Below are 288,358 nucleotides of genomic sequence, written 5' to 3' on the forward strand. Positions count from 1 at the left end.
GACGAGATGGTAATAGGCTGGGATTAGGTGTAAAGTGTACTGGCAGGGCAAAAGATAGCTGGCAGCTATCTTTTGCCCTGTCAGTACACTTTACACCTAATCCCAGCCTATTACCATCTCGTCTAGCTTCTAATCTCTGTTACTTCTTTTGTTTCTTTTATTCTTTTGTCCGATCGCAGCCCTGCCTCCGATCTAGTTTCTTTTCTTTCCAGTTTTGAAGAAGGGTCCAACCCGAACCGTCAACTCAAATTTCTCTCCACGGATGTTGCCTGACCTGCTGAGTTTTTCCAGCATTTTCTGTTGTTATTTTTATTTTATTATGTTGCTCTCTACCATCATCTCCCCCACTTTGAAGTCTTAAACATTTCATCTGTTGAAAATGAATTTGGTTTTCATTGAAAGTTCCCTGTTCCAGTGTACAGGTTGCAGTTATCAATATTAACAAATAAGGCGACAATAAGTACTGAAAATGATTTTTTTTTAAATTTAACAAACATACGAACAATGATGGATGGGAGAAGACCCTCTGGTCCACCCAGCTTGTCCCACCCTTGAGTATCACAAAATATACCCTCCACCCCACCCAAAACCATGTGCGAGAAGTGAAAAACCAGATTTTAAAACCCAGGCCAATTTGGGGGGAAAAATTGAAATATTTGTCTCCAACCTGCACCTCCCCCCCCGCCACCGCCCCGAGTCGATCGAAACAAATCCAGGAGCTCACTCTGGCCCTGAATTGCCTGCAGTGCCTATCCTCCTGTAAGAAGTGATCTTCGCCCCAGCCAGAAACAGATCGAGCTCTCGCTTGAATCAGTGTCCACTGCACGAGGCAGCGGCCTGTTCCAGAGGTCATCTATTCTCTGGGAAAAGAACCACCTCCTGACATCCAACCTAGGTCTGACCTTACAGAACTTGAGATTGTGAACTCTGGTCCTCCCTAAACATTTCAGTTGAATTCCAGAGAGAGCTCCTGATTTCCACGACCCTTTGTACGAAGAAGTGCTTCCTGATTTCACTCCTAAATGGCTTAGTTCTCATTTTAAATAGAGAAGTTGAATATTTTAGAGGTGAGTCAACTGGATAGAGTACGAGAGCCAATAAAAGAAAGATAGAAGAGACAAAACTTACATTTCTATAGCGCCTTTCACCACCTCAGGATGTCCCAATGTGCTTTACAACCAATGAAGTACTTTTGAAGTGTAGTCACTGTTGTAATAGAAACATAGAAACTAGGAACAGGAGTAGGCCATTCGGCCCTTCGAGCCTGCTCCGCCATTCAACGAGATCATGGCTGATCATCCAAACCCTAGCACCCGGTCCCTACACCGACAGCCATCCCACCCAAGCCCTATCCCCGTAACCCTGTAACCCAACGTATTTACTAAGGGCCAATTTTTATCATGGCCAATCAACCTAACCCGCACACCTTTGGACTGTGGGAGGAAACCGGAGCACCCGGAGGAAACCCACGCAAACACGGGGAGAATGTGCAAACTCCACACAGACAGTCACCCGAGGCCGGATTTGAACCCGGGTCCCTGGCGCTGTGAGGCAACAGTGCTAACCACTATGCCACCGTGCTGCCGGAATGCAGGAAACGCGACAACCAATTTGTGCACAGCAAGCTCCCACAAACAGCAATGTGATAATGACTTGATAATGTTTTAGTGATGTTGATTGAGGGATAAATATTGTCCAGGACACCGGGGAGAACGCCCCTGCTCTTCTTCGAATGGTGCCGTGGGATTTTTACGTCCACCTGAAAGGACAGACGTCAAAAACATCAAAGTAGAGGCCCACAAAATATTGAGAAGGTTTGATAACTGCTGGGTCAAACAGAGAGCAACTTCCTACACAAGTAACTGCCTCAGAGTGGTTCATTCAGAGGAGGTTTAAGAGCAGATCACTACCAGCAACAGTAACTGAGGGGGGGGGGGGAGATCAGGGAGTGTGTGGGGGGGAGGGGGATCAGGGAGTGTGTGGGGGGAGGGGGATCAGGGAGTGTGTGGGGGGGAGATCAGGGAGTGTGTGGGGGGGAGATCAGGGAGTGTGTGGGGGGGAGGGGATCAGGGAGTGTGTGGGGGGAGGGGGATCAGGGAGTGTGTGGGGGGGGAGATCAGGGAGTGTGTGGGGGGGAGGGGGATCAGGGAGTGTGTGGGGGGAGGGGGATCAGGGAGTGTGTGGGGGGGAGATCAGGGAGTGTGTGGGGGGGAGATCAGGGAGTGTGTGGGGGGAGGGGGATCAGGGAGTGTGTGGGGGGGAGATCAGGGAGTGTGTGGGGGGGGAGATCAGGGAGTGTGGGGGGGAGGGGGATCAGGGAGTGTGTGGGGGGGAGATCAGGGAGTGTGTGGGGGGGAGGGGGATCAGGGAGTGTGTGGGGGGGAGGGGGAGGGGAGTGCGTGGTGGGGGGAGATCAGGGAGTGTGTGGGGGGGGGGATCAGGGAGTGTGGGGGGGAGGGGGATCAGGGAGTGTGTGGGGGGAGGGGGATCAGGGAGTGTGTGGGGGGGGAGATCAGGGAGTGTGTGGGGGGGAGGGGGATCAGGGAGTGTGTGGGGGGGAGGGGGAGGGGAGTGCGTGGTGGGGGGAGATCAGGGAGTGTGTGGGGGGGGATCAGGGAGTGTGGGGGGGAGGGGGATCAGGGAGTGTGTGGGGGGAGGGGGATCAGGGAGTGTGTGGGGGGGGAGATCAGGGAGTGTGTGGGGGGGAGGGGGATCAGGGAGTGTGTGGGGGGGAGGGGGAGGGAGTGCGTGGTGGGGGGAGATCAGGGAGTGTGTGGGGGGGGATCAGGGAGTGTGGGGGGGGAGATCAGGGAGTGTGTGGGGGGGAGATCAGGGAGTGTGTGGGGGGGAGGGGGAGGGGAGTGCGTGGTGGGGGGAGATCAGGGAGTGTGTGGGGGGGGATGAGGGAGTGTGGGGGGGGAGATCAGGGAGTGTGTGGGGGGGGGATCAGGGAGTGTGTGGGGGGGAGGGGGATCAGGGAGTGTGTGGGGGGGAGGGGGATCAGGGAGTGTGTGGGGGGAGGGAGATCAGGGAGTGTGGGGGGGAGGGGGATCAGGGAGTGTGGGGGGGGAGGGGGATCAGGGAGTGTGTGGGGGGGGGATCAGGGAGTGTGTGGGGGGGAGGGGATCAGGGAGTGTGTGGGGGGGAGGGGGATCAGGGAGTGTGTGGGGGAGGGGGATCAGGGAGTGTGGGGGGGAGGGGGATCAGGGAGTGTGTGTGGGGGAGATCAGGGAGTGTGGGGGGAGGGGGAGGGGAGTGCGTGGTGGGGGAGATCAGGGAGTGTGTGGGGGGGAGGGGGATCAGGGAGTGTGGGGGGAGGGGGATCAGGGAGTGTGTGGGGGGGAGGGGGATCAGGGAGTGTGGGGGGGAGGGGGATCAGGGAGTGTGGGGGGGAGGAGGGGGATCAGGGAGTGTGTGGGGGGGAGGGGGATCAGGGAGTGTGGGGGAGGGGGATCAGGGAGTGTGGGGGAGGGGGATCAGGGAGTGTGGGGGGAGGAGGGGGATCAGGGAGTGTGTGGGGGGGAGGGGGATCAGGGAGTGTGTGGGGGGGAGGGGGATCAGGGAATGTGTGGGGGGGAGGGGGATCAGGGAGTGTGTGGGGGGAGGGGGATCAGGGAGTGTGAGGGGGAGGAGGGGGATCAGGGTGTGTGTGGGGGGAGGGATCAGGAAGTGTGTGGGGGGAGGGGGATCAGGGAGTGTGTGGGGGGAGGGGGGATCAGGGAGTGTGTGGGGGGAGGGGGATCAGGGAGTGTGGGGGGGGAGGGGATCAGGGAGTGTGGGGGGGAGGGGGGTCTGGGAGTGTGTGTGGGGGAGGGGGATCAGGGAGTGTGGGGGGGAGGGGGATCAGGGAGTGTGTGGGGGGAGGGGGATCAGGGAGTGTGTGGGGGGAGGGGGATCAGGGAGTGAGTGGGGGGAGGGGGATCAGGGAGTGTGTGGGGGGAGGGGGATCAGGGAGTGAGTGGGGGGAGGGGGATCGGGGCGTGTGTGGGGGGAGGGGGATCAGGGAGTGTGGGGGGGAGGGGGATCAGGGAGTGTGTGGGGGGAGGGGGATCAGGGAGTGTGTGGGGGGAGGGGGATCAGGGAGTGTGGGGGGGGAGGGGGATCAGGGAGTGTGTGGGAGGGGATCAGGGAGTGTGGGGGGGGAGGGGGGTCAGGGAGTGTGTGAGGGGGAGGGGGATCAGGGAGTGTGTGGGGGGAGGGGGGTCAGGGAGTGTGTGAGGGGGAGGGGGATCAGGGAGTGTGGGGGGAGGGGGATCAGGGAGTGTGTGGGGGGAGGGGGGTCAGGGAGTGTGGGGAGGAGGGGGATCAGGGAGTGTGTGGGGGGAGGGGGATCAGGGAGTGTGTGGGAGGGGATCAGGGAGTGTGGGGGGGAGGGGGATCAGGGAGTGTGTGGGAGGGGATCAGGGAGTGTGGGGGGGAGGGGGATCAGGGAGTGTGGGAGGGGGAGGGGGATCAGGGAGTGTGTGGGGGGAGGGGGATCAGGGAGTGTGGGGGGGAGGGGATCAGGGAGTGTGGGAGGGGGAGGGGGATCAGGGAGTGTGGGGGGGGAGGGGGGTCAGGGAGTGTGGGAGGGGGAGGGGGATCAGGGAGTGTGTGGGGGGAGGGGGATCAGGGAGTGTGGGAGGGGGAGGGGGATCAGGGAGTGTGGGAGGGGGAGGGGGATCAGGGAGTGTGTGGGGGGAGGGGGATCAGGGAGTGTGGGGGAGGGGGATCAGGGAGTGTGTGGGGGGAGGGGGATCAGGGAGTGTGGGAGGGGGAGGGGGATCAGGGAGTGTGGGAGGGGGAGGGGGATCAGGGAGTGTGTGGGGGGAGGGGGATCAGGGAGTGTGGGAGGGGGAGGGGGATCAGGGAGTGTGGGAGGGGGAGGGGGATCAGGGAGTGTGGGGGGGAGGAGGGGGATCAGGGAGTGTGTGGGGGGAGGGGGATCAGGGAGTGTGTGGGGGGAGGGGATCAGGGAGTGTGTGGGGGAGGGGGATCAGGGAGTGAGTGGGGGAGGGGGATCAGGGAGTGTGTGGGGGAGGGGGATCAGGGAGTGTGGGGGGGGAGGGGATCAGGGAGTGTGGGGGGGAGGGGGGTCTGGGAGTGTGTGTGGGGGAGGGGGATCAGGGAGTGTGGGGGGGAGGGGGATGAGGGAGTGTGTGGGGGGAGGGGGATCAGGGAGTGTGTGGGGGGAGGGGGATCAGGGAGTGAGTGGGGGAGGGGGATCGGGGAGTGTGGGGGGGAGGGGGATCAGGGAGTGTGTGGGGGGAGGGGGATCAGGGAGTGTGTGGGGGGAGGGGGATCAGGGAGTGTGGGGGGGGAGGGGGATCAGGGAGTGTGTGGGAGGGGATCAGGGAGTGTGGGGGGGAGGGGGATCAGGGAGTGTGTGGGGGGAGGGGGGTCAGGGAGTGTGTGAGGGGGAGGGGGATCAGGGAGTGTGGGGGGAGGGGGATCAGGGAGTGTGTGGGGGGAGGGGGGTCAGGGAGTGTGGGGAGGAGGGGGATCAGGGAGTGTGTGGGGGGAGGGGGATCAGGGAGTGTGTGGGAGGGGATCAGGGAGTGTGGGGGGGAGGGGGATCAGGGAGTGTGGGAGGGGGAGGGGGATCAGGGAGTGTGGGGGGGGAGGGGGGTCAGGGAGTGTGGGAGGGGGAGAGGGCTCAGGGAGTGTGTGGGGGGAGGGGGATCAGGGAGTGTGGGAGGGGGAGGGGGATCAGGGAGTGTGGGAGGGGGAGGGGGATCAGGGAGTGTGTGGGGGGAGGGGGATCACGGAGTGTGGGAGGGGGAGGGGGATCAGGGAGTGTGGGAGGGGGAGGGGGATCAGGGAGTGTGGAGGGGGAGGGGGATCAGGGAGTGTGGGAGGGGGAGGGGGATCAGGGAGTGTGGGGGGAGGGGGATCAGGGAGTGTGGGGGGGAGGGGGATCAGGGAGTGTGGGGGGCGAGGGGGATCAGGGAGTGTGTGGGGGGGGATCAGGGAGTGTGGGGGGGGAGTGGGGTCTGGGAGTGTGTGGGGGGGAGGGGAGTGTGTGGGGGGAGGGGAGTGTGGGGGGGAGGGGGATCAGGGAGTGTGGGGGGAGGGGGATCAGGGAGTGTGGGGGGGAGGGGGATCAGGGAGTGTGGGGGGGAGGGGGATCAGGGAGTGTGTGGGGGGGGATCAGGGAGTGTGGGGGGGGAGTGGGGTCTGGGAGTGTGTGGGGGGGAGGGGAGTGTGTGGGGGGAGGGGAGTGTGGGGGGGAGGGGGATCAGGGAGTGTGGGAGGGGGAGGGGGATCAGGGAGTGTGGGAGGGGGAGGGGGATCAGGGAGTGTGGGGGGGCAGTGGGGTCTGGGAGTGTGTGGGGGGGAGGGGAGTGTGTGGGGGGGAGGGGAGTGTGGGGGGGTGGAGGGGGTCAAAAGAGGAGTTTAGTCTCATGAGAAATAAAGAGCAAATAAACTAATGACCACACTGAGTAATACAAAGCTTTGGATTTTATAGTGAAATTCACATTTTTTATTTTCTAAAGGGTCACAATAACAGGACGAAGGCATTCAGCCCCACGAGCCTGCTCTGCCATTTAATTGGATCAAGGCTGATCTGTACCGCAACTCCATTTATCCACCTTTGCTCCATATCCCTCAATACCCTTACCTTGTGGCGGAGCCACTTAGGGACTCCGATCAACTGTATATAATTCCCTTTAACAGTATGTTAACTACAGCCTGAGTCTGTATCTTTGTATATACTGTTTGCATGTACAGAGCGCGGTCCCTTTAAGAGCGCGGGCAAACGCGATGACTTCACACCGTTCATCACGTGATCCCCCACCGGCGGGAAAAACATGATGACGTCATGACGCCAGCCACGGGACTGCCCAAGCAGTCCTTGTGGAGCCTCCGAACTGACTAGACCTGTATTCGTAGTTCTCGTGCATTTGTTTGTTAAAATCAGTTAGTTTTACATTAAACATCGTTTGTTTGATCACCTGAGTCGACCTCAGTCTCTTGATAGGAACTAGACATTCCTACATTGGTGACCCCGACTTTTGCGAATGGTTTTCGCAGAAGGAATGAAGCATGGAAACAAACACCATTGCATTGAAGCTACCGCAATTCTGGGAGCAACAAGCGACCTCGTGGTTCTTCCAGGTTGAAGCCCAGTTTGCATTACAGAACATCGTTGCAGATCAGACCCGTTACTTTTACGTGGTCTCCGCGCTCGACAGCTCCATCGCCTCGCGGATCGTCAGCCTGCTTGAGAACCCCCCGGACGACCGCAAGTATGAGACAATCAAGGCGCGGTTGTTACAGGTCTTCGGGCTCTCGAAGTCGGAGCGCGCCTGCCGACTGCTCGCCATGCCCGGCCTCGGGAACTCCAAGCCGTCTGAGCTCATGAGCCAAATGCTCACGCTCCTTGGCTCCGAACCGGAATGCTTCCTCTTTAGGGAGCTCTTCCTCAGTCAGTTACCGGAGCAATACAAGCTGCCCTGGCCAGGTCCGAAGTCTCAGACTACGCAGCGCTTGCTGCCAAAGCAGACAAGATCTTCACGGTGATGCAGCAGTACTGCGCTGCCACGAGGCGCCCTTCCCCCACAGACGCCGCCCCAGCTCCTCAACCCACGGGGTTGTGCTTCTACCACGCCTGTTTTGGCACGAAAGCAAGATGTTGCCGCCCTCCCTGCAGCTTCACGCCCCAAAAAAAACCAACATCAACTCTGGCAAAAGAGGACCGGCTCTAACGGGCGCCCCGCGGCTGCGATGGCGATCGGAAATTCTGGAAAGCTCCTGTTTATCACCGACTCCCTCTCTGGTCGATGTTTCCTATGCGACACCGGGGCGCAGTGTAGCATCCTACCCGCATCAAATCTTGATATACAGGCTGGGAAGCATGGCCTCTCCCTCGAGGCGGCTAATGGCGGGGCTATTCGGACCTTCGGAAGACGGCAGGTCCAGGTCTGTTTCGGCAGCCAGCGGTTTTACTGGGAATTCATCACGGCCAAGGTCTCTCAAGCCATCCTCGGTGCGGATTTCTTGTGCGCCAACAGCCTCCTGGTTGATGTAAGGCACCGACGGTTAATCAATGCGGCCACGTTCCACTCCATCCCTTGCCACCGCAGCAACGCCATGCCGCGCACCGTCTCCTGCGCGTTCCCGCCTCCGGATGAGTTCGCTCGCCTGCTAGGAGAATTCCCAGACGTCACCAGACCCACTTTCCCCTCCACGGCCATGAAACATGGTGTCAAACATCATATCACCACTACTGGCTCCCCGGTCTACGCACGGGTTCGGCGCCTCGAACCTGGCAAGCTCGCGGCTGCGAAAGCGGAGTTCGCCACAATGGAACGGCTAGGGATTATTCGTCGGTCGAATAGTCCCTGGTCTTCGCCGCTCCACATTGTCCCAAAACCTGGCGGCGGATGGCGGCCATGCGGCGACTACCGACGCCTAAACGACGCCACTACACCTGATCGGTACCCGATCCCTCATATCCAAGATTTCTCTGCCCATTTGGCAGGAAATACCATTTTTTCCAAAGTCGACCTTGTCCGTGGCTACCACCAGGTCCCCGTGCACCCGCAAGACGTCCCGAAAACTGCAGTCATCACCCCATTCGGCCTTTTCGAAATTCTGCGGATGCCGTTTGGACTGAAGAACGCTGCACAGGCTTTCCAGCGCCTGATGGACTCCGTACTTCGGGACCTCAAGTTTATATTCGTCTACCTCGACGACATCCTTATCGCCAGCCCTAACAAAGAGGAGCACATCTGCCATTTACGCACCCTCTTTAGACACCTCAGCCAACACGGCCTGATCATCAACCCAGCCAAGTGCCAGTTCGGCCTGCAACAGATTGATTTCTTGGGCCATCGCATCACATTGGACGGCGCAATTCCTTTGCAAACGAAGGTGGAGGCAGTAACATCTTCTCCACGCCCGTAGACCATCAGGGCCCTGCAGGAGTTCCTCAGGATGGTTTACCACCGCTTCGTGCCTAAGGCAGCTCTGCTCATGCAGCCCCTGTACGAGGCCCTCAAGGGCAAGTCGGGCAAGGATCCGGTACGCTGGACAGTCGGGCGTTCGTTGACACAAAAAGCGCCCTCGCCAACGCGACCATGCTGGTGCACCCGCTGCCAGGTGCCACCATCGCCCTCACCACCGACGCGTCAGACTACGCCATCGGCGCAGTGCAGGAACAGTGGGTAAATGGAACGTGGCAACCGCTGGCGTTCTTCAGCCGTCAACTACGGCGACACGAGCGGAAGTACAGTACCTTCGACCGGGAGTTGCTGGCTCTGTTTCTGGCCATCCACCATTTCCGGTTCTTGCTGGAAGGACGTCCTTTCACTGCTTTTGTAGACCACAAGCCACTAACGTTCGCTATGGCCAAGACCGCCGAACCATGGTCAGCCCAACAACAACGTCAGCTAACGTTTATCTCTGAATTCACTACGGATATTCAGCACGTGGCCGGTAAAGACAACCTGGTGGCGGATTGCCCCTCCCGCGCAACCATTCACGCAGTCCAGCTCGGCATCGACTATGCCCTCATGGCTGCAGATCAAGCCTCGGATCCAGAGGTGCAAGCTTATCGAACCAGCCCCTCTAGCCTCCAAGCGGCCGACGTCAAATTCCACGCCGCAGGCAACACGCTACTTTGTGACGTCTCCGTAGGAGATCCTCTCCCTATCGTGCCGGTCGCCTGGCGCCGCAAAGTGTTTGACGCCATACACGGGTTGTCACACCCTGGCATGAAGGCCTCGCAAAGGCTGATGTCGTCCAAGTTCGTTTGGCGGGGCATGCATAAGGATGTCCGCGACTGGGCCAACACCTGCGTGGTCTGCCAAAAGGCCAAGGTGCAGCGTCACGTCAAAGCTCCATTGGCCACCTTCGCTGTTCCGGAGCGACAGTTTGATCACATGAATGTGGACCTGGTGGGGCCACTTCCACCTTCCCATGGGTTTACACATATCCTTACGATGGTAGACCGCACCACTAGATGGCCAGAGGCAGTTCCCTTGGCATCCACCACTTCGGCAGATGTAGCCAGGGCGTTCATCTCCTCTTGGGTCGCCCGTTTCGGGGTACTGGCGGACATCTCTTCTGATCGTGGACCGCAGTTTTCATCTGAGCTCTGGAACGCAGTGGCTCAGAGGCTCGGCATCAAGCTACATCGCACCACAGCCTACCATCCACAGGCAAACGGCCTGTGCGAACGATTTCACAGGTCGCTCAAAGTCACACTGAGGGCCAGCCTCCAAGGCGCTGGGTGGGTGGACAGGCTACCATGGGTCCTGTTGGGTCTTCGCACGGCACCCAAGGAGGATCTTCGTTCGTCCTCGGCAGAGCTCGTCTATGGCCAGCCGTTACGCGTAACAGGTGATTTCCTTCCGACTCCAACAGAGCCATGGTCCGCATCCAATCAACTCATCAGCCACCAGGAGGCAGCCAGGTGTTTTGCACCAGTACCAACATCGCATCACAGCTTTCAGAGCTCCCATGTCCCAGCAGAGCTGAAGAACGCCGAATATGTGTTCATCCGCCACGATGCTCATCGGGATCCGCTCAAGGCCCCTTACACTGGTCCTTTCTGCGTGATAAAGCCGGGAGACAAAACTTTCTCGGTGGATATCGGAGGTAAACCGGAGCACATCTCGGTTGACCAGTTGAAGCCGGCACATTTGGACCTTGACCGCCCGGTCGAGACCGCACAGCCGCCAAAACATGGCCGACCGCCCACAGTCGCCGTGCCAGATCAAGCGCAACCACCCGTCAGCCCGACCGCCGTCCAGCAGCTTCCACTTCAACTGTACAGAAGTCGCTCTGACAGGCTTGTCAGGCCTCCTCGCCGTTTCACTTTTTCTGTTAAAGACAATTCTGGGGGGGGCGCATGTGGCGGAGCTACTAAGGGACTCCGATCAACTGTATATAATTCCCTTTAACAATATGTTAGCTACAGCCTGAGTCTGTATCTTTGTATATACTGTTTGTATGTACAGAGCGTGGGCAAACGCGATGACGTCACGCCGTTCATCACGTGATCCCCCACCGGCGGGAAAAACGTGATGACATCATGACGCCAGCCACGGGACTGCCCAAGCAGTCCTCGTGGAGCCTCCGAACTGACTAGACCTGTATTCGTAGTTCTCGTGCATTTGTTTGTTAAACTCAGTTTGTTTTACATTAAACATCATTTGTTCATCGCCTGAGTTGACCTCAGTCTCTTGATAGGAACTAGACATTCCTACAACCTAACAAAAATCTATCGATGTCAGTCTTAAAAGCTTCAATTGACGCCCCCAGCATTCACCGCCTGTTCGGGGCGAGAGTTCCAGATTTCCACTATCCTTTTGTGAAAAGTGCTTCCTGATTTCCTAAGTGGTCTAGCTCTAATTTTAAGATCATCCCCTCCAGTCAACTTTTTTTTGTATGACCCATAGCTAATTTATCTGAATTTCTAAGCATGCATAAATTCACGGAGACACCGGGGAGCACCCCATGAAACACTGCACTCCTGATTTCTAAATTTAATCCTCTCTTGTGGGATTTTAAAATGGTGAAATTGCTGTGCACAAGAGTGGTTAGTATTGCAGTAATCTCTGTGCTTTATAATAGTTCCATTAAAATTAAATCAAATCAAAAAAATATTCTAAAGATTTATTTCTATCATACTTGTAAGCACAATACTTATCATTTAGGTGTTGAAAGTCTATTGGTTTCTGTATGCATGCAGGTTATTCTGTTCTCTGCCCCATCACACACACAAACACCCAAAGGGAAACTTCCTTCATATTGCACACATTCTATAAACACAAGGAATAGAAACAGCAAAATACTGGCAATGGATTGCAGGTTGGTCAGGATCCAAAAAAGATGCATCAGTGTCAGCCAGGGCTCAGTGGGCAGCACTCTCGCCTGAGTCAAAAGGTTGTGGGTTCAAGTCATACCCCACAGAAAGCTAGGCTGACACTCCAGTGCAGTGCTGAGGGAGTGCTGCACTGTCGGAGGTGCCGTCTTTCGGATGAGACGTTAAACCGAGGCCCCGTCTACTCTCTCAGGTGGAAGTAAAATATCCCATGGTGCTATTTCGAAGAAGTGCAGGGGAGTTCTGGTGTCCTGGCCAATGTTTATCCTTCAATCAACCTCACAAAAACTGATTATCTGGTTATTATCACATTGTGGGACCTTGCTGTGTGCAAATTGTGTTTCCTAGATTACAACAATAAATGCAAGTCTTTTTTTATTCTTTCCACATGGCGGTGGTTGTACTCAATGCCATACCTGTTATTTCTAGTGTTGTGCACTTCTTTGCCCTTTTTATAGCGCTCGTCCTGCTCCCAATCAAGGCAGGGTTTATTTGATGCTGATCCGCCATGGAATTTCTCACAGACAGATAGCAATATTTATTTGCTATCCTGCAGTTTACTTAAAAGTCATAAAGATGAATAATCAACTGTTACACATAACAGTATATAAAATGGACTTGGCTTCCTTTGAATGCTGGAAAAGTAGCAGCTGGCAAAAAAATGGCATCTTATTTATTTACAATGAAAGGGACCAAAATACCATCGAACCGGACTGGCAAAAATGAAGAGGAAATGGCAACTGACAAAAGAAGTGAAGCAATCTCTTTCTGTTCAGCTCCTAAGATTCATCTGATAAAATCTTCCCCTGTGTTTATCAGTGTTCAACAACGGCCCTGAAATAATGAATTTTTTCCAAATACAAACCTGGATGTATTAATAAATTTGCCTAAAAAAGACGATAAGTTAAAAAATCTCACCTTGCACCCGGGAAACTATTTAAAAGTTGAGGTGCTGAGTAAAGAGGTAAACTGAAAAATATAAATTAAATGTTTGCTTCACAAAGTGCTTGGTCTCTGCGTTCAGCACTGGGTAAATCTTCGATGAGCTTACCAGAGGCTGGATGATATTTAATGGCTGCCAACCCTGGAATGTCAGTAAGTTTGCTTTAAAAAAGTTGCATAAATATTTGGAATGATCACATGACTACAGGCCAATAAGGTGGCTGAAAAGCAACATTGTGGCGGAGCCACCAAAGGACTCAGGTTGTTTGTATATAATTCCTTTAACAACATGTTAGCAACAGTCTGAGTCTGTATCTTTATTTATGCTGTTTAACTGTACAGAGCGTGGTTACTTTAACAGCGTGGTTAAAACGTGCTGACGTCACGCCGTTCATCACATGATTCCCCCACTGGCAGGAAAAACGTGATGACGTCATGACGTCAGCCACGGGACTGCCCTAGCAGTCCTCGTGGAGCCTCCAGAGAGAGCAGACCTACATTCGATGTTATCCTGCAGTTTCTTGTTAAAACCTGTTTGTTTCATTAAAGTTCGTTTTGTTTGATCGCCTGAGTAGAACTCAGTCTTTTAGTTAGGAACCCACATTCCTACATTGGTGACCCCGACTTTCGCGAACGGTTTTCGCGAAAGATCTTCAGCATGGAAACGAACGCCGTGACTCTGAAACTGCCACAGTTCTGGGAGCAACAACCAGCCGCGTGGTTCATCCAGGCTGAAGCCCAGTTCGCCAACAGGAACATCGTCGCGGATCAGACCCGTTATTACTACGTGGTCTCCACCCTCGATAGCGCCACTGCCTCACGGATCATCAGCCTACTCGGTAGTCCACCTACTGACCACAAGTATAATATGTTAAAGGCGCGGTTGCTACAAGTCTTCGGGCTCTCGAAGTCAGAACGCGCTTGCCGGCTTCTCGCTATGCCCAGCCTCGGGGACTCCAAACCGAGCTCATGAGCCAAATGCTCACGCTCTTAGGTGCCGAACCGGAATGCTTCCTCTTCCGGGAGCTATTCCTCTGCCAGCTGCCGGAGCAGGTGCAGGCTGCCCTAGCCAGGGCCGAGGTCACAGACTGCGCAGAGCTTGCTGCCGAAGCAAATAAGATTTTCACAGTAACCCAGCAGTGCTGCGCTGCCATGAGACGCCCATCCCCCACAGACGTGGCGCCAGCTCCTCTTGCAGCGGGCTGGTGCTCCTACCACGCCCGTTTTGGCGTGAAAGCACGACGCTGCCGCTCTCCCTGCAACTTTTCGCCCAAAAAAACCCCAAAGCTCCTGCAGCGTTCCTGGCGAAGGAGGACCGGGTCTAACACGCGCTCTGCGGCTGCGATGGCCATCGGATCTTCGGGGAAACTTCTTTTCATCACCAACTCCCTATCGGGTCGACGTTTCCTTTGCGACACCGGGGTGCAGTGTAGCATCCCAGCTGCGTCGAATCTCGATATTCAAGCTGGGGGCCACAGCCTTTCCCTCGAGGCGGCTATTGGCGCAGCCATTCAAACTTTCGGAAAGCAGCGGGTCCAAGTGTTTTTTGGCGGTCAGCGCTTCCATTGGGAATTTGTCACAGCCAAAGTCTCGCAGGCTATCCTAGGGGCAGATTTTCTGTGTGCCAATGGCCTCCTCGTCGATGTCCGGCATTGCCGGTTGATCAACGCGGCCACCTTCCACTCGATTCCGTGCCACCGTGGTAACGTCGTGTCGCGCTCTATCGCCTGCGCGTTTCCATCTCCGGATGACTTCACTCGGCTCCTCGGAGAGTTCCCGGAGCTGACCAGACCCACTTTCTCCTCCTCGGCCACGAAGCATGGTGTTGAACATCATATCACCACTACTGGCTCCCCGGTTTACGCACGGGCTCGAAGGCTTGAACCCGGCAAGCTCGCGGCTGCGAAAGCGGAGTTCGACACAATGGAGCGGCTGGGGATTATTCGCCGGTCGAATAGTCCCTGGTCTTCGCCTCTCCACATTGTTCCGAAACCGGGCGGTGGTTGGTGGCCATGCGGCGACTACCGACACCTGAACGACGCCACTGCTCCTGATCGGTACCCGATCCCGCATATTCAGGATTTCTCGGCCCATTTGTACGAGGCCCTCAAGGGCAAGTCCGGTAAGGATCCAATCAGCTGGACGGCCGAGATGGACCAGGTGTTCGTCAACACCAAGAGCGCCTTGGCCAACGCAACCATGCTGGCGCACCCGCTTCCAGGTGCCACCATCGCCCTTACCACTGATGTGTCAGACTACACCATCGGCGCAGTGCAGGAGCAGTGGGTGAACGGCACGTGGCAATGGCTGGCATTTTTCAGCCATCAACTACGGAGAAATGAAAGAAAGTACAGCACTTTCGATCGGGAGTTGCTGGCCCTATTTCTAGCCATCCACCATTTCCGGTTCTTATTAGAAGGACGTCCCTTCACAGCTTTTGTCGACCACAAGCCACTAACGTTTGCCATGGCCAAGACCGCCGAACCGTGGTCAACAACGTCACCTGACGTTTATTTCTGAATTCACCACGGACATTCAACATGTGTCTGGTAAAGACAACCTGGTGGCGGATTGCCTCTCCCGTGCGACGGTCCATGCGGTTCACCTGGGGATTGACTACACCCTCATGGCTGCGGATCAGGCCTCGGACCCAGAGGTCCAATCATACAGAACCGTCCCCTCTAGTTTCCAAGCGGCCGACGTCAGTTTCCAGGCCGCAGGCACCACGCTCCTTTGCGACGTCTCCATGGGCGTTCCCCGACCTATCGTGCCAGTCGCATGGCGCCGGAAAGTGTTTGACGCCATACACGGGTTGTCGCACCCTGGTATGAAGGCTTCACAATGGCTAATGTCAGCGAAATTTGTCTGGAAGGGTATGCACCTGGATGCCCATGACTGGGCCAACACCTGCGTGGTCTGCCAGAAGGCCAAGGTCCAGCGTCATGTAAAAGCTCCAGTGGCTACGTTCACTGTTCCGGAGCATCGTTTCGACCACGTGCATGTGGACCTTGTGGGGCCACTTCCGCCTTCCCATGGTTATACGCATCTCCTCACCATGGTGGACCGCACTACTAGGTGGCCAGAGGCAATTCCTTTGGTTTCCACCACTTCAGCAGACGTCGCTAGAGCTTTCATCTCCTGTTGTGTTGCTCGTTTCGGGGTACCGGCGGACATCTCTTCCAATCATGGGCCACAATTTTCCTCGGAGCTCTGGAACGCTGTAGCCCAGGGGCTCGGCACCAAACTTCATCGCACCACCGCCTATCATCCACAGGCGAATGGCCTGTGCGAGCGATTCCACAGGTCGCTTAAAGCCGCCCTACGGGCCAGCCTTCAAGGTGCGGGATGGGTGGACAGACTCCCATGGGTCCTTTTGGTTCTTCGTACGGCGCCCAAAGAAGACCTGCAATCGGCCTCGGTGGAACTCGTTTATGGCCAGCCGCTCCGAGTACCAGGGGATTTCCTCCCTTCTCCCACAGAGCCATGGTCCGCCTCCCAGCAACTCGTCAGCCACCAGGAAGCGGCCAGATGCTTTGCTCCGGTGCCTACATCGAATCACGGCCTACAGAGCTCCCACGTGCCGGCTGAGCTGAAGAGCGTCGAGTACGTATTTATCCGCCACGACGCTCACCGGGATCCTCTCAAGCCCCCTTACACTGGTCCTTTCCGCGTCATCGAATCGGGAGACAAATCCTTTTCGGTCGACATCGGAGGAAAGCCGGATCACATTTCGGTGGACCGGTTGAAGCCGGCTCACTTGGACCTGGACCGCCCAGTCGTCGTCGCTCAACTGCCGAAACGTGGCTGACCGCCCGCAGCCGCCGTGCCAGATCAACCACAGCCGCCCGCCAGCTCGACCACACCCACCGCGCCAGCTCGACCACAGCCGCCCACCAGCTCGACCACACCCACCACGCCAGCTCGACCACAGCCGCCCACCAGCTCGACCACCGTCCATCAGCTTCCTCTGCAAGGTTACCGAAGTCGCTCGGACAGACTTGTCAGGCCTCCTCGGTGTCTCACTTTTGCTGTTAAAGACAATTCTGGGGGGGCGCATGTGGCGGAGCCACCAAAGGACTCAGATCGTTTGTACATAATTCCTTTAACAACATGTTAGCTACAGCCTGAGTCTGTATCTTTATTTATGCTGTTTAACTGTACAGAGCGTGGTTACTTTAACAGCGCGGTTAAAACATGCTGACGTCACGCCGTTCATCACGTGATCCCCCACTGGCGGGAAAAACATGATGACATCATGATGTCAGCCACGGGACTGCCCTAGCAGTCCTCGTGGAGCCTCCGAAGAGAACAGACCTACACTCGATGTTATCCTGCAGTTTCTTGTTAAAACCTGTTTGTTTCATTAAAGTTCATTTTGTTTGATCGCCTGAGTAGAACTCAGTCTTTTAGTTAGGAACCCACGTTCTTACAACATCAACTTTTAAAGTATATTTCCTAGATCTCCCAAGGCATTGTTTACAAACAAAAAACATTGTCTGTCACAGTTGTCTTGCTTTCTGCCTCCCTCCATTTTGTGTTTTCCTGCTCTGCTCATCTTCCACTGCTAAAGTGTGAGGAGGATGCCGAGAAACTCCAGGATGATTTGGACAGGTTGGGTGATTGGGCAGAAGCATGGCAGATGCAATATAACGTGGATAAATGTGAGGTTATCCACTTTGGTAGCAAAAACAGGAAGGCAGATTATTATCTGAATGGCAATAGATTGGGAGAAGGGGAAGTGCAATGAGACCTGGGTGTCCTTGTGCACCAGTCACTGAAGGTAAGCATGTAGGTGCAGCAGGCGGTTAAGAAGGCAAATGGTATGTTGGCCTTCGTAGCGAGAGGGTTTGAGTACAGGAACAAGGATGTCTTGCTACAGTTGTACAGGGCCTTGGTGAGACCACATCTTGAGTATTGTGTGCAGTTTTGGTCGCCTTATCTGAGGAAGGATGTTCTTGCCATGGAAGGAGTGCAGCGAAGATTCACCAGGCTGATACCTGGGATGGCAGGAATGACGTATGAGGAGAGATTGGGTCGATTGGGCTTGTACTCACTGGAGTTTAGAAGAATGAGAGGGGATCTCATCGAAACTTATAAAATTCTAACAGGACTAGACAGACTAGATGCTGGAAGGATGTTCCCGATGGTCCTGTAAGAATTCGCAATAATTTACAGTTCCGAAGATTCATTTTTTTGATTAAAGTATCCCTGGGAGATGTGCTTTTAAATTTCCAGGGATAAAAATGGCGGACACCACATGGCCGAGACAAAAGAGGCTTGGAATGCAGCTTTCTGTGTCTGGAAGTAAGGTTCAATGAAGACAAAGGACAATGCTTTGTTTACAAAGCAATTGAATGCTATTAGCATTTGTTTGTATATCGAGTGGATACATCTAAACTGCAGAAGAGACTTTTGCACCTTGAATGGGAATCGTTCAAGATTTGAATGGGTTTTAAATCACCCAGCACTGGACAATAGAGCAGTTGTATCTCCCTTTTGTTTCAGCCCAGGAAGCTCCGGAAGACACATTAATCCAGTCTAACCACTTTGAGTTAGCCAATCACAGCTTTCTCTTGTGTATTGGACCCTTTTGGGTGGGGAATTTTGCACACAGCCCTTGCAAGGCAGAACGGCAGGGGGGCTCACCAGGTATAAAGATAGATGCTGAAGCTATCTCGCGCTTACTTCGCTGGACCACAGGTGAGCCGAGTGTTCTGACTCCTCAGCATAGCAACCTAGTTAAGGAGTTTGGGGGATGGTGATTTAAGGGAATTGCTAAGATTGTTTAAATAACATTGTAGCCATTGTATCCCTCGTTTTCGCCGTCTGCAACCCCTGTTATATAGTTTTACTGTAATTACTGTGTTTGTGTGGGATAGTTAGATATTTTGATTATAGTTTCTTTTAGTTAATAAAACTTGATTTTTTTCTCTCATCCAAACTAGGTGTCTGTTTTAATATCAATAATTATAAGCCCTGCAGTCAGAACTGGAAGGTGGGGTAGCGATTCGAAACCGCTGTTTTAAAATTGGTTTTATTTTAAAATTGGTCTGAGTGCAGGCAAAGGCTGCAAGACCAGGAAAATTACTTTAAACCAGTTTGAAGAAGCCCCCAATCCCTTACAATGGCGACCGTGGGCAGGACTGCAGGCCGTTTTTGATATGATAAGTGGTCTGGATCTAGAGAAAGCATCAGTTATTGTCTTTCTTGCTTTCAGTCTGTGGGCAGCCCTGCGGAAGGTAGTGGCAGTGTGTAAGCTGACCTATCGGGGTATAGGTGGCTGGGCTAGGAAGGGTGAGATGGGAGAGCAGGAGGAGTTTAAAGAGGCCAAGAATCGGGAGTCCCAGCTTGAAAAATGCCAGGCGGAGGTAGAACGCCTCAGAGAGGTGTATGAGGCCAGAGCTAGTGGTATGAGGGTGCGGGAAGAGAATGCACGCCTCACACTAGAGGTCACGAAATGCCAGGCATTTATAGAGCGCCTTGTGCAGGAAGTCACAGAGGCGAGGGACAGAGAGATGAGGCTACAAGAGGAGAATGCACACCTCACCCAAGAAGCTAGCGAGAGAGAGAGCCATGCGAGAAACGAGATAGAATTCCTAAAGTACCAAATCACTGAGGCCAGGGAAAATGAGATGAGACTGCGGGAAGAGAATGTCAGGTTTGGTGAAGCAGATCATGGCCCCTGTAGGGCAGAGATAGAAAGCCTTAACATGGCTTTAAAGGCATCAAAGGGAATGACTTGCATGATCAGCCCGAAGGCAGGTCAGCCGGATTTTACTGGCAGCCCAAATCAAACCACCCCACAGGCAACACCCAGGGAAAGGCTGGCTAGGGAATTAGAGATCCCAAGACAGCAGCCCACAGCTCCGGGTTTTGAGGAGCTCTGGCAGCAAGGAGGGGTGGACAATGGGGTGGTAGGAGAACACCAGCAGATCCCACTAGGCAGGCGGGGACCAGGACCAGTGTACCCCCTCCAACAACAGAGGTACGGTCCGCCCGTGAGGAGTGAGCCTGAGAATAGGAATCCTCAGCCCACAGCATGTTCGAGTTCACAGGCAAGCACTGTGGCTTGTGTGGGGGGAGGAGCCATTCATATTCAGAGTAAGCTGTTTAAGCCAGGGAACAGGAAAGGAGAGTTCTGGGACCCCTGTAGAGCAGATCCAGTAGCAGAAATCCGAGACAAGGGAGGCACACAGGGGATATTTTTGGCCCCAGACGAAAGGCAGGTCCAAAATTCCCCAGTTAAAGCCACCTGGGTGAGGGAACATGAGTTTTCTGTCCATGCAAGTTCAAGTTCACAGCCTACAAAAATAGGAACTGTGACTTGTTTCCAGGGAAGGGCAGACAAACCCAGAGAGAGATTTGCACCGGCAGGCTGCCAGGTACATTATACAGTGCGGGCTATTTGGACATGGGGGAGAAGGTTCCCAGCCAGCTGGGGCTGTGACCCAAGCTCAGGGTCCGCCAGCCAAAGTTTCCCCCATAGAGACACCCCTCAGAAGGTCTCAGCGGGTGCCCCAGCCTAAGAAAGCATGGTCACCCACTTTACAGTGGAGTAGGGCGGACTCCCGAGCCGGGGAGAAGCCAGAGAACAGAGGCCCCCACTCAACAGCCATAAGCTGCGAGGGACCAGAGACAGGAGGCAGTCCAGCTTCGCTGCAGCCAGCAACAATCTGCGACAGTGCCAGAGATTAGACTGGCCGTCCGGAGACGGGCGGCATTTGTATTATAGCTATGTGTGTGAATAATTTTTTAAGGTGGATTTTAAGTTTTGTTGATTTAACTAGTTTCAAGTTAAAGTGCAAAGAGTTTAACTTTACATGTGTGCCGAATGTTTGTATTTTGGTCCGAGGTCGAGGGACCCGACCATGTCTCCACCTAAGGCAGCAGGTCAGTGAGACCTGGCTGCATGTCCTTTTAAGTTTTTGCAGGAGATTGGAAAATGAAGCAGCCATGTTCGCCCAGCCTGAGCTGGACATCGAATGAAGATACGGAATGTTGGGGATCACCTCGCCACTGGACGAATCCAGGAGACCCCGCAGCGATCTTCGGGAAAAACCGGACAGAGTCCAGAGGAACTTGCCTACTCCTCCTACGGGGAGGAGATGGCTCCAGCTGGGTGGGGCACGGCCCCCAACCCAGCACTATCCTGACCGAAGTTCACTTGCGGGAGACCTCACTGTCGAGGAGTCACGATGGGGAAGCGCGGGCGCCTTGTGATAGGGATGCGTTCCCCGGGGGTGGGTGGTGATGGCCCGGGAAGATTGTACAGAGGAGGGGGAGACCCAAGAGTCGCGTGGGTGCGGTCGGGGGAGGGAGGAACTCACCCGGGGGCCCACGGGCAAAGAGGATAAGTGTGGCTGGGAAGGATGAGTGGGTGGCCGGATCAGTGTGGGGCCAGGGAGAGCCGCCACACAGGCACCCATCATTTTCTGCAGCCAGTCGCGGGAAGACGGGAGGGGGAGGGACTGGGAGTCATGAGATCCCATACTCCCCGGTCTCGGTCTGTGCCAAGGTAATTTAAACGTGAGGGGTACCCCGCCTCCACAAAGGGACAAGGGAACGGTTCGGGGCTGGCGGAGCAGGCTGGTCGGTAAATCCATTCTGCCTGTTTTAAAGTTTAAGACGATCAAAGGGGGTGGAAGGTATTTTTACTGCCCGAGTGGGAGGAGCAATGCCCACTCGAATTTCGCGACCCATCATCGGCACGTGATGATCGGGGTTCATTTAAGCATATTGTTTAATGATATTTTGTATTTTGTGTTACAGCCCCAAATTGAGCAGAGGCGTAGGACCCTCTCCGTGCTTGGGATCGTTTTGATTACATTGTGTAACTAAGATTGCAACATTTTGTAATAACTTATGATGTAAAAAAAAGGTGATTGTAAATTTGGTTTACACTGTATAATTTTACAAGCGTGTAGGGGTATGAGACCCCTTATTGAAAACTGAAGTATCTGTAAGATGCCTACCGTACCATGGCTTTTTTCTTGAATTTAAGGGGAATAGACGGGATGGGGATCAGTGGCAGATAGCTATTAGGTAAATATAGGGGATGGTTGTTTGTGGGGGGTCAGAAATCATTGCTCATTTCTTCAAGAGGATACTACAAGCAAGCTGGAAGTATCCAAGGGCGGACTGTAAGAATTCGCAATAATTTACAGTTCTGAAGATTCATTTTTTTGATTAAAGTATCCCTGGGAGATGTGCTTTTAAATTTCCAGGGATAAAAATGGCGGACACCACATGGCCGAGACAAAAGAGGCTTGGAATGCAGCTTTCTGAGTCTGGAAGTAAGATTCAATGAAGACAAAGGACAATGCTTTGTTTACAAAGCAATTGAATGCTATTAGCATTTGTTTGTATATCGAGTGGATACATCTAAACTGCAGAAGAGACTTTTGCACCTTGAATGGGAATCGTTCAAGATTTGAATGGTTCTAAATCACCCAGCACTGGACAATAGAGCAGTTGTATCTCCCTTTTGTTTCAGCCCAGGAAGCTCCGGAAGAGGCATATGGGATACTTGCCTTCATTAGCCGAGGCATTGAATGTAAGAGCAAGGAGGTTATGATGGAGCTGTATAAAACACTGGTTAGGCCACAGCTGGAATACTGTGTGCAGTTCTGGTCGCCACACTACAGGAAGGATGTGATCGCGTTGGAGAGGGTGCAGAGGAGGTTCACCAGGATGTTACCGGGGTTGGAGCGCTTCAGCTATGAAGAGAGACTGGGCAGATTGGGTTTGTTTTCCTTGGAGCAGAGGAGGCTGAGGGGGGACATGATTGAGGTGTACAAAATTATGAGGGGCATAGATAGGATGGATGCTGAGGAGTTTTTTCCCTTAGTAGAGGGGTCAATAACTAGGGGGCATAGATTCAAGGTAAAGGGCGGGAGGTTTAGAGGGGATTTGAGGAAGAACTTTTTCACCCAGAGTCTGGAACTCACTGCCTGAAAGGGTTGTGGAGGCAGGAACCCTCACAACATTTAAGAAGCATTTGGATGAGCACTTGAAATGCCATAGCATACAAGGCTACGGACCAAATGCTGGAATATGGGATTCGATCAGACAGGGCTTGATGGCTGGCGTGGACATGATGGGCCAAAGGGCCTCTATCCGTGCTGTATAACTCTATGACTCTATGACACATTAATCCAGTCTAACCACTTTGAGTTAGCCAATCACAGCTTTCTCTTGTGTATTGGACCCTTTTGGGTGGGGAATTTTGCACACAGCCCTTGCAAGGCAGAACGGCAGGGGGGCTCACCAGGTATAAAGATAGATGCTGAAGCTATCTCGCGCTTACTTCGCTGGACCACAGGTGAGCCGAGTGTTCTGACTCCTCAGCATAGCAACCTAGTTAAGGAGTTTGGGGGATGGTGATTTAAGGGAATTGCTAAGATTGTTTAAATAACATTGTAGCCATTGTATCCCTCGTTTTCGCCGTCTGCAACCCCTGTTATATAGTTTTACTGTAATTACTGTGTTTGTGTGGGATAGTTAGATATTTTGATTATAGTTTCTTTTAGTTAATAAAACTTGATTTTTTTCTCTCATCCAAACTAGGTGTCTGTTTTAATATCAATAATTATAAGCCCTGCAGTCAGAACTGGAAGGTGGGGTAGCGATTCGAAACCGCTGTTTTAAAATTGGTTTTATTTTAAAATTGGTCTGAGTGCAGGCAAAGGCTGCAAGACCAGGAAAATTACTTTAAACCAGTTTAAAGAAGCCCCAAATCCTTACAGTCGGGGAGTCCAGAACCAGGGGTCACAGTCTAAGGATAAGGGGTAAGCCATTTAGGACAGAAATGAGGAGGAATTTCTTCACCCAGAGTGGTGAACCTGTGGAATTCTCTACCACAGAAGGCAGTAGAGGCCAATTCATTAAATATATTCAAGAAGGAGTTGGATATATTTCTCAAGGCTAAAGGGATCAAGGGGTATGGGGAGAAAGCAGGGACAGGGTACTGAATTTGGACAATCAGCCATGATCTCATTGAATGGCGGAGCAGGCTCGAGAGGCCGAATGGCCGACTCCTGCTCCTATCTTCTATGTTTCTATGTGATCAGAATTGGACACAATGCTCCAGCTGAGGCTGAACCAGTGATTTATAAAAGTTTAGTATAACTTCCTTGCTTTACTCTCTGCCTCTATTTATAAAGCCAAGGATCCTGTATGTTCTTTTAACAGACTTATCAACTTGTCCTGCCACCTTCAAAGATTTGTGTACATAGACCCCCAGGTCTGGTCATTATCACATTGCTGTTTGTGGGAGCTTGCTGTGCACAAATTGGCTGCCAGGTTTCCCTACATTACAACAGTGACCACAATTCAAATAGTACTTCATTGGCTGTGAAGCGCTTTGGGACGTCCTGAGGTCGTGAAAGGCGCTATATAAATGCAAGTCTTTCTTTCAGTATCTTGGGGCTAATTCTGCCACATTGAAGATTCTCAACATTGAATTCCAGCCCTGCTGGGATCTAGCCAGTCCTGGCCAGAGAACACAGACAGACAGAGGGAACCGACTCAGGTACAGATCGGCAGGCAATGGGAGCCAGCTCGGGTACCCAGCCAGTCCTTGACTTCACTGGAGTTAGGAAGAATGGGAGGTGATCTCATTGAAACATATAAAATTGTTAAGAGGATAAATGCTGAGAGGATGTTTCCCCCTGGCTGGAGAGTCTAGAACTCGGGGTCATAGTTTCAGGATAAGGGGTCGGCCATTCAGGACTGAGATGAGGAGGAATTTCTTCACTCAGAGGGTTGTGAATCTTTGGAATTCTCTACCCCAGAGGGCTGTGGAGGCGCAGTCGTTGAGTATATTCAAGACGAAGATCGAAAGATTTTTGGGAACTAAGGGAATTGAGGGATATGGGGATCGGGCGGGAAAGTGGAGTTGAGGTCGAAGATCAGCCATGATCTTGTTGAATGGCGGAGCAGGCTTGACTATGGCCTACTCCTGCTCCTATTTCTTATGCTCTCTCTGTTCCTGCACCCCTTTTAACATTGTACCATTTATAAAGCCACCTCAGAACTACTAAATAATAGTTGTCATATTTTCATGGGATAAATTTGAACTGCAGCAATAACAGTTTGATAATCCACAACCATCCTAATCCAATGAACAACTGCTAAATGCCTAAAGAGTTCTGTCCACATGTCTTCCTGTCTTTGTTTTGGTCACTCTTTAGGAGGAAGTGGTTTTACGTGTACTGAATGAAATTGTTTAGACTGCACTAAACCAAAAGTGGTTTTGTAAATGAGAATGGAGTTGGCAGAGCTGGAAATCTTTGTACATTGTTGTATGCATATTGTATGTCACTTACTATTACTTTGTACAGATTAAAAATCCTACCCAATAAATTGCTTGTTTTAGTTATTTACTAAAAAATAACCGCGAGCAGCTGCATTGAAATTTATTTCCTTGCATTGTTGGTTTACACTTGCAATATTTGGGCTAGACTCAGTCAATGGACTGAATCTGTAATGAAAGAAAGATGAAACTTGCAATTATACAGTGCCTTTCACAACCTCAGGATGTCTCAAACCACGAGAAGGCCCACCACCCTTTCCCAAGGCAAGTAGGGATGGACAATAAATGCCAGCCTTGCCAATAATGCCCACATCCTGAGAATGAATAAAAAGCTGTTTATTCCACAGACATGGGAAAAGGGTTTGTTCAAAAAGTGCAAAGGAGTATGCAGTGAAGTCATGGCGTGCGAACAGCAAATGCCAGAATATCACATTCACTTTGCATTGTATCTTTTCTAGCTGCAAGGCAGTTGCATAGTATCCTGGTACCTAAAGCCAGTAGAAAGGAAAAGTTCTGATACTTCAGCCTAATCATTTGTGTTCATAAGGTGTAGGGTATCAGTGTTCAATAATAGAACATTTCTATTTTAGGCACCAGAGACAGCATCAAGGACTGCAAGGTCAAATGTAGACTGATTTTAATGTGTTCAAACAACAGCAGGATGACAATTCGTACTTAAATGCAACAACAGCAACAACTTGTATTTATATAGCATCTTTAACGTAATAAAATGTCCCAAGGCGCTTCACAGGAGCATTACCAAACAAAATTTGACACCAAGTCACATAAGGAGAAATTAGGACAGCTTGGTCAAAGAGGTAGGTTTTAAGGAGCGTCTTAAAAGAGGAGAGGTGGAGAGGTTTAGGGAGGGAATTCAAGAGGTTAGGGCCTTGGCAGATGAAGGCACGGTCACCAATGGTGGAGCGATTAAAATCAGGGGTGTGTAAGAAGCCAGAATTGGAGGAGGGCAGATATCTCGGAGGTTTGGAGGAGATTACAGAAATGGGGAGGCAACATGGGAGGATTTGAAAACAAGAATGAGAATTTTTAAATTGAGGCATTGCTCAACCGGGAGCCAATGTAGGTCAGCGAGCACAGCGGCGAAGGGTGAATGGGACTTGGTGAGAGTTAGGATACGGGCAGCAGAGTTTTGGATGAGGTTATAGAGCGTGGAAGATGGGAGCCCGACCAGGAGTATGTTGGAATAGTCAAGTCTAGAGGAAACAAAGGCATGGATGAGGGTTTCAGCAGCAGATGAGTTGAGGCAGGGGCGGAGTTGAGTGATATTATGGAGGTGGCAGTAGGTGGTCTTAATGACGGTGCAGATATCTGGTCGGAAGCTTATCTCGGGGTCAAATACAATACCAAGGTTGCGAACAGTCTGGTTCAGCCTCAAACAGAGGGATGGAGTCAGTGGCTAGGGAACAAAGACAATGGCTTCAGTCTTCCCAATATTTAGTTGGAGGAAGTTTCTGCTCATCCAGTACTGGATGTCAGACAATTTAGAGACCGTGGAGGGGTCGAGAGAAGTGGTGGTGAGGTAGAGCTGGGTGTCGTCAGCATACATGTTGAAACTGATGCTGTGTTTTCAGATGATGTCGTCAAGGGGCAGCTTGCAGATAAGAAATAGGAGGGGGCCAAGGATAGATCCTTGGGGGGCACCAGAGGTAACGATACAGGAGCGGGAAGAGAAGCCGTTGCAGGTGATTCTTGTACTTATATAGCACCTTTAATGTTGCAAAAACTAACCAATGGTCTTCACAAAAAGTGGGGGGGGGGACAAAGACTTGCATTTCTACAGTGCTATTGGGGAGGGTGTAAACTAAAATGGCAGGGGGTTGGGAACCTGTGCAAGGAGACAGAGGAAAGGGAAGCAAGGATAGAAACAAAAGACAGGAAGGAGAAAAGCAAAAGTGGAAGGCAGAGAAATCAAGGGTGTAAATCAAACAGGGCCACAGTAAATAAGAATTCTAAAAGGACTAAGAGTGTTAAAAATCAAGCCTGAAGGCTTTGTGTCTTAATGCGAGGAATATTCATAATAAGGTGGATGAATTAGCTGCACAAATAGATGTAAACGGATATGATATAATTGGGATTACGGAGACATGGCTCCAGGGTGACCAAGACTGGGAATTTAACATCCAGGGGTATTCAATATTCAGGAAGGACAGGAAAAAAGGAAAAGGAGGTGGGGTAGCATTGCTGGTTAAAGAAGGGATTAACACAATAGTAAGGAAGGATATTAGCTCTGATGATGTGGAATCTGTATGGGCAGAGCTGAGAAATACCAAGGGGCATAAAACATTAGTGGGAGTTGTATACAGACCCCCAAACAGTAATGCTGAGGTTGGGGATGGCATTAAATGGGAAATTAGAGATGCGTGCAATAAGGGCACAGCAGTTATCATGGGTGACTTTAATCTACATATAGATTGGGCTAACCAAATTAGTAACAATACTGTGGAAGAGGAGTTCCTAGAGTGTATACGGGATGGTTTCCTGGACCAATATGTTGAGGAACCAACTAGAGATCAGGCCATCTTAGACTGGGTATTATGTAATGAGAATGGATTAATTAGCAATCTTATTGTGCGAGGCCCCTTGGGGAGGAGCGATCATAATATGATAGAATTCTTCATTAAGATGGAGAGTGAAGTAGTTGACTCAGAGACTAGGGTCCTGAATTTAAATAAAGGAAACTATGATGGTATGAGGCACAAGTTGGCTAGGATGAATTTGGGAACGTTACTTAAAAGGTTGATGGTGGATAGGCAATGGCAAACATTTAAAGATCGCATTGATGAACTACAGAATTTGTTCATCCCTGATTGGCATAAAAATAAAACAAAAAAGGTGACTCAACCGTGACTAACAAGGGAAATTAGGGATAGCATAAGATCCAAGGAGAGGACATATAATTTGGCCAGAAAATGCAGCAAACCGGAGGATTGGGAGTAGTTTAGGATTCAGCAAAGAAGGACAAAGGGATTAATTAAGAGGGGGAAAATAGATTATGAGAGTAAGCTTTCAGGGAACATAAAAACTGACTGTAAAAGCTTCTATAGATATGTGAAGAGAAAAAGACTGAAGTAGTCAAGCGTAGGTCCCTTGCAGTCAGAATCAGGGGAATTTATAATGGGGAACAAAGAAATGGCAGACCAATTAAATACATACTTTGTGTCCTCCTTTGTGAAGACAGAACCAAATAACCTCCCAGAGATGTCGGGGAACATAGGGTCTAATGAGAGGGAGAAATTGAATGAAATCAGTATTTGTAGGGAAATGGTGTTCGGGAAATTGACGGGATTGAAGGCCGATAAATCCCCAGGGCCCGATAATCTACATCCTAGGGTACTTAAGGAAGTGGCCCTAGAAATAGTAGATGCATTGCTGGTCATCTTCCAAAATTCTATAGGCTCTGGAACAGTTCCCATGGATTGGAGGGTAGCTAATGTAACTCCACTATTTAAAAAGGGTGGTAGAGAAAAAACGGGGAATTATAGACCGGTAAGCCTGACATCGGTAGTGGGGAAAATGCTAGAGTCCATTATAAAAGATATAATAGCAGAGCACTTGGAAAACAGTGACAGGATTGGACAAAGTCAACATAGATTTACAAAAGGTGAATCATGCTTGACTAATCTACTGGAATTTTTTGAGGATGTAACTGGTAGAATAGATAAGGGAGAACCAGTGGATGTGGTGTATTTGGACTTTCAGAAGGCTTTCGATAAGGTCCTGCATAAGAGATTAGCGTATAAAGTTAAAGCACATGGGATTGGGGGTAAGGTACTGTTTTGGATAGAGAACTGGTTGGCAGACAGGGAGCAAAGTGTTGGAATAAACGGGTCTTTTTCCAAGTGGCAGGCAGTGACTAGTGGGGTACCGCAGGGATCGGTCTAGACAAGGGAACTAGATGTAATGACTCCAAGTTTGCAGACAACACAAAGCTGGGTGGGCATGTGTGCTGTGAGGAGGATGCAGAGAAACTCCAGTATGATTTGAACAGGTTGGGTGATTATACTGCATTTGCCATGCATCTGCCCAATGTGGATAAATGTGAGGTTATCCACTTCGGTGGCAAAAACAGGAAGACAGATTATTACCTGAATGGCAATAGATTGGGAAAAGGGGAAGTGCAACGAGACCTGGGTGTCCTTTTGCACCAGCCGCTCAAGGTAAGCATGCAGGTGCAGCAGGCGGTTAAGGCGGCAAATGGTATGTTGGCCTTCATAGCGAGTACAGGAGCAAGGATGTCTTGCTGCAGTTGTACAGGGCCTTGGTGAGACCACACCTTGAGTATTGTGTGCAGTTTTGGTCGCCTTACCTGAGGAGGGATGTTCTTGCCATGGAGAGAGTGCAGCGAAGATTCACCAGACTGATGCCTGGGATGGCAGGAATGATGTATGAGGAGAGATTAGGTCGATTAGGCTTATATTCACTAGAGTTTAGAAGAATGAGAGGGGATCTCATTGAAACTTATAAAATTCTAACAGGACTAGACAGACTAGATGCAGGAAGGATGTTTCCGATGGCGGGGGAGTCCAGAACCAGGGGTCACAGTCTAAGGATAAGGGGTAAGCCATTTAGCACAGAGATGAGGAGGAATTTCTTCACCCAGAGAGTGGTGAACCTGTGGAATTCTCTGCCACAGAAGGCAGTGGAGGCCAATTCATTAAATATATTCAAGAAGGAGTTAGATATATTTCTTAAGGCTAAAGGGATCAAGGGATACGGGGAGAAAGCAGGGACAGGGTACTGAATTTGGATGATCAGCCATGATCTCATTGAATGGCGGAGCGGGCTCGAGGGGCCGAATGGTCTACTCCTGCTCCTATCTTCTATGTTTCTATGTTTCCAGCTCCTTTCATAACCTCAGGACATCCTAGAGTACTTTACAGCCAATGAAGTACTTTTCAAGTGTAGTCACTGTTGTAATGTAGGAAACTTGTCAGCCAATTTGCACACCGCAAGCTCCCACAACCAGCAATGAGATATGATTGGATAATCTGTTTTAGTGATGTTGGTTGAGGGATAAATATTGGCCAGGACACCGGGGAGAACTCCCCTGCTCTTCTTCAAAATATTACCATGGGATCCTTTTACGGGGAGAAACTGACACCAAGCAGGTGTTTGGAGAAGAGGTGACTGAGGCATGGTCAGAGGCTTTTAAAGATGAGGGAGGGATAGCAAAGGGGAGGGGTTCAGGGAGAGTGTTTCAGAAAGCAGGGCTGTGAAAGTTGAAGGTTCTGTCACCAATGATGGAGGGGGTGAAGGTTGCCTGGTCAGCCACTCCTGTAAGAGTAGAGGGTGCCGGCTGGAATCTAGGACAGGAGGAGTTTCCTGATGTGGGAAGGCGACGGAAGATTTTCAACGCAGATTAGGATTTTGAAGTCAATTTTTTGGAAGGATGGGACAATCAACAAAGGTCAGCAAGGACAAGGGCGAGAGGTGAGCAGGAGTTGATGTAGGATCGGCTATGGGCAGCAGAGTGCCTTAACCCCCTTAGAAGAGCATCCTCTACTTCACCAGTGTGACATTTATTGGTTTCTTCCTTCAGTCATCCTTATGCCCTGAGTGAATTACCAATTCGTGGGTAGTTCTTTGCTGGCATATTACCCAAATTAATTTTACTTGGGGCTTTTACTACTAGCAGAAAGAGGAGACTTTCATTCTATCACTCTGGGCTGGACTCAAACCCAGGTTTACAGAAGTAAAAGGACTAATCTACATTTATTTTATTCCAATAATTTATTTAGTATTGGTCCAAGTTCTACATTTGCATGAGTGTATAAAAACAGTTAGAACAGCAGTACTGAAGCAGCATGTGGAACTTGTGCTGTAGTTTAGAGGAACCATTTTATGTAGAACAATAAATGAAGGCCCGTATGTGGAAACACCCAACCTGAAAGGCTATTTTTAAAACACTGAATATTACTTGTGTTGTCATTCTCACCGTTTGGCTAACAGCACAATATACACTATGCTTTTCAACAGAATCCTCTCAATCTGCAAGTCAAGAAATCAAATCTCTGCTCACCAACCTGTGTCCTTGAGTTTTGTTGAGTTGCACGCATCAGCGTCAAGTGACAAGACAGTTTATGAAATCGTAGGAGCCATCTTTGTACTATGTAGGATGGCTCTACAATTCTGAAACAATTAGAAACGTGAAAAATTTGACCACCTACCCTTCTGTGGATATGTTTGTTACTGAAACCTAAAGATCAATGAGGTACCAAGTTTGATCCCTGGTCTGTGGTGAGTTAACCAATCTCAGCCAAGGTTGGTAGGGAAGAGAGGAAAATAAAAGTTAGAGTAACCTTCCTAAATACTATCTAGGACTCCTACTAGAACTGTGTATGGGTTGGTACCAGGTAAGGACCGAGCTAGCCATGGTTAGAATGGCCACTTAATGCCTGTGCTCACACAAAATGCCCTTTGGAACTGCACCACAGAATGAGACACCACGGTTAGGAAAGCAAGGGGGAAATAAGCAAAAAAGGCAAAGATTTGTTTCATCTGTTTGATGCTGCCTTAATAAGGATGTGGTTTTGTCTTCAAACTGGAACTTTTAATAGGCAAGATATGGCATATTTTACAAATAGTGGGTGACAGGTGAAATTTTTTGCAGTTTCATTCAGTTCTGTACTGTGGCAAAATGATTGCTATTACCATAAGTTGTCAATCAGGCAGTTAGTTGACCATTAAGTATTACAACGGGTGTAGGTTGCCTTCATGTCAAAATAGCCAAGGATGAAATTGAGAGATTTAGGGGAGTCTTAGTGGGTTCTGCATCAACATTTTGGAAGGAAAAATGAGAGTTAATATAAACAAAATGGTACAATTTTAAACGGGGTGCAGAACAGAGATCGAGGGTTTCACATACACAATCTTGGATAGTGGAAGGGCAAGTTGATAAGTCTGTTAAAAAAGCATACGGGATTCTCTGGCTTTATAGAGGTAGTAAGTACAAAAACAAGAAAGTTATAGTAAGCCAACAGGTGCAGGTGTCTGAGAGATGATCCTATCGCGGTGTATCAGATAGCAAACTGCACGCAGTAGGTAAACCCTGAATATTATTCCTATTGAGAGTAGGAAACGGGGACACTAGTAAGAGGCAAATTTAGGAGTGATTAACAGTAGGTTACGAGAGAGAGCTTGATCAACCCTCGTGTCCAATGTTGAGCACCGCACTTTAAGAAGGATGTCAAGGCCTTGGAGTACAGAGATTTACCAGAATGGTACCAGGGATGAGGGATTTCAGTTCAGAGACTAGAGAGGCCGGGATTGTTTTCCTTAGAGCAGAAGAGGGTAAGGGGAGATTTAATAGAGGTGTTCAAAATTATGAGGGGTTTTGATGGAGTGGATAGGGAGAAACTGTTTCCACTGGTAGGAGGGTCAGTAACCAGAGGACACAGAGTTAAGGTGACTGGCAAAAAATCCAGGGGGGTAAATGAGATGATTTTTTTTTTTAACGAAGTGAGTTGTTGTGATCTGGAATACGCTGCCTGAAAAGGTGGTGGAAGCAGATTCAATAGTAGCTTTCAAAAGGGAATTGGATATATACATGAAAAGGAGGCATTTTCAGGGCTACGGGACAAGAGCAGAGGAGTGGGACTAATTGGATAGCTCTTTCAAAGAGCCAGTACATACACAATGGGCCAAATGGCCTCCTGTACTGTATGATTCTATGAACATGTCCAAAAAACATATGAAGGATCAACAAAACAAATCAAATGCTGAACTATATAGGGAAAAACCAGCAGGGTACAAGCTAGATGCAGTCATACTCAGTGCTGTGGTCAGTCCTGACCATAAGTACTGCGTTGAATATTGGTTAGAGATACAAGGAGACATTCAAGCTCTGGAGGTAGTTTAGAAAAGACTGATCCCCAGCATCAGTTATGAAACAATACTGGAGAAATCTGAGATTTTCAGTTTCAAAGGAGATGATGGCGAGGTGACCTTATAGAGCTATGTAAGATAGTAAACAACAACTTGTGTTTAGATAGCACCTTTAATGTAGAAAAATGTCCCAAGGCACTTCACAGAGGCATAATCAAAAACAAAGTGTAGAAAAGGTCGATTAAAACTAAATTCTGACAGTAGTGGACGCAGGTTCAAACTAGTAAAAGGCAAAGTTATAACTGATATTAGGAAGTTCTTCACACAGAGTGATCAACACATGGAATGGACTTCTAGGCAAGGTAGTCAAGGCAAATACCCTGGAATTATTTTTTTAAAAGAACTTGCATTTATATTGTGCTTTATCATATCCTCAGCTACTGATGTCAAGGTTGTTACATAGGCAAATGTGACATCCGATTCACACACAAGGTCCCACAAACTGCAAATGAGATGAACGACTAGCGAATCTGATTTTGAGTGTTGCTGTTTGAGGGAGCAGTAGTTGGCCAGCTCTTCTTCAAAACTGTGCCACAAGGTTTTTTATTTACTTCCATCTGAACAGTCAGAAGGAGCTTCAGTTTAATGCCTCAACCAAAAGATGGCGCCTCAGTCAAGGCAGCACTCCTTCAGCATTGTAGTGACGCGTCAGCCGAGATTTTGTGCTCAAGTCTCCAGAGTGGGACTTGAACACGCAACTTTCTGACTCGGGGGCAAGAGTGCTGGCAACTCTTTCTAGAATAGCATATACTTGTGGAATTGGAATGAAGCAGTTTCAAATCTTGGAAGACATTGCTGACCATCATCAGTCAGTACAGCTTCAGCATTTCGGACAGAGTTTTAAAGAAAAGGAAAATGTTTGAGGAGTCAATTCCCTTACCATCAAAAGGAATCCAACTTGGTGAAAAGCAGAGTTCCTGTATTTAGATTCAGCAGACCATACTTATCCCAAATGCTGATTTATATTCAATTTCCATACATTTATAAAAAGTCAGTATTGGAAAAGTTAAGAATAGGTGTGTTTTACATTAATTTCCACTTTGAATTCTACATGATGTCTGTTGTGGCTCCACAAAGAACCATAGATGCTCATTACAATAGTTAAATAAATACATAAATCTAACTCATGCCTGCATGTATAAATCCTTGCTGAACTATTTTATCTTCAAATATTTTACAAAAGCCAAATATTAAATAAAGAAAAACAGAATAAAGAAAAACAGAATAAAGTTAAAATATACTGGAAAATTGGGTGTGGCATTTAACAGCCCTGTTTCAACATAACAGCTTTTCTGAAAGACTTAAAATGCACATTCTAATAACACCACCAGTGAAAGCTAGACAATGTTGGAATTGTCCACGGCCATTTCCTTCTCATTTTTCATAACATGAATATTACACCAACTCAAATATTAGGAGTGTCCATATTTCCAGTAGTCTCAGACCATCAAACTATTTCATTTGGGTCTCAAAGTTTACACGTCAAGAACCAGGTAGCAACTTTTTGTCCAGTTTTCTTCTCTCTTCTGAAGCACCAGCTCCTGCTGGATATAACTCAATTGGCACTGGCAGCCCTTCAGTCAGCCACCAAATGCTCATTTTATTGTTTTTGCAAGAATCCAGTCTCTGTTCAACTGTGCGGCATCACAATGAAGTCCAATGTCTTTATTTGGCATCCATGCAAGTGTACTTTCTATTTGAGTCGCTGGGCAATGCTCAAGAATGGGAATCTGAGCCGATTCTTCCCTTCCCGAGACAGAGGCACCCAGGCCAATGGTCGCACTCCTGTCCTCAGATGAAATCAAGTAAATCTGCACAAACTTGACCTTCTTGGTCTACAAAGCCCAGGACCACACCAGGTACTGAATTTACCTCATAAAAAATTAGAGGCCTTCACAATTCATTTTTAAATGTGGAAAGCTTCAGAGATAGCAAACGTCAGCGCCATTATCCATATGATTCAATGAGAGAGATCAAAGTGGACCTTTATATCACAATAATAAATCTGTGATCTTCTCAGTTTTATAATGTGAAGATACCGACACACTCCAGAAACGTAACACAGAAATAGATCACGGCTTAAGTCACAAAGCCTTTGGGTGGGCTACCTACAGAGTAAGTAGCCAGACTGACAAAACAAAATGAGATTAGTCCTTGTTTTGGGGTCACTATAGACTTCAAACTAGAGAATTACACTGACTGGCCAAGTTTTCTGCTTTAGGGCCTTTTTTCAGACAACACCTGAGAACACACGAAGAGAGCTTTGGGGTTGTTGCAGAATCTTTGCAGTTCATTCTGCAACCTGAGATGAATCTTTAGTAACAGGAGATTAAGGTGTGAATGTGAGTATTCCTATTCAGTCTTCTATGAAACATCAGCACCACATTCCAGCATCTCAGTAGTGTATTCTTGAAGTCCTTCCCTTTTATAAAAGTGTCCATTGTTGGAGTGTTATAGCACAGTAGCTTCTTGAAAGATTTCTACCCACCTGTTGAGAAATTGGAACATTTGTTAATTGTTGTAACTCAAGTGTCACACACAACTCCATCAACAAAACAGTGTCCTACAGATTTGAAGATGCACTGTAGAAATAAATATATAAAAAGGTGATTTTCCTGTGCTCTGGGCCTGGGGAATGGGCAGAACATAGGCAGAGACATGTTACATTAGGTCTCCGCCCTCATTGTGCTGTCCCAGGCTTTCCCACAACATGTAACATGCCTGCATTTGCAGTATGCCCAGCTTTGGCATTTTAATAGGGTGGGAGGGGGTGTTCCCCACCTCAACTTCCTCTCCTAATACTTTTTGAGCACCCCATTAAAGGGACACCTATTGAAAGTCAGCTTAATGGCCTGCCCCCAAACCTGCAAGTGGTTTGCGGTGGGGTGGGGGTGAAAAGAACATCTTTGGGGATGCAGGGACAGGTTGCTGTGTATGCAGGCAAGTGATCATTTCTTATTTGGAATCCTCGCCGGGACACTTGGAAGCACTTCAGGGACAGAACACCCATCTCGGTGGCGAGCAGTGCAGTTACACGTCTGAGAGGCCTGCAGCTGTGCTCACACTTCCTCCCTGTTGTACAGGCACATGGATTAGTCAAGGGGGAGGGCCTGTGCCTGAAGTCTGCCCAGGCCATACAAACGCCCCAGGGCAGCTGCCTCCTCACTGGCCAGTGCTCCTATCAGGCACCCAGACAGGAGACTCTCCCCTCCAGATACAACACTTCTACTCTATTTTCTTAATAAGTTTGCATTTAACATAATCCTCATTCCAATATACTATGGATGGTATACTAGCTAAATGGAAATGAATGGCGCAATATGAGCCAGACCCTAATTCATTCAACAACACAACACCACAAACATACAGAACTGCTTTCATCCTTCACTGATATTTACTTGCATTTATATACCACCTTCAACATAGAAAAGGTCCCAAGGCTACATGTTTATGCCAAAACGCAATCTCCCGCCCTCCTCCTCTTGTCCCAGCATCACAATTTCAGAGGTTTTGTCTTATGAAAAGGAACATTCACCAGATCTCATCAGCACTGGCAGCATCCAAAGGAAGCTGGCATGTTAATCGATGAGCTCAATCCAGAACTATCATCTACAATCTGGAAAAGGCAACCCTCTTCCCCAGCAGGGGCACATACCAGGCCTGTTTGCATGAAGATCCTCAAACATCACCCCGTTCCCCCTCCGCCACTTTCGCTCAGTGGGGAAGATATTTACAGAAGATGGGAGATAGGTCAGTGCAAACAATGGTTCTGATTTCACTGGTAAAGATAGTCGTATAACTCAGAGCAATAGTCTTGAGTGAGCGGAGTTAGTGATGCAGGGAAATCTAAGTATGCATCAACATTTGCCAAACTGGGTGCAAAAATGTGATCTAGTAATTTCATCATGACCTTGAAATTATTGTATCAGAACAGTGATATCATTACTGTGAACCATTGAATACCAGGGTTTCTATTATACAGGGAATTCAGAGCTCCTCTGTGATTCAACACTTAGAAAAAAGAAAAAAACCTTTGAGAAGTCCCACACTGAATGCCCCAATATTGTGAGCTCTCATCTTGTGGCATCACACACATGGTTAGACAGCAGTGACAGAAACGACACAACAGGCCTGCATAGTGAAAGAAATACTGGATGGATGGCAGACAATTGGCTATCATTCAATCTTTGGTTTCACTTGACAAACAAACCAAACCTTCAGTGATTTATGGCATCATCTAACCTTATAATTGATTTTAAATTTTATAATCCAATTCCACCCATTGAATATCCTCTGTATTTCATCAATTAACCATCACATTGCATGGAGGCGGTTATCCAAATATCTCTCTGCATAAAATACATTAAACATCTTGTCTGTGAGTACTGCCAACTTTTCCCATTATAATGTCAAACCTCCACATGTTTAATGGAATCTGTCTGTGCAAAACTTGTTATGCTATAAATGACAACCAATCATCAGTGGTGGTGCTATTGTGCCTAAGGTTTGCATCTCCCAGTTGCTTAGGCTGTACTGCAGAGAAACATCTATTCTGTAACCAACTTCTGTTTCTCAAATTGTTTTTAGTTTTGTCAAAGTATATAGAAATACAAGAACAGATGTAGAACTTTAAAATGGAAACTGCATTACATGTGCACACCCTGGTTCAATTACCCCACTTCACCACACATGTGCAATGCCACGGAAGACAGACTAGTATAAATATATATACACGCACATATAAAAACATAAGAAATAAGAGCAGGAGTCGGCCATACGGCCCCTCGAGCCTGCTCCGCCATTCAGTAAGATCATGGCTGATCTTCGACCTCAACTCCACTTTCCCGCCTGATCTCCATATCCCTCGATTCCCCGAGAGTCCAAAAATCTATCGATCTCAGCCTTAAATAAATTCGACGATTCAGCATCCACAGCCCTCTGGGGCAGAGAATGCCAAAGATTCACAACACTCTGAGTGAAGAAATTCCTCCTCATCTCAGTCTTAAATGGCTGACCCCTTATCCTGAGACTGTGCCCCCTAGTTCTAGACTCTCCAGCCAGGGGGAAACAGCCTCTCAGCATCTACCCTGTCAATCCCCCTCAGAATCTTGTATGTTTCAATGAGATCACCTCTCATTCTGCTAAACTCCAGAGAGTATCGGCCCAATCTACTCAATCTCTCTTCATAGGACAGCCCTCTCACCCCAGGGATCAGTCTAGGGAACCTTCGTTGCACCGCCTCTAAGGCAAGTATATCCTTCCTCAGATAAGGAGACCAGAACTGTGCCCAGTACTCCAGGTGTGGTATCACCAAAGCCCTGTACAATTGTAGCAAGACTTCCTTACTCTTGTACCCCTTGCAATAAAGGCCAACTGTCATTTGACTTCCTAATTGCTTAATTCCTGTATGCTAACTCTGTGTTTCCTGTATGAAGACACCTAAATCTCTCTGAACACCAACATTTAATAGTTTCTCACCATTTAAAAAAGATTCTGTTTTTCTATTCTTCCTACCAAAGTGAATCACCTCACATTTTCCCACATTATACTCCATCTGCCACCTTATTGCCCACTCACATAACCTGTCCATGTCCCTTTGTAGGCTCTCCTCACAGCTTACTTTCCCACCTAAGCTTTGTATCGTTAGCAAACTTGCATTCGTTACTCGGTCCCGTCGTCTAATTGATTAATACAGATTGTAAATGGCTGAGGTCCCAACACTGATCCTTGTGGTACCCCACTAGTTACAGCTTCCCAACTGGAAAATGACCCGTTTATCCCTACTCTCTGTTTTCTGTCTGTTATACAATCCTCTATCCATGCTAATATATTACCCCCAACCTCATGAGCCCTTATCTTGCCTAACAACCTTTTGTGTGACACCTTATCGAATGCTTTTTGGAATTCCAAATATACAACATTGTGGCAAAGCCACCAACGGACTCCTGTATAAATGTATAACTGCCTTTAACAGAGTGCTACAGCACCTATGTTTGTTTACTGTATGTAAATAGCCATTCTGGATAAGCCCCAGAATCAGCGCGATGATGTCATCACGTTGGTCACGTGACGCCCTGAACATAGAAACATAGAAGATAGGAGCAGGAGTCGGCCATTCGGCCCTTCGAGCCTGCTCCGCCATTCAACGAGATCATGGCTGATCATCCAAACCCTAGCACCCGGTCCCTACACCGACAGCCATCCCACCCAAGCCCTATCCCAGTAACCCCGTAACCCCACGTATTTAATCCCCCCTAACACTAAGGGCCAATTTTTATCATGGCCAATCAACCTAACCCGCACATCTTTGGACGGCGGGAAACGTGATGACGTCAGAGAGTGGGAGGTTCCCAACTCAGAGCTCGTGAAACCAGCACCAGAAAAGACCTGTTGATTATTTCTCCTGCATGCAATTGTTTGTTCTCTAGTTTCTATTAAACTTCGTTTTATTATCGGACTGACTCGACCTCAGTGCTTCAGTTAGGGATCTGTCGATTCCTACATTGGTGGCCCCGAGACTTCGCGGACGATTTTCATGGAGGACGCGCAGAACAAAACGATGGATGTTAATGCAGCGACTTTGAAGCTCCCTCAATTTTGGGAACAACAGGCGGCCTCCTGGTTCGTCCAAGCGGAGGCTCAGTTCCAGCTTCGGAACATCGTGCTGGATCAGACCCGTTATCTTTACGTGGTCTCCGCACTGGACAGCTCGACGGCTGCACGGATCATCAGTCTGCTGGAGACCCCGCCCGTGGATAACAAGTATGATACGCTTAAGGCGCGACTTATGCAGGTTTTCGGCCTCACGAAAGCGGAGCGCGTGCGACGTTTACTCACACTGCCCGGGTTAGGCGACACCAAGCCGTCTGAGTTGATAAGCCAGGTGCTCACGCTCCTTGGGTCTGAGCCGCAGTGTTTTCTGTTTCGGGAACTGTTCCTGAGCCAGCTCCCCGAGCAGGTGCAGGCAGCCCTCGCCAGGTCGGAGGCTACGGACGGTGTAGCGCTCGCGGCCGAAGCCGACACCATTTATGTGGTGATGCAGCAGTACTGTGCCACCTCGAAGCGTCCCGCCCCGAAGAATCCCACCTCGGCGCCTCCACCGACCGGCCTCTGCTACTACCACGCCCGTTTCGGACCAAAAGCCAGATGTTGCCGACACCCATGCAGTTTCGCGCCAACAGCACCGAGGAAGCAGCAGCACCGATTGCGTGAACAGAAGAACGACCCCGAGGTCGGTTTCGCGTCTACGATGGCAGTTGGTGATTCCGGGAAATTATTGTATATCACCGACTCCATTTCGGGCCGGCGGTTTTTGTGCGACACGGGCACTCAGTGCAGCATCCTTCCCGCTTCGCTCCTCGACGTCATGTCAGGGAGGCGCGGTTCTCCACACCAGGCCGCCAACAGCAGCGCCATTCGTACGTTCGGGACACGGCGGATCCAGGTGTGTTTCGGCGGGCAACTTTTCCACTGGGTGTTTATAACCGCCAAAATCGCACAGGCAATCCTCGGTGCGGATTTCTTCTGTACCAATGGCCTATTGGTTGATTTACGTAATCGCCGTCTGATTCACGCCGCCACGTCTGCCTCCATCCCCTGTTTTTGGGGCTCAGGCATGCCCCACGCAGGTTCCTGCACCGTGCTGGTGCCCGACAACTTCACCCGCCTGCTTGGGGAATTTCCGGATCTCACTCGACCCACCTTCTCGGCGACGATCGCTAAACATGGGGTAGAACACCACATCGCGACGACCGGCCCCCCGGTTTATGCCCGGGCTCGACGGCTGGAGCCCAGTAAACTCGAGCCCGAAGGCGGAGTTCGCCACCATGGAGCGACTGGGAATCGTTCGCCGCTGCTTCATATCGTCCCTAAGCCCAGCGGTGGTTGGCGGCCCTGCGGCGATGATCGGCGCCTCAATGAGGTCACGACTCCCAACCAGTACCTAATACCGTACATCCAAGATATCTCCGCTCATTTGGCAGGCAATTCGTTTTTTTCCAAAATCGACTTCGTCCGGGGGTACCATCATGTGCCCGTCCACCCCCAGGACGTCCAGAAGACGGCGGTCATTACCCCTTTTGGACTGTTTGAATTCCTCTGAATGCCGTTCGGACTCAAAAATGCAGCGCAGGCGTTCCAGCGCCTTATGGATTCAGTGCTGCGGGATCTTAAGTTTCTCTGTGTATCTCGATGACATCCTGGTCGCCAGTGCTTCGAAAGGGGAACATCTACAACACCTGCGCCTCCTTTTTCGACCTGAACAAATGTCAATTCGGACTGCGGCAGATAGACTTTTTGGGCCACCGCATCACTGCGGCAGGGGCACTGCTGCTTCGGTCGAACGTGGCGGCCATCGCTGCTTTCCCGCACCCGCAATCCGTTACGGTGCTCCAGGAGTTCCTTATAGGTTTGTCCCCCGGGTCGCGCAGCTGATGCAGCCGCTCTACGAGGCACTCAGAGGGAAGCCGGGGAAGGAACCTGTGGTTTGGACGCCGGAGATGGATTGCGCTTTTGTGGACACGAAGGATGCTCTCGCAAATGCAACAATGTTGGCGCACCCGCTGCCTGGCACCACCATTGCGCTCACGATGGACGCTTCAGACTACGCTGTAGGCACCGTGCAGGAGCAATGGGTCGATGGGACGTGGCAACTGCTGGCGTTTTTTAGTCGCCAAGTGCATCGTAACGAGCGTAGCTACAGCACGTTCGACAGGGAGCTGTTGGCGTTGTTTCTGGCCATCCGCCATTTTCGTTTTCTATTGGAAGGTTGCCAATTCACCGCGTTTGTGGATCACAAGCTCCTGACGTTTGCCATGGCCAAGATGGCTGAGCCGTGGTCAGCTCGACAGCAACGACAGCTCACCTTTATTTCCGAGTGCACCACCGACATCCGGCACGTGGCCGGCAAGGACAACGTGGTCGCCGATTGCCTCTCGCGTGCGACTGTCCAGCTGGGACTCGACTATTCACTCATGGCTGCTGACCAAGCGGCTGATCCAGAAACGCAGGCTTTCCGCACTGGCTCGTCCTGCCTGCAGCCAGCGGATGTGCTTTTCCACTCGGCTGGCACCTCCTTGCTCTGCAACGTCTCCTTGGGAGACCGCCGCCCGATCGTTCCGCTGTCCTGGCGTAGGAACATTTTCGATGCCATTCATGGGCTTGCGCACCCAGGCGTGCGGGCTTCACAAAAATTGCTGGCGTCCAAGTTCGTCTGGAGTGGAATGCGAAAAGATGTCCTTGACTGGGCCAACACCTGCGTCGTGTGCCAGAGGGCTAAGGTGCAGCGCCACGTCAAAGCTCCCGTCGCCGTATTCGAGGTACCGGAGAGGCGTTTTGATCACGTCCATGTCGACCTCGTGGGCTCACTACCGCCGTCACAAGGTTTCACACATCTTCTGACCATAGTCGACCATACCACCAGGTGGCCGGAGGCCATTCCTTTGACGTCCACCACCTCCGCGGATGTCGCCCGGGCTTTTCTTTCATCCTGGGTTGCACGTTTCGGCGTTCCGTCTGATATTTCGTCGGATCGTGGGCCGCAAATCTCGTCTGCTTTGTGGAATGCCGTAGCCTTGGGTTTGGGCACCAAGCTCCATCGGACCACGGCTTACCATCTGCAGGCCAATGGATTATGTGAACGTTTTCATCGGTCCTTGAAGGCGTCGCTGAGGGCCACCCTCCAGGGGACCGCGTGGATGGACAAGCTGCCGTGGGTGATGCTCGGGTTACGCACAGTGCCTAAAGAGGACCTGCAGGCATCGGCCGCCGAACTGGTTTATGGCCAGCCGCTCCGGGTGCCCGGCGAGTTTCTTCCATCACCAATGTGTCCTTGGTCGGCGCCGAACAACTGGAGGCTCAACGGGCCGCAGCGCAATCTTTCCGGCTCGTTCCGCACGTCGTATCACGGGTTTCCCGCGTCCCACCGGAGCTTATGCGGGCTAAATTAGTTTTCGTCCGGCATGACGCCCACCGTAGTCCTCTCACGCCTCCATATACAGGCCCTTTCCAGGTACTGCAGGCGGGCGCCAAGAGTTTTTTAGTGGACGTCGGGGGCAAGCCTGACCACATTTCCGTGGACCGCCTCAAGGCCGCACACCTGGACCTTGAGCAACCGGTTGAGGCAGCGCAGCCACCGCGTCGTGGGCGGCCGCCCGTGACCACCTTGCCTGACCCGACTGTTCCGCAGACCAGCTCATCGTCTGACCAGCCCATTCCTCTCCGGGAATATCGGAGTCGTTCGGACAGGCTTGTCCGACCTCCTCTGCGATTGACTTTTGAGGTTAAAGACACTTCTGGGGGGGCGCATGTGGCAAAGCCACCAACGGACTCCTGTATAAATGTATAACTGCCTTTAACAGAGTGCTACAGCACCTATGTTTGTTTACTGTTTGTAAATAGCCGTTCTGGATAAGCCCCAGAATCAGCGCGATGACGTCATCACGTTGGTCAGGTGACGCCCCGAATGGCGGGAAACGTGATGACGTCAGAGGGTGGGAGGTTCCCAACTCAGACCTCGTGAAACCAGCACCAGAAAAGACCTGTTGATTATTTCTCCCGCATGCAATTGTTTGTTCTCTAGTTTCTAATAAACTTCGTTTTATTATCGGACTGACTCGGCCTCAGTGCTTCAGTTAGGGATCTGACGATTCCTACAACATTCACTAATTCCCCTTTTATCTACCCTGCTAGTTACATCCTCAAAAAACTCTAATAAATTTGTTAAACACGATTTCCCTTTAATAAAACCACATTGACTCTGCCGAATCATATTATGATTTTCTAAGTGCTCTGTTACCACTTCCTTAAAAATGGATTCCAGCATTTTCCCAACAACTGATGTCAGGCTAACTGACCTGTAGTTCCGTTTTCTTTCTCCCTCCTTTCTTGAATAGCGGGGTTATATTTGCTACCTTCCAATCCGCTGGGACCGTTCTAGAATCCAGGGAATTTTGGTAGGTCACAACCAATGCAGCCACTATCTCTGCAGCCACCTCGTTTAGAACCCTAGGATGTAGGCCGTCAGGTCCAGGGGATTTGTCAGCTTTTAGGCCCATTAGTTTCTCAAGTACTTTTTCTCTACTGATCTTAACTACTCTAAGTTCCCCACTCTCATAGCCCCTTTGTTCCCCACTATTTTTGGTATGCTTTGTGTCTTCTACTGTGAAAACAGATACAAAATATTTGTTTAACGTCTGTTATTTTCTTATTCCCCATTATAATTTCTCCTGTGTCAGCCTCTAAGGGACCAACTGATATACCTATCAATTCATCCAATGAAAAGCGACGAGTTAAGAAAGTAACTATAGGTTTTTATTGGCTAAATAACAGAGCCCACCCTCGTGGGTGATCGGATCCAACAAGGAGGAATACCAGCCAGTCGACCACCTTTATACCTGGGCAGGTAGGTGGAGCCATGGGCGGAGTCAGCAGTGGTCAGCCCAGGTGTAACAGCGTGACAAGAGGCGACCTCGTATAGTGATACAACAGTGTGAACAGTGATAACCATAGAGTAACGATATAACAGTGATAACTATAGTGTAACGATAGTGAACGACAAAAGTGGTTTACCACATTCACCCCTTGTTTAGATTTGAGTCCGGCGGGGTGATGTGTACTACCAGTTCTGGTATGTCAGTCTGTCCGGGGGCCTCGTAAGCCTTTCCGATCGTCGCAGCGGCGGTGTTGCATTCTCCGGTGGTGATGCTGGTGTCTGCGTGGTCGGCGAGGGCTCGTGGGGTTCCGGCATGCCGTCTGCCTGAGCTGGAATCGGGGGGGGGGTGAAGGTGGTGTCTCCGGAATGCCCGAGGGTGCGAGGTCTCGCAAGGAGACTGTGTCCTCCCGCCCGTCTGGGTATGCCACATAGGCGTACTGAGGGTTGGCGTGCAGGAGGTTCACCCTCTCGACCAGGGGGTCCGTTTTATGGGCCCGCACGTGCTTTCGCAGCAGGACGGGCCCCGGAGAGGTCAGCCAGGTTGGTAGTGTGGTTCCCGTAGTCGACTTCCTGGGGAAAACAAACATTCGTTCATGGGGGGTGGCGTTAATGGCAGTGCAAAGTAGTGACCGGATGGAATGCAGCGCTGCCGGGAGGACTTCCTGCCAGCGGGAGGCCCTTAGACTTTAAGGCTAAGAGGACGGCCTTCCATACAGTCGCGTTCTCTCTTTCCACCTGGCCGTTCCCTCGAGGGTTGTGGCTGGTGGTCCTGCTTGCAGCAATACCTCTTGCTAGTAGGAACTGGCGGAGTTCCTCGCTCATGAAGGAGGAGCCCCGGTCACTATGTATATAGTTTGGGAACCCGAACAAGGCGAAGAGGTCGTTCAGGCATTTAACGACCGTGGTGCTGGTCATGTCTGGGCAGGGGAAGGCAAAGGGGAAACGGGAGTACTCATCAACAATGTTGAGGAAGTACACATTACGGTCAGAGGACGGGAGGGGCCCCTTAAAATCGATGCTCAAGTGCTCGAAGGGGCGGGTGGCCTTGATCAGGCTTGCTCTGTCCGGCCTAAAGAAATGCGGTTTGCACTCGGCACAGGTCTGGCAGTTCCTGGTCATGGTCCTGGCCTCCTCGATGGAGTAGGGCAGGTTGCGGGCCTTAATGAAGTGGTAAAGTCTGGTGACAGAGGTCGTTGTGGAGGGTCTGGAGTCTATCAATTTGCGCGTTGGCGCATGTAATTCGTGATAGAGCATCAGGGGGTTCGTTCAGCTTACAAGATATCATAATCATAGGTGGAGAGTTCGATTCTCCACCTCAAGATCTTGTCGTTCTTGTTAAGCAACCGAACGCTGGTCGGTGAGGAGGGTAAATCGTTTGCCTGCCAGGTAGTGCCTCCAGCGTCGTACAGCCTCCACAATCGCCTGGGCCTCCTTCTCGACCGACGAGTGTCGGATCTCAGGGCCCTGTAGGGTCCTTGAGAAGAAGGCCACCGGTCTCCCCTCCTGGTTAAGGGTAGCGGCTAGGGCGAAGTCGGATGCATCGCTCTCCACTTGGAAGGGGATGGACTCATCCACCGCGTGCATTGTGGCCTTAGCAATGTCTCCCTTAATGAGGGAGAAGGCAGCGCACGCTTCCTCCGTAAGGGGGAAGGATGTGGACTTCATGAGGGGTCTGGCTTTGTCCGCATAATTGGGCACCCATTGGGCATAGTAGGCGAAGAGCCCCAGGGTTCTCTTCAGCGCCTTTGGGCAGTGGGGGAGGGGTAACTCCATGAGGGGGCGCATTCTTTCGGGGTCGGGGCCGATGAGTCCGTCCTCTACTACGCAGCCGAGGATGGCAAGGAGTGAGGTGTTAAACACACATTTCTCCTTATTGTAGGTGAGGTTCAGCCGTTGGGCCGTACGGAGGAATCTCTCCAGATTAACATCATGGTCCTGCCGGTCGCGGCCGCAGATGGTGACGTTATCTAGATAGGGGAACGTGGCGTGCAGCCCGTTCTGGTCAACCATCCGGTCCATCTCCCTTTGGAAGACCGAAACCCCGTTGGTGACGCCGAAGGGAACCCTAAGGAAGTGGTAGAGGCGGCCATTCGCCTCGAAGGCGGTATACTGGCGGTCCTCAGGGTGGATAGGGAGTTGGTGGTAGGCCGACTTAAGGTCGATGGTAGAGAATACTCGGTATTGTGCAATCTGATTGACCATATCAGATATGCGGGGAAGGGGGTATGCGTCCAGCTGGGTGTACCGGTTTATGGTCTGGCTGTAGTCGATGACCAGGCGGTTTTTATTGCCGGTCTTAACGACCACGACCTGGGCACGCCAGGGGCTGCTGCTCCCCTCGATGATGCCCTCCTTCAGGAGACGCTGCACCTCAGAGCTAATGAAGGCTCTGTCCCCGGCGCTGTACCGCCTGCTCTTGGTAGCGACGGGTTTGCAGTCGGGGGTGAGGTTAGCGAACAGGGAAGGTGGCGGGACCTTGAGGGTGGATAGGCCGCAGGTGTTACGCGGTGGGCGGTTTAAAGGCTGCTGGTTGTCGACAGTGAGTGGGGGGAGGGGTCCGCCGTATGCTAGAGTGACGCTTTGGAAGTGGGATTGGAAGTCCAGCCCTAGTAGGACGGCAGCGCAGAGCTGGGGGAGGACGTGGAGTTTAAAATTTTTATACTCCATGCCCTTAACCGACAGGGTCACGACACAGTAGCCGCTAATGTCTGTGGCGTGGGACCTCGATGCCACCGAGATCCGGTTGCGCGTTGGCCGGGCAGTGAGGGAGCAGTGGCTCACCGTGTCTGGGTGGATGAAACTCTCCGTGCTTCCGCTGTCGAACAGGCAGGTCGTGGCGCGGCCGTTTACTTTGATGTCCATCATGGACTTGGACAGGTGGTGCGGGCGGGCTTGGTCCAGTGTGACGGAGGCTAGTGTGTGGCTCAGCGAGCTGCCGTAGTCTGCGGGTGAGGCGGTGGTCGAGTTCGGAGGCGAGGTGGCGGTCGAGCGTGGAGGGTAAAATGGCGGCGCCCACGAGGTTGGACAAAATGGCGGAGAAGATGGCTGCCCCCACAACTCACATGAGGCACTGTTGGTGTCGGTTGCCTGGATCAAAGATGGCCGCCCCATGACTCACACGTGGGGATGCTGGCATCTGTGGCCTTGATGGAAGATGGCCGCCCCCACAACTCGCATGAGGCACTGCTGGCCTCTGTTGATCTCTGTTGGCCTCTGCAGGCCTTAGCAAAGTGGCCTTTCTTCAGGCAGCTTGAGCTCGTCGCATTTCTCGCTGGGCAGCGCGCCCTAGGATGTTTCGCCTGGCCGCAGAAGAAGCAGCCGGCGGCCCGATCGCGGGGGTCCGAAGTCGCAGCTGGTACCGGGGGTGGCGGTCCCGATCGGGTCCAGGACGCCGACACAGAGGTAGGTCCCAGGGGCGGCGCTGCGAGGGGTATCGCGGTCGGGGTCGGTCCCGAGTCCCAGGGTCGCAAATTACTGGACCTGGAGTACGCCTCGAGGTCCCGATGGGCCACTTCTAGGGAGCGAGCGAGGGCTGCAGCTGTGTTCAGGTCAAGGTCCTTTGCTTCAAGAAGTCTTTGCCGTGCGTAGTCGGACCGCAGGCCTTTCACGAAGGCATCGCGGACATTATCTTCAGTATTTTCTGCCGCTGATACCGCTTTAAAGTCACAGTCCCTGCCGAGTGCTTGTAGCGCCCGTAAAAATTCATCTACCGACTCTCCTGGCTGTTGCGGGCGGGATCTTAGGTGGTGTCTGGCATACATGGAGTTTACCGGGCTCCGGTACTGTTGTTTCAGCAGGTTGATGGCGGCTTCGTATGTTTTAAGGTCCCGGATGAGTGCGAATACTTTAGGGCTCACTTGGGCGGTCAGAACTCTTAGCATGGATTTCTGAGGCACGCCGGATTCTCCCAGGTAGGATTCGAAACAGCTCAGCCAGTGTTCGAAGTCGAGGGCTGAGTTTGCTGCCTGTGGGTTTAGATCCAGGTACGGTGGTCGGAGGGCTCGCAGCCAGGCTGGCTGCTGTGGCTGTTGTAGCTGGGCGTCTGGCTGGTCGTTTGACTGCTCAAGTGTCGACATTTTAAAATTTAGCCAATAAAATTGATATACCTATCAATTCATCCAATGAAAAGCGACGAGTTAAGAAAGTAACTATAGGTTTTTATTGGCTAAATAACAGAGCCCACCCTCGTGGGTGATCGGATCCAACAAGGAGGAATACCAGCCAGTCGACCACCTTTATACCTGGGCAGGTAGGTGGAGCCATGGGCGGAGTCAGCAGTGGTCAGCCCAGGTATAACAGCGTGACAAGAGGCGACCTCGTATAGTGATACAACAGTGTGAACAGTGATAACCATAGAGTAATGATATAACAGTGATAACTATAGTGTAACGATAGTGAACGACAAAAGTGGTTTACCACACCAACGTTTACTTTTATCCCTTTTTATCAATTTTTTGGTCATCCTTTGCTGGTTTCTAAAGCTCTCCCAATCCTCAGGCTTACTACTATTCTTCGCAACATTATAAGCTTCTTCTTTTAATCTAATACTGTCCTTAACTCCCGTGGAGTCTTTATTTCTCAATGGAATCTATATTTGTTGAGAATTCTGGAATATTTCTTTAAATGTTTGCCACTGCTTATCTACTATTATACCTTTTAATCTAATTTCGCAATCTACCTTAGCCAACTCGCTCCTCATACCTATGTAACTGGCTTTATTTAAGATTAAGATTCTAGTTTCAGACTTCAGTATTTCACTCTCAAAATTAATGTGAAATTCTATCATATTATAATCACTCTTCTCCAGAGGATCCTTCACTAGGAGATTACTATTTACCCCTGTCTCATTACACAATAGCCTGTTCCCTGGTTGGTTCCACAACGTATTGTTCTAGGAACAACAACAGAAAATGCTGGAAAAACTCAGCAGGCCAGGCAACATCCGTGGCCTGCTGAGTTTTTCCAGCATGTTCTGTTGTTATTTCGGATTTCCAGCATCCGCAGTATTTTGCTATCGTTTTGTTCTAGGAAACTGTCGAATGCATTCCATGAACTCGTCCTCCAGATTTCCTTTGCCAAACATCAAAAGAGATGATGGTGCAAGGCAAAATCGGGTGGTAATGGGACAGGTAAAGAAACTAAAGATGGGTGTAGAGGCGCTGTAAATGGAAACAGCAGAATCATTACCAACACCCGCTGTTGGGAAAAAATGGGAGCAGTGGTTATGATCTGAAATTATTGAACTCGTGTGGAGTCTGGAAGATTGTAAAGTGCCTCATCGAAAGATGAGGTGCTGTTCCTCCAGCTTCATTGAAACAGTGTAGGAGGCCGAGTTCAGAATGAGAGTGGGGCAGAGAATTAAAATGGCAAGTGACCAGAAGTTCAGGGTCATGCTTGCGAACTGAACAGAGGTGTTAAGCAAAGCGATCACCTAATCTGCATTTGGTCTCCCCAGTGTAGAGGAGACCACATCGTGAGCACCAAATACAGTATACTAAATTGAAAGAAGTACAAGTAAATTGCTGTTTTACCTGGAAGGAGTGTTTAGGGCCCTGGACAGTGGGCAGGGAGGAGGTGAAAGGGCAGGTGTTGCATCTCCTGCGCTTGCAAGGGAAGGTGCCGTAGGAAGGGGGGCACTTTTGGGGATGATGGAAGAGTGGACCAGGGTGCCACAGAGGGAATGCTGAACGGGGAGGGGAGGAAACGATGTGCTTGGTGGTGGCATCACGCTGGAGGTAGAAGAAATGGCGGAGGATGACCCGTTGAATGTGGAGGCTGGTGGGGTGGAAGGTGAGGACAAGGGGAACCCTATTGTGGTTCTGGGAGGGAGGGGAATGGGACGGACACAGTGGAGGGCCCAGTCAACCTATGGCTGAGGAAAAAGGAAGACATATCGGAGGCACTGATGTGGAAGGTGGCATCGTTGGAACAGATGCGACAGAGACGGAGAAACTGGGAGCATGGAATAGGGATCTTATAGGAAGTGAGGTGGGAGGAAGTGAAATCAAGGTAGCTGTGGGAGTCAGTGGGCTTATAGTGGATATTGGTTGACAGCCTATCCCCAGAAATGGAGATAGAGACGTCGAGGAAGGGAAGAGTAAAGTCGGTGTTGGAACATGTGATGGTGAGGAAGGGGTGGAAATTGGAAGCAAAGTTGAAGAAATTTTCCAGTTCGGGGCAGCACCAATACAGTCATCAATGTACCAGAGAGGCGGGGGAGGGGACCGGTGTCGGACTGGAACAAAGAATGTTTCATCTATCCCACGAAAAGGCAGGCGTAGCTCGGGCCCACATGGGTTCCCATAGCGACACCTTTTATTTGGAGGAAGTTAGAGGAGTTAAAGGAGAAGTTGTTCAATGTAACATCGGTAACGTTTTCCAGTTCTGACAAAAGGTCAGCGATCTGAAATGTTAACTTTGCTTCTCTCTCCACAGATGCTGCCTGGCCTGCCGAGTATTCCCAGCATCTGCAGTATTTTGCCTTTGTAGCTGTATAATGACTTGTTTTACTCACCTCCGGGCAGTGTGAGGATCATCTGCTTTAAACATATAGAACAGTGTTCTCTTATGAAGCAACTGGAAAATCACTTTGAGTTCTGAAAGGTCGTCCTGCACTTCAGAAACTGTGAATCCGAGCAAGGGCTGGCTCTCCAAAGCGGCCACATCCTATTTTTTTAAAAAGACATTAGAGATAGGGATAAAGCTTTGTACAGCCTTCAGTGTGTCAAACATATTAAATAAGATGAATGTCAGATGACCTACAGCAAGGTATCTGAGCTTCTGTCTTTGTGGGCTGCATAGGTGCTTGCCTAGAGTCGCAGGGGCCGCAAAGGTTTAAATCCAGATTTGCATTAATTTTCACGCCTCAGGCTGCTGATATCAATGAGTCTGATTTAAAATTATCCACGAATGAGGCAACAGCTCTTTCCAAACCTCCACATCCATAAAATTCAGTAAGGGCAAATCAGCAAATAAAAAATCTAAACTTTGAAGGCTAGACTGGCAGGGTTCAGGGGCCACAGAGCTGGACACCCCAACATGTAGTAGCTGTGGTCTTTCCCATTTTGCACAAAGAAGTTAACAAAGAAGTTCTTTTTCCCCTCAGTGTTTCTACCCTTCCCTCTTCTGCTTGCTGGGATAAAATGCAAATTAGGTACTCCTCCCCCCTCCAAAAAAGGCCATTATTCATGATGAGCCTCGACAGTGAGAGCACTGCAGGCTAATCACAGGTGAGCCAGATCCCAGCCTTCACCTGTCGACACTCATTATTGGATCAGCAGAAGCTGATCCGTTTGATGAGTTCACAACAATGTTGTTAGTTAAGAGGATTCCACCTCAGGAGAAACAAACTGTTCTCCTTCCTCCATTAGAATACAACTCGGGGTCTGAACAGGGAGCAGGCTTGGAGAAGCCAGTGCATGGCCTGGATTTCCCATCTATCCAGTAACAGAAATTGGTGTGAAGGGAAAAAAGAAATTGCATGCCACACAAACAGGTTCCTGAGATTGTTCTCAACACATTTGTAAGCCTGCTGGATCATACAGTGGATACTGTAAGAAATTAGCATAAATGCAAAATGTTGAGGTTTGTAAATTAATCTTTACATAACTTTATAGTAGAAAAAAAGTGTAAAACAATGTTTTACTACAAGATGATGCTGCAAAAACCAATAACTTCACTCAATGCACTATAAATACATTTCTATTCTCACTAGCATCATAGAAAGTTACAGCACGGAAGGAGGCCATTCGGCCCATCGTGTCCGCGCCGGCCAACAAAGAGCTATCCAGCCTAATCCCACTTCCCAGCTCTTGGTCCGTAGCCCTGCAGGTTACAGCATCCCAAGTGCACATCCAAGTACTTTTTAAATGTGGTTAGGGTTCCTGCCTCTACCACCCTTTCAGGCAGTGAGTTCCAGACCCCCACAACCATCTGGGTGAAGAAATTTCCCCTCAAATCCCCTCTAAACCTTCCCCCAATTACTTTAAATCTGTGGCCCCTGGTTTTTGACCCCTCTGCTAAGGGAAATAGGTCCTTTCTATCCACTTTATCTATGCCACTCATAATTTTATACACCTCAATAAGGTTTCCCCTCAGCCTCCTCTGTTCCAAGGAAAACAGACCCAGCCTATCCAGTCTTTCCTCATAGCTAAGATTCTCTACTCCCGGCAACATCCTTGTAAATCTCCTCTGTACCCTCTCTAGTGCAATCACATCTTTCCTGTAATGTGGTGACCAGAACTGCACACAGTACTCTAGCTGAGGCCTAACTAGTGTTTTATACAGTTGAAGCATAACCCCCCTGCTCTTGTATTCTATGTCACAGCTAATAAAGGCAAGCATTCTGTATGCCTTCCTAACCACCTTATCTACCTGGCCTGCTACCTTCAGGGATCTGTGGACATGCACTTCACGGTCCCTTTGTTCCTCTGCACTACTCAGTGTCCTACCATTTAATGTGTATTCCCTTTCCTTGTTAGCCCTCCCCAAATGCATTACCTCACACATCTCCGGATTGAATTCCATTTGCCACTATTCTGCCCACCTGACCAATTTATTGATATCTTCCTGCAGTCTACAGCTTCCTTCTTCAGTATCAACCACACAGCCGATTTTAGTATCATCTACAAACTTCTTAATCATACCCCCTATATTCAAGTCTAGATCATTGATATATACCACAAAAAGCAAGGGACCTAGTACTGAGCCCTGCGGAACCCCACTGGAAACAGCCTTCCAGTCACAAAAACACCCATCAACTATTACCCTCTGCTTCCTGTCTCCGAGCCAGTTTTGAATCCAACTTGACACTTTGCCCTAGGGAAATTGATGGGATTGAGGGCCGATAAATCCCCAGGGCCTGATAATCTACATCCAAGGGTACTTAAGGAAGTGCCCTAGAAATAGTAGATGCATTGCTGGTCATCTTCCAGAACTCGATAGACTCTGGAACAGTACCCATGGATTGGAGGGTAGCTAATGTTACCCCACTGTTCAAAAAGGGTGGTACAGAGAAAACGGGGAATTACAGACCGGTAAGCCTGACATCAGTAGTGGGGAAAATGCTAGAGTCCATTATAAAGGATGTAATAGCACAGCACTTGGAAAAAAGTGACCGGATCGGACAAAGTCAACATGGATTTACAAAAGATAAATCGTGCTTGACTAATCTACTGGAATTTTTTGAGGATGTAACTGGTAAAATAGATCAGGGAGAACCAGTGGATGTGGTGTATTTGGACTTTCAAAAGGCTTTCGATAAGGTCCCGCATAAGAGATTAACATGTAAAATTAAGGCACATGGGATTGGGGGCAAGGTATTGACTTGGATAGAGAACTGGTGGGCAGACAGAAAGCAAAGAGTTGGAATAAACGGCTCTTTTTCCGAGTGGCAGGCAGTGACTAGTGGGGTACCACAGGGATCAGTCCTTGGACCCCAGCTATTCACAATATATATTAATGATATGGACGAGGGAACTAGATGCAATATCTCCAAGTTTGCAAATGACACAAAGCTGGGTGGGCGTGTGTGCTGTGAGGAGGATGCCGAGAAACTCCAGTATGATTTGGACAGGTTGGGTGATTGGGCAGAAGCATGGCAGATGCAATATAATGTGGATAAATGCGAGGTTATCCACTTTGGTGTCAAAAACAGGAAGGCAGATTATTATCTGAATGGCAATAAATTGGGAGAAGGGGAAGTGCAACGAGATCTGGGCGTCCTTGTGCACCAGTCGCTGAAAGTAAGCATGCAGGTGCAGCAGGCGGTTAAGGCGGCAAATGGTATGTTGGCCTTCGTAGCGAGAGAGTTTGAGTACAGGAACAAGGATGTCTTGCTACAGTTGTACAGGGCCTTGGTGAGACCACACCTTGAGTATTGTGTGCAGTTTTGGTCGCCTTATCTGAGGAAGGATGTTCCTGCCATGGAAGGAGTGCAGCAAAGATTCACCAGGCTGATACCTGGGATGGCAGGAATGACGTATGAGGAGAGATTGGGTCGATTGGGCTTGTACTCGCTGGAGTTTAGAAGAATGAGAGGGGATCTCATCAAAACTTATAAAATTCTAACAGGACTAGACAGACTAGATGCTGGAAGGATGTTCCCAATGTTCGGGGAATCCAGAACCAGGGGTCACAGTCTAAGGATAAGGGGTAAGCCATTTAGGACAGAGATGAGGAGGAATTTCTTCACCCAGAGAGTGGTGAACCTGTGGAATTCTCTACCAAAGGCGGCAGTAGAGGCCAATTCATTAAATATATTCAAGAAGGAGTTGAATATATTTCTTAAGGCTAAAGGGATCAAGGGATATGGAGAGAAGGCAGGAACAGGATACTGAATTTGGATGATCAGCCATGATCTCATTGAATAGCGGAGCAGGCTCGAGGGGCCGAATGGCCTACTCCTGCTCCTATCTTCTATGTTTCTATCCCATGGGCTTTTAACTTCGTGACCAGTCTTCCATGTGGAACCTTATTAAAAGCCTTGCTAAAGTCCATATACACTACATCAAACGTACTACCCTCATCTACCCTCCTTGTTACCTCCTCAAAAAATTCAATCAAGTTCGTCAGACACCACCTTCCCTTAACAAATCCGTACTGACTATCCTCGATTAATCCGTGTCTTTCTAAATGAAGATTTATCCTGTCCTTCAGAATTCTTTCCAATAATTTTCCCACCACCGAGGTTAGGCTGACTGGCCTGTAATTACTCGGTCTATCATTTTCTCCCTTTTTAAACAAGGGTACCACATTAGCAGTCCTCCAGCACCACACCCGAAGCCAGAGAGGATTGGAAAATGATGGTCAGGGCCTCTGCTATTTCTTCTTTTGCTTCGCTCAACAGCCTGGAATACATTTTATCTGGGTCTGAGGATTTATCCACTTTTAAAGCTGCTAAACCCCTTAATACTTCCTCTATGTTTATTTCATCTAATATTTCACACTCCTCCTCCTGGATAGCAATGTCTGCTTCGCCCCTCCTTTGTGAAAACAGACGCAAAGTATTCATTAAGAACCCTACCGAAATCTCCTGCCTCCACACACAGATTACTACCCTCATGATCTCGAATAGGTCCTACCCTTTCTTTAGTTATCCTCTTACTCTTAATATATTTATAAAACATCTTTGGGTTTTCCTTGATTTTACTTGCCAAGAATTTTTCATGCTCCTCTTTGCTTTCCTAATATTTTTAATTGCACCCCTGCACTTTCTGTACTCCTCTAAAGATTCTGGAGTATTTAGCCCTCGGTATCTGTCATACGCCGCCCTTTTTTTCTTTATCCTACCCTGTATGTCCCTAGACATCCAGGGGTTCTAGATTTGTTAGTCCCACCTTTTTTCTTTAAGGGCACATATTTGGTCTGAACCCTCCGGATCTCCTCCTTGAATGCCCCCCACTGCTCTGACACTGATTTACCTTCAAGTAGCTGTTTCCAGTCCACTATGGCTAAATCCCCTCTGAGCTTAGCAAAATTTGCTTTTCCCCAATTTAGAATTTTTATTCTATCCTTGTCCTTTTCCATAACTACCTTAAATCTAACAGAATTATGGTCACTAGCACCAAAATGTTCCTCCACTGATACGCCTTCTACCTGCCCAGCTTCATTCCCTAAAACTAAGTCCAGAACCGCCCCCTCCCTTGTTGGGCTTGCTACATACCGGCTAAAAAAGTTCTCCTGGATGCATTTTAGGAATTCCACACCCTCTATACCCTTCACACTAATTTTATCCCAGTTAATATTGGGGTAGTTGAAATCCCCTACTATTACTACCCTATAGTTTTTGCACTTCTCAGAAATTTGTCTACATATTTGTTCTTCTATCTCCCTCTCACTGTTTGGGGGTCTGTAGTACACTCCCAGCAGTGTGATCGCCCCTTTTTTGTTTTTCAATTCGACCCATATGGCCTCATTTGATGATCCCTCCAACATATCATCCCTCCTCACAGCTGTAGTAGTTTCTTTAATCAATACCACGACCCCCCCTCCCTTTTTACCTCCCTCTCGATCCCGTCTGAAAATCCTGTAACCAGGAATGTTGAGCTGCCATACCTGCCCCTCTTTCAGCCACGTCTCTGTAATAGCTGTAATATCATAGTCCCAAGTATCTACCTGTGCCCTCAGCTCATCTGCCTTGTTCGCTATACTCCTTGCACTGAAGTATTTACCATTTAGTAAAGGCAAACCTCCTTGTTGACTACTATCTAGCCCGCGATTCCTCTGTCCTTCCAATTTACTTTCTATGTTTTTGTTTTCCAATTCCACTTGTTTCCTGTTTTAGTTACAGATGTTCAATTGACAAACATTCATCTACACAATAATTCTACAGACCCTTACCTCACTGGCAGCGTAAGTATACAGCACCTTATCCTGAATGACAAACCAGAGTCGTTTCCATGGTTTCTTCATGCCTTTTGACCTATAAAGGTAGCCACTCATTGATGAGGCTCCAGTATTGGCAGATACCTGAAATAAACAGTAGTATGCACTGGAGTCAGATTCTGGATAACCTTCTGTTCCTTTCATTATGTTCAGTTCTTTGAAGGGGCTCACTTATCTTTCAGTTTACAGTTCTAACAAAGATGCTGTATATTTCCAGAATTTTCTGTTATTTCTGATTTAGTTTTCCATCTCCCTGCTCAGTTTCCCTTTTTCCATTCTCTTTACACCTAATATTGTAGAGTCAGTCTGGTATTGAGAATTGCTATTGTAATAACGGCCAGCGTGGTCAGCACTACTGCAACTCATTAAAATCGATCACAGATAGTCCACTGATGAAAAGCTCAAGGAAGAGCCTCCTCAGAGACACACAGGCAAGTTCTAGGGCTGGGGAGCTGTAATAGAGACAGCCCCCCCCCCAATCAACAGTGAGGGAGTGCTGCACTCTCAGAAGGGATATTGAATCGGTATCCTGTCTACCTGTTCCAGTGGCTAACCTGCATGTTAAAGATCCTATGGCACTATTCACAGAAATGCAGCATGACATTCCTCGCTCAATCAACACTAATTAAAGTGATATCAGTATTTCATTTAATTGCTGTTTGTGGGATCTTGCTATGTGTAAAATAGCTGCTCTGTTTTTCTATGTAACATGACACTACACTTCAAAGTAATCAATTTTGTGACTTTGATCAGACATGACAAAAGCTATATAAATGCAATCTTTTTCTGTTTCAATAACTAGTGTGCTTTAGAGGGATGGTCAGGACACAAAACAAGAAAGCTAAACATAATAGCAACTTTAACAAAACAGAAACTGTACTTTTGGACTTCTTCCCCTTCAAAGCCACAATTAAAAACCATACCAGGTGGGGCAATGTGGTGGTGCTGTACCATTCTGTGCCACAAAGTGGCAGCATGAGATTACCAACAGTGAGTTACAAAGTTCCCACAGGAAAGGAGGGGACGGGGGAAAAGACTCTCATTCATGTATCCCTGAGGGCAGGGCACTCGAGAGTGGAATCGGCAGGAGTGTGGGAGTAGGCAAAAAAGCACATGCTGATCTACACTAAACAAGCAGGCTTGAGAATTACTATAGAAACCCAGTACAAACTGCACAAGGGTTCACACTGCATTGGAAAACTGGATTCCAAATTTGATCAGCAAAACCAGAATAATTTATAATTCATTTGAAAAGACCATCAAGAAATAGGGCAAAAGTAATAATGTAACGCTCCCCATACACTACACCTTTGGCAGCAGTGCCAGAAATATAGTACAGCATTCTCAGCCCATATTCATATAAGCAAAACCATCTACAAGAGATGATTTTGCATTATTATAACTGGTATTGGTGCAAAGCACAAGTACTTGGGCAGTCTTTTACAGCCATTCCTTCTGTTTTATGCCAATTGCAAATAGCCAACTGTCTATCAGCTTTTCTCAATCAGTAGAACACTCGAGGACTGTGCAGGACAATAAGTAACACCCCTTCCATATATCAAAGAGTGCATGTGCAGAGCTCTGCCACAACCTACTCCACAGTAGTGTGACACGGCAGTCCCTCACTTCACTGGCAGGACAGCACCAGCAGGGTTACAACAGCATCTTATGCCTGGGTTGGTGTCTTGTATTTGTTGTAACTAGGATACGATCTGATGAAGGTCAGTTTAAGCCGAGTGCCCCACTTACTTCTTTCAGTGCTGCTGGTATTTTCTTGTGCTTCCGTCCTGAAGAATGCTGAATGCTGTGAAAAACTGAGGTGAGGGCACTTGACGATTTGTGAGTCGGAGACAGCGTCTTTGTATCAGATGACTGTATTTCTAATTAACAGAAGAAAATGGGTTTATTTTAAAATGAGTAGTAAAATCCAATACAAGATTTTAAAAGAACAGTTATTGAAGTCTTGCAATACCAAACTGGCTTCGGCAGCTTGTTTGGGAGAAAGGGCGGGTGGGTGAAACAGTATGATCCCAGCCATTTTTTTGGCATCTAAGCATTTGATAATGTTTTGGGCACTCCCAATGACTCAGTGGGTGAGTGCAGCATGTGATCGGATACTGTACTGAGCCACACAGACCAGGAAGGTCACAGGTCCCTGGTCTGCGCTGAGTTAGCTGGTCTCAGTTGGGTGGCACTAGGGGCCTTTGCAGCATAAGCCAGAGAAAACAAATCAGCCAGGAATCTGCTTCTAAACACTTCAGCTACTGCTGCTGGAAAGTGCATGCACGTGAGCGTTGGCTGAAGACAGGTTTGAGCTCTGCCGTGATGAACCCCATGGTCAAATAGTCGACCAGCACTCTGTCTCAGCTCAAACACCAAGAATAGCCACTTAGGAGAGTTACCAGAAAAGAAATGTCAATGCTAGTGTATATTCCCTTTTTTGAGCTACAGGTTTGAGAAAAAAGCTGCTGGCTTCTACTAACTGGATCACTGAGTCACTGTCTTTCGGAGAGAGGATGTTAAATTCATAAACATTTAAGGAGCTCTGTCTTCCTGAAGCTACTTTGAGATATTCTGCAGAACTTCACTGCTACCAATTTTACTCTATTTATGTTCAATCGGAACAGACGGCCAAGCTGGTTGGTGCAACACATGCTCATTTCAAGATCTGGTTTTGGACAATCAAAACATCGTCTCTCAAAACACACGAAAGGAAGACACGTATGAAAATATTAAAAGTATCCCCAAAATGTGAATGTGAAATCATCCTTAAAAGCACGCAACAGGAATATTTCTTAACTTCTTGAGCGAGAAAAGAGAGAACAGCCCAAGGCGGCCAGTCTCGTTTAAACATTTTGTTTGGTGCGTAGTGCTGATCCCCATTTTCATTGTTTCTTGTCTACACAAAGAATATATGTAACAACATTTCACAAATCTTTCCCTTTTTTGAGCTGTAGGTTTGAGAAAAAGTGGAAGATAAACCAACGACAGCATTTCTTGTCTAACGTTATGTTACATAACTCATGAAGGGCACAAAAAACGTCTCCACTGAGACAAAAAATCCATTCAAAAAATGAAATGCTTGAATCCACTACAGAATCAACAACTATGCACATGGATATTAGTGCTAACTTTTCCGATATTCTCTTGGGGAGGGGGATACGAGTAAGATAACATAGTACCAGTCATTTAATATTACAAGCTTTCCACTTCAACATCAGGTTTCATTTACATTGCCCCCCACAAAAATGACAGCTACTTACATTTAGGTAATGTCTTTAATGAAAACATGTTCCAGAGTGGCAAGGGACAGCGTGCAATCGAAGGTTTAGGAGCAATGGTAAAAGGTGGTTTGAAAAGTAAGGTTTTGAGGAAGCTGTCAAAGGCATGAAGAGAAGTAGCAAGTGGCTGGGTTTAGGGCGGGAGATCTATAGACGATGGCAAAGATGGTTGAAGGTTCTGTCACTAATGGTGGAGCGTGGCAGGGGGATAAACAGGAGGCCAGAGTCTACCAACTGAAGGGCACGAGGTGGCAAGCAAGGCTGGAGGATGTTGTCGAGGCAAGGCTGGGTGAGGCCATGGGGGAATTTATGAATGAGGACGCCAATTTTGAATGAATAGGATTTTTGTGTAGAGTGGAGCTCATAAGGCCGAGTCGGGTTTGGAAGCCAATATTTTATTATTTATTTATTCATTCATGGGATGAGGGCATCGCTGGCAAGATCAGCATTTATTGCACAACCCTAACTGCCCTCAATAAGGTGGCGGTGAGCCGCCTTTCTGAACTGCTGCAGTCAAAGATGGTGGTGGAGAGGAAGAGCTGAGCATTGTCACATACATATAGAAATTGACCCCAGGCTTACAAATGATGTTGTTAATGGGCAGCATGTCCATTTTATTCCCCTTGGAGTACTCCAAAGATGATGGTACATAGAAAGATAGAAGATAGGAGCAGGAGTAGGCCATTCGGCCCCGCTCCGCCATTCAATGAGATCATGGCTGATCATCCAAATTCAGTACCCTGTTCCTGCCTTCTCCACATACCCCTTGATCCCTTTAGCCTTGAGAAATATATCTAACTCCTTCTTGAATATATTTAATGAATTGGCCTCTACTGCCTTCTGTGGTAGAGAATTCCACAGGTTCACCACTCTCTGGGTGAAGAAATTCCTCCTCATCTCTGTCCTAAATGGCTTACCCCTTATCCTTAGACTGTGACCCCTGGTTCTGGACTCCCCCGCCATCGGGAACATCCTTCCAGCATCTAGTCTGTCTAGTCCTGTTAGAATTTTATAAGTTACAATGAGATCCCCTCTCATTCTTCTAAACTCCAGCGAGTATAAGCCCAATCGACCCAATCTCTCCTCATACATCACTCCTGTCATCCCAGGTATCAGCCTGGTGAATCTTCGCTGCACTCCCTCCATGGCAAGAACATCCTTCCTCAGATAAGGCGACCAAAACTGCACACAATACTCGAGGTGTGGTCTCACCAAGGCCCTGTACAACTGCAGCAAGACATCCTTGTTCCTGTACTCAAACCCTCTCGCTACGAAGGCCAACATACCATTTGCCTTCTTAACCGCCTGCTGCACCTGCATGCTTACCTTCAGCGACTGGTGCACAAGGTCACCCAGGTCTCGTTGCACTTCCCCTTCTCCCAATCTATTGCCATTCAGATAATAATCTGCCTTCCTGTTTTTGACACCAAAGTGGATAACCTCGCAATTATCCACGTTATATTGCATCTGCCATGCTTCTGCCCAATCACCCAACCTGTCCAAATCATACTGGAGTTTCTCGACATCCTCCTCACAGCACACACACCCACCCAGCTTTGTGTCATCTGCAAACTTGGAGATATTACATCTAGTTCCCTCGTCTAGATCATTAATATATATTGTGAATAGCGGGGGTCCAAGGACTGATCCCTGCGGTACCCCACTAGTCACTGCCTGCCACTCGGAAAAAGAGCCGTTTATTCCAACTCTTTGCTTTCTGACTGCCAACCAGTTCTCTATCCAAGTCAATACCTTGCCCCCAATCCCATGTGCCTTAAATTTACACGCTAATCTCTTATGCGGGACCTTATCGAAAGCCTTTTGAAAGTCCAAATACACCACATCCACTGGTTCTCCCTTATCTATTTTACCAGTTACATCCTCAAAAAATTCCAGTAGATTAGTCAAGCACGATTTACCTTTTGTAAATCCATGTTGACTTTGTCCAATCCGGTCACTGTTTTCCAAGTGCTCTGCTATTACATCTTTTATAATGGACTCTAGCATTTTCCCCACTACCGACGTCAGGGTTACCGGTCTGTAATTCCCCGTTTTCTCTCTACCACCTTTTTTGAGTAGTGGGGTAATATTAGCTACCCTCCAATCCATGGGCACTGTTCCAGAGTCTATCGAATTTTGGAAGATGACCAGCAATGCATCTTCTATTTCTAGGGCCACTTCCTTAAGTACCCTAGGATGTAGATTATCAGGCCTTGGGGATTTATCGGCTTTCAGTCCCGTCAATTTCCTTAACACCATTTCCCTACAAATACTGATTTCTTTCAGTTCCTCCCGTTCATTAGACCCTATGTTCCCCGACATCTCTGGGAGGTTATTTGTGTCCTCCTTTGTAAAGACAGAACCAAAGTATGTATTTAATTGGTCTGCCATTTCTTTGTTCCCCATTATAAATTCCACTGATTCTGACTGCAAGGGACCTACGTTTGACTTCACCAATCTTTTTCTCTTCACATATCTATAAAAGCTTTTAGTCAGTTTTTATGTTCCCTGCAAGCTTACTCTCATACTCTATTTCCCCCCTCTTAATTAATCCCTTTGTCCTCCTTTGTTGAATCCTAAACTGCTCCCAATCCTCAGGTTTACTGCTTTTTCTGGCCAATTTATATGTCCTCTCCTTGGATCTTTTGCTATCCCTAATTTCCCTTGTTAGTCACGGTTGAGTCACCTTTTTTTGTTTTATTTTTATGCCAAACAGGGATGAACAAATTCTGTAGTTCATCCATGCAATCTTTGAATGTTTGCCATTGCCCATCCTTTGCGTCAACCCTTTGAGTGACATTCCCCAATCAATCCTACCCAACTCGCACCTCATACCATTGTAGTCTCCTTTATTTAAATTCAGGACCCTACTGTACTCCCCATTTTAATGAAGAATTCTATCATATTATGATCGCTCCGACCCAAGGGGCCTCGCACAACAAGATTGCTAATTAATCCTCTCTCATTACATAATACCCAGTCTAAGATGGCCTGATCTCTAGTTGGTTCCTCGACATATTGGTCCAGGAAACCATCCCGTATACACTCCAGGAATTCCTCCTCCACAGTATTGTTACTAATTTGGTTAGCTGAATCTATATGTAGATTGAAGTCACCCATGATAACTGTTGTGCCCTTATTGCACGCTTCTCTAATTTCCCTTTTAATGCCATCCCCAACCTCCGTATTACTACTTGGAGGTCTATATACCACTCCCACGAACGTTTTCTGCCCCATGGTATTTCTCAGTTCTACCCATACAGATTCCACATCATCAGAGCTAATATCCTTCCTTACAATTGTGTTAATCCCCTCTTTAACCAGCAATGCTACCCCACCTCCTTTTCCTTTTTGCCTATCTTTCCTGAATATTGAATACCCCTGGATGTTGAGTTCCCAGCCTTGGCCACCCTGGAGCCATGTTTCCATAATCCCAATCATATCATATTAGTTTACCTCTATTTGCGCAGCTAATTCATCCACCTTATTACGAATGCTACTCGCATTAAGGCACAAAGCCTTCAGGCTTGTTTTTTTAACGCTCTTAGAGCTTTTAGAATTATTATTTACTGTGGCCATGTTTGACTTAAACCGTTGATTTCTCTGACTGCCACTTTTGTTTTTCTCCTTCCTGTCTTTTGCTTTTATCCTCGTTTCCCTTTCCTCTGTCTCCCTGCTCAGGTTCCCAACCCCCTGCCATTTTAGTTTAAACCCTCCCCGAGCACTAGCAAACACTCCCCCTAGGACATCGGTCCTGGCCCTGTCCAGGTGCAAACCGTCCGTTTTGTACTGGTCCCACCTCCCCCCAGAACCGGTTCCAATGTCCCAGGAATTTGAATCCCTCCCCCTTGCACCATTCATGATTGTGAAGAGCAGTATCATTAGAAATGTGCTGGCTACATTGGGACAGGAGAGCAGACTGATCCCAGAGGGGGAGGGCTACTGCAGCGGTCAACAGTGTTAAATGCTGTAGAGGTCGAGGAGGATAAAATACTGTGGTTATAGTCACCAAAGATGTTTTTGGGGACTTTGGCCAGGGCAGCATCAGTGCTGTGGCCAGGGTGAGAGCGGTACTGAAGGGATTTGAACAGGGAATTGCGGGCAGAGTGATTCGGGACCTGGGTGGTGACAATGCGTGCTGGGATCTTGGGATAGAAAGGGAGGTGGGAGGTTAGAGATTGGGTGGTGATTGGCGAGGACAAGGTTATAAAAAAAACATCTAGCAGTGAGCTGAAGACAGTAATTAATCTTTAAATCCTGCTAACAATGATCACCGACTAAAGCTGGCTTATATGATCAGGATATAAACATGGTTTAAATAAATCAGAACTAATCTAAGGAATTATTACAATGAATTCACTGTCAGATATCCATCATGTACTTATATATACACCCAATATACAAACACTGTGCTCTTTTCTGATTTTTTTTCTCCACTTGAGGATCCCCCTATTAGCATGCACTAATCCTTGGCCAAAGGATGGGTGGGGGGGGGGGGGGGGGGGTGGGCGGGGGTAAGAGAGAGGAGGAGACAAAATCATTATTCTCTGCTACTCTAGGCTGTACAAAAAAAAAGAGAAATAGAGTTAACGTTTCAGGTCGATGACCTTTCGTCAGAACAGTCCTAACGAAAGGTCATCGACCTGAAACGTGAACTCTGTTTCGCTCTTCACAGATGCTGCCTGACCTGCTGAGTGTTTCCAGCATTTTCTGTTTATATTTCAGATTTCAAGCATTCGCAGTATGGTGCTTTTGTACAAAAAAAGCCCAGTTAATTCATCAACATTAAAAAAAATGTTTCCCTCCCTATGGGGAGTCTACATGGGATGGAGGAATGAGTATTTTACAGGACCTTCTGCAAGATAATTAATATACACCCACAGCATCAATACTTCTAGCATTAATATTTTCCTTACCTCTCTTTTGCAATTCTAAGAAGCAGTGATCACAAACTCTAGCAGGTCGGTTTTTAAGGTAGTCCAGATTAAATTTGTTTGATGAACAAGCTTGGCAAACAATCTAAAAGATAAAACTGGATGACACATTGTGCTCAAGAAGAATTTCAGTCGGCTGAGTGCTACATTAAACTGAATGACAAAAGTACTATTTAGCTCAGGTCCAGAGGAAAATCCCATGAAACTAACATTTACACAAGTAATAGCCACAAATATCACACAAATATACAGTCATTGGTACAGATAAATAAGCATTTCCACACTCAGTAGGTTTGTCACTAGTGTCTAATTTTAACATGTGAAACAACACGATCATGTGTACAATAGATATTACTTCATCTTCCGATTAGGCACTCTGCAGCCTTCCGGTCTCAATATCGAGTTCAACAATTTCAGATCATAACCTCGGCCCCTATTTCATTTTCACTTATATTTTTCCACTCCTTTCCTTTCCCCCCCCCTTTCCTTTTGTTTCTCTCTCACACCTGGCAGCTATCTTTTGCCCTGCCAGTACACTTTACACCTAATCACAGCCTATTACCATCTCGTCTAGCTTCTAATCTCTTTTACTTCTTTTGGTTCTTTTATTCTTTTGTCCGATCGCAGCCCTGCCTTCGATCTAGTTCCTTTTCTCTCCAGTTTTGAAGAAGGGTCAAACCCGAAACGTCAACTCAAATTTCTCTCCACGGATGTTGCCTGACTTGCTGAGTTTTTCCAGCATTTTCTGTTGTTATTTTAGATATTACTTCTTGTTCCCACTCTTAATCATCAAGTAACTTATGTTACAATTTAGGCTACTTTTCAATACTTTATTTCTAGTCTCCACAAGGTTAGCTTCCATAGTCAAGCTTGCTCTTTTTCTATGAACTGAAACCTGACATCATGCATGAAATATTTGTGACAATACTGCTAAAGGGCAAATAATGACCTATCTGCCATTGGGAATAATAAGGCCGACCCAACATGCACTCCACGGGGGGAGGGATTCTCCTCTTTGGGACAGAGTTCCAGGGTAGCGGGGCTTCCAATAACCCCTCTGTATCCACCCCAACCCCAACCGTGACCCTTTTTCCAGATCGGGGATTATTGTATGTGTATGTTGGGCTCCTGGTAGATTTTCCTGCCATCAAGAGGGAGCCTGGCAGTGCAAGCGAGGAAACCCCTGAGCTGCTGCAACTGGGACACCACTGCAGCACCAGAGGAGATGGCGCAGGACCTTAAAGGCGCAGTAGCATCCCGAACATCAGAAGGAAGGCTCCTAATTAAGGTCTCAGTCAAGCTGAAGATCTTCAGCAGGTGTGTATGGGGCTGACTGGAGAGAGTGGGGGCCCCCACAAAGCCCTCTCCCTCCACTGAGGGAACTCAGAATCTTCACTGCCACTTCCTAGAGTCTGCTGCCACCTTCCACATGGCGGCCCCAGGAAGCTGGGGTGAAAAGAGCCATCCCCCCCACCACCACCATTTATCATATAGTGGTCAGGGACAGAGTGGCCAGCGACAGTTCTGGCAGAGGGGACGGGAACCTGATCAAGTCAGTAAAGTAGCAGTGGGCCTCACCACCTCAATTTTATAAAATTCTGTAACACAATCCCACCTGATTTCAGGCAGGATAATGGAGGAAAAATGTTTCCCACCACCCCACATCTCTTGTGGAAAATATCGCCATATAACTCAGGTTAAAAAGCACAAATGTTTCCCACCACCCCACATCTCTTGTGGAAAATATCGCCATATAACTCAGGTTAAAAAACACAAATTTGTGTTAAAAAAATTGAATGAAGAAAGAATAAATGAGTAGCAAGTTGCAATGCAATCCTTAATTCGCACTGTTAGTTTAAACAGTTTTCCTTGAACCAAAATAAAGATATTTTATCTTTAGGTCCAACCCTAACATTGTCATTAAACCTGCTGACAAGGGCTGTGCTGTTGTTGGTTGGCGAACCGACCTCTAATTTGTGGAGGCTGAACGGCAACTCTCCAACACCTCCCCGGACCACAAACCCACTCCCGAACATCAAGCCATTGTTTCCTCAGACAGTCACTGACCTCATCTCCTCTGGAGAGTCCCTCCCCCACAGCCACCAACCTCATCGTCCCCCAACCCCGTTTCTACCTCCTTTCCAAGATCCATAAACAGGACTGCCCTGGTAGACCCATTGTTTCAGCCTGTTCTTACCCCAGGAACTGATTTCTTCCTATTTCGACTCTTTTTTCTCCCCTTGGCCAGACTCTTCCGATGGCCTTTGCCACTTGAACAATTTCCTGGCCCTATCATCCCCTTTTCATTATGGACGTCCAGTCCCCATCCACCACCACCGTCCTCCACCTGGCTAAACTTGTCCTTGAATTGGACAACGTCCCCTTTGATTCCACTCACTTCCTCCAAATAAGAGGTGTTACTATGGAAGCCCGTAATGTTCCCTGTAATTTTTTTTGGACCGTGCGGCCCCTTTAACAGGGCCCTTCAATTTAAAAACCAACTCACTGGCTGTGCGGGACCCCTGGAGTACTGTGAGGCTGCGCAGCTTAAAGGGAACATTGCCCAATGTTACCTCTAATTTTTTTTGTGTGCGGTCCCTTTAACTGGCTGCATAGCCCATTCAAAATTTCAATTGTGGGAACATTGGTCCTAGATATGCCTGCCTTTTTGTGGGATACATGGAACATTCTTTGTTCCAGTCCTACACAGGTCCACTCCCTCATCTCTTTTTCCGATACAGTGATGACCATATCAGTGCTGCTTCCTGCTCTCACCCAAAACTGGAAAGTTTCATCAACTTTGCTTCCAATTTCCACCCCGCCCTCGTATTCACATGGTCCATCTCCAACTTTTCCCTTCCCTTCCTTGACTTCTCTATCTCCATTTCTGGGGATAGGCGGTCAACCAATATCCACGATAATCCAAAAGCAAAGTACTGCGGATGCTGGAAATCTGAAAAACAGAAAATGCTGGAAATACTCAGCAGGTCAGGCAGCATCTGTGGAGAGAGAGAGAGAGAGAGAGAGAGAGAGAGAGAGAGAGAGAGAGTGAGAGAGAGTGAACATTCAGGTCAACGTTAACTGTTTCTCTCTCCACAGATCCTGCCTGACTTGCTGAGTATTTCCAGCATTTGTTTTTATTTCTACTATAACCCCACTGATTCCCAGAGTTACCTGGAATATACTTCCTCCCACCCCACTTCCTGTAAGGATTCTATTCCATTCTCCCAGTTTCTCAGACATCATTGCATCTGTTCTGATGATGCCACCTTCCACACCAGTGCTTCCGATATATCTTCCTTATTTCTCACATGAGGATTCCCCTCCAGGGCCCTCGACCGTGTCCGTCCCATTTCCCGCACTTCTGCCTTCACCCTTTCCCCTCCCTCCCAGGACCATGATAGGGTTCCCCTTGTCCTCATCTTCCACCTCACCAGCCTCCTCATTCAATGGATCATCCTCCGCCATTTCCGCTACCTCCAGCATGATGCCACCACCAAACACATCTTCTCCTTCCCTCCCAGTTAAGCATTTCAAAGGGACCGCTACCTCTGTGACACCCTGGTCCACTCTTCCATCACCCCAACACACACTCCCCTTCCCATGGCACCTTTCCATGCAAGCGCAGGAAATGCAACATCTCCTCTTTCACCTCCTACCTTCCCACTGTCCAGGGCCCCTAAACACTCCTTCCAGGTGAAACAGCGATTTACTCGCACGTCTTGCAATTTAGTATACTGTATTCGCTGCTCACGATGCAGTTTCCTTTACATTGGGGAGACCAAACACAGATTGGGTGATTACTTTGCTGAACACCTTCATTGAATCCACAAGCATGACCCTGAGCTTCCATTTGCTTGCCATTTTAATTCTTCCTCCACTCCCACTCTGACTTCGGCCTCCTGCACTGTTCCAATGAAGCTCAACGGAAGCTCGAGGAACAGCACCTCATCTTTCGATCAGGCACTTTACAGCCCTCTGGACTCAACATTGAGTTCAACAATTTCAGATCATAACCACTGCTCCCATTTTTTCAGTCAGCAGGTTCTGGTAATGTTGCCATTTACAGCTCCTCTACACCCAGCTTTAGTTGGTCCATTACCATCTTCTTTTGCTTTGCACCATCATCCCTTTTGTCATTTAATCACTCCTGTCTTCCACCCCATCACAGACCTTCCCTTTTGTTCTTTCCTCCCCTCCCCACTTTCCCTGCCTCTGTACTTGCTTAAAAACTTGTACATCTAACGTTTTCCAGTTCTGACGAAAGGTTAACCTGAAACGTTAACTCTGTTTCTCTCTCCACAGATGCTGCCTGACTTGCTGAGCATTTCCAGCATTCTCTCTCTTTATTTCAGATTTTCAGCATCCGCAGTATTTTGCTTTTGTAAAGATCTTTTGAGCATGTTTTCACATAATCACATTCCTTTGCGCTCAAAGTCCTGCCTCGTGCAAATGGGAAGCTAACCAAGGAGCATGAATAAAGCAAACTGTACACATGATGGAATTGCTTGACGTTAATGAAAGAACTAGGGAAAGCTCGTCATTATTTAATCACCAGATGCAGGCAGCTTCTGGCTACAGATCTGTAAATCAGGAAAGAATTCAAAGATATTAGAGTGGCCTCTAAGGCACTGCTGCCACCTGGAGAACTGTACCCCAATAAAAGTCACCACCTTCAGAAAAGGAGTAAATAAAGGCAAATTAAAACAAAAACTACAGCCACACACTAACCTTTCCACATGCTCTACAATGATGCCGCCTCCAGGTAAGTGTAAAGTCACACGTGCAGATCATACACATGGTAGCACGAGGATCAGGGATCCATATGGGTGCCTTAGTGCCCAAAGGTGTATTTGGTTCTGCTTTATCTTGTTCTTCCTAGAAGGAAAAGAAGTTCACAATAGCACAGAAACTATAGGGCAACAAAACAATCCACATTACCTGCATTAAGTAGCAATACGTTCAGATGAAATAACAAGTATTTTGCCGCTCCTTTTAAAACTACCCATGTACTGGGAATGAGGTACCAAATGGAAACAAGGTGCTTCCTCAACCACGGGAGGAAGGGAGATCAGAGGACAACACAATCTGAGGTGCTCTTGAACAATTCTGAGTAACTGGCTCCAGACTGAGATCCAGGAGCACCTTACTGGATTCCAGCTATACACCAGACAGCTCCGTCATACCTGCCTTGGCCAGAAGTTAAGTTTGCTCAAGTATAGATTAAATGTCTGTATCACTGCAATTGAGGCAGGGCAGGGGCAGGAAAGAAAGCATTAAGTATCAGTTCTCAGAAGCCCAACCCTTTAGGAGTCTGTCCTCATTACTCTTCCATGGGTTAAAATTAAACAATTAGGGAAAATAAATGTATGAATTATATCACACCAAGGATCCCAAAATAGTCTTCAATATTTGATGCACTCACTCAAAGGGAGAATATTAGAGTACGAGATGGCAGAGAGCTGAAAGTATTAGGGCACAAACTCTAGTTCTAATGTCCTTGTGACATTCTGAAAGATTCAGAACTGGGATGTCCGACATAATTACGAAGGAACCCAATTTGTCTTTTCCCCAGCATAGCTCAATAAAGAGTAGGACTATGTTTTAAAAAATTACTCAACCTCACGTTTAGTTGAAGATGCTACCATCTAGATCTCACTGACAGTTGCACTAAACAGTTGACCATGCCATTTCCTTAAATTGTCCCACAATTACATAGAATTTACAGCTCAGAAACAGGCCTTTCAGACCAAATGCCGGTGTTGATGCTCCACACGAGCCTCCCCCACTCTGTTTACTTCATTTCACTATCAACATATACTTCTATTCCTTTCTCCCTCATGAACTTATCTAGCTGCCCCTTAAATGCATCTATGCTAATCGTTCAACCACTCCCTGTGGTAGCGAGTTCCACATTCTCACCACTCTGAGTAAAGAAGTTTCTCCTTAATTCCCGATTGGATTTATTAGTGACTATCTTATATTTAAGGCTCCTAGTTTTGGACACACCCACAAGTGGAAACATCTTCTCAATGTCTACCCTATTGAACCCTTTAATAATTTTAAGGATCTCTATCAGGTCACCTCTCAGTCTTCTCTTTTTAAAAAAAAAAAGAGCAAAGGGCCCCAGCCTGTTCAATGCACCTCGGGTTACCTCTTCTGCACCTGCACTGAAGCATTGCTAGGAAGAGGTAACCCATGAAGCTCTGTGGGGTGATTTAAACCACCCTCAGGAAAGTGAGTTTTTAATGCCACCATGGGAATATGGGCCCAAAACACTGGGCAGCTGCATGAAGAGCATGAAGGCTGGCAATTATGTATGGGCCAGACAGATGGTTGACCCAGAAAAATTAGCGTACAAATTATAAACTGCTTTGTTAGTTAACGACAAGCAAATGCAAAGCTACACAGTATTGAGCAACATTAGAAACGTACATAAGCATGGAAGTATTTAAAATAATTATATTGTTCAATTATAACAGTACAACAAAGTACAAGCATTTCGGCCTCGCAATTAACCTCAACATTTTCCTCGGACAGAAAAGTTACCCTTCCTGTTCTTTATTTTCTTGTACGGTGCCTGAAAGCCTTCTCTCTTTGTACTGATTCCACCATCATCAGCAATGAATGGCAGTGAAGAATCTAAAATTTTACTTGGGTGTGCTCAAAACACTCTGGTAACCCTCATGCTTCTGAGCCAGAAGGGTTCAAGCAACATTCCAGGACTTCAGAACAGAATCGGTCATTCAGCAGTGCGAGCCTGCTCAGCCATTCAATCCAATCTGCGCCTCAACACCTTTGATCCATTTCCCTGACCTAACAAAAATTCATCAGTCTCAGTCTTGAACATTTCAACTGATCCAGCATCCACAGCGTGTGTGTGTGTGTGTGTGTGTGTGTGTGTGTGTGTGTGTGTGTGTGTGTGTGTGTGGGGGGGGGGGGGGGGGGGAGGAGAATGTTACAGATTTCTGTTTTGCGTGAAGTAGTACTTCCTGGTCTCACCTCTAATTGGCCTAGCTCTAATCTTAAGATTAGGTCCCCTTGTTCTGGATTCCTCCACCCAAGGAAATAGATTCGCTGTATCTACTCGATTTTAAGTACCTCGATTAGATCACCCCGCAATCTTCTAAACTCGCGGGATTACAAGCCAAGTTTATGCAACCTGCCCTCAATTTAACCCTTTAAGCCCCAACATTGTTCTGATTAATCTGTGCTGCACCCCCGCCAATATATCCTCCCTGAGCTGCGGTGCCCAAAACTGAACACGGTACTCCAGATGGATCACTTCCTCCCTTTTGTGTTCCAGCCCCCGTGAGACAAAGGTCAATGTCCCATTCGCCCTTTTGATTACTTTTGTATCTGTGCACTAGTTTTTAGTGATTTGTGTACATGGACAACCAAATCCCTTTGCTCCTCCACAGTTCCTAGTGTCCCCTAATCCATTAAGAAAATAGTAGGATTTGTCTTTCTTGGATCCAAAATGGATACTTCTCCACATTGAACTCCATCTGCCACAGTTTTGTCCACTCACTCAATCTGTCTATGTCCCTTTCTGCTCCTATCTGCACAACTTAATGTGCCTCCTAACTTAGAGTTAACTACAAACTTTGATATACAACTCTCTATTCCTTTATCCAAGTCATTTATATGTATGATGAATAGCTGATGCTCCAGTAAAGATCCCTAGAGAAACACCACATGCTGCATCCTGCCGGTCAGGGAGTGTTCCCTTTTTCTCTATTCTCTGTTTCCCAACCAATTACCGACCCATATCACAAAGTCACCTCCAATTCCGTGCCCTTTTATTTTTGCTAGTAATCTCTTGTGCCGAACCTTATCAAATGTCTTCTGGAAGTACATATAGAGCACATAATCTAGGCTGACACTTCAGTGCAGCACTGTCAGTTACCATCTTTCGGGTGAGATGTTAAACTGAGGCCCCACCTGCTCCCTCAGGTGGACGTAAAAGATACCATGGCACTTTCTGAAGAGCAGGGGGAGTTCGCCCAGGGACCTGGCCAAAATTTAGCTCATTGCTGTTCGTGGGACCTTGCTGTGCACAAATTGGCTGCCACGTTTCCCTACATTACAACAACTTAAACCCTTTACCTGACAGGACTCAGGAAAAAAACCAAAAGCAGCCATCAGCCAGCCTGTATTATGTGGCTCTCTTTTGATTAAAATCAAACTAGATCTAACTTACTGAGGTCACAATATATTCGTAAATGTGCATGTATGGGTTTCAGGTGAAGACAGGATAGAGCTCATCTGTGATCCCTCTAGTTGGATAATCTGCCAACCTCACCGTACAAATTCAAATGAAGGATGGCCAATTGGTTGAGGGGCCAGCGAACTACCACTACCCATGGAACTGTACCCCAGTAAGTATCAGAGCCTTTAAGCAATGGGAGAAAAGGTGAGCTGGTACATGTCAGTTCTCCATGTATCAAAAGAAACAAAGAATCTGACTGCACAAAGTCTTCCATCAGGTTTGATTAAATCTGATAAAATAGAGTGGCTGAAGCAGATAGCATTGACACATTTTAAGGGAAGGTTTGATGCATACACGAGGGAGCAGGGAATAGAGGGAAGCTGCGGCAGGTTGGGAAGAGGTAATGAGAGTGGGAGGAGGCTTGTGTGGAGTATAAACACTGGCATAGACCAGTTGGACCAACGGCCTGATTCTGTGCTGTAGATTCAACTTAGTATATGCAATATGTAAAGATGGTCAAGTGAACTCACAGTTCTTACTGTTGATTTTTTGAAAAGGATCTGGAAGCTGAGCAGAAATCATTAGTTAAGCTTAGTTTTTTTTAAATCTCTAATTAAATCTGATTTAAACAAAAGACAGCTCTGCAAGCCATTTGAATTATAGTCAACACATTTCAAATCGTTCTTCCTTGAAGTTCAAGTACCAGAGTTCTTGAAAAAAAATCCACACTTGCACTTCCTTAGTTTAGTTTTAGGTTTTCATATTGAAATGGTCCACTTTTCTCAATCATTGATGTTACTGATGTCCAGAACCAGTGTTTTGTGGGCCGGAACCTCAAGGGAATTATTATTTTAACTGCTGCATTCTTCTCATGCTATGAATTTATTACCATCAGTGTCAAAAAGGAAAATTTGAATTTCACTTTTAAAATTTGAACAATGTCGTTGCCTTAACTTCTGCTCACAACAGGTTTAGATGTTACTCCAACTGACACCCCCACAATTAGATGCGCAAGGAGTATCAATAAATAAGATCGATAGGGGCGATGAGGAGCTTTTGTCCAAACCATGCAGGTCTTTCACTTCTGTCCGGTTAGTCATCACTTACTATTGTTCATAACAATGATGATTGACCAATCAGACAAGTCTGTGCTCATGTTGCCCACACCTCAATGTCTTCCGTGGTTTTGAGGTTTGGAAATCATCTGAGGGCCCTGTATTACAAGCTGGCTTTCCGAATACCTTTTCTTGTAGCCAACCGAAAAGTTACCTCCCAGAAGCAAGCTGGCACTTCCTATTAACTGAACTGTGACTGCATACACAAAGCAATCTAGGATAACATGGCCTGGGTGAACAATTAACCTACTTAGGATCTCCACTAAGCACCTATGTCATTTGAGAAGACAATTAATATCAATCGTGCCAGACATTTTCATAGAAAATTAAGCTAACAGGCAGGTTTAATCACCAAAAGAGTAATTTACAGCAGCAAGCAGCAACAGCAAGTTGTTGAAGCCAGTCCAAATAACAACTTTGAACCAGTTCATGAAAGTATTAAAAAGACAAGCCAATCAGCCGCGTTCATTTGAAGATTTCTATGCCAATCTTTCAAACAAATGATACTTCTTGCCCGATCCCTACCAGTTACACTGTTTGATGTCTTACCCATCTCCACACTGGCTGCAGCTATTCCAAAATCATAGCTAATTGGTATATTAAAAATGTAAATTTTTATAACCATAAAACCCTGAGAAGTCAATCTGCATAATAGAGGCAATAGTTATTAAACTGTTACAACATTCACCATGTGCAAACACACAGGACTGAACATGGCGAGGTGCGGTGTTTGCTGAGAATTGCGAATCGACATTGTCTGCGGTGCAGATTATTGATGCCTTCCAATGAAACCCAGTTCAAAACAAGTGGTCTTTCTGATCAGACAAACTAGATGTCACTTGCTCACAACAACTTTTTAATCAAAATATTAGTGTATTAAGAACTCTGTTTTATCTCAGAGTTTTGATAGCCATCTTGCCAAAATGTTGACTTAATGAATGCACAGCTTCCAGTTTGAGCTTGATATTTATAGAAGGACCGATTTTAAAAGGAAGAAATCCTGTAAAGAAATGACAGAAAAATAAACCTGGGATAAAATATCCCATTTTTGTTGCACCCGGTTTTGTGTGTTCACTGAAACAGACTTTATACAAGAGGTTTGTTTTGTACCATCATACCTCAAGACTTTTACTTGCAGTGAATGTTATCCTTTTTTTTGTATAGTCCTCAATGGCCTTAGAAATGGCTTCTAACCATTCATCTCTTTCTGCTGCTGAACTGTATATTGAAAAGAGTCAAAGTTAGGAATTAGTATAGACAAAGATAAGACACTTTAAATGAAACTGACAAAGTAATATAGGATTAGGACAATCTAATGAGAACTGACCTGATGTGTGTTACTAGCATTTTCTGTTTTTGTTTCAACCTAATGCTTTGACACCTTTGTGATTGGCTTATTTCTGTTAGATTCCAATGCTGTGTGTGATGGATGTTGGGAGGGAAAAAGCTACATCCCTACTTACCCAGATGAAGCTTGAATTGAAGCTGTAAAGTTACCCAATCTCTGTTCACTGTTTTTCCCAAATGAAGATTCAAAGTGCTATCTTGTTCAGATATATAATTAAAATTACTTCTGTCCAACAGATTTATAATAAGATGCACAACTAGTTCCATTACTAAAATTTTAATACATGAAGCAGGTAAAATGAATGAACTAATAATTGTGTTTTATTGCAACAGAGGACATTCAAACTCAACTTTTACTACAAGGGGCAGGAAAGTTCAGGGGGAGTACTTTGTCCTCAAATACTTCCTCTTTTTATAGGAGAAAAATATACACACCCAACATTTGACATTTTAACAAAAATGTCAAAAGAATTTGCCAACATGGAGGCCCTTCCTGCTAGGACAGCAGTGACATCAGCACCAGGATTGTCCTGGGGCTCAATCCCAAGGCAGCCCAGTCCCTGCCCTAGAATCTCCTGAGCCCAGGAAAGCACACATCTTAACTGTTTAATATGATGCTGTTTCAGACACACAGGGATTCTCTCCATCACTTACATTACTGGAGTGACCTATCAGGAAGGGAGACCCGAGTCAAGGCACGCCTAAGTGGCAATAAATTGGCATTTTAGTATATATATTCTGCTATAAAAGGGGGAACTCTTTCATCAGAAGGCACTGCCTCTAGACTTCCCTTCCCCTTCAATAGTTCCCGCACTGTTTTCACTTCCAGATGTAGCACAGCCTAATGTCAATCATGCCACTACCGTCAGTAATGAAAACAATTGTATCCTAGCTTCCTGCTGTGAGATATCAGAGCACTGCAGACATCCTGACCTGAGCTACTACAAAGTTAGTTGTAAAGGGCTGTATTAAAAAAAAAACTGTCTCAGGAAGGATAGAGGAAACAAATCAGCCCACTGACATCAGTACTGTTTCGGAGCAATCTGTGCCAATATTTCAACGCTACTTTGAACAGTTAAGGTTAGAGCGGAGTTACTGTGTGTCTTTTACCATGTACCTGGATAAGTTGCATGCAATGCTAGATATATAGATTTAAAGACAGCTTGCCAGTCAACCTTTCTATAAACAAATTTTTATTTTTTATTTTTTTATAAACAAAAACCTTCTCCCAAGCTGACGATGGAAGTAACAAGTGAAGTGCAACAAAAACACATCACAGGGTCAAATCCTAAGCAAACGCTCAGACAAGTTCCAACAACAGAACAGCCAATGTGCATGTTTATCCTCAGAAGGAAACAATACTTTCACACGCAGAATACTCTCTTGCTTCTCCTAGTGGTCAGTTTGGAGTATTATTCACGGAGGCCTAAGAATAAGTTGCCTGCCCTCGGCAGAGGGGAAAGGACAAAAACAAAAATAAACTCAACACCCTTAATAAAAAAATGTGCGGGAAGTTCCACTGGTACTGTAACTGTTCTACTATGGAGCAACAATGGACTTTTCATTAGTGTTCCCATTATCCATGTTATCTGTCAGAACCTTGCAGGAGTCAAGATTGTCAGCACCTGTTCTTTCCTTTCAAAATGTCCAGGTCAAGAGTTGATCAACAGTCATCTCCTGCCGACAAGATAAGCTGGCTAAATGAGCAATTTACAGCTCACCCCAGCGCACACTTGCCAGTTCAGCCATCAGCTCTGCCAAAGACCCAATCCACCAAAATGTTCCCCTCGCCCCCATACCATCACAGCCCCACAAAACACAGAAGGGAAGCATTGTGGGCTTGTGTCCAGTAATCTTGTCAGCTCCACTGCAATCTGTGCTGTGAAGATTGCGATGGGATTGCTGGAGGTGAGCGCTCTGTAAAGGGAGGAGTGTCATGGGTGGTGTTGGAGGAGTGTTTTTGCTTGCTTCTCAGATTGGGTAACTGCAACACCGACAGGTGCTAGGAAGAGCAGTGTGCTGGAGATCAGCTGTGGCTCAGTGGGTAGAACTCTCGCCTCTGAGTCAAAAGATTGTGGGTTTACGTCCTACTCCAGAGAATCGAGCACAAACTCTAGGCTGACACTCCAGTGCAGTGCTGAGGGAGTGCTGCACCGTCGGAGGTGCCGTCTTGCGAATGAGACGTCAAACCGAGGCCCCATCTGCCCTCTCAGGTGGACACAAAAGATCCCATGGCACTATTCGAAGAGGAGCAGGGGAGTTCTCTCCGATGTTCTGGCCAATATTCACTCCTCAACCAACGCCTAAAACAGATTATCTGGACAGATCACTCTGCTGTTTGTGGGAGCTTGCTGTGCACAAATTGGCTGCCACGTTTCCTACATTACAACAGTGACTACACTTCAAAAGTACTTCATTGGCTGTAAAGTGCTTTGGGATGTCCTGAGGTAGTGAAGGCGCTATATAAATGCAAGACTTTCTTTTAAATGATGGTGAGGACTGAAGTGGGCAGGTGGAGGGAGATGCAGTATTTAAAATGCATCACAGAAATCAGTCGTGTAATTTGGGGGCTTGATTATTTGCCAATTTCCAATATGTCTGGGGCTTTCCTTCATTATGGTGGATAATCAAAAATCCAGTCTAGTAAGGGTTGGGTTTGTGTCCACAATTCCACAAATTAATTTCCTGATCTGGGCCACATTTAGGAAGGCAACAAGTGGAAGGCAAGAGATAGTGAGTGATGATCAGAGGAGTCACTCCAGGTGACTCCTGCATACCTTCGTGCAGTCAGATAAAGAACGGTAATAATGAAAGGCAAGGAACAAGTCTCTTGATGCTCCTTGTTAATGTTAAGTAAAACAATAGCCAGACAGAACCAAGAGAGGTTTGTAACAAAAACTGGAAAAAGATTATGTAATTATCACTCTGCCCTTTGAGTTGGAGTCTCTGTTGTAGTAAAACACAATTTGTCAGGGGGTTTCTTTTTTTCTATATCAATGCTACTCCTACCTCAGCAGCAGTGATATGGAAAAATAAATCCCCTAACACAGGGAAGGAGAGGAGATAGAAGACTGCATACACTGAGAAAACCACACACACACATACACATACAAAGCAAGAGAAAAAATGAACAAAAAGCACACAGAGGGACAGCAGCAGAAATTCAAGACGAATGGATAAGAAATTGACAGAAGAATAAGCAGCAGGTACTTGTTAGGAAAGTGATGCGCGAGTGAGGGAAAGGATCGGAGTGCAATGCCCTAGGGATCGATGTTAGATTCCCCACTGCTTCTAATTTGGATTAATGGTCTTGATTTAGAAGCTGCCAAAGACCTACAAAATGGGTTAGATAAAATATGTAACTGACTGGAGCAGAGGCATGTAAATCTCAATACGGATAAGTCGAAAGTACTGCATAAAGGGAAGCAAAAAGACAACATATGTACTCCAATGATTTTGAAATAGCTACAGGTGATGTTGAAAGGGACCAAAGAGTTTTAGTACACTCGGCACTTACATTTCAGATCATTGCAGAACAAGTAAAGGAAATCGGATACTGAACTATATAACTAAATCAATCAAATTCAAGTCATAGGATGGTGTGCCAAATCCACACAGCATAGAAACATAGAAGATAGGAACAGGAGTAGGCCATTCGGCCCTTCGAGCCTGCTCCGCCATTCAACGAGATCATAGCTGATCATCCAAACCCTAGCACCCGGTCCCTACACCGACAGCCATCCCACCCAAGCCCCATCCCCGTAACCCCGCGTATTTAATCCCCCCTAACACTAAGGGTCAATTTATCATGGCCAATCAACCTAACCCGCACATCTTTGGACTGTGGGAGGAAACCGGAGCACCCGGAGAAAACCCACGCAAACACGGGGAGAATGTGCAAACTCCACACAGACAGTCACCCGAGGCCGGATTCGAACCTGGGTCCCTGGCGCTGTGAGGCAACAGTGTTAACCACTATGCCACCGTACTACCCGCACTCTGGTCATAGTGCACCTTGAGTTCTGTGCTCAGTCTTGGCCTTCAAGACACAAAGGAGGCATTCAAACCCTGCAGGTTGTTTAGAGATAGAGCCTTTAGACGATCCCTGGCATCAGATGACTCAGTTATGAGAAAAGATCGCAGAAACTTGAGCGTTTCAACCTGGAAAGCTGGTGACTAAGAGTGGACCTTGTTGTGGTATACAAGATAGTAAATGTTCCAGAAAAGATAAATCAGAAAAACTATAAACTAAACCATGATAGGCATAAATGGGTCATTTTCTGGTTGGCAAGATGTAACCAGTGGGGTGCCACAGGGATCAGTGCTGGGACCTCAACTATTTACAGTTTATATAAATGACTTGGATGAAGGGACCAAAGGTATGGTTGCTAAATTTGCTGATGACAGAAAGATTGGTAGGAAAGTAAATTGTGAAGAGGACATAAGGAGGCTACAAAGGGATATAGATAGGTTAAGTGAGAGGGCAAAGATCTGGCAAATGAGTATAATGTGGGAAAATGTGAAATCGTCCATTTTGGCAGGAAGAATAAAAAAGAAGCATATTATCTAAGTGGTGAGAGATTGCAGAGCTCTGAGATGCAGAGGGATCTGGGTGTCCTAGTGCATGAATCGCAAAAGGTTACTATGCAGGTACAGCAAGTAATTAGGAAAGCTAATAGAATGTTATTGTTTATTGCGAGGGGAATTGAATACAAAAGTAGGGAGGTTATGCTTCAGTTGTACAGGGCATTGGTGAGACCACATCTGGAGTACTGTGTACAGTATTGGTCTCCTTATTTAAGGAAGGATGTAAATGTGTTGGAGGCAGTTCAGAGAAGGTTTACTAGACTAATACCTGGAATGGGCGGGTTGTCTTATGAGGAAAGGTTGGACAGGCTAGGCTTGTATCCGCAGGAGTTTAGAAGAGTAAGAGGTGACTTGATTGAAACATAAGATCCTGAGGGGTCTGGACAGGGTGGATGCGGAGAGGATGTTTCCTCTTGTGGGAGAATCTAGAACTAGGGGTCACTGTTTAAAAATAAGGGGTCGCCCATTTAAGACAGAGATGGGGAGAATTGTTTTCTCACACAGGGTCGTGAGTCTTTGGAACTCTCTTCCCCAGAGGGCGGTGGAGCAGAGTCTTTGAATATTTTTAAGGCAGAGGTAGATAGATTCTTGATAAGCAAGGGGGTGAAAGGTTATCGGGGGTAGGCGGGAATGTGGAGTAATCGGATCAGCCGTGATCTTATTGAATGGCGGAGCAAGCTCGAGGGGCCGAGTGGCCTACTCCTGCTCCTAATTCGTATGTTCGTATGACTGTAGGACAAGATGATTCAGATTTAAATTGGCAAAAGGCAAATTTAGAATTGATGTCTGGAAATTATTGACACAAAGTGTGATCAATACAGGGAAATTACTTCTGGGTTATGTAATAGAGGCAAAAACGCTGGAAACATTAAAATAAAATGTTGCGATGGGGGTGTTCTTTTGGGACAGGTCACTGGCCTTCATAATCTGTATTTAACTTGTGACAGAATGTGAGAGAGAGAGAGAGAGAGAGAATTTTTGGCCAATTACTGTTAAGGATAGGCTCCTCATGGGAGCAGGACTTGTGCAAAAGCAGGTTTAAAAAATATATAAAATTAGAAACAGAGAGTTCAGGGTTGTCCCCCAACAAAATTAGTTACCCAAAAGAATCAAGAATCAGTTGCAGAAATGAGCTGTAAAGTTAATGAGCAATCATTGATCTCCCAGCAACCACAATGCACCAATCTTATTTCCCCAGCCCCCAACACCTATTCCAACGGAGACCTCACCCCTGCTTTGATCCAAGAGTACTATCTAACTCTATGCAGCCATCTCGATACCAGTTATATATTTGTGAGTATAGGAATTGCTGGACGAAAAAAGACCACAGTCCATCCAGTTCATCTTCTACCATCCTGGGAGTCACTGATACAATAATGTTGTTGTTGACTAATCACAGCAACCAATCTCTATCAATGAGTCTACAACAGACCCAGACATGAGGTGAGGAAACCCCAGTGGTGGAGAGCTTTGGGAACCAGAGGTCCACAGTCACCTGTTCCTCCCGAGCCTGCTGCACGCGCCTCACGTCTTCTCTCCAATTACTCATATACTGGATCCCCAAATGTTATTTTCTGAAAGAAATCTAGCTAATTTTCATTTAAATGAATCAATGCTATATGCTTCCACCTCCCTCGGTTGTTCCATAGACTGACCACTTGCCGTGTCCTCTGGTTCTGGACATGGTCTACATTATCCGGTCCCTTTAAAATCCTATAAACAACAATCATATCCTCTGAACCTTCACTTTTACAGTGGAGAATATGCCAAATTTACATAATCGCTCCTCATAATTCAATCCCTCCATCCCCTCATTCATTCTGGTCGCTCTTTCCTGTATCCTTTCAATAGCTGCAATATCCTTTTCATACTTCTGTGACCAGACCTGTACACAGTATTCTCAGTGCGGTCGCACCAATGATTTATAAAGTGTCAAGATCACCTCAATATTGACCTTTTATCTGATTTGTTTTACTCACTGCCATTGTGCATTGTTGCGATAGTTTCATTTTATTGTCGATCAGGAGCCCGGATTTCTTATTTCCATGCATATTATTTTCCTTCTATTTAAGTTTCTCTCTCCACAGATGCTGCCTGACTTGCTGAGTATTTCCAGCATTTTCTGTTTTTATTTCAGATTTCCAGCATCCGCAGTATTTTGCTTTTGTATAAGTAATAATCCCTTTCTGATAGACCGATATTGCAACCCTTGGTGCAGTCTAAGTGATACTGTATCTATTTGATTCAGATCTGGCTGTTGAGGTATTACCTTGCTGACAGAATGAATGACCGTTCCACACTTTCTATGTTCAGTTCATTCTGGTAGGCTTCTTGAGATGGCTTACTGACCTACGGGAGAAAGAACACATTTCATACATTCAAACTGCAATTTAAAAAAAAAAAACAGGTCAACAAAAATCATACATTTGTATTTTGTCTGTAAAATTAGATTGAATTGAATTAAGGATGAAACTGCATTCTATAGTTACTGATGAAATTGTTCCTAACTGCCTGGTAAATACTGGTTCAGACAGAGAATCAAACAACTAGAAACAGGCAACTGTATAGAAAGTAGTTGTTTCAGCTTTTCAATGGCTGCAGTAGGGGTCAGCTTCAAGCACTGGCTGGTGCTTGTGTCTTAGTTTCATCTGTTCTTAGAAGTGGCACCAGTTAATGTGGAAAATGTGCAACTCACATTTACAGTAGGTTCAGCACAGAGTAGAGTACATAAAAATGCAGCAATATTTGCACACCAATGCTATGATGTCAAGGAAACTGTGAAGACAACAGTGTGTGTGCAGAAAATTGGGATGGCTAATTGATAGGCTACATAGAATAATCAAACCAACTTCAAATGTTACTTAAAAACACTTCATTTAATACACATTTAACTTCACTCACATTTCTAGTTAACAGACATCTGGAGTCACCCGAACACCCATTTCAACATACTCAGTAGAGTGACATAGATTGCCCACTCTGTAAAATCCATTTATTTGAACTGTCAAACAGTCCTCCTTTGCTTAAACTTTAACAGCGGTATTTCTGAATAGATCACAGCGGGCTTCCAAACTAGCAACAGTAACAGTGGGCCTGCCATACAGAATTACAGTAGTTCAAGTGACTACCTTTACTTGTTGCAACTGATTACTAAATGACAGTTTATTTCTCAATGGAGTCACAATGTGCAGTTCTCCCAATACCTGTTGTTTAAGGTGGCTACACACAGAGAATTAATGAAGCACCCAGTTTATTCCATTATTTTCTCAATTGTATATCTTCATAACAGTGGGAAAGCAAATAAGCATCTTGGAAAAATAAAACTTGTTACAGTTACAGTATTTACTATACTACCTCAACAACTTAATCCATAAAGAATGATGAGGAGGGAAAAAGAAATCACTTACCTTCATACCTGCTAGTGAGAGCATGTTGTTAAGCTTGTACATTCCAGATTGTACCGGTGTAGTGTACAGTAACACATCATTCAGCTACAAAGGAAAACATATATACTAAAGGAGAATTCAAAGCAATAATTCATGATCAAGTTGTAAAACTCAAATGTTTTTCTCCCCAAAGAGAGTTCCTAAACCTGACAGTTCGACAGGTTGGAATAACGAGATCCTGTGCCATACTGTCTGTGCCCATCATGTATTCACATGATGAGCTCCTGATCTCACCAATTGGAAGCATTGACTACAGGCCAGACAATGCCATACACGATTGTTAAGAGGGAAGTAAATGCCCGCTTAGCATGTCTGGCAACTAGCTCAAAAATGGTATTAGAAATCACCTGGAAACAGGTTACTAAATCTCACTCTGAGCACCAATGTGCAAGGATGGTCAAAATTGTAACTAAAAAGGCCAGTCATTTTAATACTGGTTTCTGCTAGCTTAATAACCCGACCTCTCCCCCCAAGGGAACCAGTCAATCTTGAGAAACCTCCCAGAGCAATGGCATTCAGCCTCTAAAGGATCTCAGGATCTGCCTATTTAAAACAGTTCCCGACATGAAATGCATTTTGTGGCCTTAACGGTACAGGCTATTACAAACACAGTTCTACATTGGCAAATATCACAACCTTGCTTCAGACTTCCTGCAAGCAATGCCATAAGACATTACCGGGTCACAGAAGGAGGCCTTTTGGCCCATCGTGCCTGTGCGGCTCTCTGGTAAAACGATCTAATTAGTCCCACTCCCCTGCTCTTTCCCCATAGCCTTGTAAAAACATTTCCCTGCAAGTATTTAATAGTATCTTAGTATGGTATGGTTAAGTACTTATTAAAATTTTGAACAAATTGAGTTAGCTCATGTAAGACAGTTTCTCTAGCTTATAGACATTTCAATTCAAAGATTAGTATCGTGTTTATTGGGCTTCAACTGTACATAAAGTTTAACAAACAAAATTACAGACTCTACAACTCACAATATATACAGAAAACAAACATTGCTTCTGGACGGCTTAGATATACAGGATTTAAATATGAAATTACCAAAAAAAACATCCGGGGCTGCATAACCTTTCTGGACAGCTTCATCAGAGTTCCTTCCTTTAAAAAGACCTAGTCAAAAAGACAAGCAAAAGGATAATGTTAGCGGCTGCTCTGAGTAAAGCAGGCACGACAGATTCCTTTGGAAACAAAGTGCTTAACCATGATATAATTGCAAATCACGCTGTACATTATCACTGGGGACAGGTTTGGGGCCAAATTGTTCCCTTAAGGTGAGAAACAAGTGGAACATGAAAAATAAAGCTTTGAGACCACCAGTAAGATCAGAAGAAAACAAGCCATAGCAGATCATTATTTTGTTTTATAGAAAATGTAAATATTTAAAAGAAAACATAAATATTTAAAGAGCTTTTTGATTTGCAAATAAGCTTATCACATTTTTTGTATATTTTTTCTTGGTCATTGTCATTTGTTTTAACCAACGTTTCATACCGAGAAAATTAACACAAATATAAACAAAGAATGACCAGTTTGTGCTATAAGACAGACAATAGTTACATTGTTCAATTCAGCTGGGCCAGAGTGTACCAAATGTACTCGGTCAAAGCATATTCTTCAGATTGCAGTTACTGTAGCTTCCCAGCAGAATTATCCATGCATGGAGAAAACTATTCCAAATTATGATTCTCTAAACCACAAATTCAAAGTTTAGAAGTTGTTTAAATTAATTAAACTTTGCGGGCTCAGTTCTTGAATCAGGCCACAAGATGGAGTGTTTTTAGAAGGCAGAAATTCCATCCCTATAGATGTAAAAACAGGTGGCTGAAATGACATCTCTTACCAGCCAATCAGTGTGCAGTGACAGCGATGGGTGGATGCAAGCAGCATGCAATGGGAGATATAAAATGTTTACACAGTACTTATTCATATTACAATAGGCCAACCGTCCTTTATCATAGTATCTTTAGGAGACATAAAAATGCGGTGTAAAGGGAGCATTTTGTAGGCCCTGTACAGTGGTATATTGTCCAACAAAAAGTAACGGGGAATATGGTCAGTGTTGGGTGTTTCACAGAATCACAGATCACAGAATCTACAGTGCAGATAGAGGCCATTTCGGCCCATCGAGCCTGCACCGACACATATCCCACCCTATCCCCGTAACCCCACGTATTTAATCCCCTAACACTAAGGGTCAATTTATCATAGCCAAATTAACCTAACCTGCACATCTTTGGACTGTGGGAGGAAACCGGAGCACCCGGAGGAAACCCACGCAGACACAGGGAGAATGTGCAAACTCCACACAGACAGTCGCCCGAGGCCAGATTTGAACCCGGGTCCCTGGCGCTGTGAGGCAACAGTGCTAACCACTATGCCACCACCCCTTTTCCAAGCTGTAGCTATGTAAGAGTTCAGAGCAATACTGCTTTGCATTTCAACACAGACATAGCTTTTAGTAGATAGATGTTTCTCCAGAATGAAAAAAACCTTATTATATTAGCATTATTATAATGGTGCAGCTACTGCATTTATCAGTTTTAAAATGTATGAGCCGGCAGCACTAAAGGACAATTGCCAGATCGTTAAGGAAAGTCAGGGTCTAGATTTACAAGAAAGTGAAATAATTTGCTAACACCGTTCCATATAAAAATTGACAAAATATGTTAGAATGGGAATTTAGCTATTAGTATTTCAGTGAAATATACATCTCATTGTCTGCACTCAGTATCCTACTGAACACATCAATTCTCTTTAAATATGTAACTAGAAGTTTCATCTGCCAGTCAACAATAATCACCCTCCCAGGCTGCACGATCTCCTGTTGGCCATTTAGGCTATACTGAATCTGCATCAGCTTCTGGAAGTTATCCTAGAGGCAGGAAAAAAAACAACTTTAAGATCACAGCCAGTTTCTGACCAAACCAAGCAAACATAGCAATGCGTCAATACAGTAGCTAGTTAAACCTGTTTACTTACCCCTTGTTTCATTATGTCATTGGCGTGGTTCGCTACTTCTACAACAATGGCAAGAGCAGCTGATATAAAGATAAATAGCATTGCTATATTAACATACGAAAGGCAAAACTGTCAGCAGCATTTTATAGATAGTTATTAAAGAACTTAGTACCTTGAGTATCTTTGTAATCAGCACAATCTTTAGACAGGTTCTTTACATAATCTGCAATACGAAGAAAAGATTTTTTAAAAGCTGAAGTCAGAGTTGTAGTTAAAAATGTAAATTTGTTCCCCTGATGGCCGAGCGAGTTTATCCAGCGAGTGGCTGCAGCACACAGGCCTGGAAGATCACAGGTTCAATCTTGGCTCTGTGCTGAGTTAGCCGGCTGTTGTCCAATGGCCCTTCTGGAAGTGCTTTCAGATGGACATCGGATGAAAACGGGTTCAAGCTCAGCTGTGGGCGACTAGCCTGTCTATACTCGCCCACAAGGCTCACTTCTCAGGGCAACCAGGGAGGGGAAATAATTGCGGGCCTTGACAGTGACATCTACATCCCGAGAATGAATAAAACATTCTGCAATGTTAGTGCCTAGAACCCTTGGCACTGTACCCCAGCAAGAAACAAATGTCTTCAGGCGAGAAGGAAACAGGGAAAGAGTACCGGGGGAGGGGCAATTATGTCTGAAGGTTAATCACAAAAGTTTTCTATATGAGTCTCAATTTTAAAAAGAAACTACAAGGGATCTAAATAATCCAATATTAAACCCCTACTCTGATTTTGCTGAAAAAATTGCAGAGTTGAATATATTTCCCACTCCGCTATGTAATGTCGCTACATTCGATAGATTTGTAACAGCTGATCACATGTTTGTTACTTAGCAGCTTGTTTCTTTCATACACATATTCTACAATAAACCAATGAAATAAATTTATATTATTCATGCCAGTTCTACAGAAAGGGTTCAGAATGCTCACTTTTTTCTAAATATAAATAGAAAGCACAGAACTTTGGAAAGAGTCTTTACTACCATAATGAAAATTAACATGTAATCAATCAGTGTAGGTGGGCTTTGAAGTTATTCATTGATTAAAAGGGCCCTATTCGGACACTAAGGGGTCGATTTTCCTGGAGCCGTGCTTTTAGGCGTGCGGGGGGCTAAAATCTTGAATTCGGGGGCCCGACACCATCCCGCCCAAAACCCGCCTCCACGTAAGTTTCAAAGGAGGCGGGTACCCGCCCCGCACTGGGACCCGCCGACCCGGGGCGGGAAGGGATTAGTGCCAATTAACAGGCAGTTTTTAGCCTAATCCCTATTTTGAAGGGTGTCGTGTGGGATTCCCGACGGCTCCAAACCATGCCAGGTTAGAGCAGGCAGGCCGTCGGGTTGAAGGACTTGGAGGGGTCGCGATGTCGGTGTTCAGGTGAGTGATGGGTGCATGAGTGCAAAGGTAAGTGTGTTTGGTGTGTCTAAAGTGTGTAAAGAAGTTTAAATTACCTGTACTTACTTTTACAGCCTTTCTTCCTCTACGTTTCGGGAGTCGATCACTCAGCCGGCACTGAAAGCAAAATGGCTGCGAGCTGTCAAAAGTGACAGCCTTCAGCTTTCAGTGCCGGTGAGAGTTCTAACTGAGTCTGTGTAGAGGGACTCAGGTTAGAAGTCAGACTGTCAGTGTTTGACAGCTTCAAACAGCTGTGAAACACTGATATTTTATCTGTCAAGACGTCTTGACAGATGAAATTGCAGTCTGTGACGTCACCTGTTGCCGGGTGGCCCTTAATTGGCCTGCTGAGCCCACTGGGCGGGCTCAACAAGGTCAATCAAGGGAAAATCGCGTGGATTGGCCCGACGTCGATGTAGGCGGGACTAGAACCCGAAAGTTGTAGTCCCGCCTCCTTCCTGACTGCTGAATGAAAATCCAGCCCTAACTATCAGAAAGAGGAGGAAAAGACACACAGACTGTCACTGTCTGTGCAAGAACAGGTTTGTTCTTAATTCGTGCCCTGGAGGTTCCTTCAGTAGGCTCAGCAAGGCTCAACTAGAACTTTTTAAGTTCAAGTTCACTCACTAAGACAGCTGTGTTCTCTCAGCTACACAGTAAAGAATAGTTAATGGTAGGTCTCTGTAGAAACTGGAACAACTGCAGTTATCAAATCAACTACACTCAGTGATTACAAGCCTGTCATTCTTCAGGGTTATTTATTTTTAAATTCTGGGTTGAGATTACATAGGTTATATTCCTCAGTTAGTGTAAAGTCCTTTAGGGAAGGAAACCCACCGTCCGTACCCAGTCCAGCCTTTATCGGACACCAGTCCACGCCGACGTGGTTGACTGCCCTCTGAAGAGGCCTAGCAAGCCATTCAGTCGGTTCAAACGATTACAAAGAATTACAGTGATTCAAGAGGGCCCACCACCTTCTCAGGGCAACCAGGGAGGGGCAATCAATGCCAGGCTTGCCAGTGACAGCTGCATCCCCGAGAATGATCATAAAAATTCTGAAATGTTAGTGCTCTCATCTTCATGGTAGGCACGATTTCAGTTTGATTTCACTGTTTAACAAGTTGCAGATAAATGGGATATTGAGAGTCCAATAGTTATTCTCTCTAAAATAACAACAAAAAATGCTGGAAACACTCAGCAGGCCAGGCAGCATCCGTGGAGAGAGAAACAGTTAACGGTTCAGGTCTGGGACCCTTCATCAGAACATCAGGTTATTCTCACTGATTGAACGACAGTTTTTGTAGGCCATAAAATACTTGAATACTCCAAGTATCAAATATTTTCCTATTTGTGCCTCTGTACACAAAGCTTGTGATTTACCACATGGAGACTTCCCAGTCTCTGCCAAGCCATCAAGTGGAGGCAAGCCATCCACTGGAAAATGGGTGGTGTGGGTGGAAAATTCACAGTGCCAGCCACCATAGATGGTTCTCATGCATTTCCTTGTTCCTAGGTATACAGCACTGACAGAAATATGGAAACAGGCTGCCCAGCTATTTGCTTGGCCAAGGACTGCGAACTGCATGTGTTAGACCTATGAGGAGGAAAGGTGAATATCGAAGATATTGGGAAGACCGAAGCCATTGGGCCGGATATTGCGATCCCTATGGGTGTGTACGCGCTCTGTACCCACCCATAGGGACATCGGAAACGCGCTGGAAACCGGCATTTCCGACCTGTCAAGAAAGCTCTCAACAGATCCTCCGGCTGCCCGGGAGAAGGGCCTCTGCGGGCGGAGAGTTCCGTTTTTTGGAGACCCTCCGCCCGCAGAAAAAACTTACAGTTCGTGCGCCTGGTAAAAGCATACTTTTACCAGGATAAGAGTTGAAAAAAGTTTTTTTTTAAATTCCACTGATTTATCATTTAAAAATACTTTAAAGGTAAGTTTATTTTTAGCCCCATTAAAAACTTTAATTATTTTTTTCAAAAATTAAAATTTTTGTTTAAAATAGTTAATTTGTCATTTCAAGTCATTTTAAAAATGTGATTTTTTAAAATGTATTTGAAGTTTTACGATGTGTTTGGGGTGATCTCCATTCATATATTTGACAGGTCTTCCTGTCAAGTGTATGAAGGGAGATGCCCTTCTCTGATTGGCTCCCCGTGGCCCACGTGATCCCAGGGACGCTGCGAACTACTTGCGCCTCTGGGATACGTGGGCCCTGCACACCGGCAGTTTGGAGAGGCCCAGGATCGGAAGTGTGTGTGCGCCTCCCGGGAGCCCTCGGGTAAGGGCGCAGATCAATCCGGATCACAGCCCTCTGCCCGCGGAAGGCCTGCGATCGGAATTTCTGGGCCATTGACTTCAATCCCCACCACAAACTCTGTTCCCTAGCCACCAACTCCATCCCTCTCCCTGGCAACTGTGAGGCTGAACCTGATTAGTCGCAACCTTGGTATTGTACTTAACCCAGAGATGAGCTTCCGACCATATAGCCACTCCATCAGCAATACCGCTACATCCACCTCTAAGATCGCCCGACTCCGCCCCTGCCTCAGCTCATCTGCTGCTGAAACCCTCATCCATGCCTTTGTTACCTCCAGACTTGACTATCCCAACACGCTCCCGGCCTCCCATCTTCCAGCCTCCATAAACTTAAACTCATTCAGAACTCTGCTGCCCGTATCCTAAATTGCACCAAGTCCCATTCACCCATCACCCCTGTGCTTGTTGACCTACATTGGCTCCCGGTTGAGCAACGCCTTGATTTTAAAATTGTCATCCTTGTTTTCAAATCCCTCCATGGCCTTGCCACTCCCCATCTCTGTAACTTCCTCCAGCCCTACAACCCTCAAATATCTGCGCTCCTCTAATTCTGGATTTCCACCATTGGTGGCCGTGCCTTCGGCTGCCTGGACTGTAAGGTCTGGAATTCCCTCCCGAAACCGCTTCGCCTCTTTACCTCTCTTTCCTCCTTTAAGATACTCCTTAAAACCGACCTCTTGGACCAAGCTTTTGGTCAACTGTCCCAATATCTCATGTGGCTCGGTGTCAAATGTTGTTTGATAATCGCTCCTGTGAAGCGCCGTGGGACGTTTTACTGCGTTAAAGGCGCTATATAAATGCAAGTTGTTGTCGTTCCAATTTTAAAAAAGTTATTTGTTGAAAGTCAGAAAGGTGTTTAAACTGAATACAAAATAAATCCTGTTCAGGTAGATAAGGTGGTTAAAAAAGCATATGGGATACTTGCCTTCATTAGCCGAGGCATAGAATATAAGAGCAGGGAGGTTATGATGGAGCTGTACAAAACGCTAGTTAGGCCACAGCTGGAGTACTTGTGCAGTTCTGGTCGCCACACTATAGGAAGGATGTGATTGCATTGGAGAGGGTGCAGAGGAGATTCACCAGGATGTTACCTGGGCTGGAGCGCTTCAGCTATGAAGAGAGACTGGACAGGCTGGGGTTGTTTTCCTTAGAGCAGAGAAGGCTGAGGGGGGACCTGATTGAGGTGTACAAAATTATGAGGGGCATAGATAGGGTAGATAGAAAGGAACTTTTCCTCTCAGTAGAGGGGTCAATAACCAGGGGGCATAGTTTCAAGGTAAGGGGCAGGAGGTTTAGAGGGGATTTGAGGAAAAACTTTTTCACCCAGAGGGTGGTTGGAATCTGGAACTCACTGCCTGAAAGGGTGGTAGAGGCAGGAACCCTCACAACATTCAAGAAGCATTTAGATGAGCACTTGAAATGCCATAGCATACAAGGCTATGGACCAAGTGCTGGAAAATGGGATTAGATTAGACAGGGCTTGATGGCCGGCTCAGACACGATGGGCCGAAGGGCCTCTTTCTGTGCTGTATAACTCTATGACTATGACAAACTAAATATTGTAACATTGCAATATTTTCAACTTTTCCCCCTCCTAATTCCTCCTACCCCCCCCAGGTACGAGCTCTTCCTGCACTTGGCTTGCATGGGCCTGGCAGCCCTCCCTTACCTCACAATAGTTAGGGACATAATGAAATATGGTGCAATATGCTTTTAAGGGAGTTAAACATTTGGAGATAATCACAAGATGGCAATGTCACTACAGGAGCAGTTGGCTTCAAGTAATTTAATATCTAATCCAAGCGTAGAATTCCAACATACCAAACTTCTCTTGCATAGCAATCCTGATCGATGTAGAGTCTTGCTCCAAGCATAAATTATTAAGTTTTTATTGTTGAGCATGCTGATTCTGATCAGTCCAGTACCCAATTACAATCACTTGCTCATTATCTCCATTATAAGAAAGTTTATGGCAGAAGCACTGGAAGGATTGAACCATGAATGTTACAATGTGAACATTTATCTTTGTGTGAAGCAGGGCAAAGTACAGGAGGGGTACATCTTACTAGATTACACTAATTAAGTGCAACTAGCATAAGATGATTAGGTTAATTCCAGGATATACTTTCCAAAGCCTTAAATACACTAAGTGTTATCATTACAAAACTTGGGGTGTAATTACACTACAGCTTCAATCTTGATGAAAGCACCATCAGCTTTGCACCAATGCCAAGACTGTTGTGCAAATCTGGAAACTGGGCCCAACTGGACTCAAAGAGCAACAGGAGAACTGTGGGGGGAGGGGTAGTCACTGTTTCAGTTTGACACGGTATGGAATTTACTCCAGTAGTGTCAAACTGGATTTTAAAAGTGCCTGAGGATCCTGGACCTCATACATGTTTTAGACCTGCCTGGAGTTAATTTCAACATTTAGATAATGCAGAAACTGCCATCTGCATTTTACCTGCTCGACAGGAGCTGTGTACGTATGGGTAACCACGAATGTACAGTGATCTATCCTGGGCAGGAAAATTAGAATTTCAGCCAGGCAGTACAAAATGGGGCACTGCGTGCCTAAACCCATACTGCAGCTGCCGATTGAGATCCAGAGCAGCAGTATAAATGCACCATTGGAAGATATAACCCAACTCCAGAGAATAGTTTCAGCAAACCATTGACACAGAAAGTTACTGATGTGGCACGTGCGAGTGGAAACTAGAAACTATCCTTCCCTCCCTTCCCTCTAGGTGAGAAAAAATTAGATAAAAAAGTCCGATTGCATCAATCATACTATCCCTAGCTGAAAGCAATGCAAACTCATTTCACATGGAATGAAGGTTCCCCCAGTTCTTCATAATCAAGAAATAAATAAAATTAAAAAAAAATAATATGCTTGCTGTTCATTTCATTCTTTTCCTTAGTTCTAGGCTTTTGTAAAATGACACATAACTCCCCCAAACACAAACACAAGCTGGTGAAAGTAGCGTGGGAGGAGAGAGGAGTTTGGGTATTGTTTTTTGAAATGTTCATTTAAACACTATACTATTAAATCAACTAATGTTCATCATATTTTCTTTTAACTCTAAAATCAGCACCAGAGAACTGCAGAATGCAATTTTGGAATACCCTTCTGATAGCTATGTATCATTTCCTCTGCTGTATGGTCAAACAGAAGCTCTGATACAACATGTCGTACACTTTCTGCAGATTAAACTAAAGTCACGGAGCAGTGAGAAAGAACACAGAGTTTTGAACATTACTTTGCTACTTATTGTGTTAGTAATCACTGAGTGCTTCTTGTACGTTTCATTTCTTACTGATAAAAGTATTTTTCATAATTTTGTTGCATCACACCTAATCTTTGGAATTCATGCTGAGCTGTGTTTAACATGCTGAGTTTACCAGGTATTCAAACACTTAACCTGCAAGTAGGCACTTTCTCATTTATTTTAAGATATAGATTGTGATGCAAGTCTGCAGGATAATAGATACTTAGAAATGTTACCGTCCAGCAACACATTGACATCACAAACCACAAATGAAATTAAGCCATTTAGGATGTTAACTGAATCTTGAGATGTTTATGTTTAAACACAATCCCATGTATTTACATTAAACTTACAAGATGCAACAAACCATAGCAGAATACTGGCCACCAGTTCCACCCTACTTCTATGATTCACCCCTGCTTCATAGATCTTTAACTATCCAGGTCAGTAATCTCGGTCATTGACCTTTTCCAGCTTCCTGACCACCACCTTTTTCAGACATGCAAGCAACCGTCATACTCTATTTTCAATTAAATTTGTATAGTCAATTTCAATGTCGCGCACCTCACATTCAGTATCCAACGCCATATATTTCAGTAGCTGTCCTTTACGTGCCTCGTTGGTTCTAGATCCCATTAAACAGTCATCCAGCACACAGTTGCACGGAGAATATTTGGCTACAGTTTTGCAATTGGAGAATATCTGATCTCAAGTGCGACTCTACACTCTTCTCTGAAATCCTTGTCTACATGCTATTATTGGACAGCATTTTCAAGTATTCAGCAGACTGCAATATCCACCCACTCTAGTTTCTGACCAACTTTGAAGTCTTTTTCACCCTCTCCCTGGCTTTACAAATTTGGTGGGGTCCAAACCATGCTCCTTCACCTTACGTCCATTGGTTGGAATCATACCTAGCACAAAGGAAGTTGGCTGTGGTTGTTGGAGGTCATTCATCCCAATCACATGACATCACTGCAGGAGTTCCTCAGGGCAGTGTCCTAGGCCCAACCATCTTCAGCTGTTTCATCAATGACCTTCCCTCCATCATAAGGTCAGAAGTGGGGATGTTCGCTGATGATTGCACACTGTTCAGCACCATTCGAGGCTCGTCAGATACTGACGCAGTCCGTGTCCATATGCAGCAAGACCTGGACAACATTCAGACTTGGGCTGACAAATGGCAAGTAACATTCGCACCACACAAGTGCCAGGCAATGACCATCTCCAACAAGCGAGACTCTAACCATCTCCCCTTGACATTCAATGGCATTACCATCGCTGAATCCCCCACTATCAACATCCTGGGGGTTACCATTGATCAGAAACTGAACTGGACCAGCCATATAAATACTGTGGCTACAAGAGCAGGCCAGAGGCTGGGAATTCTGCGGCGAGTGTCTCACCTCCTGACTCCCCAAAGCCTTTCCACCATCTACAAGGCACAAGTCAGGAGTGTGATGAATACTCTCCACTTGCCTGGATGAGTGCAGCTCCAACAACACTCAAGAAGCTCGACACCATTCAGGATAAAGCAGCCCGCTTGATTGGCACTCCATCCACCACCTTCAACATTCACTCCCTCCACCACCGGCGCACTGTGGCTGCAGTGTGTACCATCTACAAGATGCACTGCAGCAACTCGCCAAAGCTCCTTCAACAGCACCTTCCAAACCCGCGACCTCTACCACTTAGAAGGACAAGGGCAGCAGACGCATGGGAACATCACCACCGACAAGTTCCCCTCCAAGCCACACACCATCCTGACTTGGACCTGTATTGCCGTTCCTTCACTGTCGCTGGGCCAAAATCCTGGAACTCCCTTCCTAACAGCATTGTGGGTGTACCTACACCATATGGACTGCAGCGGTTCAAGAAGGCGGCTCACCACCATCTTCTCAAGGGCAATTAGGGATGGGCACTAAATGCAGGCATAGCCAGCGACGCCCACATCCCATCAATGAATAAAAAAAAAAATTATGCTCCACCTATTCCACCACTGATAGAATTTGGCTGTGATGCAATACATATTTATGTTGATTAAGGGATAATTTACATGCCAAAGGTATGTGATCCAAATTAGCAACTGTTTTGCATCAAGCTCCTCATGCCCATCTCGCTTGGCCCATTCCTGTAAACAAGTGTTGACAGAACATCAAAATCTTGTTTGGTTATAAAGTGTAACCTCACTGAGCACAACTGTAAGCATTCACCATTTTATTCTCAATCCAAGCAACTGGATTGGCTAATAAAGCAATTTGAATAGGGAAAAAGGCTTCTAAGTGCAGAATTGATTGGTGGGAGCCCTACTGGACATTAGAAATGGAATTTTGGCCATCACAACTGAACCGATGAGGGTGCATATTGGGTCATAAAATGTTTTGATATGGATCAATTCAGAGCATTGTTTGTATCATTCATTAACTTCACCTATCAAATGTTTACAGAGCGACGGTGTGGTGTCAGGCACCCTCACAAATGCAGCATGCTGAAGAACAGTGGAGGATCCAGCACAATGGTTCTTCACATAGTATGTTCTCGGTCTCAGTGGTGACCAAGGTGCCAAATGAAACTATGGCACTTTCCCCGATGGAGGAAAACAAATTGTCAGAAGGGCTTAATCTACTGCTCTACTCTTGTAATGGTTGGAGGAATGAAAGGGGAAGATACAAAAAAGAATCTGATAATAAACAATTCTTTTTTAAAAAAAAGCAAGATCTGCATAAGTGCCACTTTATACCAAGAATGTTCAATGGTATTTCTCCAGTGTGGTAAATGGATTCAATGCATCTGTGTGACGTAAAGGTGTAATTTCTGACTATTTTATTAATTCAAATGGAGATCAATTCTATTTTCAAATTTCCATTATTCTTCATTGCTTCTATGCATTACAATATGGAAATATGTGACTCTTATTAAAAGTTAATTACAGATAATGACCAAGGCTATACTTTAAACTACAAATGTGCCTATCTTGGTATGCAACAAATACAATAGCTAGATTTACACTGTAGCCTACCCTCTTGCACAAAATGACTGAGACTGAAAAGGTACACCACAAGGAATGTTGCATACAGTATCATGCCTCGTTTAACTCAAGAACAAATTAAATTATATCCATTATGTTGCAAACAAGCAGAAAAAGCAAAAATATGAAGTATTTTGAAAACATTTTAAAATATTTTTCTTTAGAACGTAAACTTATATAACAAAACAAACTATAACTGGCACCTACCAGTGACCAATTTCAATGATATATATTAAACACACACTTGAATGTCTAGTGTAAGCTTTAACAAAGTAGTCTTCCATCAAATAGCAGGAATATATTTTAAATGTCCAATCACGAATGCAGTCATTTCGGGAATAATGAGGGAACAATACCTGTCAGAAGCAGCTTGTACTGCGGAATCCTCTGGACAGGCTTCAACAGGTAATGTTTGAGTGCCAGGTTTGCACAGCGAGAGCTCATCTGAAAGGAAACAGAAACCTGACATTTTGTAGGCAAGAAGATTCATAAACCAGTTAATGATAGCTGTAAAACCATCGGAGCATTTGGTGTCATGTTTTTCGGAGACAACACAAGCTATCACGTCTTCACCCGTGATGTGTCTACCCCACAAAAAACCCCGTGTTTGCGTGGGTTTCCTCCGGTTTCCTCCCACAGTCCAAAGATGTGCGGGTTAGGTTGATTGGCCATGATAAAAAAATTGACCCTTAGTGTTAGGGGGGATTAAATACGTGGGGTTACGGGGATAGGGCTTGGGTGGGATGGCTGTCGGTGTAGGGACCGGGTGCTAGGGTTTGGATGATCAGCCATGATCTCGTTGAGTGGCGGAGCAGGCTCGAGGGGCCGGGTGGCCTACTCCTGCTCCTATCTTCTATGTTTCTATGTTTCTATAGACGTATAGCAGCAAAATATTACAGTTGACGTTGGTTTAAAGAACGCTTATTACCTCAAATTCTCTAACTACAGCAGCAAAGGTGGGGTTCTTCTTGCACTGCTCATCCAACAAACAAACATTCTTGTCAAACTCTTTGATATAAGTTGAATACATCTTGAGGTATGGTCCCTTCTCCATGAAGATATCAGCTATTCTCTGATACTCATCCCTAGAGACACAGGAACAGAAATAAAAGCAAGTCATGTATAAAAGGAAGACAGAATTAGTAATGCAGACAGATAGCTGTGTGGTTGGGATATAGAAAGTGATCGCTGCAGTCTCTCCGCCATGGTTCAGTGGATAAATGCATCATGTGGTGTGGCGCTGTATCATACAATCTAAAAAGATGCCAAGTTCAACCACTTGTCTATACTGAGCTAGCCAATCTCAGCTGTGGTGGCAATGGAGACACTCAACATAGCTCAAAACTCTTGCTGTTCAGCAACTGCTGCTGTAATCGTGTGGCGTTGGTACCAGATAATTAGGTGGTCAGACTTAACTGTGAACAGCCCAGAATTGTATGGCTCGTTAATCACACATGAAGATTGGCTGCTTGGCCAAGGCTTTGGAGGTCACCACTGTCCATGGTAACAATTATCCCCGTTACGATTAAATAGGTTAGGCGAGAGAGGAAGGGATGCTTATTTTCAGGAGTGCGAGATCCCATATTGAGGAACTGTGTGTAAATCCCAGGCTCTATAGCCATTTGAACTCATTTATCCTCAACAGAGAAGTGTCACCCGTTCTCAGCTGAGTGACTAGATACAGCACCCCAAACAACCTGCCTCCTGTAAGCCAGCATGGAGCAGTCCACACCCTAGATATCTTCCTCAGAACTAGAGGTGGGCTGTTTGTAAGAGGGAACAAAAAACTAATAGCTTCCCATGCTGCAAAAAAGCTCCTCCTTTCTATCACAAAACATGCACAGATGACTGAAATAACTGCAGAATTCCTCAATACGGTAATGACATTTGAAGTATTTTTTGGTATACCAGGTGGAATAAGAACAGGATTGAACTGAAAGTTTAATTTTTAAGGTTACTGAAGTGAAGAAAAGAAACACGGCGAAAGCTGGAAATGCAAAATAAAGACAAAATGCTCGAACTATACAGGAGATTCACCAATACCTGGAGAGAGAAAATAGTGGTCAGCATTTAAGGCGAGTTCTGACAAAGGGTTTGCATCCAAAATGCTCACCTGTTTTTCTCTTTTCGGATGCTGATAGATTTGCTGTGCATTTCCAGCATTTCCCAATTTTCACAAGATAGATAGAGAAGAAAGGCCATTCGACTGTGCAAGCTTATCCGAACACAAAAAGCCCAACACACAATGCAGCATTTTATTAAAAGTGAAGAGTTTTGTCTTTGTGGGTCTCACAGGTATGTACCATGGAGCCTCAGGCGTCATAGGAAACATGAAATAAATTATCCAATTTTATGCATATATCTCAAGATGCTGGTACTAATGGATCTATGATTTAGGATTTATCCACCAGTAAGGCACAGTGCGAAAAACAACACAGCAAAAATCAAATAATACAGACTAGCAAATAAGATATATGTAAGTGCAAATAGGACCGAGTTGCCTGGGCACCGAAGGCTGAATTTCCAGGGCTGGAGTGCCACATGTGGCTCTAGGACTAGAGGTTGGACCAATTTAAATCATCCCAGGGTTTTGCCTCCACTAAACCATGTCATGGTCACTGTGTGTGAATGTCCCAGAGTTGCTTACAGGAGGCAGGTTGTTTGGGGTGCTGTATCTCGCCACCCAGCTGAGAACAGGTGAATCTTCTGTTGACTATAGATGAGTTCAAATGACTATAGAGCCTGAGATTACACAGTTCCCCAGTATGGGAATCTCGCACTCCTTAAAATAAGCATGCCTTCCTCTCCCACCCAACCTACTGAATCATGAGGATGATGATTGTTACCTTGGACAGTAGTGACCTCTGAACCTTGACCAAGCACAGTGCTAAATGGCCTTTTCACTCATTTGAACTGGTACCCCTTACCCTACCGTCACTGCTTAGTTTGAAATGTTCTGGGTTTTCCTTTTCTATATTCTTTACTATCTTACATAATGTCACCTCTCCGTGGTCTCCCTCCAAGGCTGAAAATCCCAAGTTACGCCAACTTTCTTCATAATTCATTCTCGTCACGCTATAGGTCAGATTCAAAAGTCTACAGAGCTCAAGGAATAGATTTTACCAGGCAAGATTCATTACCAGTGAGCCATTCTCTCCTCCAGTTCTCGCAGCAGGCCCCGGTTTAGTTCATACAGCTGTGGCAGGTAGTACAAGATCTGGTTCAAGATCTTATCTTCAATCACTTGTTTCCCATACTGTCTCGTAGATTGGATCACTGAATCCCGGAAATCCTGTCAGAATCCAGATGGATGGAACATACATAAAGCTGTCTTCAACATTTAAATCTCTTGATTTACTAGTCTATTTAATTATAGATATATACATAGGAGTTACAAAACTGTAGGAATATGTAAAACTTAAAATTGAATTTTCAACCTTAACTTGCCTGGCAAGAGGAAATATGGAGAAAGACGTAAAAAATGGGTCTTTTTTCAGGAGAACAATGCAGATTAAAGGGCAATATGATAAAAGTGTTTACAATGATGAAAGGATGGAATAGGGTAGATAGGAGACTATTTGCAGTTGTTGAGGGGTGTAGAATGAGGGGCCATAGGTACAAGATTAAATGCAAGAGATTTAGAATAGAGGACAGGAGAAACTTCTTTGCGCAGAGAGTGGTGAGTCTGTGGAATTCACTTCCAGCATTAGTGGTTGAAGCAGAAACGATGTCAAGATTCAAGGTTAAATTAGATAGGTGGATGAAGGAAAGGGGGCTGAAGAGATATGGGAACATGGTGGGGAAATGTGATTTGCTTGCATGGAGGGTAAACGCCGACATAGACCAGTTGAGCCGGGTGGCTTGTTTCCGTGTTGTAACTTTCATGTATTTCTATGTATGCTTTCTTGGTTTGCATCATCTTGCAGATTACAGTGCTATTTTTAACTTCTCCCTCCCATCAACAGGAATCACTCTAAAATGGTGCTTACCTACACTGCCAATAATCATTGTGGAATCAGGTCCATCAATGGGTTGATGACACAAGCAAATAAAAAAATCTACATTTTGTGATGCAACAGGATAATGATTCAGCATCACATGGCCATCCAATAACATTACAAGTAGAAGGTGAATTACTTACTACCTTGAAAACAAGCTAAATCCCCCAAAAATGATATATTAGATGATATTTTTAAAAATCCAGCTGGAGACAATTCAAAACCAATTGCCTGATGAAATTTACTCTTGCTGAGAATACAAAGATCTCACTCCTGTTGGGAGAGTGCAAAAAAAAATTTTTTTTTATCTGTCTGATCTTTGGTCTGCCCAGAGGACACCTGTGGAAAAAGTCAAAGGGCCATATATCTATGAGCATCCCTGTGCTGGAGCGGACAATGAGGTAGCCAATAGAAACCGCACTCCCTCCTGTTATTAAAATACTAGTGTAGGCCTGAGCCATTTCTGTCCTGTGGGGAAGCCCCAGGAAATCTCAGTGGGATGCAGTATAGCATAGGCCTGACATAATGGGTTTCTGCCCCATTTGCCTCAGACGTGGGCCTGAGGAACACTAATTCCCAAGGCATAGGTAAAGGAAAGTTTCCCCTTAGGTTTCAGAATGGATGGATGTGTTTGCAACTGAAAAACAGTAGATAACGAAATGCTCAAAATTCAAAATTGAGGCTGGAAATATTCGCATTCAAAAGGTAGTAAATAGATGCATGATATTAAATTACTGTGTATAAGTATAGCTTTGAATTCTTTCATTTTCTTCCCCCCATCACTGCTTCACTACTCCCCAATAAAATTTAATTCTCAAACCTTCATTTTGTATGTATAATTTATATTTTCACCAAGTGTACGAACACACTAATAAAACTGAAAAAGAAAACAAACTTTTCCTTAAACTTCAAATACACTACAATTTCTATATTGTACCATGAATCTTAAAATAGTCAGGTAAATTATAGAATACAAAACATGTAAACATGCAGGGTTTCTGTACTAATGAACACAGTGGATCATTTAAACCAGTCACAGCAGACATCAACATCTGTAGTCGCTCTAAAGGTATCCAGTAGAGCTCCAGTGCAACAGTTCCGATTCAGCTATCTGTATTAACTAGCATAAGGCACGCGGATACACTGAAAAATCCGATCTCGATTTAAAACTATAAATTGCCTCAATGAAGAGTTCTAAATTAGCACCAGCAGACATACCAACCTAGAAAAGTAGCCAAACCTAACCAACAGTTTATAAAAACCTGACATGGCCCTTGAAGTAAGAAAACTACTAGGCACTTGGTCAGAGTGACTGTTTCACAACATGGAGGTCTAGTTGTCCTTCACTAGTTCCTGTTTACAAGATGTCCCTGAGCAAGTTGGGCCACCCAGTATATTTCATAAATCATTTCTACATGAATGGCACGATTTATGTCAGCCCCCAAAAGCTGATAGCTCAAGAACAGTCCCAATTATAGGCCTATGATTTGTGAAAACATCTTAATCTGTAGATATACCCCAATGTTCTTTCATTTGTACTGGAAGAAAAAATGTAAGTACATGAAAGCTAGGAAAGGGGAATACAAATGTTGAAGGTGTGGCGACACGCCACCATTGGACATAATCCGCGCACGGCGGCACGGACAGTTTACGCAGGCGCACTGCCGGCAGCAGCCGCCCTCAGCCGTGGGCCCTTTCCTCCGGCAACTTGTTTCCTGCAGGGACAGGCTGCCGGGAGCACTTCCGGTCTGGGGAGTATTTAAGTGGTTGCGCGGGCTTTTTAAGCACTTGTTTTTGCCATGATGTCAATTAAAGCAGTTGTGTTCCATCAACTCTGGTCTCGACTCCCACGTTTGCCGCGGTATCTCAACACTGGTGACCCCGACGCTCAGGACGAATCCTAAGCTAGCATGGCGGATACAAACGCAGTCACGGTTAAACTACCGGACTTTTGGGAGAACCTGGCCGAGGCCTGGTTCGTTCAAGCCGAGTCCAGATTCCGGCTGAGAAGCATTAGTCAACGCCACGAAGTACGACTACCTCGTTGCCTCTCTCACCTGCGCCACAGTCCCCAAGGTTTGGGCAGCGCTGCAGGATCCACCAGAGGAAGGCAAGTACGAACATCTGAAGGCCGCGTGCCTTAAAAAATTTCAGGCGTCCTCCTACCAGCGCAACTGCCAACTCCTCGACCTCCCAGGCCTTGGTGACGCTTCACCATCAGACCTGCTTTCCCACATGCTGTCCCTCTCGGACGACAAAAAACCCGGTACCCTCTTTTGTACGCTTTTCATTCGGCAGCTCCCCGCCAGCATCCGCCCGCTCATTGTGGAGTCTGGCTCCATGGACCTGAACGAGATAGCCGAAAAGGCCGACCGGCTGCTCTCCGCGCAGACCGCCCGCGACGTCGCGCCCGACCTCACGGCAACGACCACGCGGTCCCCCCCCCGGCTCACTAGGCCCGACCGCCCTTCCACTCCGGGTCACTGCTACTACCACACCCGTTTTGGCACTAGGGCCCAACGTTGCATGCCACCGTGCACTTTCAAACCCTCCCCCGCACCGGCCCCCACGATGGCCGCGGGGCAAAAGGACAGCACCAATCGCCGATTCCTGTGCGACACAGGAGCCCAGCACAGCATCACCCCCGCCTCCGCCCTCGAAATCCAACGCGGCGCACGGGGTGTCACGCTGGCTGCAGCCAATGGCTCTGACATCCGCACATACGGCACCCGCATGGTCACGCTCGACCTCGCAGGCCGCCGCTACCGCTGGGAGTTCCTCACAGCCAAGGTCCTCTGCCCACTCATCGGCGCCGACTTCCTACGCGCCCACGGCCTCCTTGTCGACATTCCGAGGCATCGCCTCGTCGACATCAACACTATGGCCCCCATCCTTGGCGCAGTCACCCCGGCCCGTTCGGCCGGCCTGACGATCTACTGCCTCGCCAGAGCCACGGACGACTACTCGGCACTACTAGCCGAGTTTCCCGCCCTCACTAACCCGACCTTTTCGGCCAAAGCCGCCAAACACGGTGTGGAGCACTATATCCCCACCACCGGCCCCCCGGTCTCTGCCCACGCCCGCAGACTCGACCCGGCCAAGCTGGAAATCGCGCGGGCCGAGTTCACCACCATGGAGCAACTCGGCATCATCCGCCGCTCCAGCAGCCCTTGGGCCTCGCCCCTCCACATCGCCCCCAAGCCTGGCGCCCCTGCGGGGACTACCGCCGCCTCAACGACGCCACCACCCCCGACCAATACCCGGTGCCGCACATCCAGGACTTCTCGGCCCGACTGGCCGGACGAACCGTCTTCTCCAAGGTCGACCTGGTGCGCGGTTACCACCAAGTCCCCGTACACCCCGCGGACATCCCCAAAACGGCCGTCATCACCCCATTCGGCCTGTTCGAGTTCCTGAGGATGCCCTTTGGCCTCAAGAATGCAGCCCAGGCTTTCCAGCGCCTTATGGACTCAGTCCTCCGGGACCTGAACTTTCTATTCGTCTATCTAGACGACATTCTTGTGGCCAGCTCCTCCAAACAGGAACACCTCGAACACCTTCGCATCTTGTTCGAGCGCCTAGCCCAACATGGGCTTATCCTCAGCCCGGCGAAGTGCCAATTCGGCCTAGCCGAGATCGATTTTCTCGGCCACCACATCACCCCTGCTGGGGCCGTCCCCCTGCCCAACAAGGTGCAGGCCGTCCAGCAATTCCCCCGCCCTAAAACCATCAAGGGCCTCCAGGAGTTCCTCGGGATGGTGAACTTTTACAACAGGTTCATCCCCAGAGCTGCAGCCCTCATGAAGCCCCTATACGATTCCCTTCGAGGTAAATCCGGCAAGATGGCCGTAGTCTGGACCGCTGACACGTCAGCCGCCTTCAACGCCACCAAAAACGCACTCGCCGACGCCACCCTGCTCGCGCACCCGAGGGCCGATGCCCGGGTCGCGCTCACCACCGACGCCTCCGACCATGCGGTCGGAGCCGTGTTCGAGCAGTGGGTCAATGGCGCGTGGCACCCACTTGCCTTCTACAGCCGCCAACTGCGCCCCCCGGAGGTCAAATACTCTACTTTCGACCGCGAGCTCCTCGCGCTCCACCTGTCGGTCCGCCATTTCAGGTTCCTCCTGGAGGGCCACTCCTTTACCGCGTACGTGGACCACAAGCCGCTCACATACGCGATGGTCAAGAACACCGACCCTTGGTCCGCTAGGCAGCAACGCCAGCTTGCAGCCATGTCCGAGTTTACCATGGACAATCAGCACGTCTCCGGTAGAGACAACGTTGTCGCCGACTGCCTTTCCCGTCCCGCCATCTGCGCGAATCACCTGGCGGTCGACTACGCGCAACTAACAGCGGCCCAGCTCACGGACCCAGACCTCCTCTCGGCGGCTACCAGCCTGCCAGGGCTACGCCTAGCCAAGGTCGCGCACGGGCCCGAAGCCACGGCAGTCACTTGCGACGTCTCACTCGGCCAACCCAGGCTGGTCGTCCCTGCAACCTGGCATCGCCGCATCTTCGACGCGCTCCACAGGCTCTCCCATCCGGGTTCCCGCGCATCTGTTAAACTCCTCTCCCAGCGCTTCGTCTGGCGCGGCCTCAGCAAAGATGTTCGGACTTGGGCCAACTCCTGCCTCGCCTGCCAACGGGCTAAGGTGCAGCTGCACACAAAAGCACCCCTGGGAGACTTCAAGGTACCCAGCCGCCGCTTCGACCACGTACATGTCGACATCGTCGGTCCTCTGCCGCCATCGCAAGGCCAAACTTATCTTCTCACGATGGTCGACCGCTACACACGCTGGCCTGAGGCAGTGCCGTTGACCTCCACCACCACAGCTGACATCGCCAGGGCATTCATTAACACCTGGGTCGCGAGGTTCGGCGTACCGGCCGATATAACCTCCGACAGAGGCGCCCAGTTCACCTCCGAACTCTGGATGGCCACAGCACGCAACCTCGGGGTGACGCTCCACCGAACCACGGCGTACCACCCGCAGGCCAACGGGCTGTGTGAACGCTTCCATAGGTCACTCAAGGCCTCACTCTGTGCCAGCCTGCTGGACAGTACCTGGACTGACCGCCTACCGTGGGTGCTACTAGGCCTACGCACCACAGTCAAGGAAGACCTCCAGTCCTCAGCAGCGGAGTTGGTCTACGGACAACCGCTGCGCGTACCAGGCGAATTCCTCCCGGAGGCTACCACGCCTTGGTTGGCCGAACAGCAGCGGCTCAACTCTTTCTCTTCCGCTCAACAGTTCGCTCCACTTCCGGTCAACCGACACGGCGAACTCGCACCTCACGTTCCGCCAAACTTACAGCAGGCGCGCTTCGTCTTCGTGCGACACGACGCACACCGCGGACCCCCGTACGACGGACCGTACGAGGTACTACAAACCGGGGACAAGGTCTTCAAGCTGCGACTCGGCGACAGGGTCGAAACGGTCTCCATCGACCAACTCAAACCAGCACACACAGAACCAGGGGAACAGGTCCCCGTGGCCCGACCTCCAACTAGAGGCCGTCCCGCCAGCAAGCTAGCACAGCCGGCGGCGAACCGCCCGGCCCCACCAACTAGACCGGCGGCCACTCAGAGCCGCTCCGGCAGAACCATTAGACCACCGTCACGACTCGTCCACTCCTCCAAAGCGGATTCTGGGGGGAGCTCTGTGGCGACACGCCACCATTGGACATAATCCGCTCACGGCGGCACGGACAGTTTACGCAGGCGCACTGCCAGCAGCAGCCGCCCCCAGCCGTGGGCCCTTTCCTCCGGCAACTTGTTTCCCACAGGGACAGGCTGCCGGGAGTATTTAAGTGGTTGCGCGGGCTTTTTAAACACTTGTTTTTGCCATGATGTAAATTAAAGCAGTTGTGTTCCATCAACTCTGGTCTCGACTCCCACGTTTGCCGCGGTATCTCAACAAAGGCACAAAATTGGTAGTGCAAACATAGGATGTTGGACCAAGTTCATTTTTTACACTAAAAATTATACCTCTGGTTAATGGTGTATAACAAAAAGTACATTTGAATTTTCAATAGCTCAATCAGGCCTTCATTTCCAAAAATTACCTCAATAGTCACTCTCCATATCCAACACCCCTGCCCCATTTCACAGAGCTACTCTACCCTCTACAAACCCAGTTCATAGGCAGTGTACGCCATCCAACCCCCCACCCTTTCAAAGACATGCTCCTCCTCCAATCTCATACGGACACTCTTCTCCACCCCCTCAATTCAACCTGGCACTCTTCCCCCTCCCATCTGTTCACATTGGCACTCTTTTGCCCCCCACCCTCTTCAGTTCATGGCATCAGCTCTTCACCTCTCTCCCTCAGTTGCTTCTGGCAATCATTCTTCCACCACTCCAAAGCACCATTCCAAGCTTCTGCCTCCTTCCCTCTCTCCAGTATCATCATCCATGCCCTCCCTTTCCTTCTTCCCATTCTTCCTTTTCCTCACCACCCCCCTCCTCTTGCTAAGGGCAGTGATTCCAGCCACTGCAAGTTGTGGGCAGAATCACTTCCATTAGGATTAGGAGTGGTGCTGAGGAAGGGAAACCCATGCCATGCTGAATGTTGAGACACAGAGCAGGCCCCGAAAATGCTGAGTCAGTGTGAAGTGTTGATAGCTGCAAACACAGGATGTTGGACCACGTTCATCATGTATCAGCATAACCCTGACCCACCACCATGGGTAGACCTTGTGCGGTTGCAATTTTTGATGTATATACACAACACAACCTGGAAACTGGCAATCTAAATGCCACTTTTTCCCCTCCCAAAATTGGCTGCAATTCTTTCCATCACCCACAAATTCCCCATCCCCCAACCGCTAAAGCACATACTAAAACAATTAGTAAAAATATTACACATTAAGACATGCAGGCCTAGAAATTGGGTTGGGGTGCCAAAGTGGCGCAAAAGTCGCCTGAGCGCAGGATTTAGCGCAGCGTTCGAGGCTTTAGCGATCGTCAGATATTCAGTTTCATTGCCCCTCGAGGGACACGGGGCGAGGCTCGAGGCGCTCCGCGTCCCTCTTAGGGCGCTGAAACTGAATATCGCAGCGCAACGTGCCACAGCACCACACGCTGCGGTACTGCAGGCCTTCCTCCCACTGTTAAGGGGGAGGAGCCTGCAACAGCGCGATTCCCGCTCGCGAGTGCCGGCAAACGAGCCTGGCACCGAGGAGAAGTGCCGGGCTCTCGGGAAACAGCCGGCAATGCCGCGGGGGGGGGGTTAGGAGGCTGGGGACGGAGGTGCTGGCAGGCGGCCGCCGAAAAAAGCGGCCGCCCCGCACCTCCACCTTAACTTGCGCCGCTGCCGGCACAGTAAGGCCCCGTGAACCGGGCGCGGGTAGCGAACGGCGCAACTGTGGCGTTCGCTACCAAATATCGTGAACGGGGCGCGAATGGGGCGCTGCGCACACCGATGAGGTCATCGGTGGCGGCGGAGCGCAAATGGCTAACGCCACCATTAGCGCCCCTGCTGAATATCGCAGGAGGCGCAGCCAGTGGCGCTACAGCCACTGACTGCCTCTTTAGGCGCTAACAGGTGGCGCTACTCACCCAATTTTCCCCCCGCAATGTTTCACCTGTGCAAATACTCTGATGCGGATAAAAATGTAGAAACGCGTATGAACATGATAGCTTCACTACTACTGGGTGACTTGGGCTGTTAGGTTCAGAATTTTGGCAAGTTCCAGAGGAACAAATGCTAATTAGGAAATTTGATCAGCGTCACATTTCTCATCACATACTCAACCTTTCACAGAAAATTTATGCTCAGTTCTGTGATGATTAGTGGGGCATTGCCAAACTCCAGCTAACTGGGAGGTAAACTGAATCAATGTTTCCAAACCTCAAGTTCATATTTACTTTTCAGTATATAATACTGTTTTCAAAGTATGTTAACTTGTTTTTGTGTTATGCAACTATTACAACAAATTTAAATCTTAAAACATATCTGTGCCAAGTACAGCTTCACGACAACTGAAATGCTTTTAAGTACAGAGATTTTAAATTGTTTTGGACTGGCTGACATTGCATTACACAAATTACTATTCTTCCAGAACTATAACCAGCCTTTAAAAAACCACTGTCTGAATGACTAACTTCAAAAAATTTTGACTGAAGACAGCACCCAAACAAACTCCAAACTGCTGAGCCAAGCAGTGTAGAACCTATCATAATAAAAGGCAGAGTTAGTTTGGACCCAGCTGTTTTGCACTCTGTAGTATTGAGATCTGTTTGCATTCCACTCACTAGAATGGCTAAGGTTTATCTGACTACCACTGGGATGTACCATGTGATTAAAGACTACCAGATGACATAGTGACACAGCAATGGAAGGCATCGACAGGTGGCCAGCTACTACCCTCAAACACGTCTGAAATGGATATTAAACCCTTTTCACTGTTGTTCATGGGCAACCACACATTTCATTAAATATGTGACAGCTGACCAGCACATACTGAAAAATGCTTTTCAAAAGTAGAGGACCAGAAAGTTATCCAAAAGCCATTTAAGTTGATCACTTATGGTCACACCAAAGCACTGTATTTCAGAGAGGGATCCTATTACAGACACTTTGTTGTACAACACATTCTACATAGACCAGCTGTTTTAACCATGCTCTTTTATCTACTGATTTCAAAGAGCATAAAAGACTCAAAGTAGAAAAGCAGAAAATGAATAACTTACGATGTGCAAAAGCTTCAAAACATCCACAAATCTGTTGACAAACAAAATCCATAGCATTATCCTTTTATATAGGAAAAAAATAAGATTATTCAAACACTACTATAAATTTTTATATCAAAATCAAAACACTATACATACACTTTCTCTGAGCTCATGATTTCTCTGGCAATATGATAGACTTTGGTTTTCTTCCCTTCGTCATTCTGCAGAGAAAGTACAAGGCAAGCTTTAGAAAAGTACATTAGCATTTACGGCAAAATGTAAAATATAGCAGCACTACACCAAAATAAACTGTTATACTCCAAAATAAGACAAAAACCTTACACATTCACTTTACATTTCATAGCTGTTCAAAACATTCAAGTTGTGCAAAAAACTCCCATCACAGTGCAGTTTAAGAATTTACAGAGATCTGGCCATCAACACCACTTAGCTGTTTTAAACACTTTGAAGTAATACCTATTTATTTGCCTCATCAGCCTATAAACAGCAACCCATGGACACTAGGCTTTCATAAAAACAGTCTACTCCTAACAATTTTGAAGTTATTTTTGTGCTACTGTACTAACAATTTTGAATTATCCAATAATTTTAGTTAAGCAACATAAATAACAAAGTGGAAATTAGTACGAAAAAATCTGAATAATTAAACAATTTTAATTAAGCGACTTTGGATTAAGAGTTATAGACTGTAGTAGGTGCCTTGCTGAGAATATGGTGTAGGGAGATAAAGTATAGCTTCTACAGACGGTCAACTTTTAAAGAGCATGCTTACTGCACTTCATAAAATGGAACATTGCACAAAATAAAAAGGACTTTCTTCTGAAGACACTAAATGTACTGGAGACTCTAAGTTGTTTATTATCTCTTTTTATATGTTTGTGTCGCTGTCTCACACCACAATAAAGAGGTAGCAAAACCCAAGTTTCTGTGATGCTTCATTTAGCAGAGAACAGAGAATTTATCACCTGCATCACCAAGCCATCCCCATTCTACACTGGCAGTATTCAATCATATTCTGATAAAAATCAAGCATGGAGAAGGGCAGTGCGTTTGGAAGAGAAAAGGAAAAGAGGCTGGGTGTTGCCGTCTGCGAGAAAATAGAGCTTTTCACCTCGAGGAGTTGGGTTTGAATCTAGCCTCACTGATAGCAAACATCACTTCTCGGCATGGAAGCTACAGTATTGAGTTTTTCCTTTTTAAAAAAAAATAAGCCCATGAGAATCAGGAAACTGCAGGGTGATGTCATTTATTTTTAAGTCATGCTTGGGATTTCTTCACACAATTGTTAAAAGAAAATTTAGATATAATTTTTTAAAAGTTAGAATTAAAATACATGGAAACATCACTAATTCTAACTTGAAGAGCTTCAATAATCAGTTATAAGGTATTTACTAAAGATTAGAACATGTGAAAAAAGTTATAGAATCAAATATCTAGTGGTACAAAAAAGTGATTTCTCATATATATATATATAAATAAATAAATATATATATATATATATATAATGGGAAGATTGGAAGCATTGTTTTCCCTAAACAAAGGGTTATTACAATAGGGAATGAAGTATAATAAGTTGCTGTGAAACCTGATTTAATCATGCCATTTAAGAAGGGATGTCACTTGAAGAAAAATATTAAAAAAGCATGGAGAAACAGCAGAGAAATGCGATTAGCATACATAGCTCTGACGACGATCGAGCACCAGCACAGGCATATGGGCCTAATGCACTGAATTGTCTGCGATTCTATATAGAAGTGAGAGAGCCATCCATTTCTTCCCTCAAATTTTTTGTGGGGAATTTTTATAGTCAGCAAGCTGAGAAAGGTCTTCACCCTGAAACGTTAACTCTGTTTCTCTCTCCACGGATGCTGCCTGGCCTGCTGAGTTTTTCCAGTGTTTTCTGTTGTTATTAAGCAAGATCATGTGATGGATCCATCCTCATTTCCACCTCAGATTTTCCTTCTTTTCACCACTCGTTCTCTTTACCACATCCCCTTCGCCTGGAGTTAGCTTTTTGGCTCTGTTTTTCTCCTTCATTCTCCTACTCACTTTTTCTGTTCATCTCATTCCTTGCCTCCTTATCCTCCTCTCCCCTTTGCTTCTCTCTCCTCTTTTAAAATACATCTTTAGAAAGATTCAATAAATCTTCAAGAATGTAATCTCCCATCCCTATGAGCACAGGCAGCAGTAGAGATCTGCCAGAGAGCATTAAAGTAGCACTGGAGCAGAGATAATACTTCAGAGTAGAAATAGAAGGATATTTCAGATGAATACGTGGCTCGAGGAATGGTGCCAGGGGGAGGGATTCAAATTCCTGGGACATTGGAACCGATTCTGGGGGAGGTGGGACTAGTTCAAACTGGACGGTTTGCACCTGGGCAGGGCCGGGACCAATGTCCAAGGGGGAGTGTTTGCTAGTGCTGTGGGGGAGGGTTTAAACTAAAATGGCAGGGTGTTGGGAACCTGAGCAGGGGGACAGAGGAAAGGGAAACAAGGATAAAAGCAAAAGATAGGAAAGAGAAAAACAAAAGTGGCAGTCAGAGAAATCAATGGTTTAAATCAAACATGGCCACAGTAAATAATAATTCTAATAGGTCTAAGAGCATTAAAAAAACAAGTCTGAAGGCTTTGTGTCTTAATGCGAGGAGCATTCGTAATAAGGTGGATGAATTAGCTGCACAAATAGAGGTAAACGAATATGATTTGATTGGGATTACGGAAACAAGGGTGGCCAAGGCTGGGAACTCAACATCCAGGGGTATTCAATATTCAGGAAAGATAGGCAAAAAGGAAAGGGAGGTGGGTAGCATTGCTGGTTAAAGAAGGGATTAATACAACTGTAAGGAAGGATATTAGCTCTGATGATGTGGAATCTGTATGGGTAGAACTGAGAAATACCAAGGGGCAGAAAACGTTAGTGGGAGTGGTATATAGACCTCCAAACAGTAATGCGGAGGTTGGGGATGGCATTAAGAGGGAAATTAGGGAAGCGTGCAATAAGGGCACAGCAGTCATCATGGGTGACTTTAATCTACATACGTATTGGGCTAACCAAATTGGTAACAATACTGTGGAGGAGGAATTCCTGGAGTGTTTACGGGATGGTTTCCTGGACCAATATGTCGAGGAACCAACCAGGGATCAGGCCATCTTAGACTGGGTATTATGTAACGAGAAAGGATTAATTAGCAATCTTGCTGTACGAGGCCCCTTGGGTCGGCGCGATCATAATATGATCGAATTCTTCATTAAGAGGGAGAATGAAGTAGTTGACTCAGAGACTAGGGTCCTGAATTTAAATAAAAGAAACTACGATGGTCTGAGGCGCGAGTTGGGTAAGATTGATTGGGGAATGTCACTCAAAGGGTTAACGGTGGATAGGCAATGGCAAACATTCAAAGACCGCATGGATGAACTACAGAATTTGTTCATCCCAGTTTGGCATAAAAATAAAACAAAAAAAGGTGACTCAACCGTGGCTAACAAGGGAAATTAGGGATAGCATAAGATCCAAGGAGAGGACATATAAATTGGCCAGAAAAAGCAGTAATCCAGAGGATTGGGAGCAGTTTAGGATTCAACAAAGGAGGACAAAGGGATTAATTAAGAAAGGGAAAATAGAATATGAGAGTAAGCTTGCAAGGAACATAAAAACTGATTGTAAAAACTTTTATAGATATGTGAAGAGAAAAAGATTGGTGAAGTCAAGCGTAGGTCCCTTGCAGTCAGAATCAGGGGAATTTATAATGGGGAACAAAGAAATGGCACACCAATTAAATACATATTTTGGTTCTGTCTTCGCAAAGGAGGACACAAATAACCTCCCAGAGACGTCGGGGAACATAGGGTCTGGTGAAAGGGAGGAACTCAAAGAAATCAGTATTTGTAGGGAAATGGTGTTCGGGAAATTGATGAGATTGAAGGCCGATAAATCCCGAGGGCCTGATAATCTACATCCTAGGGTACTTAAGGAAGTGGCCCTAGAAATAGTAGATTCATTGCTGATCATCTTCCAACATTCGATGGAATCTGGAACAGTACCCATGGATTGGAGGGTAGCTAATGTTACCCCACGATTCAAAAAAGGTGGTAGAGAGAAAACGGGGAATTACAGACCGGTAAGCCTGGCATCAGTAGTGGGGAAAATGCTAGAGTCCATTATAAAAGATGTAATAGCAGAGCACTTGGAAAACAGTGACAGGATCAGACAAAGTCAACATGGATTTACAAAAGGTAAATCGTGCTTGACTAATCTACTGGAATTTTTTGAGGATGTAACTAGTAAAATAGATAAGGGAGAACCAGTGGATGTGGTGTATTTGGACTTTCAAAAGGCTTTCGATAGGGTCCCACATAAGAGATTAGCATATAAAGTTAAGGCACATGGGATTGGGGGCAAGGTATTGACTTGGATAGAGAACTGGTTGGCAGATAGAAAGCAAAGAGTTGGAATAAACGGGTCTTTTTCCGAGTGGCAGGCAGTGACTACTGGGGTACCGCAGGGATCGGTCCTTGGAGCCCAGCTATTCACAATATATATTAATGATCTAGACAAGGGAACTAGATGTAATATCTCCAAATTTGCAGACGACACAAAGCTGGGTGGGTGTGTGTGCTGTGAGGAGGATGCCGAGAAAGTACAGGATGATTTGGACAGGTTGGGTGATTGGGCAGAAGCATGGCAGATGCAATATAACGTGGATAAATGCGAGGTTATCCACTTTGGTGGCAATAACAGGAAGGCAGATTATCTGAATGGCAATAGGTTGGGAGAAGGGGAAGTATAACGAGACCTGGGTGTCCTTATGCACCAGTCGCTGAAGGTAAGCATGCAGGTGCAGCAGGCGGTTAAGAAGGCAAATGGTATGTTGGCCTTCGTAGTGAGAGGGTTTGAGTACAGGAACAAGGATGTCTTGCTGCAGTTGTACAGGACCTTGGTGAGACCACATCTTGAGTATTGTGTGCAGTTTTGGTCACCTTATCTGAGGAAGGATATTCTTGCCATGGAAGGAGTTCAGCGAAGATTCACCAGGCTGATACCTAGGGTGGCAGGAATAACGTATGAGGAGAGATTGGGATGATTGGGCTTGTACTCGCTGGAGTTTAGAAGAATGAGAGGGGATCTCATTGAAACTTATAAAATTCTGGAAGGACTGGACAGACTAGATGCAGGGAGGATGTTCCCGATGGTCGGGGAGTCCAGAACCAGGGGTCACAGTCTAAGGATAAGGGGTAGGCCTTTTAGGACAGAAATGAGGAGGAATTTCTTCACCCAGAGAATGGCGAACCTGTGGAATTCTCTACCACAGAAGGCAGTGGAGGCCAGTTCATTAAATATATTCAAGAAGGAGTTGGATATATTTCTTAAGGCTAAAGGGATCAATGGGTATGGGGAGAAAGCAGGGACCGGGTACTGAACTTGGATGATCAGCCATGATCACATTGAATGGCCTACTCCTGCTCCTATCTTCTATGTTTCTATGCTTCCCAGGCCAGGAGAACTGGTAAAGCCTGCTCATTGGTTGATGTTGACCAATCACGGGACAGCCATTACCAGTCCTCCAGGCCTGACAACTTCGGACAGCTTGAAGGTGGCTTTGCGCACAAGCACAAAGCAGGAGTTTTAAAGGCTACACTAAAGAAGTTTGCAGGCTGCATTAAAAAAAACCCAGAAAGTCTTCATTTATGGAGAAAAGACTTGCATTTATATAGCATCTTTCACGACCAATGGACGACGCAAAGCGCTTTACAGCCAATGAAGTACTTTTTAAAGTGTAGTCACTGTTGTAATGTAGGAAACACAGCAGCCAACTTTGCGCACAGCAAACTCCCACAAACAGCAATGAGATAATGACCAGATAATCTGTTTTTTAGTGCTGTTGATTGAGGGATAAATATTGGCCAGGACACGGGGGAGAACTCCCCTGTTCTTCTTGTCTACCCAAGAGGGCAGACGAAGCCTCAGTTTAATGGGTCAGAAATTCAGGTCCCCACGTGTGAGTACGCGTTGTGTACTCACCCGTAAGGCCAACGGAAGTGTCGGTTTCGCACATGCACTGTGCATGCGCTGGAAACCGGCGCTTCTGTTCCCTTGAAGGAAGGGGTTCGGAGGTCAAACGCGTGCGCCGGAGAGGCAGCTCGTAGACCTGGAACTTCTGATTTGATTTTTTTTTTAAGCTTTAAGCAAGGCCTGCTTTTAGCAAGGTAAGAGGTTAATTCAGTAAAATTAAAACATTTTTTCCACAGGTTTATCATTTTAAAATACTTTAAAGAAAGTTAAATTTATTTTTTAGCTTCTGGAGTGTCGTTGGAGCTATGTCACCACCTAAACTGCATGTAAAATCTCTGATGGAACTGCTAAGGAAATGTGAACTAGCAATTAAAAAATGTATTAATGAGCAAAAAAAGTTATGGAGAACCTGTAAATTTGTAATTTGGGCTCTGTATGTGTAATTTGAGATGGTGGATTAGGTGAATTTGCCGCAGTTAAATTGAACACTAAGTTGGGAGGTTACTCAAAGTATTTTATTCAAGTACGCACAAACGAAACAGTTTTTTAAAATGAAAAGCAAGGCGACAGCTGATAGGGTGGAAATTATTCGCTACATAATGCGGTATGCAGAAAAAGTTCTGTAGGCGCAGTAGGGGTGAATCAGCATACACCCCATTTGTGAGGTACAGCAATGAGATGTCTGGTTCAGCAGGATATATGCAAACTGGTGGTCTATGCCTCTCCTGGTTCCAAAAACTGTCCGGTCTATACTGCAAATAGTCTTTTGAGATGGCAAATGTGAGCAATAGCTACCACCTCTCAAATTGCTCTCAAAATGGTTTAGATTCCTATGCATTAGTTTTCCCGATTTACTGCATGGGGAACCAATTGAAGAAGCTACCTCAAAACAAAAAAAGCAGAAAAAAATCATAATTTTACAGCACAGGAGGCCATTCGGCCCATTCTGCCTATGCCGGCTCTTTGGTAGAGCTACTCACTCCCATTTTCTTTCCCCGTAGCCCTCTAATTGTTTTCCCTTCAAGTATTTATCCAATTCTCTTTTGAATGTTACTATTGAATCTGCTTCCACCACCCTTTCAGGCAGTGCATCCAGATCACAACTCGCTGTGTAAAAAAATGTTTCCTCATCATAGAGTCATAGAGTTTTACAGCACAGAAAGAGGCCCTTCGGCCCATCGTGTCTGCGCCGCCCATCCATCCCTGTCCAGTCTAATCCCATTTTCCAGCATTTGGTCCATAGCCTTGTATGCAATGGCATTTCAAGTGCTCATCCAAATGCTTCTTGAATGTTGTGAGGGTTCCTGCCTCTACCACCCTTTTAGGCATTGAGTTCCACATTCCAACCACCCTCTGGGTGAAAAAGTTCCTCCTCAAATCCCCTCTAAATCTCCTGCCCCTTACCCTGAATCTATGCCCCCCTGTTATTGACCCCCCTACTAAGGGGAAAAGTTCCTCTTTGTCTACCCTATCTATGCCCCTCATCATTTTGTACACCTCAATCAGGTCCCCCCTCAGCCTTCTTTGCTCCAATGAAAACAACCCCAGCCTGTTTAGTCTTTCTTCATAGCTGAGGCGCTCCATCCCAGGTAACATCCTGGTGAATCTTCTCTGCACCCTCTCCAAAGCAATCACATCCTTCCTATAGTGAGGCGACCAGAACTGCACACAGTACTCCAGCTGTGGCCTCACCAGCGTTTTGTACAGCTCCATCATAACCTCCCTGCTCTTATATTCTATGCCTCGGCTAATGAAGGCAAGTATCCCATATGCCTTTTTAACCACCTTATCTACCTGTTCCGCTGCCTTCAGGGATCTATGTACATGTACACCAAGGTCCCTCTGACCCTCTGTACTTCCTAGGGTCCTACCACTCATTGTGTATTCCCTTGCCTTATTTGTCCTTCCAAAATGCATCACCTCGCACTTTTCAGGGTTAAATTCCATTTGCCACTTTTCCGCCCATCTGACCAACCCGTTTATATCGTCCTGTAGCCTGAGGCTTTCCTCCTCGCAATTTACCACCCCACCAATTTTCGTGTCATCTGCGAACTTACTGATCATACCTTTTACATTCTCATCCAAATCATTTATGTAGATCACAAACAACAAGGGACCCAGCACCGATCCCTGAGGTACCCCACTGGACACAGGCTTCCAGTCACAAAAGCAACCTTCGACCATCACCCTCTGCCTCCTGCCACTCAGCCAGTTTAGGATCCAACGCGCCAAGGCACCCTGGATCCCATGGGCTCTTACCTTCTTGACCAGTCTCCTATGCGGGACTTTGTCAAAAGCTTTACTGAAGTCCATGTAAACCACATCCACAGCATTTCCCTCATCCACCCCCCTAGTCACCCCCTCGAAAAATTCAATCAGATTTGTCAGACATGATTTACCCTTGACAAAGCCATGCTGACTATCCCCGATTAATCCTTGCCTCTCCAAGTGGAGACTAATTTTGTCCCTCAGAATTTTTTCCAATAATTTCCCTACCACAGATGTTAGGCTCACTGGCCTGTAATTCCCTGGTTTATCCCTGCTACCCTTCTTGTATAATGGTACTACATTAGCTGTTCTCCAGTCCTCTGGTACATCCCCTGTGGCCAGAGAGGTTCTGAAAATTTGTGTCAGAGCCCCTGCAATCTCCTCCTTTGCCTCCCACAGCAGCCTGGGATACATCTCGTCCGGGCCTGGGGATTTATCCACTTTTTGGCCTGCTAAAACCGCTAGCACCTCCTCCCTCTCGATGCTAATATGTTCAAGTATGTCACAGTCCCCTTGCCCGATTTCTATGTCTGCATCGTCTTTCTCCATAGTGAACACAGATGCAAAAAATTCATTTAAAACCCCGCCTACATCATCTGGCTCTACACACAGCTTGCCACTTTGGTCCCTAATGGGCCCTACCCTTTCCCTGGTTATCCTCTTGCCCTTAATATACTTATAAAACATCTTAGGATTTTCCTTTATTTTGCTCGCCAGTGTTATTTCATGGCCCCTCCTCGCCCTCCAAATTTCTTTTTTAAGTATGCCCCTGCACTTTTTATACTCCTCTAGGGCTTCTTCCGTCTTTAGTCTTTTGTAACTGCCAAAAGCCCCCCTTTTATTTCTAATGCATTTTTGTATATCCCTTGTCATCCAAGGTTCCCTTTGCTTGTTGGTCCCACCCTTGACCTTTACAGGAACATGTTGGCGTTGTACTCTATTTCCCTTCTGAAAGTCTCCCACTGTTTTGATGTGGATTTTCCTATAAGTAGCTGCCAGATCCTGCCTTATCATATTAAAATCGGCCTTCCCCCAATTTAGAACCCTTATTTCCGGGCCGTCTTTGTCTTTTTCCATGACCACCTTAAATTTCACCGACTTATGGTCACTGTCGCCAAAATGCTCTCCTACTGATACTTCCACCACTTGCCCGGCTACATTCCCCAGAATTAGGTCCAGTACCGCCCCCTCTCTTGTAGGACTTTCTACATGTTGGCTCAAAAAGCTCTCCTGGATGCACTTTAAGAATTCTGCACCCTCTAAGCCTTTCACACTCTGACTATCCCAATTTATATTGGGGAAGTTGAAATCCCCCACTATTATTACCCTATTATTTTCGGTCATGTCGCCTCAGGTTCTTTTGCCAATCACCTTAAATTTCTGTCCTCTGGTTACCTACCCCTCTGCCACTGGAAACAGTTTCTCTTTATTTACTCTATCAAAACCGTTCATGATTTTAAACACCTCTATCAAATTTGCTCTTAAACTTCTCTGCTCTAAGGAGAGCAGCCCCAGCTTCTCCACATATTTTTTCACCCTCTCCAAGGTCTTGACATCTTTCCTAAAGTGCGGTGCCCAGAATTGAACACAATACTCCAGCTGAGGCCTAACCAGTGTTTATAAAGGTTTAACGTAACTTCCTTGCTTTTGTACCATAATTCTCTATTAACAAAGCCAATTATCCCTTATGGCTTTTTAAGTCTCCTCAACTTGTCCTGCCACCTTTAAGATTTGTGTACCTACACCCCCAGGTCTCTGCACCCCCTTTAAAATTGTACCATTTCGTTTATATTGCCTCTCCCCATTCTGCCTACCAAAATGTAGCATATCACACTTCTCAGTGTTAAATTTCATCTGCCCTGTGTCTGCCCATTTCACCAGTCTGTCTATGTCCTCCTGGAGTCTGTTACTATTCGCCTCATTGTTTACTACATTTCTGAGTTTCGTATCATCTGCAAACTTTGAAATTCTGCTCTGTATACCAAAGCCCAGGTCATTAATATATCAAAAAGAGCAGTGGTCCCAATACCAACCCCTGGGGAACACCACTTTATACTTCCTTCCAGTCTGAAAAACAACCGTTCACCACTACTCTGCTTTCTGTCCCTTAGCCAATTTTGTATCCATGTTGCCACTGTCCCTTTAATCCCATGGGTTTTTATTTTGCTAACAAGTCTATTATGCTGTACTCTGTCAAAACGCCTTTTGCAAGTCCATCAACATCAAACGCACTACCCTCATTACTTCAACTCGATCAAGTTAGCCAAACATGATTTGCCTTCAACAAATCTGTGTTGACTTTCATTTGTTAGCCCATACTTTATTAAATGCCAATTAATTTTGTCTCAGATTATTGTCTCTAAAAGGTTCCCCACCTCCGATATTAGGCTGACTGGCCTGTAGATGCCAGGTTTATCCCCCTCCCCTTTATTAAACTGGGGTGCAACATTTGTAATCCTCCATTCCTCTGGCATCACCCCCAAGGAGGAATGGAAGATTGTGGCCAGAGCCATCGCAATTTCCACCCTTACTTCCCTCAGGACGCATCCCATCCGAACTGGTGACTTTTCTACTTCGAGGACTGCCAACCTTTTAAGTACATCCTCTTTATCTATTTTTATCCTATCCAATATCGCTACTGCTTCCTCCTTTACTGCTACATAGGCAGCATCCTCTTCTCTAGTGACAACAGATGCAAAGTTCTCATTTAGTACCTCAGTCATGCCCTCTGCCTCCACATGATCTCCTTTTTGGTCCCTAATCGCCCCCACCCTTCCTTTCACTGCCGCTTTACTATTTGTGTGTTCATAAAAGGCTTTTGGGTTCCCTTTATTAGCTGCTAATCTATTCTCATAGGCTTTCTTTGTTCCTCTTAGGCTCTTTTAGATCTACTCTGTACTGTCTATATTCAGCTTAGTTCTCTACCATTTTATGAACCATATATACAATTATCATTAACCTCTTTTTTCTGTCTCATTTTAACCTCTACATAGTCATAACGGCACAGGAGGCCACCATTCGGCCCATCGAGTCCGTGCCCGCTCTCTGCAGCGCAATCGAGTCAGTCCCATTCCCCCGCTCTATCCCCGTAGCCCTGTAAGTTTATTTCCCTCAAGTGCCTATCCAGTCTCCCCTTGAAAACATTTGAGTGTGTCCACTTCCATCGGCAGCGAATTCCAGGTTCTCACCACTCGCTGCATAGTCATCTGTAGTCATCCAGGGAGCTCTAGCTTTCCCCCTCATAGGACATGTGTCTACTCTGTACCCGAACCATCTCCTCTTTGAAGGCCTCCCATTGTTCAATTACTGTTTTGCCTACCAATTTTTGATTCCAATCCACCTGGGCCTGATCCCTTTTCAATTCAGAGATGAGCCCTCCTCCAATTAAGTATTTTTACGCTCGAATGCAGCTTGCCCTTTTCCATAACTATTCTAAAGTGAATGATATTATGATCACTGTTCCCCAAATGCTCTCTACTGAAACATGCCCCACTTCATTCCCCAGCACTGCTTCCTTCCGCATTGGGCTTGCAACACACCGATCAAGGAAGTTCTCTTGTACACATTTCAGGAATTCCTCCCTCTCTTTGCCTTTTACACTATTCCTATCCCAGTCTATATTAGGATAATTGAAGTCCCCCATTATGACTACTCTGTAGTTCTTGCATCTTTCTGTAATTTGCCTGCAAATTTGCTCCTCTATCTCCTTCCCACTATTTGGTGGCCTATAGTATACACCCAGTAGTGTAATAGCTCCTCTATTGTTCCTTAATTCTAACTGAATAGACTCTGCCTTTGAACCGTCAACTACATCATCCCTCCCCAGTGCTATAGAATCATAGAAATTTACAGCACAGGGGGCCATTTGTCCCTTTTGTGTCCGAAAATGAGCCATCCAGCCTAATCCCACTTTCTAACTCTTGGTCTGTAGCCTACAGTACTTCAAGTACATATCCAAGTACTTTTTTCTGCCTCTACCACCCTTTCAGTGAGTTCCAGACCCCCACTACCCTTTGGGTAAAACTAATTCTCCTCAACACCCCTCTAATCCTTCTACCAATTACTTTAAATCTATGACCCCTGGTTATTGACCTCTCTGCTAAGGGAAATAGGTCCTTCCTATCCACTCTGTCTAGGACCCGCATAATTTTATACACCTCAATTAAATCCCCCCTCAGCCTCCTCTGTTCCAAAGAAAACAATCCCAGCCTATCCAATCTTTCCTCATAGCTAAAATTCTCCATGCACTTCAAGGTCCCTCTGTACTTCTCAGTATCCTACCATTTATAGTGTATTCCCTTGCCTTTTTAGCCCTCCCCAAAAGCATTACCTCACACTTCTCCGGATTGAATTCCATTTGCCACTTTCTACCCCCCTGACCAGTCCACTGATATCTTCCTGCAGTCTACAGCTTTCTTCCTCACTATCAACCACACTACCAATTGAAATCTAAATCATTGATGTATACCACAAAAAGCAAGGAACCTAGTACTGAGCCCTGCGGAACCCCACTGGAAAGAGCCTTTCTGTCACAAAAACACCTGTCGACCATTACCCTTTGCTTCCTGCCAGAGAGCCAATTTTGGATCCAACTTGCCACTTTCCCTTGGATCCCATGGGCTTTTATTTTTCTGACCATGTGGGACCTTGTCAAAAGCAAATAATAGTTTCTTTGACCAATACTGCACCCCCTCCTTTTTTCCTTTCCTATCCTTCCTGAATACCTTGTAGCCAGGAATATTAAGTTCCCAATCTTCCCTTTCTTTGAGCCAGGTCTCTGTTATTGCTACTATATCATAGTCCCATGTGGCGACTCATGCCTGCAGCTCACCAACCTTATTTACCACGCTCCATGCATCTATGTACATGCACTCCAAACCCACCTCAAACTGCTTCGCATTTGCCCCTTGTCTGATCTCTTCTATTTCTGAACTATTCTTTACTCTAGTGCTATTTACCTCTCCCAGTCCTCTGTGCACCTGGTTTCTCTTCTCTAACGTTTCGTCCTGGTGCCCACCCCCCTGCCAAATTAGTTTAACCCCACCCCAATGCACTAGTTAACCTTCCGGTGAGGACATTGGTCCCAGCTCTGTTGAGGTGCAACCCGTCCACCTTGAACAGGTCCCTTCTGCCCAGAATTGGCCCCAATGACCCAGAAATCTGTACCCCAACTTCCACCGTACTATTTCTCCAGCCACACATTAATTTGTTTTATCCTACTATTCCTTTACTCATTGGCGCATGACACTGGGAATAATCCAGTGATTACTACCTTTGTTTAACTTCCTCCCTAGCTCCTGAAACTCTGACTGCAGAACCTCAACCCTTTTCCTTCCTATGACATAAATAACGATGTATGGACAACCACATATGATGTGTGCACAGAGGTAATTCAATTTTTAATTATTTTCTTTAAACTTGGGACTTTAAACTTTGTGCATTTGCCAAGGTAAGTAAGCAGGGAAAAACATCTAGGAGTACCATCTGCTAATGAGCACACATGCTATCTGGGCAACCAACTGCAGCAATTGTGTGTTTTTTATAGATTCTGTAATGCTGTAGCGGTACCACCGGGTGTCCCTTACTTATGATACATAATTCCCTTCAACTTACCTATGTATAATAATAATATATAGTTTACCTGTTCGGGCTGTTGCCCCTTTAAGAGTGCAACCTAACGCAATGACGTCACGTCGCGCATCACGTAACTCACCCAGGCGCGAGCCGGCCCAGCTCGGCCTCCCGCGGCAATCGCCGGCCCGGCTCGGCCTCCCGCGTCAATTGCCGGCCCAGCTCGGCCTCCCGCTCCCGCGACAGCAACGGCCAGCTCCAATGCCGGGTAGATGTGATAACGTCATCACGCGACCGCCCCAAGCGCAGGCAAACGCGATGACGTCACGTCGCAAGTCACGTGATGCCCCAAGCGCGGGAAACGCGAGCAACGCGATGACGTCATGACGCAAACACGATGACGTCATCGCGCAAACCTCCGAACTGCCTAGTCAGTCCTCGTGGCATCCCCACTGGGGAAAGACCTGTTCCACGACTCTCCTGCGTCGTTCTACGTTGTTTGCTGTATTTCATCTAATCCAACATTAAAATCCTGTTTGTTGTTCTTCCGAGTCAAGCTCCATTATTTGTTAGGAATACATCTATTCCTACAATGCAATCTTTGCACCCATTTCATAGTTCAGGTCGCAGGTCTGGGCATCATAGGGTGGGAGCTTTTACACTGAAATAGAGCCCTCTTTGTATCTAAAAATCAACAGGTGTCACAATCACCTTTGAACCACTTGCTGCCTCACAACAGATACTACACAAAAGGGCAGGAAAGAGTCCAACAGACTGCTATTTTAAAAAGAAAGAAAAAATGGAAAATAAAACCAAATGAAAAGAATCACACATACACGGGGGATAGAACCAGATAGGAATTTTATCCAAGGCTCAGGAATGACATCTCCCGAGATGCACATAACTCACAAATGAAATCGAACACACTCAAATTCACCACCCAAGTAATAATCTCATTCTTTAGCTATAAAGAAATTTATAGCTAAAAGGAAATAAAGATAGAACTCGGGCATAAATTTAAGCAGTACATGGAGTACAGGTATGTTATCAATACATTTAAACAGCATTAGTTATTTACAAATCTTATTAAAAAGGTCAGAAACAGGGTTTTATGTCAAGCTCGTCATGTAACAATGTTTATCAGAATTCTTTGAAAATAACTGTATTGGTGGAAGATAGTAATGTATTTGATGTTATAGACCCCAATTCGAAGAGAGTGTTTGATAAGAAGCCTCACAAGAAATGTATAGCTAAAGGATAAGATTATTACTTGGGTGGTGAATTTGAAGATCAAAAGGTAGCAATTAACTGCAGTTCTATTTAGACAAGAGTCCATGGCAAAATATCCAAGAATAACCAGGGCCTCTGTGGCTCAAATACTTGTAAGAGGCTATGAAGACGATATTGAAAATAAATTTGTAAATAATACCTAGTTGCTTGTGAATTAAAAAAAAATACTAGTACATTTTTCATGGCATTGCTCAGCCAGTTGGTGAATAAGTTTTGAATAATATACAAGATGGCGACAGAGTTGGGAGAGATACTTCAGAAGTTCCCTAGAATCACAGTGGCTAGAACATCTAACTACATTGTGACAGTTGACATAGCAAAATTGAATGGAATAACTCGATATTGCAATTTAAAGTGATAAATGTTGACAGAAAAAAAAGTGTCAAAAAGTCAAGACAATAGTAATTAAGGTTTATAGGCAGGAAATGCAAGCCCTGCATAAGTATATTGTAGTAATATATACATATGCAAGTCAAAGCATGTGATGGCCTCCATCAGAATTGGGAAATTACCAAGCAGTTTGGATCCCCCTTCCTGGAAGCCGACACAAGCTCTCACCAGCCCTACCACACATTCGTGCAGAGGAAGGGGTGAATTGAGGCAAGGCAGCAGATGGGAACATACCATCACATGGTCCCAGCTGCACAACACATCAAAAGAATGCCGGTCAAAAGAGAGAGAATACCCCTGTGCACCTATGTGTGATCATCCTTCCATTGAGCACATGGATCCGGAGTATGTAAAACTACTGCACAAACATTCATTGTCTGTTTGTTGTCAATGTACCCTCCTGTAAAATCAGGGTTATACAATTGTACTACATACCAGTATGTAAACCAATGAATGATCTTTATCTTAATCCCCACCCCCTCAAATGTGTTCACAGCTTTAAAACTGGTGAGTGATAAAGATTAAACACATAGTTAAAAGGAATAGCATTTAATAAATTGGAATTTATTTTATGCAGTCACGATAAATCAATGGTCCTGATGATATTCTCTACATGGTATAAAGACCCCTATTATTGTTATAAAACAACAAAGCCTCTAACTCACCATGAGCAACCCCATAGCAGATCAGCAAGAATTAGATCAAAATTCCTGTCTTGTAGAAGAATCATACTGAATATAACAAGCTACCTGCTTCTCATCTTGCTGGTCCAGTTCTCCTTTACTTGTGTCTGAACTGGTATCTTCTTCATCGGAGCTAAAAATGACTTCTTCCTCGTCTGAGTTGATGTCCATTTCGAAAGAATGGTTATCCTGATCCTGTACAGGGCTACAAACAAGTTCATCAGAGCAAGGAATAGTCTTACCATTTCGTCTGCTATTGAATAGAAAGTTTCAAAGCCTATTTTTCTTTTTTGGGGGAGGGGGGGTTATTTTGAACTCATCAAGAGGATGAGTGTGTTAGGAATGAAACATTTACCCTCCCAGACAGATACAGCACAAGCCAAATGCTGTCTAAAATTACCCTGCTCTGCTGTAACAACTTCAAAAAAAGAGGACCTTCGAGTGCAGTGGTGAGATTCTCTCCCCCCAAATACTGTAAATATAATAGCAATTTGTGCTATAAACATCTGCTTACCAATAGTTTGGTTCAGATAGGCCAAGTACATTTCAGTCAAGGGTAGACATGAACCCAAGTAGCAAAGGTATAAAAAACAATGTCACCCAATCCCTATAGCAGTACTGTATTTTCAATTGTTTAAAATGTCAATTCTGACCATTTGAGTACTGTCTCTGCAGGAGAAGTGATAAATTCATATATGTATTTATTGTTTACAGTTGTCTAAACTTTTTTTTTTATGGAACACTAACTTCTATAGTCAGTCATGTGCAAAGCACAGAATACCCTACTCACAAATGATTGCAGTCAGGTTTGTGTGTGGGCTGATGAGTATCACGAGAACAGTATTGTCCAAAATAAATTGCCGACTAGCCAATTTAGTAGATAACACCTGACATTCAGTAACCAAGGAAGTAAAATTCTCACAACGATCAAGAAAAACATTTGCACTCTGCTTTTTGTCTTGCCAGTGTACCAATACAAAAAAAGGTTAAAGTTCACATGTATACGCCGTGCAAATGGGTATCGAGATAACACAGCCAATAATGGTGTGTTACTTAAGTCTTGTGATGTTTAGTTATTTTGAAACAGATTTTATATATGAAGTAAATCATGGCGATTTATTTTCCAGTTATTTGACTATTACTTGTGGCAATTTTCTATTTCTCAATAAAATTGATACACAGATTAAAGCCCGAGATATATGATCTGCCAGAATGTTAGATGTCTGTCAGTTGAAGAGATCTGGAGAGAACATGATGCATCTCATAACATGGTTAGTGGGCTTATCAATTGCATAAAGAATTTATTGTCCACCCTGTGCATAATACCTTCCTGATTATCTCATGAAGGTCATGCTTCGCTTCATATGAAGCGTGGGGTTGGGCTGTAAAACAGCCCTTCCGCACTAGGCAAGAGATAAAGTAGAGAGTCCTTGAATAGGCCACACAGCACCGACAGTAGCTGTGGAACAATCTGCAGCAGCCTTTCAACAACAACTTATTTATATAGCGTCTTTAACATAGTAAAACGTCCCAAGGCACTTAGAGTCATAGAGTTATACAGCACGGATAGAGGCCCTTCAGCCCATCGTGTCCGCGCCGGCCATCACGCCCTGTCTAATCTAATCCCATATTCCAGCATTTGGTCCGTAGCCTTGTATGCTATGGCATTTCAAGTGCTCATCCAAATGCGTCTTGAATGTTGTGAGGGTTCCAGCCTCCACAACCCTTCCGGGCAGTGAGTTCCAGGCTCCAACCACCCTCTGGGTGAAAAAGTTCTTTCTCAAATCCCCTCTAAACCTCCCGCCCTTTACCTTGAATCTGTGCCCCCTAGTTATTGACCCCTCTACTAAGGGAAAAAGCTCCTTAGTGTCCATCCTATCTATGCCCCTCATAATTTTGTACACCTCAATCATGTCCCCCCTCAGCCTCCTCTGCTCCAAGGAAAACAAACCCAATCTCTCTTCATAGCTGAAGCGTTCCAGCCCTGGTAGCATCCTGGTGAATCTCCTCTGCACCCTCTCCAAAGCTATCACATCCTTCCTGTAGTGTGGCGACCAGAACTGCACACAGTATTCCAGCTGTGGCCTAACCAGTGTTTTATACAGCTCCATCATAACCTCCTTGCTCTTATATTCTATGCCTCGGCTAATGAAGGCAAGTATCCCATATGCCTTTTTTACCACCTTATCCACCTGTTCCGCCGCCTTCAGGGATCTGTGTACTTGCACACCCAGATCCCTCTGACCCACCATCTTGCCTAGGGTCATACCATTCATTGTGTATTCCCTTGCCTTGTTAGTCCCCCCAAAGTGCATCACCTCGCACTTATCTGGGTTAAATTCCATTTGCCACTGTTCCGCCCATCTGACCAACCCATCGATATCGTCCTGCAGACTGAGACCACCCTACCAATTTTTGTATCATCCGCAAACTTACTGATCATACCTTTTACGTTCATATCCAAGTCATTAATATAGACCACAAACAGCAAGGGACCCAGCACCGATCCCTGTGGTACCCCACTGGCCACAGGCTTCCAGTCACAAAAACAACCTTCGACCATCACCTTCTGCCACTAAGCCAGTTTTGTATCCAACGTGCCAAGGCACCCTGGATTCCATGGGCTCTTACCTTCTTGACCAGTCTCCTGTGCGGGACTTTATCGAAGGCCTTACTGAAATCCATGTATACCACATCCACTGCGTTACCCTCATCCACACACCTAGTCACCCCCTCAAAAAATTCAATCAAATTAGTCAGACATGATCTTCCCTTGACAAAGCCACTTCACAGGAGTGTTAGCAAAAGCAAAATTTGACACCAAGCCATACAAGATGTTAGGGCAGATGACCAAAAGCTTGGTCAAAGAGGTAGGTTTTAAGAAGCGTCTTAAAGGAGGAAAGAGAAGTGGAGAGGCGGAGAGGTTTCGGGAGGGAATTCCAGAGCTTAGGCAGCTGAAGGCACGGCCGCCAATGGTGGAGTGATTAAAATTGGGGATGTTCAAGAAGCCAGAATTGGCGGCGCGTAGAGATCTCGGGGAATTGTAGGGCTGGAGGAGATTACAGATAGGGAGAGGCAAGGCCATGGGGGGATTTGAAAACAAGGATGAGAATTTTAAAATCGAGGCATTGCTTAACTGGGAGCCAATGTAGTTCAGTGAGCACAGGGGTGATGGGTGAGCTGAACTTGGTGCGAGTTAGGACACGGGAGGCAGAGTTTTGGATGACCTCAAGTTTATGGAGGGTAGAATGTGGGAGGCCGGCCAGGAGTGCGTTGGAATAGTCATTTCTAGAGGTAACAAAGGCATGGATGAGGGTTTCAGCAGCAGATAAGCTGAGGCAAAGGCGGAGACGGGCGATGTTATAGAGGTGGAAATGGGCTGTCCTGATGATGGAGCGGATATGAGGTAGGAAGTTCAAATAGGACACCAAGGTTGCGAGCAGACTTGGTCAGCCTCAGACAGTTGCCATGGAGAAGGGTGAAATGGGTGGCAAGGGATCAGAGTTTGTGGTGTGGGCGGAAGACAATGGCTTCGGTCTTAATGATATTGAAGTGGAGGAAATTTATGCTCATTCAGTGCTGGATGTGGGACAAGCAGTCTGACAGTACAGAGACAGTGGAGGGTTCAAGAGAGGTGGAGGAGAGGTAGAGCTGGGTATCATCAGTGTACATATGAAAACTCACGCTATGTCATCAGATGATGTCACCAAGGGGCAGCATATAGTTGAGAAATAGGAGGGGGCCAAGGATAGATCCTTGGGGGACACCATAGGTAACAGTCCGGGAGCGGCAACTGAAGCCATTGCAGGGGAGTCTATGACTACGGCTGGAAAGGCAGGCGAGTGCAGTCCCAGCCAACTCGATGACGGTGGAGAGGCGTTGCAGCAGAATTTTATGATCAACCATGTCAAAGGCTGCAGACAGATCAAGGACGAGGAGGGATCGTTTACCTTAGTCACAGTCAATTAGGGTGTAATTTGTGAACTTGATAAGAGCAGTTTCGGTACTGTGGCGGGGCAGAAACCTGATTGGAGGGATTCAAACAAGGCATTTCGGGAAAGATGGGCACATGTTTGGGAGGCGGCAACACGTTCGAGGACTTTGGAGAGGTGAGAGTTTGCAATGACAGAGGGGTCAAGGGTAGTTTTTTTTGAGAGGGTAATGACGGCAGATTTGAAGGAGAGGGGGACAATACCTGAGAAGCAACAATAGTGGACTTTGGTGTGGATAAGTAAATATATAAGAGTATATTTAACCTTAGCATGCCGGAAAAAGTGCATACGTTTTAAAGCCTGCAACCAGAATTTGGGTTTCTATACAAAATATTTATCCATCACTCAACAATTCTATGGAAAGCAAAAATAGCCCAGCTTATGTTTAGCCTTCTCATCCTGAGTTATAAATAACAGATATCCTATTCCATCAGCCGTAGTGCCAGCAATAAACAGGAAATTCACTTAGGCCTCTTTCTGCAGTTTAACTAAAATAGGAATTTTGCATACCATTAATTCCACTACCATAAAAATAGTTATTAAATGCTCTCTACCACTAACTATCACAGAGCAAAGCAGTTCAGATTAAATAAAATTAAAAAGACACGCACAAGTGGTTCTTTTTGTTATTTTAATTACCACACTAAAGTCACAGAGAAGGCCTTCACATAAATATTTTGTCATTATGGAACAATTATGCCAGTCTAGGCTTTTACAAAACTGAAACTTGGCATCAAAATCACAGCTTGGATAATGTTTCAACAGATCCTGTGAAACTTGGTCTTCCGGTCACTTCACTCTGATTAAAACAAACACCTTTGACAGATCAGTGCGTTGTCAGATTTTTAGGCTTAATAAGCAACCAGGCCTTCATCTCAAACTCAAAATCACAGTTTCAGGGAGCGAATCATTAGTTCCAGTTTTATCTATCCAATTGTAGCCAATGCATCATGAGTGATAACGTCTCCTCCCACCTCTACACCATCACTTCTGGAATCCCCACAAAGATACGTCCATGGCGCAAACCTCCTTTTCCTCTTGGAGATACCATTCAAAGGTATGGGCTCAGCTTTTACATGTACGCTGAGAACAGCCAGCTCTATCTCTCCACTACCTCTCTCGACCCCTCCACTGCCTCTCCACTGTCAGACTGCTTCCCGACATTGTCTTCGGCCCCCACCACAAACTTTGTACCTTCTCCACCAATTCCATTCATGTCTCTGGCCACTCTCAAAGACTGAACCAGACTGTTTACGACCTCAGTGTCCTGTTCGACCCCAAGTTGAACTTCTGAAACTCACATACCGTTGTCACCTTCATACTTGAAACTCATTTGCTCTGTAAGCTGGCCTCCCAAACTTCACCCTCCAGAACTGTCAGCTCAGCCAAAACTCTGCTGTTTGTATCTCATCCTACACCAAGTCATGCTTGACCATCACCCCACTCCTTGCTGACCTACAGTGGCTTCCAGTTCCCCATAACACATCAAATTTAAAATGTGCATCCTTGTGTTTAAATCTCTCCAGGGTCTCGTCCCTCCCTATCATCTACCAGCCCTACAATCTCTCCCAGACTCCGATTCTGGCCACTACTGCACTTCCCCTTTCTGCCCCTGCCTTCAACTGCCTATGCCACATACTCTAGGATTCCCTCCCTATAGCCTTCTGCCTCACCAACCTTTAAGACACTTCTTACAGGCTACCTATTTGATGAAGTTTTTGGTTACCCCCTGCTAATCTATCTGGAAAGTCAGGGACACGTTAGGTGTCCTGGGCAAACACATGTGCAGGAAGTGTCTCCAGCTGCATCTACTCGAAATCCGCGTTTCGGAGCTGGAGCTGCGGCTGGAGTCACTGTGGAGCATCCGCGAAGCTGAGATCTTCATGGATAGCACGTTTAACGAGGTGGTCACACCGTAGGCAAAGAGGGCACAGGCAGACAGGAAATGGGTGAATGCCAAACAGAGTAAAAGAACTAGAAAGGTAGTGCAGGAGTTCCCTGGGTCCATCTCCCTCTCCAACAGATTTTCCGTTTTGGATACTGATGGAGCAGATGGTTTCTCTGGGGAATGCAGCAATAGCCAAGTCCGTGGCACTACGAGTGGCTCAACGGCACAGGAGGGGAGGAAAAAGAGTGGGAGAGCAATAGTAATGGGGGATTCTATCGTAAGGGGAACAGAGGCGTTTCCGTGGCCGCAGACATGACTCCAGGATGGTATGTTGCCTCCCTGGTGCCAGGGTCAAGGCTGTCACTGAACGGCTGCATGGCATTCTGAAGGGGGTGGGTGAACAGTCAGAGGTCGTGGTTCACATTGGTACCAACGACATGGGTAGAAAGAGGGATGAGGTCCTGCAACAAGAATTTAGGGAGCTAGGTAGCAGGTTAAAAAGCAGGAGCTCAAAGGTTGTAATCTCTGGATTACTCCCGGTGCCACGTGCTGGTGAGTATAGGGATAGGAGGATAGAGCAGGTGAATGCGTGGCTAAAGAGTTGGTGCAGGAGGGAGGGCTTTAGTTTCCTGGATCACTGGGTCTGCTTCTGGGGAAGGTGGGACCTGTACAAGTCGGACGGGTTGCACCCGAACCGGAACGGGACGAACATCCTTGCGGGGAGGTTTGCTAGTACTGTTGAGGGGGGGCGCGGGGGGGCGGTTTAAACTAACTTGGCAGGGGGATGGGATACGGAGTGGAGCTATAGTAGGGGGTGATGCACAGCCAAATATAGAGGAAAAAACAAGTCAGCCTGGAAGGCAGAGCAAATATGTAACGGCACAAGGGAGTATGGCAAGGCTGGATGGCATTTAATTTAATGCAAGGAGTCTTGCGAGTAAGACAGGTGAATTGAAGGTATTGATGAACACATGGGAGTATGATATTGTTGCTATCACAGAGACATGGTTGAGGGAAGGGCAGCTCAATATTCTGGGGTATAGAATCTTCAGGTGAGAGAGGTGGGTGTAAAAGAGGAGGGGGTGTTGCAATATTAATCAAGGAGTCAATTACTGCTGTAAGGAGGGATGATATCTTAGCAGGTTCCTCTAATGAAGCCATATGGGTAGAACTTAAAAAAAGGGGGCAAGCACTTTGCTGGGAGTGTACTATAGACCCCCAAACAGTCAGGGGGAGATAGTGGAACAGATATGTAGGCAAATCTCAGAGAAGTGTAGAAATAATAGGGTAATAATAGTAGGTGATTTCAACTTCCCCAATATTAACTGGGATAGTCAGAGTGTGAAAGGCTTAAAGGGTGCGAAATTCTTAAAGTGCATCCAGGAGAGCTTTTTGAGCCAGCATGTAGAAAGTCCTACAAGAGAGGGGGCACTACGGGACCTAATTCTAGGGAATGTAGCCAGGCCAGTGGTGGAAGTGTCAGTAGGAGAGCATTTTGGTGACAGTGACCATAATTCGGTGAGATTTAAGGTAGTCATGGAAAAGGACAAAGATGGAGCGGAAATAAAGGTTCTAAATTGGGGGAAGGCCGATATTAATATAAGGTAGGATCTGGCCAAAGTGGATTGGGATCAGCTACTTGTAGGAAAATCCACATCAGAGCAGTGGGAGTCTTTCAGAAAGGAAAGAGAGAGAGAGAGAGAGAGAGAGTACAACGCCAACATGTTCCCGTAAAGGTCAAGGGTGGGACCAACAAGCCCAGGGAACCCTGGATGTCAAGGGATATACAAGAATGGATTAGGAAAAAAAGGGAGGCTTTTGGCAGATACAAAGGACTAAAAACAGTGGAAGCCCGAGAGGAGTATAGAAAGTGCAGGGGGGTACTTAACAAAGAAATTAGGAGCGCGAAGAGTGGGCATGAAAAAACACTGGCGGGCAAAATAAAAGGAAAATCCCAAGGTGTTTTATAAGTATATTAAGGGCAAGAGGATAACCAGGGAAAGAGTAGGGCCCATTAGGGACCAAAGTGGCAATCTGTGTGTAGAGCTAGAAGATGTAGGTGAGGTTTTAAATGAATATTTTGCATCTGTGTTGACTATGGAGAAGGACGATGTAGGCATAGAAATCAGGCAAGGGGATTGTGATATACTTGAACAAATTAGTATTGAGAGGGAGGAGGTACTAGCGGTTTCAGCAGGCTTAAAAGTGGATAAATCCCCAGGCCCTGACGGGATGTATCCCAGGCTGCTGTGTGAGGCAAGGGAGGAGATTGCAGGGGCTCTGACGCAAATTTTCAGAACCTCTCTGGCCACAGAGGAGGTGCCAGAGGACTGTAGAACAGCTAATGTAGTACCATTGTTCAAGAAGGGTAGTAGGGATAAACCAGGGAATTACAGGCCAGTGAGCCTAACATCAGTGGAAGGGAAATTATTGGAAAAAATTCTGAGGGACAGAATTAGTCTCCACTTGGAGAGGCAGGGATTAATCAGGGATAGTCAGCATGGTTTTGTCAGGGGGAGATCATGTCTGACCAATTTGATTGAATTTTGCAAGGGGGTGACTAGGTGTGTGGATGAGGGTAGTGCAGTTGATGTAGTCTACATGGACTTCAGTAAGGCTTTTGACAAAGTCCCACATGGGAGACTGGTCAAGAAGGTAAGAGCCCATGGGATCCAGGGCAATTTGCCACATTGGATCCAAATTTGGCTTAGTGGCAGGAAGCAGAGGGTGGTGGTCGAAGGTTGTTTTTGTGACTGGAAGCCTGTGTCCAGTGGTGTACCGCAGGGATCGGTGCTGGGTCCTTTGCTGTTTGTAGTGTACATTAATGATTTAGATATGAATGTGGGAGGTATGATCAGTAAGTTCGCAGATGACACGAAAATTGGTGGAGTGGTAAATAGCGAGGAGGGAAGCCTCAGGCTACAGGACGATATAGACAGGATTGTTAGATGGGCAGAACAGTGGCAAATGGAATTTAACCCTGAAAAGTGTGAGGTGATGCATTTTGGGAGGACTAACAAGGCAAGGGAATACACAATGAATGGTAGGACCCTAGGAAAGACAGAGGACCAGAGAGACCTTGGTGGGCATGTACATAGATCCCTGAAGGCAGGAGGACAGGTAGATAAGGTGGTTAAAAAGGCATATGGGATACTTATATTCTATGCCTCGGCTAATGAAGGCAAGAGCAGGGAGGTTATGATGGAGTTGTACAAAACGCTGGTAAGGCCACAGCTGGAATACTGTGTGCAGTTCTGGTCGCCACACTATAGGAAGGATGTGATTGCTTTGGAGAGGGTGCAGAGGAGATTCACCAGGATGTTACCTGGGCTGGAGCGCTTCAGCTATGGAGAAAGACTGGACAGGCTGGGGTTGTTTTCCTTAGAGCAGAGAAGGCTGAGGGGGGACCTGATTGAAGTGTACAAAATTATGAGGGGCGTAAATAGAAAGGAACTTTTCCCCTTAGTAGAGGGGTCATTAACCAGGGGGCATAGTTTCAAGGCAAGGGGCAGGAGGTTTAGAGGGAATTTGAAGAAAATCTTTTTCACCCAGAGGATGGTTGGAATCTGGAACTCACTGCCTGAAAGGGTGGTAGAGGCAGGAACCCTCACAACATTCAAGAAGCATTTGGATCAGCACTTGAAACGTCATAGCATACAAGGCTACGGACCAAGTGCTGGGAAATGGGATTAGAATAGACAGGGCTTGATGGCCGGCACAGACACGATGGGCCGAAGGGCCTCTTTCTGTCCTGTAAATCTCTGACTCTATAATCTCTTTCTTTGGCTCAGCGTCTGTTTTTCCTAGTGTCTCTGTGAAGCGCCTTGGGACAATTTCCTTCACGGAAAGGATTTTGAGATTGAGTTATGTTTAAGGGTTTTTTTTTAAGTGAATTTGCAAAGGTTTAAAAAGAAGAATCACTGGCTGCAGGCATTGGACAATGTATATTAAAACCAAATGAGCCAAGTTTGGGAGAGGTCATAATCAACAGTCTATATCAAACTGATATGAGGACCTATTATCTCATCCCAGGCATATAGTGAGGATGACTAGGGACATTAAGCAATTTGTCACCTTCTGAGGTGGCCAAACAAATATTCATACCTATTGTGGTGACGAGGATTTTATGTACGTGGGCACGGCATGAGGCGGCTGCAGAGGATATACCCTCGAGAGGGGGTAGTCAGTTTGGTTTGACAGGCCTGCTGAATCCCTCTGCTCCCTAAGGCCAGAATTAGCAGAGGAAGAAAAGGGACAACGGGCAGGCAAGCAGGTTTTGAACAAAAGTCTGAGAGTCACACCTGGTCTGAAACTGGAAGTTACATTTGCAGGTGGTCAGTTTTTGCAGTTGGAAGTCGTCTGATAGGAAGACAATACCAAAACAAGTGGTTAGTGTTTCCCGATGGGACCGCCCTTGCTTAGTTCCAGTCTTATCTATCCAATGGTAGCCAATGCATCACCAGCAATGACTTCTCTTCCCATCCCCACACCATCACCTCTGGAGTCCCCACAAAGATACAGCCTTGGCCCAATCAAAAAACAAATAAGCCAATCTATGAAAGGGATAGTGCATAAGGTTTATTATTTTACCCCCATGCTATCAGGGAGAGAAGTGAGATTGAACTAAGTAAGAGCAATTTGCTTTGACTGTTACTCTATGTTCACTTGCTGTCTGTGAAATAAAGCAACTTAACTATTTAAATCCAGCCTCATCTAACCAAGTGTCTCAGTCCGCCTTCAAAAAGATTGGATGGGCTCACAAGGGCATTTGCAAAAAATAGGAGATACAGTACTGAGGGAGCAATGTCTTTCAGATAAGATACCAAACCATCTGCCTGTTCAGATCCCAGAACACTACTCAAACAGGAAAAAGGAAGCTCTGCTGGTGTCACGGGCAACCATTCTTACTCAATTACCAGCACCAAAAAACAAATTAAATGGTTGTTCATCTGATTTTTCATTTGTGGGACCTTGCTGTGCACAACTGGCTGCCATATTTGCCTACACAGACTACACGTCAGAAAATAATTAATTCATTGCAATATATTTTGTTCTTTTTGATGAGGGGTTGATGACAATGGTCTGGGGGGGCGGGTTCGCGTTGAAGCAGCAGATAGCTGAACAGATGTCTCAATCTTAGTGATAAAGAAGTCCATAAGATCCTCGCACTTGTTGGAGGTGAGGATGGAGAGGATAGGGGTGAAGGGTTTAAGGAGATGGTTGATAGTGGAAAAAAGCCAGGAGTTATCTCTGCTCTCCAGGACGATCCAAGAGTAGAGTGCGGTTTTGGCAAAGGACAGTGCAGCCCAATAGCACTTGTGGTCCGCCAGATCTGGTGATGGATGTTCAAACCAGTTGTGCACCATTTATGCTCAAGTCTGCATGCCTTTAATTTGATGGAGCAAAGATGGGGGCCATACCAGGGGGATCAACCGGGATGGGAGACAGCAAGAGTTTGCTGCAGACAAGGCCATTAAAGGTGGACATGAGGGAATTGTTAAGCAGATTGACGCTGCAGAAATATTCTGGCAAATGGACGACCAAAGGCTAGGTAGTTGAGGTTTATAGGAAGAATATCTGAGCCATGGGAAGTGGACAGTATAGATTCACTCGCATCGTAACAGGAATGAGAGATTATAGTTACGAAGAAATGTTTGAAAAATTGGGCCTCTTTAATTGAAACAGAAGGGTCAGAAGGTTAAGAGGGATCTCAGAGGTTTTGTGAAAGTAAATAGTACAAGACTGTTCCACTGATTGGTGAATCAGTAACTCGAGGCACAGACTCAGGATAATCATAAAAAAGGAAAAGTTCAAAAAACATTTTCATACAGAGGGTAATTAGGACATGGAATGCTTTACCACAAGTGGCTACTGAGGCAGTCACAGCGTGATTTAAAAGGGAATTGGGCAAATATTTGTAAAGGTATAATATAAAAAGGATACAAGAGAAAGGGCATCAGAAAAGGCATGATGGGCCAAATGGCCTCCTTCCATGCTGCAATTTAAGGATCAGGCTTGACTGTGGTACCTATATGGTCAGATAGCCTGCCAAAACTCACCATCTTGGCTTAAACTTGGTCAAGCTGCAAAGGGCTGATGACACCCCTGGAACTGTACCCCATACAGAGTAAGTACCTTTGGGAGAGTGGAATGAGAACATTTGCAAAAAAGAAAGTATTCAATATCGAAACAGTCAAATCCACAATATACAACACTAATATCCAAATTCCTGATAAGCAGCACATTTTCCCCCCAAATTTCAGACTTGATCTGAACTTTGGCAGTACAGCACTGCTCATCATTCCTACTGGGCAAATATGCCAGGTTGTTGGTGTTTAAGAATAGCTCCATAATTCAAGCTCAGCAATGCAATCCACAAGAGCAGGCTAAATGGAGCTATCCTGTGTAGATCACTGAGCAGCTTAATAATCATACTTTCCCTTTCAAATGTATATTTGTTCACCAGATGTTGAGTGCACCTGCATGATTTCCATTTGAGGTGATGGAGTGGCAGAATTCAGTGACACTGTGGCTCCTGTTATATTAAACCAACATAAAGCCTGGGACAGATCTCGGAGTATTGTATCCAATCCTGGGCAGCACACTTTAGGAAAGATGTCAAGGCCAGGGTACAGAGGAGGTTTACGAGAATGGTACAAGGGATTAGGGACTTCAGTTATGTGGAGAGACTATGGTCTCTCAATGGTAACTAATTTGGTCCAATTTGAGTGGCAAACTGAGCTCCAATTTTGTGTTGAATCCAATGTTTGTTTTCTATAAGAAATTCCATACAATTACAACTTAATTTTTACACCTTGAAGCAGTGGTTAGAACACAATTCTGCAATCTTTAGAAGCTATAAGGGGCAGAATCACTAATATGAAGATACAGAATCATAGAACCTTATAGTAAAGGAGGCGGCCATTTGGCCGATCATGACTGTGCCGACTCTTTGAAAGAGCTATCCAATTGTTTGAATCTGCTTCCACCACCCTTTCAGGTAGTGCATTTCAGATAACAACAACTTGCTGCGTAAAAAAAATGTCTTCTTATCACCCCTCTGGTTCTTCTGACAATTATTTTAAATCTGTGTCCTCTGGATATCGACCCCCCTGCCAGTGATAACAGTTTCTCCCCATCTACTCTATCAAAACCCTTCATAATTTTGAACACCTCATTTAAATCTCTCTTTATAACCTTCTCTGCTCTAAGGAGAACAATCCCAGTTGCTCTAGTCTCTCCACATAACTGAAGTCCCTAATCCCTTGTACCATTCCAGTAAATCTCCTCTGCACCCTCTCCAAAGCCTTGACATCTTTCCTAAAGTGTGGTGCCCAGAATTGGATACAATACTCCAGCTGAATTTATAAAGGTTTAGCATAACTTCCTTGCTTTACTCTCTGCCTCTATTTATAAAGTCCAGGATCCCGTATGTTTTTTTAACAGCTTTTATCAACTTTTCCTGCCACCTTCAAAGATTTGTGTACATGAACCCCCAGGTCTCTCTGTCATTATCTACCAATTTAGACACTGAAAGAATTGACATTCTGGTATTACCAACATTTTTTTTACAATTCCTAACAGCATCTTTAAATGGTTTAGTTGCAACTAACATAAAGTTAGTGAAAACAATAGGAATATGCACCTACTGTGCTTTTAAAATATTTGAAATAAGATGTTCTTTAAAGACACTGGGGGAAAAATTGGGTGAGTAGCACCACCTCTTAGCGCCTAAAGAGGCAGTCAGTGGCTGCACCTCCCGCGATAGTCAGCAGGGGCGCTAATGGTGGCGTTAGACATTTGCGCTGCGCCGCCACCGATGACATCATCGGTGTGCGCAGCGCCCCATTCACGATATTTGGTAGCACGGGGCCTTACTGTGCCGTCCCCGGCCTCCTGGACCCCCCCAGCGGCATTGCCGGCTGTTTCCCGAGAGCCCGGCACTTCTCCTCGGTGCCGGACTCTTTTGCCGGCACTCGCGCTGTTGCAGGCCCCTCCCCCTTAACAGTGGGAGGAAGGCCTGCAGTACCGCAGCGTGCCGTGCCGTGCCGCAGCATGTGGCGCTGCGGCACGTAGCGCTGCGAAATTCACTTTCAGCGCCCTAAGAGGGACGCGGAGGGCCTCGAGCCGCGCCCCGTCTCCCTCTAGGGGCACTTCAACTGAATTTGCGGCGATCGCGGCGCAAATTCCAGCGCCCAGGCGAACTTTGCGCCGCTTGGGCGCCTCAGGCCAATTTCTAGGCCACTATCTCAGTTTGCTCATCTGCTCAGGTTACAGTTCACAAGACGTAATGGCCAGAAATTCAGGTCCCCACGGGTGAGTACACGCTGTGTACTCACACGTAGGGCCAACGAAAGTGCCGGTTTCGTGCATGCACTGCGCATGTGCTGGAAACCGGAACTTCCGTTCCCTTGAAGGAAGGGGTTTGGAGGTCAAACGTGTGCGCCGGAGAGGCAGCTCGTAGACCTGGAACATCCAATTTTTTTTTTTTATATACAGGTTTCTCCGTGCGGGTAAGTCCCTAGCAGCTGTGCGTGAAAAAAGCAGTCGCAAGGCCTGCTTTTAACAAGGTAAGAGGTTAATTAAGTAAAATTAAAACATTTTTTCCACAGGTTTATCATTTTAAAATACTTTAAAGAAACGCAAGTTTATTTTTAACCCCGTTAAAAACTTTAATTAATTTTTTCAAAAATTAAAATTTTTGTTTAAAATAGTTAATTTATGTAATTTAATAGTTATTTTAAAAATGTGATTTAAAAATATTGTATTTGAAGTTATACTTAGGTTTTGGGGCCGATCTTTATTCATAGGTTTGACAGGTTCCTGTCAAACCTATGAATGGAGATTCCTTGCTCCGATTGGCTCCCCGTGGCCCACGTGATCCCAGGGGACGTGGCGAACTACCTTCGCCGCTGGGATACGCGAGCACTGCACACCGGCAGCTGGAGGAGGCCCAGGATCGGAATCCCACGCGGCCCCACAGCACAACGGCAGGCGCGCTATGTAAGTGCAGGTCAGGGGCTTGCGCCCACGGGAAGCCTTCGACCCGAATTTCTGGCCCAATATGTACAAAGCGTAAACATTGACATTTAGGTCAGTGCGCTGAAAGTATGAGAACCTGTTCCGACACATTCTTCACCTTGTTTAAATGTTTGTGCCAGATATCATGATTCTAATTATCCTGCCCAAACTTCAAGTTCAACACTTAAATGTACATACAGGATGCAATTTAACATTTTTATTGTAAATTTTCTTTATTCCTTTAGCAAGAGCCAGTCTAATTGGAGACCCAATTCAACAAATGTGTTCGGACAGTAGAATCCTGCAAATAAATTGCGATGAAAAGTGATTTGCTGTGTACAAAATGTGTACATTTTCTTTCATATACCAGTTGCCTAAGATATACTTCTTAGTCTGAAATCTACAAAGTAAACTGAAGAAAAAAGTATTAAAAGACAAAAAATATATTCCATGAATTACTAAATTAAAACAAATTTCAGCAAATAAACAGGGTTGATCAATTGTCTCAGACTGACGAATGGTAAATTATACCAATTTGTAGTGGCAGAAACCATAGAATGTCACTAAACCGGTTAAATTATTTTGTTGTACCATTATTTTTAGTCTGTGAGGAAGATGGAGTTCGGTGACGGAAAGAAAAAGAAAGTGAGAAAAAGGAAACTTTTTGCTTTATCACAACTCAAACAAATAAATGAACTAGTATTAAAGTATTAAAAGATATAAATGTATTCCATGAATCACTTCTGCAAATAAACTTGAGCAATCATTAGCCTCAGGCTTTATGATAAATTATTTACATTCAACGTATTACTTTAAGTGCAGTCACCTCGGAGTAGGTGAATATGGCAGTCACTATACACACACGTTCCCATAAACAAGTGAATCTATTTTTGGTGGTATTGGTTGATGAGGAATGTTGGCCAGGACACTACGAGAAGGCTTTGCTAATTTTTGAATAGTGCCACAGAATCTTTAACTTTTATCTGGAACACTGGAACAGACAGGTGGTATGGTGAACAATGCAATGCTCGCTTAGTACTGCACTGAATTGTTAGCCGAAATTAATGTTCTGTGCATGGTAGATTCCACAAATAGCAATGAAATAAATGACTAGTTAATTTATTTTCTGATGGTGTTGGTCGGTTAACGGTTGTTGGATAAAGTTAATGAAAATGTGCATGTAAACTGGCAAAATTGTGTTGTTGCGAATCACTCATGATAAAACACATTCTCAACGAATATTTGTACATTCATGCATTTTGTTGCTCAATAGGAAACATAATGACAGCACTAAAAATAGAGTTTTGCATTTTGATTGGTCTTAACCGAAAATCATTTGACTCAAAGCAATAATAGTACCAATTAAACATGATAGCATACGTAGGAGATGGCAGCTCAGAAACATCTCAAAGGACTTCAAAAACATTTAATTACTTTGAAGTGCTGTGACTTGTTATATAGGCACACGGCAGCCATTTGCGCACAGTTAGATCTACAATGCAGCGTTCCCTCGCTCGTGCAGAGTTGTTAGCTTCGATAATATGCTCGTGTCCTGCAGTGCAGTCTGAATTCTTCTGATGCAGAGGCTTGAGTGCTACCATCAAGGCAAGCTAACACACAAGCCTGAATGCACCAAAAGATGTTTTCAGTGAAATCTTATTCATAGAATCATAGAATAATACAGCACAGGAGGCGGCCATTCGGCCCATCGTGCCTGTGCCGGCTCTTTGAACGAGCTCTCCAATTAGTCCCACTCTCCTGCTCTTTCCCCAGAGCCCTGCAATTTTTCCTTTTCCAGTATTTATCCAATTCCCTTTTGAAAGTTACTACTGAATCTGCCTCTACCACTCTTTCAGGCCGTACAATGCAGATCATAACAAGTCGCTGCGTAAAAAAATGTCCCCTCATCTCCTCTATGGTTCTTTTGCCAATTATCTTAAATCTCTGTCCCCTGGTTACTGATCCGCCTGCCAGTGGAAACCGTTTCTCCTTAATTACTCTATCAAATCCCCATATCATTTTGAACACCTATATTAAATCTTCCCTTAATCTTTTATTAGGGATCTTTTAAGTCACAAACATATGAAGAATAGGGTAACTAAAACAATCAGGCCCTTCAATGCTGACTCTATTGGTTAAATGATGCAACCTCATGCATCTCCCTCCCCAACCGATGGTAATGGAGGGAGCTGAAAATAATCTATGGGCAATTTCACGGTAAACTTTGGGAAGTTCCCGTGGGAGTCCATAATCAAGCAAAATGTTTACCATGATGCCCTTCCTCCCATAACCACATCCCTCCCAAATATACCAATGTCCGCCGCCGTAAGGTCTTGTCAAGTCCCTTCTTAAAAAACGGTAGCATACCTGCCATGTCCATCTGTTCCAGAGGACAACAATTCACTGAGAGAAGAAATATTCCTCAGTATCGAACCTGACTCACTCTCTCGGTGTCACAGCTACTCAAGATATGACATATTTCAAGGCAGCTCATTCTCTCACACAGCTCCATGTTTAAATGGGCTTCCTTCACATCTGCCTCACTATAGTCATGAATCGAACACCTGTTGTTATTGCCACAAAAATGTCACTAAATCAGAATCTGACTGAACGCTGACAAAAACAAATGGAATCAATGTTTTTTTCCAAGTTTGTTACACCTTGTTTACATAGAATCGTACAGAATTAAGCTGTGCTTCAGGATGTCTTGTGATTGGCAGAATTAGTGGAGCTGCCCCATTTATACTGCTGTTTCCTGGTAAGGCAGCTCAGGGAACAAAATTTAAATTTATATTTCTGGATGTACAAGTATGCAATATTGTATGTATATGTGAAAACATTTTTAATATACAGTGAACTAAACAGCACGGATCTGCTGTGTTAGACAGTTGCACAGAAAATATGACCGCAAGCCTTTGAACTGATCAGGCATTTTGTTTATGCCGAGACTAACGCAGAATGCAACATTCTGAGGGTTTACATTGGCCGTCAGATCTCAAGATGACACTGATTTCTAATTGCATGTGTAAATGAAGTAGAAAAGATTCAGTCCGTGCATTGGTGCTAAACTGAGGCACCAGTTTAGTTTATACAATCTACAAGGCATGTTCTCACTTCTCTTTATGGCAGAACCAATGAAAGGCTCCTTTTATGTAGTTCAGTGGTTAAAAGTCAGCAGAAAATGCTGGGGCTGGGAGTCATTTTCTTCTCTATCCATTATCAGCTATTTCATTATGAACAGAAGTGTCATTCCATTCAGTCACACTGCAAACGAATTAAGACACTAAAATTTTGACCATAAGCAGTTTTACTAGAGTCAGGTTTACAATAATCAGATTCTCCTGTACACCTATTAAGTTTCATGCATGTATATAATGTATCAGCATTCTCATAATTACCTGATAAACTGGTTCTTGTGTGTTGCTCTGTATTTTTGAAAGCAGCTTGACACTGCATAGGGTTCTATCTCATAAATAATAGTGTCACAGTCTTCAACACTGGAAGAAGTTTTCCAATCAAATTTTGCACTTATGTTTTCATATTTTGGCGACGAGAGAGACTGTGGTTCGGTCAACTGTGTTTTAGAATTCTGTGGACATTCTTTTTGCAGCTCAATACGAGACTCCTGCTGAGCAGGAAAGTTAGTTGACAGTTCAGAGAGGTTTTTGAGTTTGTGGCCTTTCTTTGCAGTTTGGTGGTAGGAATCCGCAGAATATGCTTTTACAGGTTTATTCTTTCGATCATCAGTTAATGGCCCTGGAATGCAGTGATTGTCATCTTGGTTACTTTCCATAGAAGGAAGTACAGCTGGTGTGCTGTCTAGTGAATAGCTGCCTTTTGTCAAAAATTTGTGAAAGTCAGTTTTCATTTTAGCAGAGAGTTTTATACCAAGGATCTTTTTAAATGAATTTTTCTTTGAAGACGCTTTTGGGGACTTCTGCAGCTTTTCAGCATCAGCAGATGGCAAAGATTTAGCTCTTGGCTTTGTAATAATAGCTTCGTTATTTTGTGAAGTACTTGTTACTGCCACAGTGCCAGGACTCCCCAGAAAAGGCAAAATCGGATGCGGCAGTTTCCATACAGGTTTCTCACGAATTGCTTTGTGCTCATTACTGGACGTTTTAGTATCTCTGCTGGATGAACTGCCAAGTCCCTCTTCTGAATCATTTTCCATTGAACCACTTGCACCCTTATCATTGCCTGCTAACAGATCCCTTTTAACTATTACAGCTGCAGGCAAGCTGTGACGCTGTGGTTTTTTTGGAACAGTCTTTGGAGAGATGTCTGTCTTAGTGGACATTTCTTCACTGCTAGTTACTCTTTCAAAATCTGAACCAGCCTCACTGGTTGACACAGGCACTTTCGGAGCATATGACAAACTGAGGTACTTGGGCAAGCTCATAGAGAGGGAACTACTTCTAATAAAACTGCCCTTTTTATCTGCCGGGAATGTTCTGTTGCCACTTTCCAATTCTCTCTTTATTTGTTCTATTTTACTTTTATTTTGTAAGTCTGAAGAGATATTGACTTTAGAGACAGAGCCCAGAACTGGCTTTATGGAGGGCAAACCACTTTGATTACAAGATCCTTTTGCCTGACTTGGCTCAGCAATATTCTCTTGTAAGGATGTGCTATTCACCTTGACAGTCTGATATGAATTTTCATGGATAATCCTAGAGACACTGTGAGCATCCATAGAAACAAATGATTTCTTGAAATCTACAGTTCCACCTGGAGCCTTGAAACAAGAATCACTGCATGTCACATTGCATTCCACAACATCTTCCACACAGTTGTCTATACAGTTTTGCCTGATGAGACCAACCAGATGTGCTTTTTTTGGCTTTGGCATAGGAACTGGTTTGTTGCAAGGCACTAAAATGGATGCTGAAGTAGTAAGTAAAGAGTTAGTATCCTGAAAGATCAATTTCTCCTTTTCTGCAACTGTAAAAGGAACTTTTGGCTGACTGTTATGCACCCTCTCTTTGTGGTCAGTACCAGGAGAATGGCAATTTTTCCCATTTTTCATGACTTCTGATTGATGAGCAGCATTTTTAACCTCATAGTCTTTATCCCCATCATCAAAGGGCTCTCCTGTATTCCTTTTAGAATTTCTTATATTTTGGAAAGTTTGGTCAACATTGAAGAATTCACTTCGACCATTACTGTGCAATTTGACATCTGCATCACAATGTGCATCTTTTTGCTTTGGAAGGTAATTGTTTGGTGATACAACCTGAGTTAAGACATCTTTAAATTTCTGCTCTGGGAAACCAATTTTGCTAATTACCTGGTACTTGTTGACTGTTTTGCCACACTGAGTCTCTGGCCTGTGCCGTGTCCTAGAGGAATACTTTGTTTGGTCACATTTTTTGCTATTTTCCAAAGTTTCCAGTTTGGCTAATTGGTCAATGACAGTTTGGGTTTTACAGGTATTTTCACCATTTATGTATTTATGCACACATTCAGTTTTACATGAGCAGTTCGATATGATGTAATGATGAGTCAATTCACAGCCTCCCTTTTGTATTCCATCACCACCATCTTGGCAAGCTGGACGCTTCACATTTTCACTCAATTCTCCCTTAATTCCCTCTGAGCATTTATTATTTCGCAGTGGCGTTGGTTTCACTTCAGCCACTGGTGTAATTTTTGGCAATATTGGTTTTGGTGCTAATGCTGGTTTTGGTCCCTTGTGTGTTGATAAAGGATCTGAAATGACGATGTCTGGTTTCGGTGCAACTGGAGGAGGAGGCAGCTTCTTGCTCAAAACAAAGCGGGGTTTAGGGGCCACTGGCGGCTTCTTAATTTCTACAGGAAAAAGACACACACAAAAAGAAAAAGAAAGAGTTTGTATTTTTATAGCTTGGATGACACAAAAACTGACAATATGGGGTGTTTTGGAAAAACATGATTTTAAACAAAAGAATACCGCACAAATTAAGTTACAGCACAACGTGTATACGGTATTACTGAAACAATTACAGTAACTTGGAATATGATCTAGTAGCCTTGGCATTGCTTTAAAAAAGAGATATGAGTGTGTATATTTTTTATATATGGCACAAGAGAGAGTGTGGGTGAAAGAGAGAGAGAGAGAGAGAGAGAGAGAGAGAGAGAGAGAGTAGAAGCACACTCAATTGAGTTGATGAAACAAAGAGCAGCTGAAAGATAGGGAAAGAACACAAGTGAAAGTGTGAGCAAGAGAGCACAGATGAGATTGGGGAAAAGTGGGAGGCAAAAGAGGACATTGGACAAGATTGAGAAGCAGTGTGAGCAACCCGCCAATGAGAGCACAAGTGGACAATATGGAAGATGAGCGAGAGAGAAAGCGAATGCAAACAGACAAGAGAGACAAAAGGAGAGAAGGAAAATGCACAGACAAGATAGGATGAGGACAGAGTGAACCAAAGGTGATCTAAGAACCAGAGGACACAGATTTAAGGTGATTGGCAGAAGACCCAAAGGCAACATGAGGAAAAACTTTTTTTGTGCAGCGAGTGGTTAAGATCTGGAATGCACTGCCTGAAAGGGTGGTGGAGGCAGATTCAATCTGATCTTTCAAAAGGGAGTTCGATAAGTATCTGAAAGAAAGAGATTTGCAGGGCTATGGGGAAAGGGCAGGGGAGTGGGACTAGCTGAGAGTCGGCATGGGCTCGACGGCCTTCTTCCGTGTTGTAACCATTCTATGAATCTAGTGGATGAGGCACAGAGCTAGGATGCAAGCTGACCAGAGACAGAGCATGTGACTAGAATAGAGAGCAAACACATTCGCGCACAGGCGAGAGAAAGTGAATGAGTATACCTGTGGACAAGGATACGCATAGATCAGAGCACATGGCCACTTGAAAGAGCAGGTGGACGAGAGCAAGACTGGCGGGGGGGTGGGGGAGGAAAGAGATCATTGATAGATGGAGGGCAAGTTGATAAGGTGGTTGAAAAAGCATGTGGGTTACTTGGGTTTATAGTGGCGTAGAATATAAAAGCAGAGATCATGCTAGAAATGTATAAATCACTGGTTAGACCTCAGCTGGAGTATTGTGGGCAATTCTGGGCCCCACACTTCAGGAAAGATGTAAAGGCCTTGGAAAGGGTACAGAGGAGGTTTACCAGAAAGTTACCAGGGATGAGGGATTTCAGTTATGAGGAGAGGTTGGAAAAGTTTGGACTGTACTCCTTGGAACAGAGAAGGTTCAAAGGTGACCTAATAGAGGGTTTCAAGCTAGTGAATGGGTCAATAACCAGACGTCATAGATTTCAAATCATTGGCAAAAGATCGAGAGGGGAGATGAGGAGAAATTTTTTCACTCAAGAGTTGTGGGGATCGGGATCGCTCGACCTGAAGAGGCGGTGGAAGCTGATTCCATCAATAATTTTAAAAGGGAGTTGGGCAGGTACTTCAGGAGGAAGAACTCACAGGGTTACGGACAAAAAGTGGGCGTATGGGACCAAGTACGACTGTTCTTTCAAAGAGCCAGCACAGGTACGACAGGCCAAATGGCCTCCTTCAGTGCTGTAAATTTCTATGATAAACATATACACAACAGGGGGAAGGAGAGCAGGGAAACTAGAGCGAGAGAGAGAACACAAAACAGCAAGTACACAGGCGAGAGAGAGATAGTGCAAGTGTGCACTTGAGAGAGAGGAGACATATACACGAGAGGAAGTGATTAAGATGTGGCCAAACCTCAATAATGAAATCCTTGGCACTCAGAATGCCAACCAAAAGGCAGGCAGGCATTCTACAGTAGACAGTCCTTGAAGGAGTTTATAATAGTAACACCTTTCTGATCTACAAATACCAACTACATAGTTGTCAAAAGGAAAATGTGGCCATTTTACAAAAGTAATTGAAGCACACATTAAGTCATAAGTATTTTATCTACTTCCAGCTGCCAATAAAATAGTTTAATGAACATGGAACATCAGTTGCACTTAGGTAGTAGTCCAAAAATGTAAACAAAGGTCACAGGAACTTACACGGCAGCCAAAACTATTCATCGTAGCAACAACTGCGGAAAAAGAAAGTAAGATTAACAAATGCAGATGTTTAACAGGTTTGTAGGTGAAAAAAGCTTAGTATTTACAAGTGTGGTTGATTTTGCAATGTAAGCAGTGATTGGAATACTAACCAGCTGTAATAAGTTGAAAAGCTGTTTCCCTATGGAAAGAAAATTTTGCCATCCAAGATTATTTTACACTGAAACTTTAAACTTCAGGTATTTAATGTGTTCAATTATGTATTTTTTTGCTATATACAAGACACATATAGCAAATTATTCTTGAATATATGTAACTTACTGGCAGCTCAGGAGATTGTAACTCCAAAGCAATATTCATGGAGTTACAGATAAATTTGAGTTTGAGATCTCAGCCATACAGTCAATGGGAAGACAATGAGCAAAGACCAGGTATTTCCCCACAGAGATAGCTTCAAACAAGCTAGCGAGACCACTCTCAATCATTTCCTAGCAACCAGTTAAAATCTGATACTGTACACCGATACTGTATTCGCAGGACAAGTGGAAGAGAAAAGATAGTTTTGAAACTTAACAGAATGACAGCTTACATGTATTACTGTATTTGCAAACATTTAGACTTAAACATGCCAATCTAGTTAGTTATCCCAAAGCTGGAACACTTCTATCTTCTCCACATCTTTATTGACTACCCATGTCTTACAGATAGAGTACAAATCAGACAAGAGTATTGTTGAAATAAATAGAAAAATGTAAGTGTTGCAAATCGGATACAAGTACAAATGCTGGAAATGCACAGTAAGTCAGTCAACATCTAAATATTCCGATGAAGGGTCTCACCTGAAACATTAACCTCTCCAACTCTTTCAGATACCGACCGACTGGTTGTGCATTTCCAGCATTTTCTACTTTAATTTAAGATTTTACTATTGGTCTATCTCATCTGGATTATTGGTCAGATCTCATCTAGGTTATTGTTTTGGAGGGAATTAAAGCTATAAAGAAATGTTAAGGAAGTGGGCTGTTTGCTATAGAAAAGAGGCTAAATGATAGCCTAGTTGAAACTTAAAGATTATGAAGGGAATTGACAAAATTGATTCAAACTAGTTGTTCAAGTGCAAGGGAAGACCAATTAAAAATTAGGAACCAACAACAGGCAGGGAAGCAGTTGGAACCCTTGTACCCAAAAGTTGTAAAATGTTACCAGGAACAGTCATTCAGGGACATTGTGAGAAGGTGGGCAAGTGTGCCTAGAAAGCTATATGGATATATTTGGCTCTCCATAGAAGTCAGCGTTAGCGGTGTGCTTGTTGCTTCCCTGCCCTGGAAAGAAATTTAATCAGCTGTTACTTTGTAACTTTTTTGTACTTATGCACGGCTTATTTGCCTCCTGTTCCTTCCGTCAGGATTTTTCAATTTTCTCCTCCTCCTGAAGATGTTGGCTCCTCACTGGGTAATGATTTCATGGGTGTTGGTCACTTTCTGGTACCTTGCCCAGGCACATATGGCAAGCTATGAGACTGCTGGGGCCAATCCTGTCCACACACTTCTAGCAGGGGCTGCTGGATAGAAATTAGGAGGTGGAACCCCAGCCAATTTCCCATTCCTTTACCAAGAAGTGCAGAGCTGACTAGTCACAGTCCTACCACTGTCCTAGCTAAGATCAGCTAAGTAATCAAAGAACAGAAACCAAAAGCAGAGAATTCTGAGTCTTCCTGGTATGACTTAGCTACACACTACCTTAACCAGTTGAGCCATCAGAAGAGTGCTAAAGGAATTTCATGCTTTACAATACAGAACTGGGACACAGATTTAATTTCCCCCCCCATCAACAACACTATTCAGTTTATAAAGCATGGTTGAAAATTCCCACTTTTTCTGTGAATTTCTTTTGGTAACACAAAGTACTCAATCCAATCTTTTTTATTGGTTTAAATCTGCTTTGGGGATTTCAGAAATGTGAGATTAAGGCCTGTCCCTCTGAGAATAGACAAAGCTCTTACCAATACTAAAGAATGGGTTTCAGTGTCAGCTGTGACCAGGCGTTAAACCGGTGGTCGCAGCAATAGGAAGGAAGCGTCTGAAATTCTGCACTTAATAGCTGGACAATCACAAGTGCCAAAAACACAGCTGCTCCCCAAAACTTACACAATTGCTACTTTAGTGCAGCCCATTTGAAGTCACAGAGAGTTCCCTAACAATACATAGTGTTAAACAGTTTCAAAAAGCAAACCAGATGCCACACATCAACAAAAGGAACAATGTCATTCAAAGCCAAAGAAATTTTGAGTTATATAATCCTGGATATGGAAACCCCAGTAAATGGCAATTTTGTAATTAAGTTTCTTTTTAAGATACTAATTCTCTTGAGATTTGCACCAACACTGACAGTTGTGCATAGAGAAAATAATCCATTGACAGTTTCGAGTTAACTTGGGATCAGACTGCCGTAATAAGTGTTAAAGTTAATGTTAAAAATGACGCGTTATTTTGTACATCTTAAAAGGACCCCGATTTTGCGTTATATCACTGCGAGAAAACGTTAAAAAAAATTACATCTAGGTCGTTTGAACCGAAAAAAGGGACAATGTCATTTTTCTTACACAATCCAGCCACAATGTACAAGCTGGATCCGAGAGTAGACATGACCCTGGCACAAAAGGAACCTGTGCAGCTGATGCTGGTTGGGATTTCGTGGGCTGCTTGGTGAAGGGGCTGAAAGACAAACTTGGACAGGGCTGATTTTCCCAAAAGGAACTCCCGGGAAAAGCGACAGATGGTAAATTGTGTGCTCAGTGAAGGACAATATCGAAGGTGCAAATCACTCTCCTGTTACAGCCCGATGTATTCGAGGGAAAACAGATGCCGGCTGAATTCGGGCATTAAAGTGATCGAACAACCCAACAACAGTACAAGACTGCAGTGAGTTTAAAAAAAAACTTTTACCCTGGCCAAAAAAAAACAATGGGCCGCCGTGGTTATTGATTGAAATATGTGTCCCGGGGAGGAGAAAGTTTGCTTTAAAAAAAAACAATTCGGTCACTTGAGAAAATAACTCACAGCACCAAACAACATTGGAGCCGGGTCCGTCCGTCCGATCCCCCATCTCAAGGAAGCACCCCCCCAAAAAAAAAATCACGGCGTCCTCACTCCATTTATGCCGCCGAAGCCATATTGCCAACATCTCACTCGCACAAAGTCGGGCAGAAGGAAGCCCATCGCGGAAAAGCTGGCGAGCAGCTCACCTGCGCTCATCCTGGGGACTCGGCGCTGCCTACCGCTCCCCGCCGCCCGTCTGCTGCCCGGCCATCGTCGCTAGCTCCCTTCAAATTAAAAATAAACACCTCCCGGCGAGACAGAGAGGGGGGGGACGGAATCTGTGCTCTTGAACTGCACAGTAATAGGATTTTACAATATATATTATCAATGTTTTTCTTTGTTAAATCACGATCGGCGAGCAGCCTCTTGCCCCGCTTTCTCTCGGGCGCTGTGTGCGGGGCTCGCTCGCGCGGCGCCCTCTGCAGCCCGTTGCCACGGTGTGCACGTCACTCGCAACGCCTGCCTGCGCGCATGACGGGACATGTAGTTCCTTGAGTCGCTCCGCAGGGGCTGAGCCGCCCAGATGGACTACGCTTCCCACAATACCAAGCGCCCCATTTCCCCCCTCCGTGTCCATCCACTTCAATGGCGGATGGCAATGGATGAAGAGTGTGATGAGGAGCTGGTGCTGGAGGTAAGCGCTACCTCGCTCTTTCTGCCTGCTTTATCGTCCAAAAATGATAGTTATCACTTCACATTCTAGGGTTCCCGTATTACCGCTATATTAGTCCTTTAACTTCACAGTGACAGGCTCCATTCATCTGATCTGTCACCTCGCTTTAGTCTAATGATCATTTCACCTACTTTAATAAAATGTGTAGAAATGAATGAACGTGTCATTTCAGCTGATAGTGTGAGCAGTGAATATCACTGAACTGTGGTAATCCAATCATTAAGGACGTTGGAAATCAGTTTTATTGCCCATTTAAAAACCCAGGATTTTTGGGGTGTTTTTCAGCTTTTATTTTTATCGTCAAAAACCAAAGAAAAAAATAGAGCTTTAAAAACCCTGGCAAATTTGCAGAAAATCTGTAAAAATTTGATTTTAATCTGAACATCAAAAGCTTAACATAGTGCACAGACACCACATATATGGGTCTCAATGGCAGTTCCAAACAACAGGAACTTGCATTTATATAGCATCTTTAATGTAGTAAAATGTCCCAAGACACTTCACTGGAGCATTATCAAAATTTGAGACAGAGCAATAGGAGGAGATATTAGGACAGGTGACCAAAAGCTTGGTCAAAGAGGTAGGTTTTAAGGAGTGTCTTAAAGGAGGAGAGATTTAGGGTGGGAATTCCAGAGATTAGGGTCTAGGCAGCTGAAGCCATGGCTGCCAATGGTGGAGTAATTAAAATCAGGAATGTGCAAGATGCCAGAATTGGAGGAGCACATTGATGTTGAAGGTTTGTGGGGCTGGAGGAGGTTACAGAGATAGGGAGGGGTGAGGTCATGGAGGGATTTGAAAACCAGGATTAGAATTTTCAAATCGAGGTGTTGCTGGACCGGGTGCCAGTGTAGGTCAGTGAGCACAGGGGTGATGGGTGAACGGGACTTGGTGTGAGTTAGGATAGGGGAAGCAGAGTTTTGGATGAGCACAAGTTTCTGGAGGGTGGAAGATGGGAGGCCGGCCAGGACTGCGTTGGAATGGGCAATTCTAGAGATAACAAAAGCATAGATGAGAGTTTCAGCAGCAGATGAGCTGAGGCAGGGCGATGATATGGATGTGTAAGTAGGTGGTCTTGGTGATGGCATCTTGGGGTCAAATAAGTAATAATACTGTCAAGCTATTTTAGTAGTAACATACATTCATAACAATTGTGAATGGTCTGTATATTTTTTAAATATATATCAATGGGAATTTTTTGTTAAATCTGTGGTCTGGGGGGGTGCAGTGGAAGGGAAAGGTCTGTGATAGGATGGAGGGCAATTGGACCAAAGAGATGATGGTGCAAGGCAAAAGGGGGTGCTAATGGGACAAGTAAAGAAGCAAAAGATGGGTCTAGAAGGTATGTAAATGTATTGTGATACTTTGTACAAGTGGCTATTTCTCTTGTAAACCAGTGTGTCAAGGATGCCACAGGAGGTAATTCCCATCTCAACCTAGGCAACATGTGTTAGTGGGCTATTTAACCAGGAGGGGTACCACAGCTGAACCTAGCCAGTCCTTCCTGATATTCACACAGAATCATAGAAATTTACAGCACAGAAGGAGGCCATTCGGCCCATCGTGCCTGTGCCGGCCGAAAAAGAGCCATCCACTCTAATCCCACTTTCCAGCTCTTGGTCCGTAGCCCTGTAGGTTACGGCACTTCAAATGCATATCCAAGAACTTTTTAAATGTGATGTGCATTTTTGTCTCTACCACCCTTTCAGGCAGTGAGTTCCAGACCCCCACCACCCTCTGGGTGAAAAACGTTCTCCTCAACTCCCCTCTAATCCTTCTACCAATTACTTTAAATCTATGCCCCCTGGTTATGGACCTCTCTGCTGAGGGAAATAGGTCCTTCCTATCCACTCTATCTAGGCCCCTCATAATTTTATACACCTCAATCAAATCTCCCCTCAGCCTCCTCTTTTTCAAAAGAAAACAGACCCAGCCTCTCCAGTCTTTCCTCACAGCTAAAACTCCCCAGTCCTGGCAACATCCTCGTCAATCTCCTCTGTACCCTCTCTAGTGCAATCACATCTTTCCTGTAATGTGGTGACCAGAACTGCACGCAGTACTCTAGCTGTGGCCTAACTAGTGTTTTATACAGTTCAAGCATAACCTCCCTGCTCTTTATTCTATGCCTTGGCTAATAAAGGAAATCCCATATGCCTTCTTAACCACTTTATCTACCTGTCCTGCTACCTTCAGGGATCTGTGGACATGCACTCCAAGGTTCCTCTACACTACTCGGTGTCCTACCATTTATAGTGTAATCCCTTGCCTTGTTAGCCCTCCCCAAATGCATTACCTCACACTTCTCCAGATTGAATTCCATTTGCCACATTTCTGCCCCCCTGACCAGTCCATTGATATCTTTCTGCAGCCTACAGCTTTCTCCCTCACTATCAACCACACGGCCAATTTTTGTATCATCTGAAAACTTCTTGATCATGTCCCCTACATTGAAGTCTAAATCACTGATGTATACCACAAAAAGCAAGGGACCTAGTACTGATCCCTGTGGAACCTCACTGGAAACAGCTTTCCAGTCACAAAAACATCCATCGACCATTACTCTTTGATTCCTGCCACTGAGCCAATTTTGGATCCAACTTACCACTTTCCCTTGGATCCCATGGGCTTTTACTTTTCTGACCAGTCGGCCATGTGGAACTTTGCTAAAATCCATGTAGACTACATCAAACGCACTACCCTCATCAACCCTCCTTGTTACCTCCTCAAAAAATTTGATCAAGTTAGTCAGACACGACCTTCCCTTAACAAATCCATGCTGACTGTCCTTAATTAAACCGTGCCTTTCTAAATGACGATTAATACTGTCCCTCAGAATTTTTTCCAACAATTTGCCCACCACCAAGGTTAGGCTGACTGGCCTGTAATTACTTGGTCTATCCCTTTCTCCCTTTTTAAACAACGGTGCAACGCTAGCCATCCTCCAGTCCTCCGGCGCCACACCTGTAGCCAGAGAGGATTGAAATATGATGGTCAGAGCCTCTGCTATTTCCTCCCTTGCTTCTCTTAACAGCCTGGGATACATTTCATCCGGGCCTGGCGATTTATCTACTTTCAAAGATGCTAAACCCCCCTTAATACTTCCTTTTTCACTATGTTTATCTCATCTAATATTTCACATTCCTCCTCCTTAACTACAATGTCTGCATCGTCCCTCTCTTTTGTGAAGACAGACGCAAAATATTTACGAAGAACCAAACCCACTTCTCCCACCTCCACACAAGCTTCCTTTTTCGTCTCTAATAGGCCCTACTCTTTCTTTAGTTATCACAGAAACCCCACAGTGCAGATAGAGGCCATTTCGGCCCATCGAGCCTGCACCGACACATATCCCACCCGATCCCCGTAACCCCTACACCAACACGTAACCCCACGTATTTAATCCCCCTCACACTAAGGGTCAATTTATCATAGCCAATCAACCTAACCTGCACATCTTTGGACTGTGGGAGGAAACCGGAGCACCCGGAGGAAACCCACGCAAACACGGGGAGAATGTGCAAACTCCACACAGACAGTCACCCGAGGCCGGATTCGAACCCGGGTCCCTGGTGCTGTGACCTCTTGCTCTTTATGTATTTATAAAGCATCTTTGGGTTTTCCTTGCCAATATTTTTTCATGCCCTCTCTTTGCTTTCCTAATTTTAATTTCACCCCTGCACTTTCTATGCTCCTCTAGGCTTCTGCAGTATTTAACTCTCGGTATCTGACATAAGCTTCCCTTTTTTGTCTTTATCCTACCCTGTATGCCCCTTGACATCCAGGGGGCTCTAGATTTAGGAGTCCCACCCTTTTACTTTGTGGGAACATATTTGCTCTGAACCCTCACTATCTTCTCCTTGAATGCTTCCCACTGCTCTGACACTGATTTACCTTAAAGTAACTGTTTCCAGTCCACTTTTGCTAAATCACATCTCGGCTTAGTAAAATTGGCCTTTTCCCCAATCAAGATCTATCTTTGTCCTTTTCCATAACTACACTAAATCTAACTGAATTATGATCACTACCACATACATGTTTTTCTGTAGGCATCACTAGATAGCAATCAGGATTTATTGCTGGGCCATTCCCTCGTCTTCCCCATTCACCTGGTGACACTGTGGGGAATTGTGTCACTCTCAGCTAATACTGTGGTTGCTGTGGATTAAAATCACCCCATACCCTGATGGGTGGGTAAGCCTAATTTGATTCTTTATCTGTGTGCAAATTCTACTTTCCTTGTTTCCCATACCACATTTACTTGGGGTACCAGTTACATAAAATCTCTGGCTTAAGGTCAAATTTTCCACATTTGAAACCTGGAAATCATCCCAGTTAGGTTCCCAGCTATGTCAATTGGGAATTTTTATCATTTGCAAGTTGGGAGTTTTTAGGAACAAGAAATTGTTCCTTTTTAATTAATCTGAACCAAATCCCTCAGTTCCTTCTCTCTCTAGAAATGCATTTAGTTGTCTCATTAACCCACTTCTATGGTAGGCTTCAATGGGTTTCCTAGTAACTTGTTTCATAAATATACCCTTTGTGTAAAAACAACCCGTTGACCTTCCTTTGTTACTCCTAGGTTCCAGCTTGTGTTTCCTGGTACTTGAACCCTTCACCTTACTGAATACTTTGTCTAAATCAACTTTTTCGATCCCTTTCATAACCTTTGGAAAGTGTTTTAGGTCACCTCAAAAATTTGTTCTCCTTGGGAGAAGAAGAGCCCAACTTCCTTAACCGTTACTCACAACTTAAAATTCTAATACCTGCGATCATTTTCATTGCTCACCAAATAGAATATTCTTCCTGTCGTTAGATGACCAGAAATGTACATGGTACTCAAGATGGTCCAACCGACTTGTGCTTCAATGATCTAGCCCACTGCTAATGCAATCCAGTACTTTATTTACCTCTTTTAATGCACAGTGCTGAGTTTCCTAAATTATGCAGTCAGCTGTGGCTCAGTTGGTAGCGCCCTCGCCTCTGAGTCAGAAGGTCGTGGGTTCAAGTCCCACTCCAGAGACTTGAGCGCAAAAATCTAGGCTGACACTCCAGTGCAGTACTGAGGGAGCGCTGCACTGTCAGCGGTGCCGTCTTTCGGATGAGACGTTAAACCGAGGCCCCGTCTGTTCTTTCAGGTGGACGTAAAAGATCCCGTGCCACTGTTTCGAAGAAGCGCAGGGGAGTTCTCCCCGGTGTCCTGGCCAATATTTATCCCTCAATCAACATCACTAAAACAGATTATCTGGTCATTATCACATTGCTGTTTGTGGGAGCTTGCTGTGCGCAAATTGGCTGTCGTGTTTCCTGCATTACAACAGTGACTACACTTTACAAGTAGTTAATTGGCTGTAAAGCACTTTGGGACATTCGGTGGTTGTGAAAGACGCTATAGAAATGCAAGACTTTCTTTGTTTTATAACTCCTACATCTCTTTCCTGGTCAGCGCATTGCACAATGATTTAATTTAACACACATTTCCTCTTTTGGTTTCTCTGTCTCATACTAATTGTTTATTCTACACATTTTGCACTAGATGCGCATGCTGAAACAATTTATAGTCTGAGTTAGTAATTTTTTAATAATTTGTCATTTTTTGTCTTTTAATACTCCTGTGAAGCGCTTTGGGACGTTTTACTACGTTAAAGGCTCTATATAAATACAAGTTGTTGTTGTTAGTAAGTGTAATGTGTGACTGCTTACTGACCCACTGTGCCTGAGATGCCACAAGAAATAATTCAACCTGGTCATGTCAAATGACCCAGGATGCCTTTACACTTCAAGTTTATTGTTGGTAGAAAGCAGTTTCAGGTTGGTAATGTTGGCAGATACTACTAAATTAGGAGGAGCAGTCAAGCCTGATGACGTTGCAAAGGAATTACAGGAATACACTTGCCATTGTTACATACAGTATTTGCAATCAACAAAGCAAACAGAATGCTGAGCTGTATTACCAAATCAGTCAGTCTGAAACTGCATCGCGTTCTGGTCAGGCTGCACCTTGAGCTTGCATTCTGTTCTGATCACCGAGGTCACAGGGATACCCTGGAAGTGGTGAGGAGAAAAGCCACAAGCTTGTTCCCTAGGACGGCGTTATGAGGATTGGTTAGGAAAAACTTGGCCACTTCAGCTTTCAAAGGGGATGAATGGATACTTGATAGAGGTATATAAGGCATTAAGTGGAATAGACAAGGTTATCCAGAGCACTGTTTCAACTTAAACCATGACTTATGGAAAGGTGACATAGGTACAAGCTACCAAAAGGGTAACTTCAGGTGACGGGAAGCACATCTCGCTGGATTGGTCCTTGTGTGGAGGCAAAAATGCTAAAATCATTCAAGAGGCACATGGATGCTGTGATTTCTATGGAAGCATCAGCTTGATCGGCCTCCCTCCTCTGTGCTTATCGATGTGATTCTTTTCACCATTGCAGGTAGCAGTTTAGAGTATTCCTATGAGGTACAGTACTTTTCATTAAATATTGTCTTCTATTATGCCACGTGTTATGATCATTAATTTCCACACCTCATAATAACTACTACTATCAGTCTGGCACAGATTCACTCTAAGAACTGTTCACACTAGATAGCGAGTCGTCTGAAGTAATCTGCAAGATTCTCTATCAAGAGGTCCAAATCCCACTCAATTTTCAGGCCATCTCTACACAAAGCTGTTGGTCTCTTAAAATAACCTTCCAGAAGCATATTCTTCCTTGAGATGGAAGACCTTCGTTGTCATCCCACCCCAGTTATTTTCCTACCCTACATTCCCCACGTCGTTCACCATTCCCCAGATCTCGGGTCAGGCAGACAACCTTCCCTCCGGACTCCTACAGTGCTGTTCATGAGCCAAAAGTTGGTATGGGGTTACTGTCCATGAAAATGTGCAGTCAATAACCACCTGAACCATTACTGAGTTCATTACTATGATAGCTCACAGTTGATGCTTGGGTTCTTACCGTAAACTTTCAAAGTTCACAAGTGTTCAACACGCCATCCTTGAACGAGAAGATTTGTAAGGTCAGCTGATGGAGATGCTGCTGAGCTAATCTGTCAGCACGGTGGCATAGTGGTTAGCACTGTTGCCTCACAGCGCCAGGGACCCGGGTTCGAATCCGGCCTCGGGTGACTGTCTGTGTGGAGTTTGCACATTCTCCCCGTGTTTACGTGGGTTTCCTCCGGGTGCTCCGGTTTCCTCCCACAGTCCAAAGATGTGCGGGTTAGGTTGATTGGCTATGATAAATTGACCCTTAGTGTTAGGGGGATTAAATACGTGGGGTTACGGGGATAGGGTGGGATATGTGTTGGTGTAGGGGTTACGGGGATCGGGTGGGATATGTGTCGGTGCAGGCTCGATGGGCTGAAATGGCCTCTATCTGCACTGTGGGGTTTCTGTGATTCTGTGATTCTCTTGCTCTCTTTTGTAAGTGCGATGATGGTTCCAGCTGTTTGGTACCATGGCATGGTATCAATCTACAGAGGGCCTCGAACAGCTCTTTGAAATCCAACATCTTGAGAGTTGATCAGCTTTTGATCCTTCTGTACATCTTCAGAGCTTGCATTTGAATTTGTTTGTAAACTTCCGTTAGCAGATTCCACAAACTCATTGGGCCGTATTTTCCGATCGGAGGCCTGCTGCGTACGGAAGCATCCGATCTGGAAAAATCTACAAACTTACCTGAGGGCTCCCAAGGTGCGTATAGTTCCGATCCTGGGCCTCTCCAAACTCCAACTGCGCAGAGGCCCAGGTATCCCAGGGGCGCAGGCAGTGCGCAGAGGCCCAGGTATCCCAGGGGCGCAGGCAGTTCGCAGAGGCCCAGGTATCCCAGGGGCGCAGGCAGTGCGCAGAGGCCCAGGTATCCCAGGGGCGCAGGCAGTGCGCAGAGGCCCAGGTATCCCAGGGGCGCAGGCAGTGCGCAGAGGCCCAGGTATCCCAGGGGCGCAGGCAGTGCGCAGAGGCCCAGGTATCCCAGGGGCGCAGGCAGTGCGCAGAGGCCCAGGTATCCCAGGGGCGCAGGCAGTGCGCAGAGGCCCAGGTATCCCAGGGGCGCAGGCAGTTCGCAGAGGCCCAGGTATCCCAGGGGCGCAGGCAGTGCGCAGAGGCCCAGGTATCCCAGGGGCGCAGGCAGTGCGCAGAGGCCCAGGTATCCCAGGGGCGCAGGCACTGCGCAGAGGCCCAGGTATCCCAGGGGCGCAGGCAGTGCGCAGAGGCCCAGGTATCCCAGGGGCGCAGGCAGTGCGCAGAGGCCCAGGTATCCCAGGGGCGCAGGCAGTGCGCAGAGGCCCAGGTATCCCAGGGGCGCAGGCAGTGCGCAGAGGCCCAGGTATCCCAGGGGCGCAGGCAGTGCGCAGAGGCCCAGGTATCCCAGGGGCGCAGGCAGTGCGCAGAGGCCCAGGTATCCCAGGGGCGCAGGCAGTGCGCAGAGGCCCAGGTATCCCAGGGGCGCAGGCAGTGCGCAGAGGCCCTGGGATCACGTGGGCCATGGGGAGCCAATAGGAGAAGGGAATCTCCCTTCATACACTTGACAGACCCGTCAAATATATGAATGGAGATCACCCCAAAAACATTAAATACATTTTTTTTTAAATCACCTTTTTAAAATTAGTTGAAATTACAATAAATTAAATATTTTAAACAAAAATATAATTTTTTGAAAAAAATAATTAAAGTTTTTTACAGGGCTAAAAATAAATTTACCTCTTTTTAAAGTATTTTTAAATGTTAAATGAGTGAAAACATTTTGTGTTTTTAAAAACTTTTTTTCAACTCTTATCCTGGTAAAAAGAAGCCTTACACCTGCTTTTACCAGGCGTAAGAATTGTAAGGGTTTTCTGCGGGCAGAGGGTCTCCAGAAAGCGGAACTCTCTGCCCGGGCAGGCGGAGGATTTGTGAAGAGCTTTCTTGATCGATCGAAAATGCCAGTTTTCAGCGCATGCGCCGTGCATGCCTGAAACCGGCATTTCCGATGTCCCTACGGGTGCGTACACAGTGCGTACCCATCCGTAGGGATCGCACTATCCGGCCCATTGACTCACATAATCTAAAAGATGGAAGAAACACTACAACAGACATCCACTCGTCACAAATTGTAAAATAATTATTTGAAAGGGTTTACATACTAGAAAAGCAAACTGCAGTAATTTTTCAACACTGGCCACATCAAAGGCAGTAAAACTACAACACCTGACACTTGGTTTGTTTGTACAGTAAATGTAGTACTTTGTACATTAAGCTATGTCTCCACTTGTTTTAGTTTTGTAGTAGCATGTCTTTCCCCCGTTGTCCAGCTTAGTGGGACTGCTCTTACTTGGTTCCACTCTTACTTATCCGATCATAACCAGAACTTCTCCAGCAAATAGATTCTCTTCCCGCCCCTGCATTGTTATATCTGGAGCCATTTTCCTTGGCCCCTTCCTCTTCCTCATCTATATGCTGCCCCTTGGTGACTCATCTGAAGGCATGGGGGTCAGCTACCACATGTACGCCGATGACCCCCACCTCTATCTCTTCACCATCTCTTTCAGCCCCTCCACAGCCTCTGATGTCAGACTGCTAATCTGACATCCAGTCTTGAATGAATTGCAAGTTCCTCCAGTTAAGCATTGGCCTCTTGTGCATCCCTCACACCTTTGCCCCACCATTGGCAGCCATGCCTTCAGCCATCTAGGCCCTCTGCTCTGAAATTCCCCCCCCAAATCTCTCCACCTCCCTCTCCTCCTTTAAAACCGACCTCTTTGGCCACCCCCTCCAAATATCTCTTTCTTTGGCACCTATTTTTTTTCTGATTATGCTTCTGTGAATTGCCTCGAGATGTTATTTTACGTTAAAGGCACGATACAAATACAAGCTGCTGTTGTTGTGAATGGACTCCGATTACACGAGTAGTGAACCAAAACATGAACTCCTCAGACTTAGTGTTGTTTTTCTGCTCTGCAAGTTGAAACCTTTGCAGCAAAACCTCTGACACTAGCTTGTGTTTTCATTCATGCCCGCTCACACCGTAACAGTTTTCTGAATTGTAAAGCTGTGAAATTTGTTGACACAGCGGAACCCTTCATTTTGTACCTTGGTCTGTAATTGGTCGTCACAGATACAAGCTGAGAGTGAGGGAGTGCTCTGTTACCAGTACATTTATGCAGTTCAAACCATATCAACTTCTCTATAATGAGCTATATGAGTGACCTGTATTAGTCCTCTGTACTTCCCTAAATTATTTTTTCCACTCCCCCCAGCATATTCAGATCTATCAAATCTCGCTCATTTGGAGTGACCGTTGTTTTAATTAAAAGATAAGTCAGCTCCAGGGGACAGAACACTTTTGCACCTAACATATGTATCAAATACTCCCAGGTTAGATGCAATAAAGCAATGCCTCTTGACTCTCTTCCCAACCTCAGATTGCAATGCTACTGCACAAGTGCACATACGCACTACTAGGCTACTTAGCCAAGTGGTCATGATACTGGACTCACAATCCACCACAGCAAATTAGGAAATTGAAGTAATTAAATCTGCTAATTTGTGGGCTGGCTCCAGATAAATGACCATGAAAAGCTGCGGTTCTGATGAAAGGTCACCAACCTGACGTTAACTTTGTGTCTCTCTCTCTCCCCAAATGCTGCCTGACCTGCCGAGTGTTTCCAGCATTTTCATTTCAGATTTCCAGCATCCGCAGTATTTTCCTTTTTGATGAAAGGCTGTTGGATTGTTGTAAAACCCAACTGGTTCACTAATCCCCTTCAGGGAAGGGAACCTGCTCCCACCCCTACCCAGTTTGGCCGACAGGTAACTCCAGTCCTACATTATGTGGTTGACTCTTATTGCCTTACCGTGTCAGACGTGGCTCAGTGGGTAGCACTCTCGCCTCTTGAGTTAGAAGGCTGATGTTGGACATTGTGGAGAGTTAAAGGATTAACAGTCAAACTTCTTCGTATCATAGAGCAATAGACTTTCCAATATAAACAGGATGGCTTTGAAGAGCCGTGAGAGGAATAGCTTGTCTTCTGATCTGTAAAGTGCTTGTGCAAAGAAATACATTTTTGTAATGATGTCAGCCACGAGAGTGAAATGTAACTTTAGGGGCTAGGGTAATAACCATAGGTAGAGGTATCCATTAGCTATAGTATAGAAAGATGACCGTTGATAAAGCCTGTTCTTCAATGAGATTTAAGGACAGTTACATCAGGAATACGCATCCACAGTGCTATTCTACATCAACAGCTGCGTCGAGGTCGTCACGACCCATAAAAATATCAGGACATACCCCAACCAGAAACCCAGGATGAACGGAGAGGTCACTGTTGAAAGCACGCGACGCAGCATTTAAATCTGGCGACGCGGCGGCTTACAGTGCAGCTAGGACCAACCTAAAAAAGGGTATCTGGACTGCCAAAAGGAAACAGACACTGCGGATAGAGGATCACTTCCGCAACAACTCGGACCCCCGGCGCATGTGGCAAGGCATCCAGTCCATCACTGACTACAAGGGCAAAAACACCAGTCCCCCGGTTAGCGATGCCTCCCTTCCGGAGGAGCTTAACAACTTCTACGCTCGCTTCGACAGGGACAACATGGAGCCGGCTACCAAAGCCTTGCCACCCCCGGAAGACCAGATGCTCACTCTGTCGACCTCCGACGTAAGGAGTGTTCTACGCAGAGTGAACACATGAAAGGTTGCTGGACCGGATAGCATCCCTGGACGGGTACTCAAGGAATGTGCTGATCAGCTGGCTGATGTCTTCACCGCCATCTTCAATCTGTCATTGGCCCAGGCAGTAGTTCCTACATGCTTCAAGACCGCTACCATTATTCCTGTGCCAAAACAAACGGCTGTGACGTGCCTGAACGACTATCGACCTGTCGCACTCACACCCATCATAATGAAGTGTTTCGAGAGACTGGTCTTAGCCCACATCAAAGCCAGTGTTCCTGCCTCCCTTGACCAACACCAGTTTGCCTATCGTGCAAACAGATCAACGGAGGATGCAATCACAACTGCTCTACACTAGGCACTGAATCACCTAGATGGTAAGGAGACCTACATCAGAATGCTGTTTATAGACTACAGCTCAGCATTCAACACTATCGTCCCCAACAAGCTGGCCACCAAACTCCAAACTCTTGGCCTGAACACTTCCCTCTGCAACTGGACCCTGGACTTCCTAACAAACAGACCCCAGTCTGTCAAATTAGGTAACCACACCTCCCCCCCCCCCCCCCCCCGACCCTGAACACGGGGGCCCCACAAGGATGTGTGCTGAGCCCCCTCCTCTACTCCCTCTTCACCCACGACTGTGTGGCTGTTCATGGTTCCAACACCATCATCAAGTTTGCAGATGACACCACAGTAGTAGGCCAGATCACCAACAATGATGAGTCAGCCTACAGGGAGGAGGTCCAGCATCTCATGAAGTGGTGCGCCGATAACAACCTGGCCCTTAACACCAAGAAAACAAAAGAAATCATTGTGGACTTCAGGAAGTCCAAAGGCGGAAGTCACACCCCCATCCACATCAATGGGGCTGTGGTGGAAAGGGTGGACAGCTTCAAGTTCCTCGGAGTCCACATCACGGAAGACCTCTCCTGGTCCCTCAACACCTCCTCTCTGGTGAAGAAGGCCCAGCAGCGCCTATATTTCTTAAGGAGGCTGAAGGGATGTAACCTGTCACCCCTGATCCTCTCTAACTTTTACCGTTGCACTATAGAGAGCATCCTGACAAACTGTATCACAGTGTGGTATGGTACGGCAGCTGTAGCTACTATGACCGGAAAGCCCTGCAGCGGGTAGTCAAAACTGCCCAACGCATTACCAGCACCCGGCTACTGACCATAGAGCACATATACCAGAAACGCTGTCTACGGAGGTCACGATCCATCATCAAAGACCCTACCCACCCCAGCCACAGTCTGTTCGCCCTCCTACCATCTGGGAGACGCTACAGATGCATTCGCACCCGTACGACCAGATTTAGGAACAGCTTCTTTCCCAGGGCTGTCATCCTACTGAACTCCACAAATAAACTCTAAAGCCTGCACATCTGCCAGTGCACTTTATTATGGTCATATTTATGTTAATGTATTACAAGCCAAATGTATGTTGACTGTTTAAATGTCTTAATCCAATTGTACACTCTCGGGAGCCGCAAGCCTACATTTCGTTGTACTGCACTTGTGCACTAACAATGACAATAAAAGTTGATTTGATTTGATTTGATTGATTTGAAGTCTTGTTTAAGGGAAGTAGCTTTTGAGTGAACAACTACAACTGTTTACTTGAATAGACTGTCTTCAAAGGATTTGGGAATAGATACGTCATGAGGTCTTATCTATGATGTGTACCTTTGATGTAGGCAAAATATGATGTAGAAAGGAGCCTGGTTTTCAATAGTAATTCAGAAGGCTCGAAAGATACAGAAACCGAAAAACCACTCTCTGATCCCTTAACCTAGGTATCAATAAAGTCTGTTTCGTAGACTACACTACAAAGTGTCTCGTGCTTACTCAAAACATGTTGTGAACCATAGAAGGAAGGAGGTTGACTGCGAACAGTTGTGGTTTCAAGTCGCACTCCAGAGACTTGAGGACAAAAATCTATGTTGACACGCCAGTGCAGTACTGAGGGAGTGCTGCACTGTCAGAGGTGCCGTCTTTTCTCCTTATGTGGCTCGGTGTCAAGTTTTTTGTCTTATAATACAACTGTGAAGCGCCTTGGGACGTTTTACTACGTTAAAGGTGTTATATAAATACAAGTAGTTGTTGTCTTTTGAATGAGACATTAAACCGAGGCCCTGTCTGCTCTCTCAAGTGGACGTAAAAGATGTTTGTGGGACCTTACTGTGCGCAAACTGGCTGCCGTGTTTCCTATGTTACAACAGTGACTACATTTCAAAAGTACTTAAATAACAACTGAAAATGCTGGAAACACTCAGCAGGCCAGGCAGCATCCATGGAGAGAGAAAAACAGAGTTAACGTTTCGGGTCTGTGATCCTTCGTCAGAACTGGAAAAAGTTAGGGATGTAACAGGTTTTAAGCGGGTTCAGAGGCAGGGAAAAGTGGGGGAGGGGAGGAAGCACGTCATTGGTTGTATAGCGCTTTGGGACATCATGAGGTCGCAAGTCCTTCTTTCTTTCAGGGCAACTAGGGTTGGGCAAGAAATGTCGACTGTGCCAGTGATGCCCATATCCCAAGAATGAATTTTAAAATGACGTCTGTACTTCCCACACAAGATGTCTTTTTGGTCTGCCTATGATTTATAGTTCAGAGCCAAATTACTGGCAGTAGGTGGTGAGGAACTGTTGGGACTGCCCAAAATCACTTTATTTCAGAGAGGGGCGAGTTTAACCCCATCAGTCTGGATTGTATTCAGACCTCATACCCAGAGGAGAGAGGACAATATTCTCTCAAGAAAGATGACTGCAAAATAATTGCTGCTAAATATCTACAGTGGATATTGTTTCACACAATTTCAGGGAATGCATGAAAATCAGGACGGGTGTGAAAGGAGTTAGCTTAGATGATCTCACCCTGGTACCTCAAGTTCACCACCACTACAGCCCAGAATCTGGGACAGGTATATTAACTTAGACGTTCTTCCACACTTGTGAAACTCCACGTGATGAACTCTGTGCTCACCTAGGCGGTCAGGAGAGGTGCCACCAAATGTGTGACATTTCCCCATAGCTTATTGTTGTACATCTCCTGCAGCTTGATTACAGAACAACACTGAAAGAGGTTTTGGGTTTGATTATTTTTTAAAAGAAAGATCTCGAGTATCCTGATGTAGAAAAAGTTAACTGGACATTTAGGGCCAAAATAATGCAGTGTTCTAAGGAAGGTGTACCTCGTGAACTTAAGTTTAAAGCCATTCTATTAAGCAGACAAGTGAATTTTACCTGTCTGCTCTGTAACTCGTACTGATGAGATGAGAAGCCACTGGTGTCTTCTGAAACTAACTGCCACTTCCTTGTAGTAAATCTCACAAATTTAACACCCCAGTGTTTCTGGACAAAATTACCGAAGACACTTGCATCTTCAGTTGCCGCCGAAACTGCACACCACAGATTGCCAATTCCATCCTCCTTCCTGGCTGCTCAACCTCCGTGTCCTGCCTGACCCTGAGCTGAGCTTTGAACCCCATGTCCATCAGGAAGATTGCACACTTCAACCTTGGCAACAGGGGCCCATCCATGTCAACTACTTGTCAATTGCCTCTGTCAGATCCTGTTTGACTTCGCCCAGGCTCTCCTCAACTGTACCCTACACTCCAGCTAGTCCAGAACTCTTGTCACTTGTATCCTGTCCATCATCTCTCTTGCTCCCGTCCTTGCCAACCTCCACTGGGCCGCTGTTCCTCAGTGCATCGGCTTCAAAATCATAGTCCTTATTTTCAAAATCCCATCACTCCCTATCTGTATAGCCTTCTCCAATCCCACGACCCAGCATGCACCCTCCACTCCTCTGATTTCAATCTACTGTTCGCCCCACCGAACTGCCCCCCCCCCCCCCCGGCCACATACACTCCCATTGATGGCACAGCCTGCAGCTGTCACCCTCCTGCACTATGGAATTTTCTCCCTAAACCCCTCTCCCTCGCTTCCGACTTACACCGCCTTCAGAAGACTCCTCAAAACCTACCTTTGTGACTGCTTTCAGGCATCTTCCCATATTCCTGAACACATCCTGTTAGGGTCCAACAAACCTTCTGCCTCTGTTACGGCTCTTTGGATGCTTCATTATGTGACCAGTGTTTTAAAATTGCAAGTTGTTAATTAAATATTGATGAATAAATGTTTTTGTTCAACCAAAAAAATTCCTAAACTTTAAAACAAAATCCCCAATTCCCTCCCCCCTCCCATTTACTCGCCTTACTTCCTGTCCTGAAGGCAGCAATCTGTGCAGTTACTTTCCAGGACATAACCCAAGTGTTTAGTTTTTTTATTGGAAGTTTCTACAGTGAGCATCTTTGCAAATCATCACATCCATGACCAACTTGGTCCTTGCCCAACATCCACTAGCATGCATGAATCACTGGACGGGGATCAGGAGCAGCAGCCCTGTCACTGTTTTTCTTCGCAACCTGGAATACTGAGGTCAGTTTTAGTTCCTCTACTGCCATCCTAGCTGAGCTGAATTAACTTCTACATTTACCAATTGAACCTGGACCCTTCCAGTTCTATGCAGCTGAGTGCCACACCACATGACCCATTGAGTCCACAGAAGGTGGTGTGTTTTGTAAGCTTATGCAAATTCAGTTTGTTGGTCTTAAAGAAGAATTAGAAGCTTTCTTTAGTTAAATCTTCTCCTTCTCCTTCTTAGGCAGTCCTTCGGAACCAAGGAGGACTTGCTTCCACATTAAAAATGAGTTCTCAGGTGACTGATGAGTCCAATGCGGGACCTACAGTCTCTGTCACAGGTGGGGCAGACGGTGGTTGAAGGGGCGGGTGGGTGGGGTGCTTGGGTTGACGTGCGCTCCTTGCGCTGCCTGCGCTTGGCTTCCGCTTGCTCCCGGCGAAGAGACTCGAGGTGTTCGACGCCTTCCCAGATGCTTCTCCTCCACTTTGTGCGGTCCTGGGCCAGGGATTCCCAGGTGTCGGTGGGGATGTTACACTTTTTCAAGGAGACTTTGAGGGTGCCCTTGAAGCGTTTCCTCTGCCCACCTGGGGCTCTCTTGCCGTGCCGGAGCTCTGAGTAGAGCGCTTGTTTTGGGAGTCTCGTATCGGGCATGCAGACAATGTGACCCGTGCATTGGAGCTGATTGAGCGTGGTCAGAGCTTCGATGCTGGGGATGTTGGCCTGAGCAAGAACACTGACGTTAGTGCGCCTATCCTGCCAATGGATTTGCAGGATCTTGCGGAGGCAGCGTTGGTGGTACCTCTCCAGTGCTTTGAGGTGCCTGCTGTACATGGTCCATACAGCATACAGCAGGGCGGGTATCACTGCTGCTCTGTAGACCATGAGCTTAGTGCCGGGTTTGAGGTCCTGGTCTTCAAACACTCTCTTCCTCAGGCGACCAAAGGCTGCACTGGCACACTGAAGGCGGTGTTGGACGTCGTCGTCGACATCCGCCCTTGTTGACAGTAGGCTCCCGAGGTATGGAAAGTGGTCCACGTTGCCCAAGGCCTTGTCGTGGATTTTGATAATCGGGGGGCAGCACTGTGTGGCAGGGGGCAGGTTGGTAGAGGACCTTTGTCTTACGGATGTTTAGTGTAAGGCCCATGCTCTCGTATGCTTCGGTGAAGGTGTTTACGATGGTTTGGAGTTCGTCCTCCGAGTGAGCGCAGACGCAAGCATCGTCTGCATACTGTAATTCGATGACAGAGGATGGGACGACCTTGGATCTGGACTGGAGGCGACGGAGGTTGAACAGTTTCCCGTTTGTTCTGTAAATTAGCTCCACTCCAGTGGGGAGCTTACTGAGGGTAAGATGGAGCATTGCAGCAAGGAAGATTGAGAAGAGCGTTGGTGCGATGACACAGCCTTGCTTGACCCCGGTTCGTACGGGAATTGGGTCTGTGGTGGAACCGTTGATCAGGATCACGGCTTGCATGTCGTCGTGAAGCAGGCGGAGGATAGTGACAAACTTTTGAGGGCAGCCGAATTTGAGGAGGACACTCCATAATCCCTCATGGTTAACAGTGTCGAAGGCCTTTGTGAGATCAAAGAAGGCCATGTACAGTGGTTGGTGCTATTCCTTGCATTTCTCTTGTAATTGACGTGCGGTGAAGATCATGTCCATTGTGCCCCTTAGTGGGCGGAATCCGCATTGTGACTCCGGGAGGAGCTCTTCGGTCACTGGGAGAAGGCGATTGAGGAGGATTCTTGCGATGACTTTCCCTGTGGCAGACAGCAGGGAAACTCCTCTGTAATTACCGCAATCGGACTTGTCGCCTTTCTTGAAGATGGTCACAATTACGGCGTCTCTGAGATCCGCTGGCATGCTCTCCTCCTTCCAGATAAGAGAAATGAGTTCATGAATTCACGCCAGTAATGCTTCTCCGCCATGCTTTAGTGCCTCGGCGGGGATTCCATGTGCTCCTGAGGCCTTGTTGTTCTTCAGTTGTCGGATGGCCTTTTCAACCTCATGCCGGGCTGGGGTTGTGCTGAGATGGTGGTGGATAGCATGCTGTGGGATGGAGTTGAGGACACTCGTGTCGAAGACAGAGTCGTGTTATGCAATAACATAAGAACAATAACAATACAGGTCTCTTGTAAGCTTGAAAACTAACTTGGTGTGGACTGTGCTTTTATACCGCTTGCCTAAAATGCCTCTTTTTATTTCCCTTTTATGTATCAGAACTCTCCTTTGTACCAGTACTTGCAGGATGTGGGACACACTGACTTTGAAACTTGTCCAACTTCACCACGGGTGGAAGAATGCTCATCAAAGGAGGAACCAGATGAACTGGATATCCCTGCCACACCAAAAGTGAGTGCTTAGAACCTTGAGAATAACAAAAGGGCACGTTCTTCCCAGAATAAACATCATGGGATCCAGCTCTGTCCTGACATTAAAGATACAGCATCCTTTCAGTTAACTTTCTTTTCTTTTTTCTTTTCTATTTCTTTTTGTTCTTCTCTGTCAAAATTAGCTGTGTGTTTATGTCTTTTACAGAGAAATTTCAGTCAGAATTTTGGGTAGCTCAACACACACAAGTTTTTGAAACTTTTCTTGAACCACGCTTAAGATTTCTGTGAATCAAAATAACCTGTTAAAACAGCAACTTGTATTTATATAGCGCCTTTAATGTAGTAAAACGTCCCAAGGCGCTCCACAGGAGTGTTATCGGACAAAATTTGACACCGAGCCACATATTATTAAAGATATATAAGGACAGGTGACCAAAAGCTTGGTTAAAGAGGTAGATTTTAAGGAGCGTCTTAAAAGAGGAAAGAGAGGCGGAAAGGTTTAGGGAGGGAATTCCAGTGCTTGGGGCCCAGACAGCTGAAGGCACGGCTGCCGGTGGCGGAGTGAAGGAAATCGGGGATGTGCAAGAGGCCAGAATTGGAGGGATGCAGATTTCTTGGAGTGTTTCAGGGCCGGAGGAGGTTACAGATATAGGGCAGGGCGAGGCCATGGAGGGATTTGAAAACATGGATGAGAATTTTAAAATCGAGGTGTTGCCGGACTAGGCGCCAATGTAGGCCAGCAAGCACAGGGGTGATGGGTGAGTGGGATTGAAAGATCTTTTCATTGATTTATTTCATGGTATGAATGTTGAATTTCTGTGCAGCCTTCAAATATTGTATGTTGATGGCAGTTGAAGTAGAATAGCAATGCCATGTAATCTCTGGAATCCTTTATATGGACTAATGCATGAAGAAATAGTTTACCTGCCTTAAAGTTTTTCTGTGACTTATTACCAGAGTCTCGATATGCTGATTTATAGCTGAAAATCTAATTGGCGGGTTAGATTCGTTCAATCTGTAGCTCAATATATTTTTTCTGGTTTTATGCATGTCTGGTTATAGTTTCATTCCAAGAAAAATGCACCTCATACTTGCAAAGCAGTCAACTTAAAAGACTGGTGTGGATAAATTGAATATTTCACACTGGTAAAGTGGGAGAGAGCTGTTGTGAGCTTGAGGTCGGGATGCATTATTGCAAGGGAGCAAAACGAGCTTTACTTTGCACGTGAACATATTTTATCTTACGTGGGCGAGCTTGATGTTGACAGTCGATGCTAAAAATGGAAAGTGTTTCATTTGCCAGAACTGATAGCCCTCACCTTGATGAGAGCGAACAAAGAATTGCCAAACAAATTTCTTATGCGGGGGGAAAAAAATTGAGGTTGCCATTTTAATTATACTGGATAACTTAAATTATTGCGGAACACCTCCGTTCAGTCCGTACGGGTGACCCCGAGCTTCCGGTCGCCTGTCACTTTAATTCACCGCTTCACTCCCACTCTGATCTCTCTGTCCTCGGGCTATTGCATTGTTCCAATGAAGCTCAACGTAAGCTCGAGGAGCAGCACCTCATCTTTCGATTGGGCACTTTGCAGCCTGCCGGACTCAACATTGAGTTCAACAATTTCAGATAATTATCCCTGCCCCCAGTTTTCATGCAGTATGATTTTTGCCATTCCCATTTGCAACATTTTATCTTTCCTGCCTCTTACAAAAGTACAGGATGTTCTTTCTATTCCTTCCTCCCCTCCTAACCCCCCCCACCTGTCTCTGCACCTGCTTAATATCTGTTCCATCTCCAGCTTTTTCCAGTTCTGATGAAGGGTCCCAGACCTGGAACGTTAACTCTGTTTCTCTCTCCACGGATGCTGCCTGGCCTGCTGAGTGTTTCCAGCATTTTCTGTTGTTATTTCATGTTTCAACACTAGTTTTCCTTGGGGTTTGTTCTGAGCACCTTCTAAGTCTGCTGAACAGCTGACTTTTACCCGAGCATCGTCTAGGCTTGACTTCTGGTGGGATTTTTACTTTATTTTAACATTCAGCCTATTTTAAAAAAAATCAAAATGTTTCATGGTTTTGACAAAGAAACATTTAAAAAACCCACCGACAACATCAGTTTAGATAAAGTGCTTTCTGTTGTTGCACAGTAGTTCTCTCCACTGGGCCCATCAGTTAGTTTGCTTGTCTTGCTGTGCAAGTGAAGTTTAAAGGTAGCGAGTGATTCCAAATGTTTTATGTTAGTGTACAATTGGGCTAGAGCAACATTTCATTCAAAGTTGGAATTGGAATTGCCCTTGAAAGAAGCTGGAGTTTGCTGCAGCAAATCGCTTAAAGCAAATACTTCAAACAAATATTGTTGACATTTTTTGAAGTGGATTATTCATCAGAGATGGGTACCTCCCAGAATGTTGGTAAATAGCCCTTTTACCTTACTGTAAATTTTGTTTTATATAATCTTACACATGAATGCCATTCTGCAAATTACTACCATCACTACTTATAGTTCAATCTTGAAAGTTAATGTCATTTCAAATGTTTCTTCAGGGTAAAAACAGCAATTAAATGGAATTCTGGGGATAACATTGAGAGGGATTGAACGCAAAAACAAAGGCGGTCATGATGACTGTTTAAAAGGACCTCGAGGCAACATCTGGAATAGCGTGTGTGGTTTTGGGCTGCTCATCACAGGAGAGCTTTAATGGTCCTTGAGAAAGTTCATCAGATTTCCCAGGATGTTGTCAGGGATGAGGCATCTGACTTGTGAGGAAAGGCTTGAGGAATAGGGCTGTGTTCTCTCCGACTGAGAAGATCGAGGGGAATTTGATAAAGATGGTCAAAATGATAAAGGGAGTAGACAAGGGAAATATAGGGAGACTATTTCTATTGGTAGGTACATCAAAGTCACGAGGCCATGATCTCATGATACATGCGAGCTACGGGAAGGGTGAAATTAGAAGAAATGTTTTCATGTAAAGAATGATTGGAATGTGGAATGCTTTTCTATATGGTGATTGGTTTTAAATTACTGAAAGAAGAACAATATATAAAAGGATATGGGGAGAAGGCAGGAAAATGTGACTGTATAAAATCAACCACCTTGGTCTGTCTGAGCAGCTGTCCCCATACAAGGATTGAAAACGTCAAGTAGCCATTTCTGTATCCTTGTCCTGAAGAGCAACAGTAGTTCATTAGCTATATCATTGAGTACAGCTGACTTTCTGCATTTTAGGTTTTCATTGTTATTTATATCTGCACAATATTGAGCTGCTGATTGTCGAATCTTTTGTGTCTGAGGAGTGAGTGGCATCCTGCTTGACAATTTGTTTTGTGCGGTGCTTCATGAGCTAGTTTGTTCATCATTTAGGATGAGTTGGTGTGCGATTTGGTTGTGAGAGACTATGGCAATGTGCTTTGGTTGTTGTCCCCAAGGGTTCAGCTTGTGAATGGTGGCCAGTGCATTTCTGCTATTGTGGCCCAGGTTTGTTTGTTGTTGCAATCAGCTCCCTCCAGTTTCACTCCTTTCCAATCTCGAGCATTTACCCAAGCCTACGGAGATTGAGTCAATCAGTTCCGTCGATCTGTTTGTTTGTTCTGAAAGCACAGGTACAGATGTCCCCTGGGGGTGTGCTTTTAGGGAGCCTTCCACAACAGGGAGACAAATTCTCCACAGTGCTCATGTTGGAGTAATATTACAGATCGATTCATCCACTTCAGAGGTAAGACCTTCCCAGTGGTCAGCCTTTCTGAACTGAAGTCTCGGCAGGTACTTTGTTTTCCTGTGTTGAATTGCAGCCTCTATTATCAGTTGCACTGATCTCTGGTCACTGCCACGACCACCTTTCCGAAGTTGTCTACGTTATCCGATGCGACAAAAGCTAAGTCGGGATTGTACACCTTGTTCCATTGTGCATTTGTCCTTGGGCTCATAGAGCGAAGAAGGTTGCTTGTTGCCTCCTCCTTCTCCCCCCCCCCCCCCCATTATAGTCGTTGTTGGAATGTCCCCAGATGCGGTTGTGCCTGTTGACGTTGTCTAGAACCAGGCATGGTTTTTCTGGCAGGGGAAAGCCGGGTGGCCATGCAAACTGGTCACCTAGTGGTTTGTGAATAGAAACCTCTGCTCTTCAGTTCAACTATGATAAGTTCCATTGTATCATGGTGTTTCACAGCAGTATTTTTCACCAGTTTTTTATCATGTTTCAAATATTGTGCTGCCATAGATGTTACTTTTGATGTTTGCAGCAATGTGCATTCCTGGGATGTTTGGTACAGTTGTGTCTCTTGCAAGGACATGATATCTGCTTTCATGCCAAATAGGATGCCTACCTTCTCGAAGGAAATCCCTCCAAATTGATGCTGACAATTTTGAATGGTGTCTTTGGCCGAGGCCCTGAAGAGGGCTGTTTATGCCGGTGTCTATCTATTCTATTGCAATCTCAGTGCGCATTATCAGATTTGGTCTCTCCCATAGTTAGTTACACTGGGAGATTAACAGGGGTCACAATGTGAACGTATCTGACCTGACTCCAATCAGTGCTGTGGAATCTTTTGCGTCCACCTGACAAGGCCGATGGGGGCTCAGTCGAACATCTCATCTGAAAGACGGCACCTCCCATCGCACTGGACTGGAGTGCCAGCCTAGATTATGTGCTCAAGTCTCTGGAGTGGGGCTTGAGCCCACAATCCACTGACTGAAAGGCGAGAGCTACCACTGAGCCAAGGCTGACACAACTGCAGAGATTTGTACATCCCACTCCCCCACCACCCAATCTCTTCATGCACACACTATTATCTGGCCAACAGGTGGCCAGCAACTTGCTCCCAGGCCACTGCCCTTGTCACTCAGTAATTCGGCATTTGTGAGAGCAGCCCAGGGTGACGACTCTGCCAGTCTCTTGTTTCCCCTATGAAGAAACAGGTGGCTTTTGCCCATTATGATGCACAGCCAAGACACGAGGCCATGTCATTACATGGCATGGTGTGCTGGTTCACCAGCCCATCAGTCCAAAGATTAGGCTTTACTCTCAACTAAAACCTCAACTTTGATTCTTATTTTAAAGTTTTGTGAAGCAAAATTGTTGGTGATTTTACATTTTTAGATTTGTATCTAATATAGGCGTGAATCTTGTACAGCTAACAAGCATTCATTAAAATAGTCAGTAAATATACAAACGATTACAAACAGTTCATTGAAAAAGAACAGCATATTGTGCGGGACAGCCTCGTGGAATGGAATTGGAAATGTGGCATAAAACCTTCAACCGTTTAAAATGAAAACAGCTTTCATTTTATTGCTCCTTTTCTGACGGTAGTTTTGAGCTGTTTGAGTTGTTTTGCAATGGAAACGCAGAACATGCACTCATAGATGCATATCATCTAGGTTTTATTTCAGGAGTATGAAAGACCTGTAATTCCGAGAAATGTTTTTAATAAGCCAGGGATGAGAAAACGTCATTCAGACCATCAAAGCTCATTCTTTCCGTACATTTCTTGTGACTGTAATAAACCCTATAAATACATCACTGCCGACGAGAGATTATGGGCAACAATGCTTTAAAATGTAACGGCCGTTCTGATTTCTGGTCATGTTACTGGAATATTGTATGGAGTAGGTCAAATCAGCTGATTCCCCTGCCCCACTTTCCTATTTTTAGTTACTCCGCCATGCCTTGGCCAAGAAGGCAGGTGAGCTGGGTGCTCCAAGTTTTCTGCCTTGAATCCAGCCTCTCAGGTGTGTGAGAGTTGGCCATGTGACTTTACTGTCTCTGCTTCCTCTCTATGAAGTAATCTCCATTTAGTATTTTCCCAGAAATGTACGCCTTAAATTAGTAACTCGCTGTGTGGGAAGTCACATGTCAATCTACAGTCTACCACTGGTGCACCATAGCATATTGTAGCATCAATACATTGAGATTTTTAGTTTCATTTTCACTCGTGTGAAATATCAACAGTTAATAATCAACTGAGAATAAACGTAGCATTGAATATTGATCTTGAATTACATATGTAAATTTCTTAAAACTATCATTTAACTATTGTGACCGTACCCAGAATTTTATACCAGTTTTAAGGTCACACCTTTAGGATTTTTATTGTTCTTGTTAGATACGAATAGAGTGAAAATATGGGGCTGAATATTTTGTTTTGAATGAGATAGAACTTGGCAAAGTCGTGGACTCGTGACAACAAGAATGACTTCAAATGAGAGAGACTTTGGATTGTGGTGACACGCAAAAGAAAAAGTTGATTAAGGACATAAGAATGTAGGAATGAGGAACAATCAACATTGGCATTCCAGGTGCCGTAATGACGAGTGCCTTAACCAGTCTGGGTGGGACTACGTACCATCTCGCCAAAACAACACCCTTACTGTGAAAGGTGGTTTTTAAACTACACACAAAAGAGTTCTGCACATAAGTTGTATAAATTAGAATGTTACAGATGACATTGTCTCTTCATATGTTCTATTCTGCTTGGACAAAGAAGACCATTGTATGGGTTGTGTGGTCTCCTCTGTTTGTGGACTATATATAGGGCAATATTTTCATGGTGGCCAAGATGATGTGAATATTACAGTCAACTGAAATATTTTGGACTCTGTTGATCCAGTATAATTATTTGCTGAACTTTATAGTTGATTTTGAAAATTACAATTACTTATATTTATTAAAATGGGCCCAATGACATGGCAGTCTACTATATATTCAACCTCGTCACACAGACAAGTGCTGACATTCCAGTGATCGGGAATGACTGAAAAGTAATCTTACTGATTAATATACAAATTGACTGAAAAATGTAATCAAACAAGCTAGGGCTCAGTCAGCATGAATTTTATCTGTTACTATATAAGACACAAAGCATAAGTTACACCCAGAAGTTACAACATAAATAATAGTTTAGTGCTTTTAGTTATTTGCAATACTTCCCCCTCCCCCGGCCCCCCCACAATTATCAACAGAATGAAATAATTCGGTGCCTCGTGAGATAATAAACAGCTTCTGTACTTTTTGATAGGTTCTAGGTTGAGATTTTTAGTCAAAGAGTTATTTATTGCCAGAGACACTCCTGACAAGCTGGGTTTGGAGAATAATAGATGTTTATGACTGTTGAAGCTGGGAAGATTTATGCATGGTGCTTATTAGAATCCTATGATTGTGTTAGAAACTTCAGGGTATATGCAGACATGTTTAATTGTTGTTATCAGGGCCACTGGGTCTGACATTGGAAGGGGGCTTGGGTCTGACAACACTAGGGTGGGGTCTCGGGTTTTAGCAATATTTTGAGGGGGGCTCCCTTGGTCTGGAAGGACTTGTGGGGTGGTTGGTGGTGCCAGGATTTTGTCCTGGGATTAGAAAGAGGGTTCCTGGGTTCTGGGGACATTGTGAAGTTAGGTCTTGGAGTCTGGGAGCAATTCCTTGATCAAGGAGCACTGGAAATATAGTTTAGGGATTTCTGAGCACTGAGGGAGTCTCGGGTACTGGGAGCGGAAGAATAGTCTGTAGAGGGGTCCAGCAATACTGAAGAGAGTTAAGGAACCTAAATTGGATGGGTCCCCTTACAGGTGTACAAACCTCCTCACCCGATTTTCCTCTATTTGTTGGACCCAGACAAACAGTGGGAAGTATTCAAAGAAGCACTTGGTACAATACAAAACTAGTACTGTACATATCCTTAAAAGGCAAAAGCTCCACTTGTGTAGTTAAGCAACCATGGGCAAAAAATGAGGTAAGAGACAGTACCAAGCTAAGAAAAGGCAAGGAAGAGATACTAAAAGCAGCAAAGGGTTACGAAGAAAGTAATGAGGTGCAAAAAGAGACTATGCAAAAGTTTTTATAAATACATTGGCGAAAGAGAGTGGTGAAAGGAACTGAGAGCTCATTAAAGATTGAGGCAGGTGAGACTATAATGGACAATAAGAAACTGGCAGACTTGTTAAATAAATACTTTTTCACAGTGGAGGAAGACAAAATGCAGGTGGTACAAGGGAATCTAAAAATAAGTCAAGGGGAGGAATTTAGTGGATTTAATACAAGTAAAAAATGGTAATGAAGAAACTAATGGGACTTAGAGTAGACCAATCTTCAGATTAGAGAGTTGAGAGGTGAGCTAATCGAGGTGTTTAAAATGATATCGGGATTTGATGGGGTAGATACGGACAAACTGTTTCCTCTGGTGGGAGAATCCAGAACAATGGGCACAAACTTAAAATTAGAGCTTGGCCATTTAGGAGTAAAGTTAGGAAGCACTTTTTCACACAAAGGGTAGAAGAAATCTGGAACTCTTCCCCCCAAAAGGCTGTGGCTGCTGGGCCAGTTGGAATCTTCAAGACCGCGATCGATAGTTTTGTTAGGTAAGGTTATCAAGGGATAGGGGTGTAAGCGGAGTTGAGGTGCAGATCAGCCATGATCTAATTGAATGGCAGAACAGGCTCGATGGGCTGAATGGCCTCCTCCTGTTCCTTTGTTCTTAATCCAATACATCTCGGAAAAGGGAAACCCGCCCCTATATGTCTGGATCCAAGACTCACAGCCAAGGTGTTGAACTCTATCTGGAGAGAAAGTAGACTGAAAGAGGAAAATACAATTGGCGCAACAAGAAACCCTTCACTAGTTTGCCTGAGCGTCTCAGGTATTTATTGCATTATAGACTAGGTCTGGTGAGCAAACAAGACATGGCATTCTTGCTTTGATTATGGTGGATTTTGTACCCAAAATAGGCAGTTTTGCCAGATCAGTTAAAAAGACCAGTGTCCTGGAGTTCGAGCAAGGAGGGGTCAGGCCTACTAAGCTTGTACTCAAGGTATCAACTAAAAGAGAAAAGGGTAAAATAGATAAAAGTATATGAATTATGCACTTAATAGTTGAAAACTGTCCTCACCCCTCCTAAACCTTACAAAAATCTGCAGGACCTGACACTCAAAATCAAAGTGAAGGAGGTTGGAAAACGCTTGAGGAGGGGGTGAGGAAGACCCATGTTATCTAGCAAGCAACGTTGCCTCTGAGCTGCGTGGCTGTCTTGCCGGTCCCACACAGCCCGTTGCACAGCGCAGACGCAGGGGCCAGTTGACATCATCATGATAATAAAGTTATTCCCCAGAATCAATCAAGATTGGACAAGTTCCTAGTGTGTGAGAGATGCCAGAACGACAGGTTTCATTTAAAAATCTGCCTTGTGAGACATGTACATCGGAGCCTAATGAGCAGGGGTTATTTGAACGGCATTAGTGCATTTAATGTAAGCATTTTGATAGCCATTTCTTGCCTGATCTATAGGTTATCTGGTTGGAATTGTGACTAACAGCCGTTTGTTTTCTCATAATGCAGAGGAACCTTTTATTGAAGAGTGCTGATGTTCTTCAAAAATGGAATCCATTCACTGGAACCAAAAGCAAGGAAGATTTGGAATCACTGGTAAGTTTTTGCATAAGTATCTTGCAACTTCATTAGAGAGCTTTTCTACCCTGCAGTTTATAATTTAATCTAATTGTCAGAAAATTGTCTTTGCCAATGCATGAAATAGTTTTTTAAATTTAAAGCCGCAGAATTTACTTCTGCTCGTGCATATTCCAGACCATGTTTGATTTTTGTGAATTTTGGATGCCTAGAACTGAGAGGCTTGATCAAACTGATTTCATTGTTTACAAGCAGCCTATTGATGGTAGCTGTATGGAATGTACGGATCTTGCATCTTCCTTCACTGCAAACTGCCATCTTAAAACTTGTGCAGGACTTATGTCTTCAGAATGTGAATCACAATCTGAATGCATACTTGCTTTACAGGAGCTGCTGTCTCAGCACACTTGCTACATATTGGCAAGGAAACAAATATTTTATCTTGATCTCTTGGTTCCTCCTCACCCTACCACATTTATTTGATCTGTCTGCTCTCTAAAGGTCTGTTCTTATTGTTTCACTTCAAAGCACAAATTAAAAATTCATCCCTTCGCAGAGAAAGGCAGCAGGAGCTCTCGCTGAGCTGACTCCTCAACAGAATACAAGGGCTGCATTCAGAAGTCATCCTAGGACAATAGAATTTACTTAAGTGCGACATGGATAAGCAAGGCATCTGTTTTATAGGGATAGCCAGCTGGGATCGGATTTTGTTTAACAATTTCCAATGTATGGCGCCATTGGTTTATCGAGACAGCTAAAATCTTATCCATCTGGTTAGGACTGCTGTTGAGTCAGCTGGCATCTCAGTCAGCTGCGACATTCGGCTTTATACTCCACTAGAACAACGGAGTCTCACAGCCGACTGAAATGCTGATGTCACGGTTTGGAATTTCTGTTGTTTTCACCGGGAGGACTTGGGAATGAGTTATATTTAAGGATTATGTTTTAAAACAAAGTGAATTTGCACAAGTTTTTTTAAAAAAAAACAAACAGGCTGCAGCACTGAGACAGAGTTTGGGGCTAATACGTTCATGAGTCTACTGTCCCTTATTGTTGTCTGCAACGACCAGCAGCATTAAGCTATCATGGGGGCAACTTTAGCCTAACCAACTCGGTGTGAAGCTGACCCGATCACATCGACTGCTTGTTTTACACGGTGCTTCATTTTATTTTCCATTGTATTCGATGGAAAGTAAAATCGAGCTGCATGTAAAATGGGTGGCCAATCTGATCCCGTCAGTTTCCCACCGGATGGGGGTAGGCTAAATTCTTCTTCTTAGGCAGTCCCTCAGAACTGAGGATGACTTGCTTCCACACTAAAAATGAGTTCTCAGGTGACTGATGAGTCCAATGTGGGGACCTACAGTCTCTGTCACAGATGGGGCAGACGGTGGTTGAAGGGGGCGGGTGGGTGGGGTGCTTGGGTTGACGTGGGCTCCATCCTCTGTTTGCGCTTGCCTTCCGCTTCCTCCCGGCGAAGAGACTCGAGGTGGTTGGCGCCTTCCCAGATGCTTCTCCTCTACTTTGTGCGGTCTTGGGCCAGGGATTCCCAGGTGTCGGTGGGGATGTTGCACTTTTTCAAGGAGGCTTTGAGGGTGTCCTTGAACTGTTTCCTCTGCCCACCTGGGTCTCTCTTGCCGTGTCAGAGCTCCGAGTAGAGCGCTTGTTTTGGGAGTCTCTTATCAGGCATGCGGACGATGTGGCCAGTCCATCGGAGCTGATCGAGCATGGTCAAAGCTTCGATGCTGGGGATGTTGGCCTGAGCGAGAACACTGACATTGGTGTGCCTATTCTGCCAATGGATTTGCAGGATCTTGCGGGGGCAGCATTGGTGGTACCTTTCCAGCGCTTTAAGGTGCCTACTGTACATGGTCCATGTCTCTGAAGCATACAGGTGGGTGGATATCACTGCTGCCCTGTAGACCATGAGCCTGGTGCTGGGTTTGAGGTCCTGGTCTTCAAACACTGTCTTCCTCAGGCAACCGAAGGCTGCACTGGCACACTGAAGGCGGTGTTGGACTTCGTCATCGACGTCTGCCCTTGTTGACAGTAGGCTCCCGAGGTATGGAAAGTGGTCCACGTTGTCCAAGACCTCATCATGGATTTTGATAATCGGGGAGCAGTAGTGTGTGGCGGGGGCAGGTTGATAGAGGACCTTTGCCTTACGTATGTTTAGTGTAAGGCCCATGCTCTCGTATGCTTTGGTGAAGGTGTTGATGATGGTTTGGAGTTTGACCTCAGAGTGTGTGCAGACGCAAGCGTCGTCTGCATACTGTAATTCGATGACAGAGGATGGGACGACCTTGGATCTGGACTGGAGGTGACGGAGGTTGAACAGTTTCCCGTTTGTTCTGTAGATTAGCTCCACTCCAGTGGGGAGCTTACTGAAGGTGAGATGGAGCATTGCAGCCAGGAAGATCGAGAAGAGCGTTGGTGCGATGACACAGCCTTGCTTGACCCCGGTCCGTATGTGAATTGGGTCTGTGTTGGAACCGTTGGTCAGGATCACGGCTTGCATGTCATCGTGAAGCAGGCGGAGGATGGTGACAAACTTTTGAGGGCAGCCGAATTTGAGGAGGACACTCCATAATCCCTCACGGTTGACGGTGTCGAAGGCCTTTGTGAGGTCAAAGAAGGCCATGTACAGCGGTTGGTGCTGTTCCCTGCATTTCTCTTATAGTTGACGTGCGGTGAAGATCATGTCCATTGTGCCCCTTAGTGGGCGGAATCCGCATTGCGACTCTGGGAGGAGCTCTTCAGCCACTGGGAGAAGGCGATTGAGGAGGATTCTTGCGATGACTTTCCCTGTGGCAGACAACAGGGAGACGACTCTAATTACTGCAATCGGACTCGTCACCTTTCTTGAAGATGGTCACGATTACGGCGTCTGAGATCCCCTGGCATGCTCTCCTCCTTCCAAATAAGAGAAATAAGTTCATGTATTCGCGCCAATAGTGCTTCTCCACCATGTTTTAGCGCCTCGGTGGGGATTCAATGTGCTCCTGAGGCCTTGTTGTTCTTCAGTTGTTGGATGGCCTTTTCAACCTCATGCCGGGCTGGGGTTGTGCTGAAGTGGCGGCGGGTGGCATGCTGCGGGATGGAGTTGAGGACACTCGCGTCGAAGACAGAGTCTTGGCTAAGGAGATCTTTGAAGTGCTCCTTCCAGCGGGCACTGACTGCCTCCCTGTCATTGATGAGTACCTCCCCGTTCTTGACCCGTAGTGGGGTAAGACCTTGGGTGCTTGGGCCATAGCTGGTCTTGACTGCGCTAAAGAATCCGCGCATGTCGTGGTTGTCGGCTAGCTGCTGGATCTCCTGCACTTTCTCCACCAACCATCTGTTCTTTAGGTCACAAGTTTTTTGTTGGACCTCGGCCTTCATGTGTCTGGAGAGCTGCTTTCTAGCTCTCTAGTTCTGTTGCTGTTTCCAGATCAGGAATGTCTTGCGCTTGCAGCTTATTAGTTCCTGGATCTCCTGGTTGTTCTCGTCGAACCAGTCTTGGTGTTTCCTGGTCAAGTGACCGAGCGTCTCTTCACAGGTGCTGATTATGGAGGTCTTGAGTTCAGACCAGGCGCTGTGGACACTCTGTGTCTCTGAATCACTGGGAGTCGTCAGGTTGGTTGTGAGGCGCAGGCTGAATCGGGCTTTTGAGTTCCAGTGATTGTTCAGTCATAACTGCACCCTCCCCCGCCCCGCTATAGTGATGAGTGTGCATGGAATAGCTTGGACATTAAAGGGATGCTTCACAGTGCTGGTGTGGGATGGTGTCAACCTGGCGCATCATGTGGCAGCCAGGGTTTACAGCATCAAGTGAAGAAAGTCTGACCATGGTGATACCATCGCCGGCCTCCCGGCCAGCAATGTTGTCAGGGGCTGATGCCCTGTGTCCAGTGCAGCATCAGGTGATGGCGGCGAAGGTTGGTGATGTTGGTGTTGGAGATGATTGTGGAAGGATTCGGAGGACCAAGGTCTGATTGTTTCATTGGCTCCGATATTGCTGGAATAGATGGCAGCTGCAGGTGAGATGACAGAAGCGACCTGTCGCTGGTGAGAGGTGTTCTCCCAATGGGGTCGCACTGGACATAGAGTTGGATTTAAAAACTTGTAAGCTAAAGAAATCTGTATATGTATTAAAATGCAGTAACCAACATTTTCTTTGCTCTGAAACTCACCGTGTGCAACATGGCATCCTTGACACCACTTCTGCAGCTGTCATCTTTTCACAAACATCAGACCACACTCTCAACACGCTAGGTTGTGCTGGCATGTTCCCCGAACACCAGGTAACCAGTGGGGGAGAAGGTAAAATTAGAAGCAAGCCTCAAAAGACTCTTAAATTGGCTCTTAACAAGCCATTTAAGTACCAGAATTGTCTCCCCCGCCGCTTGGTGTCGGGTTAGCTCTGCGCTGACAGACCCGATGCCTGGGAGACTCGTGTGGAGGTGGGTTGACGGCGGGTATCCTACCCGCTGTCAATCTTTGTGATTTTGACAGCGGTCCCACCTCCAAACCCACACTCTGAGCGCTGGCAAAATTCCGGCCTTGGAGTGGGAGAGAGGTGGTAGTTGACGGGGCCACTGGTGAATCCATGAACAGGGAAGGAGTCCGAGCCCTGCCCTTCCACTTCCAGTGAACACTCAGAATATTGGAGAAAAGAGGCATATGGGCAGCCAGCTATGTGGGATGGAAGCCTGGCCTAGTGAGGGGAAAGTCGCTCATCTTAAGCCCAGAGCTGCTTAGAATCAGAAGTCTGAACCTTTAAAGTTTGAGTGAGCCTGCTGAAAGAATAATGTGGCCTGTTTTTTTAATTATTATTGTAGAGGAGGGTTCTGTGGTAAGGAGGATCAGGGTGAGATTTGATTACAAATGTTGCTCTGTGCGCTCACTTGCTATCTGTAAAATAAAGCAGTTTAACAAATTGCACCTGGCCTCGTATCACAAGCGTGTTTCTCAGCCCACCGTTGAAAAGATTGGAGACGCACTTGTGCTACGATATCCAGTTCGTAATCTCAAGGGGCACCTGTTGTTATACCGCTGGGTTACGCAATTCTGCCATTGGATATTGAGCAGTACTGACACACTCATGAACATAAGTTGCTACAGAAATAAGCAGCACCACTACACCCAAAAGAAATTTCCAAACACAAGCACAAAATTTGTAATAACTGTTAACTCAAATAGCAGTAAATTTGGAAGTCCCAAGCGGAATAATTGGCAGTCTTTTGTAAGATGGCACAGTCCGCTAATTGGGCTGAATCCATTTCTACTCGGGTGTCCTGATTAAATAGCTACTGTACCGAGTTATATGACATTATTCATAGGCACTGGGTCTGCTTTCCACGCTCTGCTCCACCTTTCTCCACCACCCTCAACTCAATGACTGCCAATGTGCTGTCGTAATCCTTGTCTAACATCAAGTCATGGATGATGCAGAACTTTTTCCAACTCAACATTAGCAAAACCAAAACCACTGTGTTCAGTTCTTGCCAAAAACTCTGCGCCCTAGCTTCTGATTTTTGTCCCCTACCCCAGACACTCACTCAGGTTGAACCTGACCGTGCACAACCTCAGTGTCCTGTTTGATTCTGAGCTGAACGTCAAAAGTTGCATCCTGTCCAACGCCAAGACCACCTCTATCTCCACAACATTGCTTGCCTCTGCTATTACCTGACCACCACTACTGAAACCCTCATACATGCCTTTACTACCTCCGGGCTGAACTTCTCCAATGCTCTTGCCGAACCCCCGAGCTCCATCCTAGACAAACTACAATTGTACAAAACAACCCCTTGTATTCTGTCGCACCATCTTCCCTGTTCACTGACCTCCACTCGTTCCCTGTTCCCAATGCATCCTCGGGATGTTCACGGGATGTAACTGATGCTGGCAAGGTCGCATTTATTGCCCATCCCTAGTTGCCCTGAGAAAATGGTGGTGGGACTTCTTGAACCATTGCAGTCCTTGTGATAGTGCTCTCACAATGTTGTTAGGTAGGGAATTCCAGGATATTGATCTGTGATGCTGAAGGAATGGTGGTGTTTGACCAAATCAGGATGGTATGTGACTTGGAGGTGATGGTGTTCCCACAACTTTACTCGGTGCTAGAGGTCGCAGGGCTGGGAGATGCTGTTGAAATAAGCATGGTGAGTTGCTGCACTGCATCCGATAGATAGTACTTGCTACAGTCAAGTATGCTGCTGGTGGAGGAGGTAGATATTGAGTCCAGTAACAGGGGTGCCAATCAAGCTGACTACTATATCCTGAATTGTGTCAAGCTTCTTCAGTGTTGTTACAGCTGTATCCATACAGGACAATGGTGGGTAAGCCATAACATTCCTGATTTGAACCTTGTAGATAGTGGAGAGCTTTTGAGGTGTCTGGAGATGACCCTCTTGTTGCAGAGTGCCCAGCCTCTGTCCTGCCCTTGTAGCCATGCTGTTGATAATGCTGGTCCAGTTAAGCTTCTGGTCAGTGGTGACCCACCCACCTTCCTCGCTTCCCCATGGTGACGACAGTGTCGTTGAAAGTCAGGGGGTAATGGTTTGGCCTCATTTGGTTAGAGATGGTCATTGCCTGGAATTTATGTGGTGCAAATTGTAACTGCCGATTGTGAACCCGAGCCTAGATGTTGTCCAGAACCTGCTGTAGTCAGCCATAGGCTGCTCCATTGACAAATGAGTTGTGAATGAAGCTGAACATCAGAATCATCAGTGAAAAGCCCCAGTCCTGACTCTATGACAGATGGAAGATCATAGATGAAGCAGCTGAGGGTGTGTGGGCTGAGGACTCTTTAATGATGTCCTGGGGGCTGCAATGATTGGCATCTAACAACCATGACCATCTTCGCTTCTGTCAGGTATGATTGCAGCCACTGGATTGTTTTTCCCATGGCTCCTGTCACCTTCAGTTTTACTTGGGCTCCTTAGTGACACACTCGATCAAATCCTGCCTTGATGTCAGGGACAGTTACTCTTTTCATCCTTTTCCAACCCTACATGCCAGCTTACGCAGGTGTCAGCCATGGCTCAATGGGAAGCACTATTGGCTCTGAATCAGAAGGTTGTGGGTTTAAGTCCCACTCCAGAGTTTTGGGCATATAATCTTCGCCATCAGTACAGTACTGTTGGAGGTGCCGTCTTTCAGATGAGACGTTAAACTGAGGCCTTGTTTGGACAGGTGGATGTAAAAGATCCCATAGCACTATTTTGAGGAAGAACAGGAGAGTTCTCCCTCGTGTCCTGGCCAATATTTATCCCTCAACCAACATCACTAAAACAGACTATCTGGTCAGTACCACATTGTTCTTTGTGGGACCTTGCTGTGCGCAAGTTGGCTGCCGCGTTTCCTACATTACAGCAGTGACTACACTTCAAAAGTAAACATTGGCTGTAAAGCACTTTGGGACGTCCTGAGGTGGTGAAAGGCGCTATATAAATGCAACACTTTCTTTTTACACGCGCTGTTTTTCCAGCGCTAAAGCCCTCTGCATTCCCTATCTCCCTTTCTGCTCCACCTTTGGTGGCAGACCCTTTAACTGTCTTGGCCCTAAAGCCATCCATTTTGCCACCTCTTGCCGTACCTTCAAAAGCCTCTTTGAAACCTACCACTTTGAATATGCTATCTTTTCCTACTGGTGCTCATCCTTGCTTCTGAAGAGCACCTCGAGACATACTGTGTTAGAGGCACTATATAAATGTAACACGAATAATGGTAGGAGTAGTGGTGTGCAGGAGAGAGGATAGTTTTTCAGTGTATAACATAGCTCCATAGCCAATGATTTAAGGCTGTAATTCAGCCTTGAGATTTAAATGCCATTTTACAAAGTCCCCTAGTTTCACTCATTGTTTATGATGTTATTTGAACCTTTAAAGTAGTCTTGTAACTCATGTTTTATTCATTTCACTCATAGCTGTCCATTAGTCCGCTATTAATCATAGAAAGTTACAGCACGGAAGGAGGCCATTCGGCCCATCGTGTCCGCGCCGGCCAACAAAGAACCATCCAGCCTAATCCCACTTCCCAGCTCTTGGTCCGTAGCCCTGCAGGTTACAGCATCCCAAGTGCACATCCAAGTACTTTTTAAATGTGGTTAGGGTTCCTGCCTCTACCACCCTTTCAGGCAGTGAGTTCCAGACCCCCACAACCCTCTGGGTGAAGAAATTTCCCCTCAAACCCCTTCTAAACCTTCCCTCAATTACTTTAAGTCTGTGCCCTCTGGTTTTTGACCCCTCTGCTAAGGGAAATAGGTTCTTTCTATCCACTTTATCTATGCCCCTCATAATTTTATACACCTCAATAAGGTCTCCCCTCAGCCTCCTCTGTTCCAAGGAAAACAGACCCAGCCTATCCAGTCTTTCCTCATAGCTAAGATTCTCTACTCCCAGCAACATCCTTGTAAATCTCCTCTGTACCCTCTCTAGTGCAATCACATCTTTCCTGTAATGTGGTGACCAGAACTGCACGCAGTACTCTAGCTGAGGCCTAACTAGTGTTTTATACAGTTGAAGCATAACCCCCCCCCCGCTCTTGTATTCTATGCCACGGCTAATAAAGGCAAGCATTCCGTATGCCTTCTTAACCACCTTATCTACCTGGCCTGCTACCTTCAGGGATCTGTGGACATGCACTCCAAGGTCCCTTTGTTCCTCTACACTACTCAGTGTCCTACCATTTAATATGTATTCCCTTTTCTTGTTAGCCCTCCCCAAATGCATTACCTCACACTTCTCCGGATTGAATTCCATTTGCCACCGTTCTGCCCACCTGACCAATTTATTGATATCTTCCTGCAGTCTACAGCTTCCTTCTTCAGTATCAACCACACAGCCGATTTTAGTATAATCTGCAAACTTCTTAATCATACCCCATTAAGATGCAGTGTTATTTTTTAATATTATTTTCATATGAATTACTAAGAAAAGTTTGCACTTACTGGAAAGAAATCCAAACTTTCTAATCAAAATGAGCATCGATTGCCTTAAAGCTACCTGCAGCACACAGTATAGGTTGTCTACGTGCTTGACGTCCTGTATATCATTACAAAAATGGTAACCCATTATTCCCTTGAATGCTTAACAAGGATATTGGATTTCGACTGTGCTCTCTGCGCGCCATCCTGGAACAGGAAGTGCTTCTGCAGGAGGATATGGAGCTGATTGAGCTGCTCGACCCCAGCATCCTGCGCTCCACACAGGCCCAGCAACAGGAAAATGGCTACCTGCCAGCCCAATGGTTGTGGGGAACTCCTAATATTTGGTATGCTTCCTTTAATACTTTCTAACAGTCTTTTATTTAAAAAAAAAACTTGATGTAACTTTATTAAAGTAAAGTTTTTGCAAGGGCAGGTTGTAACTCCAGTCTCGCACATGAGATTCTTGAGCCACTTGGAGTAGCTGAGGTGGTTTCCTGTTGCCTTCCTCTCGGTTGGGCTTGTAACCAAGGCTGAAGAGCCCTCCCTACCCTTTACAATTGGGGGTCACCCACACCCATCGGACTGAAGCATCCCTGCTGGACATCAACCCAGCATTGAGAGCCGCGCTCCAGTCTCCGCTCACCAGGGCTCGAACCCAAACCTCTGTCTCCAAGGCAGGAATACCACCCCTGAGCCGTTGGTCACTCCATCCGGAAGTGAGTCCCCCGCTGGATTTAGAGACCCTATTCTAGTCGCCATTCATCGGGAGTGGGGCTTGAACCCTTCACCTTCTGACTCGAGACAGGAATGCTACCACTAAGCTAAAGGCTCACTCCAAACAATGTGGTTTGGGTTTATAATGTTTACTTTGTAGCTATTAAAGAAGGAGGGGAGGCTAGCAGCTATTTTCTGTACAAAGCACTCTCTGTTAATATAAAAAAAATGCAGGATGTGTTCTGATTTTTGTACAATGTTCTCAGTTTCATGGAGACTCACTGTGTTTTGGGTCACCACTCTACTCCCAAACTTCTCCAGAGCTGGAGGCTGCGGAAGCGCCTACACGTGTCCCAGCACTGCCCCGTTAGTGGGACTCCTGACCAGCCTGGGAGACAGACCATTTCAACTGGGCCAAAAATCAGCTCATCTCCTCAGATAATATTTGTTTGTTTGTTCTAAAGAGAGAAATTATACTTTAGACCAATTTCCATCTCATTTCAAGTACCTGTATTTGTTTTCTCAGGAGCCTCCCCAATATTGTGGTAACTGTTAGATCCGTGTGTTAATGGAGACACGGAATGCAGGAGTTGATTTACCAAGTGTTTATTGAACAAAGTCTGGAGATGAACTAACTACACAAGACGCTATACAGGCTTATATACCCGAGTGGTCACTACTGGTACTACAGTACACAGGGGCTTCAAAAACATAGTTCATCTTAAAGGTACATACACTACAGTAACGAAGCGTGCCTGTTGATTAGGAAACCACATAATAATAGTTACTGCTTGAAAACCTTCGATTAAGATGTCATGAAACTCTGCATCATGACTTAGACTGTGAGGAATGGGGTGCTTTAAATGTCCTTCCCATCCTTCACATCAGATGTTAACCTGAAGTCACAGAGATTCAGGTTGATATTAAAGATCCCGTGGCACCATGCCTTGAAGGTCAGGCAGTTCTTTCACCTTCCATGTCCCCCCACCCACCCAGCTCTACCTCTATTCCCTCTGGGCCGGCCATTCTCTTGCCACCACACTGAATTTTCAATGCATTTTATTTTTGCTTTTTTGCAATTCTATTTCCCACCCGAATACCCGCGCACCAAACCCTTCGAACCAGCAGCTGTCCTCGCCAGAAAACCACTGGCTACAGTAACCCCCCCCCACTCTGAACACTGCCCCCCCCACTCTGAACACTGCCCCCCCCACTCTGAACACTGCCCCCCCCACTCTGAACACTGCCCCCCCCACTCTGAACACTGCCCCCCCCACTCTGAACACTGCCCCCCCCACTCTGAACACTGCCCCCCCCCACTCTGAACACTGCCCCCCCCACTCTGAACACTGCCCCCCCCACTCTGAACACTGCCCCCCCCACTCTGAACACTGCCCCCCCCACTCTGAACACTGCCCCCCCACTCTGAACACTGCCCCCCCCACTCTGAACACTGCCCCCCCCACTCTGAACACTGCCCCCCCCACTCTGAACACTGCCCCCCCCACTCTGAACACTGCCCCCCCCACTCTGAACACTGCCCCCCCCACTCTGAACACTGCCCCCCCCACTCTGAACACTGCCCCCCCCACTCTGAACACTGCCCCCCCCACTCTGAACACTGCCCCCCCCCACTCTGAACACTGCCGCCCCCCACTCTGAACACTGCCCCCCCCACTCTGAACACTGCCCCCCCCACTCTGAACACTGCCCCCCCACTCTGAACACTGCCCCCCCCACTCTGAACACTGCCCCCCCACTCTGAACACTGCCCCCCCCACTCTGAACACTGCCCCCCCCCACTCTGAACACTGCCCCCCCCACTCTGAACACTGCCCCCCCCACTCTGAACACTGCCCCCCCCACTCTGAACACTGCCCCCCCCACTCTGAACACTGCCCCCCCCACTCTGAACACTGCCCCCCCCACTCTGAACACTGCCCCCCCCACTCTGAACACTGCCCCCCCCCACTCTGAACACTGCCCCCCCCACTCTGAACACTGCCCCCCCCACTCTGAACACTGCCCCCCCCACTCTGAACACTGCCCCCCCCACTCGGAACACTGCCCCCCCCACTCCGAACACTGCCCCCCCCCACTCCGAACACTGCCCCCCCCACTCCGAACACTGCCCCCCCCACTCCGAACACTGCCCCCCCCACTCCGAACACTGCCCCCCCCCACTCCGAACACTGCCCCCCCCACTCCGAACACTGCCCCCCCCACTCCGAACACTGCCCCCCCCACTCCGAACACTGCCCCCCCCACTCCGAACACTGCCCCCCCCACTCCGAACACTGCCCCCCCCACTCCGAACACTGCCCCCCCCACTCCGAACACTGCCCCCCCCACTCCGAACACTGCCCCCCCCACTCCGAACACTGCCCCCCCCACTCCGAACACTGCCCCCCCCACTCCGAACACTGCCCCCCCCACTCCGAACACTGCCCCCCCCCACTCCGAACACTGTCCCCCCCCCCACTCCGAACACTGTCCCCCCCCCCACTCCGAACACTGTCCCCCCCCACTCCGAACACTGTCCCCCCCCCACTCCGAACACTGTCCCCCCCCCACTCTGAACACTGCCCGCCCACTCTGAACACTGTCCCCCCCCGAACACTGTCCCCCCCCCCCCACTCTGAACACTGCCCCCCCCCCCACTCTGAGCACTGCCCCCCCCCCCCCCGAACACTTTCCCCCCCCCACTCTGAGCACTTTTTAGGTACGCCTGGCGCTGCCCTTGCTGCTCTTCTACACTCCTCATTGAACCAGGGATCTCCTGGCATGATGGTAATGGTAGAGTGAGGGATATGCCGGGCCATGAGGTTACAGATTGTACTGGAATACAATTCTTCTGCTACTGATGGCCCACAGTGCCTCATCGATGCCCAGTTTTGAGCTGCTAGATGTGTTCTGAATCTATCCCATTTAGCACAGTGGTAGTGCCACACAACACAATGGAGGGTGTCTTCAATGTGAAGACAGGACTTCGTCTCCACAAGGACTGTGCAGTAGTCCTACCAATACTGTCCTGGACAGATGCATCTGCGACAGGTAGATTGGTGAGGATGAGTTCAAGTAGGTTTTTCCCTCGTGTTGATACTCTCTCCACCTGCCGCAGGCCGAGTCTGGCAGTTATGTCCTTCAGGACTCGGCCAGCTCGGTCGGTAGTGGTGCTACCGAGCCACTGATGGGCATTGAAGTCGCCCACCCAGAGTATGTTTTGTGCCCTTTGTACACTCAGTGCTTCTTCCAAATGGTGTTCAACATGAAGGAGTACTGATTCATCTGCTAAGGGAGGACGGTAGGTGGTAATCATCAGGAGATTTCCTTGCCCATGTTTGACCTGATCCCATGACACTTCCTGGGGTCTGGAGTCAATGTTGAGGACTCCCATGGCCACCCAACTGTATACCACTGTGCCACCACCTCTGGTAGGTCTGTCCTGCCGGTGGGACAGGACATACCCAGGGATGGTGATGGAGATGGAGGAGTGTGGGACATTGGCTGAAAGGTATGACTATGTCGGGCTGTTGTTTGACTAGTCTTTGGGACAGCTCTCCCAATTTTGGCACAAGTCCTCATGTTGGTGAGGAGAACTTTGCAGGGTTGACTGAGCTGGGTGTGCCTTTGTCGTGTCCGGTGGCTAGGTTGATGCCAGGTGGTCCATCCAGTTTTATTCTTAGCATACTTCTTTGTAGCGGTTTGGTACAACTGAGTGGCTTGCTTCAACCGCTCCCTGTGGCAGTGAATTCCATATTCCCACCATTCTGTGTGTAAAGAAATTCCTCCTAAACTCATTATTTGAACTGTTGGTGGTTATATTGTATTTACGCCCCCTTGTTCTGGAATGCGGACTTTTCATTTGTCTGTGTGCTGATTTTTTTTATATTCTGGATTGACCAGAGTGAATACAACCACTTGTGCTAAGTGCGGTATTTAGGATGTGGGGCAAATGTGCTGAGAACAAAAATTTTGTAAAATTAATTTATCAAAACAGTAACTTTCTCCAGAGGGTTTTGACACAGATACCCGATGAACAAATACTGTTGAAATACATTATTGCTAAAGAATAAACTGGGGGCAGAGCAGCTTTAATTAAAAGCACTCCTTTGTGGCAAATGCCACTGTCTGTGTGGGAGACACAGCCAGTGAGATTATACAGTTTGCTGGTAGTTGTGTGAGGATAAACTGGTTACTTCATTCCCCCTCCTGTTTGTTGTGATATGCCTATCTTTTGCTCAGTCACTCCTTGGTGACCCAAGCTGAAAATTTAAGCACAGAACGAGGCCATTTGGCGCATCATTGTCGTGCTGGTGCTAGCGCTACATGAGCCATTTCCTCGAATCCCAATTCCCCCTGCTCTTTCCCTATACCCTTTCTTTTTCAAGTGCTTAACTTCTTCCTAAATGGATTCAGTAGTCACTTGTGTAATGTACCGCATATTCTGATGCCTGAAAAAGTTGAATCTAATCTTCCCCCTTTATGCCTTTTAATATTGATTGTAAATTTATGCTTCTGGATACAGCTTCATCAACCAGTGGAAATAATCTTTTCCCTCCCTTTCAAAATGTTTAACATTTCTACTCGAACTCCCTTATCTTTCCCTGCTCCAGTGTACACAGTCCTAGTTTTTTCAGTCTCTCATCAGAATTTATCCTTTTGTCCCCGGTACTAACCTCACATAACTACGTTGTACTTTTTCCACGACTGCAGTACACTGACTTCACCAGGGTCTTGTACAGATTCAACAACTTGTTGATTTTGTATGCAGTGCCCCTATGTATAAAGCCCAGCGTCTCACTTGCCCTTTGTTTTCGCTTTTTCAGTTGTAATCCTTCATTTAAAGATCTCCGTATCTGCTCTCCTGGATCTCCCTGTTCCTCGACTCCACTGAGAATTCTACATTTTTTAGTGGTTCAGCTGATTAAGGCAGTATGTAGCTGAACCATTCAAACTAAGAATGTGTACCGGGTTGAAACCTGATCTGTACTGAGTTATCTGATTTGAGTCTGAGATATTGCAATTGGTCTCAGTGCGCTGGGTAATGTAGCCAGGACTCCTGCTCTTGTATGGATGTTGGGTAAGGTCCAGATTGTTTCAGCTGTGGTGCTTCTGGACCCGTGGATGACTCGCCTCATTAAAACCTACCTCTTTGACCAAGCGTTTGGTGACCTCTCCTAATGTCTCCTTCGGCTCGGTGTCAACTTTTGTCTGATTGCGCCCCTGTGAAGCACCTTGGGAACGTTTTACTATGTTAAAGATGCTATATCAGTGCAAGTTATTGTTGACACTGTCTGGGCTCACATAAGAAGAATGAGTACTTGGGCATGTTATCATGAAGGCACCAACACTCCATGGAGGAGTCAATATCTTCAAGAGAAGGCGAGGGGAGAAAATTAATGCAGCCCTGTAGTGGTGGAAATGCAGATAAGTTCTTAACTTAGGTCAAAAATGATGGGTGTTTTAGGGCATTTATTATGGTTCTGTTTCATTGTTCTTGTATCTTGCAGAACCATATGAGGAAACGTCCAGAATACTAAGTTTGTGTTTCTTGCATTTTAGGGATGTTTCAGTACTGACCGCCCTTGCTAGTGTCTTGGTCGTGACCTCAAACCTCAGTGATGCTTTCCCTTGGGCCACAGTAGGAATGGGCATGTTTGGGCTCTGTCTTTATATAGTTTTCAGAAGCTTCAGTTTATGGAGAACAGCCAGGCTCCAGCGATCCATGAGAAAATGCAGCATATGTCTGGAAAATATAGTGGCGGATAGCCACACCTTCGCCAGTCTTGTGCGAAAAACCCTCCGACAGATTCAGGAGACAGAAGTCATTTCGAGAGGATTCATGCTGTGAGTCCTTTTATGTGAATATTGCTTTTTATTTCAGTGCCTACTGCAGTTGAAGTTAATTTATTTTTCAGTCTCTTTGTTCTGCTGTTTAAAGTTTATCAATCTTTTGAAATCAAGTGGTACCATTTTGTTAGATCTAAACGTTGTTGTAATTGTAAACATAGGGTTAGTGAGAAATATCACCAAATGAAATACTATTTTCACCCGATTGATAAACCTGCATGCCCCTGAGAACTTGTGTTTTTTAGGTTGTGAGGTCTAGAGAAGTGCTTTACATCATATTGCCAAAAGAAAATAAGACTACAATGGCAGCTAATGAGAAATATAAAGCAATACACAGACCTCTGAATATTGCCTGTTAAGCATCTTGGTTGGCTGCCACATGCTGAAGTCATATCCTGTAATAAACGATATTATCCTCAGCCAATCCAATGTCATTGTATGGCTGTGAGAGATAACTTCAACAAAGTGCCCAAGCATGCAAGTTATTATTAACATGAAATTGTCAGATAAAACCAAGAGGGAAGAGGAAACAAATATTATACCTCAAGTATTATACTGAATAGACCTTTTTTTAAACGGTCTTTCCATACCATTTTATTTGATATTTCAATTCCTGCTTTGCCTATCCTGAATATCTTCTCAAAAATTTACTTTATTCATATTCTTTCACTGATTTACTAATCACAGAAATCACAGAAACCCCACAGTGCAGATAGAGGCCATTTCGGCCCATCGAGCCTGCACCGACACATGTCCCACCCGATCCCCGTAACCCCTACACCAACACATATCCCACCCTATCCCCGTAACCCCACGTATTTAATCCCCCTAACACTAAGGGTCAATTTATCATAGCCAATCAACCTAACCCGCACATCTTTGGACTGTGGGAGGAAACCGGAGCACCCGGAGGAAACCCACGCAAACACGGGGAGAATGTGCATACTCCACACAGACAGTCGCCCGAGGCCGGATTCGAACCCGGGTCCCTGGTGCTGTGAGGCAACAGTGCTAACCACTATGCCACCGTGCTGCCTTAGAACACTTAGAAGTAAATCTGCATTTTCCAGTACTTGTAACTCCAGGTGCAATTCATATGACGTAAATGTCCTTTCGAAGCTACAAAACGTTATCCTTTTATTCGCACATTTAAAAAAGAATTACTTTGATAATGAGTTTCCGTAAAGAATTATATATGCGGTTTGATGTTTTTTCTATACAATTATTTATTCATCCGATGGTATTGTTCAGGAAAGGAATCACAAACTGAGCATTAATTGTAACCAGGAAAGATCTGTGCAATATTTAAAGCTACCGATTTGTTTTCCAGGGTGACCGCTGCATGTCCTGCTAGTAAACTGGGGAGCTCCTGGCAACAGCAAGGTCAACAGCTGATTGGCCTCCGCAAGGCAGTGTACAGATCACTGAGATCCACCTATCTAGCTTCTCGAGTGGCCACCTGCCAGATGCTGAAGTCATATCCTTTTGTTATGAATGTCCTCACAAGCCAGTCACCAAGCACTCTGTGTTTCCAAATTGCACTGGTAGATCTAAAGCATTGCAGCAGGAATAGGCCGTTCAGCCCCTCAGCCTCAATTCAGTGAGATCATTGATCTGTATCTTAACTCCATCCACCTGCCTTGGCTCCATATCCTTTTATACCCTTGACTAGCAAAATTCTATCGCTCTCCAATTTTAAAATGATTGAGTTGGCACCGACTGCTTTTTGTGGGGGAGAGTTCCACACTTCTACCACCCTTTGTGTGAAGAAGTGTTTCCTAACTTCTCTCCTGAATGGCCTGGCTCTGATTTTAAGGTTACGTCCCCTTGTCCTAAACTCCACACCAGCGGAAAAAGTTTCTCTCTATCTACCTTAGCACTTACTTTCAAAATCCTAAAAACTTCAATCAAATCGCCCTTCACTGTCTATATTTCAGGTAGTACAAGCCTAATTTATGTAATCTCTCCTCGTGCTCTAATCCTTGGAAAACTGAGTGCAACTGTATCTTAAAACTATGATTTTTAATCTCAGTAAGACTAATGTTGGCCAACAGTGTCCCTGCATATAAAATAAATAATATGTAATTGAACACTTTTTACACTCGTGTTAATAGAAATTCGCTGATCGCCACAAATCATTTGCAAATAAATGGAATTTAGCTATCTGACTAGTGAGACAATTTCTTTTTAATTTATTTTCTACTCAGGATGTGGGTGACACTGGAAAAGCCACAATTATTGGCCATCCTAGTTGCCCTGAAGGTGATTGGGGGGGGCCCTCTCCTTGAAACACTGCAGTCCTTTAGCCATTAACCACAGACTGTGACACATATAAAAGCCATCACAAAGATGGTAAACCCCAATCCACTTTTTCCCATCAGACTTTCGGTTCAATTCTCACAATGGTGTTAGGTAGACAATGCCAGGGTTTTGACCCAGTGATGTTTGGAACTACAGTTACAATCGTTAGCACCAAGAGTTGCAGTAGAGGCCTTAAGGGTTGTAGGAAATCACAAATCTAACGGGAAGAATTGAATTGGAATTTACCATCTATGTCTACAGTTTTATATTTGATCTCATTGGGCTTGGTAAAGATCGTACTCGAACCAACTTGGTTATATTGTCGCTGTCAGCGGTTAATGTGAATTACTATTAATTATTAACTCTTAACTCACTTGGAAGACCTCAAGGAAATGACAGAAAATTCAGAGTGCTAGAACTGCTTTACTTAACTGCATCTAAAACCCTACAATTATCACCATTAGACGGTTCTATACTAATGAAGTTCAGTTTCCAGGATAGCAGCACGGCCTTGGCAAAGTTCAAAGTGCAAAGTAGCAGTGGTGTGCTTTAAAGTGAAGTCTCTGACTGTGACTTGTAATTACAAAAGATGCAACCTCACTCATGCAGTAGCAGATCAGTTGGAGTGTCCAACAATTTTGTTGATTTTTGATGTGCAGAGTCGTGTTTAGTGTCAGCTGTGGCTCAGTGGGTAGCACACTCGCCTCTGACTCAGAAGGTTGTGGGTTCAAGTCCCACTCCAGGGACTTGAGCACATAAAGCTAGGCTGACACTCCAGTGCAGTACTGAGGGTGTCCTGGCCAATATTCATCCCTCAACCAACATAACAAAAACAGATTATCTGGTCATTAGTGCATTGCTGTTTGTGGGAGCTTGCTGTGTGCAAATTGGCTGCCGCGTTTCCCTCATTACAACAGTGACTCCACTTCAAAAGTTCTTCATTGGTTGTAAAGCACTTTGAGACGTCCGGTGGTTGTGAAAGGCACTATATAAATGCAAGTTTTTAAAAAATCTTTCTGCTTGGAATTCTTTACTTTCTTAAAATCTTCTTCCTCTCAATCTTTCTAAAATTTAGGTGAGCAATGTTAAGCTTAAGAACTGTGAACTATCACAATTTTAACAGCCATTTGGACCAATTGTAGCAAATATATCATTGTCTTCAATTAATTGAATTTATATAGGGCCTTTACCGTAGTAAAATGTCTCGACGCTTCACAGGAGTATTTATAAAACAAAATTTGACACCGAGCCACGTAGGAGATATTAGGGCAGATGACCAAAAGCTTGGTCAAAGAGGTAGGTTTTAAGGAGTATCTTAAAGGAAGAAAGATAGGTAGAAAGGCGGAGAGATTTAGGGAGGGAATTCCAGAGCTTAGGGCCTTGGCAGCTGAAGGCACGGCCACCAATGGTGGAGTGATTGAAATCAGGGTTGCTCAAGAGGCCAGAATTAGAGGAGCGCAGAGATCTTGGAGAGTTATGAGGCTGGAGGACATTACAGAGATAGGGAGGGGCGAGGCCATGGAGGAATTTGAAAACAAGGGCGAGAATTTTAAAATCGAGGCGTTGCTTAACCGGTAACCAATGTAGGTCAGCGAGCACAGGGATGATTGGTGAACGGGACTTGGTGCAAGTTAGGACACAAGCAGCAGAGTTTTGGATGACGTCAAGTTTATGCAGGATAGAACGTGGGAGGCTGGCCAGGAGTGCGTTGGAATGCATTGAAACACGTCCAAAATTGTGGATGCCAAATTAATTAGTATATAGCATAATAAAAATAGCTGATTCCTTTTTTTTGTTTCAATGATTTTATTACAGTGTTATCAGCAACAATACCAAGGAGAAGCAACCCCATTTGTTTACCCCTTATTGGGCTAAAAATCTACCAGAAACATGTGTATCGTATTAGCTGGTATCTATATAAACTTTAATATTGTGGCTGCAAGACTAAAAATAAATCGCTTTGCTTTTCATTGAGCTAGATAGAGAGAGCCCCTGAAAAGTCCAGCTGCAGTGTTCACTCATTTTATGTTGTTACAAGACTAACTGGTTTATTATTTTGCTTGTTTGTCTTCCTTGAGACTACAATTTTTACAATACTGCAGTACCAATTTTAATTGAATCGATTTGAAGTAATTTACCCTCCAATTTAACAATCATTTGAGCTTCATCCACAGGCTGAAATTATTCTTTGTCTCGATATTTAAAGACTTACAAAGGAAATCATATTCTCAGAAATCATGCATTTTAAAGCCACATATTCCTGCAATTTCATTAACCGGTTGCTACTTATAGAAGGGGAAAAAAACAGGCATTTTCCTGTTCCTTCAGAGCAGTTTTACTCCCTATGTGTGCAACAATGCCCCAAAATAATAGCAGATTTGCTATTGCTTCTGAAACCTTGTGCTCTGGCTTATTAATTATGGCCTGAAAACAGTTGTCTCTTTGCTTTGTTAAACCCTTGCACTAATGTATTTTAATACTGGAAATGTTTCCAGACTCTAGCCTCACTGTGATGTCAGTGGCCTGTCATTTCTGTTCTGTTGCTCTACTTAGTTGCTAACTTTAATTGCAGTTGCTACTGACATCAATTATCAGTTAGTCTCACTTTATATTATGGTCCAGTGGTCTAAGTCAGGTAGTGTCGAATTTTTCCAACACGTATTGTATTTTAACATTTTTTTTTCAATGAACGCGCAGTACATAAATCGGCCTACTGGAGCCAAGTCCGAACCTGTTGCTTTGATTTATTTGTTTACTCTGGTAAGACGCGAATATGGTTCAGAGAATGTATTGTTGCGTGCAGGCAGGCTGGCAATGACTTCTTGTTATGACACCTTAATTATTATTAAACCTATCCTCTGAACTCCGAGATTGATAATGTGACCAATTACCTGTCTGCAATCCCATTAAAGGAGCTTGGCATGGGACTGAACGAGGCGGTTGTATCCGACGAGGAGGCTGAGGAACTCACTGATGGCTACAGTCTCAGGCCCTTAAAGGTGTGGAGCAATGCCACGTAAGATGAGAAAGGGATTTTGTACTTAACAAAAGTGAAACATTTAGACATTCTCATTTATTAATCTTAACATCATGCATTTAAGGGGAATTTAGAAAAGTACATGAGTGAGATAGGAATAGAAGGATATGCTGATGGGGTGAGATGGAGTAAGGCGAGAGGAGGCGAGTATGGAGCAGAAACACCGACACAGACCAGTTGGGCCAAATGGCCTGTTTCTGTGCTGTAAATTCAATGAAATATGTAGATATATCTTCCTTATCAAAGGTTCATATCAAATAGTAATAAATATATAATGTCCCAGTTAATATTTCTAAATTGATTAAACTCAAAGGAGAATTGAGCAATTTATCCCCAGAGTGGAAGCACCTTGAATACCGGCGCAGATACGGGTTTATCAGTGGGATTGTTTTCACCAGCACTGTTTTCAGTTGCATTGTGTTAAATCACTTATCTTGCTGCACAACCAACTGTGAGTGACTTCAGCAAATACATTTTTTTCCATCTACTCGTATATAAATACTTTGGCGTGGGCGGTACAGCAAGTTGGAGCTCTCAGCAGGCTGTGCTATGCAGTTTTCAGGACATGGGTTTGTCACTCTGAGTTTTCCTGGTGTCACCAGTGGAAGAAGCCAAGCAAAGGTCAAGCAATTTCCCTTTAGGAAGAGTGAATCAGAAGGCGAGACACACGTGCTCACTTCTCTTTCCCTCTCTGGACAGATGACAAAGAATAATACAAGACAGGAAGTGCAGTAGTTTATTTCTTGATTAACCCATTCTATATATGCAGTAGGTGAATTATAAAGGTCTCACAAGCGGGATAAACTCAACACTTCATTGTTTTCATTGCTATTGCTAATGAAATGTTTTAAATACGTGATTGTGCAGGACCTAGTTGTACCTCGAAGAAAACCCTTCCCTTGAGGGTAATCACTCTCAACAGTGGTGATTATGGGACTGCATCCGTTTAAATGATTATTATCCCTACCATGTTGCATAAGGGGCCTGGGCAAAATAATTTGGACATACAGACCAGTAAATATCAATTTTAATTTTTATGGATCTTTTCATATTTAATAAAAGTTTAGCACTAAGGCATAATGTTTTCTCTATACAGGTACTGTTTCAGCTTTGGGTGGGTCAAAGCTCCGAGTTCTTCAGACGCCTGGCTTTGTTACTGTCTCCAGTCCAGACCGCGCATATTACGTCAGAGCGCTTGGCACATCATGTTTTTGCAGAAATAATCCACAATCTGCCTCATGCTCTCACTACTTGCCTTGAAGAATTGAAACGCAGCTATGAATTCCATAGATACTTGCAGGCACAGCACCGATCTAATTTGGAAGCCCCGACTAAAACCAAACAACAGTCAAGGGAGCTGAAGAATGTATACACTATAGTGCGCAGTCTACAGCTCCACCTGAAAGCACTACTAAATGAGTAAGTTCCATGTTCCAGAAATACAGTGTTGTGTTAATGTTATTAAGTATCGCTGTACGTCTGTTTACAGATTTGTGCTGATTAATTTGATGCACTATTCTACAATAATAATCAGATGATTCAATATTAAAAATTGTTGTTTGGATTAGGACTTAAAATAGTCTATCCCAAAATATTTTAAGCTTTCTACTATTAGTCCAGTTTATATATACTGGTGCCTTGAAGAATTGAAAATCAGAAAAAAAAGCTCTCCCGATAAATTGTCATCATCAAATGTCTTTAATCTTAGTATAATTGTTATAATAAATATGTGTAGAGCTCTTGTTGCAAATGTTAATGTCTTAGGAGCTGTTTTGAGGTTTGTAAATCTGTAATAAAATACACTCATAATGCCTTCCCGATACAGGGTTATTACTTTAGAGGATCATCTGGAAAAGCTCCACGAATCCAGAGAACAGCATGAAATAACACCGGAAGTGTACCATGGTCTGGATCAGAAACTTAAATCGATCCAGCCACATATGGAAGCGAGCATAAACTGTTGGGATGAGGCAAGCAATCAGGTGGATAAACTAGTACACAAGTCTATGGACAACAAAGGTAATATTACAAAAACAAAAAGAAATCTGGATTGCAAGGATGGGCATGCATTTAATGTGTGTAGAATAACTCTCAGGCAGAACTCTCCGCTACCTCGGTCCTACTCTCGGGCACTCCCTGCCGAAACCGCTCCACCCCTCTCCACTTTGATAAACCTTCTCAAAACCCATTTCTTCAACCAACTTTCAATTACCCTCCTAATTTCTCCCTTCCTGGCTCACTGTACATTTCCTTCTGCCTATTTGTGCAGTTTATTTTGGGACTTTCTTTGTTAAATGCAAGTTGTTGCTGAAATAGGAAAGTGTTTCTACACACAATGAAACCGAGCAGGAAGCGAGTGTTTAGGGATCGTAACTTATATATTTTTTTTTTAAGCCATTCACAATATTTTACAATACAATTTGTGTAATGAGTTTGCCAAATTAATAGGTATGAATGATGGTCTTGTCTTCTAAATGAACTATGACTGAAATGCATATAATCTGTTTGACGGTCAATCTAAAATTACAGTACTAGCTGTGTGTGACTGCAGCATGTGTCATGACCCCTGCTTGTCTGTTAAACAACAGAACTAACGTCATACCACTTCAGCTAATGACATTGTTTCCATGTCCGTAAAGTGCAGCTCTATAAAGTTGTATTTTTTTGTTGAACTGAAAAGCATTTCAGTTGTAAAGCACTTAACTAATTCAGCAAGAATACAGATCATTGAAAAGCGACTGTGAATGAAAATTCCACATTTAAGGTTAAAACTGTCTTCACCAACATCCTGTGTCAGGGCACCACTTTATTGCCACTGCTCTGTCTGTCACAGTTCCTTTCTTTCCATCGTAAAAGTGACTTTTAATTAGAGACTAGTTTGCAAGATTGGAAACGAGATTTTTCTAAGGTTTTAAAAAAAAATCAAAGCACCTTTGGAAAAATACCATTCCATTGCTGATGAACCTATTCTCTCCCTGCTGTTCTGAAATTCTCCGCTTTAATCAGTCGTGTGCTATTGAACAGTACTTTCCAAGGCTCCACAACACCAGGCGGTGGCCTTGGATGCAGCGGGAGGCACACAGGAAAATCTCAGGTATCGTGCGTGCAATTTTCCATCCATTAATGTTAATGGACAACACTCTTGGAGCCACTCTGATTTGTTCTATCCACAACAGCGCGGCTCCCTTCGAGACACCCAATGTGGTCAACCTTTCCTGATCCCTTTGACTTTTTCCTTATGAACTTGCTGGCGTGAAGAGTGGGCATCAGTGCTTTTATAAATCACCGTATTATCTCCAACTCGACAACCTGTCAACCAGGATTCAACTGGCCAAGTTGTAGATGTCCCACGTTGTTGAATCATGCCCCCTAACTAAACTATCAACTTTGAATGCTGGTGATGACAATGCTTTAAGATGGCTGGAATTAAATGCCGAGTCTGCTTAAGCTAAATAATAATGGACAGAAAATTGTGGCAAAGCACCCACAATTCTCCAATAAACCATCCGCTTTGTACAAGAACCCTTCAATGGTGTGTCGCATTGGAAAGTTCTGCCACTGTCATTTCACTCCTGCCCAAGAATTAATTGACTATAACTGATTAGGGAACAATACACAACAGCATACAAGACTCATTGTGGAAACAGTAATCAGGAGGACATTTTTGAAAGAAATATAGACTGTGAATGGACGAAGAGCTAGTTAAAAGATTTCAAAAATAATTTTATAAAAATGCTAACTGGCATTCAGTCATGGGCTTCTCTTGTTTCTGTAATTGCTTGCTTGTTTGTTCTTCTGGCTGGTTCTCTGAACCAGGATTGTTTTCTGAATCTGCATCACTAGCTTTTTTTTTAATGTCTTGATTAACTTTTCCCTGTGTCTCATCCATGTCCTTCCCTATATGTTGTATAAAGCTCTGGTTGGACTGCATCTTGGAGCACTGTGGTCAGTTCTGGGCACCACCCCTCAGGAAGGGTCTATTAGTCTTGGCGGGAGTACAGCGCAGATTCACCAGAATGATGCTGAAGGGGTTAAATTATGAGGACAGGTTGCATAGACGAGACTTCTATTCCCTTGACTATAGAAGATATTGAGGTGTTTAAGATGATTAAAGGATGTGATAGAGGGAAACTATTTCCTCTAGCGGGAGGGGGCAGAACCTTAATATTAGAGCTGGGTCGTTCAGGGGTGACGTCAGGAAGCACTTCTTCCCACAAAGGGTAGTGGAAATCGGGAACTCTTTCTACCCCCCCCACTCCCAAAAAAGCTATTGAGGCTGGGGGGTCAATTGAAAATTTTATAACTGAGTTTGATAGATATTTGTTAGGTAAGGGTATCGAGGGATATGGAACCAAGGCAGGTAAATGGAGTTAAGATACAGATCAACCATGATCTGATTTAATGGAGGCACCGGGTCGAGAGGCTGAATGGCCTACTCCTGATCTTATGTTCCTATCTCTCTCCCTAGATTTCCTCCTTGTACTTGTTTTATTTATGTCTTTGTTTTATCAGTTTGTGGGACAGAATTGAGGCAATAGCTGGTTTATAATGGCAAATGGAAGTTGAATCAGCCAAGATATTCTGTTCCCGGTTTGCATTGGGAAACGACCTGAACAGGCTTTGGGTGACTGCGATTCACGTAATGTGGTGTTCGCCAGCTGGGACCGATTCAGAGAGATGGAGAGATTGGCTGCTGGACTCATTTGTGTTAACTTCTGGCTCATACAGCTGAAAACCAGTATAAACATGGCATTTCCATGGAATAGCAGGAAGCAAGAAATTGCATAGCCCGAGCAGGATTTTTATACTGAGTTGCAGCATGAACATGGGACTTTTCAGACTTTTCCCACCAGAGTTGAAACAATTTGTTTTCCCACTTCACTGCGAATGCTAGCAAGGGAACTCTTTTATAAAAAAAAAATAAAAAAAAATAATCATTTGGCAAGCAGCCACCTGGCTCAGGGGATAGTGTGTATAGTTACTCTTTCCTTTATCTCGCCTCCACTCATGTATACATGGCAAAATGAGAAGAGTTTTCAAAACTGGTTGGTTGGAAAAATGTGCCATACTGCTTAGATAGTGGTGGATTTAAACAAAATGTACTCTCAGGGTGTGGGCGTCGCTGGCAAGGCCGGCATTTAATGTTCATTCCTAGTGCCCTGAGACGGTGATGGTGAGTCGCTGCAGTCAGTGAATGGATTGACACAACGGAGTGGCTTGCTAGGCTGCCTCAGAGTGTAGTTAAGAGTCAACCACTCAATAGAATGTAATACTTCTATAATGACCCTAAAAGCCCCCCCCCCCGCAACCATTGCATTATCCAAATTTGCCCTCTACTAGTTGGAACCTGTGATGCGATGTTCTGCTCTCGTAGTTTAAGTTAAAGTAACTCCTGGGGATTTACCTTGTGGCCAAACCTATCAGGAGACAGATGAGTTAGAATAGGGTCTTTTGAATCAAATATTGGATTTATCTCTTTTGGATATCTTAAAAGAATTGTAATTATTTTGGGTGACTTGTGATGGGAAGGGTCAGTGTTGGGGAAATGAAACACCCTTTTACTATGGAAGTCAGTTTCTGCATCTGTCACTGGTGGTCGGGTTGGGTCGTCTCTCCATACCCTTGACATGATACCTCCACACCAGTCTCAGAAGGCAGCCCCATCAGCAGCAATGTGATGTTTCCATTCCCATAGTCCTGTGGTATATCTGAATGGGACTAATAGTTTGGTGGCAAATTCAATGCATTCTTTAGACTTGTGCCTGCCAGGAACTGGGTTGAGGCTGTCCCAAGTTCACTTAAAATCCTTCGAGCTTTCAAGAGTGGGATGACTTTCATCCCAGCAGTCTGGGCTAGATTTGAACCTAGATCCCCAGAGGTGAAAGGCCACCCATTTTCCCCAGACATTCCCCATTTGTAAGTCTGTTAAGGAAATTGGCAATAAAGAATACTGTACAAAGGAAACTGTGAGGAAGATAAGTAGCCAGTCTGTGCTGAGAGATAATCGACAATTAGAAGTGTTGTTTGAGATTTACTGCAGGGAGCAGCAGTCCTATCCATGTGTTGCACACAACTAATTAAGGGTCCTGCTTTGTTTGGGTTTGTCTTCTGCTTTAAATTGGCAAATGCTGGTGGCTGTGCTTCCTGGATTGTGGCTGGCTGTATTTCAGACGATTGGAATGCCAGCAGCCACAGTAACTATTACGTATAAAGTGTAATTTTATTTTCATGAGCATTTCAGAGATACTGAATGTACCAAACTTGATCAGTCTTGTCTATTCGCAGTGTTGGGAGTGGGAGTTACAGAATGGTACAGCATAGGTATGGCCTAGGAGCGTAAGTGCAACTGGAGATACTCCGTTGTATCACCATCCTCTCAGGGCAACTAGGGATGGGCAATAAATGCCGGCCTTCCCAGCAATGCTCACATTTCAAGTTACAGAGCTACATTGCTTCCAGAATGCGAAGTGAAATATTTACCAGTAAAATGTGTGTGTGTGTTTTTTCCAATCCATTAACAGCGAGAGCAGTGTCGTATAAACTAAGCTTTACATTTCCTTTGCAGACACTCTCGTCTTTGTTTCATCCTTACTCCACTTTTGGTGTCCACTAAAAACAAAATGGACCAGAAGATCAGCTCCGTATCACCTTTCTCTCTACAGTACACTCTTTGTTCCCTGTATTAGGTTTTCTAGGCTGCGTACAGTCAATTTATTAAAAAATCTAGGACAGTCATGTTAGTCTTGGAACTTTATGACCTTAACTGAATAAATTATATGAAGGAAACTAAAAGTATAATTGCAAATACATAATTTTCTGATTTTTGTTTGCCCTCAATACTAAACCAATCTAGATTGCTGCAGTTGCTCGCTGCCATCATGGTACATGTGATCACCAGCACTTTGATGATGCAGTTTAATTAGCAGTGCTACGACTGCAGGCATCACTGAACTATAATATTTCAGAAATACGATGATGTGAAATCGTACAGTCTGAAACTTAATATGCTATGGTTTTGCAGTCACTTCTAAACGTCGTCTTCTACAGATCTAGGTGCTGATGAAATAAAGTACAGTTCTGCAGTTTTTTCCACTGCTGTCTTCTTGGTGTTGCAGGCAGACCTGAGGCACTGGACAATAATTTGCTTCCATCTTGGAAACCCTCAGCCAAATCTGTTGTACAGATAGAAGACCAGGATCCAGTCCCTGAAGAGCAGGTAAGTGCATGTATACACAGACCCATTTCCTGAAGAGCGGGTAAGAACATGTATACACAGACCCAGTCCCTGAAGAGCAGGTAAGTACATGTATACACAGACCCATTTCCTGAAGAGCGGGTAAGAACATGTATACACAGACCCAGTCCCTGAGGAGCGGGTAAGTACATGTATACACAGACCCAGTCCCTGAAGAGCGGGTAAGTACATGTATACACAGACCCAGTCCCTGAAGAGCGGGTAAGTACATGTATACACAGACCCAGCCCCTGAAGAGCAGGTAAGTACATGTATACACAGACCCGGTCCCTGAGGAGCAGGTAAGTACATGTATACATGGACCCAGTCCCTGAAGAGCAGGTAAGTACATGTATACACAGACCCAGTCCCTGAGGAGCAGGTAAGTACATGTATACACAGACCCAGTCCCCGAGGAGCAGGTAAGTACATGTATACACAGACCCAGTCCCTGAGGAGCGGGTAAGTACATGTATACATGGACCCAGTCCCTGAGGAGCGGGTAAGTACATGTATACACAGACCCAGTCCCTGAGGAGCGGGTAAGTACATGTATACACAGACCCAGTCCCTGAGGAGCAGCTGCCTACTCTACTGCTGTCGCTGCTTCGAAAGTGCAGCGGAAACCCTATTTACACGTGCCCAGCTTTTCGTAGCTCCTTTTTAGAACAGCTGAAGAGAAGGCATGTGTCAAACTGTTTGAAACCACCCAGAAGGTTAGGAGGCAAGCAGACTGGGGAGCAGCAATGTTAATTCATCTCCATACATTTGAGCATGGACTCTGGCAGTATCTTTTCTGTCCACACCCCACGCTCAGAAAATTTCAGCACAGACTAATCCTGCCTTATGCTTATTCCAAATTCTCTAAATTTACAACTTTTGCAGTTGCAAGCAGAAGCCAAGTTTATTCCCCAACAGCTTGGCTTGTGTTTATCACAGTAAATAAGCTATTAATGTCTCCGTGCCCGATTTACAAATACGAAGAAGGCATTGCAGCGATACACTCCGCTACTATCTGGCGCAATTATCTGGCTTAACCACCTCAATGTAGAATTATAGTTGTTGCCCCACATCTACATCGGCCATACGAAGCAGCAGTAATAAGCTATGAAACCAGAATATATATTTTATTTTACTAAACTGTCGCTAGTGTACTTTATATTGCATCATGTTTAAATCTGCCAGCTCAGTTGTTCTGTTAATTTCTCTCTCTCTTGACTGCAGGAACTTGAGGCTTACGTAGAAGAATCTGACTCGGACGGAGAGTTCAGAGGGGGCATCTTTAACTACTTGTCACCAGAGGAGCGAGAGAAGGAGAAGCGCGAGAGGGAGGAGTCCAGGAGAGTGCTTCAGGAACTGAAACGTGTGCTGGGAATCAAGGCCTCGGAGCTGGAGAGGCAGAAGTGGAAACGGCTACTTTTCAATGACCACGGTGAGCAGCAGCATTACTCGTGTGGGGTTGGTAGAGTTTTTCTCGGGATGCGGGCGATGTTGGCACGGCGGCTTTTATTGCCCGTCCCTCAGTTGCCCTGAGAAGTTGGTGATGGGACTCCTTCAGCTACTGCAGTCCTTGTGATGGTGCTTCCACAATGGTATAACACGGGGGACAAGGCAAAAATACCCTTTTTGTTAGAAAAGTTTAGTACCGAAGAAACTGCCATTGTGACAGGAAGGGAAAGCGGAGCTCTGGGGAAAGAGCGGGGGAGTGGGACTAATTGGAGAGCTCGTTCAAAGAGCCGGCACAGGCACGATGGGCCGAATGGCCTCCTCCTGTGCTGTAGGATTCTGTGATTCTAATGCAGTTGTGAATAACTAAATATTTAAAATACAGACATTTGTCTTTACTGCATTTCTGATGTTGGTTGAGAGATAAATATTGGCCCGGACATCAGAGAGGACTCCCCTGCTCTTCTTTGAGAAGTGCTGTGGGATCTTTTACGTCCAGCTGAGAGGGCAGACGGGGCCTCGGTTTAGCGTCTCATCCGAAAGATGTCGCCTCCGACAGCATAGCACTCCCTCAGCACTGCACTGAAGTGTCAACCTGGAGTGTGTGCTCAAGTCTCTGGAGTTGGACTTGAACCCATAACCTTCAGAGGTGAGAGTGCGACCCACTGAGCCACGGCTGACATTGTGTCATTTGAATAATGAAGAAAACCCAAGCAGGTGGGTAAGCTGTTTTCCTGGCTCTTCCATTCTGTTACTTGGGATCTGATTTCAGTTTCTACCACTGGGTCCCACTCTTTTCAATGGCTGTCATTGATTTAACTGCAGGAATGCGAGGGCTGTAATGTGAGTAATTAAAACAGGTTTTATGAAGGGGAAGTCATGTTTGACAAATTTGCTGGAGTTCTTTGAGGAAGTAACATATAGGGTGGATAAAGGTGAACCAGTGGACGTAGTGTATTTAGACTTCCAAAAGGCATTTGACAAGGTGCCACACAAAAGATTATTGCTTAAGATAAAAAATCACGGGATTGGGGGTAATATTCTGGCATGGATAGAGGATTGGCTATCTAACAGAAGGCAGAGAGTTGGGATAAATGGTTCATATTCAGACTGGCAATCAGTAACCAGTGGTGTTCCGCAGGGGTCAGTGCTGGGTCCCCAACTCTTTACAATCTATATTAACGATTTGGAGGAGGGGACCGAGTGTAACACATCAAAGTTTGCAGATGATACTAAGATGGGAGGGAAAGTAGTGAGTGAGGAGGACATAAAAAACCTGCAAGGGGACATAGACAGGCTAAGTACGTGGGCAGAGATTTGGCAGATGGAATACAATACTGGAAAGTGTGAGGTTATGCACTTTGGCAGGAAAAATCGTAGAGCAAGTTATTATCTTAATGGCAAGAAACTTGAAAGTACTGAAGTACAAAGGGATCTGGGGGTCCTGGTGCACGAAACTCAAAAGGTTAGTATGCAGGTGCAGCAAGTGATTAAGAAGGCCAATGGAATGTTGGCTTTCATTGCTAGGGGGATAGAATATAAAAATAGGGAGGTATTGCTTCAGTTGTACAAGGTATTGGTGAGACCGCACCTGGAATACTGCATACAGTTTTGGTGTCCATACTTAAGAAAGGACATACTTGCTCTCGAGTCAGTACAAAGAAGGTTCACTCGTTAATCCCGGGGATGAGGGGATGGACATATGAGGAGAGGTTGAGTAGATTGGGACTCTACTCATTGGAGTTCAGAAGAATGAGAGGCGATCTTATTGAAACATATAAGATTATGAAGGGGTTGGATCGGGTGGATGCAGGGAGGATGTTCCAGATGATAGGTGAAACTAGAACTAGGGGGCATAGTCTTAGAATAAGGGGCTGCTCTTTCAAAACTGAGATGAGGAGGAACTACTTCACTCAGAGGGTGGTAGGTCCATGGAATATGCTGCCCCAAAAAGCTGTAGAAGCTACATCATTACATAAATTTAAAACAGAAATAGACAGTTTCCTAGTAGAAAAGGGAATTAAGGGTTACGGGGAGCAGGCAGGAATTTGGACATGAGTCTAGGTTCGGATAGGTCATGGCCCTGTGGGTAGCGGAGCGGGCCCAGGGGCCGTGTAGCCTGATCCTGCTCCTGTTTTCGTGTGTCTAATGCTGTTAGATTCAGGAGATAGTCCTGTCATAGTGGATTGGCGGTTAGGATCAGATCAGCCATGATCTTATTGAATGGCGGAGCAGGCTCGAGGGGCCAATTGGCCTACTCCTGCTCCTATTTCTTATGTTCTTATGAAAAGGGGTGTGACAGATGAACAAGAGATTTTGCAGAGTTAACATTATAAAATAATCACACGTGATGTTGATGATAAAGAATGTGCTGTCTTTGAACTCGGTCATCAATGCAGGAATTTAAGCATGTTACACTTCAAAAAATGTTACAGCTGCCCTGAAAACTATTTCATCTGCGGACTTACCGCAGCTGGTGGGAGTCGCAGCAGCACTTCAGGAGGTGGATGCAGATGAGCATGATCATGAGGGCTGTGATGACAGCTCCCAACAGGCAGATGTCCATCGACTAGACACCGTCACGGATAGCAAAGAATGTTGCAGATCGATGGGACCAGACTGCATTGATGTATATTTGACTCCTCGTAGCAAAGACACTGACCCGAGTGCCGGAATCGATGATGAAAGCTCAGCTTGCTGCTCAGAGACCACAGACAGTGCCAAAGAGCAAGGAAGTTCACAACCAGCTGTGTCTGAGCAGCTGCAGACAGCTGTTGAACAGAGACTTTCAGAAAGGCATGGGCCAGTCTCCCTCCACTTTACCTCCGCTCTGGCAGCACAGGTTGCTGCTCGGTCACACACCTTTGCATGCTTACAAGAACAAACTTTTGGGGATGATGATGATGAGGGAGAAGAGAAAGATGATGCTACAGATATTAGAAAAGACACCACATATAAAGATGTTGAAAGCGTAAGCTCTGTACCTCAGTAAACACTGAGTGATTGGAACATACTAAGCTTTATTTATTTGTTATAAGCAGGCCAGTGATGTGATGCACAAAGTACTCACTGTAACAAAGACAGTGAATCATTTTGTTTAGCAAAGTGCACGACCTGTACCTTACTGTGTGAGTGTTCACTGCGCAAACAAAAGGATTCCCCGTGGTGAATGGAACAGATCAGTTACTGGAACTTGGAACGACCTATTCAGCAGCCGCTTACATTGCTTCTTCCTCACTACCTTAATGTGCGCCTACCTTGTGTGAAGGATTTGAGTGATAGGCTCTGGGGAAACCAGTTAGAAAGCCTATGGAGTTCTTAAGGGACAGACCTAATACTCTACCCCATCCCCAATGATACAGAATGCCCCTTCCCATACTGCATCTTTGTTGCTGATGATGTGCCAAGTGAAAAAAGTGCAGTGTACAGCAGCTGATGCCCGGCTACCTCCAAGAGAGTGTGGGCTAGTTACCCAGCGACCTGGGCTGGTTACCGGGCGACCTGGGCTGGTTACCGGGCGACCTGGGCTGGTTACCGGGCGACCTGGGCTGGTTACCCGGCGACCTGGGCTGGTTACCCGGCGACCTGGGCTGGTTACCCGGCGACCTGGGCTGGTTACCCGGCGACCTGGGCTAATAATCCAGGGAATGTGAGTTCAAATCCCACCAGTTTGAGAATTTGATTTCAGTTTTTAAAAATCTGGAAATAAAATAAAAATCTGGCATCAGTAAAAGCGACCATGACTCTCAGATTGTCATAAAAACCCAACTGGTTCACTAATGTCCTTTAGGGAAGGAAATCTGCCGTCCTTACCCGGTCTGGCCTATATGTGACTTCAATCCCACACCAACATGGTTGACTCTTAACTGCCTTCTGAAATGGCCTAGCAAGCCACTCAGTTATATCAAACTCCAATAAAGAGTTTCTACAGTTATATAAAAAGAAAAAGGGTGGCTAAAGTGAATGTTGGTCCCTTAGAGGACGAGACCGGGAAATTAGTAGTAGGGAACATGGAGGTGGCAAATATGCTGAACAAATATTTTGTATCAGTCTTTACAGTAGAGAACACTAAAAGTATCCCAACACTGGACAAACAGGGGGCTATTGGGGGGGGGGGGGCGGAGCTAAACATGATTAAAATCACTAAGGAGATGGTACTCGGTAAGATAATGGGACTTAAGGCGGATAAATCCCCCGGACCTGATGGCTTACATCCTAGGGTCTTGAGAGAAGTAGCGGTAGGGATTGCGGATGCATTGGTGGTAATTTTCCAAAACTCCCTGGATTCAGGAAAGGTCCCAGCAGATTGGAAAACTGCTAATGTAACGCCCTTATATAAAAAGGGAGGTAGACAAAAGGCTGGAAACTATAGACCAGTTAGCCTAACATCTGTGGTTGGTAAAATATTGGAGTCCATTATTAAGGAAGCAGTAACAGGACATTTGGATAAGCATAATTTAATCGGACAGAGTCAGCATGGTTTTATGAAGGGAAAGTCATGTTTGACAAATTTGCTCGAATTCTTTGAGGACGTAACAAACAGGGTGGATAAAGGGGAACCAGTGGATGTGGTGTATTTGGACTTCCAAAAGGCATTTGACAAGGTGCCACACAAAAGATTACTGCACAAGATAAAAAATCACGGGATTGGGGGTAATATACTGGCATGGGTGGAAGATTGGCTATCTAACAGAGAGTTGGGATAAATGGTTCATTCTCGGGTTGGCAATCAGTAACTAGTGGTGTTCCGCAGGGGTCAGTGCTGGGACCCCAACTCTTTACAATCTATATTAACGATTTGGAGGAGGGGACCAAGTGCAACGTATCCAAGTTTGCCGACGATACAAAGATGGGAGAGAAAGCAGTGCGTGAGGAGAACATAAAAAACCTGCAAAAGGACATAGATAGGCTAAGTGAGTGGGCAGAAATTTGGCAGATGGAATATAATGTGGAAAGTGTGAGGTTATGCACTTTGGCAGAAAAAATCAACGAGCAAGTTATTATCTAAATGGAAAGAAACTGCAAAGTGCTACAGTACAAAGGGATCTGGGGGTCCTGGTGCATGAAACACAGAAGGTTAGTATGCAGGTACAGCAGGTGATCAGGAAGGCCAATGGAATCTTGGCTTTTATTGCAAGGGGGATGGAGTATAAAAGCAGGGAAGTCTTGCTTCAGTTATACAGGGTATTGGTGAGGCCACACCTGGAATACTGCGTACAGTTTTGGTTTCCATATTTAAGATATACTTGCTCTCGAGGCAGTTCAGAGAAGGTTCACTCGGTTGATTCCGGAGATGAGGGGGTTGACGTATGAGGAAAGGTTGAGTAGGTTGGGCCTCTACTCGTTGGAATTCAGAAGAATGAGAGGCGATCTTATCGAAACATATAAGATTGTGAGGGGGCTTGATCGGGTGGATGCGGTGAGGATGTTTCCACTGATGGGTGAGACTAGAACTAGGGAGCATAATCTTAGAATAAGGGGCTGCCCTTTCAAAACTGAGATGAGGAGAAACTTCTTCACTCAGAGGGTAGTAAATCTATGGAATTTGCTACCCCAGAGAGCTGTGGAAGCTGCAACATTAAATAAATTTAAAAAGGAAATAGACAGTTTCCTAGCTGATAAGGGAATTAAGGGTTATGGGGAGCGGGCAGCGAAGTGGACGTGAGTCTAGGTTCGGATCAGCCATGATCCTATTGAATGACACTTACAGCTCAAGAATGAATTTTAAAACGACGCAATTCCTTCTGACCAACAAGATTATAACAGCAGCTGGTGTGAACCTTGTTTTTTTTACACTGGATTAGCCTCCAGTGTAACCAATCCGTGTTTATCGATCTAATATCACAAAGTTTCTTGTCCGCTTTCCTCGGCCAGTAGAACACTCGCCGCAGTTGGAGGTCTGCGAGCTGCACTTTGTACAACGCAAGAAGCTCTGTAAGCTCCCCACTCAACACTGGAGTGAGCACACATTGTAATCACATAGAAACATAGAAAAATAGGAGCAGGAGTAGGCCATTCGGCCCTTCGAGCCTGCTCCACCATTCAATATGATCATGGCTGATCCTCTATCTCAATACCATATTCCCGCTCTCTCCCCATACCCCTTGATGCCTTTTGTGTCCAGAAATCTATCTATCTCCTTAAATATATTCAGTGATTTGGCCTCCACAGCTTTCTATGGTAGAGAATGCCACAGGTTCCCCACCCTCCGAGTGAAGAAATTTCTCTTTATCTCAGTCCTAAATGTCCTACCCCGTATCCTGAGACTGTGACCCCTCGTTCTAGACCCCCACAGCCAGGGGAAATATCCTCCCTGCATCCAGTTTGTCCAGCCCTGTCAGAATTTTATACGTTTCAATGAGATCCCATCTCATTCTTCTAAACTCTAGTGAATACAGGCCTAGTCGACCCAATCTCTCCTCATACGACAGTCCTGCCATCCCAGAAACAGCTCCCTCGCCCTCCACCCCCGCTTCGCTCACTGCTACAAGAGTGGAACCACAGCTGGGCAAACATGAAGCAATGCCATTTTACAGGAGCTCAGCTGTTAGAGCCACAGGCGTGGCGGGGTACGGCAATCTTAGCCGTTATCTCTGCCTCTTTCCTCTGAGGGAGCTCCCCTAACCCACTGGGCCCCTGTCACAGCACACCTCTATTAAGAGGATGCCACATTCTTCCTCTCATCATGACTTTAACTACTGTTTTCTCGAAGGATGCAATTGGGCCCAGCTCATCCTTTTGGTTTTTTTTTTCCAGACTGATTGCAAAATAAGCTTTTTAGCCACTACCAGCACTGAAAGAACCATTCTGCTTTGTTTGTTTGTTGCTTGGATTTGCTTTTGGTCCAGTTCACACAATAAAGGCCCTCAAAACAGCTCAAGTCTTCCTGACCTTTTTTTGAGCACCAACAGGTCAGTAATGGACTGCTACAGAACGTCTATGCATAGAAAGCACCCACCTTTTATAAAATTAGCTTAAATAAACTTAAGTTGCTTAAGTTTAATACGGTCATCGTCGTACGTGTCTTCACACTGTTCCCTTTGGGGAACTGTATGAAGTGGTGGAAGGATTTCTGGCCGTGATTAACGCTCCTTCCGTGACCGTAACCATCTTCGTACCAGCCATTAGGGTGGTTAGTCCTATGGCGGGAGGGTTTTACGGGCTCCCACAACCCATACGAGGCGGGGGGCCACCCACACCCATGGACGCAAGTATCCAGCTGGCTGTCAACCCAGAATTTAGAGCCGGAGCTCCGACTCCACTTGCCGGGACTGTCTGGAGCGGGGTTTGAAACCCTACGCCTTCTGGCCCAGCGGCGGGGATGCTACCGCTACGCCAAAGGCCCACTCCGTTTAATACGGTGATTGATTAGGAAAAGCATAAGTTATTTCAGAACCAGGTACGATGGGATGCTCTCTGAGGAATGTGCTCCCTTTATGCTGTGAAATAAAATAGGCACAGTTTTATTTTGATCCTTATTCAGTTTGCCTGCAGCACACGAGGGGTATTGGGGAGGTTCATTCATGCTCCGGTATTTTTTAAGCACTTATCAAGAACTTTCCTCACATATCCAGTACAAACCCTAATATTTCTCAGAATCATGTATATGACTGTTTCTTCAATGCTGAGCAGAGACAATTCTCTATTTGGAACGATTCCCCCAGTAAAGTGAGCAAGTAAATTAACTTTCAGTTGCAGGTGCAGTACGTTTCTGTTTATACACAAGGGGATGCAATTCCACTGTGCCATTTTTGTGTAAAATTCCTTTGGGTGTTATTTTAACATCATTCACCCATTCAGAGTAAATCGGTTAATGAGTGTTAAAATAGCATGTGTGGGAATTTTGCACAAGCCTGCTAATCAGTGTGTTAAAAAAAAGTTCTCAGCCAAACTTCAACCCCAAAGCATTTGTTAACTCGTCTGCCCCATTGTAATTTACTGAAACTGGATGATAATACCGTCTAGGTTACAGATTAATTTTCATAAAGTTTCCAATCTTGTGGCCAACTGCGTTGCACGGCGTGACATGGCACTGAGCAAGACTGAACCGGAATGGCCCCCCGTATTCAATCCTTGGTGTCTGCCCTCTCAGGTGGACGTAAAAGATCCCACGGCACTACTCGAAGAAGAGCCAGAGGAGTTCTCCCCGGTGTCCTGGCCAATATTTATCCCTCAACCAACATCACTAAAACAGATTATCCGGTCATTATCTCATTGCTGTTTGTGGGAGCTTGCTGTGTGCAAACTGGCTGCCGCGTTTCCTGCATTACATCAGTGACTGCACTTCAAAAGTACTTCATTGGCTGTAAAATGCTTTGAGACATTCTGAGATTGTGAAAGCTGCTATAGGAATGCTAATGGTTGTTGTAATCGGCTTCAGGCATCTCCCTGCAAACTGCAGGGCAATTGGAGAGGAAGCTGTCACACTGCCCTTGAATGGTTCTTAATGGCTACTTTTTAGAGGTTTAAGGGAAAAGGAAGAATGTCATTTAAACGCACAGCTGGGTGAAATCACCATTTATATACAGTATAAACGGTAATCCTTAATTATCACTTTCGTCTTCAGTTCACCCCCGTCCAAAAGCACACATTAAATAACTTTAATCACTTGGCATATAAGGAGTGATTCTGCGACCTGTAGTTCCAAGGGAGAGTTGTCACACGAACAGGCTACAGTTATCGGGATTCAAGGCTCGCCATTCTTGGGGCTAAAGCCAGGGCCTGTGCGCCCACCATGTCCCGAGATGCCTGGATTCATAATGCCAACGATGCCAAATTGGCTGGGGTCAGGGGTCAGGTGTAACTCCGGCAGCGTAGAAGCAATGTACATACGGCTTGAAATAATTAGACCAATCCCAGGCACAGCATCATGCGCATGTTCGAGAATGTTTTTACTTTAATAATTCAGCCTCGTAAATATGTTACAGTTTGAAAGATGTGGGTCTGTAATTTCCGCTCAATTGCGCTTGTTTCTTTTTGGCACAATTCCCCCAGTATCGGTGTAACCGGCGCAAAAATATTGTGGAATTTTAAGCGCAATTTGCGTTCAGTGCAACTTGAGTTTCCCCGATCTTTTGCGCTAGTTTTAAAAGCATCGCGCTAGAACAGGCCCTGTCCACAAAACTGGCTACGCCCCCAGGGTGAATTAATCACCGTGACGAGTTTCCGCTCGTTTGCAGGACTTCAAGGAGGCTCCAGAAATTAACCTGGAACCTTTGGGCACACGAACACTAATAGGGACGTTTGAAAAGGTTTTGAATGATTTTTTTTTTAATTTACTAAGGAACTGACTACTATACCCCAATCTAACTAGAAAATAGTTTTGTATCTTTTTTAAAAGACATTTTCAGTAATTTAAAATCAGGTTTCTCACAGGTTGACACTGATTTTAAAATGGTTATTTTTTGTGAACAACCCATTTCCAGCTGCATTCATCAAACTGCACCAAGTTACCACTCTTCAAAGAATATTTTTAAAGCAATTTTTTTTTTTAATTACGATTTAAAACATTGCCCCATTGCGCTGGTTCATGGCCGATTTTGCGTTCGGTGATATGCAAATGAGTTTGAGCGGAAATGCAGGAGGGCGGTGAGCAACACTTTTCAAAACGGTGGCTTAAAGGCTGAATTCAGACATGCGGGGTAGAAATTGGATCTGAATGTGCCCGTTTTATGGGCATAAAACAGACACAAAGAGGGGCAATTTCAGGAACCAACGTCCCGTGTCCCAAGGACGCCTGATAGGCGCATGAGACCATTTTTCAGGCATCCAGGGTGGCTGCCTAAAACATACAAAAATGACGGGCAGGGTAAGACCAGCTGGTACATCCAGCCTGTCCCATATCGTGGTGAGGGGTTGTACGACCCCTCACAGAAATTGGGCTGCTCTGAACAGCACAGGCCTTAGGATTTCCAGGCATGTGGGCTCCACCAAAAGGGAATGCTGCACTGAGGCGTTCAACCCAGGCCCCATCTGCTCTCTCAGGTGGACATAAATGTTCCCATGACACTATTCGAAGAAGAGCAGAGGAGTTATCTGTGGTGTTCTGGCTAATATTTATCCCTCAACCAACATCACTAAAACAGATTATCTGGTTATTATCTCATTGCTGTTTGCGGGACCTTAATCTGCACAAATTGGCTGCCGCGTTTCCTACATTACAACAGTGACTACTCTTCAAAAGTACTTTATTTGTAAAGCACTTTGGGACATCCTGAGGTCATGAAAGGTGCTATATAAATGCATCTTTCAAGACTTTTTTTTAACTGTTCAGCTGCCGTTGTCACTTCCCTCCCTTCCCCTAGCCCGCCGGGCCAAACTTACCCCAGGAATCCCCCCTGCCCTAGCCCTGGACTTGCATCTTTCTCTAGTTTCTCTCCTATCTACCCTCATGCCCTCGCTGAGCGCATCTTGTCCATGAGACCCAGCTCCTGCTCTCTCGACCCTATTCCCACTAAACTGCTGACCACCCAACTTCCCTTCCTGGTCCCATGCTAGCTGATATTGTAAACTGTTTGCCCTGCTCAGGTACTGTCCCCCTCCCCTTCAAATCTGCCGTCATCACAATCCTCCTTGACCCCTCTCTGCTTGCAAAATACTGCCCCATCTCCAACCTCCTTTCTCTCTCCAATGACCTTGAACATGTTTACTCCCAAATCAGTGCCCATCTTTCCCACAACTCCATGTTTGAATCCCTCCAATCAGGTTTCTGCCCCTGCCACAGCGCTGAAACGGCCCTAATCAAAGTCACAAATTACATCCTTTGTGACTGTGACTGTGGTAAACTATCCCTTCTCGACCTGTCTGCAGCCTTTGACACGGTTGACCACTCCATCCTCCTCCAACGCCTCTCCGTCCTCCAGCTGGGCAGAACTACACTTACCTGGTTCCATTCTTATCGAATCATAGGCAGAGAATCACCTGCAATGGCTTCTTTTCCCACTCCCACACCATTACCTCTGGAGTCCCCCCAAAGACCTATCCTTGGCCCCCCTCCTATTTCTCATCTATATGCTACCCCTCGGGGACATCATCTGAAAACACGTCGGGTTCCACGTGTCGCTGGCGACACCCAGCCTTACCTCACCACCACCACCTCTCGACCACCTCCATTCTGATTTTTCACACTGCTTGTCCAACATCCAGTCCTGGATGAGCCGAAGTTTCCTCCAATTGAATATTGGGAAGACTGAAGCCATTGTCTTCGGTCCCCATCACAAACTCCGTTCCCTAGCCACCGACTCCATCCCTCTCCCTAACCACTGTCTCAGGCTGAATCAGACTGTTTTCAATCTTAGCATCCTATTTGACCCTGAGCTGAGCTATCCTCTCTATCAGAAAGACCACCTACATCCATCTCCGTAATAGCTCCGCCCCCGCCTCAGGCCATCTGCTGCTGAAACCCTCATTCCCGCTTCTGTTACCTTCAGACACGACTATGTCAATGCTTTCCTAGACGGCCTCCCCTCTTTCACCCTCCATAAACTTGAGCTCATCCAAAACTCTGCTGCTTGTATCCTCACGTCTTGATTTTAAAATTCTCATCCCCCAGTTCAAATCCCTCCATGGCCCCTCTCCTCCCTATCTCTGGAACCTCCTCCAGCCCCACAACCCTCCGAGTACTCTGCGTTCCTCCAACTCTTGCCTCTTTTGCACCTCTGCTTCCTGCGACCCAACATTGCTGGCCGTGCCTTCAGCTGCCTGGGCCCTAAGCGATATAATCCCCTCCTTCAACCTCTCCGCCTCTCTTTTTTCCTTTAAGATGCTCCTTAAAATCTATCTCATTGACTGAGCTTTTGGTCATCTGTCCTAATATCATCTCCTTTGGCTCGGTGTCAGTTGTTGTCTGATTATGCACCTGCGAAGCGCTTTGTGACATTTTGCTACGTAAAGACGCTATGTAAATGCAAGTTGTTGTTGTAGCCCTGGTAATAAAATGACTGTTGGGGGTTCAATTGGTCTTGTTTGAAGCCCTTGGGACCCACTGAAAATCAGGTCAGCAACACCACCACTTACAAAGAATAAGGGACGATACTACAAGGTACCCTCACTGCTAAACCCTGTATCGATTTGTATGTGGGTTCAATGACGACACATTCATGAAAGAGAATGTCTTTTAATCTAAAGTATGTTCAACTCTTTTAACAGCATTACAGGAGACACCATCTTAGAGATCTATCTAAAGCAAAACTAAAACTAAACTCTCTCTCACATGCCCTCTGCTGATCAGGCATAAATAATCAAACAGGCAAATATGCTGGTAAGGCATCTTAATCAAACAGGCAAATACCATCACTATTTGCTGATATCATTACATCTCCCTTTCTTAAAACAAAAGTATTTTACTTTTATCTAACAACATGTTTTCTTTGTATTACTCTGCATTTTAACTGTAACACTTAATGAACTTACATTATCATTATCAAGGTTTTTTAACCTTGTTTTGTGTGTTCACATGAAATATGTAAATACACTAGAACTTGAAGAAAGAGTAAGATAACATTACTTCCTTCTATAACAATAGTCCTTAAATTTGCTCAATGAGTCTCTCAGGAGGCTTCACGTGTCTTGAGGATTTTCTGATTGATTGTCCTTGAATCTGAGTTGTTGCCTCAGATGATGATTTCTCAGCTGTATGATCAGGTTGTTCAACAGTATCAGTCTTTTGACCTGCTGTGTGATCAGGTTGTTCAACAATATCAGTCTTTTGACTTGCTGTGGCTGGTCTCATGAGAAGATCCCGACGATTTCTTCTCAGAACAGCACCCTCATCTGTCTGAATGGTGTATGATCTTGGTTGTACTTCACTCAGGACAGTTCCCTTCTGAGTCCATATGTTTGTTTTGTCTTTGAACCTTACTTGGTCACCAGTGTGGAGTTCAGGTAGGTTTTGTGTTCCTCTGTCATAGTAGTACTTTTGCTTTTCTTTCTGTTGTTCTTTGAACTTCCTCACTTTCTCCCCCTCTTCTGTTTTCAGGAGGTTCTCCGGGATGGGTAGGTTTGACCTTAGCAGACGTCCCATAAGGAGTTGGGCTGGTGACATACCACACTCGAGCGGCATTGTGCGGTATACAAGCATGCTCTTGTAGAAGTCAGTTCCACTGTCTTTTGCCTTGTACATCAGTCTTTTCACTGTCTGGACCGATTTTTCCACTAGTCCATTGGACTGTGGAAAGTGAGGACTTGACGTTGTGTGGACAAAGTCCCACTCTTTGGCAAAGTGTCGGAAACTTGCATTGTAAAACTGGGGTCCGTTGTCTGTGAAGACCTCGCTTGCCACGCCATGTCTGGAGAATATGGCTTTCATACCTCTGGATACAGGGAGTAATAGTCTGTGACTACAAGATAGTCCTTCCCTTGACATATGAATAGGTCAGCGCCTACCTTCTGGTAAGGTCTGTCTGGTGCTGGGTGTGGCTTTAGTGGTTCTACCGGATTGCTTGCTCGATATTTCAGGCATATTGTGCAGTTTGACACCTCATTTGTCACATCTTGGTTGATTCGTGGCCAGTACATCACCTCTCGTGCTCTTTTCTTACACTTTTCGATTCCCAGATGTCCTCCATGGATCCTTTTTAGCATCTCTCTTCTCAGACTCTTTGGGATAACTATTTTACTTCCTTTGTAGATGATGTCTTCGACCACTGATAGTTCCGCCCTGCAGTTCCAGTACTCTGCCATGTCAGGTGAGCAGTCTTGCTTCATGTTGGGCCATCCATCCAAGATGCTTTTCCTCAGTCGTCTCATTGTTTCATCTTTGTTTGTCTCAGTCTTTATGAGCTCCATTTTTGCATCTGCTATGGGCAGTGCACTTGTGATCATGTCCACGTAGGCGTTCACTTTTTCATCCATTTTGGTGTTTGCGGGCTCACTTGGGTCAACAGCTCTGGACAACGTGTCTGCTGTATACATCAGTTTACCCGGTGTGTACGCAACATTCAGTGTATAGCGTTGCAGCCTGATCATCATTCTTTGTATTCTAAACGGACATCCATTTAGTGGCTTTTGGAACAATGCAATCAAGGGCTTATGGTCAGTCTCTACACTGATTGCTTGTCCTGCCACAAACTGGTGAAATCTTTCACAGGCGTATGTGATGCTGAGCAGCTCCTTTTCTATTTGAGCATATCGCATCTCCGTGTCTGTCATTGAGCGCGATGCATATGCAATAGGTTGCCAGTAGTCATATTGTTGCAGAAGAACGGCACCGAGCCCACTCTGTGATGCATCTGATGATATCTTGATGGGTCTCGCTGGGTCATAAAACCTCAGAATTGGTTCCTCTGTGAGCAGTTTCTTTAGATCGCTCCATGACTTCTCATGCTCATGATTCCATTCCCATTCTATGTTCTTTTCAGTTAGTCGTCTCAGTGGCGCCATCTTTTCTGAGAGGTTGGATATAAATTTACCCATGTAGTTTATCATTCCATTAAACCTCTGCATGTCCTTTTTGCATTGTGGCTTTGGCATATTCTCAATGGCGGACACCTTTCTGGGATCTGGTCTGATGCCCTCACTGCTAAGGATATCTCCCACGAATGTCAGTTCTGTCACCCCGAGCTGGCATTTCTCTCTATTCAGCTTCAGGTTTGTTTTCCTTGTTGCTTCCAGCACTTTTTTCAGTCTCTCGTCATGCTCAGTTCTCGTGGTTCCCCATACTATGATGTCATCCATTGATGTATCAACTCCCTCCAGGTGCTCATAGATCATATGGATAGTTTTGTGATACACTTCAGGAGCTGAGGCAATGCCAAATGGTAACCTTAGGAATCTGTATCTGCCAAATGGACTGTTGAACGTGCACAGTCTTGAACTTGCTTCGTCCAGTTTCATCTGCCAAAATCCTGATGATGCATCTAACTTGCTGAAATACTTTGCATTTGCAAACTGTGACATGATTTCCTCACGTGTAGGAAGCTTGAAGTGCTCTCTCTTTATTGCTCTGTTTAGATCTCTTGGATCCAGGCAAATTCTGAGCTTTCCATTCTTTTTGTCCACGACGACGAGGGAACTCACCCACTCAGTTGGCTCATCTATCTTCTGAATCACGTTCAGGCTTTCCATCCTGTCCAACTCTGCCTTCAGTTGCTTTTGAAGAGCAAACGGAACTTTTCTGCATGGATGTATGACCGTTGGCATACTTTTATCTACTTTGATCGTGTGTTTTCCTGGAAGGCAGCCTAGACCCTGAAATAGGTCGTTGTACTCTTTCATGAGTTCATCATAGACTGTCTCTCCTTCGCTTCCCACAACGAGGACTCTCTTTACCAGGTTCAGTCTCTCACATCCTTTGGCACCACAATTAATGCTAACGTGTGCTCTCTGTCCTTGTGTGTCACTTTGACAATGCATCTTCCTTTCACTGGTATATCAGTACCTGAGTATCCTGTCACTTTCACTTTTATTCCATGTATCTTTGGTCTGGGTCTAATTTTCTTAAAATCAGTCTCTGATATCACATTAACTTGTGCTCCAGTATCCAATTTAAATGGAATATGTATGTCATTCACTTTTAGTGTCAACATCCAGTCTCTTTTTTCTTCTTTGTTTTCAGACACAACATCTACATGGAACTCCTCTATCTCGCTTTCATCTACTGCATGGACCTTGCTTTGTTGCGCTTGGTTCTTGCAGCAACGGGCATAATGGTTGTTTTTGTTGCAACTATTGCATGTTTTACCATATGCTGGACACTTTTTTGGTGGATGCTGTGTACCGCATCGACTACATGACTTTCGATTGCCCCTTTCATTTTTGTTCGCTGGCCACGCCTCTTTTTTCACATTGGCGCTCTTTTTGTTAAACGGTTTGTGTCCGTTCTTTCTCACTGCATCCACGTTGCAGCTACTGTCACTGAACAGCTCCTTTGCCTGCGACTTCACGGTCTCTGTAGCCCTACACAGTGCTATGGCTTTTCCCAGGTCTAGATTTTGCTCTCTTAGCAGTTTTTCTCTTAGACCATTATCTGGAATACCACACACCAGTCTGTCTTTTATCAGCGAGTCTGTCAGTCCCCCAAATTCACATGTTTTGCTTCGGTTTCTCAGTTCAGTCACATGCTGATCAATAGTCTCTCCCGTTTTCTGTACACATGTGAAAAATCTGTGCCTCTCAAACATCACGTTACGTTTAGGTATGCAGTAGGCCTCAAACTGTTCCATTATTTTATCCAACTTCATTTTGTCTCCATCAGCAGCGAATGTGAAGTTATTATACACCTCCAGCGCTTCATCACCCACGACATGTAAGAACACGGACGCTTTCATTTTATCACTTTTCTCGTCAGCTCCGATTGCTGCTAAATACAACTCCAAACGTTGTTTGAACCTCCTCCAACTTTCAGCCACATTACCTGTCAACTGAAGCTTCGCGGGTGGGTGTAAACCTTCCATTTTTTCACTTCGTTAGCTATTCTCCAATGGTAAGTAACGGTGTTCTCTTTTGGCTTGCTAATATGTGGAGAGCTGATTTAACTTCAAATTTTTCCTCTTCATCTCTTTCAATCACTTCTGACACCATGTATCGATTTGTATGTGGGTTCAATGACGACACATTCGTGAAAGAGAATGTCTTTTAATCTAAAGTATGTTCAACTCTTTTAACAGCATTACAGGAGACACCATCTTAGAGATCCATCTAAAGCAAAACTAAAACTAAACTCTCTCTCTCTCACATGCCCTCTGCTGGTCAGGCATAAATAATCAAACAGGCAAATATGCTGGTAAGGCATCTTAATCAAACAGGCAAATACCATCACTATTTGCTGATATCATTACAAACCCCTCTTGTATTTATATTGTTCATATAGCCCCTCGAGTTGTTTGCCTTAGTGAGGCCTTTCAATTTCAGTTTCACTTTGTTTTGGAACAAGCATAATTCCTAATCCATATATTTTCAACAACATAGCAAAATATCCTGAGGCGCTTCACACGGGCAGAATCAGACAAAATGTGACATCAAGCCACAGAAGGAGACATTAGGGGGAGGGGCGACTAAAAGCTTAGTCAGAGGGGTAGGTTTTAAGCAGGGCCTTAAAGGAGGCGAGGGAGGTGGGGAGGACATTTTATAATCCGACGTCATGGCCAAATATTCTAATGCTAAGAGCGCAACTCATCCCAAGAACTGAAACAGACTCCTGGCAGTTCTGACAAAATAGTTTGATTGAGACTTTCAACAAAGTGCCAGGGTTAGTGATTCACCTGGAACGCCATTCTGTGTAATCTGCCCAAGCTTCCAGCATTTTCAGTTCAACGGGTGAGCCTGAATGTCTTCATCTATAACCTGTAATTATCTAGTTTTACCAGAACAATAAGGCTCAGCTATTCTTTCCTGTTCAGCACCAGCGTCGCTGCGGAGCTGACAGATGCGAGTTTAGTTAATAGTATCCGTATTCTTTCTTTATAATTACTTAGTGTTCGGATGCCTATGTTTGTGTATGTTGATCTGAGTTTTTAACTGGTTTTCTGCTCTTTATTGTTAACCTGGGTTTACACTTGAGATATGAAATATATTCAAAGTATTGTTTATCAGCGTACTGTGCAAGAGGTTGGATCTGCCCTTTGACCGATAACTGGATACAACACAGTTAGCACAGCAAATTCAGTGACTAGGGTTTAAGGTACAAATATGTGTTTGGGATAAAAAAAACGTGCAGTGAAAAGAAATGACCTTTACTGTTACATAATTAATAACTTAAATTAATATAATACAGTAGCAAACCAAGCTGAATATAGAAAGTACAGAGAAGAACTGAAGAAGGAAATAAGAGGGGCAAAGAGAGTGTATGAGAATCGATTAGCGGTTAACATAAAAGAGAACACCAAAGTCTTTTATAAACACACAGATAGTCAAAGGGTGGGGATGATTAGCGACAACAAAGGGGATCTTGTGGGGGCAGAGGGCATGGCTGAGGTACTAAATGAGTACGGGACTTTGCATCTGTTGTCACTAGAGTAGAGAATGCTGCCAATGTAACAGTGAAGGCGGAGGCAGTAGCGATATTGGATAGGATAAAAATAGATAAAGAGGAGGTACTTAAACGGTTGGCAGTCCTCGAAGTAGAAAAGTCACCCAGTCCGGATGGGATGCATCCTAGGTTACTGAGGGAAGGGTTGAAATTGCAGAGACTCTGGCCATAATCTTTCAATCCTTCTTGGATAGGGGGGTGGTGACAGAGGACTGGAGGATTGCAGATGTTACACCCCTGTTTAAAAAAGGGGGAGAAGGAAAAACCCAACAACTACAGACCAATCAGCCTAACGTCGGTGGTGGGAACAATAATCCGAGACAAAATTAATTTGCGCTTGGAAAAAATATGGGTTAGTAAATGAAAGCCAGCATGGATTTTTTAAAAGCAAATCATGTTTGACTAATCTGATTGAGTTCTTTGATGAAGTAATGGAGAGGGTTCATGAAGGTAGTGCGGTTGATGTGTATAAGGACTTTCAAAAAGCATTTGATAAAGTATCACATAATAGGCTTGTTAGCAAAACTAAAGCCCATGGATTAAAGGGACAGTGGCAGCGTGGATACGGAATTAGCTAAGGGACAGAAAGCAGAGAGTAGTGGTGAACGTTTGTTTTTGACTTTTGACTTGATGGAAGTATACAGTGGTGTTCCCAGGAGTCAGTATTGGGACCACTGCTCTTTTTGATACATATTAATGACCTGGACTTGGGTATACAGGGCATCATTTCAAAGTTTGCAGATGACATGAAACTTAGAAATGTAGTAAACAATGTGGAGGATAGTAACAGACTTCAGGAGAACACAGCCAGCCTGGTGAAATGGGCAGACACATAGCCTTTCCACCATCTACAAGGCACAAGTAAGAAGTGTAATGAATACTCTCCACTTACCTGGATGAGTGCAGCTCCAACAACACTCAAGAAGCTTGACACCATCCAGGACAAAGCAGCCCGCTTAATTGGCACCTCATCCATCACCTTAAGCATTCACTCCCTTCACCACCAGTGCACTGGGGCTGCAGTGTGTACCATCTACAAGATGCACTGCAGCAACTCGCCAAGGCTTCTTCGACAGCACCTCCCAAACCCGCAACCTCTTCCACCTAGAAGGACAAGGGCAGCAGGTGCATGGGAACACCACCACCTCCAAGGTCCCCGCCAAGTCACACACCATCCTGACTTGGATGTATATCGGCCGATCCTTCATCGTCGCTGGGTCAAAATCCAGGAACTCCCTCCCTAACAGCACTGTGGGAGCACCTTCACCACACGGACTGCAGCGGTGGCGGCTCACCACCACCTTCTCAAGGGCTATTAGCGATTGGCAATAAATGCTGGCCTTACCAGCGACGCCCACATTCCATAAACACTTTTTTTTAATGCAATTTAATGCAGAGAAGTGTAAAGTGATACATTTTGGTGGGAAAAATGAGGAGGCAATATGAACTAAGTGGAACAATTGTAAAGGGGGTGCAGGAACAGGGAGACCTGGGGGTGCAGGATAACTTGAGAAGGCTGTTAGAGAGGTATACGGGATCCTTGGCTTTATTAATGGAGGCATAGATTACAAAAGCAAGGATGTTATGCTGAACCTTTATAAAACGCTGGTTAGGCCTCAGCTGGAGTATTGTGTTCAGTTCTGGGCACCGCACTTTAGGAAGGATGTCGAGACCAATGTTCCCTCTAAATTTTTGTGCGCGCGTGGTGCCTTTAAATTGGCTGTGCGGCGACGCACATCGTATCCTAAAAGGAACAGCCTGTGAGCGACCTGCGCCGTACCTTCCTGATTGCTGCGTGTAGCTTAGAGGGAACATTGAGTGAGACTGAGTGAATAGCTCTTTCAAAGAGCTGGCACAGGCACAATGGGCCGAAGGGCCTCCTGTGCTGTATCATTCTATGAGTCTATGATTCCAACTTACATTTCCAGGGCACACTTTATGTACGGAGAGACATGTCAAAGCACTGTAGAAGGCAGTCATTTGTGAGCCGGAAAAAAGCAACGGGAAGAGTGTTAGGAGAAGGCAAGTGCACGGTTGAAGCGGAGGGTCTTGAGATCGTTGAAGTCAGGAAGAGAGCTGGCAAGGTGGCGATCCTGAGGGAGGTATCTCCAGGTAGGGACAAGGTGGGTGGAGCGGAATAACGGGAAACCAGATGGCTGCGCACCAGAAAGTGGGATGAAGGAGGTTGCAGAGATAGAGAATGGTGAGGCAGTGGAGGGATTGGAAGGTGAGGAAGCCAGGGGAGAGGTGATGGGGCTCCAAGCCTTAGTGCTGGTGGGGGCAGGACTTGGGGTTTATCAATAAAAACAAAAAAGAACACTCATTTCTGCAGCACCTTTCATGATCTCCGGACACCCCAAAGTGCTTTACAGCCAATGAGGTACTTTTTGAAGTGTAGTTGCAGTTATAACGTAGGAAACGCGGCAGCCAAATTCTGCACAGCAATGTCCCACATACAGCAGTGTGATAATGACCAGATAATCTGTTTTAGTGATGTTGATTGAGGGATAAATATTGGCCCCAGGACACCGGGGAGAACTCCCCTGCTCCTCTTCAAAATAGTGTCATGGGATCTTTTACTTTTAGCTTGGTTTAATGTCTCATTTGAAAGACAGCACCTCAGAGACTTGAGCACTTAAACTAGGCTAACACTCTGGTGCAGTACTGAGGGAGTGCTGCACTGTTGGAGGTGCTGCTTTTCAGGTGAGACCTTAAGCTGAGTTCTGTCCCCTCAGGTGGACCTAAAAGATCCTACGGCATTATTCGAAGAAGAGCAGGGTTCTCCCGGTGTCCTGGCCAATATTTCTCCCTCAACCAACATCATTAAAACAGATGATCTGGTCATATATCTTATTGCTGTTTGTGGGAGCTTGCTGTGCACAAGTTGGCTGTCGTGTTTCTTACATTACAACAGTGACAACACTTCAAAAGTACTTCATTGGCTGTAAAGTGCTTTGGGACAACAACAACTTGTGTTTATATAGCACCTTTAACGTAGTAAAACGTCCCAAGGTGCTTCACGGGAGCGATTATCAAACAAAATTTGACACCGAACCACATAAGGAAATATTAGGGCAGATGACCAAACACTTGGTCAAAGATATGGTTTGAAGGAGTGTCTTAAAGGAGGTAAGAGAGGTAGAGAGGCGGAGAGGTTAAGGCAGGGAATTCCAGAGCTTAGGGCCTTGGCAGCTGTAGGCAGCCAATGGTAGTGATTAAAATTGGTGATGCTCAAGAGGCCAGAAATGAAGGAGTGCAGATATCTCGGTGGGGGGGGGTTGTGGGGCTGAAGGAGATTAGAGTTGGGAGGGGCGAGGCCATGGAGGGATTTAAAAACAAGGATGAGAATGTTAAAATCGAGGCGTAGGTCAGTGAGCACCGGGGTGATGCGTCAACGGGACTTGATGCGAGTTAGGACACGGGCAGCAGAGTTTTGGATGTCCTCAGTTTTACAGACGGTAGAAAATGGGAGGCCGGCCAGGAGTGCGTTGGCAAAGTCCAGGTCTGGAGGTAACAAAGCCATGGTTGAGGGTTTCAGCAGTAGATGAGCTGAGGCAGGGGCGGAGACGGGCGATGTTCCAGAGGTGGAAATAGGCGGTCCTAGTGATGGCGCGGCCTGAGTTGGTGAGGTTATGAAAGGCGCTATATAAATGCAAGTTCTTTATTTCTTTTCATTACATGTGATAAGATGCTTCTGGGTAAGATTGCTTAGGATTCATGTGTATTTGATGAAGAGGAGGGGCTAAGGATGAAACCGTGGGGTACAGCAGAGGTGCCTGTACCGACCGGCACAGGAGGAGAAGCCATCGATGGTGTAAGATGTAGGAGCTAAACCAGGAGAGAGTGTGGTTGACAATGTTGAAGGCAGCGGCGGGCTGGAGGAGGGGCAGTGAGCCACAGACACACCGTCAGTGACTTTGCCCTGGTTTTATCGCGGGGGCGAGGAGGAAGCCTGATTGGAGGGAATGGTGGGAGCACAGCTGTGAGACAATGATGTGTTCCAGGACTGTCATCGGGAACATTGGATAAAACAGACTCCCATTATGAATGTGGAAGGAATTTGGCTTTTATTAATGTAGAATGAAATGGTGTACACCTCCATGGAGCAGACGGTACTGCCAATAGTCCAATATTGGGAATTAAAAGTTTGTGCCAAGCTTCAGTTAAATGCTTTGGCCTAATGGCAAAAAAAATGAATTGAAGCCGTAGAAATCCAAATGTATCTTTAGACACAGCCCCTGGGTGAATCTATCTTTAGAGACGGTCCCTGAGGAATGTATCTTTAGAGACGGTCCCTGGGTGAATCTATCTTTAGAGACGGTCCCTGGGTGAATATATCTTTAGAGACGATCCCTGGGTGAATCTATCTTTAGAGACGATCCCTGGGTGAATCTATCTTTAGAGACGATCCCTGGGTGAATGTATCTTTAGAGACGATCCCTGGGTGAATGTATCTTTAGAGACGATCCCTGGGTGTGAATATCTTTAGAGACGGTCCCTGGGTGAATCTATCTTTAGAGACGATCCTTGGGTGAATGTATCTTTAGAGACGGTCCCTGGGTGAATCTATCTTTAGAGACGGTCCCTGGGTGAATGTATCTTTAGAGACGGTCCCTGGGTGAATCTATCTTTAGAGACGGTCCCTGGGGAAGGCCAATACCAGCTGCTCCCTCCGCTCCTGGGTTTTGAATGTGGGTGCAGCAATCTTGAAAGCATTTGATGACTAAATTTAGCATAACTTGCAATTCTGAGTAACGTGACCCTTCCTTACCGCTATATTTGGTCAGAACTAACAATGTTGCACAGTGATTTTTATCAAGAAGCAACTGTAGAATACACACTAGCATTGCATATTCTACTATGTACAAGCAGCTCCTCCCCGCCACAGCCCAGCTGGCTATCGGTTCGGTTTAAGGGGACAGCCTTCCAGTAGGGTTTCCAAGGGTACAGGTGCCGCTGGATGGACATTTTTGTTACAACTGGCGTTTCTTTGGGACAAGCTGAACGCAATGAAGTCCTGGATGGTCGCAGCTCTGGAAAAGAAAAGAAAGATCCCATCTTATTTGTAATGTTTGTCACATGGTTTAGTATGAGCACGCTCAATTTGCTCTGGCCTAATAAAGCCAGCACATGGTCAAGCAAGTCATCATGTCTCTCTCCTTCATTTGCTCTGCCCAAGTATATTACATGTTGGTGACGAGGATGGGATCCCAAAGCCATTTTTAGGGATCATGGAAGGACCCAGTATTCAACCTTCGAGTGGACACGTTTAAGGTGAATTTGTGACACCTAAACTGAATTTTTGCGATGTTTTACCGTTAATGCTGATGCAGAATTGTCTGTGCTTCGCCTTCGCGTGTCTGTATACACAGCAACAGCGGCGTGGATTCTCACAGGTACACAGGTAGTGTGCTGAGTCACTGTTCAACGGGATCGGGAAAGTCATGGCCGCACCTACGGGATTCAGCGGAAGCCTCGGCCTGCATGACCGAGCTCGCGAACCATTCAGTTCTTACATCGAGCAGATGGAGATGTTTTTAGGGCCAATAACATTATTGAGACTGAAGGTGCAGATGAGAATGTTCAAGCTCAAAATAAAGTAATTTGTGAACGGAAAAAAGCAATTTTTCTAACAGAGATCGGGCCAGGGAAAGCAACAGATGTGTCGTTTGAAGACATTGTCGAGAAACTTGAGAACCATTTCAACCCAAAGCCATTAGAAATAGCAGAGAGTGAAAAGTTTGGTACCAAAAACAAAGTGAAACCATCAGTGAGTACTTTGTAGCTCTTAAGAACCTGTCTTTACATTGTAACTTCGACACTGTTGGATCGTGTGTTGTGAGATAAGTTTGTGTGTGGACTGGTGGATGAGCGCACACAGTCCAAGTTACTGAACACTCCAAACCTAACATTTGGCAAAATTGCCTTATCTAGGGAGATGGCATTTAAGATGTGTGTGCATGTACATAGATCCCTGAAGGCAGCAGGACAGGTAGATAAGGTGGTTAAAAAGGCATATGGGATACTTGCCTTCATTAGCCGAGGCATAGAATATAAGAGCAGGGAGGTTATGATGGAGCTGTACAAAACGCTAGTTAGGCCACAGCTGGAATACTGTGTGCAGTTCTGGTCGCCACAATATAGGAAGGATGTGATTGCATTGGAGAGGGTGCAGAGGAGATTCACCAGGATGTTACCTGGGCTGGAGCGCTTCAGCTATGAAGAGAGACTGGACAGGCTGGGGTTGTTTTCTTTAGAGCAGAGAATGCTGAGGGAGCACCTGATTGAGGTGTACAAAATTATGAGGGGCATAGATAGGGTAGATAGAAATGAACTTTTCCCCTTAGTAAAGGGATCAATAACCAGGGGGCATAGTTTCAAGGTATAGAGGGGATTTGAGGGAAAACTTTTTCACCCAGAGGGTGGTTGGAATCTGGAACTCACTGCCTGAAAGGGTGGTAGAGGCAGGAACCCTCACAACATTCAAGAAGCATTTAGATGAGCACTTGAAACGCCATAGCATACAAGGCTACGGACCAAGTGCTGGAAAATGGGATTAGAATAGACGGGGCTTGATGGCCAGCGTGGACACGATGGGCCGAAGGGCCTCTTTCTGGGCTGTATAACTCTATAAGAATGCTAGGGAGCTCCGTCCAACTCAAGTGACTAGTGCAGCTGAGGTCTACAGTCGCAAAGCCACCGCCAAACCTAAAGCTGTGAGACCGAGTCAAAGCATGTCGGTGAGAGCAGTTCAGTGAATTGTTATCGCTGCAATGGAATGACTCACCACAGTCCTGCCAATACAGAAATGTAAAGTGTTTTCATTGCCAGAAGCAAGGCCATATTTCAGCAACTTGCAGAGCTAGATCGAAAACAGGAAGAAAGAACCATTCTCGTGGCAATGCAAAGCAGCGACAACAAAAGGGAATAAAAACAGAAAATGCTGGAAATACTCAGCAGTTCAGGCAGCATCTGTGGAGAGAGAAACAGAGTTAACGTTTCAGGTCGATGACCCTTCGTCAGAGCTGGAAAAAGCTGGAGATGGAAGAGGTTTTTAAGCAAGTGTAGGGGCAGGGAGAGGGGGGAGGGGAGGAAAGAACAAAAGGGAAGGTCTGTGATAGGATGGAAGGCAGGAGAGATTGAGAGACATTAAGAGATGGTGCAAGGCAAGAGGAGATAGTAATGGGACAAGTTAAGAAACAAAAGATGGCTCTAGATGAAGTGTAAAACAAAATGAATGGAAAAAGAATAGGGGCCGAGGTTATAGTCTGAAATTATTGAACTCTATGTTGAGTCCAGAAGGCTGTAAAGTGCCTAAATGAAAGATAACTTGTCCCATTACCATCTCCTTTTGCCTTGCACCATCTCTTAGAGGACTGCGCAATTTTGGGCACTCGATTATAGAAAGGACGTTAAAGCCATAGAAAGGGAACAGCATCGATTGACCAGGATAGTATCAGGGATGGGAAACTCTAGTTATCAGGAGAGACTCGAGATACTGGGACTGTTTCCACTGGAGCAGAGGAGGCTCAGAGGAAATCTCATAGATATCTTAAAATTATTTTTAAAGGAAGGTTTTGACTAGGTGCATAGGGAAAGACTATGGAGGCTAAATTCGGTTGATTTGCGCCTCCCGTTAGTGCCGTAAGAATCAACTAGCGCCTGGGCGCGGCACCGCTAACGCCTCCCGCGAAATTCAGCAGGAGGTTAGCGGCGGCACTGCGCCGCCGGTGATGACATCATCGCAGTGCGCAGCGCCCCGCTTGCGCCCCGGCTGTAATATTGGGTGGTGCCCCCCCGACTTACCACCGGACGCTATGTCCGCCAGGGTCAGGGGGGCCTACCTGCGGCTGGGGCGGCGCCAGTTAAAGGGGAGGTGGCAGGCGGCCATTTTTGTTGCTGGCTGCCTGCCAGCACCTGCCCCCATTGCTGTCCTCGTGAAACACCCCTGCGGGGTGCCGGCTGCTCTCCCTGAGCCCGGCACTTCCGATCCCTGGTGGCCCAGCTGGGCGCAGGGACGCACTGTGCCAGGCCCCTCCCCTTTAATAAGGGGAGGAAGGCTGCAGTACTGCAGCACGTAGTGCCGCGATATTGCCTCGCAGCGCCCCAAGAGGGACGCGGGACGCTTCCAGTAGCGTCCCTCCTCCCTCTCAGGCGCTACCTGGGAAAATCGGCCTTCGGGTAATTAACGCCCCAATGAAGGTAGCGCCCCAAAGGGGTGTCAGTAGCGAGAGGTCATCAGGTTAAAACTGACGCTAAGCAAGTGAGGAGGGAGGGTAGGAAAAATTTCTTTATGTAGAGGGTTGTTGGAGCTGGAATGCTTTGCTACAGGGAATTGTTGAGGCGGAGACCATTACATATTTTAAGGAAAAATTGGATAAATGTTTGAAGCAGGAGCAGATGCAGGATTATAGGAAGGGTGCGGGGCAATGGGATTCGTTTTGGATTGTGTAGCAAAGAGTTGGCATAGACACGATGGGCCAAATGCCCACCTTTTTTGCTGTCAATCTCTGGTTCTAACATCCACATAGATGCAGAGGTCACTAGATGGATAGCAGTCGGGAAACTTCACTATCTTTCTCCTCACTAGCATAGGGCACGCAAACTATTTACATCGACACCCCCCCCAGCTCTACATAGCTGGGATAACTTAACTCAACAGAGACCAGGGACCAACGCTGAGATCTTGCCTGTCTAGCACAGTACTGCAGCAGGTGGCGTATTCACATATTGACCCACCCCAGACAGCTCAGATTGTGGTATGTGATCCTTCTCACCTGTTAGACTGAATGGTGCATGTGTCCGGCTGAATGGAGGTCTCCGATTTGGGTCTGGCAGTCCGGTCTGGCTGACCTCTCCAGGACCTGTCGTCCAGTGCTGTGCTCGGCAACTCCGATTCAAATGAACTGGGGAAAGTAGAAAGGCGTTTCAATCATTTAATTCGGATTAATGATTCGATTCAGCAAGTCTTTGAAAAGTGGTGCAATATCTCCTGTTACACACAATAAACTTGACATTTCCCTCAGTTGATTTAAGAGTGGCTGGGCATTTAATGACCGGCATGTGAAATAGTAAACTGCAGTAAGTGGAAAAACTACCAGAAGGATCGATAAACGTCAGTGTTAGCAGTGAAACACTTGGGCCTCGGTTCTCCCAGTTGCAATGCCGATGATAACCAATTGATTTTAATGGGTTACCATTGGCGATACGATCGAAAAAACTAGTCCGTAACATTTAAAATGGCGGAATGCAGAATCAAGTCCCATCAGTCACACACCATATAGCTTGTTAATTCTATATATTCAATGGCAGTTTAACAGTAGATGAAATAGGCATTTTTTTCAAAGATACTTTTTACAGGCTACTCCCTAACATATAGACTTTCTTTATAATGGCAGTTACAAGACCTAAAATGTATGTCATTACAATGTGTTGTATATTTATTTTTATTTGTTTAATTTGTTTTTTATGGGATGTGGACGTTGCTGGCAAGGCCAGCATTGCCCATCCCTAATCGCCCTTGAGATTTGCTACAAGACCTTCAATAGTAACAGTCAGCGGAGTTTGTGAAACTGCAAACTAATTTTCTCCTATTAAGTGTTGGCGTCCTATAAGTAAACGGACAGGAGGAATTGGCTGTGTTGTACAGTCATGGGCTGCGTGACTGTCTCTCATGACATAGGTGTTGGCGGCTGTGAGCGTGAACTCTCCAAATACCTGACCTTCTACCAAACATCTCCTCCAAATTCCGACCCCTTTGCTCAACTGTTTATTTGGGGCTTTCTATGAAATCCTTCTTTGACCTTCCTCGTACTTTGTCCAGTGCCACCTCTACCTGTGAAATTCGCCTCCGCCATTGGTTGTCTGGTTAACTCCAGGCCACAATCAGCTACTTTGCCAATGTTCTTCATTTGGATTGATTGCGAGTTCTGTCTCAGTCTTTTGTTTTTGGCGTCATGAAGACTTGTATATAGGAGACTTGATATCCTGAGCACTGCTAACTTTAAGAGCAGTCAACAGTTGTACTGGTAAGAACCCAATCAAACAGCTGTCAATTCAACTCCCCCCTTGATATTCAGAGTCAATGACCTTCACTGTTGAGTCGTGCTGTTGTTCTTCAGTTGGGCTGTATTATAGAGTACTGCAGGGTAGGGAAGTCTCGCGACCTGGGCAAAGGAAGACCAAGCTGGAACAGTCCAACACTGCACAAAGGAACCTCTTCCTAGCCAGTCTTGGAGCAACATTAACAGCAACGGTTCCAGTCTCTTGACTGAAAGAGTCAGTTGAGGATATGACATCTCAAGTGATCGGTGCAAAGTCCTGCAGGGTTGATGTACCTTGACTCACAAAAACCATGTGATACAGTTCCACACATAAAACTCCTAGTTCAGTTTCAAAGGATAATAATTCAAAATCAAGCATAGAATAGAAGGGATTAAAGGAACAGTGGCTCCATGGATCCGAAATTAGCGAAGAGGCAGAAAGCAGAGGGTAGTGGTGAGCGGTTGTTTTTCAGACTGGAGGGAAGTGTACAGTGTGGGAAAGTAAGCTGTGAGGAGCACACAGAGAGCCTGCAAAGGGATATACAGTAGACAGGTTAAGTGAGTGGGCTGTAAGGTGGCAGATGGAGTATATTGTGGGGCAATGTGAGGTTATTCACTAGTAGGAAGAATAGAAAAACAGAATATTTTTTAAAGGGTGAGAAACTATTAAATGTTGGTATTCAGAGAGATTTAGGTGTCCTCGTACAGGAAACACAGAGAGTTAGCATGCAGGTACAGCAAGCAATTAAGAAGGCAAATGGCATGTTGACCTTTATTGCAAGGGGGTTGGAGTGCAAGAGTAAGGAAGTCTTGCTATAATTGTACAGGGCTTTGGTCAGACCACACCTGGAGTACTGTGCACAGTTTTGTTCTCTAAGGAAGGATATACCTGCCTTGGAGGCGGTGCAACGAAGGTTCACTAGATTGATTCATAGAAACATAGGAGATACGAGCAGGAGTAGGCCATTCGGCCCCTCGAGCCTGCTTCGCCATTCAATGCGATCATGGCTGATCATCCAAATTCAGTACCCGGTCCCTGCTTTCTCCCCATATCCCTTGATCCCTTTAGCCTTAAGAAATATATCCAACTCCTTCTTGAATATATTTAATGAATTGGCCTCTACTGCCTTCTGTGGTAGAGAATTCCACAGGTTCACCACTCTCTGGGTGAAGAAATTCCTCCCCATTTCTGTCCTAAATGGCTTAGCCCTTATCATTAGACTGTGACCCCTGGCTCTGGACTCCCCAACCATCGGGAACATCCTTCCTGCATCTAGTCTGTCCAGTAACCTGTCAGAATTTTATAAGTTTCAATGAGATCCCCTCTCATTCTTCTAAACTCCAGCGAGTATAAGCCCAATCGACCCAATCTCTCCTCATACGTCATTCCTGCCATCCCAGGTATCAGCCTGGTGAATCTTCGCTGAACTCCTTCCATGGCAAGAACATCCTTCCTCAGATAAGGCGACCAAAATTGCACACAATACTCAAGGTGTGGTCTCACCAAGGCCCTGTACAACTGCAGCAAGACATCCTTGTTCCTGTACTCAAACCCCCTCGCTACGAAGGCCAACATACCATTTGCCTTCTTAACCGCCTGCTGCACCTGCATGCTTACCTTCAGTGACTGGTGCACAAGGACACCCAGGTCTCGTTGCACTTCCCCTTCTCCCAATCTATTGCCATTCAGAGAATAATCTGCCTTCCTGTTTTTGCCACCAAAGTGGATAACCTCACATTTATCCACCTTATATTGCATCTGCCATGCTTCTGCCCAATCACCCAACCTGTCCAAATCATCCTGGAGTTTCTCGGCATCCTCCTCACAGCACACACGCCCACCCAGCTTTATGTCATCTGCAAATTTGGAGATATTACATCTAGTTCCCTTGTCTAGATCATTAATACATATTGTGAATAGCTGGGGTCCAAGGACCGATCCCTGCGGTACCCCACTAGTCACTGCCTGCCACTCGGAAAAAGACCCGTTTATTCCAACTCTTTGCTTTCTGTCTGCCAACCAGTTCTCTATCCAAGTCAATACCTTGCCCCCAATCCCATGTGCCTTAACTTTACACGCTAATCTCTTATGCGGGACCTTATCGAAAGCCTTCTGAAAGTCCAAATACACCACATCCACTGGTTCTCCCTTATCTATTTTACCAGTTACATCCTCAAAAAAAAAAAAAATTCCAGTAGATTAGTCAAGCACGATTTACCTTTTGTAAATCCATGTTGACTTTGTCCGATCCTGTCACTGTTTTCAAAGTGCTCTGCTATTACATCTTTTATAATGGACTCTACCATTTTCCCCACTACCGATGTCAGGCTGTGAATATTCCTATTCCTATTCCTTGAATATTCCTGGAATGAGAGGATTGTCCTATGAGGAGATTGTGTAGAATGGGTCGATACTCTCTGGAGTTTAGAAGAATGAGAAGTGATCTCATTGAAACATAAGATTGAGGAGGATTGACAGGGTAGATGCTGAGAGGTTGTTTCCCCTGGCTGGAGAGTCTAGAACTAGGGGGGCACAGTCTCAGGATAAGGGGTTGGCCATTTAAGACTGAGATGAGTAATTTCTTTACTCAGAGGGTTGTGAATCTTTGGAATTCTCTGCCCCAGAGGGCTGTGGATGCTCAGTCGTTGAGTATATTCAAGGCTGAGATCGATAGATTTTTGGACTCTAGAATCAAGGGATATGGGGATCAGGCGGGAAAGTGGAGTGAGGTCAGAGACCAGCCATGATGTAATTGAATGGCGGAACAGGCTTGAGTGGCTGTGTGGCCTACTCCTGCTCCTATTTCTTATGTTCTTATGTGTCCCCCTGGGGTCGGTATTAGGACTACTGCTCTTTTTGATATATATTAGTGACCTGGACTTAGGTATACAGGGCACAATTTTAAAGTTTGCAGATGACACAAAACTTGGAAACGTAGTAAACAGTGAGGGAAGACCGAAGCTGTCGTCTTCAGTCCACACCACAAACTCCGTTTCCTAGCCATCGACTCCATCCCTCTCCCTGGCAATTGTCTGAAGCTGAACCAGACTGTTCGCAACCTTGGTGTAGTATTTGACCCCGAGATGAACTGCTGACCGCATATCCGTTGCATCACTAAGACTGGCTATTTCCACCTCTGTAACATTGCCTGTCTCCGTCCCTGCATCAGCTCATCTGCTGCTGAAACCCTCATCCATGCCTTTGTTACCTCCAGACTTGGCCATTCCAACGCACTCCTGGCCGGCCTCCCACATTCCACCCTATGTAAACTTGAGGTCATCCAAAACTCGGCTGCCCGTGTCCTAACTCGCACCAAGTCCCGTTCACCCATCTCCCCTATGCTCGCTGACCTGCATTGGCTCCTGGTTAAGCAGCGCCTCAATTTTAAAATTCTCATCCTTGTTTTCAAATCCCTCCCTGACCTTGCCCCTCCCTATCTCTGTAATCTCCTCCAGCCCCACAACCCTTCTAGATCTCTGCGCTCCTCCAATTCTGGCCTCTTGCGCATTTCCGATTTTACTCACTCCACCATTGGCGGCCATGCCTTCAGTTGCCTGGGCCCTAAGCTCTGGAATTCCCTCCCTAAACCACTCTGCCTCACTACCTCTCTCTCCTCCTTTAAGACACTCCTTAAAACCTACCTCTTTCTGCCCCAATATCCTCTTATGTGGCTTGCTGTCAATTTTGTTTGATAATGCTCCTGTGAAGTGCCTTGGGATTTTAAAGGTGCTATATAAATACAAGTTGTTGTTGTTGATAGTAACAGACTTCAGGAGGACATAGACAGACTGGTGAAATGGGCAGATGAAATTTAATGCAGAGAAGTGTAAAATGATGCAATTTGGAAGGAATAAAGAGAGGCAATATAAACTAAATGGTACAATTTTAAAGGGGGTGCAGGAACAGAGCGACCTGGGGGTGTAGGTACACAAGTCTTTGAAGGTGGCAGGACAAGTTGATAAGTCTGTAAAAAACAGATGGGTTCCTTGGGTTTACAAACAGAGGCACAGAGTACAAAAGAAGGAAGTTATGGTAAACCTTTATAAACACTAGTGATGCGCTATCGATTCTAATAAAAGGCTGAGTAGAGTTCAGAACAACAGGCTTTTATTAACTACTGAATGCAACTACAAACAGATCAGGACTATGCCTCTAGTGGACGACCGAATGGCAGAGAGCTACCGTGCGGCCGTCCTTATACCAGGCAGCCAAAGGCGGAGTCAGCTGAGGCATAGTCAGGTATAACAGTGAAACAAGAGTGAACGACAACAACAACAACAACAACAATAGTGAACGACAGTGGTTTACCACATTCACCCCTCGTTTAAAATTAAGTCCGGCGGGGTGAAGTGTATCAAAAGTTCGAGTAGGTGAGTCTGTCGGGCAGCCTCGTTTGCCGTCGCGATCTTCGTGGCGACGGTTGAGATGGTACAGCTTCCAACGACGCGTCTTGAACGGGATCGAGCACCGGCGTATCGTCCCCTTTGGTGTTGGGTGGGCGAGTGGACTCCGGCGGGTCCTGGGGTCGCGGCATGCCGCCTACTGGGGTGGAATGGACAGGGGTGAGAATTGGGTCTACTGGATTTTGGGCCGTGTCGAAGGGGGTCGTGGTGGAGGGCAATGGAGACGGGTCAGTGGACCCCGAGGGTGCCAGATCTCTAATGGAGACTGTATCCTCCCGCCCGTCCGAGTATGCCACGTAGGCGTACTGGGGGTTGGCCTGGAGGAGGTGATCCTTCTCTACCAGGGGAGCCGTTTTGTGGGACCTTACATGCTTCCTCAGCAGGACGGGCCCTGGGGACGTCAGCCAGTGTGGTAGTGAGGTACCGGATGTGGACCTCCGGGGAAAAACGGACATTCGCTCATGGGGGGTGGCGTTGGTGGCAGTACACAGCAGTGACCGGATGGAGTGGAGCGCATCAGGTAGGACATCCTGCCAACGGGAGGTCGGAAGGCCCCTAGATTTTAAGGCTCGGAGGGCCGCCTTCCAGACCGTCGCGTTTTCTCTTTCAACCTGTCCGTTCCCCCGGGGGTTGTAGCTGGTGGTCCGGCTTGAGGCAATACCTCTCATGAGCAGGTACTGACGGAGTTCGTCGCTCATGAAGGACGAGCCCCGGTCGCTATGAATATAGCTGGGAAAACCGAACAAAGCAAAGAGGTTGTGCAGGCATTTAATGACCGTAGCGGTGGTCATGTCCGGGCAGGGGATGGCGAAAGGGAAATGGGAGTACAGGTAGACTATCCTTTATCCGAAAACCTCGGGACCAGCCGAGTTTCGGATAAAGGAGAATTTCGGATTTCGGAAGGTGGGTCGGCGGGGGGTCGTGCACACGACTTACGCTGACGCTCAGCGTAAGTCAGTCGGGGCCGGCGGGGTACGCGGGGGGGGTCGGCGGTTGTCGGGGCTGGCGGGGTCCGCGGGGGGGTCGGCGGTTGTCAGGGCTGGCGGGGTCGGCGGTTGTCGGGGCCGGGGGGGCCGGCGGTTGTCGGGGCTGGCGGGGTCGGCGGTTGTCGGGGCCGGCGGGGTCCACGGGGGGGGGGTCGGCGGTTGTCGGGGCTGGCGGGGTCGGCGGTTGTCGGGGCAGGGGGTCGTGCGCACGACTTACCCTTTATCCGAACTTCTGCAACCGGAACCCTCTAAAAACCGAAGGTTTTTTCGTTCAGCGTAAGTCGTACGCACGACTTACACTGAACGAAAAAACCTTCGGTTTTTAGAGGGTTTCGGTTTTTGGAAGTCTGGATAAAGGGTAGTCTACCTGTACTCATCAACTATGTTGAGGAAGTACACATTGCGGTCAGAGGAGGGGAGGGGCCCTTTAAAGTCGACACTCAGGCGCTCAAAGGGGCGGGTGGCCTTGATCAGGTTTGCTCTGTCAGGCATGTAGAAGCGCGGCTTGCACTCTGCACAGACTGGGCATCTCCTGGTCATGGTCCTGACCTCCTCGATGGAGTAAGGCAGGTTGCGGGCCTTGAGGAAATGGAAGAACCTGGTGACCCCCAGGTGGCAGAGGTCGTTGTGGAGGCCCTGTAGTCTATCGATCTGCGCGTTGGCGCATGTGCCTCGCGATAGAGCATCTGAGGGTTCGTTGAGTTTCCCGGGCCGGTACAAGATGTCATAATTGTAGGTGGAAAGTTCAATTCTCCACCTCAAAATCTTGTCGTTTTTGATTTTGCCCCTCTGCTTATTATTGAACATGAAAGCGACTGAACGCTGGTCAGTAAGCAGGGTAAATCGTTTTCCAGCCAGGTAGTGCCGCCAGTGGCGCACCGCCTCCACAATGGCCTGGGCCTCCTTTTCCACAGAGGAGTGTCTGAGTTCGGAGCCCTGGAGGGTTCGTGAAAAGAAGGCCATGGGTCTTCCCGCCTGGTTAAGGGTAGCGGCCAGGGCAAAGTCGGATGCATCGCTCTCCACCTGGAAGGGGATGGACTCGTCCACCGAGTGCATGGTGGCCTTGGCAATGTCATCTTTTATACGGTGAAAGGCTGAGCGGGCCTCCGCCGGCAGGGGAAAGGAAGTGGACTTGATAAGTGGACGGGCTTTGTCCGCATAATGAGGGACCCACTGGGCGTAATAGGAAAAGAAGCCCAGGCACCTTTTGAGGGCCCTGAGACAGTGGGGCAGGGGAAGTTCCATCAGGGGGCGCATCCGGTCAGGGTCAGGACCGATGACTCCGTGTTCCACCACGCAACCAAGGATAGCGAGGCGGGCTGTGCGGAATATGCACTTTTCCTTGTTGTACGTGAGGTTTAGGAGTTGGGCCGTGCGAAGGAACTTATCAAGGTTGGCGTCATGGTCCTGCAGGTCATGGCCGCAGATGGTCACGTTGTCCAGGTAGGGGAACGTGGCCTGTAACGCATTCTCATCGACCATCCGGTCCATCTCCCTCTGGAAGACGGAGACACCGTTGGTGACGCCGAAAGGAACCCTGAGGAAGTGAAAAAGACGGCCGTTTGCCTCGAAGGCTGTGTACTGGCGGTCCTCAGGGCGGATAGGGATTTGGTGGTATGCAGCCTTGAGGTCAATGGTCGAGAAATCGCGATATTGCGCTATCTTATTAACCATGTCGGCTATGCGGGGGAGAGGGTATGCGTCCAACTGGGTGTACTTGTTGATTGGCTGTAGTCGATGACCAGGCGCTGCTTGTTGCCGGTCTTAACGACTACCACCTGAGCTCGCCAGGGGCTGGTACTATCCTCAATAATCCCCTCCGTCATGAGCCGCGTCACCTCAGATCTTATAAAGTATCTGTCCCCGGTGCTGTATCGCCTGCTCTTTGTGGCGACAGGCTTGCAGTCGCGGGTGAGGTTAGCGAATGGGGGGGGGGGGGTGATTTTGAGGGTGGAGAGACTACAGGTGGAGCGCGGTGGGCAATTTAAAAACTGCTGGTTGCAGACAGTGAGTGGGGGAAGAGGTCCACCGTATGTCAAGGTGACACCCTTAAAGTGACAATGAAAGTCCAACCCCAGCAGAACGGCAGCGCAGAGATGTGGCAGGACGAAGAGCTTTACATTTTTATAAACGGAGCCCCTCACCGAAAGGGTCACTACGCAGTAGCCGCCGACATCTGCTGAGTGAGATTTTGAGGCCATGGAGATCCGATGGCGCGCTGGCCGGACCGAGAGGGAATAATGCCGTACCGTATCAGGGTGTATGAAGCTCTCCGTGCTCCCGGAATCAAAAAGGCAAGTTGTGGCGCGGCCATTTACCTGGATGTCCATCGTGGACCTGGCTAGCTGATGGGGTCTGGATTGATCCAGCGTAATGGAGGCCGCTGTGGAGTCGGGAGCGTCGCTGTAAAACCCCGGTGAGGCGGTGGGTGAGTCGGGGGCCCGTTGGCAAAATGGCGGCGTCGGAGAAGAAGGACAAAATGGCGGCACCCATGACGATCCCGATCCCCACGAGGCTGGAGGAAGGCAAGATGGCCGCTCCCACGAATCGCAAGCGGCGCTGCTGGAGGTAGGGGTCTTCTGACTTCTGCAGACGCCAGCGTAGTGTCCCTTCTTACCGCAGGCAGCGCAGACAGCGTTTTTCGCCGGGCAGCGCGCCCTGGGGTGTTTGGTTTGGCCACAGAAATAACATTTCTGGCTCGGGCGGGACATCGCTGCAGCAGTTGGGGCCGGGGCCCGGGGCGGCGCCACGTCCCAAGATGGCGGCGGCCACGACATCCACGAGGCGGCCGCGCGGTCCGGGGAGTAGGCCTCCATGTTCCGATGGGCTACGTCCAACGAAAGGGTGAGTGAAATCGCCGCCTTCAGGTCGAGCTCGCTACTTTCCAGCAGTCGCTGCCGTGTGTGAGTGGACCTGAGGCCTGCAACGAGGGCGTCCCGGATGAGCTCCTCCGTATGTTCCGTGGCTGATACTTGCTTGCATTCGCAGGCTCGGCAGAGTTCCTTCAGCGCCCGTATGTATGCTTCTGTGGGTTCCCCGGGCTGTTGTTTGCGGGACCCCAGGAGATGTCTTGCGTAAACATAGTTGACCGGGCATGCATATTGTTCCTTTAAAATGTCGATAGCCCCCTGGTAGCTCGTAGCGTCCCGGATAAGGGCAAAAGCTCGGTGGTTCACTTTCGAATTCGGCACCCTGAGCTTGTCGGCGACGGTCTCGCCGGATGCAGCCAGAAAGGACTCAAAACAGTTCAACCAGTGTGAGAACTTAGCAGTCGAGTCCGGTTCTTGCGGGTCGAGTTCCAGGCACTTGATCTTAAGTATCTGCAGCATCGTTATTTTTATTTATTTTTTTGTCAGTAGTTAATAAAATTGATGTGCAATCGATTCTAATAAAAGGCTGAGTAGAGTTCAGAACGACAGGCTTTTATTAACTACTGAATGCAACTACAAACAGATCAGGACTATGCCTCTAGTGGACGACCGAATGGCAGAGAGCTGCCGTGCAGCCGTCCTTATACCAGGTAGCCAAGGGCGGAGTCAGCTGAGGCATAGTCAGGTATAACAGTGAAACAAGAGTGAACGACAACAACAACAATAGTGAACACAGTGAACGACAGTGGTTTACCACAACTAGTTAGGCCCCAGCTGGAGTATTGTGTCCAATTCTGGGCACTGCACTTTAGGAAGGATGTTAAGACCTTGGCGAGGGTGCAGAAGAGATTTACTAGAATGGTCCCAGGGATGAGAGACTTCAGTAATGTGGAGAGACTGGAGAAACTGGGGTTATTCTCCTTAAAGCAGAGATGGTTAAGGGGAGATTTGATAGAGGTGTTCAAAATAATGAAGGGTTTGGATAGAGTAAACAAGGAGAAACTGTTTCCAGTGGCAGGAGGGTCAGTAACCAGAGGACACAGATTGAAGATAATTGACTAAAGAACAAGAAGGGAGATGAGAAGCATTTTATTTTCACAGCGAGTTATTATGATCTGAATGGGCGGTGGAAGCAGATTCAATACTAACTTTCAAAAGGGAATTGAATATGTATTTGAAAAGGAAACATTGCAGGGCTATGGGGCAAGAGTAGGGGTGTGGGACTAATTGGCGAGCTCTTTCAAAGAAACAGCACAGGTACGATGGGCTGAATGGCCTCCTTCTGTGCTGTTTGATTCTAAGAAATTTCCTGGCGGGTAGGAAATAACTTATTAGAGGAGTTATGTTGGGATGGGGGGATTACACTGAGTGGAGTGCCCCAGCGATCAGTGTTGGACTTTGTGTCGATTCCGAAACTTCATTCAAACTGCTCAAATCCACAGAAAATACCGAGCTAGGAGGGACAGCTGAATGTGAGAAGATAGTGGGAACTACAAAATGAGTTAAACAAAATATATAAGTGGGCAGAACAGTGACAGAGGAAATTTAATATGGACAAAGTACTACACATAGGTAGAAAAGTAGGTAGCACAAGCACTCAATAAATGGTGCTGAAATAGCTATAAATAAAGATGAAAGATATTTAGGGGCTTTAACAGACGCAACATATCCAATCACTGTAGTGTAGCCAAATCTGTAGCAAACAGGTTAGAATATGGCAGGCACTATCCTACCAATAGAGCCCTGGTCAGACACCACTTTGAGCACTGTCTCCATTCCTGGTCACCAAGAGACAAGAGAGACATTCAAGCCCTGAAGGTGGTGCCGAGAAGAGCCACGATACTGATCCCTAGTGTCAGACAAACAAATCAAGAGGAAAGACTGGAGAAATTTGACTATTTCAGTCTTGATTGAGAGGTGACCTTACAGATAATATATGATAGAAAACGGTATGGAAAAGGTAGATCTGAACATTACTTCAAAACAAACTGTGACCGTAGGACAAAGGCTCAGGCTAGTTAAAGGCACATTTAGGACTGATATAAGGAAGTTCTGCAAAGAACAACCATCACATGGAATGAACTTCCAAGTGGAGCATTGGAAGGAAAACCCCTGGAATAATTTCAGAAACAGTTGACATCTGCAATGGGAGAAGGTTTCTTTCTGGATGGATGAGCTCAATTGGACTGAATGGCCTTTCTCATCTGTTTATGAACATCAGAACAGGAGGAGGCCATTCAGCCCCTCGAGCCTGTTCCGCCATTCAATTAGATCATGGCTGATCTGTATCTTAACTCCATTTACCCGCCTTGCTCCATACCCCTACCTAACAACAATCTATCGATCTCGGTCTTGAAATCTCCAACTGCCCCCCAGCACCCACGGCCTTTTGGGGGAGAGAGTTCCAGATTTCCATTACTCCATGAAAAAGTGCTTCCTTATTTGACTCCTGAACGGCCTGGCTCTAATTTTAAGATCGTGCCTCCTAGTGCTGGAGTCCTTCACCAGAGGAAATAGTTTCTCTGTATCTACCCTATCGAATCCTTTTATAATTTTAAACACCTCAATTAAATCATCCCTCAACCATGTAAACTCGAGAATACAAGCCAAGTCAATGCAACCTGCCCTGATAATTTAACCCTTTTAGCTCCGGTATTATGCCGGTGAATCTGCATTGATCCTGCTCCAGGGCCAATATATCCTTCGTGAGGTGCGGTGCCCGGAACTGAAGTTGTATGTTGGCATGAGGCAGCAGTGAGATACCCTAAAGCGACGATGCTGAGATAATGGTGCAGGTTTGCTGATGGGACCATTTAACCCGTTTTAAACAGAATTAAGTGGAAGTTTACACCTCAGTACCAGCCATCATATTCACTTCACAGACGTTAACCAGATTCACTGAATTAACCGTCCCAATAAGTGTGCATGTTAGGCACTGTTACCAAGCCAAACCTATCGAAGGTACGGTTCCTGAAGGCAGCATGCCTGGGACATGGGGCTCGACCCCAGGAAATATTCCAAACCAGTATTCCTGCTCTTCTGAAAACAATTTGCTTTGACTGCTCCATCGGAACGGATTATCTGGTCGTTATCACATTGCTGTTTGTGGGAGCTCGCTGTGCGCAAATTGGCTGCCGTGTTTCCCCACGTTACAACAGTGACTCCACTTCAAATACTACTTCATCAGCTGTAAAGCGCTTTGGGACGTCCGGTGGTCGTGAAAGGCGCTATAGAAATGCAAGTCCTTTTTTTTGTATTCGCTGTAAACGAACATGTAGGTGACCCTCCTCGGTGCCGTTCCCATCCGGTGCCGTAACTTCGCCGGAAGCGGATTGGAAACCCCGCTTGAAAGGTTCCGACAGTGGAGAGCGGGAGCGGCTCCCAGGAAATTCCGGGAAGGTGGCCATAAAATGAGGAAGCCAGTTCCCATGGGTTTAAGAACCACCCGAACGATCATCAGGGCAGCGGATTCCGTGGCCCTGATTTAACCTGGCCGGGCGGGAGGGAAACCCCCCTGGGGATCTGAGTGAGGGGCCTGGGTCAATTTAACTCCCGGGCCTCATTTAAGTATTGCAGTCCTGTCTGCTGCTCGAACCCAGCAGGACTGACGCCAGGGCCGGCGAGCGGGAGAGGGAAACCGTGTCAGGACACCGGGGACCCAAGGGAACGATCCTCAGCGTTGGGGCAGGGGCTTTTGCAGCTGATGCCACCGTGCAGAGGAAGAGGCCAGGCCGAGGCTGGGAGGCCCAAGGACTCTTAGCCATGCCTGCATGTTTCGGGGGTCGGGTTCTGCACTGCGCGGGATTCCCCCTGACACGATGTTAAGGTCACGATGACGTTGTCGGGCCGTGACCTTTGAATGTAAAGCAGGGCCCGGCCTGTAGCGGGAGGCTCGGCCAACTAGATGGAATGGCGCCGAGCGGGAACAGAGCAACCTCAGGCCAGTAAGTGGACTTAGCCTGACAACCCAGTCCCACGCACCATTCTCACTGGGCGAGGGGGGTTAAAATTGAGGCCACATGTCTCTCACACACGCCCTCACACTCACCGGCACACAGTTTGTAACTTAACTTCTTTCCATCTCGTTCCCAGACCCCATTCCTTGCCCAGGAACACTGGTAAAATGAGCTGCTCGTGTTAGTAGGTGGGACTGGGGCAGGCCGATTGTGTACCGACCTCTCTCTAGGGAAGTATTAAACCACAGTTCCAGCTCTGGACGAAAGAGCTAAATGGAGAAACTCCATGTGAAGCACAGCCAGTGAGTGCGTTAGTGAGCACTGCATTCACTCCCTCCACCACCGGCGCACTGTGGCTGCAGTGTGTACCATCTACAAGATGCACTGCAGCAACTCCCAAACCCGCGACCCCTTCCACCTAGATACACAAGGGCAGCGGGCGGATGGGAACACTACCACCTCCAAGTTCCCCTCCAAGTCACACACAATCCTGACTTAGAAATATATCACAGTTCCTTCATCGTCGCTGGGTCAAAATCCTAGAATTCCCTCCTTATCAGCACTGTGGGAGCACCTTCACCACACGGACTGCAGCGGTTCAAGATGGTGGCTCACCACCACCTTCTGAAGGGCAATTAGGGATGGGCAATAAATGTCGGCCTTGCCAGAGACGCCCAGATCCCATGAACAAATAAAAACCGCTGTACTGGGTCACCTGGAACAGCTAACTTAACTACAGGAATTGCTGCATTTGCTATGTTACCTGACAAAACCTTTGCAAAATTCCTGTGTCATGGGCACTGTTACCAATGGGTCTCTAAAAGAAGTTAACATTCATTTTTTTTAATGTGACAGCTGCAAAATGAGCCTCAAAAGTGAATATCGTAAGTGAGAATAGACAAAAGACAGTCAATCGAATACCTGAATTTGAAGTCATACAGCAGGTGACGGCCTATTAAGTAGTCATCATACGTTTTGGCAATTTGCTTCTTCAGATCCTTAACGGTGTTACTGTACCCATTGAAAATGTGGTCAGCAAACAGCAACTTGCCTCCAATGTACATCTGTTGGTAACAAGGAGAGGGTTTATTGGTTAATCAGTGACGAGGTGCGGAGGAAGGCAAATGCTCTCGGCTCTGAACAAGGGCTGTCTCTGCCGGGAGCTGAATGAAAAGCATGCAGGGTGTTCCGGCACTCTTTAATCTCCCAAATCCGTCCCCAGCTACTCGACGCAACTCGATAGAGGCGGGGAGGAAAGGTGCAGAACACAGGACATTTCAAAGCAGACTCCTCAGCACAGTCACTGTACTTTAGATGGTAAATCGAGCCTCCGAGGCGAGATGGCTCAGGGAACGCTGCAGAATTTCTAGCTGTATTTGATGGTGAGGAGTACAAGCAGTTACATAATGAAAAGGTTCTTTCACTTAGAGAATTATTTATTGGCGAACAAGTATTTAGTTCTAGTGCAGGTAACACAGGAAATGATACAGCATTCATGTGATCTATTAATGTTTCATTTCCATTACACCCAGGGATTTGGATTTAAACTTCAATACTCTGCAAGCAATCATTTTCATATTAGCACACTAGCAGTCACATGATGGGTCTATGACATTTGCACCTCAAGAATATTTTAAAAGAATAAATTAAAATACACAGTGAGTGATTCCGTATTCAGCTTTTCCTCTGCCTCCATTCTGGAAGTTGCCTGTAACTAACTCATGGGAAGAACACGGTTCTGACAAAGGGTCTTCGACCTGAAATGTTAACTCTGTTTCTCGCTCCACGATGCTGTCTGACCTGCTGAATGTTTCCAGCATTTTCTGTTGTAGTTTCAGATTTCCAGCATTCGCAGTATTTTGCTATTGTGTCATGGGAATAACAATTTGGTACTGGGAGGGATTCTGATATATCTATAATTTTTTTTTAATCATATGTCTGTGTCGCTTCCTTAGTCTTACTTCCTATTGTCAACTTTTTTTCCATTAGAAATTCTTGTGTCCACATTTATAATGGTACTGCCTATGTAAACATGTCACGCTGTAATGGCATATGCCCGCCAGTGGTGGCGCTGTAAGGCCTCGGTTTTACATCTCCCAGCTCCTCGGCCTCTACTGCAGAGAAAGACTTGCATTTATATAGTGACTTTCATGACCTCAGGAAGTTGAAAAGTGCTTTACAGCCAATGAAGTACTTTTGAAGTGTCATCATGGTTGCTAGGCTCCAATTCTACTTTCCCCAAATTACTGTAAGTTTTGCTATTTAACTATAAATAATAATATAAAATCAAAGCATTTTATCTAAATACAGAATGTACGACTTTAAAATTGGGACTGAATTCTGTCTGTGTGCCCTGGTCCTCTGCCCTCGAACCCTGCTTCACCTGAAGACTACACTTAGGCTTGACCTCTTTACAGGCGTATGTGTCTATATATTTATACAGACCCCATCACTTACACATTCCGCCCTGATCACAGCAGCCGTCTCTATCAGGCAAACAGCGCCAATCATTTTCCATCACCATTGGGGGCAATTACAAAGGTGCCGTTTAAACCATATTCAACACGCTGACTATTTGGTGAAGTTCAATATTTACCAATTTAAAAGGTCCGCTGATTTCAGGCAAAGTCAGGGCTTCCAGCGGCTTCAATCAGCTGTTCACACTGTTAACGACTATGGGAGTAATTTAATTGCTGCAACCTATTATGGTTTTACCGTGCACCGCGTATAGCGGGCAAATCGCATCAGCATGAACACGCCCGCTTTATGCGTGGAGACTGTATATATAAAAACTCTTGGATGTGGCCATGTGCTTACTGTCTGACGGTTCCCAGTTTCGATCGCCTAGATGGGTCGGAGAGGAATTTCCCAGATTTTTTCTCCCAAATTGGCACATTGGGTTTTTTATCTGGTTTTTCTCCTCTCCCGGGAGATCACATGGGTTCGGGTGGGATGGAGAGTGAAAGTAGATTTGAGGTTAGGATCAGATCAGCCATGATCTTATTGAATGGCGGAGCAGGCTCGAGGGGCCGATTGGCCTACTCCTGCTCCTATTTCTTATGTTCTTATGTTCTTATTTTGTTAACTCAAGCATCGCGGTGTAGTTGCGGGTTCGTGCCACTAGGTGGTGGTGTGGAGTGAGTCTCTGAAGTCTCTCGTCTAACTCTGTTGCCATCTTGTATTCATCAAGTGACCATGGACAATGCTCTGGGAAATTTACTAATATATATCTACGCAGATCCGTTCCCGAGCCCAGCGACACCAAGGCCAATAAGTGGCAACATGGTTGCCCTTGTTTAGATCCACTAACTCTGCACGGGGATTGAGGTCCCTTCCTTCGACCCCCACCAAGAAATGCAAGTGAATGGTCGATGAGGACAGTAATGGGGTAGGACCATCCTCCAATGGCTGGGTGGCCTGACACTCACCGACTGTCTAACCTCACACATCAAATGTGGCCTCTCGCCCAAACAACTGGGAAAATGCCAATGCCATTGGAACCAGAGCCTAGCATGAGACGAGAGGCAAAGACTGGGGGCGGGGAAGGGACTGTGGGACGATTACAAGGCTGCACTCTGACTTCAAGGGAGCAGTTCGTCAACAGTTCAAAGTTTTGCATTGTGTCCCCATCATTGGATACGCATTTAAGAGGAAGCTAGATAAGTACTTGAGGGAGAAAGGAATAGAAGGATATGATGATAGGGATGATGAAGTAAGGAGGGAAGAGGCTCGTGTGGAGCATAAACACCGGCATAAACCTGTTGGGGTCGAATGGCCTGTTTCTATGCTGTAAATATTATGTAATACTGTGCAACTGTCAGCCTTAGCTCAGTGGTAGCAACTCTCACCTCTGAGTCAGAAAGTCATGGGTTCAAGCCCCACTCCAAAGACCCGAGTGCAAAACCCAGACTGACACTCCAGTACTGAGGGAGTGCTGCGCTGTCGGAGGTGCCATTTCAGATGAGATGTTAAACCGAGGCCCCGTCTGCTCTCTCAGGTAAAAGATCCCACGGCACTATTTCAAAGAACAACAGGGGAGCTCTCCCTGGGGTCCTGGCCAATATTTATCCCTCAACCAACATCGCTAAAACAGATTCTCTGGTCATTATCACATTGCTGTTTGTGGGAGCTTGCTGTGCGCAAATTGGCTGCTGCATTTCCTACATTACAACAGTGACCACACTTCAAAAAGTACTTCATTGGCTGTAAAGCGCTTTGGGACGTCCTGAGGTCAAGAAAGGCGCTATCGAAATGCAAGTCCTTTCTTTTATTACTGCCTTCAATTGCTCACAAGTATCCACTACTTATTTTCTTAAATTGTTGTTGAATGTCATTAAATAAGAAGGAACAGCCAGCAGCTGGGTCCCCGAGGTGTCTGCACGCTTTCTTATATAAACAAGGGACTGATGGGCACCAGGTGGGCCCTCAGCAGAGCTGTATTTAAATACTGTGCAAATAGTAAGAACTACTTCATAGAGGATTACAACTATGAAAACCCTGCAAGATATTTGGAAATCAGTTCTGCTTTCTCATGTATATAAACAGTGGCTGGAATATTAAATCCTCAGTTACTTACAAAAGGAAGCTATACATAATCCTAAATAACACGAGTATTCAGCGTGATGAATGATCCAATGATCCTTTAATGAGATTGTATGGGGCGAACTAACACAGATCAGACAGTTAAAACAACAGACCAGGTTTGGAGCAGATTAGTCTGGACGTCTCTAGTTGATGGTAGGAGATGTTTTTGTGTTTTGCCCGGGCACAACAGAGAGACGAATATCGAGTGTGCCCGTCACCAATGCCCAAACTGGCCCTGACTCTCCTCCTGGTGCTGTAACCAGCCGATTCTTTACACCAACGCAACAGGAGGGAAATCTGCTCTCCACACCCACTCACACCCACTCACACCTACACCTACACACCCACTCACACCTACACACACACTCACACCTACACACACACACACACACACACACACCTACACACACACACTCACACCTAGACACACTCACACCTACACACACACTCACAACCTACACACACACACTCACACCTAGACACACTCACACCTACACACACACTCACACCTACACACTCACACCTACACACACCCACTCACACCCACTCACACCTACACCCACTCACACCCACACCCACTCACACCTACACACACACTCACACCTACACACACCTACACACCCACTCACACCTACACACCCACTCACACCTACACACACCCACTCACACCTACACACACATTCACACACACTCACACCTACACACACATTCACACCTACACACATTCACACCTACACACTCACACCTACTCACACCTACACACACATTCACGCCTACACACACATTCACACCTACACACACCCACTCACACCTACACACACACCTACACACACACACACACTGACACCTACACACACTCACACCTACACACACCCACACACCCACTCACACCTACACACTCACACCTACTCACACCTACACACACATTCACACCTACACACACATTCACACCTACACACACCCACTCACACCTACACACACACACACACACACACTGACACCTACACACACTCACACCTACACACACACATTCACACACCTACACACACACATTCACACACCTACACACTCACACCTACACACTCACACCTACACACTCACACCTACACACTCACACCTACACACACACTCACACACACCCACTCAAACCTACACACTCACACCTACACACACCTACACACCCACTTTCACACCTACATTCACACCTACGCACACACTCACACCTATGCACACACTCACGCCTACGCACACCCACCTACACACACACACTCACACCTACTCACACATTCACACCTACACACACACTCACACCTACACACACATTCACACACCTACACTCACACACTCAAACCTACACACACCCACTCACACCTACACACACTCACACCTACACACACACACTCACACCTACACACACACTCACACCTACACACACTCACACCTACACCTACACACACCCACACCTACACACACTCACACACACACCTACACACACACACTCACACCTAGACACACTCACACCTACACACACTCACACCTACACATTCACACCTACACACACCCACTCACACCTACACACACCCACTCACACCTACACACACTCACACCCTCACCTACACACACACTCACGCCTACACACACACTCACACCTACACACACACACTCACACCTACACACACTCACACCTACACACACACTCACACCTACACACCCACTCACACCTACACACACCCACTCACACCTACACACCCACTCACACCTACACACACACTCACACCTACTCACACCTACACACACATTCACACCTACACACACATTCACGCCTACACATACACACTCACACCTACACACACCCACACACACCCACTCACACCTACACACACACATTCACACACCTACACACACACACACACCTACACACTCACACCTACACACACACATTCACACACCTACACACTCACACCTACACACTCACACCTACACACTCACACTCACACACACCCACTGAAACCTACACACACACACTCACACCTACACACACACTCACACCTACACACCTACACACTCACACCTACACACACCCACTCACACCTACACACACCCATTCACACCTACGCACACACTCACACCTACGCACACACTCACGCCTACGCACACCCACCTACACACACACACACTCACACCTACTCACACCCACTCACACATTCACACCTACACACACACTCACACCTGCACACACACATTCACACACCTACACTCACACTCAAACCTACACACACCCACTCACACCTACACACACTCACACCTACACACACACACTCACACCTACACACACACTCACACCTACACACACTCACACCTACACACACCCACACCTACACACACCCACTCACACATTCACACCTACACACACACTCACACCTACACACACTCACACCTACACACACTCACACCTACACACACACACTCACACCTACACACACCCACTCCTACACACACCCACTCACACCTACACACACACCCACTCACACCTACACACACACTCACTCACACCTACACACACACTCACTCACACCTACACACTCAAACCTACACACACACACTCACACCTACACACACACTCACACCTACACACACTCACACCTACACACACACACTCACACCTACACACACACTCACACCTACACACACCCACTCACACCTACACACACACTCACTCACACCTACACACACACACCTACACACACTCACACTCACACTCACTCACACCTACACACACATTCACACCTACACACACTCACACCTACACACACTCACACCTACTCACACCTACACACTCACACCTACACACACTCACACCCACTCACACCTACACACACATTCACACCTACACACCCACTCACACACACACTCACTCACACCTACACACACACACTCACACCTACACGCACTCACACCCACTCACACCTACACACACACACACACCCACACTCACACCTACACACCCACATTCACACCTACACACACCCACTCACACATACACACCCACTCACACACTCACACCTACACACCGACTCACACCTACACACCCACTTTCACACCTACACACACACATTCACACCTACGCACACACTCACGCCTACGCACACACTCACGCCTACACACACACACTCACACCTACTCACACCCACTCACACATTCACACCCCCACACACACTCACACCTACACACACACTCACACCTACACACACACTCACACGTACACACACCCACTCCTACACACACCCACTCACACCTACACACACACTCACTCACACCTACACACACACTCACTCACACCTACACACACACACACTCACACACACACTCAAACCTACACACACACACTCACACCTACACACACTCACACCTACACACACATTCACACCTACACACCCACTCACACCTACACACACACCTACACACACCCACTCACACCTACACACACCTACACACACGCACTCACACCTACACACCCACGTTCACACCTACGCACACACATTCACACCTACACACACACTCACACCTACACACACTCACACCTACACACACACACTCCTACACACACCCACTCACACCTACACACACTCACACCTACACACACATTCACACCTACACACCCACTCACACCTACACACACACCTACACACACCCACTCACACCTACACACACCTACACACACGCACTCACACCTACACACCCACGTTCACACCTACGCACACACATTCACAGCTACGCACACACTCACGCCTACGCACACACACTCACACATGCACACACACTCACACCTACACACACACCTACACACACACTCACACCTACACACACACCTACACACACACTCACACCTACACACACCCACTCACACCTACACACACACACACTCCCCTACACACACTCACACTCCCCTACACACACTCACACTCCCCTACACACTCACACTCCCCTACACACACTCACACCTACACACACACACTCCTACACACACTCACACTCCCCGACACACTCACAGACACACTCAGACCTACACACACCCACTCACACCTACACACACACACTCACACCTACACACACACATTCACACCTACATACCCACTCACACCTACACACACCCACTCACACCTACACACCCACGTTCACACCTACGCACACACGTTCACACCTATGCACACACTCACGCCTACGCACACACTCACGCCTACGCACACTCACTCACACATACACACACACTCACACCTACACACACACCTACACACACCCACACACCTACACACACCCACTCACATCTACACACACCTACACACACACACTCCCCTACACACACTCACACTCCCCTACACACACTCACACCTACACACACCCACTCACACCACCACACACCCACTCACTCCTACGCACACACTCACGCCTATGCACACTCACGCCTACGCGCACTCACGCCTACGTGCACTCACTCACACCTACACACACACTCACACACACACCTACACACACCCCCACACACACCCCCGCACACCTACACACACACTCACACTTACACACACCCACTCACACTTACACACACCCACTCACACCTACAGACTCTCACACTCACACACACACCTACACACACCCCCACACACACCCCCGCACACATACTCCCCTACACACACCCACTCACACCTACACACACACTCACACTTACACACACCCACTCACACCTACACACACTCACACCCATACCTACACACACACTCACACCTACACACACACTGACACCTACACACACCCACTCATACCTACACACACACACACACACCTACACACCCACTCACACCTACACACCCACTCACACCTACACACACCCACTCACACCTACACACCTACACACACATTCACACACACACACCTACACACACATTCACACCTACACACACATTCACACCGACACACACATTCACGCCTACACATACACACTCACACCTACTCACACCTACACACACCCACACCCACCCACACACACCTACACACACACACACACTGACACCTACGCACACTCACACCTACACACACTCAGACCTACACACACATTCACACACCGACACACACACACACCTACACACTCACACCTACACACACACATTCACACACCTACACACTCACACCTACACACTCACACCTACACACTCACACCTACACATTCACACACACACACTCACACCTACACACACACACACCCCCACTCACACCTACACACCCACTTTCACACCTACACACACATTCACACCTACGCACACTCACACCTACGCACACACTCACGCCTACGCACACCCACCTACACACACACACTCACACCTACTCACACCCACTCACACATTCACACCTACACACACACTCACACCTGCACACACACATTCACACACCTACACACACACACTCACACTCTCAAACTTACACACACCCACTCACACCTACACACACACACTCACACCTACACACACTCACACCTACACACACTCACACCTACACACACACACTCACACCTACACACACACTCACACCTACACACACTCACACCTACACACACACTCACACCTACACACACACTCACACCTACACACACACACTCACACCTACACACACACTCACACCTACACATACTCACACCTACACACACCCACTCCTACACACACCCACTCACACCTACACACACACACACTCACACCTACACACACTCACTCACACCTACACACACTCACACCTACACACACACTCACACCTACACACATTCACACCTACGCACACTCACACCTACGCACACACTCACGCCTACGCACACCCACCTACACACACACACTCACACCTACTCACACCCACTCACACATTCACACCTACACACACACTCACACCTGCACACACACATTCACACACCTACACACACACACTCACACTCTCAAACTTACACACACCCACTCACACCTACACACACACACTCACACCTACACACACTCACACCTACACACACTCACACCTACACACACACACTCACACCTACACACACACTCACACCTACACACACTCACACCTACACACACACACTCACACCTACACACACACTCACTCACACCTACACACACACTCACACCTACACACACTCACACCCACTCACACCTACACACACATTCACACCTACACACCCACTCACACCTACACACACTCACACCTACACACACTCACACCTACACACACCTACACACTCACTCACACCTACACACACTCACACCCACACACACACACACACACCTACACGCACACACACCCACTCACACCTACACACACACGCTCACACCTACACACACACACCTACACACACCCACTCACACCTACACACCCACATTCACACCTACGCACTCACTCACACATACACACACACACTCACACCTACACACTCACACCTACACACACCCACTCACACCTACACACACACACTCACACCTACACACCCACTCACACATACACACCCACTCACACACTCACCTACACACACCCACTCACACCTACACACACACATTCACACCTACGCACACACTCACGCCTATGCACACCCACCTACACACACACACCTACTCACACCCACTCACACATTCACACCTGCACACACACTCACACCTACACACACACTCACACCTACACACACACACTCCTACACACACCCACTCACACATTCACACCTGCACACACACTCACACCTACACACACACTCACACCTACACACACCCACTCCTACACACACCCACTCACACCTACACACTCACTCACTCACACCTACACACACACTCACTCACACCTACACACACACACTCACACACACACACTCAAACCTACACACACACTCACACCTACACACACACTCACACCTACACACACTCACACCTACACACACACACTCCTACACACACCCACTCACACCTACACACACCCACTCACACCTACACACCCAAGTTCACACCTACACACACACACTCACACCTACACACACATTCACACCTACACACCCACTCACACCTACACACACCTACACACACCCACTCACACCCACTCACACCTACACACACCCACTCACACCTACACACCCACGTTCACACCTACGCACACACTCACGCCTACGCACACTCACTCACACATGCACACACACTCACACCTACACACACGCTCACACCTACACACACCCACTCACACCTACACACACCCACGTTCACACCTACGCACACACGTTCACACCTACGCACACACTCACGCCTACGCACACTCACTCACACATACACACACACTCACACCTACACACACACCTACACACCTACACACCCACACACCTACACACACCCACTCACATCTACACACACCTACACACACACACTCCCCTACACACACTCACACTCCCCTACACACACTCACACCTACACACACCCACTCACACCTACACACCCACTCACACCTACACACACCCACTCACACCACCACACACCCACTCACGCCTACGCACACACTCACGCCTATGCACACTCACGCCTACGCACACTCACGCCTACGCACACCCACTCACACCTACACACACACACACTCACTCACACACACACCTACACACACACCCCCGCACACACCCCCGCACACATACTCCCCTACACACACCCACTCACACCTACACACACCCACTCACATCTACACACACCCACTCACATCTACACACACCTACTCCCCTACACACACTCACACTCCCCTACACACACTCACACCTACACACACCCACTCACACCTACACACCCACTCACACCTACACACACCCACTCACATCTACACACACCTACTCCCCTACACACACTCACACTCCCCTACACACACTCACACCACCACACACCCACTCACGCCTACGCACACACTCACGCCTACGCACACCCACTCACACCTACACACACACACTCACTCACACACACACCTACACACACCCCCACACACACACTCCCCTACACACACCCACACTTACACACACCCACTCACACCTACACACACTCACACCCATACCTACACACACACTCACACCTACACACACACTCACACCTACACACACCCACTCACACCTACACACACACACACTCACACCTACACACACACTCACACCTACACACACCCACTCACACCTACACCCACCCACTCACACCTACACACCCACGTTCACACCTACGCACACACTCACGCCTACGCACACTCACTCACACATGCACACACACTCACACCTACACACACGCTCACACCTACACACACCCACTCACACCTACACACACCCACGTTCACACCTACGCACACACGTTCACACCTACGCACACACTCACGCCTACACACATTCACACCTACACACACATTCACACACACACACCTACACACATTCACACCTACACACACATTCACACCTACACACATTCACACCTACACACTCACACCTACTCCCACCTACACACACATTCACATCTACACACACATTCACGCCTACACATACACACTCACACCTACTCACACCTACACACACCCACACACACCCACTCACACCTACACACTGACACCTACACACACTCACACCTACACACACACATTCACACACCCACACACACACACACCTACACACTCACACCTACACACATACATTCACACACCTACACACTCACACCTACACACTCACACACACCCACTCAAACCTACACACACACACTCACACCTACACACACACTCACACCTACACACACACACAGCCCCACTCACAGCTACACACCCACTTTCACACCTACACACACACATTCACACCTACGCACACACTCACACCTATGCACACACTCACGCCTACGCACACCCACCTACACACACACACTCACACTTACTCACACCCACTCACATTCACACCTACACACACACTCACACCTACACACACATTCACACCTACACACACACTCACACCTGCACACACACATTCACACACCTACACACACTCACACCTACACACACACACTCACACCTACACACACACACACACCTACACACACCCACTTCTACACACACTCACACCTACACATACTCACACCTACACACACCCACTCACACCTACACACACACTCACTCACACCTACACACTCACACCTACACACACTCACACCTACACACACCCACTCACACCTACACACACACTCACTCACACCTACACACACACACTCACACCTACACACACTCACACCCACTCACACCTACACACACATTCACACCTACACACACACTCACACCTACACACTCACACCTACACACACTCACACCTACTCACACCTACACTCACTCACACCTACACACACACTCACACCTACACACACTCACATCCACTCACACCTACACACACATTCACACCTACACACCCACTCACACACACACTCACTCACACCTACACACACACACTCACACCTACACGCACTCACACCCACTCACACCTACACACACACACACACACCTACACACACACACTCACACCTACACACACACACACCTACACACACCCACTCACACCTACACACCCACATTCACACCTACACACCCACTCACACACACTCACACCTACACGCACTCACACCCACTCACACCTACACACACACACACACCTACACACACACACTCACACCTACACACACACACACCTACACACACCCACTCACACCTACACACCCACATTCACACCTACGCACTCACTCACACATACACACACACTCACACCTACACACACTCACACCTACACACACCCACTCACACCTACACACACACACTCACACCTACACACCCACTCACACATACACACCCACTTACACACTCACCTACACACACCCACTCACACCTACACACCCACTCACCCACTTTCACACCTACACACACACATTCACACCTACGCACACACTCACGCCTACGCACACCCACCTACACTCACACCTACTCACACCCACTCACACATTCACACTCACACCTACACACACACTCACACCTACACACACCCACTCCTGCACACACCCACTCACACATTCACACCTGCACACACACTCACACCTACACACACACTCACACCTACACACACCCACTCACACCTACACACACACTCACTCACACCTACACACACACTCACTCACACACACACTCAAACCTACACACACACACTCACACCTACACACACACTCACACCTACACACACTCACACCTACACACACTCACACCTACACACACACTCACACCTACACACACATTCACACCTACACACCCACTCACACCTACACACACCCACTCACACCTACACACACCCACTCACACCTACACACCCACGTTCACACCTACGCACACACGTTCACACCTACGCACACACTCACGCCTACGCACACTCACTCACACATGCACACACACTCACACCTACACACACACCTACACACACACTCACACCTACACACACCCACTCACACCTACACACACCCACTCACACCTACACACACACACACTCCCCTACACACCCTCACACTCCCCTACACACCCTCACACTCCCCTACACACTCACACTCCCCTACACACACTCACACTCCCCTACACACTCACACTCCCCTACACACTCACACTCCCCTACACACACTCACACCTACACACACACACACACTCCTACACACACTCACACCTGCGCACACACACACACTCACACCTACACACACACTCACACCTACACACACACAGTCACACTCACACCTACACACACCCACTCACACCTACACACACACACTCACACCTACACACACACATTCACACCTACACACCCACTCACACCTACACACACCCACTCACACCTACACACACCCACGTTCACACCTACGCACACACATTCACACCTACGCACACACTCACGCCTACGCACACACTCACGCCTACGCACACTCACTCACACATACACACACACTCACACCTACACACACCTACACACCTACACACCCACACACCTACACACACACACTCACATCTACACACACCTACACACACACACTCCCCTACACACACTCACACTCCCCTACACACACTCACACCTACACACACCCACTCACACCTACACACCCACTCACACCTACACACACCCACTCACACCACCACACACCCACTCACGCCTACGCACACACTCACGCCAATGCACACTCACGCCTACGCACACTCACGCCTACGCACACCCACTCACACCTACACACACACACACTCACTCACACACACACCTACACACACCCCCACACACCCCCGCAGACATACTCCCCTACACACACACACTCACACCTACACACACACTCACACCCACTCACACCTACAGACTCACACTCACTCACACACACCTACACACCCCCCCACACACCCCCCCGCACACATACTCCCCTACACACACCCACTCACACCTACACACACACTCACACTTACACACACCCACTCACACCTACACACACTCACACCCATACCTACACACACACTCACACCTACACACACACTCACACCTACACACACCCACTCACACCTACACACACCCACTCACACCTACACACACTCACACCTACACACACACCTACACACCCACTCACACCTACACACCCACTCACACCTACACACCCACTCACACCTACACACACACAGACACACTCACACCTACACACCCACTCACACCTACACACACCCACTCACACCTACACACACCCACGTTCACACCTACGCACACACGTTCACACCTACGCACACACTCACGCCTACGCACACACTCACGCCTACGCACACTCATTCACACATACACACACTCACACCTACACACACACCTACACACACCCACACACCTACACACACCCACATACCTACTCACACATACACACCCACTCACACACTCACCTACACACACCCACTCACACCTACACACCCACTCACACCTACACACCCACTTTCACACCTACACACACACATTCACACCTACGCACACACTCACGCCTACGCACACTCACGCCTACGCACACACACTCACACCTACTCACACCCACTCACACATTCACACCTGCACACACACTCATACCTACACACACCCACTCCTACACACACCCACTCACACCTACACACACACTCACTCACACCTACACACACACTCACTCACACCTACACACACACACTCACACACACACACTCACACACACACACTCAAACCTACTCACACCTACACACACACTCACACCTACACACACACACTCCTACACACACTCACACCTACACACACATTCACACCTACACACCCACTCACACCTACACACACCCACTCACACCTACACACACCCACTCACACCTACACATCCACGTTCACACCTACGCACACACATTCACACCTACGCACACACTCACGCCTACGCACACTCACTCACACATGCACACACACTCACACCTACACACACATCTACACACACACTCACACCTACACACACCCACTCACACCTACACACACACGCTCCCCTACACACACTCACACTCCCCTACACACACTCACACTCCCCTACACACTCACACTCCCCTACACACTCACACTCCCCTACACACACTCACACCTACACACACACACACACTCCGACACACACTCACACTCCCCTACACACACTCACACCTACACACACACAGACACACTCACACCTACACACACCCACTCACACCTACACACACACACTCACACCTACACACACACATTCACACCTACACACACACACGTTCACACCTACGCACACATGTTCACACCTACGCACACACTCACGCCTACGCACACTCACTCACGCATACACACACACTCACACCTACACACACACCTACACACACCCACACACCTACACACCTACACACCCACACACCTACACACACCCACTCACATCTACACATCTACACACACACACTCCCCTACACACATTCACACTCCCCTACACACTCACACCTACACACACCCACTCACAGCTACACACCCACTCACACCTACACACACACATTCACACACCTACACACACACACACCTACACACACACACACCTACACACTCACACCTACACACTCACACCTACACACTCACACTCACACACACCCACTCAAACCTACACACTCATACCTACACACACACTCACACCTATACACACACACCCCCCCACTCACACCTACACACCCACTTTCACACCTACACACACACACACACACACCTACGCACACACTCATGCCTACGCACACCCACCTGCACACACACTCACACCCATTCACACCTACACACACTCACACCTACACACACATTCACACCTACACACACTCACACCTACACACACTCACACACCCACTCACACATTCACACCTACACACACACTCACACCTACACACACTCACACCTACACACACACACTCACTCCTACACATACTCACACCTACACACACCCACTCCTACACACACCCACTCACACCTACACACACACCCACTCACACCTACACACACACTCACTCACACCTACACACACACTCACACCTACACACACTCACACCTACACACTCACTCACACCTACACACACACTCACACCTACACACACTCACACCCACTCACACCTACACACACTCACACCTACACACACTCACACCTACACACCCACTCACACCTACACACACCTACACACACTCACACCTACTCACACCTACACACTCACTCACACCTACACACACACTCACACCTACACACTCACACCCACTCACACCTACACACACATTCACACCTACACACACACTCACACCTACACACACACACTCACACCTACACACACTCACACCCACACACCCACTCACACCTACACACACACACACCTACACACACCCACTCACACCCACTCACACCTACACACCCACATTCACACCTACGCACACTCACTCACACATACACACACACTCACACCTACACACACACACTCACACCTACACACCCACTCACACATACACACCCACTCACACACTCACCTACACACACCCACTCGCACCTACACACCCACTCACACCTACACACCCACTTTCACACCTACACACACACATTCACACCTACGCACACACTCACGCCTACGCACACACTCACGCCTACGCACACCCACCTACACACACACACTCACACCTACTCACACCCACTCACACATTCACACCTGCACACACACTCATACCTACGCGCACACACTCACACCTACACACACACTCACACCTACACACACACACTCCTACACACACCCACTCACACCTACACACACACTCACTCACACCTACACACACACTCACTCACACCTACACACACACTCACACACACACTCAAACCTACACACATACACACACACTCACACCTACACACACATTCACACCTACACACCCACTCACACCTACACACACACCTACACACACCCACTCACACCTACACACACCTACTCACACCTACACACCCACGTTCACACCTACGCACACATTCACACCTACGCACACACTCACGCCTACGCACACTCACTCACACATGCACACACACTCACACCTACACACACACCTACACACACACACACCTACACACACCCACTCACACCTACACACACACACACTCCCCGACACACACTCACACTCCCCTACACACACTCACACTCCCCTACACACTCACACTCCCCTACACACACTCACACCTACACACACACACACACACACTCCTACACACACTCACACTCCCCTACACACACTCACACCTACACACACACTCACACCTACACACACACAGACACACACACACGTACACACACACACTCACACCTACACACACACATTCACACCCACTCACACCTACACACACCCACTCACACCTACACACACCCACGTTCACACCTACGCACACACGTTCACACCTACGCACACACTCACGCCTACGCACACACTCACGCCTACGCACACTCACTCACACATACACACACTCACACCTACACACACACCTACACACACCCACACACCTACACATACCCACACACCTACTCACACATACACACCCACTCACACACTCACCTACACACACCCACTCACACCTACATACCCACTCACACCTACACACCCACTCACACCTACACACCCACTTTCACACCTACACACACACATTCACACCTACGCACACACTCACGCCTACGCACACACTCACGCCTACGCACACCCACCTACACACACACACTCACACCTACTCACACCCACTCACACATTCACACCTGCACACACACTCATACCTACACACACACACTCACACCTACACACACTCACACCTACACACACCCACTCCTACACACACCCACTCACACCTACACACACACTCACTCACACCTACACATACTCACTCACACCTACACACACACACTCACACACACACACTCACACACACACACTCAAACCTACACACACACACTCACACCTACACACACTCACACCTACACACACACACTCCTACACACACACTCACACCTACACACACACTCACACCTACACACACACACTCACACCTACACACACTCACACCCACTCACACCTACACACACACACACCTACACACACACTCACACCTACACACACACACCTACACACACCTACACACACCCACTCACACCCACTCACACCTACACACCCACATTCACACCTACGCACACTCACTCACACCTACACACCCACTCACACATACACACCCACTCACACACTCACCTACACACACCCACTCGCACCTACACACCCACTCACACCTACACACCCACTTTCACACCTACACACACACATTCACACCTACGCACACACTCACGCCTACGCACACACTCACGCCTACGCACACCCACCTACACACACACACTCACACCTACTCACACCCACTCACACATTCACACCTGCACACACACTCATACCTACACACACACACTCACACCTACACACACTCACACCTACACACACCCACTCCTACACAGACACACTCACACCTACACACACCCACTCACACCTACACACACACACTCACACCTACACACACACATTCACACCTACACACACACACGTTCACACCTACGCACACATGTTCACACCTACGCACACACTCACGCCTACGCACACACTCACGCCTACGCACACTCACTCACACATACACACACACTCACACCTACACACACACCTACACACACCCACACACCTACACACCTACACACCCACACACCTACACACACCCACTCACATCTACACATCTACACACACACACTCCCCTACACACATTCACACTCCCCTACACACTCACACCTACACACACCCACTCACAGCTACACACCCACTCACACCTACACACACACATTCACACACCTACACACACACACACCTACACACACACACACCTACACACTCACACCTACACACTCACACCTACACACTCACACTCACACACACCCACTCAAACCTACACACTCATACCTACACACACACTCACACCTATACACACACACCCCCCCACTCACACCTACACACCCACTTTCACACCTACACACACACACACACACCTACGCACACACTCATGCCTACGCACACCCACCTGCACACACACTCACACCCATTCACACCTACACACACTCACACCTACACACACATTCACACCTACACACACTCACACCTACACACACTCACACACCCACTCACACATTCACACCTACACACACACTCACACCTACACACACTCACACCTACACACACACACTCACTCCTACACATACTCACACCTACACACACCCACTCCTACACACACCCACTCACACCTACACACACACCCACTCACACCTACACACACACTCACTCACACCTACACACACACTCACACCTACACACACTCACACCTACACACTCACTCACACCTACACACACACACTCACACCTACACACACTCACACCCACTCACACCTACACACACTCACACCTACACACACTCACACCTACACACCCACTCACACCTACACACACCTACACACACTCACACCTACTCACACCTACACACTCACTCACACCTACACACACACTCACACCTACACACTCACACCCACTCACACCTACACACACATTCACACCTACACACACACTCACACCTACACACACACACTCACACCTACACACACTCACACCCACACACCCACTCACACCTACACACACACACACCTACACACACCCACTCACACCTACACACCCACATTCACACCTACGCACACTCACTCACACATACACACACACTCACACCTACACACACACACTCACACCTACACACCCACTCACACCTACACACCCACTTTCACACCTACACACACACATTCACACCTACGCACACACTCACGCCTACGCACACACTCACGCCTACGCACACCCACCTACACACACACACTCACACCTACTCACACCCACTCACACATTCACACCTGCACACACACTCATACCTACGCGCACACACTCACACCTACACACACACTCACACCTACACACACCCACTCCTACACACACCCACTCACACCTACACACACACTCACTCACACCTACACACACACTCACTCACACCTACACACACACTCACACACACACACTCACACACACACTCAAACCTACACACATACACACACACTCACACCTACACACACATTCACACCTACACACCCACTCACACCTACACACACACCTACACACACCCACTCACACCTACACACACCTACTCACACCTACACACCCACGTTCACACCTACGCACACATTCACACCTACGCACACACTCACGCCTACGCACACTCACTCACACATGCACACACACTCACACCTACACACACACCTACACACACACACACCTACACACACCCACTCACACCTACACACACACACACTCCCCGACACACACTCACACTCCCCTACACACACTCACACTCCCCTACACACTCACACTCCCCTACACACACTCACACCTACACACACACACACACACACTCCTACACACACTCACACTCCCCTACACACACTCACACCTACACACACACTCACACCTACACACACACAGACACACACACGTACACACACACACTCACACCTACACACACACATTCACACCCACTCACACCTACACACACCCACTCACACCTACACACACCCACGTTCACACCTACGCACACACGTTCACACCTACGCACACACTCACGCCTACGCACACACTCACGCCTACGCACACTCACTCACACATACACACACTCACACCTACACACACACCTACACACACCCACACACCTACACATACCCACACACCTACTCACACATACACACCCACTCACACACTCACCTACACACACCCACTCACACCTACATACCCACTCACACCTACACACCCACTCACACCTACACACCCACTTTCACACCTACACACACACATTCACACCTACGCACACACTCACGCCTACGCACACACTCACGCCTACGCACACCCACCTACACACACACACTCACACCTACTCACACCCACTCACACATTCACACCTGCACACACACTCATACCTACACACACACACTCACACCTACACACACTCACACCTACACACACCCACTCCTACACACACCCACTCACACCTACACACACACTCACTCACACCTACACATACTCACTCACACCTACACACACACACTCACACACACACACTCACACACACACACTCAAACCTACACACACACACTCACACCTACACACACTCACACCTACACACACACACTCCTACACACACACTCACACCTACACACACACTCACACCTACACACACACACTCACACCTACACACACTCACACCCACTCACACCTACACACACACACACCTACACACACACTCACACCTACACACACACACCTACACACACCTACACACACCCACTCACACCCACTCACACCTACACACCCACATTCACACCTACGCACACTCACTCACACATACACACACACTCACACCTACACACACACACTCACACCTACACACCCACTCACACATACACACCCACTCACACACTCACCTACACACACCCACTCGCACCTACACACCCACTCACACCTACACACCCACTTTCACACCTACACACACACATTCACACCTACGCACACACTCACGCCTACGCACACACTCACGCCCACGCACACCCACCTACACACACACACTCACACCTACTCACACCCACTCACACATTCACACCTGCACACACACTCATACCTACGCGCACACACTCACACCTACACACACACTCACACCTACACACACCCACTCCTACACACACCCACTCACACCTACACACACACTCACTCACACCTACACACACACTTACTCACACCTACACACACACACTCACACACACACACTCACACACACACTCAAACCTACACACATACACTCACACTCACACCTACACACACATTCACACCTACACACACCCACTCACACCTACACACACACCTACACACACCCACTCACACCTACACACACCTACTCACACCTACACACCCACGTTCACACCTACACACACATTCACACCTACACACACCCACTCACACCTACACACACACCTACACACACCCACTCACACCTACACACACCTACTCACACCTACACACCCACGTTCACACCTACGCACACATTCACACCTACGCACACACTCACGCCTACGCACACTCACTCACACATGCACACACACTCACACCTACACACACACCTACACACACACACACCTACACACACCCACTCACACCTACACACACACACACTCCCCGACACACACTCACACTCCCCTACACACACTCACACTCCCCTACACACTCACACTCCCCTACACACACTCACACCTACACACACACACACACACTCCTACACACACTCACACTCCCCTACACACACTCACACCTACACACACACTCACACCTACACACACACACAGACACACACACGTACACACACACACTCACACCTACACACACACATTCACACCTACACACCCACTCACACCTACACACACCCACTCACACCTACACACACCCACGTTCACACCTACGCACACACGTTCACACCTACGCACACACTCACGCCTACGCACACACTCACGCCTACGCACACTCACTCACACATACACACACTCACACCTACACACACACCTACACACACCCACACACCTACACATACCCACACACCTACTCACACATACACACCCACTCACACACTCACCTACACACACCCACTCACACCTACATACCCACTCACACCTACACACCCACTCACACCTACACACCCACTTTCACACCTACACACACACATTCACACCTACGCACACACTCACGCCTACGCACACACTCACGCCTACGCACACCCACCTACACACACACACTCACACCTACTCACACCCACTCACACATTCACACCTGCACACACACTCATACCTACACACACACACACTCACACCTACACACACACTCACACCTACACACACCCACTCCTACACACACCCACTCACACCTACACACACACTCACTCACACCTACACACACACTCACTCACACCTACACACACACACTCACACACACACACTCACACACACACACTCAAACCTACACACACACACTCACACCTACACACACACTCACACCTACACACACTCACACCTACACACACACACTCCTACACACACACTCACACCTACACACACCCACTCACACCTACACATCCACGTTCACACCTACGCACACACATTCACACCTACGCACACACTCACGCCTACGCACACTCACTCACACATGCACACACACTCACGCCTACACACACACCTACACACACACTCACACCTACACACACCCACTCACACCTACACACACACACACTCCCCTACACACTCACACTCCCCTACACACACTCACACCTACACACACACACACACTCCTACACACACTCACACTCCCCTACACACACTCACACCTACACACACACTCACACCTACACACACACATTCACACCTACACACCCACTCACACCTACACACACCCACTCACACCTACACACACACACACGTTCACACCTACACACACACGTTCACACCTACGCACACACTCACGCCTACGCACACACTCACGCCTACGCACACTCACACCTACACACACCCACACACCTACACACCTACACACCCACACACCTACACACACCCACTCACATCTACACACACACACTCCCCTACACACATTCACACTCCCCTACACACTCACACCTACACACACCCACTCACACCTACACAACCACTCACACCTACACACACACATTCACACACCTACACACACACACCTACACACTCACACCTACACACTCACACCTACACACTCACACCTACACACTCACACCTACACACACCCACTCAAACCTACACACACACACACTCATACCTACACACACACTCACACCTATACACACACACACCCCCACTCACACCTACACACCCACTTTCACACCTACACACACACACTCACACCTACGCACACACTCACGCCTACACACACCCACCTACACACACACACTCACACCTACTCACACCCACTCACACATTCACACCTACACACACACTCACACCTACACACACATTCACACCTACACACACACACTCACACCTGCACACACACATTCACACACCTACACACACACACTCACACCTACACACACCCACTCACACCTACACACACTCACACCTACACACACACACTCACACCTACACATACACTCACACCTACACACACTCACACCTACACACACCCACTCACACATTCACACCTACACACACACTCACACCTACACACACACACTCCTACACACACACACTCACACCTACACACACACACTCACACCTACACATACTCACACCTACACATACTCACACCTACACACACCCACTCCTACACACACCCACTCACACCTACACACACACCCACTCACACCTACACACACACTCACTCACACCTACACACACACTCACACCTACACACACTCACACCTACACACTCACTCACACCTACACACACTCACACCTACACACACTCACACCCACTCACACCTACACACACATTCACACCTACACACCCACTCACACCTACACACACTCACACCTACACACACTCACACCTACTCACACCTACACACTCACTCACACCTACACACACACTCACACCTACACACTCACACCCACTCACACCTACACACACATTCACACCTACACACCCACTCACACACACACTCACTCACACCTACACACACACACTCACACCTACACACACTCACACCTACACACACTCACACCTACACACACTCACACCCACTCACACCTACACACACACACACCTACACACACACACTCACACCTACACACACACACACCTACACACACCCACTCACACCTACACACCCACATTCACACCTACGCACACTCACTCACACATACACACACACTCACACCTACACACACTCACACCTACACACACCCACTCACACCTACACACCTACACACACACACACTCACACCTACACACCCACTCACACATACACACCCACTCACACACTCACCTACACACACCCACTCACACCTACACACCCACTCACACCTACACACCCACTCACACCTACACACCCACTTTCACACCTACACACACACATTCACACCTACGCACACACTCACGCCTACGCACACACTCACGCCTACGCACACCCACCTACACACACACACTCACACCTACTCACACCCACTCACACATTCACACCTGCACACACACTCATACCTACACACACACACTCACACCTACACACACACTCACACCTACACACACTCACACCTACACACACCCACTCCTACACACACCCACTCACACCTACACACACACTCACTCACACCTACACACACACTCACTCACACCTACACACACACACTCACACTCAAACCTACACACACGCACTCACACCTACACACACACTCACACCTACACACACTCACACCTACACACACTCACACCTACACACACTCACACCTACACACACATTCACACCTACACACCCACTCACACCTACACACACACCTACACACACCTACACACACCCACTCACACCTACACACCCACGTTCACACCTACGCACACACATTCACACCTACGCACACACTCACGCCTACGCACACTCACTCACACATGCACACACACTCACACCTACACACACCCACTCACACCTACACACACACACACTCCCCTACACACACTCACACTCCCCTACACACACTCACACCTACACACACACACACTCCTACACACACTCACACTCCCCTACACACACTCACACCTACACACACACTCACACCTACACACACACAGACACACTCACACCTACACACACCCACTCACACCTACACACACACACTCACACCTACACACACACATTCACACCTACACACCCACTCACACCTACACACACCCACTCACACCTACACACACCCACGTTCACACCTACGCACACACGTTCACACCTACGCACACACTCACGCCTACGCACACTCACTCACGCATACACACACACCTACACACACCCACACACCTACACACACCCACACACCTACTCACATCTACACACACCTACACACACACACTCCCCTACACACACTCACACTCCCCTACACACACTCACACCTACACACACCCACTCACACCTACACACCCACTCACACCTACACGCACCCACTCACACCACCACACACCCACTCACGCCTACGCACACTCACGCCTACGCACACCCACTCACACCTACACACACACACACACCCCCACACACCCCCCCGCACACATACTCCCCTACACACACACACTCACACCTACACACACACTCACACTTACACACACCCACTCACACTTACACACACCCACTCACACCTACAGACTCACACCTACACATCAACTCACACCTACACACACACTCACACTTACACACACCCACTCACACCTACACATCCACTCACACCTACACACACCCACTCACACCTACACACACCCACTCACATATAATATCACCAACCCCACCGCCTCATAAATCAGGAGACAAGCTCTTAAAATCATGAGATTTGGTATAGAAATCGTGAGTTGCTATTTTTTTCCTGGCCTGACCCCTCGCTGACAGGAAACGCATTTGGCCGTGACTAACCAATTACTGACACTGCCACTGCAGTTATTGTGCAAATGCAGCCTTTGAGTTTCCTCTGCCAAGCCCAGAGATGATCCTGGTCCAGATTTCCATAACTGATGATAAATCTTTACCCCATAATTCACTACCTGTCACATATCTTCATTAAAATGCATTATCTCATTCTATTAACTTGGGATTCTCACTTGCTAACTTTGCTAGCATGTTTGCTAGTAACTTTGTATTTATCAGTTTTGGTAATAACAAATCAGTACTACAGAAATGAAATTCGGAAATGTAGTAAACAATGTGGAGGATAGTAACAGACTTCAGGAGGACATGGACAGCCTGGTGAAATGGGCAGACACATGGCCTTTCCACCATCTACAAGGCACAAGTCAGGAGTGTGATGGAATACTCTCCACTTGCCTGGATGAGTGCAGCTCCAACAACACTCAAGAAGCTCGACACCATCCAGGACAAAGCAGCCCACTTGATTGGCACCCCATCCACCACCTTAAACATTCACTCCCTCCACCACCGGCGCACCGGGGCTGCAGTGTGTACCATCTACAAGATGCACTGCAGCAACTCGCCAAGGCTTCTTCGGCAGCACCTCCCAAACCCGCGACCTCTTCCACCTAGAAGGACAAGACAGCAGGCGCATGGGAACACCACCACCTCCAAGTTCCCCTCCAAGTCACACACCATCCTGACTTGGAAGTATATCGCCGATCCTTCATCCTCGCTGGGTCAAAATCCTGGAACTCCCTCCCTAACAGCACTGTGGGAGCACCTTCACCACACGGACTGCAGCGGTTCAAGAAGGCGACTCACCACCACCTTCTCGAGGGCAATTAGGGATGGGCAATAAATGCTGGCCTTGCTAGCGACGCCCACATCCCATGAATAAATTAAAAACAAACTTCAAATAAAAGAGTTGAAGGATATGCCAAGTTCAGGGAGAACAGGTCCCGTCTTCCTCATACACATCTCCTCATTCCACTGGCACACCTCTTCTAGGAGAGAATTATGGGACATCGTAAACATTTATGTCACTTTGAAGATATTCCATGTCCCTCCAGTCCAGCCCCAGCCGCTTGGAGCAATTGCTCCCCAGCCGGGCTTCCCGTCACCATGTTTATCAGCAGCCGCTGTGACTGACGACAGAGGGAGCCAAAAGAAGGCGACTGCGCACGTGCGCGGACTGGCGGGCATTCCCTCCGAGCGGCCTCTTCTGTATTGCCCAGGTGTAAAACAATCCCGTTTCAGTCAGAAGGTCGTGGGTTCACAGTCCCCACTCCAGGGACTTGAGCACATAAAGCTAGGCTGACACTCCAGTGCAGTGCTGAGGGAGCGCCGCACTGTCGGAGGTGCCGTCTTTCAGATGAGACGTTAAACCGAGGCCCCGTCTGCTCTCTCGGTTAAATGTAAAAGATCCCATGGCACTATTTCAAAGATGATCTCCCCGGTGTCCTAGGGCCAATCCCTCAATCAACATCATTAAAACAGATTATCTGGTCATTATCACATTGCTGTTTGTGGGAGCTTGCTGTGCGCAAATTGGTTGCCACGTTTCCTACATTACAACAGTGACTACACTTCAAAAGTACTTCATTGGCTGTAAAGCGCTTTGGGACGTCTGGTGATCGTGAAAGGCGCTATAGAAATACAAATCTTTATTTTCTTTCTTTTAAACTCCCTGGTCCGTACCCTTCTGCCCTGCCCCACCCCGCCCCAGGTAGCCGTGTAAAGGTGGCCTTCAGTGGGCAGTTGGTTTGCTGAAGTCGGTATTTTCAGGAATACTAGTGACCAATGTTCCCTTTAAGCGCCACAGCTCCCACCCAGCCGGGTCACCGACTGTTAAACAGGAAAAACTGCGCATGTGCGATATTTTGAATGGGTTGCCACAGCCCCTTAAAGGGGCCGCGCACCCAAAAAAATATTAAAACGAACATTGCCAGTGATAAATAGTGGCGGGAGTGATAGTGAGAACAGGAAACCTGGAGAAGATAAGTAGAAAAAAAATCATGACTTTTCAGAGTTGAATCGTGAAATCGCAAGTTGGGCTAAATTTTCATTAAAATTCGCGAGTCTCGCGATTAATTCGTGAGAGTTGGTATTACTGCACATGTATACACACACTTACACTCACACATACAGACACAGATAGAAAGAAAGAAAGACTTGCATTTATATAGCGCCTTTCACGACCACCAGATGTCCCAAAGTGCTTTACAGCAAATGAAATACTTTTGAAGTGGAGTCACTGCTGTAATGTAGGAAACGCGGCAGCCAATTCGCGCACAGCAAGCTCCCACGAACAGCAATGTGATAATTACCAGATAATCTGGTTTTGTTATGTTGATTGAGGGATAAATATTGGCCAGGACACCGGGGATAACTCCCCTGCTCTTCTTCGAAATACTGCCATGGGATCTTTTACGTCCACCCGAGCAAGCAGACTTGGTTTAACATCTCATCCGATAGACTCTCATACTTACACACGCACACTTACTCACACAGACACAGTACAGCTTTGCTGAATTGCTGTACAGTATAACTGACAGTTTCTATAATCTGATCGATATAACTCTGAACAAATACAACAGTTTGTCAATAAATTGCTGTTAGCTGAGGTAGTCTGTTATGTATAAACATTGTACTTTGATGCATGAAAGGGTTACATTCGGATGCTAACGGTACTGTGAAGAATGCACAGTAGTTCAGCCCAGTTCAGCTCTCTGGGATGGCGTTGTTTTTGACCTCTGCAGAGTGTAGGGATTTTATTGCAGTCCTGTGTGCTACTGGTGAACTGCGCAATATAAACCCACTCACTTCTGATTATTCGTGCACAGAACGGAAACACATGTGCAGGGCTGTCATTTGAAACTTGTTTTTCTCAGTACCGAGCTGAGGCTCTGCTCCCGCACCAGCTGAACGACTGCCAAGCCCACTGAAAGAAGGTGGGCTTCACATACGGCAGGAAGCTGTTGGAATGACCACAGATGCAGCTGTGCCTTGGGAACCAGCTGCATCGCTCTGTCTCCCCCGCAAACCATTCCTCTTAACACGGGATCCTTCTCCTGTTAATACATGAAGCCAATGTTTACCCAAGGCCCGGTGGGCAGTGCGATGTGTGTGTGAGGGACACGCCGATGATTTTACTTTGATCATACAATGTTACATAGCTGACCCTCTCTTTAATCTCCAGCTCATTACTCAACTAACAGATTGCCACCTGGACATTTTTCCAAAATGAAAAGGATTTCTGTGGAACGTTGCTTTAAATAAAACAGTGGGAGGGACGTGGGCTGGAGAGGAATTTGTACCAAATTGGCCAAAGGTTTTTTTTTCTCTCCAGTTCATCGAGCTGAAACGTTGGGCAGGATTTTCATTGGGCCGTGGAGGCGGGATTGGAGGCGTGCGGGGGGTTAAAATCCCGAAATCGGGGGGCACGAACCCATCCCGCCTCCATGCCAGTTTCAAAGGAGGCGGGTACCCGCCCCGCACTGGGAGCCGCCTCCCCGAGGCGGGAAGGGGATTAGTGCCAATTAACTGCCTGTTAACAGGTAGTTAACAGGCAGTTTTTAGCCTAATCCCTATTTTCATTGGTGAAATGTGGGATTCCCGACAGCTCCAAACCACGCCAAGTTAGCGAGGCGGGCCGTCGGGCTGAAGGGCTTGGAGGGGTCGAGATGTCCGGTGTTCAGGTGAGTGATGGGTGCATGAGTGCAGAGGTAAGTGTGTTTGGTGTGTGTAAAGTGTTTAAAGAAGTTTTACTTACCTTTACAGCCTTCCTTCCTTCAGGTCTCGGGAGTCCCTCATCTCACCAGCACAGAAAGCAGAATGGCCGCGAGCTGTCACAAGTTCCAGCATTCAGCTTTCTGTTCCGGGGAGATTTCTAAATCATCCTGAGAGGAAGGAATTAACCTGGAGTACAGATTGTCAGTGTTTGACGGCTTCAAACCGCTGTCAAACGCTGATATTTCAATCTGTCAAAAGGTCTTGACAGATAAAATATCAATCTGTGATGTCACCTGTTGCCGGGTGGCCCGCTGGGCGGGCTCAACAAGGTCAATCAAGTCAAAATCGCGTGAGTTGGCTAGAACTCGATGGAGGCGGGACTACAACCCCGAAAGTTGTAGTCCCGCCTCCTACCCGCCTCCTCAATGAAAATCCAGCCCATTAACTCTGTTTCTCTCTCCACAGATGCTGCCTGACCAGCTGAGTATTTCCAGCATTTGACTTCAGATTTCCAGCTTCCGCAGTATTTTGCTTTTGGGTTTTTTTTCTCTCCGATTATTTCCCTCTCCCAGGGGATTGCGCGGTTGCAGGGGGCAGGGTGGGTGATGGTGGGTGTAGGTTGCACCCTCCTGGGTGGGACAGGCTCCACTGACCAGCCAATCTTTCCCTGTCCTTTTTTGCAGGTTCATATCAAGGTGGGCTGGTTAGATCGCCGCCTTTCACCTCATTGAAATCCTGTACAAACTGATGGCATCGAGTCTCCGCCCTCTCTCTTTCTCTCTCCTACTCACTCTCACTCTGTCTCTCTGCCACCTGCAAGGCCTGATGTGAAATAGGTTTGATAGTATCAGCCCAGTCCCCGTGACAGTGAGCACCTTACGTAGAATTACATCGAATCTACAGGCCATTCGGCCCAACTGGTCTATGCTGGTGTTTATGCCCCACACCAGCCTCCTCCCACTCTAATGACCTCGTCCTATCCTGCCCTGTATCCCTTCTCCCTCATGACTGCATCAAGCCTCCCCTTAAATGCATCTACCACTCCCTGTGGTAGCGAGCTCCACTTTCTCACCACTCTCTGGGTAAAGAAATTCCTCCTAAATTCTTTATTTGATCTGTTAGGGGCTCTCTTATGTTGATGTCGCCTTGTTCTGGACTCTGCCACAAGTGGAAACAGTTTCTCCACATTTACCCTGTCGGACCCCTTCATCATTTAAAGACCTCGATCAGCTCTACTCGCAGTCTTCTCCTTTCCAGAGAAAGGAGCCCCAGCCTGCTCCGTCTGTCCTAATAGCTGCATCCTCTAGCTAGCGCAACACTGCCCAGAATTTAACACAAATGAGCAGTGTTGCTCAGGGAAGCCAGTGAGTGGGAACTGGGAACACTCCCGCTGATGCAGCAGGAGGTGTTATTTTTACGATGTGCTTAGTCCGCATGTAGGACAGAGAGAGGAGCTTTGAGAGTGGTGCCAAAGTGGAAGTGTTCCATTCCCAGAACAAATCGCACTTCCTCACTTTGCGCACACAAATTCCCGATTAAAACAAAAGTGTAGAACTTGTAAAAAAAAATCTTCTGCAGCTTGTGGGAGTGGCTGGGAGTGGGCTGATCCCGGGGAGGTCAGAACCCTTCACACAGCTCGGATACACTTTATCTTGGAATCCTTTCAATGACCAGAGTGCAGGGTGTGGGACTCGGTGGGAACAATAGGCAGCCTGGGCCTGTCGGTGAGAACCACACCGTAATACGGGAGGAGTTTCTCCTGTTCATGTTAGAAGTGGTAGCTGGGTTCGTGTCCGAACTCTGTGGGAAAACTGAAGCCAGTGCTTTGTGAAGCTCGTTTCTTCCCATGTCAATTCCACTTAACTTGGTGGCTATCTTACAACAGATTTGAAATTGAATGCCAATAATCCTGCCTCATATAGATATATACATTTATAGATAGATAGACGGATAGACAGATATAGATAGATACAGGCAGATGATAGATACAGGCAGATGATAGATAGATAGATACAGGCAGATGATAGATACAGGCAGATGATAGATAGACGGATAGACAGACACATGCAGATGTACAAGGCTGAATTAAGCGAGGAGCTATCCGTGTCTAGGCCAACATTCTTCCCATAACCAACATCACCAAAGAGAGATTAGCCAGTCACTCGTCTCATTGTTATTTGTGGGATGTTATTGGTAAGAATGGTGAACAAAAATGACTCTAAATACTTTCAATATTGCACTTTCGGCACGGCCTCTGGCTTGAGGACGGTGTTTTAGCTGCTTGTGACAACGGCTCTGTTCATGTGGACAGCACCCGTCACTGAACTCCTGCTGTGTGCACCAACGAACAGGAGGGGGCGACAATCATACTTACAAATGTTGCCAATTTAAACAAAAATGAGGGGTGTTCAGTTCCAGAGCGAGGAAGGTGACCTCCTTCACCCCGAGCTGCTGAGATACAGGCCCAGAGTGTCAGCAGGGAGTGCTGTCAGTGTGACTAAACTCTTTGGCCTGAATCTTCTTCTGTTATACTGCCCCAAAGGAAATTGGGCGGGGAGGCCTACTACCTGCCCCAGCAGAGAAAGCTACCGGCTGTCGCATCAGCATGCTGCCCCGTGTTAGTGACACCAGGGAGCTGAGGCCCACCAGCCCACCCCATTAATGTGATCACACGGTTACTCTGATCTCCTGGACTGGTTTTGATCACTTGACGGGGTCAGAGAGGAATTTTCCAGGTGGAAGTCTCACCCTCCCCTTCCTGGGGAGCAGTTGAGGAAAATCTAGCCCCTTAACGGTGTGCCGTATTGAAAAGAATATTTATAGTCAATGAATCTGATGACAAAAACTAGCTGTCAGCTGTGGCTCAGTGGGTGGCACTCTCTAGGTGGGAGGGGCTAGGAGTGAGCCAGGTGTTACTGGTTGCCTGATTGCAGCTGGGTGGTGGAGGGAGGTTTGTAAAAAGTTGGTGGTGGGTTTTGGGGTGTTGTTTTCAGGTTTTAGGGCCTTTTTGGCCCACAAAAAACAGCCAGATGGCTGCTGAGGGGTCCGGAGTGCCGGGCCCCTCAGAGGACAATATTCCCGAGAGGAATTTTATTAGGGAAGAAACTGTGGTGGGAAGGGGAAAAAAAAGGCCCAAAGATTTGGGCCAGGACCTCAGGAGGTTTGGTAAAGAAAATACGGTGGTGGTGCAATGTGAAGATAAGAAGATTCGAGCCTGGGATATAATCCAGGCGGTTCATGAGGACTGTGGCGAGGGAAGCTGTTTTGCCTGCCGACCAAAACCAAATGTGGGATTTGAGGTGACGGTCAGTGGCCGTGAGGAGGTGGAAAAACTGCTGCTCAGTCTGAAAGTTGGGGAGAAATTTTTGGAGGTGACTCTGCTATATTCAGAGGAGGTGGTGGTTTCATTTTTGAACTTGCCTGTGTACAGCGAGGACGAAGTGCTGAGCAAAAAGTTGGAGTCATGGGACATTAAAATCTGTTCCGAAATAAAGAGGAGGTACTATCCGGGAACACGGGTAGCAGACGGAACCCGGTATGTAAAGGTGCGGTTCCCAGAGGGGGTGAGGTCTTTGCCTTACAGTATGAAGTTCGAGACACTGGAAGGAGTACAGTACTTTCGTGTGCTGCACGATAACCAAGTAAAGGTGTGTTACTATTGTCTGGGACATGACCATCTCGTGAGAAACTGTCCTGATTTGTATTGTTACAATTGTGGTGAGTCGGGAGAGCAAGGCGGAGAGCTGTGGGGTGTGTCGTAAACGCCCCGCCCGCTGTGAGTGTGTGGCAGAAGGGAGCGAAATGAGTGATGAGGAGATGGGAGAAGGAGCAGGCGAGGAGTGTGGAACGGCCGGAGGTGTGGTGCAGTCGGAGGACACAGCCGGTAAAATGAAGGAAAAAGGAGCACAGGAAGAGGCAGAGGTTGGCGGAGCGGAGATCGAGATGGAGATGGCGGAAAACACGGCGAGTGCTATGGAGGGGAACAAAGACAGCAGCGGGCAGCAAGGGTCAAGTGCAGACTTGAGCCTTAGTGCAGTTCGGATCCCCCTGGGGAGTCTGGTGTCTGCGGGGGGAGAGGAGGCAGGAGCGGGGTGTGTGGTGGAAGTGAGTGCTCCGGGGAAAGGTGGGGAGTCGGATATTTTGGTGAGCGGGAGGGGGCAGGGCGGGGAGAGGGTGCAAGAGGCAGGAGCCTTAAAGGGACAGCAGGATGGGATCGGCGAGATAGAGACATCAGAAGGGAACAATTTAGGTGCGCCATTGTCCCATGGAGTGAGGGAACAAGGTGCAAGGGTCAGAGGTAGAGACGTGGTCGAAGGGGGCGGCACAGTGGGAGAAACTGCGATAGCAGGAAGACTCTCTATGGGAGATGAAGTATCTGACGGGGAGCAGGCACAGGGGGTTGCAGAAGAGCTTGAGTGTGAGGAATTAGAGGGGGACAGAGACATGGAAGTCGGGGGTGGGGTGGCATCATGTGGAAAGGGAAAGGTTAGTGAGGGGCAGAAGGAGGGAGAAAGGGCAGCTCCTGGGTCCAAACTTAAGGCAAGGAAGAGGCTGAAACAGCAGGGAGGGGTCAAACAGGAGGGGAAAAAGAGCCGGAGGCTGCAGGAAAAAGCAACAGCTGCCCGAAAAGTTGGGAAGGAGCATGAGAGGAGGGAAGAGCCAGAGATTAAATGATGGGGAGATTATCAGGCATACTTCCCTTCTTTGGAGCCATGATTACATTGGTCTCGATTAATGTGAACGGACTGAGGGGTGAGAAGAAATTGCAGCAGTTGTTGCAGGGTTTTAAAGGCACGGACTTGTGTCTGCAAGAAACCTTTTGGGATGAGGATATTCTAGAAAGAGTTCAGAAGGTTTGGAAGGGAGAGGTGTTTGCAAGTTGTGCAAACAATAACTGTAGAGGGGTGGCTGTCTTGGTGAGTCCATCCATAGAAGAGAACGTTGCCTTGGTGGACAAGGACACTGAGGGGAGATTTTTACGGCTAAGGGTAAAATTGGAGGGATTTAATTGTGATCTTTTTAATATCTATGCACCGAACGACCATTGCAAGCGTCGCGAGTTTTTTCGGGGGTTATTCACTGAAGTGGCAGGGGTGGAAAATCCTTGTATAGTGGGGGATTTTAATGTATTTTTATCTTGGATGGACATTTCAGCCCAGATGACCTTTAACGAGGATAACTCCAGAGGGATGATTATAAAAATGATGGCAAATTTAAATTTGAGAGACTTATGGAGGGACCGGAACCCCATAAAAAGGGAGTTCTCCAGAGCAGGTTGGGTGGGTGATGTTTTAAAACGGAGCCGAATAGATTTTGTATTAATGCGGGAAGGGTTAAGTTCGGAGGTGATGGAGATTTATTATAAAGAAGTATTTTTTAGTGATCACTCGGCTTTGGTTCTTAGAATTAGGAACAGCAGAGTTAAGATCGGTTCAGAGGTGTGGATTTTAAACAATCAATACCTGAAGGAAAGTGTTTATAAAGAAGGGATTATAAATATAATAAAGAATGCTCAGAAGGAACTTTTGTTCTTGAAAGAAAGAAGAGTTTGGTGGGACAATTTCAAATATGAGTTAAAAGTTTTTTCGGTATGTTATGGGAAAAAGAGGGCGGCAGCTAACCGGCATCGAGAAGAGAATATAAACAAAAGGTTTACGGATGTCTGTAAAGCAGTTGGCGGAGGGGATAAGGGAGCGGAGACTAAGTTCCGGGTGCTAAAGGAAGAGTGGGAATTATTGCAAGCTGAAAAATGCAAGGGGCCATTCTCCGTGCAAAGGCTAGAGATGCATTGGAGGGCGAAAGATGCACTAGATATTTTCTAGAGCAAGAGAAGCTGCGACAGAGATTATCGTTAATTGAGGAGTT

The 288,358-nt window shown here is 46.6% G+C and overlaps 3 protein-coding genes across 3 annotated transcripts in view; 1 reads left to right on the top strand and 2 right to left on the bottom strand.

The window, feature by feature from the left end:
* Positions 1-37,415: 37,415 nt before the first annotated feature.
* Positions 37,416-152,229, bottom strand: fgd6 (FYVE, RhoGEF and PH domain containing 6). Its single transcript, XM_086009874.1, is given in 24 exon segments — positions 37,416-37,502; positions 37,504-37,543; positions 43,144-43,147; positions 48,829-48,833; positions 50,918-51,069; positions 56,743-56,871; positions 58,537-58,667; positions 64,985-65,087; positions 69,734-69,880; positions 75,448-75,547; positions 82,533-82,612; positions 83,671-83,754; positions 84,758-84,826; positions 86,517-86,588; positions 86,696-86,754; positions 86,847-86,897; positions 97,094-97,181; positions 97,666-97,822; positions 99,878-100,029; positions 109,434-109,464; positions 109,572-109,636; positions 125,715-125,853; positions 143,948-146,360; positions 151,774-152,229. Coding segments are annotated over 24 exon segments (4,353 nt in total). The 5' UTR covers positions 151,784-152,229; the 3' UTR covers positions 37,416-37,430.
* Positions 152,153-216,463, top strand: vezt (vezatin, adherens junctions transmembrane protein). The gene is made up of 12 exons (XM_086009875.1): positions 152,153-152,261; positions 170,588-170,719; positions 180,024-180,110; positions 189,172-189,347; positions 195,283-195,567; positions 196,901-197,047; positions 200,723-200,870; positions 202,005-202,327; positions 202,734-202,927; positions 208,024-208,124; positions 209,367-209,574; positions 212,024-216,463. The coding sequence occupies exons 1-12, from the start codon at positions 152,220-152,222 to the stop codon at positions 212,578-212,580; spliced, it is 2,400 nt and encodes a 799-aa protein (XP_085866001.1). The 5' UTR covers positions 152,153-152,219; the 3' UTR covers positions 212,581-216,463.
* A 15,140-nt stretch (positions 216,464-231,603) lies between these two features.
* Positions 231,604-288,358, bottom strand: part of LOC147105476 (uncharacterized) — a 225,548-nt gene continuing 168,793 nt past the window's right edge. Inside the window, exons 17-19 of the mRNA XM_086009876.1 lie at positions 250,734-250,876; positions 236,331-236,459; positions 231,604-232,586 (exon numbers count right to left, since the gene is read on the bottom strand). Coding sequence (XP_085866002.1) covers positions 232,451-232,586; positions 236,331-236,459; positions 250,734-250,876 — 408 coding nt within the window. The 3' untranslated portion in view covers positions 231,604-232,450. The remainder of the gene's footprint in view (positions 232,587-236,330; positions 236,460-250,733; positions 250,877-288,358) is intronic.

The sequence above is a fragment of the Somniosus microcephalus genome, chromosome 17 (genome assembly GCF_052327205.1).
Source record: "Somniosus microcephalus isolate GS21.2 chromosome 17, FLI_Smic_1.0, whole genome shotgun sequence".
NCBI lineage: Eukaryota > Metazoa > Chordata > Chondrichthyes > Squaliformes > Somniosidae > Somniosus > Somniosus microcephalus.

Coding starts and splice junctions, on each gene's coding strand:
- vezt (XM_086009875.1), top strand. CDS start 152,220: ATGGCAATGGATGAAGAGTGTGATGAGGAGCTGGTGCTGGAG. Junction 152,262..170,587: donor ATGAGGAGCTGGTGCTGGAG/GTAAGCGCTACC, acceptor TTTATGTATCAG/AACTCTCCTTTGTACCAGTA. Junction 189,348..195,282: donor TGGGGAACTCCTAATATTTG/GTATGCTTCCTT, acceptor CTTGCATTTTAG/GGATGTTTCAGTACTGACCG.